General features: G+C 48.7%; 5 protein-coding genes and 1 non-coding gene across 12 annotated transcripts; 2 read left to right on the top strand and 4 right to left on the bottom strand.

The window, feature by feature from the left end:
- Window positions 1-1,511: 1,511 nt before the first annotated feature.
- Window positions 1,512-18,029, bottom strand: LOC140901473 (tubulin alpha-1C chain-like). 2 transcript variants are annotated; one of them, XM_073320397.1, is made up of 5 exons: window positions 17,854-18,029; window positions 11,458-11,680; window positions 5,034-5,182; window positions 2,237-2,917; window positions 1,512-1,958 (listed from the first exon to the last, which is right to left on the bottom strand). In XM_073320397.1, exons 1-5 carry the CDS (start codon window positions 17,887-17,889, stop codon window positions 1,665-1,667), a joined length of 1,383 nt encoding a protein of 460 aa, XP_073176498.1. In that variant the 5' UTR covers window positions 17,890-18,029; the 3' UTR covers window positions 1,512-1,664. The 2 variants fall into 2 exon arrangements, with proteins under 2 accessions (XP_073176498.1, XP_073176496.1); XM_073320395.1 differs by having other exon boundaries at window positions 17,757-17,894.
- Window positions 18,030-18,257: 228 nt separating this feature from the next.
- On the top strand, window positions 18,258-71,421 carry LOC140901228 (uncharacterized). The gene is made up of 4 exons (XM_073319675.1): window positions 18,258-18,433; window positions 31,278-31,350; window positions 31,577-32,225; window positions 65,916-71,421. The coding sequence occupies exons 2-3, from the start codon at window positions 31,278-31,280 to the stop codon at window positions 32,191-32,193; spliced, it is 690 nt and encodes a 229-aa protein (XP_073175776.1). The 5' UTR covers window positions 18,258-18,433; the 3' UTR covers window positions 32,194-32,225; window positions 65,916-71,421.
- RABIF (RAB interacting factor) lies at window positions 57,238-59,497 on the bottom strand. Its single transcript, XM_073319676.1, has 2 exons — window positions 59,326-59,497; window positions 57,238-58,292 (listed from the first exon to the last, which is right to left on the bottom strand). The coding sequence occupies exons 1-2, from the start codon at window positions 59,464-59,466 to the stop codon at window positions 58,047-58,049; spliced, it is 387 nt and encodes a 128-aa protein (XP_073175777.1). The 5' UTR covers window positions 59,467-59,497; the 3' UTR covers window positions 57,238-58,046.
- KLHL12 (kelch like family member 12) lies at window positions 58,206-176,372 on the bottom strand. Of its 5 annotated transcripts, XR_012155801.1 has the most exons (12): window positions 175,965-176,372; window positions 163,960-164,113; window positions 163,174-163,391; window positions 133,177-133,326; window positions 131,886-132,000; window positions 126,001-126,107; window positions 103,791-103,986; window positions 102,843-103,001; window positions 101,369-101,467; window positions 70,983-71,168; window positions 67,367-67,625; window positions 58,206-58,292 (listed from the first exon to the last, which is right to left on the bottom strand). XR_012155801.1 is itself a non-coding variant. In XM_073319671.1 (11 exons), exons 1-11 carry the CDS (start codon window positions 176,145-176,147, stop codon window positions 86,021-86,023), a joined length of 1,695 nt encoding a protein of 564 aa, XP_073175772.1. In that variant the 5' UTR covers window positions 176,148-176,359; the 3' UTR covers window positions 79,256-86,020. The 5 variants fall into 5 exon arrangements, 4 of the variants coding, with proteins under 4 accessions (XP_073175773.1, XP_073175772.1, XP_073175774.1 ...); XM_073319671.1 differs by lacking the exons at window positions 58,206-58,292; window positions 67,367-67,625; window positions 70,983-71,168 and adding exons at window positions 79,256-86,147; window positions 86,703-86,889 and having other exon boundaries at window positions 175,965-176,359; XM_073319673.1 differs by lacking the exons at window positions 58,206-58,292; window positions 67,367-67,625; window positions 70,983-71,168; window positions 175,965-176,372 and adding exons at window positions 79,256-86,147; window positions 86,703-86,889; window positions 175,369-175,910.
- Window positions 112,289-112,436, bottom strand: LOC140901529 (U4 spliceosomal RNA). Its single transcript, XR_012155886.1, has one exon. It is a non-coding gene; the product is annotated as a U4 spliceosomal RNA (small nuclear RNA).
- A 10,696-nt stretch (window positions 176,373-187,068) lies between the features above and the next one.
- On the top strand, window positions 187,069-237,969 carry SHISA4 (shisa family member 4). Of its 2 annotated transcripts, none has more exons than XM_073319504.1 (5): window positions 187,069-187,355; window positions 219,063-219,234; window positions 223,970-224,103; window positions 230,865-231,044; window positions 233,575-237,969. In XM_073319504.1, the coding sequence occupies exons 1-5, from the start codon at window positions 187,283-187,285 to the stop codon at window positions 233,619-233,621; spliced, it is 606 nt and encodes a 201-aa protein (XP_073175605.1). In that variant the 5' UTR covers window positions 187,069-187,282; the 3' UTR covers window positions 233,622-237,969. The 2 variants fall into 2 exon arrangements, with proteins under 2 accessions (XP_073175605.1, XP_073175606.1); XM_073319505.1 differs by lacking the exon at window positions 233,575-237,969 and adding an exon at window positions 232,185-232,272.
- The last annotated feature ends 5,824 nt before the right edge of the window (window positions 237,970-243,793 follow it).

Below are 243,793 nucleotides of genomic sequence, written 5' to 3'. Positions count from 1 at the left end.
GACAGAGAGGGGGACCAGGCAGAAAAAACCCAAACCTCTCCTAAAACCATACCTGAAATAGGCCTTTAAGATTACAAATTATAAACTAACGCATTCTCTTGCTATACTTAGCTTTCTTTTAGCTTGTGAATTTTCCCTGTGCTAAGAGGGACGTTTATACCGTTTTTTTGTAACTTTAAAGTTTTGCCTAGAGGGGAATCCCATGTTTTGAATCTGAATACCCTGTAAAGTTATCTTCCATACTAATTTTACAGAGGTGCTTTTTCTTTTCTTTATTCTAAAGTTCTGTTTTTAAGAATCTGATTGGGCTTTTTAGTGTAGTGTAGTGTCCTAAAACCCCAAGGGTCTGGTCTATGCTCACCTGGTTTACCTATTTGATTGGTATATTATTCTCAAGCCTCCCCAGGAAAGGGGGTGAAGGGGCTTGGGGGGATATATTAGGGAAACAGGAACTCCAAGTGGCCTTTTTCCTGAATTTTTGTCTAACTCACTTGGTGGTGGCAGCAGTACCCACCCAAGGACAAGGAAGGATTTGTGCCTTGGGGAAGTTTTTAACCTAAGCTGGTAAAAATAAGCTTAGGGGGCCTTTCATGCATGTACCCTAGAGTTCACAGTGGGGAGGGAACCCTGACAGGCCTTACCTATACAGTTTCATTAAGAGGCTATTCTGCAAGCTACGAAGCGCCAATCTACGTGATTTTTCAGAGTGAAGTTTCGTCTTAGAGAACCTATTAATTGAAATGTACAAAAGGCAAATATGGACCATTTGCACCTGAACTGGCACCACAGATATAGACTTTAAGGTCAGAAGGGAGCATTATGATAGTCTAGTCTGACCTCCTGCACAACACAGGCCACAGAATCTCACCCACCCACTCCTGTAACAAACCCCAAACCTATGTCTGAGCTATTGAAGTCCTCAAGTCGTGGTTTAAAGACTTCAAGGTGCAGAGAATTCTGCAGCGAGTGACCTGTGCCCCACACTGCAGAGGAAGGTGAAAACCCCCCAGGGCCTCTGCCAATCTGCCCTGGAGGAAAAATCCTTCCCAACCCCAAATATGGCGATCAGCTAAACCCAGAGCATGTGGGCAAGACTCACCAGCCAGACACCCAGGAAAGAATTCTCTGTAGTAACTCAGATCCCACCCTATCCTAGTGTCCCATCACAGGCCATTGGGCATATTTACTGCTAATAGTCAAAGATCAATTAATTGCCAAAATTAGGCTATCCCATCATACCATCCCCTCCATAAACTTATCAAGCTTAGTCTTGAAGTCAAATATGTGTTTTGCCTCCACTGCTCCCCTTGGAAGGCTATTCCATTCCTTTATTAGAAGGAATGAAGTTCTGGAAGTTGTTCTGGTAAATTGTATAAGGCACTTGGACTGTCATTTTCATAATTAAAAACGTGCTTGTCACTCAGATACAGATATTAATATGTAGAACTTTGGCTATTCATTTATATATGGTGGAATGAGTCAGTTGTTGCAAAGTTAAAGGATAGCAAATAGTCCTGATTAAAAAGGTTTATTCTAAGCAGGTTGGTATGGAATACTTAAAAAAACAAAAAACCCACAATGGATTTACATTCATGAGAGGTTTCCCATTTACACTGAGGTAAAAGCAGTAAAATGGGAAAGACTTAGCATTTCACTTTTGAAATTTAATATTCCTCGCCTTCATCCTCTCCATCAATTGAGTCTGTGCCCACTTCTTCATAATCCTTCTCAAGTGCAGCCAAGTCTTCCCGAGCCTCTGAGAATTCTCCTTCCTCCATCCCTTCTCCCACATACCAGTGAACAAAGGCACGTTTGGCATACATCAAGTCGAACTTGTGGTCCAGACGGGCCCATGCTTCAGCAATGGCTGTGGTGTTGCTGAGCATGCAGACTGCACGCTGAACTTTGGCTAGGTCACCGCCAGGAACAACTGTTGGCGGCTGATAATTTATTCCAACCTGGAAAAGAGGAGAACACACTTAGTTTTCCTGTAGGGTTTGGTGATGGCTGTGATTAGTTACTGACCACAATAGTAAAAGCAGGACATTAATTTTACTTCATAACTGTCTAAAGAGCTCTGCACACAAACAAATGCAAGCTCTCACCCATAAGGTATTTATAAAGCCCACTAGATACCTACACCACAGTTTTAGGAATACATTTTAATAAGCCATTGATATACAATGGCTTTTCACTCCTTTGTTGTGCAATTATTTAGCAGCTGTAAGAGACTTGCCTTAAAACCAGTAGGACACCAGTCAACAAATTGGATTGTGCGCTTGGTTTTGATAGCGGCAATAGCAGCATTGACATCCTTGGGGACAACATCACCACGGTACAACATGCAGCAGGCCATATACTTGCCATGGCGAGGATCACACTTCACCATCTGATTGGATGGCTCAAAGCAAGCATTGGTGATCTCAGACACAGAGAGCTGCTCATGGTAGGCTTTCTCTGCTGAAATAATCGGGGAGTAGGTTACCAATGGGAAGTGAATACGGGGGTAAGGCACCAGATTAGTCTGAAATTCTGTCAGATCCACATTTAAGGCACCATCAAATCTGAGGGAGGCAGTAATGGAAGACACTATCTGACCAATGAGGCGATTAAGGTTGGTGTAGGTAGGGCGTTCAATGTCCAGGTTCCTACGGCAAATGTCATAAATGGCCTCATTGTCAACCATAAAGGCACAGTCGGAATGCTCCAGAGTGGTATGGGTAGTCAAAATGGAGTTGTATGGCTCGACAACCGCTGTGGAGACCTGGGGTGCAGGATAGATTGCAAATTCTAACTTGGATTTTTTTCCATAGTCGACTGAGAGGCGCTCCATCAGCAGTGAAGTAAAGCCTGAGCCAGTGCCTCCCCCAAAACTGTGGAAAATCAGGAAGCCCTGCAAACCAGTGCACTGGTCAGCCTGAAAGAAAGAAAAACCTTTTAAGTGGGCAGGTCTGAACATTTAGAATCCAAAAAAAAACAACCCCAGCAAACAAAACATTCTTCCCAAGGAGCTCACACATCTGCTCAGCTCTTATGAATTCAAAGATGTGTGAAAACCCTTCTCAAGCTCCAAGAAAAAAGTTATCTATCCATGAGGGTATTAGTCAGGACAACCCTCCTCCCCAGAAGCCAAAAAACAAACTGGCTTATAGTATTCGTGGACATCCCTTTACTGAGAGTATCTTCATACAGATCTACCTCACCCCACTTCAGTGGCACCATATTTCCCAAGACCTATTTACACCCTTTTTACCTCAGTGACATACACAGCTGGATTTGTCAGCTTCTTAGTGTCAGGTTTCTGAGTAGCAGCCGTGCTAGTCTGTATTCGCAAAAAGAAAAGGAGTACTTGTGGCACCTTAGAGACGTAACCGATTTATTTGTACTCCTTTTCTTAGTGTCAGTTAAGCAAATAGCCATTGACCCTGCACAGCAACAGTGTCTAGAATCAGCCAAAAACCAATCCACTTATATTTTACTATTTATAAACAATTTGTTTGATGTTCTGTACAGATCTAGAACTGCCTACTACTATCCTAAGTTCCAGTGTGATAAGTGGTGTATTTAAGCCCTGCTTATTCCCAGAAAATGTCATGAGGCTGTTGAATCCAATGAAGTGAATTGCAACATATTGGACTATTCAAGGAAGCTCTAGTTCAGATCTTTCCGAGCTGTTAAAAGATTAATACTGCACGTTCGTCTCAAGGGTGTAGGGTCACATAGGGGTCAACAATGACTCCCAGGACCAATTAACAAGCATGGACAGTTTGCAAGAGAAAAAGGAACATGACAGAATGTATTGAGTTAAGTCTGTTAGAGTGCACACAAAAGACTGTTTACAAAGACTTCCCTGGCACTTCATCCCTAATTTAGATTGAATGTTTAGAGCAAGGACTCCAAGGGCTCAAAAAGCAGCTGGGGATACTGTAGAGAGAAACTTTCACCACACATGGCATATTACCAAACCAGAGGGAAATTCTATGCACTGGCAAGAGCATTCTGTATCCATAACAGACTATGCAAAGCACATGCTAACTACCCTAGCTCAGTGGTTTGAGCATTGGCCTGCTAAACCCAGGGTTGTGAGTTCAATCCTTGAGGGTGCTAATTAGGGATCTGGGGAAAAAATTGGGGATTGGTCCTGCTTTGAGCAGGGGGTTGGACTAGATGACCTCCTAAAGTCCCTTCCAACCCTGATATTCTATGATTCTACCCCTAAAAGAAGCTAGAAAATAAACTTGGACTTCACCTCAGCTAGTTCACCACATGGTGCGTAGACTGAGGGAGCCTCAGACCTCACAGCATGGTCATAGTTTCTCTCCCACTTTGTATTTTTGTTCATAAAAAAGTATGAAGTTAGAAGGAAAGTGTGTGTATGGTAACACCCATTGTTTCATGTTCTCTATGTATATAAATCTCTCCACTGTATTTTCCACTGAATGCATCCAATGAAGTGAGCTGTAAGGAACATGACAGAATGTATCGTGAAAGCATCACGAAAGCTTATGCTCAAATAAATTTGTTAGTCTCTAAGGTGCCACAAGTACTCCTTTTCTTTTTACACTGAACATGAAGATCAGACTTCAGCCCACAAAAGCAAGAATTCAGGAGTGGAGGCTAAAACCCTGCAGTGGCTGCAGCTAAGGACTGGTCCCTTCCCATCAATAACAATGCAAACCAGACTGCTATGTGGATAGACCTCAGCCCTGGCCTTTGTGGGTTTGTCAGAAACTTGACACAAACTTTTTTTAGGCAAGTTGATGGTGCTGGTTCAATTGTAGTCCAAGAGGAGTCACAAGGTGTCTTAGATTTTCCTCTGATCAGAGTAGTCCATTTTCACATGGCTGAAGAAAACAGCAGAATTTGACTTCATAGCTTTTCCATTTGTACATCACCCAACAGACTACAGTGCTGAATTCTGAGCCCCACACATCTCAGAGCACTTAACTAGATTAATTTCCAAACCTCACAAACCACAATGTAGAAAGTTCTTTAAAAGAGAACATCTTCAGCGCAGAAAAACTGGAACTTACCAGCTTCCTGGTACGCTCCAGAACAAGGTCAATTATCTCTTTCCCAACAGTGTAATGACCTCGAGCATAATTATTAGCAGCATCCTCCTTGCCAGAAATCAGTTGTTCAGGGTGGAAAAGCTGCTTGTATGTCCCATTCCGTACTTCATCTGGAAAGGGAGTATTGTGCATGAGTTTATAGTAAATTAGTTTTGGTTTAGACAAAAGTTTTCAAGCTCACATGCTTAAATAAGGCACCCAAATCCACCTCGAGACAGCTCAACAAAAATGGCTTGGCTTTAGAGATGCATTGCTAGAAGATACCCAGGATGCCTACTAGGTTCAGTGGATGTTTAACATCTAAGAAAATCAAGTTGCCTATTTAGGTATCAAGGAATTGCAGGCATAACATACATGCAAGTTTGAATTTTTTGGCCTTAATACCACTCTGGCACAGGCAAATATTAAACTATACAAACAACTTGTGTTTCATAAATACTTTGATTTAAAGCAGCAATTTTCCAGATTTTATAAATTCATAGATTTCTAAAGCCAAAAGGTGTAACACAATGATCATCTAGGCCGATTCTGGCCTATGTTATGCGGGCAGACTTTCTCCTAGGATTCCTGCAGTGGAGAAAGCGCTTTTCCTACTACATAAATATACATCAAATGTCTAATTCAACCACAAGTTCCTGGGCTATATTTGGAAAAAACTTCCAATTTCTATTTAAGGAATTTTAAAAAACCCATGATTTTTAAAGTTATTTAGGCACCTACAGGTGCAGAGAGCGCCCCAGAGTACCTGAACGCACAGTGGAGCCAGAAGAGAATTAAGCATGCGCAGGCGCTTTTGAAGATCACTCCAGGTGCTAAACTACCTTGAAAAATCTGGCCCTAAATGATCATTTACCACTTCCTAAGATAATTCCTTCAAATGGTTGGTTACCAAATGGCTATCAATCTGCATCTTATTCTAATTATTTTTTCCCTAGATTAACCTTAGCCATTTAATCTTATTCTTCAAACTAACAAAGGCAATCTTCTCCCTATGCAGTTTACTTATCAACCAGGAGCAAGTCATTTCAACTTTCTGTCCCTCTCTTCCTCCCAATGTTTTCAAAGCTCTTCTGAGCCCCTTCCAATTTTTCTACATCATTTTTAAAATATGGATCCTAGAACTAGACACAAAATTTCAGTTGTGGTCTCACCAATGCTATATCATCACCTCTACTTCTACTCAATAGTCTCTGTCCAGGATGCAGTCCTCCGTCTTTTTTTACTAGATGTAAGACCTTGCCTTTGGCAGTATGAAAAAGCATGTTGATTGTAGTACTAGTCATCATTCTTCACAGCAATCTGCGTGTCACTTGGAAGAGGAGTTAGAAGTGGGGACACTTACCCATACAGTAACTGATGTTTGAGATGTGGACTGTTCTGCAGTTGGCGAGCACATGTCCAGTGCACAAGTGCCAGAGACTGTTCTAGTCAGTATACTTGGATTGGTGCATGCACCCTTCCTTCCTGGTGTGCTTCACAAGGGCATGATGGGCAGAATCACCCCAACACCAGTTCTTTCACAAGAGCCAATGACATCAGGACTCCAAAGTAGCAGGGATGGCGAATGGGCCATGGAATAGGTGTCCAGACCAAACACCTCATAGAGCACCCAATACTGTGCAGGTAAGTAAACTCTTCCTTGTGTGATAGCCCACTATTTTTCCCCTAAAGAACACAGACTAACACGATCGTCCATCACCCCTGGCTGCTTGCACCAATGTGTAGTGCTTTGCTAAAATGCGTACAGACAACCAGGTCACTGCTTTTCAAATATCCTGGACTGGCAAGTTTGCTAGAGAGGCTACAGAGGTGGACTGGTCCCTGGTGGAGTGGACTTGTACTTTGCCAGGTCCTTTTCTGCTGTTGCACATTTTGATATCCTGTGTAAATACAGCCCATCCTTTGATTCTTTCTGTGTAAGCCAGAAACAACCTGGGAGACTTCTGGAAGGATTTCATCCTGTCCAGGTAGAACAATATGGCTCTGTGCATGTTCAGTGGGTGCAGCCTATACTCCTCTCTGCCAGCATGAGATTTGGAGAAGAACACAGGTAGGTACAGGACCTCACTGATGTGGATTCTGACAACACCTTCGGAAGAAGTCTAGGATGCTGAGATTCTAAGTTCAGGAAACTTCCGCAAAGTAGTTCTTAAGAGTAGATTTCTAGAAAAACCGCCAATCTTGATTTAAGGATTGTCAATGAGGGAGAAGCCATCACAACCCTTTGTACATTGTTCCAATCATTAATTACTTTCACTGTTAAAAGTTTAGGCCTCATTTCCAGACTGAATTAGTCTAGATCCAATGGCTGGAAATTGAAACATTAGAACTTTCTCTGCTGGATTGAAGAGGCATTATTAAATATTTGTTCCCCATTTAGATACTTACAGACTAATCAAGTCACCCCTTGACCTTCACTTTGCTCAGCTAAATAGGTTGAGTTCCTTGAGACTCACTATAGGCATGTTTTCAATCCTTAGCAGTTGTCGAATGCAGAAATAAAGTAATGTAACTACTCTTGCTCAAGATTCCCATGTTTATGCACCCCAGGAACACATTAGCCCCTTCGGCCACAGCGCCACACTGGGAGCTCGTGTTCAGCTGATTATCCACAATGACCCCCAAATTCTTTTTCAGAGTCTGTTTTTCCCAGGATAAAGTCCCCCATCCTGCAAGGATGGGCCACATTCTTTGTTCATAGATGGATACATTTACATTTAGCCATATTAAAAACCCAGTTTGCTTGCACCCACTTTACCAAGTAATCTAGATCACTCTGAATCGATGACCTCTTTATTCACGACTCCCTCAATTTTTGGGTCATCTGCAAACTTGGTCAGTGATGATTTTAATATTTCCTTTCAGGTCATTGATACAGATATTAAATAGCTCTCCATGGGCTATGAACAGTGTTACAAGTGCCAACAGTTACAAGTTACCATACAACTCTTTCTAAACAAAGACATTTATTCTTAAGGTAAAAGCATTACAGAGAAAACAAACAGATTTAAGCATATTGTGAACAGATCAGGAGGTACCCATCCATCTTACGGGGTCCTAGCTGGTCAAAGTCTTCCAACCCTTCTGTAACAGTTGGGGCCCCCCTTTGGGCAGAAGGGCCTCTATTTGCTAACAGAAAGTCAGCCCTAAGTCAGTTTAAGCTTTTTATATCAAAAGTGTTTTCTTTGTCTGTTGGTGTCTGGACAACCCAGTTTGAACCAGTGGGTAGACCTCTCTGGATGTGTTTACAACTTAAGTGATTCAACTTAGTAACCTCTACTGTTTTTGGTTCCTGGAGGTACTATGGTAACCCTCCATCAAAAGTTGCATAAAATCCCTGATCCACAGCAATTCATTAGCTTAATACAATATGGTCCTCAAAGATACTGCATGGGATTACAATCTCCCCCAGGCCCTTGAAAGTGAACTGGGGATCTTGTGAATCTAGAGACTGGAGGACTACCTGAGGGAGATCCAGCCAGTAGACCTAGGACTGCATAAAGTCTCTGGAAGCAGAGTGTTTTGTGGGCAGGGCAAAGAATGTAGGTGCTGCCATAAGACCCAGCAGCTCAAGGCAGGATCTTAGGTGCATCAGGAGTTGGGACCATAGGTGGGACTAGAGATCATGCACCATCCAGAACCTGTCAAGTGGTAGTTAGGCAGTTACTCCATGGAGAGGCTATATGGTCCCAATGAATTTTATGTGCCATACAGGTGTTAATGTGGATTTCTTCTCATTCCCCAGCAGGCCTAGATGTGCAAACAGCTGGAGAATGGACAGGATGTTGGTTCAGACCTGAGATTTAGTGGCCATGACCAGCCACTTGCTTAAGCACAAGACCATCTGGATGTCAGTGCATCCAAGGTAGGCCACCACTGCAAGGCACTTCATAAATATGTGGAGCACCACTGAGAGCCCAAAAGGCAAAACTTGGTATTGGTAGTGATTGCTGTCCAACACAAACCTTGGAAAGTGCTTGAGCACCAGACACATGATGTGAAAACACATATCCCTGAGGTCAAGAGTTCTCCTGATATAGGGATGGGATGACTGATGTGAGGGAGACCATCTTGAACTTGCATTTCTTGACATAAGTGTTCAGGCATTTGAGGCTGGTATTCAGCGAAGGCTCCTTGTCTTCTTGGGGGATGAAGTAGTACCTTGAATAGAACTTCTCTCCTCTCTACTGCCTCTATAGAGCCCACTGCAAAAAAGGGACTGCATTTCTGTCTAAGGGAGGGGTCCCTAAGGAGGGACAGGGAGAGGATAGGAACTGAACAGCATAGCTTTTTTTGGACCACCTCCAATACCCAACACTCTGAGGTGACGATGGACCAAGGTTGATGGAAATAACCCTGATGGTTGCCAAAAGGAAGGGAAGGCAATGATCCTAGAATGAATTGAATGCTGTCCTCAGGCACAGAGTCAAATCTGCTGCCTGGTCAGTGTCAAAGCAGGTTGGTGCAACCAAGAAAATATTCACAGGGATAACTACCTTGCACGATGAGCAGTTAAAGTCCGGGGGTACTGTTGGCACCCTTGGGGTGGGAAGACCTTCTTTTCCCCCCACAGACCTCACCGTAACTACAATGCCTAAGTGAAGGTTAAATACTGTTGGTGCAGATCTCTTCAGGTACCACAGGCTGCAGAGAAGAAACTGGGTGTCGCAGAGTTGTTCAACCCTTTATACCCTTGCGAGCACATGAGAGGAAGAGCACTTGGACTGCCCCAAAAGACACGATATGCATCTGAAGAAGTGAGCTGTAGCTCACGAAAGCTTATGCTCTAATAAATTGGTTAGTCTCTAAGGTGCCACAAGTCCTCCTTTTCTTTTTGCGAATACAGACTAACACGGCTGTTACTCTGACTCCTGACTAGAAAATTCTCCAATGTGAGCACACTGAATGAGCAATCACCAACTGTGGAATATTTATACAGCTTAACACTCAAAGAACTGGATTGTCCTAGTTGCTATTCAGTCCTAGATGTCACGAGGTCCTGTGTGTGCCTACCTGAGAACATCCTACCATCTCACTAGCCAAGGACAGAGAAGCTTTTTTGGAAGCCAAGATCTTCCACCATCTGGAAAAAAAATCTGTATGGACGTAAAACTCACCCTGCACTTTGTGGTTTGGCAGCAGGAATGTTCAGCACAGCACTTGCTATCCCATTTGGCTTTAGCAATTCTAGAATGTATGGTAATGAGATATCACAGAGTTTAATTAAAGCCAGACAGGGAGAAAGTAATATTGGGTTTTATAATTAACTCCAGATGAAGTTGCCTGCTGTTTTTGCATATATTCTGCTTTTAACCTAAAAAGTTAAATCAGATTGGTCCTGCTTTGAGCAGGAGGTTGGACTAGATTACTTCCTTCCAACCCTGATATTCTATGATTCTATGACTATGATTTTTTTATTTTTAAAAAAAGCTTATGACACCATGAGAGATCTGAAGGGACAGTTACCTTACTTATTGGTGCAGATCTGTAAGACAATTTACCCAACATCATTTGTAACCTAGCAATCTGATATTTAAGGGAAAACTTTTTTCGAAAAAACAAAAACAGAAGCACCAAATGAAATGGACTTGCTAGGAGATATCTGCACTGGTTTAAAGCACAGTCTTTGCCAGACCTTTTTGCATTAGCACTGCAAGGCATGCACAAGAATCATGGACTGAAGAGTCAAAGTGAGAAACAGAGGACGACAGCAAAAGGGGCGGTGGGCATTGGGCAGTCACAAAGTGCATAAGTAATTTTATAAAGAGATTGGAAAAAGTCAAGAGGAAACAGTAGCTGGAAGATGCTAGCCAAGCTAAGAGGAGGATGCTGATGGGGGGAGGAAAGGGGATTGAGAAAGAATTGCAGAAGAGAGACACTAGCAAGTATCACAAGTCGTCAACTCAGTCATGTTGGTTTCCACGAGTGCGGTTACTGTTGAAGGAAAACAAAATGCAAAGCCACAGAGCATACAGAATATTTTTAATGCACAATAGCAAGGTGCTTAGAGAACTCTCAGGATGTATAGTATCCAGTAAATCCGAAAAGGCTGCTGGTGCCTGTAGATGCTTTACCCATGAAACAATATGTCAGCAAAGTGTTTAATGTCTTGGAAATTCTTCCAACTTTGAAGTACTTCTTTTTAATTGAGGTGCCTTGTCTAGAGGTAATGAAAAAGCAGAAAATCTTATGCATTGCTTGGAAGAAGAGTAATGATTACATACTTGGGGTAAGCTTTGTACAGAGAGAATTTAAAGCATTTAGAATGTTTAAGGCATAACAAACAGAAAATAGGAACCTCAGACCAACATTCCAGCCTGACAGTTGTGCCAGTTCCCATGGCATGTGTCTTACAAAGCAATACAACACTGCTGACTGTATTTACCTATCACTGCAGGTTCCAGATCCACAAACACAGCACGGGGGACATGCTTTCCTGCACCAGTCTCGCTGAAGAAGGTGTTAAATGAATCATCACCACCACCAATTGTTTTGTCACTCGGCATGGTGCCATTGGGCTGAATGCCATGCTCCAAGCAGTAGAGTTCCCAGCATGCATTGCCAATCTGCACACCAGCTTGGCCAACGTGGACCGAGATGCACTCACGCTGTACAGAGAAAAAAGAAAATTAAGGTTTCTTGGCAGGAACAGTGGCTTTCTTGACAAGCAAAATACCCAGCACAAACGGTTTGGAACTACCATACTGCAGAATTATTAAAACTGCACCCGTAACATTGGCCTCATTGTATTAGGATTAGTGACAATTTGAACAGATTCGAACTGTAACACAAAACCTTCCTTCAGTCATCTATTTTCACCTAGAAAAACCATTTGGACATTGTCAAGTAACATCTTATAGGCTCATTCATCTCTTCATTGCTCATGTCCTCTCAGAGACCTGAATGCAAAATTTCACCTCCTTCCTCCACTTCTCCAGCAAATTCTGTCCTCTCTCTATTTGAGAAATATTGATTTTTTCCATTTTGAATGTAATTAAAGGTTCAAATCCCACTCAATCGGCCAGCACCAGCCTGTATGTCATCATTATCCGTGCCACCCCAGTTCCAGTAGTTAATTTAGTTATCTGCTGCAGCACACCACCAGAGGGAGCACAATATTTTAAAGAAAACTGAGGCTATTTCATTTTTCCCCTTTTAAATTAGCATATACAAGGCCAGAAAACAAGCCTTCCCTATCCCATTAGTCTTAACAGTACATAAAACTGATCCTAACTGCCACCCCTTCACCACTTCATTTAGACAGGTTTCAGAGTAGCAGCAGTGTTAGTCTGTATCCGCAAAAAGAACAGGAGTACTTGTGGCACGTTTCATTTATGGTACACTCTGAACAAGTTTAAGTTGTTCATCCTGCAAGCAAAGTAATGGTTTGTAAAATGATCCCCCCCAGTGTTGAATTCATAAAAATATGGAACTTTAGGTTCTTACACAAAGCTATAGATGCATGCACTGCTTTGCATGTCTATCTTAGTGTAAGTAGGATTATTTTCTTTTCCCAAACTAGTCAGGGCTGAGAGATCGCCTAACACTGTCTGAGCAAAGTTCTGCTGCACCCCCACCAGCCAACTCAACTACTCAACACTCACACGGTTCCCAGCTTAGCGCAGCCGGTCAGAAGCCAGTATCAAAGTGACAACTCCACCTTTAAACTCACAGAATATGGACTCTGCCCCAAATTACAAAAGAAACAATAACCCCACACACAACTTCTCAGTGCCCTTTTTAATATGTAAAGGTGTGGCTTGACTGTCCACGTTCAACAGGCCTGCTTGTACAAACCAGTCCTTGCCACACCCCTGAAAAGTAGGCAGGGATTTATATTTAATAGAGGGGTGAGTTGAGGCCGAGGTTCATCAATCTGATCTCAACTACACAAGTCATAACAAAGCTGCAATTGAAACACTAGTGTCTTAGTGTCCCAACTCTGTTCATTTCTGTAGTCTACTAAAGTGCCTTCCAGCTGAGGGCTAAAAACAAAGGCTAACATTCAAACATAGGTGCCTGGATTTATGCTGCCAAGTCCATACTTAGGCCTTGTCTACACTACACAGTTTAGTTGGCAAAAGCAGCTTCTGTCAACAAAACAGTGGAGGTGTACACACTATAATGCTACTTTTGGTGACAACTCTTCCGTTTTGACAACAAAATAAAGCCACCTTGTTGAGAAGGATTGAACTTTTTGTGGCAAACAAAGCAAAGAATCAGTGTAGATACGGTGTTCGTTACACTGCCATAACTAGCCTCCAAGAAGTATCCCACAATGCCCACTGTGACAGGTCTGTCACTGCTTTGAACTCCATTGCCATGCATCCAGCTACACAAAGCTCAAGGAATTGTGGAAATTCCTCAGGGTGCAGAACTGACATAGCTACTGCCCAGCTGAGCACGAGGGCAGCAAATGCACTCCTGCCTGGACTACGGGGAGGGGTAGATCATCTTGGCCTGTGGGCACAGGAGGCTGTGGGAGAACTCAGTGGGAACCACAGAAACATTAACATGGAATCCTGCTCTCCCTGGCACTAGGAACACAGCCACAGGCATGCAGGGCAGGCTACTGCTGGGGGAGGAAGGAAAAGACTGCTGTGCTGAGCCCAGGCAGGGAAGAAGGCAGGGGCTGATGTTGGGAGCGTCCCCTCCCCCTGGATAAGACAGTTACCTTTGTGGTAACTGCTGTTCGAGATGTGCTGCTCATCTCCATTCCATATTAGGTGTGTGTGCTTGCCACATGCACAGTGCTGGAAGTTTTTCCCTCAGCAGTATCCATAGGGGACTGGCTCTGGTGCCCTCTGGAGTGGCGCTCGGATGGCGTGGTACCAGGGGCGTTGCTGCCCCCCTTCCTTCTGGACAGAAATGCCAACAGTGGGGAAGGAGGGTGGGCTGTGGAATGGACATGAGCAACACATCTTGAAGAACACCAGTGATGGAAAAGGTAACTGTCTTCAAGTACTTGCTCACGTCCATTCCATATTAGGCGACTCCAAAGCAGTACCCCTGGAGGTGGGTAGGAGTTCATGGACATGTAGACTGCAACACAGCTCTGCCAAACCCAGCATTATCTCTGGCCTGCTGAGTGATGGTATAATGAGCAGTAAACATGTGATGAGAGGACCACGCTGCAGCTCTACAGATGTCCTGGATAGGGATGTGCACCAGGAAAGCTGCTGAAGACGTCTGTGCTCCCATCAAATGGTAAGGCCTAACTACACTGACCTAAGCACTACACCTCTTTGCAGAGATTATTAGATTGGGCGTAGTGGGCAACTTACATTGGCAGGGCAACGCTGTAGGGGCAGGGGTCTCAAACTCAAATGACCACGAAGGCCACATGAGGACTAGTACACTGGCCCAAGGGCCGCATCACTGACCCCTCCCCTGCTGTCCCTGCCCCACCCCCACTCCACCCATTCCATGAGGCCCCGCCCCGCCCCACCTCTTCCTACCCCTTCCCAGCCCCCATTCCAACTCCTTCCTGGCCGGGGCAGAGCCGCTCTAGGTGAACGCTGGGGGGCACTGCAGGGAGCTGGCGGGCCGCAGAAAATAACCCCGCAGGCCGCGTGTTTGAGACCCCTGGCGTAGACAGACAAGTTGAGGTAGGCTGCTGTACATAGACCTAACTCTGTAGGGTAGACCAAGTCTTTAAGACACATGGGCTTAAGTCTGAATTCCAGCTCTGCCTGTTCTGACCTTATGCAACCTCTTATTTTAGCTGCAAACTAACAAGACCAGCAAAGTGCACAGAAATATTAACAGGCATCAGCAGATCAAGAGACCTGAACTCATGAGTCTGGCTTCAAGACCAGCAGCTCTGCCAACAGGCCAAAGGGTACTTTGTGGGCACTCATTCACTCACTAGGCCTTCCACTAGGAGCCTGCTGTCAGCTGGGATTCCTTCAAGCAAAAACACCACAACAAAAAACACCCACACACAGAACCAAATCACACATCAGCCCTGCAAAACTCATGATTTCTAGAACTGTGTAACAAAGTTTTTCATAGAATCATAGAATATCAGGGTTGGAAGGGACCCCAGAAGGTCATCTAGTCCAACCCCCTGCTCAAAGCAGGACCAATTCCCAGTTAAATCATCCCAGCCAGGGCTTTGTCAAGCCTGACCTTAAAAACCTCTAAGGAAGGAGATTCTACCACCTCCCTAGGTAACGCATTCCAGTGTTTCACCACCCTCTTAGTGAAAAATTTTTTCCTAATATCCAATCTAAACCTCCCCCACTGCAACTTGAGACCATTACTCCTCGTTCTGTCATCTGCTACCATTGAGAACAGTCTAGAGCCATCCTCTTTGGAACCCCCTTTCAGGTACTTGAAAGCAGCTATCAAATCCCCCCTCATTCTTCTCTTCTGCAGGCTAAACAATCCCAGTTCCCTCAGCCTCTCCTCATAAGTCATGTGTTCCAGTCCCCTAATCATTTTTGTTGCCCTTCACTGGACTCTCCAATTTATCCACATCCTTCTTGAAGTGTGGGGCCCAAAACTGGACACAGTACTCCAGATGAGGCCTCACCAATGTCGAATGTTTTGTTTCTGTTTATTTGCCTTCTGGTTTGAGCCTTCACAGGTCACATTCTCAAGATTCTCACCATGCAGGCTAGCTTTCATTAAAAAAATCTAAGAGCCTCACATAATCAGGAACTGGAGATTTAAGACAAACACCAAGTATTGCAAGACCCACGATAAAAGTCACAAGTCAGAAATAGCATATATGGCAGAGTTATCTTCCAGTCCAAGTCCCTGCAAGGCACTGTTTGGCCAAAAACTACTCACTCCACAGAACCAAATAAGCCAGCTAGTAATTTTTCATTTGTGTATTTGTGGAGCTGGACCTTTTGGTCTGGATTTTCAAAAGAGTTCAGGTCAAGTTTCCAACAGCTCCCATTTGTGACGCTCATGGCTAGAAGTGCTCAGCCCAACATTAAGAGGCCACATTTTCAGGCGAGCTCATAGTTAGGTACCCACGTGGGCACTGAGCACCTCTGAAAGCTCCAACCTAGATCAGTGCCAGGGGGTTCAGGGCTGTAAGATTTGTATAGAACCTCCTCAATTTGCTCTGAGTCTATGCAGTGCTACCTTTCTGGGGGCACCTGTAGCTCAAACTTCTTGGCCAAATTTGCCTCACTCTCATCCTTGAAGTTGCAGCGCAACTTTCCAGGCACTCCAACTAGGCACATGCATTTTATAGCCGAGTAGTTTAATAAATTGGAAAAGCTCTCTTCTTCCTAGGCCTTGTCTACCATACCAATGCCTGAATGTACTAGCTGTACGCAAGTTGGTCTGTAGAAAAGCATACTTAGACCAAGTGGGGCAAAAACAGATTCCTGTAGCTAGGACACTGCTGTCCATTGCCTGTTATTATGCAATCCATGTAAAGGAACAAACGTCAAGCATCTGCTGAAGTGTGATATTCATTTTCAAGAGAAGAGAAAAGGAGGACTTGTGGCACCTTAGAGATTAACGAAGTTATTTGAGCAAAACCTTTCATGAGCTACAGCTCACTTCACGAGAAGTAGCTTCAGTGATCTCATATTTGGAAGAAAAGCAGCATGCGCTAGACAATTTAAGCATTTGTCTAAAACTGCAGTAACAAGACTAAGAATTCAGGTACAAGTTATTTTTAAGTCTAACTCAGACAGATTCATTTTATAACTAATTTGAGACTAGATTTCTAACCGCATAAGCATGCCTATCGGGAAAAACAACCAACCCGTTTGGAGTTTTACAGGTTCCCTTAAGACACATGAGCCCTAATACACATCCATAACGTTAAAAAGCTGGCATACAAATTGCCATCTTATACTTTGTCAAGCCCTTTAGAGCACTGCATCCTAAGCAAAATACTTTTGTAAAGGTGTATTTTGAGCATGTGCTGTGGCCAGAGAACTCCCTGAAGAAATCTTACAGGAAAGCGCTGGAGCCAACTCCGCATGAAGAGATTTCTATGTAAGAGTTAAGATCTAGCCTTAGAAGTCACCCAGCATCTCAGTGGCATGCATCCAGGAAATGCAGTTGAGTAATCATCACTTGAAATTCTCTCTAGCCCAATTACATCTGGGCAAATTAATTCTTGGTTTGTTAAGTGAGCGGTAGCTCCCAAAAGCTTATGCTCAAGTAAGTGTTAGTCTCTAAGGTGCCATAAGGCCTCCTGTTCTTTTCGCGGATACAGACTAACACCGCTGCTGCTCTGAAGCTTGCTTTTTTAGAGAGCTCTTCACCATCTTGCCTGTAGCGAGATGCGGCAGCGGGGATCGGGAAGGGCGGATGAGGGGCAGCCATGTTCTTTGGAAAGCAACCACCATTTTGAACCGCGGCTTCTTTGAAACCCTGTTAGTTCGCACAGGAGAAGGGGTCAGCCTGTGCAGCCGCCACTGAAAGCTCCGTCTGCAGGATGCTGGCCGGGAGCTGCGCTACCAAGAGAAATCAGCTTCCCCACATACACTCCCCGCAGTCGCCCTGGACTCAAGGCCCCAGGCTGCCGGGCCCCGCCGCCACCCCCAAGCGCTCAATCCCCGCCCCGGCGCGCCCCCGAGAAGCAGACCCGTGCCCGCTCCGCGCACGGGGGCTCCGGCGCCCCCCGGACCCGCAGCTCAGGGGACCCCTGCGCAGCCCAGGACCCGGCCCCGGCGGCGCTGGGAACCTGCCGCGCCCTCCCCTGACCATGTCTCCGGCTGACGGGCGGGGCCTCCGGTAGCAGCAGACGCGCGACGGGTCTGAGCAGCACCGCAAAAGCAGCGCCGGCCTGCCCGGGACCCACCTTATATAGGGAGCCCCGGCCCCCATCGTCCCCCATTGGCCCGCGCCGGCGCCACGCCTCTCCTTCCCGGAGCGCGACTGGCCGCCATTGGCCAGCGAGCCGGAATTGCAGCCCGGGGAGCCAGCCGCTGCGCCGCTCGCGCCAGGCGGGCCTGAGCTCGGCTCCCGCCAAGGGGCCGGGGGCGGCGCCGCTCACAGAGCCCCCGCAGTGCGCTCGGGACGGCGCGAGGGGGCGGGGCCCGGCGCTGCGCGGCCGCCTCAACCCGCCCGGAGCCTTCCCCGCCCAGGCCGCCTGCGCGCGCTCCCGCGGCGCCTCCCGCTGGGCCGCGGCCCCGCTGCTGGCTCTGCTGACGCGCCGGGCGCTCCGCCAGCCGCCGAGTGCGCGCCCCACAGGGGAGACTCGGCCGAGCGCACAGGCCGGAGCTGAGGGAAGCGGCCGGCGGCGCGGGGCGGCGCATCGTTCCCTGCCGCGCTGCGGGAAGCGAAACTCTCCTTCCGCGGGCGAAACAGCCGCCGCTAGAAGCCCCCGCTCCGGCGCCAGCTGCGACCTGCCCGCAGGGAACCGGAGCGGGAGGCGGCGGGTGAGGGAACCCCCCCAGTCGGGGTCGGTGGGCGAGGGAGACCGGCCTGGCTTTTGTTCCGCCTTGAGTCGGAGCCCTCCGGGAGGGTGGGTCCGACGGGCGAAGCGGGTCGATGTGCTCGGGATTCTGGCATAGAATCGTAGCCTACCGGGCTTGGAAGGGACCTGGGGAGGTCATCTAGTCCCACCCCCTGCTCGAAGCATCGGGGCATCTTGTTTTCAGTAACAATCCCTTTGCTAGTATTGTTTAAATACATAGAGCCCCGCCCAGACACAAGGTTTGTGTCTGCTCCCAGCCGCGATCCACAGAAGTGATCCACGGATCTCTGCGCCCGGTGCCTGCCGATGTCCCTGGGTCTGCAGGACTCGCTCTGTAAAGCTGGTTGAAAAATTACGATGGCAGAGCCTTCCGTCAGAAGATGACACTTTGTTGAAATTGAAACATTTTGCAGGAATGTAACGATGTCAGCGAATTTTTCAGTGGGAAAGAGTTTTGCCTTTCTTCCTCCCCCCGCCGTTCCTCAGATGTTCTTGTTAAACCCTGGATTTGTGCTGGAAATGGCCCACCTTGATTATCAGACACATTGTAAGGAGAGTGGTCAGTTTACATAAGCTATTACCAGCAGGAGAGTGGGGTGGGGGGAGAGAAAACCTTTTGTAGTGATAAACACCCATTTTTTTTGTGGTTTGTGTGTATAAAAACATCTTCTGGGTTTTCCACGGTATGCATCCGATGAAGTGAGCTGTAGCTCAGGAAAGCTGATGCTCAAATAAATTGGTTAGTCTATAAGGTGCCACAAGTCCTCCTTTTTGGTCCAATGCTAGTCAATAATTTTATCAACTAGCTAGATTTTAAATCTGTGCTCCTTAAGTGTGCAGATGACACAAAGACTGGTGAGGTAGCAAATAATGAGGAGAGCAGGCTGCTGTTACAGAGTGATTAGAATCACCTGGTTGAAAGGTCATAATGGAACAAAATGTGTTTTAATGCAGCCCAATGCAAGGCAATATTTCTGTGAACTAAAGAATGAAGGTTATATCTACACAGAGGTATACCTATGCAGGATGGGAAACTGTCTTGGAAAGCAATCACCTGGGTTGACTGTAAGATCCTTTGTAGATAATTGCCTCAGCATAAGCTGTCACTACAATGCTGTCACTAAAAGGGCTAATAATGGGCTAATGTAATCCTTGGATGTATCAAAAAGGAGAATATGAAGCAAAAGTACAGAAATGCTCTTGCCTTGATACACAGCATTTGTATCACTACTGGATGCAGCCGATGAAGTGAGCTGTAGCTCACGAAAGCTTATGCTCAAATAAATTTGTGAGTCTCTAAGGTGCCACAAGTCCTCCTTTTTACTGGAATACTGGGTCCAGTTCTAGTATCTGTATTTCAATAAAGACATGGAAATACTGGAGAGACTTCAAAAGAGGGCCACAAAAATGATCCGGAGTGTGGAGAATAAGGAGATTTCTAGACAGCATTTTGAGTGATTGGGAGTGAACCTCCTAGCCCGTGGTTGACAGACTTAAGTTAGTGGGGTTTGTGTTAGCACTCTACAAATAACTGTGCCACAAGTACTCCTTTTCTTTTTGTATCAACAGTGTTTTGAAGTTGCAGCTTGGGCTAGAGCTGGGCTCTGAAGCCTTTTGAGGGGGGTGGACTCACCATCCCTTGGCACAGTGGTTCTCAAAATTTGTACTGGTGCCTCCTTTCACATAGCAAGCCACAGAGTGTGATTTCCCCCCCCCCCCCTTTATAAATTAAAAATACTTTTGTTATATATTTAACACCATTATAAATGCTGGAGGCAAAGCAGGGTTTGGAGTAGAGCCTGCCAGTTCATGACCCCCCATGTAATAACCTTGTGACCCCTGAGGGGTCCTGACCCCCAGTTTGAGAACCCCTGCTTTGGAGTCTTCAAGCCAAATTCAGATATCTTTACAAAAGACAGGCTTTAAACCAATTTCTGGGAGAAATTCTACAGCCTGCGTTTATGGGGTTGGGATGGATGTGTGACAGGATCCCTAGGGTGCAGCCTGGGACTGTGCTCCCTTAACTCTCTCCAGCCTGGGCTGTCTCTCACCATGCCTTACTAGTGACCAGCAACAAACCTCTCCAGGTACCGTGATCACTCAGCACAACCACATGTGGAGCCCCACATCCAGCTAGATTGCATGAATGCTCCCAGAGCCACTCATGAATCACACAGGGAAAGGCATCAGCCAAATCCCCACAGCTCCTTGCACGAGCAGTGAAAATTTATTAATTGGTTCACCACCTCATCAATGGAAAGTGGATATACACCAGTCTTTGCAAAACCTGAGCAGATTTACCAAACACTTCAGTCAAACTCACTGGTAAAGAGAAACAGTTAAACAAATTTATTGACTACAAAAGATAGATTTTAGGTGATATTAAGTGATAGGCAAAAAGTCAGAGTTAGTTACCAAAATAAAACAAAATATAAACACTCAGTCTAAACTCTCAACCCTGTTAGACTGGGCAACATCTAGATTAAGCAGTTTTTCTCACCCCACTGGATATAGCAGTCCTTAATATACAGATTTCACTCTTGAAACTTGGGCCAGTCCACTCAGTTGGAGTCTTCAGAGTGTCCTTGTTGCTTGCAGTGTAGATGGGTGAAGGAGAAAGGCCCCGAATGGGCCTGCTCTGTTCTGTTTTATATCCTCAGTCCATGTGCTTGTAGAACACAAGTCCAGGCATGTCTGGGGGGCATTGCTGAGTCTCCAGGCAAGGTTGAGCAATTCCCCTGGTGTGGCCTTATGCAGGTGAGTCATTGAATTGTAGCTCCCTTGGTGGACAATGGCTGTTGATAAGTTGTTTGACACCCCGCCCAGGCATTGGTTACGTTTCTTGCTGTTGCCTCTGGGGAGCTAATATCTGGCTAAATCCCCAATTTACAGTATGTTTTAGTGACAACCATACAATCCAATTCTCATAACTTCATATGCATTAATGATACACATATATGGATAGAGAAATGACTTTCAGCAGATCATAACCTTTCTCCTAATGCATTTAAAGCATGCCTTGTAAGGTAAGATCACAAGCATACATGAATGAGGAATATGGGGCTTACAGGGCACTCCTCCAAGATACAGAATGTCACAGAGTGGTTGTGGTGATCCATTCTGGAATCTGTAACTATGGATTCCCCTATTCGTTCCCTTCCTTCAAGGGTTTGGGGAAAAGAGGTTTGCCTGCACTGTCCTCAGCATGCTTATAACACATGCAACATGTGTGGGGAGGGATAGCTCAGTGGTTTGAGCTTTGGCTTCCTAAACCAAGGGTTGTGAGTTCAATCCTTGAGGGGGCCATTTAGGGATCTGGGGCAAAAATTGGGGATTGGTCCTGCTTTGAGCAGGGGGTTGGACTAGATGACCTCTGGAGGTCCCTTCTAACTCTAATATTCTATGATTAAAACACAGACTAGAGTCAAGTTTCATGCTTCAGGGCTTCAGCAAGTCACTTGCAAAGATCAGGAAAGATTTTTTTCCCCATAATGCACAATTGATTAAATGTATTCTGGATCATTTTCCCCACCTTCCTCTTAAGCAATAGCAATTAGCCACTGCTGGAGATGGGACACCAAGTGGAGTGGACCACTGCTCTGAAGAGGTACAGAGAATCCTTTCTTAGATGATAGGTCAGTGTGTCTTGCTCTCATGCTCAGGGTCACACTGGTTGCCAGATTTGGCGTTTTGAAGGAATTTTACTCCAGGTCAGACTGGCAGGGACCTAGGGGATTTTTCACCTTCTTCTGGAGTGTGGGGCATGAATCACCTGCTGGGATCATCTGGGTATATTCCCCTAATTAATTCCCTGCCATTGCAGGCAACTTCAGCATCCGTGGCACCTTGGTTTCTCCTGGTCTCTACCTGTGATCACAATAGTTTAATCTCCTGAAGATTGAAATGCTTTAGTCTAACCCAAGACACTGGGCTCAGTACAGGGGTAACTGGGTGAAATGTAATGGCCTGTGATATACAGGAGGTCAGACTATATGATCTGGCCTTAGACTCCATGAAATCTAATAACCCTTGCTCTTGCTATTTCCAGTGTCTTGTGATTTCAGTCTCTTGTGATCTTACTAGTCCTATGGACACCCAGGGAGCTCCAAAGTAGATAAGATCTGAATTGCTAATTAAACCCCTGCACCCCTAAAAAACTTTAGAACTCCCCCAGCACCCACCTGCCATGAATTTTCATCCCTTCTTCAGACAAGAGTTAAAAATACCATAGGAAAGGTTTGTTTTTGTATAGCTGCCTCCTTTACAATTCTGAGCTCAGCCATCACCTGGACAGTACAAATAAACTGAAACTTTTATTCCTTTGAGGGAATAATATGCCAGTTTATTACCTTGAATAGTTACCCAGATACTTCAATTTAAACACACTGGATTAGATCAAACAGTAAAACAAGTTTATTAACTACAAAGAAATAGATTAAGCGAGTATAAGTAATGAGGCATAAAAATCAGAAATGGTTACAAGAAAAATAAAGATAAAACGTATACTAGTATCTACTTAAGAAACTAGCTTAGCAAACTCTCTCACCACATGCTTCCAGCAAGGTTACTGACTAAACTTTTCAGGTCAGGACCCTTCCTGCAATGTCCAATAGCTGTTTCCTTTTGTCTTCTGGGTGCAGAAAATGCAATGGGTAAGGAGAGAGTGGTCCTGGGGGAGGGTGGGAGGAGAGCATTGTCCCTCCTTTTTATAGTTTCAATCCTCTTCTTGAAAAACATTTCCAGCTGAGATCCAGAAGACAGAATATCTATGTGGAAGGATATCCCTGTTGTTGTTTTTCACCTGTTGGAACTTCCTTTGTTTTCCCTCCCTGCTTGATGACCTTGTTTCCTGCTTAAATGCAAATTAAAGCAAGTAAATATTCCTTCCTTTCTTTAGGACAGACCGGACTTCTGCCTCGGCAGAACTGTGGGGTTTGGAATAAGTGTTAATAACATTGTGATGGGTTCCCCCGGGGTGCCACCTGGAACTGGGGTACCACTGAGCCCCCTGACCCAACAGCCTGGGCTCCCTCTCACACTGTACTGCTGTGACAAGCTGCAAAGCCCTCCAGCCTGCACTTTCACCAGCATTCATAGGGACCAGTAGGGATACACCCAGCTGCAGTTACATGCAGGCTCTCTAACCACCAGTTTCCCAGCCTAGGACCCCACAGCAGTACTGTCCTGTCCTGGTCAAATCTGGCCAGTATATGAATTTAATACCTGTTCCGCCTCTCCCTCAGTGTGAAGAGAACAATGTACACTTCTGGTAACGAAGTTGAGATTTCCCCCAAGCACTCCAGTCAAAGCTCACTGGTTTAGATTAAAACAAAAACAAGTGTATTAACTACAAAAGATAGTTTTTAAGTGGTTATAAGGGATATCAAACAGATCAAAGCACATTACTTAGCAAATAAACAAAAAACACAAACTAAGCTTAATATACTAAATAGTTTGGATATGAGTCAGCAGATTCTCATCCTGAGAAATGAAACAAGCAAGCTGCAGATTCTTAAGGCATAAGCTGCATTAGCTTTACAGCTTGGTTTTCTCAAGTCTTCATTCACAGGCTAGAAATCCCTTCAGCCTGGGTCCAGCACTTCCCCCAGATCAGTCTTCATTTCTCAGGTGTTTCCAAGAGTTTCTTTGGGTGGGGAGTCAGTGAAGAACCTTGATGATGTCACTCCTTGCCTTATATAGCTTTTGCATATGGCAGGAACCCTTTGTTTCAAAGCTTGGTTCCCAGACCGGTTTTTGGAAAAATAGTGATATCCCAAGATGGAGTTCAGCATCATGTGGCCTGGTCCCATGTCCTTGTAGAGTCATAGCAGCTATTCCCTACAGGCTGTCTGTAGTGTTCTCAGGAAGGCTCACAAGGTGGGGGATAAGCTTCTCCTAAGGCCTATTGGTTTTTCTAATGGCCCATTATCCTGGATAGGCCCTTCCCCACCACCTATCTAGACAGAAAGCATCTTGTCTAGTGGGTGTTACCCAGGTGTAACTACATTTGAAGTACAGATACATCATCAGTATTTATAATTTCAGATACTTCAGTGATCAATGGCTCCATGTTAGTGATCAATGGCTCCATGTCTAGTTGGCAGCCGGTATCAAGTGGAGTGCCCCAGGGGTCGGTCCTGGGGCTGGTTTTGTTCAATATCTTCATAAATGATCTGGAGGATGGTGTGGATTGCACTCTCAGCAAATTTGCGGATGATACTAAACTAGGAAGAGTGGTAGATACGGTGGCAGGTAGGGATAGGATACAGAGGGACCTAGACAAATTGGAGGATTGGGCCAAAAGAAATCTGATGAGGTTCAACAAGGACAAGTGCAGAGTCTTGCACTTAGGACGGAAGAATCCCATGCACCGCTAGAGACTAAGGACCGAATGGCTCGGCAGCAGTTCTGCAGAAAAGGACCTAGGGGTTACAGTGGACGAGAAGCTGGATATGAGTCAACAGTGTGCCCTCGTTACCAAGAAGGCCAATGGCATTTTGGCAGAGGTGAAAGTAAGCCAGTAAGCCCTAGTACGGTGTACCAGCAAGAGCTGGTCCACCGTACTGTGGCAGCCTGGCTTCCCGAGGGAGCAATTTAAAGGGCCTGGGTCTCCCAGCAGTCAGGGGGCCTCTGACCCCCTCAGCCCCGTCCCTTTCACCCTAGGCCCACCCCTTCCAGGGTGGCCCCAGTGTACCGGTAAGTCACTCGACTTATTTTCACCCCTGCATTTTGGGCTGTATAAGTAGGGGCATTGCCAGCAGATCGAGGGACGTGATCGTTCCCCTCTATTCGACATTGGTGAGGCCTCATCTGGAGTCCTGTGTCTAGTTTTGGGCCCCACACTACAAGAAGGATATGGAAAAATTGGAAAGCATCCAGCAGAGGGCAACAAAAATGATTAGGGGACTGGAACACATGACTTATGAGGAGAGGCCGAGGAAACTGGGATTGTTTAGTCTGTGGAAGAGAAGAATGAGGGGAGATTTGATAGCTGCTTTAACTATGTGAAAGGGGATTCCAAAGAGGATGGATCTAGACTGTTCTCAGTAGTACCAGATGACAGAACAAGGAGCAATGGTCTCAAGTTGCAGTGGGGGAAATTTAGGTTGGATATTAGGAAAAACTTTTTCACTAGGAGGGTGGTGAAGCACTGGAATGCGTTACCTAGGGAGGTGGTGGAATCTCCTTCCTTAGAGGCTTTTAAGGTCAGGCTTGAGAAAGCCCTGGCTGGGATGATTTAGTTGGGGATTGGTCCTGCTTTGAGCAGGGGGTTGGACTAGATGACCTCCTGAGGTTCCTTCCAACCCTGATATTCTACGATTCTATGATACCAAAATGATACATGCATACAAATAGGATAATCATATTCAGCAAATCGTAAGTTTTCCAATGACACCCCACATGACTTATTTTGCATAAAGTACACTATAATTATGCTATAATCATAGCATAATAATATCATTATGAAAAATATGGGGTGTAGTGTCACAAACATCATATAGGGGAATCTTATAACTTCACAGACAATGTTGCCATGCATATTTTACTAGGACAATACTGAACAGCAAATTATGAGTTTTCAAATGATACCTTACAAGGTATATCTTGTACAAAGATTATTACAATAGTGTGCACTGTGTAAACACTGGGGTGTATTCCATCACACAGGAGCCTTTGGAGTTCATGTTGTACCTATAGTAAGTGTGCAACTCTATCTGATGCTGCAGGTACTGGAGAATCCACAGGGAAGTCTGGGTGGAAACAGGGATGAAACCCATAATTGGGGAAGAAAGGATTTTGCTGCAGTGAGGCATGAGTAGCGTTGTTCTGCGTGACTCTGCAGTTGTGATTAGGGGGTATCATCATACGTTTGGCTGCGTGCGTGTGTTTTCTCTGCATGCTGCACTGGCTCTGGCCAAATAGCCCATACAGCAGGCTCCAATCAAACTGCCCAGTAAGACCACAAGACTTGGTTTAGTAGTGAAGGCACCCGGACAGGTTTATTGCCGATGAAGCACAGTGCGAATGCTCAATAGTCACAGGTACACCAACATATGTATATCCGGGACAATGGACCAGCTCAGTCAGCGGCGGGACTTTCCACTGCCCCCTCAGCTGGACGAAGGGTTAAGGCGTGGGATCCCAACATTTATAGACTGAGACAAACGATCTGGGATAAACAACTTACGAATTTCCGAACGCGTTTCATGACATGTTTGTTACCTCCCCTTGTACTTTCCTTCTGATGTTTCAGACAAAATATCCCTATTCGTCACTTCTGTCAAACCATTTTATCGTGTGCTGGGTTGGGATGTTCTTGGGCTGGCCTGCTGGAATGTGTTTACACCATCCAGGGTGTTTTAGCAATACAAGTCCGTGTGCCGGGGACTGGCTTGCAGGGGAGCATCTGATTTTGACAGGGCCTGACTATTGCTCATAGTATAACTTCTGCTGACATTGGTTCAGACGTCAGGCCATGCACCAGGCCCATGTTTCAGGCTCTCTCTCTACTACAAGGGGCACCAGTCATGCTGGTGATGATTGATAAAGCAACAGAGGTATTGCTTCAGGACATGGATGACTCTCAGTTTGTCTGTTGGTCTGTGGGTAGTAGGAGGATGAGGTGGGGGACTCTATGTCAAGAAGCTCAAGAAAGGCTTGCCAAAACCGGGAGGTAAATTGTGGCCTGCAGTCTCAGACAACGCCAGTAGGCAGACCAGGCGGACGAAAATATATGCTCTTGAAAGAGGCTGGCTGTTTCCTGGGCAGTAGGTATGGAATGGCAAGGGATAAAATGGGCCTCTTTGTGAGGAAGTCGCCAGCTATCAGAATGACTGAGCAGCCTTGAGATCAGGGAAGCTTCACAATGAACTGTAGAGAGATGTCAAGTATCAGAGGGGTAGCTGGGTTAGTCTGGATCTGTAAAAGCGGCAAAGAGTCGTGTGGCACCTTATGGACTAACAGACGTATTGGAGCATAAGCTTTCATGGGTGAATGCCCACTTCGTCAGATGCATGTAGTGGAAATTCCCAGAGGCAGGTATAAATATGCAAGCAAGAATCAGGCTAGGGATAACGAGGTTAGTTCAGTCAGGGAGGATGAGGCCCTCTTCTAGCAGCTGAGGTGTGAACACCAAGGGAGGAGAAACTGCTTTTGTAGACAACAATTCCTCACTTTCACAGGCCTTGGGAGGCAGGCCAGTCCTCGCTCACAGACAACCCGCCAACCTGAAGCATATTCTCACCAGCAACGACACACTGCACCACAGTAACTCTAACTCAGGAACCAATCCACGCAACAAACCTCGATGCCAACTCTGCCCACATATCTACACCAGCGACACCATCACGGGACCTAACCAGATCAGCCAGACCAACACCAGTTCATTCACCTGCACGTAATGTAATCTATGCCATCATGTGGCAGCAATGCCCCTCTGCCATGTACCTCGGCCAAACTGGACAGTCTCTAGATAAAAGGATAAATGGTCACAAATCAGATATTACGAATGGCAATATACAAAAACCTGTAGGAGAACACTTCAATCTCCCTGGACACACAGTAGCAGATTTAAAGGTAGCCATCCTGCAGCAAAAAAACTTCAGGACCAGGCTTCAAAGAGAAATGGCTGAGCTTCAGTTCATTTGCAAATTGGACACCATCAGCTCAGGATGAAACAAAGACTGTGACGGGCCAACTACAAAAGCAGTTTCTCCTCCCTTGGTGTTCACACCTCAGCTGCTAGAAAAGGACCTCATCCTCCCTGATTGAACTAACCTCGTCATCCCTAACCTGATTCTTGCTTGCATATTTATACCTGCCTCTGGGAATTTCCACTACATACATCTGACGAAGTGGGTATTCACCCACGAAAGCTTGTGCTCCAATACATTTGTTAGTCTATAAGGTGCCACAGGACTCTTTGCTGCTTTTGTAGAGAGATGGTAGCCCATGTTTCAAGCATGGGGTCTTCATCTGAGAACAAAGGTTGCAAGAGGCCACATATCACTGGATGTCGGAACAAAGACTAGGCCACCAAAGGTGGTGAGAAATAAGATTATAGGTCTAGAACTGTTTGAAATGACCAGTGAGCAGTGAGTCATGTCAGAATTTCAGGATAAAGAGCCTGGAGGGCCCTTCCAGAATGTAAAGGTATCCTTGCTGGTAAAGCATCCTGTTCCTTAGTTGGAACATGTTGCCTGTCTGGGTGTTAGAGATTTCTAGGGTTCTCTGGAGACAATTAGTGTAAGGGTCTTGAAGCAGTTGGGCCCATATGGAGTATAGCAAGAGGTTACTCACCATTCCGTGGAAGAAATTTGATGGCCTTAGGATGATAGACAGTGGCTCAGGACCCGAAATGTGGTATTCATCTTTATGGGAGAGTGCATCGACTTTCACGTTTTGCATTCCAGGGCATTAGGTGACAACGAAATTGAAGCAAGAAAAGAATAGGGACCGTCAGATTTGGAGCTGATTGAGATGTCGGACTGTGCAGAGATACTTCAAGATTTTGTGGTCTGTGAGGACCTGGACTAGGAATCTGGCCCCTTCTAAGAGATGGTGCAATTCTTCAGAAGTGGCCTGGATGACTAATAGCTCCTTGTCGTATATGCTGTAGTTCCTTTCTTGGGCGATGCTCTGGAACTGCTCCCCATGAAGCCAGTCAGGACTCTGGGGAAGTCTCCTTTCTGTAAGCAGCCTGTCTTCAGGACACAAAGCTCCCACAACTTCCACCTTCCTGGGTCTGACCTCGGAGCATTCAGCATCCTCTGGCCTTCCGTGCGCTTCCCAAAAGCGAGTCCGCTCAGGCGGGGCTCCTGGGGAAGCCAGAGGGTCCTGCACCCCAACTCCGCAGTCAGACGTGACTCTCAGCCAGCCAGAAAAACAGAGGTTTACTAGATGACAGGAACATGGTCTAACACAGAGCTTGTAGGTGCAGAGAACAGGACCCCTCAGCTGGGTCCATTTTGGGGGCCAGTGAGCCAGACAACCACATCTGCACTTCACTCCATGTCCCAGCCAGCCCCAAACTGAAACTCCCTCCAGCCCCTCCTCCTCTGGGCTTTGTCCCTTTCCCAGGGCCAGGAGGTCACCTGATTCCTTTGTTCTCCAACCCTTTAGCTCTCACCTTGCAGGGGGGAAGGGCCAACGCCATCAGTTGCCAGGAAACAGGGTGTTGGCCATTCTCTGTGTCCAGACCCCTGCACACACCTGCTATCTAGGGCTCTGCAATGATCATACACCCTTACTCCACCATCTAGACACTTAAGAACTGCATAGGGGAAACTGAGGCACCCCCACAATATTCAGAGGAAACATTAAGAACAGTCCCACTTCCTCACAATGACTAATAGCTCCTTGTCGCATATGCTGTAGTTCCTTTCTCCTGGGTTCAGCTGATGGGAGAAGAAGGTGCACAGGTGGGTTTAGTTGTTGGGAGGGTTTTGTTGCACTAGTACCACACCAAGGGCAAAATCAAAGGCATTGGGTTCCACGGTAAATATAAGGGTGGGTTTTGGATGGACAAAGATGGGAGAAGAAAGGAAAGCTTTTTTTTAGCTGATTGAATGTGTGTTCACTGTCCATGGACCAGACAAACTGACCTCGCTTTTCGAGGAGGACTATTTGGGAGGTTACCAGGTGGAAGAACTCTTAGCTAAAGCACTGGGAAACATTGATAAGCCCCTGGACATCCCTCAGAGTGGCCCACTGTGATGACAGAGACCTTACGCAGGTCCATGGTTAGTCTCTCTGGGGAGACTGTGTAACCCAGAAACTGTGTTCCAGTCAAATTCACATTTTTCTAATTTGGCATATAAATTCTGATATAATCTTTCTAGAACGTGGCATGCATGCTGGGTCCAGTTCTCAGAGATGACTAGGATGTCGTCTACGTAAATGACAACAAAATGGTCCAATGTATCCCTGAAAATGTTATTTACAGAATGTTGGAACATAGCGGGGGTATTACATAGCCCAAACACCATCACAGTATATTCAAAATAGCCATAACAGATGTGCAATGCATTCTTTTACTCATCTTCCGCCTAATCCAAACAAGGCCCTGTGCAGGTCTAGTTTAGTGACCATCTTCAGAGCAAAACCTTTTAAAAAGTTTGTTGATAAGAGGCAAGGGGTAATGGTTTCAGATGGTTATCTCATTTAGAGCTTGCTAGTCAAACCACAAATGTAGGGAACTGTCTTTCTTGGTGACGAAGAAAATCGGAGCTCCGTCTGGGGCCTTGGAGGGGCAGTTGAACCCTTTGCCCTGGCTGTCTTGTAGGTAGTCTATAAGAGTCTGAAGTTCTGGTTCTGAAAGGGAATAAATACATCCAAATGATATTTCTGCTCTGACCTATCTGATCTATAGGGCAGCTGTAGGGCTGATGAAGCAGCAAGATAGTGGCCTTCCCCTTGTCAAAGACATTGGACAGATCTTGGTATTTTGCATGTATAGCTGTAACAGTTGGTGGGGTCTGGATGAGAACAGCAAGGCCCCCTCTGACCTCTCTTGGCTTGCCTTGACAAGGGACGCTGTGTTGGTGAGCCTTAAGTGGGCCTGACTGCATAAAAAGCCAGTCAGTTGCGAACCAGCTGAGCAGCGAACAGCAGAGTAGCTAACAAAAGGAGTTTGCCTGGGAGTTCACCTGGGGAGAGCTCACTGAGGCCTACATCTTGCCGGATTCTCTGAGTAATTACTACAACTCCTGAGGAAGGTCGTAGAAGGAAGGTAATATAGATGGGGCTTGTTCAGCTGTTGTGACCTGCACTGGATGTGTTATGTTTGTTTTTCTTCCACAGGACAGATGCGACTTTGTCTGTACAAAGTGCAAGCTGGTCTCCATACTGGAAGAGAAGGTTCAAGGTCCGGAGCAACAGGTATCGACCCTGCATTGTATAAGAGAAACTGAAGATTTCCGGGATGGATGTCAGGATAGGCTTCTACAGGCACAAGGTTCTGAAGATTCAGAGCAGGCTGCGCAGCGGGGACAGGGGGACGGTGAAGAAATTTGGCAACATGTGACCTCCAGAAGAAAAAAGGGGAACATCCATGTACCAGCAGGGCAGATACAGGTAAGTAACCGTTTTCATGTTCTCTCCACAGGTACTAATGCGGAGAGTGGACCAGATGTTACGTCTGGGGGAAGGGAGCAGAAGGAGACTCCATCGATTGGAAGGCATGAGATCCACTGTCCTAGGGTTGGGAGTTCCACGACCACCGCTCCCAAGAGAAGGAGGCGGGTGGTGGTGGTCGGGGACTCTCTCCACAGGGGGACTGAGTCATCTATCTGCCACCCCGACCGGGAAAACCGAGAAGTCTGCTGCTTGCCAGGAGCTAAGATTCACGATGTGACGGAGAGACTGCTGAGACTCATCAAGCCCTCAGATCGCTACCCCTTCCTGCTTCTTCACGTGGGCACCAATGATACTGCCAAGAATGACCTTGAGCGGATCACTGTGGACTACGTGGCTCTGGGAAGAAGGATAAAGGAGTTTGAGGCGCAGGTGGAAGGAAAAGGCCTGGGTAGAGACCATCAAATCGTGGAAGTCAACGAATGGCTACGCAAGTGGTGTCGGAGAGAAGGCTTTGGATTCTTTGACCATGGGATGGTGTTCCAAGAAGGAGGAGTGCTAGGCAGAGACGGGCTCCACCTAACGAAGAGAGGGAAGAGCATCTTCGCAAGCAGGCTGGCTAACCTAGTAAGGAGGGCTTTAAACTAGGTTTACCGGGGGAAGGAGACCAAAGCCCTGAGGTAAGTGGGGAAGTGGGATACCGGGAGGAGGCACGAGCAGGAGCGTGTGAGAGGGGAGGGCTCCTGCCTCATACTGAGAAAGAGGGGCGATCAGCAGGTTACTTCAAGTGCCTATATACAAATGTGTGAAGCCTGGGAAACAAGCAGGGAGAACTCAAGGTCCTGGTGATGTCAAGGAATTATGATGTGATTGGAATAACAGAGACTTGGTGGGATAACTCACATGACTGGAGTACTGTCATGGATGGATATAAGCTGTTCAGGAAGGACAGGCAGGGCAGAAAAGGTGGGGGAGTAGCACTGTATGTAAGGGAGCAGTATGACTGCTCAGAGCTCAAGTATGAAACTGCAGAAAAACCTGAGAGTCTCTGGATTAAGTTTAGAAGTCTGAGCACCAAGGGTGATGTAGTGGTGGGAGTCTTCTATAGACCACCGGACCAGGGGGATAAGGTGGACGAGGCTTTCTTCCAACAACTCGCAGAAGTTACTAGATCGCAGGCCCTGGTTCTCATGGGAGACTTCAATCACCCTGATATGAGGGGCGATCAGCAGGTTATTTCAAGTGCCTATATACAAATGCACAAAGCCTTGGAAACAAGCAGGGAGAACTCAAGGTCCTGGTGATGTCAAGGAATTATGATGTGCTTGGAATAACAGAGACTTGGTGGGATAACTCACATGACTGGAGTACTGTCATGGATGGTTATAAACTGTTCAGGAAGGACAGGCAAGGCAGAAAAGGTGGGGGAGTAGCACTGTATGTAAGGGAGCAGTATGATTCACCAAGGGAAGGTCATGCCTGATTAATCTAATCACCTTCTATGATGAGATTACTGGTTCTGTGGATGAAAGGAAAGCAGTGGATGTATTGTTTCTTGACTTTAGCAAAGCTTTTGACATGGTCTCCCACAGTATTCTTGTCAGCAAGTTAAGAAGTATGGGCTGGATGAATGCACTATAAGGTGGGTAGAAAGTTGGCTAGATTGTAGGGCTCAACGGGTAGTGATCAATGGCTCCATGTCTAGTTGGCAGCCGGTATCAAGTGGAGTGCCCCAAGGATCGGTCCTGGGGCCGGTTTTGTTCAGTATCTTCATAAATGATCTGGAGGATGGTGTGGATTGCACTCTCAGCAAATTTGCGGATGATACTAAACTGGGAGGAGAGGTAGATACGCTGGAGGGTAGGGATAGGATACAGAGGGCCCTAGACAAATTAGAGGATTGGGCCAAAAGAAATCTGATGAGGTTCAACAAGGACAAGTGCAGAGTCCTGCACTTAGGATGGAAGAACCCCATGCTCCGCAGGAGACTAGGGACCGAATGGCTCGGCAGCAGTTCTGCAGAAAAGGACCTAGGGGTTACAGTGGACGAGAAGTTGGATATGAGTCAACAGTGTGCCCTTGTTGCCAAGAAGGCCAATGGCATTTTGGGATGTATAACTAGGGGCATTGCCAGCAGATCGAGGGACGTGATTGTTCCCCTCTATTCGACATTGGTGAGGCCTCATCTGGAGTACTGTGTCCAGTTTTGGGCCCCACACTACAAGAAGGATATGGAAAAATTGGAAAGAGTCCAGCGGAGGGCAAGAAAAATGATTAGGGGACTGGAACACATGATGTATGAGGAGAGGCTCAGGGAACTGGGGATGTTTAGTCTTCAGAAGAGAAGAATGAGGGGGGATTTGATAGCTGCTTTCAACTACCTGAAAGGGGGTTCCAAAGAGGATGGATCTAGACTGTTCTCAGTGGTAGCTGATGACAGAACAAGGAGTAATGGTCTCAAGTTGCAGTGGGGGTTAGGTTTAGGTTGGATATTAAGAAAAACTTTTTCACTAGGAGCGTGGTGAAACACTGGAATGCGTTACCTAGGGAGGTGGTGGAATCTCCTTCCTTAGAGGCTTTTAAGATCAGGCTTGAGAAAGCCCTGGCTGGGATGATTTAGTTGGGGATTGGTCCTGCTTTGAGCAGGGGGTTGGACTAGATGACGTCCTGAGGTCTGTTCCAACCCTGATATTCTATGGTTCTATGATTCAACAGGTACAAGAAGGGAGTTGCCTCTTTTCCAGGAACAAGTTTGAAGCAGCACAATTGATGACAGTGCAGGGAGGTGAATTTGATCATGCTAGTGCTCCAGCGAATCTGAGGATCGTGAGTGATTAGCCAGGTGATGCTGAGAATAACCATGAAGGGGGGGAATGGACTAGACCAACTGTAAAGTCTTCTGGTGGTCATGGATGATAGTTATTTCTAAAGGAACTGTTTCTCATGTAATGAGGCTAGAAGACAGGAAAGAGCTGTCAACTGCCTTGATAAGATCTGGAATGGGCTTGGCCCATGTTGGCATCTGATGTTGCTGTGCGAATTCTAGGTCAATAAAGTTACCAGATGCTCCTGAATCTACTCGGAGTTTGAGGTGGACATCCATGATGGCCGGATGTCTTGAGCGGAGTGGGATGCAAAGGTGAGTAGAGTGAAGTGCTGCCACCAACAGGGTGCTCATGGAGTGGTGCCAGGAGTGTGAGCTAGATGAGGAGAATTACACCGTTCTCATCCCAGACCCTCACTCAGGGCTGGGACCCCGTGTTTCCTGGCTGGAAGATGGGTGGACTTTTCACCGGGCAACCTGTGGCATAATGACCAGCTCTGCCACACTACAGACATAGGCCTGCCAGGCATCGTCGGTTCTTTCCAGAACCAAGACAGGGCCAGGTACTGCTGAGTGGCATCAGCTCTGGTTGTTGCATGAGGTCAGTTGGAGGCTGGGGTTGGGCAAGTGTGATCTTGACTCCGTAGCGTCAGGGCACCGCCTTCTTTTCCTGATAACATTCTCATAGTCAGCTATTGATTTCAATGCTAAATTCGATCAGGACCCCCAAACCGGCTGGGATTTCTGTCTGCACTAGTTCGTCCTTTACTTCACCCAGATCACCTGGAAATGATGGTGCTGCATGGCCTTTTTCCATTCCGTGCCAGCTGTGGGCAGCGGAATTCTGGGGCATGGCTGGTGACCAACTGGCAGCTTTGTCTCAGGGCACGAAGTGCAGACTCCACCATGAGAGTCCAATTCAGGTTGTCAAAGATGGTTTTCATAGTCTGGATAAAATTCTCGAACTCCTCCAAAAGGGGACTAGATTGTACAAGGGAGAGGCCCAGGCCAGGAGATTTAGGACTAGACCCACCATCGGTCTACTGGTGGGGTCTATGGTCTAATCCTGAACAAGAGGCAGCATTGGTTCAGAAACCCACAAAAAGTGCTGTAATCCCCAGCGAACCCGTCTGGAAGGGGAATCTTCAGGTCCGTGAAGGGAGGGAGGAGAGGCTAGAGCCTGAAGGGCTGCACACTGCACCTGCAGAGTGCCAGCCTGCATTTGCAGGCTCTGTAGGGAACCCAACAGATCAGATAGGGAAGGGCTACTCTTGATGGGATTTGTACCTGCAGGCAGCTGTGCCTCTTGACCCTCTCTGAGTTCTCCTCTTCAGTTTTGGAATGCTCAAACTATTAAGGACTGGGTCATGGGCAGCTGTTCCTAACGATCAGTAATCAGGATGGGAAGCTGGCCTAATGGTTAGAGGGGGGTGACCAGGCCTAGTGGCCAAAGCCTGAATCAGGAGCCAAGTTGTCAAGTCCAAGGAGCAAACCGGAATTGGGGGCCAGGAACCAGGAGACAAGGATCAGAGCCAGGGTCAGAAGCCAAATGCAAAGTCCAGGTGGCAAGTGGGAGCCAAGAACCAGGAAGCAGCAGCCAAGGGTCAGAACCAGAGTATCAGCTAGGAGCAGGAAACAGGAAAAAGGCACTGGAGGCAGGAGCAAGGGCCAGGAGCAAGCTGAGAGAAGCAGCAGGAAATAGGAAGTGGGATGCTATTGAGCAGCCGGGGACTCAGGCCTGCTGCAAGGTTTAAGAATGTACCTGCTGGTATCTTTAGTCAGTTAGGAGGCCAGATTAATTAGCTGAATCAGCTGAGAGCAATTAGCTGGGTCTGGGTTCAGCTGTGGGTCCCTGACACACAGCTTTCCAGGATAAAGTCCCTGATCCTACAAGCATGGCCTACATTCTTTGTTCCTAGATATGTAACTTCGCCTTATTAAAACACACATTGTTTTCTTGCACCCAGCTTACCAAGTGATCCAGATCTCTCTGTATCAGTGGCCTGTCCTCTTCATTATGTACCACTCCCCCAATATTTGTGTCATCTGCACGCTTTATAAGTGATTATTTCATTTTCTGCCAGATCATTGATAAAATTGTTAAATAGCACAGGACCAAGAACCCATCCCTGCAGGACCGCACTAGAAACACAGATGTTCAATGACGATTTCCCATTTACATTTGCCATCTATCACATAACAAGTTTTTAGTCCATTTAATGTGTGACATGTTAATTTTGTATCATATTAGTTTTTTAATCAAAGTGTCATGTGGTACCAAGTCAAATGCTTAACAGAAGTCTAAGTATATTACATTAATACTACTACCTTTATCTACCAAACTTGACATCTCATCAAAAAAAGATATCAAGTTAATTTGATCTATTTTCCATAAATCAATGTCGATTGGCATTAATTATATTATCCTCCTTTAAGTCTTTATTATCCAAGCCCGAATCAGCCGTTCCATTGTTTTGCTCATGATCAATGTCAGGCTTACATACTTATAATTACCCAAGTCAGCCTGTTTACTCTTTTTAAATATTGGCACAACAATAGCTTTCTTCTAGTCCTGTGGAACTTCCCAAGAGAAGCAAAGGGCAGAACGAGCAGTTCGTCTGAAAGAGTGAAGTTGAATGCGATGATAAGGTGATGAACAGATACTAGATAACCATAACTTGGAGGTTGGCGCTAAGTCCACAAAGGGACTAAGATGCCGAACAGCCTTTTTACACACCTAAGTTCACTATTTAGGCAACACTGATATTCTCAAAAACACCGTCAGCTGCCACCTAACTCTGTGGGCACCTAAACTTTCACCAGTCAGCATGCACAAGGCCACCTAACTGCTGATGCAATCTCACAGATAAGGAACTGCTCACAGCCCTTGCTGAAGTAGGATTCTGTTGTATCAACCAGTCAAGGTACTAACAAGCTTCAACAGGACTTTATTTTCAAAGTGGAAACCTCTTTACCAAGCTGCTGGTGTACCCTCTGTAGCTTTCTCCCAGCCTCTCAACTCTTCCCCCCACCTTCCTGTTTCCTGTCCTTTCAGACTCCCAACAGCCAGTGCTCCCAATTCTAATAATTACAAGCATCATCTAAACCCCACATTCCCTCCTCTCTTAAGAAACTCTCCCAATTAAAATAAACGTTATTGTTCTAACCACAGGAACAAATATGAAACAAGACACTACACTGTTGGCAGAAATATTACACTGAAAACAATGTAGATACTAATATATAGTCTCTAGTCCAGACAGGTGGTCGTCTGGGTCTGACAGGCTGTCTCTCAAGCCATGGGTCCAGTGCAATGTCTTGTTGTGTTGGTACTACGGTGAAGTCATCCAATGCAGACTGGGTGTTGGCATAATCTCCTCTTGGTGCATAGGCAGGTGCAAGACAAGAAGCATTCCATACCCGCCCATCAGAAAGTCGATAGGTGTAAGGTCCCTTCTTCTCTATGATTTTAAGAGGAGCTGTGAATTTATGGTCCCCTTTGCGTAAAATTCCAGGTTTTTGTATTCTAACAAAGGAATCACACTCAAACTTTGATTCCTTAGCACCCCGCTGCTTGTCTGTGAAAGCCTTAGACTTGCTTGGTTCTGTTCAACGGTTTTTCTCACATCATTCTCGTTTGGGGATCAGGTCGTGCCTTTAACAATCCAGCAATGTTCAGTTTAGTATTCATCTGTTTCCCATGCAGTAACTCTGTGGGTGATCTTTGCATTGTGGCATGTCATGTAGCCCGGTATGCTTGCAAGAAATCAGTAGTGAAGGGTATCCACAATCGCCCTTCCAGTTTAGGCGTTTGCAAACTCTCTTTCAAACTTCTGCTACTGTATGTCCAGGGAGATTGAAGTGTTCTCCTACAGGTTTTTGTATATTGCCATTCCATTTTAGAGTACAGGATGAAGTCTGGTCCTGAAGTTTTTTTGCTGCAGGATGCCTACACTCAGTAGTTTATAAGCTTTGTAATGATATCTTACAAGAGACCATTTGCATGAAGCATATTCCACTTTCTTTATATTCACACTCATTAGCATATTTTCATAAAATCACATGGAGTGCAACATCACAGAGAGTCTGTTTGTTAAGTTTAGAGGCAAGAGCAACAAGGATGATGTTGTGGTGGGCATCTGCTATAGACCACGAGACCAGGAGGATGAGGTAGACGAGGATTTCTTCAGACAACTAACAGAAGTTTCCAGATCACAGGCCCTGGTTCTCATGGGGGACTTCAAACACTGGGACATCTGCTGAGAGAGCAATACAGCAATGCACAGACAATCCAGGAAGATTTTGGAGAGTGTTGGGGACAACTTCCTGGTACAAGTCCTGTAGGAACCAACCAGGGGTCGTGCTCCTCTTGACCTGCTGCTCACAAACCGAGAAGAATTGGTAGGGGAAGTAGAAGTGGGTGGCAACCTGGGCAGCAATGACCATGAGATCATCAAGTTCAGAATCCTGACAAAAGGAAGAAAAGAGAGCAACAGAATAGGGACCCTGGACTTCAGAAAATCAGACTTTGACTTCCTCAGGGAACTGATAGCCAGGCCTGTAACTAGAGCTGATCCAGAGAATAGAAGGGTGAGCTGTCTTCCAGGTGCTAAGATACGGGATGTGGACCTGAGTTCATAGAATCATAGAATCCTAGAATATCAGGGTTGGAAGGGACCTCAGGAGGTCATCTAGTCCAACCCGCTGCTCAAAGCAGGACCAATCCCCAACTAAATCATCCCAGCCAGGGCTTTGTCAAGCCTAACCTTAAAAATATCTAAGGAAGGAGATTCCACCACCTCCCTAGGTAACGCATTCCAGTGTTTCACCACCCTCCTAGTGAAAAAGTTTTTCCTAATATCCAACCTAAACCTCCCCCACTGCAACTTGAGACCATTACTCCTTGTTCTGTCATCAGCTACCACTGAGAACAGTCTAGATCCATCCTCTTTGGAACCCCTTTTCAGGTAGTTGAAAGCAGCTATCAAATCCCCCCTTATTCTTCTCTTCTGCAGACTAAACAATCCCAGGTCCCTCAGCCTCTCCTCATAAGTCATGCGTTCCAGTCTCCTAATCATTTTTGTTGCCCTCCGCTGGACTCTTTTTCCACATCCTTCTTGTAGTGTGGGGCCCAAAACTGGACACAGTACTCAGATGAGGCCCCACCAACATCGAATAGAGGGGAATGATCACATCCCTCAATCTGCTGGCAATGCCCCTACATATACATCCCAAAATGCCATTGGCCTTCTTGGCAACAAGGGCACACTGTTGACTCATATCCAGCTTCTCGTCCACTGTAACCCCTAGGTCCTTTTCTGCAGAACTGCTGCCGAGCCATTTGGTCCCTAGTCTGTAGCGGTGCATGAGATTTTTCTGTCCTAAGTGCAGGACTCTGCACTTGTCCTTGTTGAACCTCATCAGATTTCTTTTGGCCCAATCCTCTAATTTGTCTAGGGTCCTCTGTATCCTATCCCTGCCCTCCAGCGTATTTACCTCTCCTCCCAGTTTAGTGTAATCTGCAAACTTGCTGACGGTGCAATCCACACCATCCTCCAGATCATTTATGAAGATACTGAACAAAACCGGCCCCAGGACTGACCCTTGGGGCACTCCACTTGATACCAGCTGCCAACTAGACATGGAGCCATTGAGCACTACCCGTTGAGCCCGACAATCTAGCCAACTTTCTATCCACCGTATAGTCCATTCATCCAGCCCATACTTCTTTAACTTGCTGGCAAGAATACTGTGGGAGACCGTGTCAAAAGCTTTGAGTTTGAAAAGGATCCTAAAGGGAGCGGGAAAGAATCCACTGATTGTCCTTCATGTGGGAACAAATGATACTGGTAGATTCTCGCTGGAATGTATCAACGGAGACTATGCCAGGCTGTGGAAGACGCTTAAGGAAATCGAGGCTCAGGTGATCTTTAGTGGGATTCTGCCTATTCCTAGAGAAGGGCAACAAAGGTGTGACAAGATTATGACTATCAACAGATGGCTCAGGCAGTGGTACTATCAGGAGGGCTTTGGGATGTATGGCCACTGGGAAGCATTCATGGACAGAGGACAGTTCTCTTGGGATGGACTTCATCTGAGTAGGGAAGGAAATAGACTTCTAGGATGGAGGCTGGCACAACTGATTAAGAGAGCTGTAAACTAGGAATTTGGGGGAGATGGTTGGGAGATGTCCAGGTAATCTCCATGCCGGATTTTAGCATTGAGAGGGAAGAAAACAAAGTAAGAAAGGATACAGCCGTGGGTAGGAGAATGGACATAAGGAGGAAGGGCAGTGTGGATACCAGTCTAATTGGTCATACTGGCTGTAGAATGACCGTGCCCAATCGGGTAAATAATGTGAGCGAGGCCAAACAGCAAAAATGAAGATGTTTGTACACCAATGCGAGGAGCCGAGGTAACAAAATGGAGGAACCAGAGCTACTGGTGCAGGAAGGGAAACCAGCTATTCCAGGGAGACCAGAAACAGGGTGGAATAGTCGTCACGACTGGCGTACGGGTATCGAAGGGGAGGTGCTGTTTAGGAAAGACAGAAATAAAGGCAAAGGCGGTGGAGTAGCATTGTAGATCAATGAGGAGGTAGAATGTAAAGAAATAAGAAGCGATGGAAGGGATAAGACTGAGTCCGTCTGGGCAAAAATCACACTGGGGAAGAAAACTACGAGAGCCTCCCCTGGGATAGTGCTTGGGGTGGGCTAGAGACCGCCGGGATCCGATCTGGATATGGACAGAGCCCTCTTCAATGTTTTTAATGAAGTAAATACTAATGGGAACTGCGTGATCATGGGAGACTTTAACTTCCCAGATATAGACTGGAGGACGAGTGCTAGTAATAATAATAGGGCTCAGATTTTCCTGGATGCGATAGCTGATGGATTCCTTCAACAAGTAGTTGCTGAACCGACAAGAGGGGATGCCATTTTAGATTTGGTTTTGGTGAGTAGTGAGGACCTCACAGAAGAAATGGTTGTAGGGGATAATCTTGGTTCAAGTGATCATGAGCTAATTCAGTTCAAACTGAATGGAAGGATAAACAAAAATAAATCTGCCACTAGGGTTTTGATTTCAAAAGGGCTGACTTTCAAAAATTAAGGAAATTAGTTAGGAAAGTGGATTGGACTGAAGAACTGATGGATCTAAAGGCAGAGGAGGCCTGGGATTACTTCAAGTCAAAGCTGCAGAAGCTATCGGAAGCCTGCATCCCAAGAAAGGGGAAAAAATTCATCGGCAGGAGTTGTAGACCAAGCTGGATGAGCAAGAATCATAGAATCATAGAATCATAGAATATCAGGGTTGGAAGGGACCCCAGAAGGTCATCTAGTCCAACCCCCTGCTCAAAGCAGGACCAATTCCCAGTTAAATCATCCCAGCCAGGGCTTTGTCAAGCCTGACCTTAAAAACCTCTAAGGAAGGAGATTCTACCACCTCCCTAGGTAACGCATTCCAGTGTTTCACCACCCTCTTAGTGAAAAAGTTTTTCCTAATATCCAATCTAAACCTCCCCCACTGCAACTTGAGACCATTACTCCTCATTCTGTCATCTGCTACCATTGAGAACAGTCTAGAGCCATCCTCTTTGGAACCCCCTTTCAGGTAGTTGAAAGCAGCTATCAAATCCCCCCTCATTCTTCTCTTCTGCAGGCTAAACAATCCCAGCTCCCTCACCCTCTCCTCATAACTCATGTGTTCCAGTCCCCTAATCATTTTTGTTGCCCTTCGCTGGACTCTCTCCAATTTATCCACATCCTTCTTGAAGTGTGGGGCCCAAAACTGGACACAGTACTCCAGATGAGGCCTCACCAATGTCGAATAGAGGGGAATGATCATGTCCCTCGATCTGCTCGCTATGCCCCTACTTATACATCCCAAAATGCCATTGGCCTTCTTGGCAACAAGGGCACACTGCTGACTCATATCCAGCTTCTCGTCCACTGTCACCCCTAGGTCCTTTTCCGCAGAACTGCTGCCTAGCCATTCGGTCCCTAGTCTGTAGCTGTGCATTGGGTTCTTCCGTCCTAAGTGCAGGACCCTGCACTTATCCTTATTGAACCTCATCAGATTTCTTTTGGCCCATTCTAAATTACATTCTAGGGGGATACTGTGATTTGATTGTACCACTTTAAATAATGAATGACAAAGCACAATATATAAAAGTAATAATGATCATTACTCCAGGAAGGACAGGTTAGGCACTTTAGAATTCACTACTCAAAGAATTAAATTTAAGCAGACGAGAGAAATAAAATTATGAAATGCACAGACCAGTAAAAAAAAAACGAAAATAACAGCACTGTAATCCTTAACGAACTTTGAAAAAATAAAATTACAGAGAATATATGTGCCTTGCGCATTTCGACAGGAAGTACTAAGACGTAAAAACAATACTACAAGTGTGTGTTCGGGGATGAGTGTGTGTGTTGGGGAAAATGAAGTGTGTGTGTTGGGGAGGGTGAGAGACAGGGCACCGTCACAAGTCTGAAGGCTGGCTCAGTCCAGCAGCAGTGGCCAGCAGCTCCCACTCCTAACCCAGAGCAGTCCAGCAGCACACGCACAGATTCCTGTGTCTCCACCCCAGCTCAGCGGAAAGTAGGTACATGGGTGGAAGGATGTGGACACCCCGACATCATCCCTCCCTCCCCTGCACAGCACACAGGAGGCTCCCAGGAGCAGCTTTGCCAGGAGCGGCTCCAAGCAGTGGGAGGGGGCAGTAGCAGAGACAGCCAAAGAGCAGCAGTAGGGGATGGGGAGGGACAGGACACCCCTGCTCCGGATGCACCCCCTTAGGAAGGGGTGCCCTGGGCCATTGTCCATCTCACCCACCCCAAAAGCCAGCTGATACCAGTCAGCTCTGTGTTCTTGGGGAACCAGGGTGCAGTATCCAGCCTGTCTGACTCATGAAAGACACCCCCAGCCTCTGTTTAAACCAAAACCCATCAGAGAAAAAGCTTGTAGAGAGCAATGAAGGGCAGATGGGAGACACACCTAGACCCCTCCTGACAAGGGGGGGGGAGGGATAGCTCAGTGGTTTGAGCATTGGCCTGCTAAACCCAGGGTTGTGAGTTCAATCCTTGAGGGGGCCATTTAGGGATCTGGGGCAAAAATTGGGGATTGGTCCTGCTTTGAGCAGGGGGTTGGACTAGATGACCTCCTGAGGTCCCTTCCAACCCTGATATTCTATGATTCTAAGGGTGACAAGATTAAGACATCTCTATTAGCATACAGAATGGAAAACGAAGACAACTCCCCTAGCCTCATCTGCATGAAAGATGGGACAGGGAGACATCTCAATTTGCATACAGAATGGAAAACAAAGAACCGCACTGAACTCTGGGACCAGAAAAGCAGGGACGCACTGCATCATGGGAATCTCTGCTCCAGATGTTAATGAACCTATGCCTGCACACACCCAGCTCAGCAGTTATCAGACTAATTCTAGTAATAAATCCTTGACTGATATCCAAAATACTGAAGCAGCCTAGTTGCATTGTGAGCTCCCTGGAAGAAAACACCACCCATAGCCAAGAGTGATCAGCTCCTATTGTCTAGCCTAAAGAAAACCTTTGAGTCATCAGTTTACCTATAAACAAATCTAGTGTTCTCCCTGGAACCCTTGTATTTTCTCTACAAAAATCCCTACTCACCCTCCAGCCAGTGTTCTGATGCTTAGATCCAAACTATGCATCAGTTCCACTGGGACTCCATCTTCTCCGGACTGATCGTGCTGGGGGCTCTGCCGATCTCTTATCTTCATGACCCTGAGCTACCACCATCACCTGGGAACCCTGATCAGTTCACGCTTCACGGAGTGGTGAGATCTCTTTCTCTGTGTTTTCCTTTCTGCCTCAGGTATTACCCTTTAATAATGGATGTTATGTTGGTTTAGTCTCTCCTTGTATGGTTATCATTATTATTCAATAAATAACCCTTATGGTTAAGTTGGGTGTTTCTCTCTCACTCTCTGAATCTTACTCGTTTGTGTCTTTAGTTTCTCCCATTTACTCTTCAGCCACGCTTCTTTTACCTAAGCTAAAAGATCCCTGTAGTGCCCAAAAATACTGTATGGTTTGCTCATCAAGTGGGTTACCACCAGAACAAATATAACGTGAAAGTGGGATAGGGACGTGCTGAACTTGGGGCACATAAGTGGGGGGCAGCAGAGAGTGCTGCTCAGCTCAGCCCATTGAGACCAGGAGCGCTTAAGGGTACCAGCTTGAAAAGTGCTGCGTAACCCAGCTCACTGAGCACAAGGACAGATGCGGGGATCAGCTGGAGCGTGCTGATTGACCCAGTCCACTCAGACTTGCTTTGTTAGTGTGTGTGTGTGTGTGCGTAGGTTCATCTAGCTCCAAGGCTGTAGGAACCCAGCCTCGGGGAACCGAGGTCCGGCAGGAGAGCTCCATTGGGAGGGGACTTGCAGAAGGAAGGAGTAGAGCTCCATATGAACATACAAGTGACATAAGCGGCGCATTAATAGAATGACAGCACCCCCCCAAAGAGTAACCCGAATAAATGAGCATACCCCAAAGTAACGGGCACATCTGGTAACACAGCCCCGCTCTCAAGACAAGGGGAGCGGAGTGAACAAAGCACTGTACATCAGGAAACTAGGCCTCAACTTCAACTCCCCATTTCGCTTCAGTGCTACCCAGAAAAAATCACTGATCTCCTTAACTCTGTACATCTGACTGTTGGCACACCAGGAACCAGGGAGGAGTCACAGAGATCATTGTTGCTCTCTTCATCTCTCTCCGGCTCCAGGAGTTCAGAAGAACATTGAGCCACCACTGTAACAACTTACAAAGGAGAGCGATTCAGTGCGAGCAGCGGGCATATCCCTTTCCCCAAGAGTGGCAGGCAGTGCAGCCCCAGGCTGGGACCCAGGGTCATCATTCAGGGTCAGGGGCTTAAGGATTCACCATGGCAGGGGAAGACAGCACCCCACCGAACACAATGCCATGCTCCTTCTCAGGACACACAGCTCCATCCTCAGCCACTGCCAGCAGCTCATGGGCCTCCCGAGTCTTAGCCCTTTTGCCAGAAGCTGGGAATGGGCGACAGGGGATGGATCACTTGATGATTATCTGTTCAGTTTATTCCCTCTGGAGCACCTGGCATTGGCCACAGTCAGAGGACAGGATACTGGGCTAGATGGACCTTTGGTCTGACCCAGTATGGCCGTTCTTATGTTCTTATGGTGCTTTAAAGCCAGATTCAAGGACAGTTCAGGGTTATTTAGAATAACATAAACCTGGCACCAGAATAACATAATATGTCTCACATTTGGGTTCTTTCAGCCTCACAGAATCAGCCTAAAAGCAGAAATTATCTTCCCAGAATGCGCGAGAGCAGACACTAATGTCTCATTGTGAAGGAGAAGGGACACTGGAAGAAACTGCTTTTAGTAGCAGGAGTAAACAAGGAAAAAACTTGAACAAAAGACTCGTTGACCCAGAGTCCCTCCTGTACCAAACGATTCTCAGACTACTCCTGGGCCAGGGAAATCATGGTAAATTTACTCATTTGAGAGGCAGATTTTAGATTAGCACAGCCAATAACCCACTAACAGCTGAAATCACTGAGAACTGTGTTAAGTGTAGGGGGGGCTTGAAGACATCTTGGCAAGTGGGCAGCTGGTGGTCAAGCATTGTTAGCAGGGCAGCTGGCGGAGAGGCGTGGCAAGTGGCTAGCAGGGCGACTGGCGGAGAGGTGCGACCAGAAGGATGGCTGGCAGAGAGCTGTGACCAGGAAGGTGGTTGGCAGAGAGGTGTGACCAGCAGGGCGGCTGACGGAGAGGTGCGACCAGGAGGGCGGCTGACGGAGAGGTGCGACCAGGAGGGTGGCTTGCAGAGAGGTGCGAACAGCAGGGTGACTGGCGGAGCGGTTTGGCAAGCGGCTAGCAGGGCGGCTGATGGAGAGGTGCGACCAGGATGGCGGCTGGTGGAGAGATGTGGCAAGCGGCCAGTCGAGAAGCTGGTAGAGAGGGCCAGAGCAGAGTCCCGCAGAGGTGTGGGAAGTGGCCGTTGGGGTGACGCGCGAGTGCCCGAGCACGAGCTGTACAGCGTGTAATGTGCCTTCTTACACCTCCCCCACCCCCCCCCACACAAAGTGCCTTCCACACAGGTTGGGAAGTGAACTCTGGGGCTGCACTGGCCAAGGACAGCAACTGTGAGTGGGGTACAGAGAAGGGAAGGGCACGTTAAAGGGACTTTTTGGTTGCTGGACTTAAGACCCTGAGGGGAAAATGACACTGCCCAACTTACTTGCGGGTGGGTCTTTTGCTCATGGTTTGTGTTTATGGGCCCTAGTTGCAATGTTTTCCCAATTTAATGCTGAGTAAATTCCCTCCTTTTATTAATAGTTTCTGCTAAACTCAGACTCTGTGCTTGTGAGAGGGTAAATATGGTCTCTTAGAGGTGCCCAGGGGGTGGTATGTAATTGTCCCAGGTCACTGGGTGGGAGCTCGAGCCGGTTTTCTGTTGTATTGTTGAAAAGGAACCCCTAGATACCGAACCCAGCCCTTGTTGCTGCTGGCTCCACCTGGCAGAAGTGTTACATAACAAAACCAGACAAATAGAAACCCAGCTAGTGCACACAGCACATACCAAACACAGTGTCACTCTCCCCCCTGGCATGTTTCTGACTTGCTCGGCCCCTGTCCCTGGCAGCCAAGTCCAGGCACGGAGCGGGTCACCACTGCCTCCCACCCAGGCTCTCTCAGGCAGAATTGGCTCCGTCCCACTCCCTGCCCAGCTGCCAGGGAGAGCGGCCAAACATGCCGGGGGAGGGAGGCGAAGGGAGAGAAGGACAGAGCTTTTCCCCCACCCCCAGCAGGCCAATCTGACCCCACATGTCCCCTTACATATCGTCTCTGCTTAAACCCCTGCTGGCCTGCTACACTGCTTACTCCAGTTCCTGCCCTCTGGTTTGACCCTTGACTCTGGCTCTTGACTACAGGCTCTGACCCTAGTGCTTGAGTCCTGATGTTCACTCAGACCGATGCCCACTGCAACCTCTAGGCTAGACTGCCCTTGTCCTGGTTGGCTGAACCGCTTTATATTGCTCACTACAGCACCATCCAAACATGCATTTTCAGCAGGATCTGAGCGCAGAGTGAGGCAGGAGAACATGGTTAATAATTCATGAAACACTCCACCCTGGCTACTCCACAATGCAGTGCAGAGATAGGTTGGAGGTTATTGGTTTGTCAAAAAAGATAAGTGGGGGTCTATGCTGAAGACAGGTTGTGGAGCTAGTCTTCGAGGGCTGATTGATCCCCTCCACTAATGCACCAGAAGGAGATTTGTTGGGAGCTGAGGACCCCACCAGAGCTGATCCTGGTGTATCTGCCACTGGTTGACACTGGAGCTATCAACAACTTCATGGCATGTTTGCTTCATGGTGCTGATATAGGAGCCCCCCTTGCATTGCTGGTCACTCCTGGCTGTTTCTGGTCTGGCATAGGTACAGAGTGTCAGTTACCACAGGATCTAGGTATGAGCCAAAAAGCCGAAGATCTCATTCACACTGTTCAGTGTGTGTAACATTAGCAACCGAGGTCCTGTCTCCACTGACCCAAGTGGACATTAAAGCTCCCATGACTCTCATCCCTTTGGCCAAATTCTTCTCATCTCACTCTGTGGTTGCAGTGTGCTTTGTACTGGTTGACTGCCAGGCTGCAGTCCTGTGTGAATATAGTTTGCATAGTGATCTGGAATGGATAGTGGTCCATAAATACAAGCTATTCCTATTAGATAAGTATTCTTTAGAGTGAGTGTCCTTTACTTAGCTAGATGAAAATCAGCAGCGATCACAATGCAAGGATAAACTGCTCGTGAAAGTAACTCTGCAGCCAATGTGGTGGCTTAAGCATTTTTATTCACCTCTTCTTGTGAATACAACTTTCCTTAGCAGGCAGGAAGTTGGGAACAACTCCTTTGAGAAGCAGTAGAAACATAGAAGCCAATTGTCCTTAGTTAGAATGGACAATCCAGATTTACAAACAAACAAACAAAAAACAACATTATTCTTTTTCTTTCTGTCCCACTGAAAAGTTCACAAGCTCCGCTCCATCTCAGTAAGGGCCCAAGGAGCCCTAATTCTTCCTTCCAAAAGTCCCTATTCATTATTTTGCAAACACTGCCCTCTGTGGGTGGAGAGAACTGCCTGCAGATGGAGCTGACGTCATGGCTGCTGAAGAGACTCCCGGGTCTACTGGGCAAATGGGCAGATCTAATTGTTGATCCAGGGGCTCCAGGATCCTGAAAAAATGTCCTCAACATCAACTAGCCTGGAGACGTAGGCCTGGTCTATACCTAAAACTTAGGTTGACCTAGCTACGTCACTCAGGGCTGTGAAAACTGTCATGCCCTGTGTAATGTAGTTAGGTCAACCTAACACTAACTATAGATGCAGCTAGGTTGTCAGAAGAATTCTTCCATTGACTTAGCTATTGCCTCTCAAAACGAGGTAGGGGAATGTAATAAGTCACCAGGCCCAGATGGCATTCACCTGAGAGTTCTGAAGGAACTAAAATATGAAATTGCAGAACTACTAACTGTGGTATGTAACCTATTGCTTAAATCAACCTCTGTGACTAGCAGATAGCTAATGTAATGCCAATTTTTTAAAAAGACTCCAGAGGCAACCCTGTCAATTACAGGCTGGTAAGCCTGACTTCAGTATCAGGCAAATTGGTTGAAACTATAGTGAAGAACAGAACTATCAGGCACATAGATGAACATAATTTGCTGGGGAAGAGTCAACATGGTTATTGTAAAGGGAAATTATGCCTCACCAATCTACTAGAATTCTTTGAGGGAGTCAACAGACATGTGGACAATGGTGATCCAGTTGATATAGTGTATTTGGACTTTCAGAAAGCCTTTGACAAGGTCCCTCACCAAAGGCTCTTAAGCAAAGTAGAATCATAGAATATCAGGGTTGGAAGGGACCTCAGGAAGTCATCTAGTCCAACCCCCTGCTCAAAAGCAGGACCAATCCCCAATTAAATCATCCCAGCCAGGGCTTTGTCAAGCCTGACTTTAAAAACCTCTAAGGAAGGAAATTCCACCACCTCCCTAGGTAACGCATTCCAGTGCTTCACCACCCTCCTAGTGAAAAAGTTTTTCCTAATATCCAACCTAAACCTCCCCCACTGCAACTTAAGACCATTACTCCTTGTTCTGTCATCTGCTACCACTGAGAACAGTCTAGATCCATCCTCTTTGGAACCCCCTTTCAGGTAGTTGAAAGCCGCTATCGAATCCCCCCTCATTCTTCTCTTTTGCAGACTAAACAATTCCAGTTCCCTCAGCCTCTCCTCATAAGTCAGTCATGGGATAAGTAGGCAGTCATTGGATAAGAAGGAAATATTTCTCATGAATCAGTAATTGGTTAAAAGATAGGAAACAAAGGTAGGAATAAATGGTCAGTTTTCACAGTGGAGAGGTAAATAGTGGGGTTGCCTAAGGATCTGTACTGAGACCAGTCCTGTGCAAAATATTTATAAATGATCTGGAAAAAGGGGTAAACTGAGGTGGCAAAGTTTGCAGATGATTCAAAACTAGTTAAGTCCAAAACAGACTGTGAAGATTGACAACAAAACTGGGTGATTCTGTAACAAAATGGCAGACGAAATTTAATGTTGATAAATGCAAAGTAATACACATTGGAAAACATAATTCCAACTATACATTCAAAATGATGGGGTCTAAATTAGCTGTTTCCATTGTGATACAGGAGGACCAGGTAGCAGGGTTGAGAGGAAATATATAAGCCCTAGGCTAATTAAGGCATGGTTCCCTGTAGACTAGGGAGGGTTGCTACAGGTTAATTGGAGCACCTGTAGTCAATTAAGGCCCTGTCAGAAACCTAATAAAACCCCCTGCTTCAGGCAATCAGAGGTGTGTGTGTAAAAAAGTAAGTAAGTAAGTGTAAGTAAAGGAGACCCTGCCCTGCCCTGCCCTGCCCTGGCATGGCATGGCATGGCAGGGAGACTCCCTCCCCCAGCACCTAAGGACTGAGGGTAACCCCACCCAACAGGGAAGAGGGTAAGGAACCTGCAGGGGTTGAGAGGGGCTGGGACTCAGAGTGAGGAGCAAACCCAGACCCGCTTCCCTCCTCTATCACCTTCCTGGGCCGCTAGCAGGGCCCTTGGTGCCCAAGAGCAGGGTGCAAGGGGTGGTGTCTTTGTCCCTCTCCCCCTGCCCCCCCAAGAAAAGTGCAGGACCCCCATACAAACATTGGTCATCTTATCACACCACAGAAAAGAGATCTTGGTGTCACTGTGCATAGTTCTTTGAAAACATCCACTCAATGTACAGCAGCAGTCAAAAATGCTAGCAGAATATTAGGAACCATTAGGCAATTGATAGATAATAAGACAGACCATATCATAATGCCACTATATAAATCCATGGTATGCCCACACCTTGAATACTGTGTGTAGTTCTGGTTGCCTCATCTCTAAAAAGATATATTAAAATAGGAAAAGGTGCAGAGAAGGGCAACAAAAATGATTGAGGTTTGGATCAGCTTCCATCTGAGGAGAGATTAAAAAACTGAAACAGTTCATCTTAGAAAACAGATGACTAAGGGGGGATATGATAGAGGTCTATAAAATAATGAATGGTCTGGAGAAAGTGAATAAGGAAGTGTTAGTTAACTCTTTGCAAAACACAAGAACCTGAGATTACCCGATTAAAATTAATAGTCAGCAGGTTGAAAACAGACAAAAGGAAGTACTTATTCACACAATGCACAGTCAGCTTCTGGAACTCCTTCCCAGGGGATGTTGTGAAGGCCAACAGTATAACAGGGTTCAAAAAAGAATTAGATAAATTCATGGAGGATAGGCCCATAAATGGCTATTAGCCAAGAGGGTCAGTGATGCAACCCCATGCTCTGCACTTCTGGCTACCAGAAACTGGGAGTGGACAACGGGATGGCTCACTCGAAATTATCCTGTTCTGTTCATTCCTTCTGAAGCATCTGGCTCTGGACAGTCAGAGACAGGATACTGGGCTAGATGGACCATTGGTCTGACCCAGTGTGGCCATTCATATGAGGGCTGTGATGGATGAAAATAGCCTGCTGCACAAAGCTGGCCAGGGTCCAATAGGTGCAAATAAGCAAATTACGCTTGCTACAAGATGATTTGCCTGCAGCCAGAAGAAAACACCAACACCTGCAGTGCTGGTCAACCTGCCATGACTGACTTGACAACAGCCTTTTGGTGTGGGTATGTGCGCACCACTCTCCAGTGCGCCAGGCCCATGCCAGTCATGAGCCAACCTGGGTGTACCAGGGCTGACGGCGACATCTTCACAGCACAGCAGTAACTCTGGGCTCAAGAGACAGGCATGTTGGTGAATTTCAGAAGCCCTAACTTAATTCAACTACCTGGTTGCACCTTGGGATGCAGATCCTGGCTGAGGCTTAACGGGCTGCTGACTGGAAAGGCAATGCAGAAATGTAGCTTAGTCCAATCTTCCCAGTGTGACTGCAGGCCAGTGGTGCAGATAGTTCCATGTGTGGTGGGGAGTACACAATTGGAAGATTAGACTGCCAGTGTTCCCTCTAATTTTTTACGTCCCTGTGTGGAATTAATTGTGTTATGTGCACTAATATGGAGGTGATGTATGACACATAACAAAATCCATGTTGTGGGAGTGGGGCCGAGAGGTTTGCAGTATGGGCGGGGGCTCAGGGCTGGGGCAGAGGGTTGAGGTGTGGGGGAAGGAGGGCTCTGGCTGGGGGTGCGGGTTCGGGGGCTGGGGATGAGGGGTTTGGGGTGCAGGAGGAGGCTCAGGGCTGGGGAAGAGGGTTGGGGTGCAGGGAGGTGGGCTCTGGAGTGGGGCCAGGGATGAGGGGTTTGGGGTGCACGCTGCCCCGGGGTTGTGGTGCGGAGAGATGACTCCCCCCAGCCCTCTCTCCCTGCAGCAACTTGGGGCTGGGAGAGAGGTGCCTCTCCAAGACCATGGCAGCTCTGGCGGGCCTGGGCCGAGCAGAGGGAGGTGCTCCTCCCTGTCCAAGGCAGGTGCACACTTGGGCCAGGCCAAGGGAGGGGCGCCTCTCCCCTAGCTGCGGCAGTCCACACTGGGACCGGTGCAGAAGGGTGCCTCTCCCCACCTGAGCCCCTGCGCGGGGCTTAATGGGCAGCTGCTCTGCTGCACAGCCACACAGCTTAGAGGGCACTTAGACTGCAGCACCCTGCTACCCTTGATGATACAGCAATTAGATGCCTGAACAATCTAGTTATTGACTTGTGAGACATATGAAAGAAGAAGGTTGGAGACAGACTGAAATCACAGATCTAGAGATTGATTGTTCAGTGCAGGGGTGGGGGGGAGGGTGCTCACAATTGGGGCCTGTATGGGTTTGCAAGAGCATTTAAAGCTAGGGGTCACTTCTGGGCAAGCTGACCCCTTTACCCCTCCTTCCCCAGCAGTGAAGTGCAGAAAGGTTACCAGACAGATCAGTTCTTTACTGACCAATGTAATGTGGGCTATCAGTGGGAAAACTACTTGCATCAGTGTAGCTAAATTGGTGTAAGAAGGAGGAGGGAGGGATAGCTCAGTGGTTTGAGCATTGGCCTGCTAAACCAAGGGTTGTGAGTTCAATCCTTGAGGGGGCCATTTAGGGATCTGGGGCAAAAATTGGGAATTGCCCCGGCTTTGAGCAGGGGGTTGGACTAGATGACCTCTGGAGGTCCCTTCCAACCCTGTGATTCTATGATTTACATTGTATTGCCTTCGCTTTAACTCCCACTGACAATAGAGCTACCCCGGTAAGATAATGTGGGGCAACTGTATCCATTTCACTCCAGAGAGCAGGTGTTGGGAGACAGATGTAAATGGACACACACCTGCTCCCATTGCAGTAAGGAGAGTTACTCGGCTACAACATTTGTGTGCAGTCCAGGCTAAATCTACTGACTCAAATTAAACCAAGAGGCAAGTATTGTGATTGTGATGCACCCTATATGATTTTATGTAAATATGGTAATGAGCATGAATATAATGTAACTGGAATATGCTTCATGCAAAAGGTCTCTTGTAAGGTATCATTACAAAGCTTATAATTTACTGAGTGTGGTCATCCTATTTGTATAAATGTATCACTCTTGTATCTAAAACTAGAAATATGAAATAACTCGGAGGTCCTAGTGTAATTATGCAAAGTGTGGGCCATTAATGGTGGTTTGGAATCTTGATGGCTCCCATCAGCCAGGACAATTGACTGTGGATGGCTCTGTTTGCAGGCAGGTCTTCTTGTGTGTCAAGCTGGGAGGAATGAAGGCTTGGAGGTCTCACAGGACATGTGACCATGTCACCTGGTACTGAAATCCATCTTAAACCTGGTGCTTTTCCATTTAGAAGGGGCGGGGGAACAGAGGATGTGGAAAAATCTAATGTACTCCACGCTTTTTTTGCCTCTGTCTTCACGAACAAGACTACTGCACTGGGCAGCACAGCATGGGGAGGAGGTGACCAGCCCTCTGTGGAGAAAGAAGTGGTTCAGGACTATTTGGAAAAGCTGGAAGAGCAGAAGTCCATGCGGCTGGATGTGCTGCATCCGAGAGTGCTAAGGAGTTGGTGGATGTGATTGCAGAGCCATTGGCCATTATCTTTGAAAACTCATGGCGATTGAGGGAAGTCCTGGACGACTGGAAAAAGGCTAATGTAGTGCCCATCTTTAAAAAAGGGAAGGAGGAGGATCCTGGGAACTACAGGCCAGTCAGCCTCACCTCAGTCCCTGGAAAAATCATGGAGCAGGTCCTCAAGGAATCAATTCTGAAGCACTTAGAGGAGAGGAAAGTGATCAGGAACAGTCAGCATGGATTCACCAAGGGCAAGTCATGCCTGACTAATCTAATTGCCTTCTATGACAAGATAACTGGGTCTGTGGATGAGGGGAAAGCAGTGGACATGTTGTTCCTTGACTTTTGACACAGTCTCCCACAGTATGCTTGCCAGCAAGTTAAAGAAGTATGGGCTGGATGAATGGACTATAACATGGATGGAAAGTTGGCTAGATTGTCGGGCTCAACGGGTAGTGATCAATGGCTCCATGTCTAGTGGGCAGCCGGTATCAAGTGGAGTGCCCCAAGGGTCAGTCCTCGGGCCGGTTTTGTTCAATATCTTCATAAATGATCTGGAGGATGGTGTGGATTGCACCCTCAGCAAGTTTGCAGATGACACTAAATTGGGAGGAGAGGTAGATACGCTGGAGGGTAGGGATAGGATATAGAGGGCCCTAGACAAATTAGAGGATTGGGCCAAAAGAAATCTGATGAGGTTCAACAAGGACAAGTGCAGAGTCCTGCACTTAGGATGGAAGAATCCAATGCACCGCTACAGACTAGGGACCGAATGGCTCGGCAGCAGTTCTGCAGAAAAGGACCTAGGCATTAGAGTGGACGAGAAGCTGGATATGAGTCAACAGTGTGCCCTTGTTGCCAAGAAGGCCAATGGCATTTTGGGATGTATATGTAGGGGCATTGCCAGCAGATCGAGGGACGTGATCGTTCCCCTCTATTCGACATTGGTGAGGCCTCATCTGGAGTACTGTGTCCAGTTTTGGGCCCCACACTACAAGGATGTGGAAAAATTGGAAAACGCCCAGCAGAGGGCAACAAAAATGATTAGGGGACTGGAACACATGACTTATGAGGAGAGGCTGAGGGAACTGGGGATGTTTAGACTGCGGAAGAGAAGAATGAGGGGGGATTTGATAGCTGCTTTCAACTACCTGAAAGGGGGTTCCAAAGAGGATTGATCTAGACTGTTCTCAGTGGTAGCAGATGACAGAACAAGGAGTAATAGTGTCAAGTTGCAGTGAGGGAGCTTTAGGTTGGATATTAGGAAAAACTTTTTCACTAGGAGGGTGGTGAAACAGTGGAATGCGTTACCTAGGGAGGTGGTGGAATCTCCTTCCTTAGATATCTTTAAGGTCAGGCTTGAGAAAGCCCTGGCTGGGATGATTTAGTTGGGGATTGGTCCTGCTTTGAGCAGGGGGTTGGACTAGATGACCTCCTGAGGTCCCTTCCAACCCTGATATTCTAGGATTCTATGAAATCCAGTAGCAGGTATTTGTAATCCCTGGAAGACAGCAGATGGCTCACTTGACAATTGCCCTGTTCTGTTCATTTGCTCTGAAACTGCTTGCACCAGGCGCTGTCAGAAGACAGGTTACATGGCCCATTGGTCTGATCCAGTGTGGCGGTTCTTATGTAATAAATTTATCTAATTGTGGGATAGTACTGTGTGACTGAAGAAAAGCAAACATAGGGCCCATACTGAAGCAGTGGGAAGTAATCCAGGAAACTACAGACCCATTTGCGTGACCCCTAGTACAAGACTTTAGAACAACTTTTGAAGGAAAGACTGAAAGACATCGTGGAAAATAGGATAAAATGCAACATGACTCTCTGTATGACTGCCTTATCCCCATTTACCACTATACCAATCTTTGTGTTATTCAAGTTTTATCAGCAATGATTTTGTATTTATTTCATTACCTCACTGATAAAAATATTGAATAGCAGCAGGCCAAGTACCGAATCCTGTAGAACCCCACAGTTGAGGATTCCTTGCTGACTACTTCTGGAGATCTGCGAGTTAGTCACTTCTTAATTAATTTAATGTATTCTTTAATAATATTAAATATTGCTAATTTTTTAAATCAGCATGCACTGCAGTACCAAGTCAAATGCATCACAAACATCTAAATATATCAGATGTATACATTTATCTTTATCACCCAAACGTGTAATGAGGCTGAGTTTGTCCTAGAGCATGTAAGCGGATATTTTCTCAAAGTTAAAAGGATGAGTCTAAAAACCCCATGGCTGCTCTGCAAACCTCAAGCTAAATTTGGAGCACCAAGCCCACAGTTCAGTTAATGACTTCAAATAGCACACACCCTTCCTAGTTTAACCTGAATGACACAGCAACCTGGAAACACTATAGTTGCACCTCTTTAATCCTACCCAGTCATTGAGTCAGCTAGCACTTTCAGAATGATTTGGTTTTCCTTTGATTTAGAAAGTTCATGAAGTTTACCACAGAAATACAAGCAGAAGTCCATGTAGCAGTGTTCTCTCTCTGAAATCTTACCCTACAATCCCAAAACCCAGGACAAAGCAGCTGGTTTGTCAGCAGCCATTTCTTTATTATTCAGATATGTCATGCTGTTTTCTTTTTCTTTTAACTCAGAGAGTCCAATGCTTTCACATGCATCAAGCTAATGAAGTTTTAAAAAGACAATTCTTCATGATGCATTTTTAGCTAAAACAAACACATTTCAAGTCCCTCTCACCAAGAGCTAACTTTTGTAATTATCTGGTCTATACCAAGGACCATATTTGCTGACACTCAGTTTCCAATTTTTTTCAGTGGTTCTCAAACTTTTGTACTAGTGAGTCCTTTCACATAACAAGCCTCTGAGTGTGACTCCCCTTATAAATTTAAAACACTTTTTAATATATTTAACACCATTATAAATGCTGGATGCAAAGCAGGGTTTGGGGTGAAAGCTGACAGCTCGAGACCCCCCATGTAATAACCTCATGACCCCCTGAGGGGTCCCAACCCCCAGTTTGAGAACCCCTACTGTACAGTATGTTAAGAACTTGACTTTTGTATTAAGGCAGCATGTTCTAATTTTAAGCAAGTTTCACAATCACATTTCTGGAAAGACCTTAATAAACTTCTCAGCTGAGTCTTAATCAAATGTACTTGCAGTGGGACCAGTCAGTCTACAGCAAGCAATACAAACTTGCAAAAATGTATACTTTACTGTCCTCCCTCTTTAGTCTCTATAGACAAAAGACAATACAAACATCACACTGAGAAACATGGAATAAATTTAATTGAACATGAATATTGATTATAGCAGTTCAAGTACATTTACTTTTTGCAATTTGACTATAGATTTTATCTTACATAGGAAATACCCCCATATTTCCTGAAAAATGAAACCTCCATAGCAGTGCCAGCCTAGGCCATCTTTCATTGCCAGGCCATGAACAATTCAAACTGTAAATGCAAGTGGGAAAGTAATCTTTTAAAAGGAGGGAGAAAGCTGCCCTGGCTGTAAACTTTTACATGTGGCATGAAGGGCAAACCCTGTAGTCCAAAATATAGTGAGAAACCACTAAAACTGGATAAAATGCCTGAGAAAATGGGCAAAGTTCTGTCTACCTAGCTGTCCTCTCAAAGGTGCAGTTCCGAGTTTGTTCCTCCCTTTTGAAGAAAGCTTGTTCACTGAAATCGCAATGTTCCATATTCCAGTCAAAATTTAAATTAAAAAACAAACGATGAGTTTCTGTGGGAAAAACATCCGGTGACAGGAGTTATGCTCACATTTTACACTTCAGGAACCAAGATGAGACTGCCCATGAGTTAGGACTAAAAATCAGAAATGGGAAGACTGTGGAATTGCCATCCCCATGTTACAATGGGAGGAAGGACCAGATGAAGCTGAAATGCACTGAATGTAACAATAATTGCCTATTGCTTTAAATAAGCTGTTAAGATGAATCCGGTGCCTCTGGCTTCATGTTGGTACATGTTAAGAGCCGTGGAATGGTTGTACCTAGGAATCCTGGCTGCCAGCTGGGATGGCCTCACAGAGAGTCCGAGCTCCACTCAGGATGCTACTCATGAGAAACACGGTCCAAGGCTATGTAGAAGCTCTTCTTATCATCTAGGCAGTGCCAGCCAATTGGCCCAATCTCACAGTCTGCGCATATGAGGAACTTTACATTGCCAACGTCCTTGGTGAACCCAATATTCTCAAAGGAAAACATGTCATCGACAAGCCAGTGATCCTGGAGCACGTCCCCATCCGGAGAGCTGCTGGCAAGCAGGGCTGTCTTCTTTTTCATGGAAGGAAGGAAAAGCTGTCAAGGAACAAAACATGGCATTAGCCATTTACAAACACCAGCGATCACCTGTACAGGCTCAGCTCCAATGCAGCCGGAGCTGCAGAGCAGAGGCGAAGGACAAGAGCTAGCCCTGCCTCACAAGTAGGCACAGACTAAGAGACATGCCGCAGAGACACACGGAGATAAATATAAGAAAAAAGCCCGCACAGGGCTGGGGGCAGCACAAGGAAACCAGGAGCCAAGCCTGGTCACGGTGCTCCGCAGTGGTCTGGGGACACCAACAGCCTCCCCAGTCAGGCGCGTTGTGAGCGGGGTCTGAAGGACGACGACGTGCCTGAAGAAGGACAATGAAGCACGAAGGGGGCGTCTGCAAATGTCACCGGTGGGGCTGAGGACTAGAGCCAGGGGCTGATCAGGAATCGCTGCGGATACCAGGTGATCGGGGGCTGCCCGGGCACGGCCGGCAGACGGGAAGGGTGGTGCCCGCCCCGGAAGGGAGAAAGCTGCAGGCGGGGAGCGGCGCTGCGGGCCGGGGCCGGGGCCGGGGCCGGGGGGGGGGGGGCGGCGCTGCGGGCCGGGGCCGGGGCCGGGGGGGGGCGGCGCTGCGGGCCGGGCGGGGGGGCGGCGCTGCGGGCCGGGGCCGGGGGGGCGGCGCTGCGGGCCGGGGCCGGGGGGGCGGCGCTGCGGGCCGGGGCCGGGGGGGCGGCGCTGCGGGCCGGGGCCGGGGGGGCGGCGCTGCGGGCCGGGGCCGGGGGGGCGGCGCTGCGGGCCGGGGCCGGGGGAGGGAGGGCGGCGCTGCGGGCCGGGGCCGGGGGAGGGAGGGCGGCGCTGCGGGCCGGGGCCGGGGCCGGGGCCGGGGGAGGGAGGGCGGCGCTGCGGGCCGGGGCCGGGGCCGGGGCCGGGGGAGGGAGGGCGGCGCTGCGGGCCGGGGCCGGGGCCGGGGGAAGGAGGGCGGCGCTGCGGGCCGGGGCCGGGGCCGGGGGAGGGAGGGCGGCGCTGCGGGCCGGGGCGGGGGGGAGGGGAGGGGGCCGGGGGGTGGGGGCCGCACCTCTCTGCGCGCGAAGGTGGCGGCGCCGGGCAGCAGCACGCGCGAGCCGCAGCGCTGGCACAGCACGGCCTTGCGGTTGCGGCCCCGCGCGCAAACCAGCTCCCCCGCGCCCGGCTCCATCTCCGCGCAGGGCGCCGCCATGGCCGCGCAGGCGCATTAGTGCCGCCTCGGCGCGCGCAGCAGGGGCCCGGGGCGGGGCGAAGGTTCCACGCGGGGGGGTTGCTCCCGGAGCAGGGCTGAGTGGTGACGTCAAAGCCAGACGGGGGGGCCATACGTTGGGTGACCAGATTTCCCAAAGGGAAAACGAGACACAGCGTTGGAGCCCCCCCCGGCTTCCCTCCCGCCCCCCACGGAGCTGGCCCGAGCCCCCCCACCTGGCTACCCCCCAGGTCCCCGCCCCTCGGCTAGCCCCAGCCCCCCCCCCGTGATTGGCCCCAGTCCCTCTGCCCCCCCCGGCTTCCCTCCCGCCCCCCACGGAGCTGGCCCGAGCCCCCCCACCTGGCTACCCCCCAGGTCCCCGCCCCTCGGCTAGCCCCAGCCCCCCCCCCGTGATTGGCCCCAGTCCCTCTGCCCCCCCCCGGCTTCCCTCCCGCCCCCCACGGAGCTGGCCCCGAGCCCCCCACCTGGCTACCCCCAGGGTCCCCGCCCCTCGGCTAGCCCCAGCCCCCCCCGTGATTGGCCCCAGTCCCTCTGCCCCCCCCCGGCTTCCCTCCCGCCCCCCACGGAGCTGGCCCGAGCCCCCCCACCTGGCTACCCCCCAGGTCCCCGCCCCTCGGCTAGCCCCAGCCCCCCCCCCGGCTTCCCTCCCGCCCCCCACGGAGCTGGTCCGAGCCCCCCCACCTGGCTACCCCCCAGGTCCCCGCCCCTCGGCTAGCCCCAGCCCCCCCCGTGATTGGCCCCAGTCCCTCTGCCCCCCCCCGGCTTCCCTCCCGCCCCCCACGGAGCTGGCCCGAGCCCCCCCACCTGGCTACCCCCCAGGTCCCCGCCCCTCGGCTAGCCCCAGCCCCCCCCCCGTGATTGGCCCCAGTCCCTCTGCCCCCCCCCGGCTTCCCTCCCGCCCCCCACGGAGCTGGCCCGAGCCCCCCCACCTGGCTACCCCCCAGGTCCCCGCCCCTCGGCTAGCCCCAGCCCCCCCCGTGATTGGCCCCAGTCCCTCTGCCCCCCCCCCCGGCTTCCCTCCCGCCCCCCCACGGAGCTGGCCCGAGCCCCCCCCACCTGGCTACCCCCCAGGTCCCCGCCCCTCGGCTAGCCCCAGCCCCCCCCCGTGATTGGCCCCAGTCCCTCTGCCCCCCCCGCCCCCCCTCCGGGGCTCTCCCAAGCCCCCCCCCCCGGCTTCCCTCCCGCCCCCCACGGAGCTCGCCGAGGCCCCTCCCCCAAGCCCTCCTCACCCCTGGGGTGGGGCTGGCTCGAGCCCTCCTGCACCCCTGCATGGGGCTGGTGTCGCTGCTCACCCCAGCCCGGCCTGCCCTCTGCCTTGCCCCCGTGGGGGATGGCATCGCTGCTCACCCCCCCCACCCCACTTCTTTGACCAAAGTGGGCATTTGTCCTGTTCGCTCTTGCCCAGTGATCAAGTTGGCAAACAGGACAATTGCCCACCTTTGCCAAAACAGTCGGGTCGGCTGGGACAAGGTTTAAAAAAGGGACTGTCCCGGCCACAAACCGGACATATGGTCACCCTAGCTCTAGAAGTGGAATGAGGTCAAAGAGGGGGGCTGAGCTATGGCATAGGGTCACGGGCATGCAGCGATGGGGTAAAGGTAGGTGACATGTGATGGGTGGTTCCAGGGCAGGGGCAGGGCAGGACCAGGGCCAGGGCCAGGGCCAGGGCCAGGGGCCAGCAGTGGGTGGGTCTGTTGGGATTCAGTTAGGTTGAGAGCTGCCTATCCATATCCAGCCTCTCTCAGTGCAGAGCAGGGCACCCGTTCTGTCTTGTTCTTGGTGATGCCTGGGGCACGTGGACTCAGCTGTGGGGCTGGGTGGAAGGGGATGCTCTGGGTCTTTCCTTTTGTCTGAAGGTTTGTACTTGTTTTGTATTTACTAAAATCTAGTTGAGACACAGCTTAATCAAGAGTTTTGTGATGTGATTTGGCTGGGCAGCACTGACTAGTGACTGGAGCCCAGCAGTGGGAATTGAGAGTGCTGGACTCAGTTCCCAGAAGTTTCTTTTCCAGACAAGTCCCAGAAGTGAAGGCACAGGGCTAGGCCTATCTTTGGGCTGGCAGGCACAGCTTTGGGTGCATGCACTGATTATCTTCCTGAGGGAATTCTGTACTAAAAAAAAAAAAAAAAATGCTGCATACAGTATTCTGAAATTCTGCAAAATTCTGCATATTTTATTTGTCAATAATAAATGTGGAAGCTTCCACATGGGAGTGTAGAGCACATGCCCCTGGCTGCACAGAGATGGGCAATCACCCCCGTCCCCCCAGGACAGGGATTCAGCACCTGACCCTGACACAGCACAAGGGAAACACCTGGCGACCTGCTCCTCTGCACCAGCTGCGCCAAGCTAGAAAGCAAGAAGGACAGAGTCTCACACACACATCCGCCCTGGCCCCAAACCAGGCATGGGCAGGCAGACTCAGCCTGGCAGGATCCAAGTGTGGGGGGGATCTGGGTGTGGGGTGAGAGGGCTCTGTGGGGGGATATAGGGTGCAGCAGTTCTTTGGAGGGCCCAGATGCAGCAGGGATCTGGATGTACAGGGGCTCACGGGGGGTTCTGGGTGCAGTGGCAATGGGACTCTGCAGGATGGTTCAGGTGAAGGAGGTTGGGAGTCATCTGAGGGGGTCTGGGCAGGGGGAGATGGGGCTTATTGGGGTGCTGGGGCTCAGCAGGGGGCAGTCTGGGTGCTGAAGAAGTGAGGCTTGGCGGAGTGGGGGTCTAGGTTCAGCTGGTTAGGGCTTAGTAGGGTGGCAGTCCAGGTGCAGGAGGCTCATCAGGGTGATCCAGGTGTGGGGTGAGGGGGCAAGAGTGGAGGGTCTGGATGCTTGGGGGGGGGGGGGGGAGAGGAGGGGCTTGGCAGGGGTCCAGATGGGGGGGAGAAAATGAGGCTCAGCGGGGTGGGGGTCCAGATGCACAGGGGCTGGGTGGAAGGGGCAGCACCTCCCTGTACAGTCACCCCTTTGCCCTGTGTGCAGGAAGCAGGGGGAGGCGTACAGAGCTTCCTGCAGCCGGGGCAGGTTTCTGGGGGGTGGGTCTGACTCAACCTCAGCCCTGGCCATTCCTTGCAGGGGAAGAGGAAGTCTCATCCTCCTCCAGCCCACCTGGATTAGCAGCTGAGCCCAGTGCAGGGGAGGAGCAACCGGCTGGGGTGTCCCCAGCCCTGCAGTGATTTACCTCTCTGCTGGATGCTCCAGGCAACGGAAATGATGCACCCGCACTTCTAGGGAGGGGCACAAGACCGCTCTTGCAGCTTCCCTTTGCTTCCCTGTCAGAATTCATGGAAGCAAAGAAATCTGCTGGGGACATGAATTCTGCACATGCACAGTGGCACAGAATTCCCCCAGAGTATGATTGCCTTCTGTTGCTTTATCTCACCACTTCAATCAAAACAATTAAACTGCTTTTTAATCACCTTTACTCTATTTCAGCCTGGGATAAACTGGTGTAAGGGCCATGTGGATGCATCATAATACTGCTATAACCCTCCCAGGCCTCTTAAAGTGGTGGTACAGCACAAAATGATGTGAGTGGCAAGGGGGAAAAAGTACAGTAGATTTAATCTTCCTGTATTTCTCTAAAGCATTTGATACAGTTCCACATGGGAAATTAAATTGGAAAAGAGGGGGATCAATATGAGAATCAAAAGGTGGGTAAGGAACTGGTTAAAGGGGAGACTACAATGGGTCATGCTGAAAGGTGAACTGTCAGCCTGGAGGGAGGTTATTAGTGGAGTTCCTGAAGAATTGGGCATGGCACCAATCTTATGTAACATTTTCATTAATGAGACAAGGTGGGTGAAGTAACATCTCTTGTTTGACCAACTTCTGTTTCTGAAAGAGGCAAGCATTTGAGCTACATAGAGCTAATAAAATGTGCTGATGACACAAAGTTGGAGGTATAACCAATATAGAGGACCAGAATATCCTACAAGGAGATTTGGCTGACCTTGAAAAAATGGAGTTATAGAAATGGGAGGAAATTTAATAGTGCAAAGTGCAAGATCATGCACTAGGGGACTAGCAACAAGAGTTTTTGCTGTAAGCTGGGGATTTATCAGTTGGAAGCAGCAGAGGAGGAGAGAGGATGACTATGAGATGCTAATGTGATGTGGCCATGAAAAAGGCTAATGCAATCCTAGGATGCATCAGGCAAGGTATTTCCAGTAGAGATGGATAATTGTTGTTATTGTACAAGGCCTCATCCAGAATACTGTGTGCAATTCTGATCTCCCACATTTAAGAAAGATGAATTCAAACTGGAGCAGGTGCAGAGAAGGGCTACTAGGATGATCAGAGGAATGGAGAACCTATCTTACGAGAAGAGACTTAAGGAGCTTGGCTTGTTTAGCCTAACAAAATGAAGGCTGAAGGGAGATAACTCTTCTCCCTCCCTGGTGTTTGTCCCTCTGATGTATTTATAGAGAGCAAAGATAAGGGTCAATGCTGGCACAAGAACAAAAGGATATAAACTGGTCATCAACAAGTTTAGGCTTGAAATTATAAGGTTTCTAACTATTAGGGGTGAAGTTCTGGAACAGTTTTCCAAGAGGAGTAGTGGAGGCAAAAATACTAATTTGTTTGAAGACTGAGCTTGACAAGTTTATGGAGAGTATGGTATGATGAGGTTGCCTACAATGGCATAGGCCCATCTGCAACCGCTATTAGCAAATATCTCCAGTGGCCAGAGATGGGACACTAGATAGGGAGGGCTCTAAGTTACTATAGAGAATTCTTTCCCAAGTGTCCAGGTGATGGGTCTTGCACACATGCTCAGGGTCTAACTGATAACCATATTTGGGGGGTGGGGGGGAGGGTTCACCTTCCTCTGTAGTGTGGGGCATGGGTCACCTGCTTGTTTACTCTAGTTCAAACCATGGAGTCTCTGTAACTTGAAATCTTTAAATCAAGATTTCAGGACTTCAGTAACTCAGCCAGAGGCCTGCAATGTGCAGGAGGTCAGACTAGATGATCATGATGGTCCCTTCTGGTCTTAAAGTCTATGAATCTGAGACTTTTCATGATTTTTCACTTCCCTTCTCCCCACCTCAAAAATAAATAAGTAAAGGAGCTATAAGTTGGTAATGGTACATTATCGTGCAGGATCCCTCTTTTGGAGGAACTGATGAAAAACATCTTGCCATATCCAAGGGGATTTCAGACTGAGACCATATATAAGGAAAATTATTCCAAAGTGGAGAGGAAAAAAACGTGAAAGCAACATTTTCTGTGTTGCCATTGTGCCCACTTTTACAATAATAAGTAACGTTGTGGTTCTGTGGCAGTTCACACAGCATCCTATGCCCCAGACAAGGAAAACAGATACGAGCCAAACTACACATCTGTAATGTGCCTTGCACCTACCTGCAAGAGCACTGTCTATTTGGACACTGTACTTGTGATGACTGGGAGGCAGCAGATGAGGGACTGCTTCTGTCTGGCTTTGTAAGGGGAGGCACTGTTGTTAAAGGAAGTTCTAGCTAATTGGTGCACTTCACTGTTTATTTAAAAAAAAATAAAAAACAATGCTACTTAATGGCTTTCTTAGAAAGAGCCATTGAACTTCTGAAGAAAGCAACAGGATGGGATCATGAGCACCATGTTTTCCTTGGGGGATGGTTGGCTTTATTTGAATTTGACCCTGTCTTCCATGGGCAGCGGGTATAGTAGGTCAGGGGAGGCACAGCCTCCCCTAGTGCAGCTGCTGCTGCAGGGCCCCTATTGCAGTTTGGCAGGGGAAATATTTGCTTTTTATTATGCTCCATGCAGGTTCTAGGGCGGCTGAGGAGATGGTATGTGCTATTCAGCTTCCTGGGTTCTCAGTAATCTCCCTGGACTCCCGAGAGAATACTGATGAACCTGGGAAGCTGAGTAACACATACTACCTCCTCAGCTGGCCTGGAACCTGCAAGGGGCATATCAAAAGCTTGGGGTCTGAGGAGGGGAGGCGTGGCTGTGGGTGCTCCGGCCAGCCCGGGGCTCCTCTGAATGGGTTGGGGGGAGAGCTCCGGCTACTCTGGGGCTCCTCTGGCCACGGGGGAGGTAGGGGGTCTCAGGCTTTGGCTAGGGGTGGGGCAGGCGGAAGGGGTGGAGCCAGGGGCTCGCCTCTCCAAAGTGAGGCTCCACCTGTTGAAGGAGCTCTGAAGACACGGCTTTTCGGAATAGTGACAAACACACGTCACCCTCTTTGCCAAAAGCACATTTGTCCCTCTGTAAATAGTGCTCAGCAGTTTGTCCAGCCTCAGATATCATCTCTGCTGCTGACTGCAGCCCTCTCTCCAACATTACACCGTCTCCTGCCATCCAATGCCTCAACTCATGCTACTACCCAGGCTGGAAAGAGTTTAGAGATACACGGATGAAGTTGGCTATTGTATAAACGTGACGTTTTGGATGGTTAATAATGATGATTTCTCTTGTGGTGTTTGCAGTGCTGCCAAACGACTCCCAGCCCTTCACCAACATGCAAGTCATCTGGGACATGGGAGAAGATCATGCTCCAAGAGAACTGAGTGCCTCTTTAACAGCCACAGTGATACATGTGGGGTTGGTCCTCTGGTTTCTGAGCTCCCAGCCAGAGGGTAAGTAAAAAGAAATGAAACATCTTTTGCTTTATGCCGCAACCTGGGTGGGCTCTTAGCAGAGATTGAGTGGGGAGCACTCCGGAAGACAGGCCTCCCATCTCTCTCATTGAGCCTCAGCAAGACAGGCAGAAATTGAATCCACAGCACTCAGAGCTGCCAGAGCAGAGTCTTTCACAGAGGCGGGGCTGGCAGGCTCCCTACCCAGCTCCACGTGGCTCCTGGAAGTGACCAGCATGTCCCTGCAGCCCCTAGGCAGAGGCGCAGCCAGGGTGGCTCTGCACACTGCCCCTGGCCCGAGTGCCTGCTCCGCAGCTTCCATTGGCCAGGAACTGTGGCCAATGGGAGCTGCAGGGGCAGCACCTGTGGGTGGAGGCAGTGCACGGAGCCACCTGGCCGAGCCTCTGCCTAGGAACCGGACATGGTGACTGCTTCTGGGGAGTGCCCCCCCGAGGTAAGCGCCATTCAGAGCCCTCACTCCCTCCCGCATTCCAATTCCCTGCCCCAGCCCTGAGCCACGCCCAAACTCCCGCTGCTGCTGGAGGTGGGAGGGGGCTCAGGGCTGCAACTGCACCTGCCACTACAGAAGTCCCAGAATCTGTGACTTTCGTGACCTCCGTGACAAACTTAAAGCCTTAACGATAAGGCCATTGGGGAGAAATTAATTAATTCTTTGCATCAGACTTCACAGTTGAGGATGTGAGGGAGATTCCCAAAGCTGAGCCATTCTTTTTTGGTGACAAATCTGAGGAACTGTCCCAGATTGAGGTGTCATTAGAGGAGGTTTTGGGACAAATTGATAAATTAAACAGTAATGAGTCACCAGGACAAGATGGTATTCATCCAAGAGTTCTGAAGTAACTCAAATGTGAAATTACAGAACCACTAACTGGTTTGTAACCTATCATTTAAATCAGCTTCTGTACCAAATGACTGGAGGATAGCTAATGTGACACCAATTTTTAAAAAAGCACTCCAGTGGTGATCCTGGCAATAACAGGCTACTAAGCCTGACTTCAGTACCAAGCAAATTGGTTGAAACTATAATAAAGAACAGAATTGTCCAACACGTAGATGAACATAATTTGTTGGGGAAGAATCAACAAGGGAAATCATGCCTCACCAATCTACTAGAATTCTTTGAGGGGGGTCAACAAGCATGTGGACAAGGGTGAATCCAGTGGATACAGTGTACTTAGATTTTCAGAAAGCCTTCGACAAGGTTCCCACCAAAGGCTCTTAAGCAAAGTAACTGGTTAAAAGATAGGAAACAAAGGTTAGTGTGATGGGGTTTGACTTACCACTGCTGGCATCTCCTGCCGGTCACTCTGGGAATTAGCTCTTGACCGCTGCGGAGCGCCCTCGACGCGTGGCGTTGGGCTCATCATTTGCTCTGTTGCCCTTGGACCCAGGTTGCTCCCTGCTCAGCAGTGTCCTCTTCCGGACAGTCCTCGACTGCTTCAGAACACTGCCCTCCAGCACTACCCACCGCTTCAATCTCACCCTCTTCCGGGCCGGGGGACGTGGGGGCGTTGTTAACAGCAGTCCTTCTGTCTGCACCTGCCTCGGTGGCAAACCACAACCCTGTAGTCTAGCCCCTTATCTCAAGGGCCAGTTGCGGTCTGTCTCAGCCTCTTTCCTCAATGGCCAGGTGCAGTGCAAAGGGGTGGGGGGCCAAGGCCCACCTGCCCGCTACTCTGGACCCTGACCCAGGGACCTTCTAGCGGCAGCCTCTCTCTGCCCTTCTTCCTTCCCCTCTTGCCCGCTCAATTTCCCTGGGCCACTTCCCCTTTGGCCCTATGCAGCCTGGCAGGTAGTGGGCTGGAGCCCCTATCTGCTCCCCTAAGCCTGCCCAGCACTGCTCTGTCCAAGATGCTGCTCCTTGCCTCAGGAACCAGTCCTTGTCCCTTGCTGGCTGGGGAGTGACTGCCTTCTCCCTAGCTGGGCAGCCTTTATATAGGACCTAGCCTGGTGCTGATTGGCTGCCCCTTCCCCCGCCCAGATTGGCTCTCCCCAGGCTTCACTGATTGGCTGCTGATCCGCACAGCCTCTCAGGCCTTGTTCAGCCCTTTTTCTCTGGGAGTGGGGCTCTGTCCCACCACAGTTAGGAATAAATTGTCAGTTTTCAGAATGGAGAGAGGTAAATAGTGGTGTTCCCCAGGGGGTCTGTTCTGGGACCAGTCCTATTCAACATATTCATAAATGATCTGGAAAAAGGGGTTAACAGTGAGGTGGCAAAATTTGTGGAGGACACAAAACTACTCAAGATAGTTAAGTCACAAGCAGGCTACAAAAGGATCGCTCAAAACTGAGTGACTGGGCAACAAAATGGCAGATGAAATTCAGCGTTGATAAATGCAAAGCAATGCCCATTGGAAAACAACATCCCAACTATACATATAAAATGATGGGGTCTAAATTAGCTGTTACCACTCAAGAAAGAGATTTTGGAGTCATTGTGGATAGTTCTCTGAAAACATCCACTCAATGTGCAGCGACCATCAAAAAAGCAAACAGAATGTTGGGAATCATTAAGAAAGGGATAGATAAGACAGAAAATAGCATATTGCCTCTAAATAAATCCATGGTACGCCCACATCTTGAATACTGTGTGCAGATGTGGTCGCCCCTTCTCAAAAAAGATATAATGGAGTTGGAAACGGTTCAGAAAAGGGCAACAATAATGATTCGGGGTATGGAACGGCTTCTGTATGAGGCAAGATTAATAAGATTGGGACGTTTAAGCTTGGAAAAGAGACGAGTAAAGGGGATATGATGGAGATCTAAAAAATCATGACTGGTTTGGATAAGGTAAATAAGGAAGTGTTTATTCTTTTTCACAACACAAGAACTAGGGTTCACCAAATGAAATTAATAGGCAGCAGGTTTAAAACAAAGAAAAGGAAGTATTTCTTCACACAACACACAGTCAACCTTGCCAGAGGGTGTTCTGAAGGCCAAGACTATAACAGGGTTCAAAAAAGAGGTAGATAAGTTAATGGAGGATAGGTCCATCAATGGCTATTAGGCAGGGATGGTGTCCCTAGCCTCTGTTTGCCAGAAGCTGGGAATGGGAGACAAGGGATGGATCACTTGATGATTACCTGTTCTGTTCATTTCCTCTGAAGCACCTGCCGTTGGTCACTGTCGGAAGACAGGTGTGACGTTGCACCCATAAGGCTTTATGGAAATATGCTTACGAATGTATATATGACATAACTGGAATATATTTCATGCTACATATGCCATGTAACACACCTTTGTAAAGATTATGATCTACTGAATCTATTCATCCTATTTGTATGCATGTATCATTTTTGTATTCAAAGTTATGAATATTGGCTGTGTACTTGCTTGACTTTTAAGTAACGTTAGTAAAGCATTTGGTCAGCTTCTTGAGAAAGGAATGTGCAAATTAAGTGCCCAATCAAGAATCACTTAATGAACATTGGATCTTGGATGGCTTCAATCCACATAAGAAGTCTTCCTGGAGACATTCAAGATAGCATGTGGGCAATGGCTGCTGCCTGTAAAAACGGAGTCATGCTAATGTAACGCCAATATTTAAGAGGGGCTTTAGAGATGATCCTGGCAATTACAGACCGGGAAGTTGAAACAATAGTAAAGAATAAAATTGTCAGACACATAGAAGAACATATATTGTTCCGCAAAAGTCAACATGGTTTCTGTAAAGGGAGATCGTGTCTTACTGATCTATTAGAGTTCTTTGAGGAGGTCAACAAACATGTGGACATAGTGTACTTAGATTTCCAGAAAGCCTTTGACAAAGTCCCTCACCAAAGGCTCTTAGGTAAATTAAGTTGGCATGGGATAAGAAGGAAGATCCTTTCATGGATTGAGAACTGGTTAAAAGACAAGGAACAAAGGGTAGGAATAAATGGTAAATTTTCAGAATGGAGAGGGGTAACTAGCGGTGTTCCCTAAGGTCAATCTTAGGACCAATCCTATTCAACTTATTCATAAATGATCTGGAGACAGGGGTAAACAGGGAGGTGGCAAAGTTTGCAGATGATACTAAACTGCTCAAGATAGTTAAGACTAAAGCAGACTGTGAAGAACTTCAAAAAGATCTCACAAAACTACGTGATTGGGCAACAAAATGGCAAATGAAATTTAATGTGGATAAATGTAAAGTAATGCACATTGGAAAAAATAACCCCAACTATTCATACAATATGATGGGGGCTAATTTAGCTACAACTGATCAGGAGAAAGATTTTGGAGTCATCGTGGATAGTTCTCTGAAGACGTCCAAGCAATATGCAGCAGCAGTCAAAAAAGCAAATGGGATGTTAGGAATAATTAAAAAAGGGATAGACAAGAAGATGGAGAATATTTTATTGCCCTTATATAAATACACGGTATGCCCACACCTTGAATACTGCGTACAGATGTGGTCCACTCATTTCAAAAAAGATATACCGATATTAGAAAAGGTTCAGAGAAGGGCAACTAAAATGATTAGGGGTTTGGAAGGGATCCCATATGAGGAGAGATTAAAGAATCTAGGATTTTTCAGCTTGGAAAAGAGGAGACGAAGCGGGGATATGATAGAGGTCTATAAAATCATGAGTGGTGTGGAGAAAGTGAATAAGGAAAAGTTATTTACCTGTTCCCATAATATAAGAACTAGGGGCCACCAAATGAAATTAATGGGCAGCAGGTTTAAAACAAATAAAAGGAAGTTCTTCTTCACACAGCGCACAGTCAACCTGTGGAACTCCTTGCCTGAGGAGGTTGTGAAGGCTAGGACTATAACAGGGTTTAAAAGAGAACTGGATAAATTCATGGAGATTAAGTCCATAAATGGCTATTACTCAGGATGGGTAAGGAATGGTGTCCCTAGCCTCTATTTGTCAGAGGGTGGAAATGGATGGCAAGAGAGAGATCACTTACGTTATGGACATGTGACTTGCCCGTGTGACTCCAAAACACCATCTTGGGGCTGGACTTTGCATAGGAGAGAGGAGGAGGTTTCCACCCACAAGAGCAAGTCTGTTTAAGACAGTGAGAGACTCCTCCATTTTGTCTTCAGCTGGCTCAAGAGATAGCTTCTCCACCCCAAAGGATACCTAAAAGAAACTGGAACAAAGGACAGTAACCACAGGAGGTGTGAGTGGTTGCTGGACCCAGACTAGAAGAGACTGGTCTGTAAAAGGAACACCTCCGAGGGTGAGGTTTTATCTGTGTTCAGTTTTCTTATTGTATTAGGCACAGACTTGTGTGTTTTATTTTATTTTGTTTGGTAATTCACTTTGTTGTGTCTGCTATTACTTGGAACCCCTTAAATCCTACTTTCTGTATTTAATAAAATCACTTTTTACATATTACTTAACCCAGAGTATGTATTAATATCTGGGGGGGTAAATAGCTGTGCATATCTCTCTATCAGTGTTATAGATGGCGAAAAATTTATGAGTAAAACGGATTTATTTGGGTTTTGGACCCCACTGGGATTTGGGCATCTGAGTGTTAAAAGACAGGAACATTTCTTAAACTGCTTTCAATTAAGCCTACAGCTGTTAGGGGACGTGGTTCAGACTTGGGTCTGGGTTTGCAGCAGGCTAGCGGGTCTGAACCAGGCAGGGCACTGAAGTCCCAAGTTGCCAGAGCAGGAAAAGTAGTAGTCCTGGCACATCAGTGGGCAGCCCCAAGGGGATTTCTGTGATCCAACCTGTCACAACAGGATACTGGGCTAGATGGATCTTTGGTCTGAGCCAGTATGGCCATTCTTATGTAACGGTGGCGTCCCACCCTGAATACGAGAAATTTCCGGTGAGCTGGATGAATGTTGATGTGGATGTATGCATCCTTCTTGTCGAGTGCCAGGCACCAGATTTCCTGGGAGATGGAGGGGCTAATGAAAGCAAATGTCACCATATAGAATTTGGATTTCCTGATAAAGGCATGGTGAGCAGGTGGCATGCCCCTTCAGGAAGGCTAGCCCCATAGCCCCACCCTTCTGCACAAGGCCCTGTCCTCTGCGTCAGGAGCCCTGAACCCCCTTGACCATCCCTCCAACGGCTAGAAAAGCCCCAGGTTGGCCTGAACCCCCACCCCAAGATAGCCCCAATCCTGGGACTGCCCCAGCCGGCCAACCCACCCAAGCCCCAGCCTGGCTGGCCAGAGCAACCCCAGCAACGCTGGGCTGGCTTGAGGAGTCCCAGCCCTCCATCCCACGGCAGCAGCTCCAGCCAGAGAAGGCAGAGCCTTCCCTGGCCTATTATATCTGTCGCCCCTGGATAAAGATGTTGAGCACCAACAGGTCCAGAATGGGATGTCACCCTTCGCCCTTCTTCAGAATGAGGAAATATGGGAAGTAAACCCTCTGCCCCCTAAAGTGAAGTGGGACAGGTCTATGGCATCCTTCAGGAGAAGAGCGTCAGCCTCTTGTTGGAGGATGCATTGGTGGGATGGGTCCCTGTGAGAAATCCAAGTTGGGCAATGAGGCAGAAACGAGGAATTTTATAGAGTATCCATGATGGATGATCTCCAGTACCCAACTGTCCATCGTGATCTTGCCCCAATTGTGGATGAACAGGGCAAGACAGCCCCCAAAGACTGCTGCTGGGAAAGGCTTGAGGAGACTGTGGTGGAGGCCCCTGCGACCGGTGTCATCTGTATGACAGCTCCTGATGGCATTGGTAGTATGCCAGGTAGGTGGTGTGGGGTCAGGGATGGAATGATTGGTTCTGCTCTCTGCATCTTGGGGCTGGGGTGTAGATGCCAAGGGACCTGAGTGTGGCTTGAGAGTCTTTCAGAGAGTGGAGGGACTCATCTGTTTTTCTCCTTTAACAGTTTTTGTGTGTCGAAGGGGAGGTCATCAGTGGTGGTATGGACCTCCTTGGGGAACTGGATGACTGCAGCCAGGAATCCCTGAGGAATACGACCCCAGTTGTTAGAGAATGAGAGGCAGTGTTGGCCGCATCCATAGCAGCCTGGAGTCCCACCTTGGCCACCAGTCTTTCCTCATCCAACAGCACTTGGAACTGCTGCTATCTGTCTGATGGCAGCTGGTCATAGAATCATAGAATATCAGGGTTGGAAGGGACCCCAGAAGGTCATCTAGTCCAACCCCCTGCTCAAAGCAGGACCAATTCCCAGTTAAATCATCCCAGCCAGGGCTTTGTCAAGCCTGACCTTAAAAACCTCTAAGGAAGGAGATTCTACCACCTCCCTAGGTAACGCATTCCAGTGTTTCACCACCCTCTTAGTGAAAATTTTTTCCTAATATCCAATCTAAACCTCCCCCACTGCAACTTGAGACCATTACTCCTCGTTCTGTCATCTGCTACCATTGAGAACAGTCTAGAGCCATCCTCTTTGGAACCCCCTTTCAGGTAGTTGAAAGCAGCTATCAAATCCCCCCTATGGTCCCCCCATGGTCTTTGAACTCAGCCAGTTTGGTGTAATTGTGAAAGTCATGTTTTGCCAGCAGAGATTGATAGTTGACTATATGAAATTGGAGCCCGACTGAGGAGAAGGCTTTCCTGCCTGTCCACCTTCTTTGCCGCTCTGTCCAGGGGAGTGAATTTCTGTGGGTGATGGCGGGCCCACTCTGCCATTGCGTGGACCACCAGAGGGTTGGGAGATGGATGGGTAAAGAGAAAGTCTGTATTTCCTCTGCCTGTGACAGGGTCCCCAGAGTGAAACCTGGACTGTGGGAGAGCTGAGCCCTTCAAACTCACCAGCCTGGGCTGTCCCTCACACTGGGATGCTGTTGTCAAGCTACAAACCTCTGGCAGGCCCTGCACTTACACAGCCATCCACAGGCAGGGACATTCGAATGATCTCCCAGACACTCATGAACCAACAATAGGGAGGCTCCAACCAATTACCCCAGCTCCCCAGTACTGTCCTGTCTTGCATGCTCAGAAGCCTGGCCAGGATAAGCTCATTACCTAGTTCGCCAATCTGACAACAGGGTAGTAGACGTGCAACACCCCTGTTAACTGGAGCTGAGATTCCCCCAGGCACTTGCACTGAAACATGCTGCTTTAGGTAAAATATCAAACAGGTTTATTAACCACAGACCTTGATTGTGAGTATAAGTGGGAGGCATAAAGGTCAGGGATAGTTACCTTAAGAAAATAAAAAGTAAATGCATTCTAAATCCTAAACTTTTAGTCTAAGCAAGAGTTGAATCATACAGCCTTTCTCACCCTGACAGATGGTCCAAGCAAGTTACAGTTCCTCAGTACAGGCTGGGACACCCTTCCAGTTTCAGATTTTCCAGGTGTTTGGGGAGGAGGGGAGAAAGAACAGAAGGAGGCCAAGTGATGATGTCACTTCCCATCTTTTATACTTTCTTTCAGCTTGCTGGAAAGATCTTTTCTGTGCCATGGGGATCAGGCAGTTCACACTGGTCAAGCAGTCTCCATTGCACATGTGCCTTCTCTAAGGAATCTTTGGGATAGTGAATTACTTTCTTGATGGGTGTTGATGAGCCAGTAACACTGTCTGGCTACTCCTTTGTTGTAACTGAAAGATTGGTTGTGGGTCTCCCCAACCTCACAACATATATCAGTAACACATATTGCAATACTTCATAACTTCACATACAATGATAGTACATACAATCCAACAGGTTATTATTGTTCAATAGATCAAGCCTTACAAAATGATACCTCACTTTGTACAAAACAGATCGTAGTAATATCACCATGGGGGTTCCAGGTTGCTACTTTGAGGTACAGAGTGTCACGCTGCCCTCTTGGGAGTGGGGGCACAGGAGCGTGACACATAGTGCTTAATTGTTTTGGCACCTCTGGGCCCGGCAGGTCAGAGCCCTGGCACCTCTGGGCTTGCTGCACCACTTAGGAATATAAAAAACCTGCTTGAACCCTGGCATCTGATTGCCGGAGCCCCAACTCCTCTTTCATTACAATTTAAGCAGGGGTGCCACACTGTTCTCTCTAATTTTCCCACGCATGCGCGGAATGAATTTTATGTGCACTAATATGGAGGTGACGTGTCACTCATCACCTCCATATTGGTGCACATAACAAAATTCATGTGGCGGGGTGGGGCTGAGGGGTTTGGAGGGCCGGGACAGGGCTGGGACAGAGGTTTGGGTGGGGAGGGGTGAGGGCTCCGGCTGGGGGTGCGGGCTCTGGGGTGGGGTCGGGGATGAGGCTCAGGGCTGGGGCAGAAGGTTGGAGTCTGGGGCTGGGCCACGGGATAGGCACCCCTCCCCCAGCCATGGCAGGTCTGGGGCTGGTCTGGGTTGGGGCCTCTCTCCCAGCCGCAGTAGGCCCATGGCTGGGGGAGCGGCATCTCTCCCCACTGCAGCCCTGAGCACCTGCGCAGCGCTTAATAGGCTGCCACATGGCTGCGCAGCTGAGAAGGAACTTAGGTGCCACACCAGCTGTGCCAATTGTGAAATGGCCTTGTTTATGGGAAGAGCCGTCTGAGAGGGTCCCTGGGGTTGGAGGATGTCCCGGAGCTGATGCTGTGTGTCCTGGACTTCCCCCAGATCCGCCGCTAGCTGCTGTGGCCGTTTTGGTTACTGGCAGTGGTCATCCAGCCGAGAGCGCGAGGCAGGAATACGCGCCTTGTCCGGAGATGAGGGGGCACCAGTGCGGACCAGGGGAACCAGCAGTACCTGGTCCATCTTTTCTTCCTCCTGCTCATAGAGGGTGCGGGAGAGTGGACGGGATGGTTGATAAGAGGCCTGTGCCCAGTGGCCTTGGTACAGATCCCAGGGAGGCCAATAGGGCCAAAAGAAAGGGTGTCTCTGGGCATTTGTGGGTCCCACAGGTAATGATCCCAGGCCGCCATGGCAGGATCGTAAGCTGCGGGGGGGGGGTGGGGAGGGGGGATGTCGGTCTGCAGCATGAGTCCGGGCTCCAAGATGGGGCGGGGGAAAACGAAGGCTCCGTCTCTGAGAAGCCCTCAGACTCCAAGGGTGGCTCTGGGAAGGGCGGCGCCGACAGTGCCAGAGGCCATAGTGGGCAAAGGGACATCTCGTGCTGGCAGCACCAGAAACAGTTTGCTCACTGGAGAAAGGCGGATGGTGGCGAGTGGAGGTGCAGAGACCACGGAGTCGGGAAGAGCAGCTCCTCCGTCAGCAGCAGCGGTTCCAGGTGCCCAGGAGTGCAAGGTGTTTGGGACAATGCGGAGGGTCCAGTTGGTGTCAGCGGAGCCAGTGGGATGGGCGCCACCTTGGTTATCGGGGTAGTCGGCAGTACCACTGGATCTCACTTCTGCTGTACCTTACCCTCTACTCTGGGAAGCCTGGGCAGAGGGCTGGCTAGATCCACCCGCGACTTCTCACCCAACCGGCTCGGGGAGGAAATGCTGTGTAAAAAGCTCAGGATCTGCTCTTATGCCCCTGTCCATAGTTCTTTCCCTCATTGTGGGGCTTGTCCAGCCGTCTTGGTACCCTCAGATCTGGTGCCTGGGAGGTGCTCGGAGGTGTGTTCACCACCAGTGATGGGTGGTGCACTGCTGGTTCTATTGATCCTGGATCTGAAGGCGCCTGTGGGCACATGGCCTCCTCCATTAAGAGCTTCCGGAGGTGAAGCTCTCAAGCCTCCTGCATTTGGGGTGGGACGTACAAATGGTGCAGCGGGCCGTGATGCGGGTCTCGCCAAGGCAGTGCAGGCAATGCTGGTGCTCGTCGCTCACAGAAAACGAGCGTGGGAAGCGTCCCAGTTCTTGAAGCCTGGAATCTAGGGCATAGGCCCTGGGGATGGGGGAGTTTCCCCAAACGAGGGAAAAAACTAGACTAAACTATCTGCGAGTAACTAAGAACTATATAATACTAAGAACAACTATCTACAAGAAAAATGGACAGTAAATCACTCCCTTAGCAAAGCTAAGAGTGTGAAGGAACAGGGATTCCAACTCCAGCCATGTGGCTGTAAGAGGGAACTGGAGTGGTGTTGACCTGCGCGGCCTATTATAACCTTGGCTGTAAACACAAGGGGGACACACAGTGCACGTGCGCATCAATGGACACGGCCCACCCATGTTTGGAATCCATATAGGGATCATCACTCAAAGAAGAACTAGTTCTTTTTTGAACCACCATTATAGTTTTTGGGCTACACAACATCCCCTGGCAAGGAGTTTTCACAGGATGACTGTGCATTGTGTGAAGAAATACTTACTTTTGTTTGTGTTAAACCTGCTGCTTATTAATTTCACTGAGTGAACCATGGGTTTTGTGTTATGAGGAGTAAAGAACTGTTCCCTGGTCACTTTCTCCACATCAGTCATGATTTTATAGACCTCTACCATATCCCCCCTTAGTCACTCTGCAGCAAATAAGATCAAGTATATTTCTGTAAAGCCATCACACATTTAATTGCCTGCCAAAGGCCTGGGCTAGAGCCAACTTCTCCCCATGCTGTGTGGGTTTCATGTGAGAGTCACCCGCTCCTGCCAGATCTCCTGAAACTGGGGCACACGTAGCTTTGCGACAGAACATTTTAGTGCAGTGTGAAATCACAGCACATGCATCAAAATATCAGCTGTTCAGGCAACTCTGTGAGGTAAGGAAAGAGACAAGTTGGTTCAGACCATTTCCTGGTCCCTCCTTGGGGAGAGCAGCGTTGGCTGCATACAAGAACAGCATTAGGCCAGACATTCTCACATGAAATAAAAATTTCTGCATAAGCTGATATTTAAAAATTGGCAGTGGACTCTGTTTGTTTAGCTACCATATGGCGGCTGTTGAGGAGAACAGATGTCCTCTGTGCAGGATCCTTCAATCTCTTGGGTTGGGTCTACTCTGGCTAGGAAATTCATGCCTCAATCTCTGCTTGGCAAACAGGTGTTGCTATAAGAATTTTACAATCTGTGGCTAGATCAGTGTCTTTAGCGCAGGTGCTGCTGAACTGGTGCAATGAACAGCTCCACTCAACCTCCTTGTTAAGAGCTGGTGTAAAATGCTGTCTAGAGGAAGCTGGTTTGAATGCAAAATAAGTTAGATTTGTCCAAGAATTAAGCTCCATGTTCTACTTTACCCATTAGCTGTTGACCTACCACAGATACCGAGCACTCCAGTAACACTCCTAACTCCAGCGCAGGACAGTGGCTCAGGTTTCACAGTAATTACACTGTCATTCCAAAACAGCGGGCCCTCATCTTACTGGGATATCATGACTAGCGCTTGCTGCTGCTCCCGAGAGACTGTGTTCATCCCTGGGCTAGCTCCCTGCCTCCCCGGCTTTAGCTTCCTGCAGCATCTGCTCTGGTGATGGAGCGAGGAGCGGGTCTGTGGCATAAGTGCTCTGATCCAGCATCTGAAGTGACAAAACATCCGAGGCAGAAATGGCCCTCGATCATCAGCAGGGCCACACAGCCAGGGGCAGGGAAGACCTGCTGCTCTGGGAAGCGACCAGAGTGCTAGGCCGTGGTCACAGGGTGAAGTCACTGAAGGTTTGAACAGTGACGGCACCCCCAAAGTTAGCCAATCCCCCACCTCTCCCATGAGGCACTGAGCTTCATTGTGGGGAGCCGGCCTGGGCCTTGCCTGCTTGCTGAGAGGCTGAGGCCAATGACATGCCGTGGAGCTGCTCGCAGGGCAGTGGGAGGTTCCAGTAGGCAGAGACAGGCTCTCTGCGCATCACATGCTGGGTTCTACACAACTGTGTTGCATCTGTTCTTTGTTTTACTGTGTGCTTGAGGGCTGAGTGGGTTTCTTCAGACCCCAAGAACAGCCATTACTGGGTGCTGCCATTGTTAATGGCAAGCCTGACAAGGATTGAGAACCCAGGAACTCATGCCCTCATTAGCAGGGGGGCAAAACTGCCCCAGAGAACAGAATTCCCTTGAGCTGTTAATTCTAAATTTGTTTCCTTCCCCTGCTGAGAATCGAGCTTCTAGACCCCATTAGGAGTCCCAAACTGCTCCTCCCATGCTGGGAACCCCTCCCCCACTCATGAGGACCCACACATGGGCAAGTAAGAAATACGTGTTGTTCACCAGACCAAGGCCTGGTGGACTGCGCTCAAGGGAGCAGCATGACAAAGTAGCAGCTCTTCTCACACTAGCTATTCTGCACTGACCTCTCAGCTTTCCCACCTGGCTGCAGGCCACACAAGCCAGCAAAATGGGAGACAAATGACTAGAACAGCACTAGGTTGTGTTGAGCATCCCACCATAACTGAGCAATTATCAGCTTTTATCTGTAACACCTGATTCAGGACACACTCACTGTATGACTTAAAGAAACAATTTTATAAAAACAAATGACATTATATACAAGCACAAGTGATTGCTGTGCGTGTTCGACTAGAACAATTCACATACACCTATTGCTATTACTGGTGAATGGTAGCAGCATGTGATGGAGCATAATGAAGATAACATCAGTTTCCATAAGTAGATTTTTATTCCACACCCCTACAAACCTATCTATGTAATGTGGAGGGAAACTTCATACATGCAGGGGAAAGTATCTTTAAAGGGGAGGGAACAGGGTGACCCACAAGGCTTTCACAGCTGGGTGTATGTGCAGCTGTTGTGTTTAATCTCCTGAGGGCTGGAGTGCCTTGGGTGCTGCTGCAGCCCTGGAAGATACATGGGGTGGGGGGGTGGGTGCATGTGGGGGGAAAGGGGAGAGTATAGGGTGGTCCTGAAATGCTGTTTCTTTTCTAATTAAGTTTTGTATGATTGGAGAAGGTTTCAGCCAGAATTAAAACACAAATATCTTCCTCAAGAGAAGTAAACCCCTTTTCTTTCATGAATAATCTACAGGTGTACAAAAATTGTACTAATTTCCCACTCTTCATCAGTAATTTAATCCTGCACAGTTTACATCTATATGAAAAAGTGAATGCCAGTGGTATCTTTGTTTCTTCCTTAAAACCATGACAGCTTTTCCTATAGTCTGAGGTTAAGCACCCTGACCCCCGACTCTGACTGCTCCCCCCAAAGCTCCTCACCCTTATACTACCACCCTGGCAGCTCCCACCCATATACCACAACCCTGATTCCAGCCCCCATATTTCCCCACAGCCCTCACCCGGACTGCTCCCTCACCTGCATATCAGCTCTCTGACCCCAGCTCCCTCCTTGTAGAAGCACCATGCCTGCCGATCTGCACCAGAGCGACTATTTGTCTCCCTTGTCTTCTGCTATGCTTGCTGCAGCTTTTTGGCTTTTTACACAGCATGGCTGTCCCCCTGTTATAGCCCTTCTCCTCCTTGCCCCAAACAAGTTTCTGCAGCTGGAGCAGACCTGGGCCTCCTCTGCCCCCAGACCCAGGGGATCCACCACCTCCTGCGTTCTCCACGCCGGAGCAGGCTTGTCCTCCACGCCCAGCAACAGGAAGAGCAAGTTCAAAACTTCCTGGGGCTTTAAAAGGGGAGGGGTACATGCCTGGGCACCTGGCTGCAGGGCAGCGATCTTCAAAACGTGACCCTAGCAGTCATAATGGACCGTGTAGGACACTTCCTGGAGGCCACTTAGGGCAATGGAAGCAATGCAGCATCTACATTGACGCTGCGTCGCTCTACCTACATCACCCAAGGCATCATGCCTCTCGCCAAGGTGATTTTACTATGTTGGTGCAGGAGCACCGCAGCATACAGACCTACCTGACGTTGACTTAACTTTGTAGCATAGACAAAACCCTCCGTTTCTTACACAATATATCCTTAAGAGGCAGTTCTGACTCCTCACACGCAACAGGGCTTTTTACTCCTCACACCTATCCAGAAAGGGGGACTCTGCAACCCCACATTGGAACATTAGCAATCCAGGAGATGCTGAGTTAAGGGCTGCTCACATACTTCCACTGATATCACCTGTCACTGATAGCTGAGGAGGGGGGACACTTACAAAACCCAGGAATGCAGAGTTAAGGTGACACTTCCCATATGTCCTTAACTCTGTCTCCTTCGAGCCCTGCCTTGAAGAATCCCTCAGGAAGACCACAGTACTGCACCCCTCCCTTCATCCTGGAGTTGTGCTGGGCACAGAGACAATGGAAGGTTTGGGTAAGGAGGACCAAGGCATTGTTATATTGCCAGTTTCTATTTCCCTCCCCTGCGTGGAATGCTGGGACAGAACAACACACGCACACCTACCCAGAAGAGGTGCAGCAGAACAGACAACTGGATTCAGCCAGACTGCAGAATGGCTTTGAAAGCCAGTGCACTGCAGAGGCCAGCCCGAGCAGTTCAGCAGCATTTTCATGCCATTCTCTGAAGAAAACTGTGCCTTTGATTTCACAAATGTGCAATACCCAACATGTTGAAATAAAAGTATTTAGCCACTATTCTACTCTTGCTAAGGCAGTAGTTGAATCAATGTCTGACCTGGCTGCGGTTTCATTAGTCAAGGGGAAAAAGGCCAGGGCGTGAAAGTTCTGATTTTCCAGAGCTCAGCACCTGAAACTAGGGCCTGACTGTCAAATGGAAGCTGAGCTCTGGGCCAGTTTAGCGAAAGTGCTCACCTCCTACTGTGACCTCAGCTATCACCCAACATGCTGAGTTCTGAAAACCTGGCCCCTGGGGTTTGTCTAGGCTAGAGTTTGTGGCCCTGTTGCAACTCAGTTAACTACCAATTAATGCAAGTTAACTAATAGGACTGTAAATGCTAGTCTAGATACTTCACAAAGGTCTGTTGCAGGAGTCAAAAGTTTGAGGTTTGGCCTGGCGGTCTGTGATAAAGATGCTAGCACAAAATACAGCACAAAGGTGGCTTTTAAAAATCAAATTAACTCGTCTGATTGGGTTAATGTGATTTGACACATCCCTTCCCATATTAGCTTTGTCCTGACTAGGATTTAAAGGTGTGATGATCGCATGCCTTAGCTGATGTCTCCTAACACCCACCCTACACTCTGGTGGAAACAGGGCAGTGTGGATTTCAGCATGCACTACACTGGGCAAATTGACGTTTGGCTCCCCCAGGCTCCAATATACACTATTTAGCATGTATGTAGTAAAACTTATCCTGTCTACACTGGAGCGTAAAACATGTTTGTTAGAAGTTATTAGCTAACGTGATTCAGAAAAACACCTTTTATCCTGGTCTAGACATACCAGAGATTAGCCTCTACAGTGGTATCACTGCCAAGTTTTGTTCATCTTCATGTGGAACATCTCATGTAAATGTAATACACTAATTTGCATATGTGAAAATAATTTGCATATAACCATAATTTCACCTTTACAAAAATGGCCTGGATTTAGTGCTGGTGAAGGCATCACCTATTTGACAGCACTGCTGAACAAAGCCCTCATTCTTCTCCGTGCTGTCAAGCCAGCAGGCCTCACCACTAATCTGGAGATGGATGGTGTTTCTGCTAATGGGGTAGCGAGGAGATGGGTGGTAATAGACAGCCCATTGGATGATTATTTTTTCAGAACTATAACGTAGCCAGTTTGTCAGCTAGACAGTTTTTATGCAGTGTTGGTGTAACTGTGGTGGGCCCAGGATATTGGAGAGACAAGACGGGGGAGGGGATATCTTTTATTGGACTAGCTTCTGTTGTACACAGACACCTTCTTTCAAGCGTACACAGAGACCTTCTTCACCAAGAAGAGCGTTGTGTAAGCTCAAAAGCTTGTCCCTCTCACCAACAGATGTTCAACAAAAGATATCACCTCACCCACCATATTCAGCTAGTTTTTAATCCATTTAGTATGTGCTGCTTTGATTTTGTACAGTGCTATTTTTAAATCAGAATTCCATACAGTAGCCAGTCAAAAACAGGAGTCTAAATATCTCACACTTATCTTTATCAACCATATTTGTAATTTCATCAAAAAACAGTATCAAGTTTGCTTGGCAAGATCTATTTTGCACAAAACCATACTGAATGCTGCCACTCTTTAATTGTTTACTGACTGCATCCAACCTCAGCCTTTCCATTATTTTACAAGGGATCGATGTTAGGCTAATCATATTAGAGTTACCTGGGTTGTCCCATTTACCCTTTTTAAAGCCTGATACTACATTGCCCCTTCCCCCCACTTTTTTTAAAGCAGTCCTCAAACTTCTGGAACAGTGCAAGATTTTAAAAATTCCACATCAATGGTTAAGAGAACTCCTCAGCCAATTCTCTTAAAACTCTTGGGTACAAGTTTGCTGATTTAAGACTACTTAACTTTAACAGCTGCTGTTTAACATCCTCCCTAGTTGCTGTTGGAACAGAGTATTTCATTATCACTGTAAGATGTGAATACATCATCTAGCTTCTTTTGAAACACAGAAGAAATATTTATTGAGCACTTTTGCCTTTTCTGAATCAATATATACAATTTTACCATCTCTATCACTAATCAACCTAGACTATTGTTAGGATTTCTTTTTTTTGTGATATATTTAGCAATGCCATCCCCCTCCAGCAAATACCACCTTTACAATACAGCTCTTCCTAGAAAGGTCTCCATGGTCCTGTGGACAGGGCCAAGCACTGCTATAACCTGGTTTAGGCCTGTTATCTCATTCGCTGGACCACCATCACTGGAGGGTGGACGGACAATACGGAAACTGGAGGTGGAAGCCTGGGGCCTGATGTTAGAAAACAGCACAAAAAGGTCTCTGCATGGAAGCTGACCCAAGAAAGGTCAGAGGAGCTGCTGCCTGCTTCGAGCGTAGACCACCACACCCCTTTGCTATGCTTATAGCCTGGGAACTCTCAGGAGTCTCTCTCCTTATGCCAATAACTCACAGGAGGTTTGGGTTAGGTCATTTCCTATTTACTGCCCTGGGGTCCTGCATGCAGTCATGGAAATAGTTAGTGCTTCCTAGTGAGTACTGGATAGGGCTCCTGTTTGGATCTTATCCCGACATGGGAGCTCACAGTTCATCAGCAAGGCAGTTCCTCACCCGTGTCTTAGGAAGAGGGCTAGAGAGTGGTCCAGCCAGTGCCCCTGCCCTCCCCTTGATGCAGAGAGGGTCAGCACTATAGGAAACCTGCATGTTTAAAATCCAGAAAACATGAGGAGAGAATGCTTGCAAGGGGACTAAGTGACAAGCTTGGGGATTGCAAGAGCACTCTCAACCCAGGACCAGGATCACTGAAGGATTTGGTGAGGGTGGGGAGGGAAATATGGAGAGTATTTTTCAATTACACCATTGGCAAGAAAGCAAATACGAGCTATTTTCAGGCTCTACAGGAAATACAACACACAACAAGCTGTGCCTCACCCCACTAACTCAAAAGTAACACATTTCGCAATCTCCATCTAGACTGGATGTTCCACGAACCACATAATGTCCAATCCTTTCCTGAATCCTCCTAAATTGGCCTCAAATCGATTTGGCAGCAGCACATTCTTCTAGACCTCCTATCCCCAAAAGATGTTTGTAATGCTGACCACAATGGACAGGACACATCTATTAAGAACCACCCATCCTGGCCTGTGTACTGCAGGTGAAAAAGTCACAGCTAAAGAGAACTTCAACATGGATGACTAACTGGTCTAATGAGGGTCTTTTAAGGCAACTACACAGGTGTATTCCCAACATAGCCCTTAAATCCATGACTAGAGGGCATAGGACAAACTCCTACGGATACTTTATTTTTGATACTTTCACTAAAAAAATACATAGGAAATGAAACACAAAACATGATAGGAACAAATGGAGAAATTCAGAGTGTTGGCTGAAAGTGCATCATTAACTCCTTCTACTCGGTCCCTGATCCCACCCCATCCCCAAAGCACAGAATCAACAGCACACAAAAAGAGCAGCACCACCCAAAACGCAGACATTGTGGGAGGCTTGGCAGGAGCGACTGAGGCTTCTGATCCTTGAGAGCAGAGAGCACCAGAGATGTAAGACGGGCTGAAGGGGAGGGCAGTCTACCAAGCCAATGGATGAACCTGCAGCTTCAGCTGTGGAGCTTGGAGGATTACGGGCGTGAGAAGATGAGGTGTTAGGAGCCAAGGAAGTAAACAGCTGAGAGTAAAGGCATGAAAGGGGTTTGACATGCAAGTTCTAGCTGCCTTGTGTCTTGAGGCAGGGAATGGTTCTTATTCAGTAGTATGTGTACATTCTAAATTGATCCCAAGTCCTGTCCACCCTCCCATTTCTCAGTCACCAAGGGACCTGCTGGTTCTACTGTTCTGCAAGATGACGAACACTCACAGGGTTGTGGTGAGCAGCAGAGTGAGGTTTCTGCTGCCAGAAAAAGCTCTCTCTCCCATGACAAGTCCATCAAGTTTCTTGAAGAAAATACGACCGTGTTAAACACATTATTCTCCTCACCTCTTCCAATCTGTTTCCAGTAGGCAGACTGGGATACTGCAGTCTTCCCAACACCCCAATCTCCGTTTCTTCCTCCTCCACTATTACCTGGAGTGCCAGACCCTTCTCCTCCTCTGCCGCACCTGGGTCTCAGCAGTTGAAAGCATTAGTGTGTGATTTCCGTCCTTTGTACACGGGTCAATGTATACCATGCAGATGTAGCTCCAGCGTAGTGCACACTGGCCATCATCTGTACGGAAGTGCACTTGGTACATGGAACACTGACCTTTAAACATTTACTTTGTATGAGAATCTGAAGCTGGCACATCAAGAACAGTTTGGATTCCACCCTCAAACACGCAGGTAGCTCAGAGCTGCCAGTGACCCTGCAAGGACTGCAGGTGCAGAGGTGACTGTCAGATCAGCTGTAAGTACATATCTTCCTAAGCATTCATTAGGCTGTCTGACCAGCCAAAGCCAGAAGTCCAAGCATATCTGCTGTGTTGATAAAGTTAGCGGTTGGCAGAGGATGCAATTTCTCCTGATCCACCCAAGTACCTTCTTCTAGCTTCACATAGAGCTCTTGATTTCCAGTAGCTGCTGGGGTGATGTGTTTGTCCATGCAACGTATTTCAAAGCAGCGCAGAAAGAATGCTGCACTGGTGCCTGCAGTCCCTGCATCCCCAGCTGTCAGGAACAAGTTCCTGCAAACCACGTGAGATTCTCCTCTTTCAGCCTGTCCTTCTCAAGGAGTCTCTCTCACCTGGGCTTCTCCAAAGTCACTTCTCTCGAAGGACACAAACACCAGCATCACAACGCTGTGTCCCCAGTGAGGTCACCACTTCCCAGCTGTCAATGATGGGATCATAGCACTCAATGCTGCTCAGCAGCGAGTTGCCATCATACCTGCAAATGACAGAGGGATACAGGTGAGCAATAATTTCTGAGAGGGAGAGAGGGGAGTACGGAGCCCTGGATGGGAGCTTGAGGAGTTACCCTGGGCATTCGAAGACCCAAAATGCTGCTATAGCTGTGTGCACAAGGAAGGAGGGCTGAAATAAGATCAGCACAGCAGTTCCAGAACGCTGCTCAGCAGTGTTGCAGCAGGTGGCACTGCTTGTGTAATTCACTATGGCGACACCATGGCCTTTCATTCTTTGGGAGCCAAAAGGGAAATGCATGGAGAGCCCCTGTTTTGAAGCTCTACTGCAGGATCTGCAGCCATTACACTAAACTCACTTGTATGCTGGCTATTAGTTTGCTTAGTGACAACAAGCCATCCCCCCCCCACAACAGCTTGGGTTGGACACTCCCTGCCAATACGTTTTAAACATGGCTGTCCTTGTCTGCACTAAGGATTAAGTCTTGTTTAGCAGCATATCAGAGGACTCCTTTCCTACCACCAAGCAAGTTCCCAGTGTAGGCAGCCCCTCAAAGAGCAGCAAGGCCCACCCTTCTTACCCAGCTATTGCATACAGCCGTCCCCTCAGCACGGTGGCACCCACGTAGCAACGAGGCGTTGTCATACTCGTCACAGTAGTCCAAGAATCAGTGCGAACGTTATAGGCTTCCACAGAGGAGAGATGTGCTGTCCCATCAAACCCACCAACAACGTAAATGTGATCGTTCAACAATGCTACTCCTGCTCCTGGAAGGGGAAGGGGAGTTATGTTGAGCAACAGAAACCAGCACATGATTATCACTGCAGCTAGGCTGGATGGAGTGCACTACCCATAATCGCAGCTCTATGGCAGGGATGCTGCTGCAATTACAGGGACGGAAAGGACATTTCTTACTTGCTTCAACTTTCTGCAAAATAGCTTGTTAGGGCTGAAGTGTTTCCTGATCATTCTTACCCCAAAGGAAACACTTTGGTGAAAGTTTGGTAAACTTTGTGGTTTTCATCCATCCATCCAACTGAAAAACAACTGATTTCCCTGCTTTTAGTGGACAGTTTGGGCAATATGCATGGGGAGGGGGCAGGGCACTGGGCTCAGGCTGCAGACAGAGCTGAAGCAATAGCTCTAAACACACTCACCCAACTCAAGGGTGCAGAAAGGTTTAAACCCAATGGAACTGCCATGGTTCTACTGAGTGTGTGTGGGAGGCCATGCTGGGGGATTAAGTACAGAGGAGCAGTTTGGTGGCAGTACAAATGAGCGGATCCATTAATATGCACACATAGGCCTAATCCCTGCACAGTGAATGCATTCATCTCTAGCTGCTACTCAGCCAAATTGGCTGAAGTGGGGAGAATGGAACTGCTCTGCACCAAGCTGGAGGTGGAATTCCTTTACCCCATCCCTCTTAGACCTTCCACACACACAGCCAGGCAATATTTGGCTCTAAGGACATGAAGGCTGCTGTCAGTGATGCGGTGGCACTGAAGCACAGCGGAATTAAAATGTCAGTGTGAGCAGGTGCTGGTCCCACCTTGCTCCAAAATGACCATACTTACCGTATGAGGGCAAAGCTACCTTTTCCCTGGGGCGTGGTTTTCTGGTAACTCAAACAACAGAAAATAAACCTCACCCTAATCTCTTTCCCAGCCTGACTGTTCCTAGCCACACGACCTTTCAGATCTGGTGCAGCTGTGAAGCACCTACCACACTGAGCCACCAGAATGTGCTCAGCAGCTTTATGCAGGGTTCTAAATCTTGCTAACAGTGTAGATTAACAGCGGAGCCCTCGTCTGGCCTTGGAATCTGTGAATCTATCGAGGGCTCGGCTGTTAATCTACACTGTTAGCAAGATTTAGAACCCTGCATAAAGGGACCACAGTGATCATCTAGTCTGACCTTCTGTAGAACACAGGCCAGAGAACTTCCCCAAAAGAATTCCTACAGAAGATCAGTTAAAAACATCACTTCTTGATTTAAAAATTGTCAGTGATGGAGAATCTACCATGACCCTTGGTCAGTTGTTCCAATGGTTAATTACCTTGTAAAAATGTAGATCTTATTTCCGGTCTGAATCTGTATCTCTAGTCAGGGTTGTAAATATTGCCACGTTGTTACAGTCAACACTATTAACTATTTTACTGCTGATCATCTTCACAGAAACATCCAGCTACCCTGGGATTCTATTCTATACTCACCACCATAGTATCCGAGAGCCTTCCAGTAATGCATTAAGCCATGTGACTATAGATCTGTCACATATTGTTTGTTCTCTCATTTTCTCCCCAGATAGAGAAGCACATGAAAGGGGGTATCTTGGGTTGGTAGCATCTATTGTTTTTAAATATAGGTATACCTGTTGCTCTGTGTTTATAGTAGAGAAAGCAAGGGGAAAGAACTGTGCAGAAAGTGGTGAGGTTTTTGATAGTCCTTAGTTCCTGGGGGAGTTTGTTCCATAGTCTCAGGCTACCCCAGACAAGAGTTCTGTCTCCTCCAGAGATGAGCTTTACTCTTATTGTTGAAAGTTCAATTGTGCCAAACCACTGTGTGGGAGAGTAAAAAATGGTCAGCTACCTTTCTTAACTGTTGTTCTTCGAGATGTGTTGCTCATGTCCATTTTAGGTGTGTGCACGCCCGCATGCACAGTTGTCGGAGATTTCTGCCTTAGTGATATCCATAGGGCCGGCTGTGGTGCCCCCTGGAGTGGCACTCCCATGCGGCGGTATATTAGGTGCTGCCAGCCCCGCGCCCTCTCAGTTCCTTCTTGCCGGCAACTCCAACAGAGGGGTTGGAGGGAGGGGAGGAAATGGAATGGACATGATCAACACATCTCAAAGAACAACAGTTATGAAAGGAAGGTAACTGTTTTTTCTTCTTTGAGTGCTTGCTCATGTCGATTCCATTGTAGGTGACTCACAAGCAGTATCAATGGAGGTGGACTCAGAGTTCACAGCTTAGCATCTTGCAGTACTGCCCTAACGAAGTCAGCATTGTCTCAGGCCTGCTGGGTCAGCGCATAGTGGGACGAAAAAGGGTGGACAGATGACCATGTGGCTGCTCTACAGATGCCCTGGATAGGCACACATGGGCCAGAACGGCTGCTGAAGAAGCCTGTGTCCTGGTAGAGTGGGCGGTGACCATCGCCGGGGGTGGCACCTTCGCTTGGTCATAGCAGAAGCGAATGCAGGCAGTGATCCAAGAAGAAATTCTGAGTGGATACCGGGCAACCTTTCATCCTGTCAGCCCCTGTGATGAACAACTGCATCGACTTATGGAATGACTTAGTCCTATCCACATAGAAGGCCAGAGCCCTCCTAATGTCCAGGGCATGTAGCCTGCGCTCCCCTTCTGACTTACCAGTCTTCTTTCCAAAGCCACATGAGTAAATGTCCTTGTTTCAATGAAACTGAGAGACTACTTTAGGAAGAAAAGCCGGGCGTGGCCTTAGCTGGACATTGCCCTTGTAGAAGACCGTGTACTGCGGCTCCGAGGTGAGCGCCTGAATCTCGGATACCCAGCGGGCTGACATCACTGCAACCAGGAACATGACATTCCAGGAAAGGAGGAGAGAACAGGAAACCAAGGGCTCAAAGGGAGGACCCGTGAGCTGAGACAGCACCAGATTCAAGACTCACGGAGGGATAGGGTCTCTGACTTGTGAGTAGAGGCGCTCCAGGCCTTTAAGGAATCTGGCCACGATATCCTGAGCAAAAACAGACTTACCCTGGAAAGGTGGGTGGAAGGCCGAGATGGCTGTTAGATGGACCTTGATCGATGAGAGGGACAAGTCTTGGAGCTTGAGATGCAGAAGGCAGTCCAGAATAAGCGGCAGTGAAGCCCGCTCAGGACAAAACAGCTTTGTCCGCAATCCAACAGGGGAACCATCTCCACTTGGCCATGTAGGTCGCTCTGGTGGAGGGCTTCCTGCTTCCCAACAGAACGTGCTGAACCTCCACCGAGCACGGCTGCTCCTGTGCGTTTAACCACGCAGCAGCCAGGCTGTCAGATGTAGTGCCGCCAGATGTAGTGTGGAAGACTGACATGGTCTGGGACAACAGGTCTGACCTGAGCAGTAGCTGGAAAAGGGTTGCAACCGAGAGGTCCAGGAGGGTGCTCAACCAGCGTTGGTGCGGCCACACCAATGCCGTGAGGATGATCCTTGCCCTGTCCTGTTTGATCTTCATGAGGATCCTGGGAAGCAACGTTACTGGAGGTGTACTTCAAAGCCCCCGACCATGAGAGCAGAAAGACGTCAGACAGGGCTCCTCTGTCCATGCCCCCAATTGAGCAGAAGATGTGGTACTTCCTGTTTTGTCTGGAAGCAAACAAGTCCATCTGGGGAGTTCCCCACCTGTGGAAGATGGAGCTGACCAACTCTGGATGAAGAGACCCCTCGTGGCAAGACAAGAACGTCCTGCTGAGGCGATATTGTACTGTAGACAGAAGTTGCAGAGCCAGAGGGCTTCCTGGCAAAGGGCAGACGACCTAGCTCCGCTCTGCCTGTTGATATAGAAGACTGTAGCCATGTTGTCCATCAGGACCTGTACCACCCTATCTTGTATATGAGGTAGAAAGGCCTGGCAGGCCAGTCAGACCGCCCTGAGTTCCCCAACATTGATATGAAGGGAACGATCTTGACTGGACCAATGGCTTTGAGTGTTGAGATCACCGAGGTGGGCTCCCCAGCCCAGGTCCGACGCATCGGAGACAAGGGTCACCGATGAGGATGGGGCCGCAAAAGGGAACACCTTCCAACACTGATGCGGGATCCTGCCACCAGACGAGAGACGCCAGGACGCTGTCCGGAATCCTGACCACCCGGTTCATGCTGTTGGTGATGTAGACCAACACCAGCCATGCTGACCAGGTCTGAGGCGGAGTTGTGAGAGCCAGACCATGTAAGTACATACTGCCATGTGGCCCAGCAGCCTCAGGCACGTGTGGGTGGTGGTGAGTGGGTGGGCCTGCAAGCCTGCGATAAGATCCAACATGGCCTGGAACTGAGTCTTGGGGAGGAAAGTCCTGGCCCGAGTGGAGTCGAGGACCGCTCCAATGAACTCTATGTGTTATACCGGGGTTAAGGTTTACTTTGTTTAGTTTATTATAAACCCCAGGTCGCGACAGCTGGAACAGACCAGGCCTTTTCCAATGCCCCCAAGCAAAGGAGGTCTTTGACCTCCTGAATGAGGAGCTGCTCGTGAGAAGGGTCCCTGAAGAGGGACAGGGGAGAAGTGGGAGGGGTGGTCCGCTGTAAACAGCAGGGTATAGCCAGAAAAAAAATGTATCTAGCACCCAGTGGTCCAAGGTGACACAGGACCAGGCTGACCAAGCAGGCTGAGGGAGCTGGGATTGTTTAGCCTGCAGAAGAGAAGAATGAGGGGGGATTTGATAGCTGCTTTCAACTACCTGAAAGGGGGTTCCAAAGAGGATGGCTCTAGACTGTTCTCAATGGTAGCAGATGACAGAACGAGGAGTAATGGTCTCAAGTTGCAGTGGGGGAGGTTTAGATTGGATATTAGGAAAAACTTTTTCACTAAGAGGGTGGTGAAACACTGGAATGCGTTACCTAGGGAGGTGGTAGAATCTCCTTCCTTAGAGGTTTTTAAGGTCAGGCTTGACAAAGCCCTGGCTGGGATGATTTAACTGGGAATTGGTCCTGCTTTGAGCAGGGGGTTGGACTAGATGACCTTCTGGGGTCCCTTCCAACCCTGATATTCTATGATTCTATGACCGGAAAGGGCGGAGGCAGTTGAGGAAAGGGAGGGTTTGGATCCAGTGCATCCTTGAGCGCACCCTCAAAATGACTGCTTCTGGCCTCCCTGACTTCTGGGAGAGTCAGGTTGAGCAGCCGGACGGGAAGAGGATGGGTAGCGTCTCTTAGGTGCTTTGTACTTGTTCTTTCTCCTGTAGGAGCCAGACCTGGGAGCTGGGGGCCTAGACTGCGTCTGAGGAGGAGGCAGAGGGCAGAATGGCTTCCTGGGCTGCTGAGGGGTGTGCAGACCCAGGGAACGGAGGATGGCTCAGGAGCCTAGAGTCAGTCAGGCTCAACAATGCGGCTAACTCTTGGGCACGATCCTGTGGGAGGGCTCCCGTGAACTTCTTAAGGGAGTCCCACAAGTTAAAGGTTTCAGAGTAGCAGCTGTGTTAGTCTGTATCCACAAAAAGAAAAGGAGTACTTGTGTCACCTTAGAGACTAACAAATTTATTTGAGCATAAGCTTTCGTGAGCTTATGCTCAAATAAATTTGTTAGTCTCTAAGGCGCCACAAGTACTCCTTTTCTTTCCACAGGTTAAAGTTAGAACATCCCAGCAGGGCCTGATGGTTAGAGACCCTAAACTGTAAGCTGGCTGTCGAATAAACTTTTCTCCCAAATAAGTTGAGTCTCTTGGCCTCTTTATTTTTGGGGTTCTGCTGGGGTGGCCCTGTCTGTTCCTTTCATTCACCGCAGACACAACTAATGATGCTGTGGCAGGATGAGTATACAGATACTCAAAGCCCTTAGCAGGGACACAGTATTTCTTTTCCACTTTTTAGGATGTGGCAAAATAGATGAGGGCATTTGCCACACCACTTTGACTAATTTTGAGCACCCCGGGTGGACGGGCAATGCAATTTTTGCTGGTGTGGTGGCCGAGATGACACTTCAGCAACCTCTTCGATTTGCAAGCCCAGATTCTTTGTCACCTGTTTAAGGAGGGCCTGGTGCTTCTTAAAATTGTCCGGGGGACTGCCGGTATGGGAAGGTCTGATCACTGCCTTGTACAGGGACAACGATGATGACTGAGTGGCCTGAGGGATAGTGTCACCCCCTTCTTTATTGGGGGAGGGCTCCCTTGGCGCCAGAGTACGGGGTGCTGGTTCCACCTCTGTTGCGGTGCTCCGATTGTGGCACCAGCTGCACCTTGGCCGGTTTGTCCAATGTGGCAATGGAGGGATGGGAGTCCTGGACCGGCATCACCGGCACTCCCCATGGATTCCAGGACTGCCACTGCGGAGGGCGTGGGGGACACGGCCCCTGCTGCGTTGGCACCACAGCCGGTGCCACCTCAGTCTCCTGCATTGGAAGGGAGTCACCCTGCATTGGTGACGGGCTGAGAAGTCACGGTCCGATCCAACCACTGCCCCTCCGGTGACCATGACGAAGCTGTTGAGGCCTGAGTCTGCCTACAGACCCCGGTAAGCGAATGGTGGTGCGACAGGAAATTGTGCCACGTGCCGGAGGAGTGGTACTGGGGTGAGCGTGACCAACATCCAGACCCTGAGTGAGCCCTCCAGGATGGGGACCGACAACAAGGAGACCTTCTGGGGGAGGGTATGCGGCGTTAGGTGATCTATGGCTGGACAGTCGTCGGTACTGCTGGTATGGGGAGCAGCGCCATGAGTCCAGAGTCCCCTGCCTTATAAGAGGGGATCTCAACGGAGATCTCAGCCGTCTGGCTGGCGAGCTAGGGTACGGTGCCGGGTCCTGAGGTCGCAGCGAGAGGGACTTGCATCTGCGATCCGGGGTGTTCCGCCAGTCTATGCTGCAGCACCCTGATGGCCTTCCCCTTCGGTGCCACAAGCAGAGCCGTAATCGGTCACCTGGCATGGCACCTGCGGAGTCAGCTGGCCTTGCTCCTTGGCCGCTGAGACCACTTGGGGCACTGCGGGCCCCATCACAAACTGAGAACTCTTGCAGCTGCCCGGGGTGGGGGGGTGGGTCCTTGGTGGGACTGGTGGGTCCAACCTCTGCGGTATCTCTGTGACTTCCCGTAGCAGGTGCATGGCCTGACAGCGGTCCTTTGCCTGATGCTCCTCTGTCCTTCAGTGCTGAAGGGCTCCGTTTCCTCAGCTGCTTCTTCAGTGTGGTGCTGGCGGTGCACTGCGCACTGAGGCCAAAGGGCTGGGCTTAGGTGCTGCGGTGGAGAGTTCCAACACCGGATGAAGAGCAGCCTCCATCAATAACACCCTCAAGCAGATATCCTGCTCTTTCTGAGGCCGCAGGCGAAAGTTCTTACAGATGCAGCACCTGTCCTTGCGATGTCCCTCTTCCAGACGCTTAAGATAGCTATCGTGCGAATCGCTGACTGGCATCGGCCTGCAGCATGATGCAGATGGCTTAAAGCTGGGGGAGCGGGGCTCGGGGTAAAGTCCCAACGGGGGAATCTCTTGACTAACACTATTAGCTAAAGAACTATGAAACTCTGTACAACCACAACTAGCAAGTCAATGGATAAACCGCTCCTGTTCTTGCAAAGCAAGACAAGGTGCTCAACCAACTGTCATGGGCGCTAAGAAGGAACCGACAGGGCACAGGGCTGGCGGTGCTTGATATACCGCCGCATGGGAGCGCCACTCCAGGGGGCACCACAGCTGGCCCTACGGATACCACTAAAGCAGAAATCTATGACAACTGTGTACATAGACGCATCCACACCTAAAACGGAATCGACATAAGCAAGCACTTGAAGAAGAATCAGTATTCCCTTCCAAGCTATCCCATAGTTTAGCAAATTATACTTGATACTAGGGCTGTCACACAATTAAAAAAAAATCATATTGTTCAATAATAGAATACCATTTATTTAATTTTTTTGATGTTTTCTACATTTTTAAATATATTGATTTCAATTACAACACAGAATACAAAGTGTACAGTGCTCACTTTATATTTATTTTTTATTACAAGTACTTGCACTGTAAAAAAACGAAAGAAATAGTATTTTTCAATTCACCTAATACAAGTACTGAAGTGCAATCTCTATCATGAAAGTTGAACTTACAAATGTAGAATTATGTATAAAAAATAACTGCATTCAAAAATAAAACAATGTAAAGCTTTAGCGCCTGCAAGTCCACTCAGTCTTACTTCTCATTCAGCCACTCGCTCAGACAAACAAGTTTGTTTACATTTACAGGAGATAAGGCTGCCCGCTTCTTGTTTACATCACCTGAAAATGAGAACAGGCGTTCTCATTGCACTATTGTAGCCAGCACTGCAAGATATTTATGTGCCAGATGTGCTGAAGATTCATATGTCCCTTCATGCTTCAATCACCATTCCAGGGGACATGCGTACATGCTGATGACGGGTTCTGCTCAATAACAACCCAAAGCACTGCGGACCGAGGCATGTTCATTTTCATTATCTGAGTCGGATGCCACAAGCAGAAGATTGATTTTCTTTTTTGGGGTTCTGTAGTTTCCGCATTGGAGTGCTGATCTTTTAAGACTTCTAAAAGCATGCTCCACACGCCTCAACCTCTCAGATTTTGGAAGGCACTTCAGATTCTTAAACCTTGGGTAGAGTGAAAGGCTAATGTAGTGCCAATCTTTAAAAAAGGGAAGAAGGAAGATCCTGGGAACTACAGGCCAGTCAGCCTCACCTCAGTCCCTGGAAAAATCATGGAGCAGGTCCTCAAAGAATCAATCCTGAAGCACTTGCATGAGAGGAAAGTGATCAGGAACAGCCAGCATGGATTCACCAAGGGAAGGTCATGCCTGACTAATCTAATCGCCTTTTATGATGAGATTACTGGTTCTGTGGATGAAGGGAAAGCAGTGGATGTATTGTTTCTTGACTTTAGCAAAGCTTTTGACACGGTCTCCCATAGTATTCTTGTCAGCAAGTTAAGGAAGTATGGGCTGGATGAATGCACTATAAGGTGGGTAGAAAGCTGGCTAAATTGTCGGGCTCAACGGGTAGTGATCAATGGCTCCATGTCTAGTTGGCAGCCGGTATCAAGTGGAGTGCCCCAAGGGTCGGTCCTGGGGCCGGTTTTATTCAATATCTTCATAAATGATCTGGAGGATGGTGTGGATTGCACTCTCAGCAAATTTGCGGATGATACTAAACTGGGAGGAGTGGTAGATATGCTGGAGGGGAGGGATAGGATACAGAAGGACCTAGACCAATTGGAAGATTGGGCCAAAAGGAATCTGATGAGGTTCAATAAGGATAAGTGCAGGGTCCTGCACTTAGGACGGAAGAACCCAATGCACAGCTACAGACTAGGGACCGAATGGCTAGGCAGCAGTTCTGCGGAAAAGGACCTAGGGGTGACAGTGGAGGAGAAGCTGGATATGAGTCAGCAGTGTGCCCTTGTTGCCAAGAAGGCCAATGGCATTTTGGGATGTATAAGTAGGGGCATAGCGAGCAGATCGAGGGACGTGATCGTCCCCCTCTATTCGACATTGGTGAGGCCTCATCTGGAGTACTGTGTCCAGTTTTGGGCCCCACACTTCAAGAAGGATGTGGATAAATTGGAGAGAGTCCAGCGAAGGGCAACAAAAATGATTAGGGGACTGGAACACATGAGTTATGAGGAGAGGCTGAGGGAGCTGGGATTGTTTAGCCTGCAGAAGAGAAGAATGAGGGGGGATTTGATAGCTGCTTTCAACTACCTGAAAGGGGGTTCCAAAGAGGATGGCTCTAGACTGTTCTCAATGGTAGCAGATGACAGAACGAGGAGTAATGGTCTCAAGTTGCAGTGGGGGAGGTTTAGATTGGATATTAGGAAAAACTTTTTCACTAAGAGGGTGGTGAAACACTGGAATGCGTTACCTAGGGAGGTGGTAGAATCTCCTTCCTTAGAGGTTTTTAAGGTCAGGCTTGACAAAGCCCTGGCTGGGATGATTTAACTGGGAATTGATCCTGCTTTGAGCAGGGGGTTGGACTAGATGACCTTCTGGGGTCCCTTCCAACCCTGATATTCTATGATTCTATGATTCTATGTAGCTATGTTTTGAAATCTCACATTGGTACCTTCTTTGCGTTTTGTCAAATCTGCAGTGAAAGTGTTCTTAAAATGAACAACATGTACTGGGTCATCATCAGAGCCTGCTATAACAAGAAATATATGGCGGAACGCGGGTAAAACAGAGCAGAGGACATACAATTTTCCCCCAAGGAGTTCAGCCACAACTTTAATGAACGCATTATTTTTTTAACGAGCATCATCAGCATGGAAGCATGTCCTCTGGAACGGTGGCCGAAGCATGAAGGGACATACGAATGTTTAGTATACCTGGCACATAAATACCTTGCAATGCCAGCTACAAAAGTGCCATGCAAATGCCTGTTCTCACTTTCTATTGACATTGTAAATAAGAAGAGGGCAGCATTATCTCCTGTAAATGTAAACAAACTTGTTTGTCTTAGCGATTGGTTGAACAAGAAGTAGGACTGACTGGACTTGTAGGCGCTGAAGTTTACATGGTTTTGTTTTTGACTGCAGTTATGTAACAACAACAAAAAAATCTACATTTGTAAGTTGCACTTTCACCACACAGAAATTGCAATACAGTACTTGTATGAGGTGAATTGAAAAATACTATTTCTTTTGTTTATCTTTTACAGTGCAAATATTTGTAATCAAGAATAATATACGCTTTGATTTCAATTACAACACAGAATACAATATATATATGAAAATGTAGAAAAAACATCCAAAATATTTCATACATTTCAATTGGTATTCTATTGTTTAACAATGCAATTAAAACTGTGATTAATTTTTTTAAGTTAATTGTGTGAGTTAACTGCAATTAATCGACAGCCCTACTTGATACATTAAGGGTATTTTGGGGTGGTCTCAAAACAGAAAGCTGCCTAACAAACAGTGATCTCTTGTACAAGATTTCACTTTATATATTAGTTACCCAATAATACAATAATTAACAATAGACTCCAGTAAGTTACATTTAATGTTGCTAAGAGCAGTTCAAAAGAAGATATATCATTAAGCACATCTGTAAATACTTTAACATGTTAAAACATGTGGAAATTGTAAGTTAAAATTATCCAAACAATTCTGATACCAACCGTAACACCCAGTCTGAAAACAAAAATGTGACCAGCACCCAAACTTTTACTCTGCCCCAAGCTTTGTGTTCATTAACATTTTATAGTCAGATCCAAATTCCACTGAAATCAATGGTTGTTTTTCCTTTCACTTTAATGACAGCTGAACCTGGACATCACATGCCCTTTTAACATGCTCTGTTTGGATAACTGATCATATATGTATATTGTTTGTGCTGTCTGAGCAATTTGGCTCATTCACTGAGACATGAATAGCTCCTGCGTAATGGACACATTTTATGATTTGGTGTAAGAATAAATTTTAATGTATGTTCATCCAGTAGCTTTGTCTCTAATGATCATTTTCTAAATATGGGAACATAGAATTATTTCCCTCAGTAGGAAATGATTTCTACTATGAAGGATGCTATTAAAAAACCTAAGGCATGCAAATGGTCTTGAATAGCTAGTTTGATTTTGTAGAATGTATACGGCCAAATGAAAAGACAGGCTTTTTATAAACTTTGCACGAATAAAAGTAATGTGTTAAAATGTTTCGGTGTAATTTTGAGAGAATCTATGCACTGAATGGATGACGTTTATTTATTTTATTAGAGGCAGAGTTCTGGTTGTTTTGAGGCTCCTCACAGCGAAGGTTTCTGTTTAACAGTCTGTATGCATGAACTGAGCAGTAAAGCTGGGGGCAGGACTGTTTATGGAACATTAGCTTGAGATCTTCTTGCTTTGTAAGGGTTATTTTGTTAAAGTAGTACCTACTGGTACATCAGTTCTTAATTTTTCACTTCACAAGCTTATGTGTCACTTGACCAAAGGTTCTGGCTATTTCGTTTCCTAGATTTTATAGAAAATATTTTATAATGCTCTTTTTGGGTATGACGACAAACTGGAGGGAGTTCAAAGAAAAGCAGCAACATGATTGGGGGCTGGAGGGATAAATATACTAGGAATGATTAGAAGAGCTAGAACTGTCTACTGTGACTAAGTAGGGAGAACAGAATCACATGGTAATAATCTACGCATATTCATAGAGTGTAAGTACCAAGAGGAGGAATGATTTCAGTGCCAAATGAACTGTTTTCAAAAAATGAGAAGGGAAGTTGAATGGATGCAGGAATACATCCTGAACTCTAGAGTGCGCTACCATAGAACTACTGTAGCTAGGGCCCACATTAAACTCAGCAGCCCAGCTGTTCAACAACACAGGCCACTAGGAATACATCTCTATGACACAAACTGCTTCCTGCACTGGCTCCTCATTGAATAGAGACTGCAAGGTCACTGTCCTGATTCTCTGCATGGAACTGGCCCAAGTATCTGTCTCTCTGTGACCATGACACCCTCCAATGGCTACACTGAACTGGACAATAAAATGGTCAGCCACTGAGGAGGGTTAGTGACTATGGAAGACAGAACCTTCATAGCAGATGGAGAAAAACTGGAAACTTACTACAAGATGAAATCAGAACAACTACTAACCTCATTGCATCCAAAGCTGAATGCGATCTCCCTATTTTCACTCAGGTTCTCCCACACTAGCACCTTTGTGGTCACTTTTTTTTAAAAGTGAAAGGCAAACCAAATATAAAACCCATCGGACCCCTAAGATTCCCTTTTGGTGACCAGAAAGGAAGAAAGTGCACTGCTGATCTTTTTAATTCACAGGAGGCATTCTGATGTTAGGGTGCTGAGTGCCTAATAGAGACAGAGGAGCACTGCTGGCTAGGGCATATCCTGACCCATCGTTTGGGAACAACACTGTCCCGTTGGCTCCAGGGCTATAGTGGAAAGAGCAAAAGAAGCCTCTTTGTGGAGCTAAGTCAACAGTCACCCAAGGCTGCGTAAAGACTGCTGCTAGGACTGCTGTGCACCTATAACAGGGGTCGGCAACCTATGGCATGTGTGCCAAAGACGGCACGTGAGCCGATTTTTAATGGCATGCTGCTGCCTGCCGGGTCCCAGCCGCTGGCCCCGCTCAGTCAGCTGCTGAACCCAGGCCGCGACCCCGGCAGGCAGCAGCGTGCCATTAAAAATCCTGCCTGCCCTGGCCCGCTCCCTCCCCAATTGGGGCAGGGTGAAGAAGTTTGGCCCTGCCGGAGGGCAGGCAAGCTCCTCCCTCTCCCGCCTCTTCCCCCAGCATGCTGGGTTCCTGCCCCTCCTCCCCTCCCTCCCTGCCGCCAATCAGCTGACGGCCCTTGTGAAGGAGAGGGAGAAGCACAGCCCAGCTCACTGCTCCGGGGAGAAGGCAAAGAAGAGGTGGAAATGGGGCCCTGGGGAAAGGGGGTGGAATCAGGGCATATCCCCTCCAGCCCCCTGCTGTGAGCCATTCTGGGCAGGGGGCTGGGAGCATGCCCATGACCATAGCCCACACTCCCAGTCCCCTGCCCTGACCCCTACACCTCCCCACACACACTCCCAGTCCTCTGCCCTGACCCCTAAACCTCCCCACACACACTCCCAGCCCTCAGCCCTGACCCCTGCACCCCCCCCCACACACCCAGCCCTCTACCCTGACGCCTGCACCCCCCCCATGACCCCAGCCCTGACTCCAGCACCCCCCACACCCCAACTCTTGCACCCCCCACATTCCCACCCCCACCCTGAGCACCAACCTGGAGCACCTGCACCCCTTGCACCAAATGGGAGCTGCCCAGGTAAGCACTCCACACCCAAACCTCCTGCCCCAACCCTGAGCCCCCTCCCTCATTCTAGCTCCTGGCCAGATCCTGCACCCCAACCCCCAGCCTGCTCCTTCACCCCCGGCCCTGTGCTCAGTGCACTCCCACCCTCAGTTCAGTGCAGAGAGAGGGGAAGAGAATAGGCTAGAACCAGGGAGAAGATAGGTACCCACTCTATGTGGGCAGGGCTGGGATCTCAGACCGGCAGTGAGCTGAGTGGGGCCGGCAGCGGGGACCCTTGCTGGCAGGAGCCGGCGGCTGGAACTCCAGACCGGCAGCGGGCTGAGTGGCGGCAGGCTGAGCCGCTCAGCCAGCTGCCGGTCTGGGGTTCTGGCTGCTGGCCCCTTGCTCAGCCTGCTACCAGCCTAGATGAACGGAACCCCAGGCTGGCAGGGGGCTGGCGGCGTAAGATCAGCATTTTTAATTTAATTTTAAATGAAGCTTCTTAAACATTTTGAAAACCTTGTTTACTTTACATACGACAATAGTTTAGTTATATAATGTATAGACTTACAGAGAGAGACCTTCTAAAAAATGTTAAAATGTATTACTGACACATGAAACTTTAAATTAAAGTGAATAAATGAAGACTCGGCACACCACTTCTGAAAGGTTGCCAACTGCTGATCTATAACAATGCTAAGTCCCACAGGCCAGCAGATGTATGAGGGCCTCCAGGATATGAAGGCAGGCCAGAAATCATTGCTCTATTCAATCTAGCAGTGCACCCTTCATATCAGAGTTCTCACCTGAGCGCTTGGTGGCCATTGGGGTGACATTTGTCCAGTGTCCAGCGTGAGGGTCATACCTCTCTACAGAGTTCAAGATGTTCAGCCCATCATAGCCACCTGAAACAACATGGGAATCAACAGCGGGTTCAACCCTGATCACTGTTTCTGCAAAGAGAACATTGCAATGCCTGTGTCTGCTCCATCTCAGATGGCTCTGGCTTAGTGACTCCTTGGCAGCTTGAGCAACACTACTCACAGCGCGTGGCAAGGCTGAACAAAAGTAAACACAGAATCTAGTCCAGGGATCTCAAACTCCAATCACCAGGAGGGCCACATGAGGACTAGTACATTGGCCCCGCAACACTGACACCCTGCGCCCCAGCTGCCCCCACTCCATCCCTTCCATGAGGCCCCGCCCCTGCCCCGCCTCTTCCCACCCCTTCCCTGCCCCCATTCCAATCCCTTCCCCAAAGTCCCCACCCCAACTCTGCTCCCTCCCTGCTCCTATTCCAACTCCTTCCCCAAATCCCCGCCTCCTCCCCTGAGCATGTGGCTCTCCGCTCCTCCCCCTTCCCTCCTAGAAAGCGCCTGGAGGTAGGCAGAGGAGCAGGGACGCGGTGTGCTGGGGGGAGGGGGAGCTTGGTGGGCTGCAGGAAATAAGACCCCTGATCTAGCCTGCAGCAGGCAGGGACTGAAGTTCTGGAGGCCACAGACAGCAGGAGCTGGGGATGACCTGAGGTGGAAGGCAAAGGCAGCCATTGCAACTTTTTCAGGAAATTGTACACAGAGTGGCCATGTCACACTGCCTCAGCAGGGGAAGAACACTGTGCTACCAGCCCAGAGGTCAATGAGAAGAAGGGAGCAAGGGAAGGTTGTGGAACCTAGGATGGAGCAGTAAGTGAAAATGTAGTGTGAGACACGAGACTCCCCTAGAATAGGACCATGACGAGGGTGGTCAGAAAACAAAACCATGGCACTGCCTTGACCAAGGGCCCTGGAGAAGCATCCAAAGAATGAGCTCATTTAAGAGTTTAAGACCATTCTCCATCTGGGACTCACAACATTCAGTGTGGGCAGGTGGGGCCTTCCAGCCTCAGAGAGGAGCTGGAACACAAGCAGTTCAGAACAGACCACTCCAGCCTTTCCATGTTCCAATGGCACCAACAGACAAAGCTACTCCCAGGTACTAGTTATCCCGCGGCTTGCACATTCCAGCCAGCACACAGCCCCCCAACTTCCTCATATCTCAGCTGGCACGTGGCATGGCTCCAGTACAAACCATCAAAATATCTCCTCGGCAGTGACTATGCAAGAAGTCTGTATGCTGACTGAGCTACCCACTATCTCAGGAGAGTGAAATATACAACAACTGGGATTCTCTTTTAAGCTGCATTCTGCACATCCCAGGAGCCCGTTATAGATGGTGTCGGCCCTGAATTCTGGGTGGGACACTAATACTTGCAGAATGCTGATGGATCCTAAGGTCACCTACCAAGGCAGTAGATAACACCATTAGCTACAACCAGTCCTGCTCCTTCCCGAGCTGTTTGCATGTCTCCCAGCATACTCCACTGATCAATATTTGGGTCATATCTCTCCATACTGGTGTGACGCCGACTTCCATCAAAACCACCAGAAACGTAGATCATATCTGCAACATAATACAGGGAGCAGATTCAGAGAGACATGAATACACACGCAAGCCCTTCCCTCTCCCGCACTTCCCACCCTTTATATTATTTCATGCACACCATGTGTGTGTGTCCCTGTGCATAGAAGAGGCCTAGGGTAACTTGGACACTGCCATTCATTGATGTTACATCAGCACTTCCTTAGAATGAATATTTAAAAGATGCAACACACTATGCTTGAAACCTGCTGCATAAATCCCAGCCCAAAGGCCTTCCTTAGCTATACTCCCCCATACCGGTCTATTGAAAAATATCTATTTGTTATATTGAAATTTTTCACTGCAAATGACATTTCATCGACTGTTTTAAAACATGTTAAACTGCAACAAACGAACCAATACAGGCCCCTGAAGGCGCTCCCAGCCAAGAGACAGGGAACGGGGCTGATCTGTTAGAACAGGTCTCAGCAGTGACTTCCAGCTGGGACACACAGAAGTTGATCACTGGGAGCAGCATGTTTCTAACAACTGCCTGGGAGATGAATTCTGAACTTCAGGGTATAAAATGGAAGATTCCCACTCTCTGGAACTAGAAACACACTCTTAGGATGAAGAAGAGGAAGAGCTGCTCTTATGGTTAATGGGCAGGTGATTTTCTTTCTCAAACTCTAAATGCTGAGAGATACAATCTCCAATCAGTTACTCCTCTCCCCTTATCAGCCACCTGCCCTCGGAAGGTGCTGACACACTGTATTTCATGCTGGCAATGGACCTGTCTGGCCTCTGTGACAAGTGCTGATCAGTGTGTACCTCCTAGGGTAGTGGCCCCTGCCAGGCCTCGACGAACATTCATTGGAGCCACTGAGTACCAGATGCCATCCTCATCCGACGTATAATCCAAGCACTCCACAGAGCTGAGACGGGAGCGGCCGTCGTATCCCCCGATCACATAAATCCGATCATGCAGGGACACCGTGGCAACATAGCGCCTCTTACGGGTGATACTCTAACACATTTGAAGAAGTGTCAAAGACAGAAAATGACACCAATACATTGAGAACTCTCTCTAAATTATTCCATCCCTTTTTGCTGTTACACTGAAAGGGACCCGTTTATATAGCCAAAGTCCTCAATTCTATATGGCATACTGGGTGAAAATTATATGTAGAATCTGTGTGTATGGATCCCCTTCCCTATGGTCTCTCCCTCAGCGCGCCCTCCTCCCAGTCCAATATCCTTTGCACTATTTATTTTGCAATTAAATTCAGTTTACTTTCTGTTGCCCCCAAAATGTTCCGGAGATGTCTGCATTCCCACCACTTGTCAGCACTGTAGTAACTGTAAAGAGGGAAAGCTGGAAAGTTTGGCAGACGTATAGGGAACATCCGGGGGGGGAGGGGGGGAGGGGGAGAGTTCACCCCCAGAGCAGAATGGGATTTGGGAATTCATGGCATCCAGGCTCTTCTGGGAAGGAAATGCAGCTTCTCCCTCCCTTCTCCCACCTCCCCCCACTAGGGGTGGGGGTGGCTTTACATTTGGGGAGTAGTGTTCCTCATTCTCCATCTCAGGAGCCACTAGCTCCTCTAATGTCCTCTCTCCACTATCTCCCATTACATTCAGCAACAACAAACATGTATGTTAGCAAGGTGTCTCTGTTAAAATATCAGAGGTGAAATAGTTACTGTTCACATTTAAATGATCATCAATAAGTTTCACAGTTTTAAGGCCCCACTGCGATGAATGGGGCACGCCACACTCTCATGGAGGTATAGTTTCAGTGTCTCTGCACACTCAGTTAATGAAATAATAGTAATAATTAGTCTTCAAACAGAGCTTTATCATCATCAGATCACAGAGTGCTTTAAAAAAGAAGAAGGTATCACTATGCCCATTTCAGATAATCAAACTGAGGCACAGAGAGGTGGCCAAAGTCCAGAGAGTCCCAGTAGCAGGGCTGGGGACAGAATTCAGGTCTCCTGAGTCCTGGCACCTCCAAAACATCATTGCATGGCTCACATCCCATTCATAGTTTGATTTTTTTTCCTGGACCATATGAGACTTAATGGTGACCTGCAAAGGAAAGAATAGGGCTAGAGCCTTTTTTAAAAAGAATTCTTTACAATGGATAAAAGAAGAATGTGAATGGTTTTTTGTAAGTTTTTTTCCCTTGTTTCTTTTCCTATATTAGAAATTCAGGTTCTGTCTAGGCTCTGAGGGTGTGTCTACACACCAAAGAAAACCCTGTGGCTGGCCTGCGCCAGCTCACTCGGACTCCCGGAGCTCAGGCTGTTTCATTGCTGTGTCGATGTCCAGGCTTGGGCTCGAGCCCTAGATCTGGGACCCTCCCACCCCACAGGGTCCTGAGCCCAGACACCCGAGCCACAGGTGTCTAGTGGCTGTGTAGACACACTCTATGGTGACTGCAGACTTAGTGATATGATGACATCACAAGAAACCAAGAGGTATAGTAATTGAGAGAAAGGATTTTTAATCCCATAAAAATGTAAAAAACCCCAAACAGCTATTTAACTTCAACAACATATTAATATTTTGGAGAAAGGATGTATTTGTTAAAAATTCCCCAACCTCATACCTGCAATTAAGGTGGGAAAGCAGATAGTGCACATGCTCTGAGACACTCAGCAAAACCAGGGCAGATCAGAGTTGACACTCCTGATAGATACTTCTGAGGTAAAAAAAAATAAAAAAATTTTAAAGCCAGAAACAAACAAAAGCCCTTCCATTCCTTTTTTTATCCATCTTAAAAGGAGCAAAAAGGTCAGAAGCCCAATTTGATAAAGTCCTTTGCAGGTTTAAATATATATATTTTTTTGGGTGCAGAGCTTATGAAGCAACTTAACAAATTGGCAATGATGCAGCCATTTATACAGCCCTGTAATCACATCACACACAGGGTTTTGATTTAATGTTGCAGGAGAGACAGCATACTTCCACCACTCTTCTCCTGCCCTGGAATTTCCCTCTTCAGTCCCTAATTTCTCCCCCTTACCTTTTCTCTTCCTCCCTCTCCCCACACTCCCTTCTCCTTTTCTGATCTTGGAGAACATCTGTAGTCCTCTAGCTCACAGAAAATAGTAGCAAGCAGGAATGGCACTTCCCTGGATAATGAAACTGGCTTTTCTACTGTAATCCTTTACTAATCTCTATGGCTAAAATATTAAGACTCCTATATAATCCTTTCCTGTGATTTAAAAAAGCCCTACTCTCAAGTACATAAGGAACTGCAGCTGTGCATCACATTAGGAGTTCTTTACATTTTCCACAATCGAGAACAAGGAAGACAAAAATAATGAAGATTCACTTGTGGGGGGGGGAAGGAGGAGGAGAAGGGGGACGTCACATTAGAACAGAGCCCATTTTGATTAAGCAGCACACAAAAATCTGGAATCCAACACTTTTCCCGGAACTAAAAAAAAACAACAACTTTGCCTACCCTATAGTAAACATTGAAATTTACAACCAAATCAGTTGCTCCAATCAGTCCTTAGAGAGAGGTTGGATACGGGGCTTAAAATGGAAATCTAGACTCAACTTAAGCTCTGCAGAGGCAAAACACACGTGTTTCCACCAAAAGGAAGAGTGCTCTACAGTATTTATGTTCTGAGTTCTTAGTGTACTTCAATAAAGTAAATTATATTTACATTCTAACTCTCTCACAGGTTTCTTTAGCTAGTCAACTCATAAGGAAGTTTCAGAAGTTGTGCATCACATACTAACTAAACCATGTTTCCATATAGAATCATAGAATACCAAGGTTGGAAGGGATCTCAGGAGGTCATCTAGTCCAACCCCCTGCTCAAAGCAGGACCAATCCCCCATTTTTGCCCCAGATCCCAAATGGCCCCCTCAAGGATTGAACTCACAACCCTGGGTTTAGCAGGCCAATGCTCAAACCACTGAGCTATCCCTCCCCTCCCAATATCTTTGTTGCTCTAGGGTATAGTTGGAAAGAACACTTTACTAGATGCCCAAAAAGCCACAATCCCTCAATCAAGGAAAAATGCCATATTAGGAAAAAAAAAAGAAAGGGAAAAAAAAGTAGGGCTGTTGCATGATTACAAAAAATGAATCACACAATTAAAAAATGAATTGCGTGATTAATCGCACTGTTAAAAATAGAATATAATTTATTTAAATATTTTTGGATGTTTTCTACATTTTCAATTTCAGTTACACCACAGAATACAAGTGTTCAGTGCTTATTTTATATTATTGTTTTTATTTCAAATATTTGCACTGTAAAAAACAAAAGAAATAGTATTTTTCAATTCACCTAATACAAGTACTGTAGTGCAATCTCTTTATCATGAAAGTTGAACTTACAAATGTAGAATTATGGACAAAAAATAACTGCATTCAAAAATAAAACAATGTAAAACTTTATAGAGTTTACAAGTCCACTCAGTCCTACTTCAGCCAATCGCTCAGACAAAACAAGTTTGGTTACAGTTTACAGGAGATAACTGCCCACTTCTTGTTTACACTGTCACCTGAAAGTGAGAACAGGTGTTCTCAGGGTACTGTTGTAGCCGGCGTCACACGATATTTACGTGCCAGATGTGCTAAAGATTCATATGTCCCCTCATGCTTCAATCAACATTCCAGAGGACATGTGTCCATGCTGAAGATGGGCTCTGCTCGATAATGATCGAGAGCAGAGCGGACAGACGCATGTTCATTTTCATCATCAGGAGTCAAATGCCACCAGCAGGTTGATTTTCTTTTCTGGTGGTTCTGTAGTTTCCGCATTGGAGTGTTGCTCTTTTAAGACTTCTGAAAGCATGCGCTACACCTCATCCCCCTCAGATTTTGGATGGCACTTCAGCTATTTAAACCTTGGGTCGAGTGCTGTTGCTAATTTTACAGATCTCACATTGGTACCTTCTTTGTGTTTTGTCAAATCTGCTGTGAAAGTTTTCTTAAAATGAACATGTGCTGGGTCATCATCCGAGCCTGCTATAACATGAAATATATGGCAGAATGCGGGTAAAACAGAGCAGGGGACATACAATTCTCCCCCAAGAAGTTCAGTCACAACTTTAATTATTATTATTATTTTTTTTAAAACAAGCATCATCTGCATGGAAGCATGTCCTCTAGAATGGTGGCCGAAGCATGAAGGGACATACTAATGTTTAGCATATCTGGCACGGAAATACCTTGCAACGCCAGCTACAAAAGTGCCATGCAAACGCCTGTTCTCACTTTCTGGTGACATAATAAATAAGAAGTAGGTAGCAGTATCTCCCGTAAATGTAAACAAACTTGTTTGTCTTAGCGACTGGCTGAACAACAAGTAGGACCGAGTGGACTTGTAGTCTCTAAAGTTTTACATTGTTTTATTTTTGAGTGCAGTTATGTAATAAATAAATAAAAATCTACATTTGTAAGTTACACTTTCATGATAAAGAGATTGTACTACAGTACTTGTATGAGATTAATTGAAAAGTACTATTTCTTTTGTTTAACATTTTTTACAATGCAAATATTTGTAATAAAAATAATATAAAGTGAGCACTGTACACTTTGTATTCTGTGCTGTAATAGAAATCAATATAGTTGAAAATGGAGAAAAACACTGAAAATATGTAACACATTTCAATTGGTATCCTATTGTTTAACAGTGCGATTAATCCTGATTAACTTTTTAATCACGATTAATTTTTTGAGTTAGTCGTGTGAGTTAACTGCGATTAATCGACAGTCCTAAAAAAAAAAGAAAACCTTAGTGGGGAAGTGAAGGCACTTATAAATAAATATATATACATAACATATGGAACAAATGGAAGAAAGGGGGAGTTGATAGTAATGAATATAAATCAGAAGTAAGGAAACATGGAAAACTGATCAGGGAAGCAAAGGGACACAAGGAGAAAACTATGGCCAGCAGAGTTAAGGAGGACAAGTTTTTAAGAATATTAGGAACAAAAAGAAATCTAACAATATTTGTCCATTACTAGATGGAAATGGTAGAATTATCAATAATAATGCAGAAAAGACATAAGTGTTCAAATATTTGTGTTCTATCTTAGGGAAAAACACAGATGATATATTTCAGAAAGCTTACGCTCTAATAAATTGGTTAGTCTCTAAGGTGCCACAAGTACTCCTGTTCTTTTTACAGATGATATAGTCATATATGACAAAAGGAAGAAAGGAAAGCAGCAGAATACAGACCCTGGACTTCAGAAAAGCAGACTGACTCCCGCAGGGAACTGATGGGCAGGATCCCCTGGGAGGTGAATATGAGGGGGAAAGGAGTCCAGGAGAGCTAGCTGTATTTTAAAGAAGCCTTTTTGAGGGTGCATGAACAAACGATCCCGATGCATAGGCGCAGACCCCGTGGGTGCTCTGGGGCTGGAGCACCTAGGGGAAAAATTAGTGGGTGCTCTGTACCCACTGGAAGCCAAGCTTCCCCCCACCGCCCACAGCGCACCGCGTCCCCACTCCTCTGCCTACCTCCCAGTGCTTCCTGTCTGGCCACCACCAAACAGCCGTCTGGTGACGTACTGGGAGGGAGGGGGAGGAGCAGGAGCATGGCGCGCTCAGTGGAGGAGGTGGGACCGGGGCAGGGATTTGGGAAAGGAGTTGGAATTGGGGCAGGAAGGGGGCAGAGCCTCGTGGAAGGGGTGTTGTGGGGGTGGGGCTGGGGGCAGAGGGGGGTCGAGCACCCACCGGCAAGAGCAGAAGTCGGCGCCTACGATCCGATGCATAGAAAGAATACGGCGGGTGACCAGCTTGGCTTAACAGATTAATCTATGGGGACCTTAAACACAAAAAGGAAGCTTACAAGAAGTGGAAACTTGGACAGATGACTGAGGAGGGGTATAAAAATATTGCTCGAGCATGCAGGGATGTAATCAGGAAGGCCAAAGCATAATTGGAGTTGTTATTCTTCACATCTCTTGCTAGCTATAAGAAGGGTTTCTACAAGTATGTTAGCAACAAGGTGGTCAGGGAAAGTGTGGGACCCTTACTGAAAGGGGGAGGCAACCTAGTGACAAATGATGTGGAAAAACCTGAAGTACTCAATGCTTTTTTTGCCTTGGTCTTCACAGACAAGGTCAGCTCCCAGACTGCTGCACTGGGCAGCACAGTATGGGAAGGAGGTAAGCGGTCCTTGGTGGTAAAAGAACAGGTTAAGGACTATTTAGAAAAGCTGGACACACACAAGTCCATAGGGGCGGATGCAACGCATCCAAGGGTGCTGAGGAAGTTGGCTGATGTGATTGCAGCGCCATTGGCCATTATCTTTGAAAATTCATGGTGATCAGGGGAGGTCCTGGACAACTGGAAAAAGGCAAATGTAGTGCCCATCTTTTTAAAAGGGAAGAAGGAGAATCTGGGGAACTACAGACTGGTCAGCCACACCTCAGTCCCTGGCAAAATCATGGAGCAGGTCCTCAAGGAATCCATTTTGAAGCGCGTGGAGGAGAAGGTGGTGATCAGGAACAGTCAACATGGATTCACCAAAGGAAAGTCTTGCCTGATCAACCTGATTGCCTTCTATGATGAGATAACTGGCTCTGTGGATATGGGGAAAGCGGTGGAAGTGATATATCTTGACTTCAGCAAAGCTTTTGATACAGTCTCCCACAGCATTCTTGCCAGCAAGTTAAAGAAGTATGGGCTGGATGGATGGACTATAAGGTGGACAGAAAGCTGGCTAGATCGTTGGGCTCAATGGATAGCGATCAACGGCTCGATGTCTAGTTGGCAGCCAGTATCAAGTGGAGTGCCCCAGGGGTCAGGTTTGTTCAACATGGAATCACAGACTATCAGGGTTGGAAGGGACCTCAGGAGGTATCTAGACCAACCCCCAGCTCAAAGCAGGAGCACCCCAACTAAATCATCCGAACATCTTCATCAATGATCTGGATGATGGGATGGATTGCACCCTCAGCACGTTCGCAGATGACACTAAGATGGGGGGAGAGGTAGATACGCTGGAGGGTAGCGATAGGGTCCAGAGTGACCTAGACAAATTGGAGGATTGGGCCAGAAGAAATCTGATGAGGTTCAACAAGCACAAGTGCAGAGTCCTCCACTTAGGACAGAAGAATCCCATGCACCGCTACAGACTAGGGACCGAGCGACTAGGCAGCAGTTCTGCAGAAAAGGACCTAGGGGTTACAGTGGACGAGAAGCTGGATATGAATCAACAGTGGTCCCTTGTTGCCAAGAAGGCCAACAGCATTTTGAGCTGTATAAGTAGGGGCATAGCCAGCAGATCAAGGGACGTGATCATTCCCCTACAGTCAACATTGGTGAGGCCTCATCTGGAGTACTATGTCCAGTTTTGGGCCCCACACTACAAGAAGGATGTGGAAAACTGGAAAGAGTCCAGTGGAGGGCAACAAAAATGATCAGGGGGCTGGAGCACAAGACTTATGAGGAGAGGCTGAGGGAACTGGGATTGTTTAGTCTGCAGAAGAGATGAATGAGGGGGGATTTGATAGCAGCCTTCAACTATCTGAAGCGTGGTTCCAAACAGGATGGAGCTACGCTGTTGTCAGTGGTGGCAAATGACAGAACAAGGAGCAATGGTCTCAAGTTGTAGTGGGGGAGATCTAGGTTGGATATTAGAAAAAACTATTTCACTAGGAGGGTGGTGAAGCACTGGAATGGTTACCTAGGGAGGTGGTGGAATCTCCATCCTTAGAGGTTTTTAAGACCTGGCTTGACAAAGCCCTGCCTGGGATGATTTAGTTGGATTTGAGCAGGGAGTTGGACTAGATGGCCTCCTGAGGTCTCTTCCACCCCAATCTATGATTCTATGGTAACACTCTTTCCATTCCAGTAGTATCTCAGGTGGATGTTAAAAAGCAGATACTAAAGTTAGATATTTTAAAATCAGCATGTCCAGATAATTTCCACTGAAGAGTTTCAGAAGAGCTGGCTGAGGAGCTTGCTGGACCATTAATGTTAATTTTCATGCTGGGGAAGTTCCCAAAGACTGGAAAGAAGCTAATGTTGTAGCAGTATATGAAAAGGGTAAAGGGGATGACCTGGGTTATTATAGGTCTGTGAGTCTGTCATCGATCCCGAGTAAGACAATGGAGCAACTGATACGCACCTTGATTCATAAATAATTAAAGGAGGAAAATGTAATTAATGTCAATCAGTATGGGTCTACATAGTGGAACACTGAAAGCAACGTGTAACTATCACCATGCGAAAGAATAATAAGAATATGGGTTTATACAACATAGATCCTGTCAAACTAACTTGGTATCTTTTTTTTTAAAAAATCTACCAAACCTGTAATCTCATAAAAGTTAATAGTGCTGATGTAATAATATACAGAGATTTCTGTAAGGCGTTTGATCTGGTACCACATGACATTTTGATTAAAATTCTAGAAAGATTTTCAACTAGTAATGATCACGCCTCGGATTAACCTCATTGGCTATGATACAGTAACATGGCACAGATTAAATGGATTAAAAGATGGCTAACTGATAGGTTTCAAAGTGTAACTAAATGGGGAATTCATCATCAAGCTGTTGTGTTTCCTGTGGGGATCCTACCAGGATCCTTTCTTGGATCTATGCTATTTAACATTTTTATCAATGACATGGAAGAAAAAAAATGGTAACTAACCTTCTATAAATATTGTTCTTTGAGATGTGTTGCTCATGTCCATTCCATGCACAGACACACCCCTAGAACCTCGACCAGGGGTATTCTATCTGCTACCCAAGATCCATAAACCTGGAAATCCTGGACGCCCCATCATCTCAGGCATTGGCACCCTGACAGCAGGATTGTCTGGCTATGTAAACTCCCTCCTCAGGCCGAACGCTACCAGCTATCTTCGAGACACCACTGACTTCCTGAGGAACCTACAATCCATCGGTGATCTTCCTGAAAACACCATCCTAGCCACTATGGATGTGGAAGCCCTCTACACCAACATTCCACACAAAGGTGGACTACAAGCCGTCAGGAACAGTATCCCCGAGGATGTCACGGCAAACCTGGTGGCTGAATTTTGTGACTTTGTCCTCACCCACAACTATTTCACATTTGGGGACAATGTATACCTTCAAATCAGCGGCACTGCTATGGGTACCCGCATGGCCCCACAGTAAGCCAACATTTTTATGGATGACTTAGAACAACGCTTCCTCAGCTCTCGTCACCTAATGCCCCTACTCTACTTGCGCTACATTGATGACATCATCATCGTCTGGACCCATGGAAAAGAAGCCCTTGAGAAATTCCACCATGATTTCAACAATTTCCATCTCACCATCAACCTCAGCCTGGACCAGTCCACACAAGAGATCCACTTCCTGGACACTATGGTGCTAATAAGCGATGGTGACATAAACACCACCCTATACCGGAAACCTACTGACCACTATGCTTACCTACATGCCTCCAGCTTTCATCCAGACCACACTACACGATCCATTGTCTACAGCCAAGCTCTATGATACAACCGTATTTGCTCCAACCCCTCAGACAGAGGCAAACAACTACAAGATCTCTATCAAGCATCCTTACAACTACAATACCCACCTGCTGAAGTGAAGAAACAGATTGACAGAGCCAGAAGAGTACTCAGAAGTTACCTACTACAGGATAGGCCCAACAAAGAAAATAACAGAATGCCACTAGCCATCACCTTCAGCCCCCAACTAAAACCTCTCCAACGCATCATCAAGGATCTACAACCTATCCTGAAGGACGACCCATCACCCTCACAGATCTTGGGAGAGAGGCCAGTCCTTGCTTACAGACAGCCCCCCAACCTGAAGCAAATACTCACCAGCAACCACACACCACAGAACAAAACCACTAACCCAGGAAGCTATCCTTGCAACAAAACCTGTTGCCAACTGTGTCCACATATCTATTCAGGGGACACCATCATAGGGCCTAATCACATCAGCCACACTATCAGAGGCTCATTCACCTGCACATCTACCAATGTGATATATGCCATCATGTGCCAGCAATGCCCTCTACCATGTACATTGGCCAAACTGGACAGTCTCTACGTAAAAGAATAAATGGACACAAATCAGATGTCAAGAATTAGAACCTTCAAAAACCAGTCGGAGAACACTTCAATCTCTTCGGTCATTTGATTATAGACCCAAAAGGGGCAATTCTTCAACAAAAAAAACCTTCAAAAACAGACTCCAACGAGAGATTGCTGAATTGGAATTCATTTGCAAACTGGATACAGTTAACTTAGGCTTGAATAAAGACTGGGAGTGGATGGGTCATTACACAAAGTAAAACTATTTCCCCATGTTTATTCCTCCCCCACCACTGTTCCTCACACGTTCTTGTCCACTGCTGGAAATGGCCCACCTTGATTATCACTACAAAAGGTGTTTTCCCCCAGCTCTCCTGCTGGTAATAGCTCACCTTACCTGATCACTCTCGTTACAGTGTGTACAGTAACACCCATTGTTTCATGTTCTCCATGTATATAAATCTTCCCCCTGTATTTTCCACTGAATGCATCCGATGAAGTGAGCTGTAGCTCACGAATAAATTTGTAAATTTGTAGCTCAAATAAATTTGTTAGTCTCTAAGGTGCCACAAGTCCTCCTTTTCTTTTTGCGGATACAGACTAACACGGCTGCTACTCCAAAAACATTCCACGCTAGGTGTGCATACGCCATGTGTGCTGTTGCCAGAGATTTTTTCCTTCGTGGTATCCGATGGGCCAGCTCTAGCATCTTCTGGAGTCACATACATATGACCAGGTATAAAGGGTGCCGCCAGCCCCGCACCCTCTTAGTTTCTTCTTGCATGTAACTCCCACATAGGGATAGAAGTGTGGGTCATGGAATGGCATAAGCAACACATCTCAAAGAACAACAGTTATGGAATGTTAGTAATTCTTTTTTCTTCGAGTGTTTGCTCATATATCTTCCATGCTATGTGACTCACAAGCAGTACCCCAGGAGGTGGACTCAGAGTTCATGGATTTGCCGAATGCAACATTGCTCTCCCAAAACTGGCATCGTCCTGGGCACAGTTAGACCTTGTCTTCAAAAAATACTGTGCAAGTTGGTTTGGACATAAGGGCCTTAATCTCAGACAACCTTCTGGCCGAGGTGACTGTCTCCAGGAAGGCAATCTTCCAGAAGAGAAGTAGTAGGTAGCATGATGCTAACAGCTCAAAGGGGGGCCACAAGCCTCGACAGGACAAGGTTTAAGTCCCATGGGGGAGGGGGTCGATTCGCCAGTCTGAGGATAGAGTCTTTCTAACCCCTTGAGAAACGGGACCATCATTTTGTGCGAGAACATTGATCTGTCATTCACTGGGGGGATGGAATGTTAAGATGGCCACCAAATGAACTTTAATAAACGAGAGACCCAGATCCTGCTGCGTTAGGTGGAGCAAATAGTCCAAGATAGACTGAAGAGAAAATCGAGATGGAAAGGGATCCTGTTCGGAGGCCCAACAAGTGGAACGTTTCCACTTGGTCAAGTAGATAGCTCTGGCCCTGAGGTTGTTGAGGTGGGTTCCCCCCAAGTCTGATGCATCCAAGACTAAAGACACCGATGGCTGTGGGACCATAAATTACCAACCTTGGTTTCTTCCACCAGACCTGGGAGGTGAGGACCAGGCTAGGGCTCATAAGTACTGATTCCAAGTGGTATCTGCTAGGGGAGTATATTGATGCTAGCCATATCTGTAGGGGCCTCAGGCACAGTCTTATATATTGAACCACGTAAGTGTAAGCCGCCATGTAACAACAGCTTGAGGCACACTTAAGCTGTCGAGATTTGGTGGGCCATGACCTTGGATATCAGATCTGCCATGGTTTTGAAGTGGGCCTCCAGCAGAAAGGCTCTGGCTTGGGTCAAGTTGAGCACAGCCCCAATACATTCTATTCTCTGAACCCAGACAAGAGTTGACTTCTGCTCGTTTATCAGCAGGCCCAGAGCACTAAAGGGGTTTCAGCTTGTGCTGATATTATCTTGCACTTGAACCTGCGATTGACCTTTGATCAGCTAGTTGTTGGGGTACAGATACACGTGAATACCTTTCTGCCTGAGGAAGGCTGCTAGAACCCTCATACACTTTGTAAAAACCCTTGGGGCTGCTGACAGGCTGAAGGAAAGGGTGATGAATTGGTAGTTGCGATGATCCACTACAAACCTGAGAAATCTTCTGTGGGCACAGAAGATAGAAATGTGAAAGTATGCGTCCTTTAAGTCGAGGACCATGCATACCAATCTCTTGAGTCCAGGGAGGGAATGAAGGAGGCCAGGGAGACCATGCAGAACCTCAGTTTCTTGAGATATCTGTTGAGACGATGCAGGATTCAGGATAGGCTGGAGCCACCCTTGTGCCTTTGAGATTAAGAAACATTGGGAGTAAAACCCCTGCCCTCTCAAGTCTTGAGGAACTTCCTCCACAGCCCCCATATGTAGGAGGGATTGGACCTCCTGGATAAGGAGCTGCTCATCAGAAGAGTCCCTGAAGAGGGATGGAGATGGTGGGTGGGTGGGAAGGGTGGATAAAAACTGAAGGATATATCTGACTGTCACTGTACTCGGGACCCATCGGTCTAATGTTATGGATGTCCAAGCCAGGCTGAAGAGCAACAGATGGTCCAAAAATAAAAGAGGGTGGCAGATCTGAAATGACAACTAGTGCAGCGCCCTCAGGCACATCTTCAAAAGGCCTGCCAGAGTATCTGAGTCCCCGACTGGGAGGCTGAGGTGGACGGGAGTGGTTGGCACCATTTATAACCTCTGCTTTTTCTTTTGTAGAGCTCCTGTCTTGGAGGTCTGGAGAACTGAGGAGGCTGCTGGGGCATTAAGTGTTTTCTGGAAGCAAATGGAGCATACAGGCCTAAGGATCGTAGGGTGGCCCTCGTGTCAATGATGTCTCGTGTCCTTCTGCCGCAAGAAAAGGGAGAAGCCTTCAAATGGGAAGTCCTGGGTTGATTGTTGGACCTTGTAGAGAAGGCCGGAGAACTGGACCCAGGAACAGTGCCTCACGGTGACTGTGGAGGCCATTGTTTGGGCCAGCGAGTCAGCAGCATCCAGAGCCGCCTAGAGAGAGGTCCTGGCCATGTTCTAACCCTCTTCTAGGAGCGCTGCAAACTCCTGTCTTGAATCTTGAGGCAGGGAGTCTTTGAATTTATTCAGGGAGTGCCATAGATTAAAATCATATCTCCCCAGCAAACCTTGCTGATTGGCAATACACAGTTGGTGGCTACCCATGGAATAAACCTTTCTTCTGAAAAGGTCCAGTTTCTTAGCGTCTTTTTGTTTCAGGTAGCTCTCGACTGGCCCTGCCTGTCCCGTTTGTTAGCTGCAGACACCACCAGGGACCCAGGGGAAGGATGTGAGTACAGGTAATCGAACCTACTTGCTGGCACATAATACTTTTTCTCTGCCCTCTTTGAGGTGGGGGCCAGAGAAGAAGTTTGCCACAGGGCCTTGACTGGTCCTATCACTGCCTCACTGATGGGTAGGGCAACTTTGGATAGAACTGCTTCAGCCAGGATATCAATAAAGCTGTGTGATGTCTCTTTGAGCTCCTTGATCTTCAAGCCCAGGCTTCAAGTGACCTGCTTCAGCGGGTCCTGATGGGCCTTAAAATTGTCCTGGGGAAGTAGGCTACTGGGACCCATGACAGCTTCGTTTGGGGAGGATGAGAAGAAAGCACTCCTTCCTCCTCCTCCTCCATTATGTCCACTTGTGGCATTTCCTGGACTTCAGAATCAGGGTCAGTACCGGAGTTGGGGTCTGGTGCCGAGCTGAAAGGAGCAGTATCCCGTCTTCTGGAGGCCACCAAGTAGGAACAGTGGGAGACATGCCTTGGTACTGGGGGAAACCCCTAGGGGTTCCAATAGGACCATGGCATTGGCCAGTGACCCACCGCCTAGGTGCCCGCTAGGGGATCAGCAGTGAAGCTCAATGGGGAATAGGCAGGGTATCGATGGTGGGCTTCTGGTGATACACAGGGTTCCCCATAGACTCCGAAGAGGATTCCTCTCGGCAACCATGGTGGAAGGGTATCCACTTCCATATGGTGCTGGTATTCTAGGGACCAGCGGCGTGCCAGGGAGTGTGGGGCTTCCCCCTGGATGGTGCCAAGAAGGCGCATGACACACCCTGTTCCCTCCTGCTTTCAGACGCTAGAGCTGGTACGTGCCCCAGTGGGGTTGGAGGGACTGGAAGAGAGAGAGAGAGAGAGAGAAGGTCCCTAGCCTCCTGAAAAGCCTCCAGGGTCGATGGCACCGTCAGTCCATTGGTACCGCGGTGGCTCCCTGGTATCAGAGGAAGGTCCTGGCACCAGACTCAACACCTTTGGCAGAGTCAATGGTGCTGACGTGGGACCGGGGTAGAAGAGCGGCCTGGCATGGGTCTCACTCACTCTCCCCACTTGTCTCTCTTCTGCACCAGCGAGCGCCCTCTCTCGACGTGCTGCTTTTTGTGCTTCTTCCTTGGCACCAACAATGGAGAATGGTGTTGGGGGAGTGCTTCGCACCAATGCCAAAGTACTTGGAGCCGAATCGGAGTGGCTCAGCTCTGAGACAGGTCTGAGGGCAGTTTCCATGAGGATACATTTTAGTCTTATGTCCCGGTCCTTTTTAGTGCAGGGTCTGAAGTCCCAACAAATTTTGCATTTGTCCTTTACATGAGTTTCCCCCAAGCACTTTAAGTCACTCGACTGTAGGTCACACACAGGCATAGGTTTGTCACAAGAAGCACACGGCTTGAAGCCTGGGGACCGGGGCACACCCGGCCCCTGGGGCAAAAAGTCCTTTGACAATAGGAACTATATACGCTTTCACAACTTGGAAAAACTAAATGCACTATGTATGAAGAAAGAGTCTGAAATCACTGGGAAGTAACCTTGTCAGGGCAAGAAAGGATCATTCCAGCAACCGTCATGGGCTGAGGAACTGAGAGTGTGTGGGGCCAGCAGTGACCCTTATATCAGCATATAGGCACACGACTCTGGAGGGTGCTAGAGCCAGCCCAATGGATACCACTAAGGGAACAATCTCCGGCAACTGTGCATGTGGCGTGCACACACCTAGCATGAAATAGAGATGAGCAAGTACTTGAAGAAGAAACAAAACCTTCACTAATAAAGTTTGCAGATGACACATGAACTGGGAGAGTGGCAATGAAGAGGACTAGTCATTGATTCAGAGTGATCTGGATTGGTTGGTAAGCTTGGTGCAAGCAAACAATGTGTGTTTTAATACGGCTAAATGCAAACGTATCCATCTAGGAACAAAGAATGTAGGCCATACTTACATGACGGAGGACTCTATACTGGGAAGCAGTGACTCTGAAAAACATTTCGGGGGGGTGGTGGATTATCAGTTGAACATGAGCTCCCACTGTGACGCTGTGGCCAAAAGAGCTAATGCAATCCTTGGATGCATAAACGGGCATCTTGAGTAGGAGAGGTTATTTTACCTCTATATTTGACACTAGTGTGATTGCTGCTGGAGTACAGTGTACAGTTCTGGTGTCCACAAGTCAACAAAGATGTGGATAAATTGAAGAGGGTTCAGAAAAGAGCCACAAAAATGATCAAAGGATTAGAAAACATTCCTTATAATGAGAGACTCGAAGACCTCTACCTATTAAGTTTAACAAACAGAAGGTTAAGGGGTGACTGGATTATAGTCTATAAGTACCTACATGGGGAATATTTAATAAGAGGAGGTTACTCACTTGTGCAGTAACTGACGTTTTTTGAGATGAGTGTCCCTGTGGGTGCTCAACTCCAGCTGTTGGTGCGCCCCTGCACCTTTGCTGGGAGATTTTTTACAGCAGTACTCACACGGGCCGCATACATGCAGTGCCTGCCTCGTGCGCCTGTCGTGTCTCAATAGCACACATGCGTGGTCGGGCTCCTTAGTTCCTTCTCTATTATGGAAACCGCTCCAACTCCGAAGTAGAGGGGAGTAGGGTGGGTAGTGGAGCACCCACAGGGACACCCATCTCGAATAACTTCAGTTACTGTACAGGTGATTAACTTCTTCTTCTTCTCCACTGTGGGTGCTCCACTCCAGGTGACTGAAAAGCATTGTCTCTTGAGGTGGTAGGGACTTTGGAACAGGTAAGAAAAGCTGTACATAGCACAGCTCAGCCCATACGAGAATCAGTTAGGGGTCCTTGAATAAGACCATAGTGTTTTGCAAAGATGTGTTCAGAAGCTCAAGTGGCAGCCTTGCAAATATCTGCAAAGCGAATGTTACATAGGAAAGCCACAGACGTTGACAGGGATCTCGTGGAGTGTGCTCTAATAGAAGTTGGAGGAGTCATGTTGTTCAATTGATAACAAAGGCGAATGCAACCCACTATCCAATTGGAAAGTCTCTGATTAGAGACGGCTGTACCTCTAGAGTGTTCCGCAATTGAAACAAAGCGTTTTGGGGAATTCCTAAAGGGTTTAGTCCTGTCCAAGTAAAAGGACAAAGCTTTGCGCACATCCAGTGTGTGCACTGTTAACTCAAAAGTGTTTGTATGTGGCTTAGGGAAAAAGGTAAGTAAGTGGATAGGTTCACTGATGTGAAAAGCTGAGTGCACCTTGGGAAGAAATCTGGGGTGCAGTTGAAGGGTGACTTTGTCCTTAAAAAAATATAGTGTACGGTGGATCCACCAGGAGTGCTCTGATTTCTCCTGCATGTCTGTCGGAGGTAATTGCCACTAAAAACGCAGTTTTCATGGATAGGTGCAGGAGAGAACACGTTGCTAGCGGTTCAAATGGTTGCTGCATCACGCATGTTAGGACTAAGAGATGGTCTCAAGGTGGAGTGGGTAGCTTAAATGTCTGGGTATAGGGACTGGAGGCCCTTGAGGAACCGCTTTGTGATGGGATGAGCAAAGATGGTAGTTTCCTCAGTCTTGTGGTGTCTAGAGACAAGGGTCACAGTCTACTGAGCCATTTTCATCATAAGTCGGTGAGGGAGGTGAGGAGAAGCTATCCTCCCTTGCACAGTCTCTGTTGTCTCCCAGTCTCACTGATTAATTGGGGGGGTGAGGGTAAAGGGGGGAGCCCGGGCCTGGGCCCGCTCTCTACTTCAGGCTCCAGCCCAGGGACCCTAATAGTATCAGCTATGGTAGCTGACCTTTTAGAAACATGATGTACTATTCCCTGGGCTACTTCCCCCACAGCAGCCCTCACTTCCTCAAGCTCCCCTTTACTCTTACCTCAGGGCCTCCTTCCTTGTGCCTGATATGGTGTGTACTGCTCAGCCTCTCCAACAGCGCAACTTCCTCCCACAGCTCCTGACATGCACACCCACCTGACTGACTGGGAGGCTTTTAACTAGTTTCAGCCAGCCCCTGATTGGCTTCAGGTGTCCCAATCAACCTAGCATTCTCCCTGCCTTCTGGAAAGTTCTTAATTGGCCCCAGGTGTCTTAATTGACCTGGAGCACCTGCCATTTAACTTATCCTCGTACCAGGGATTTGTTTAGCCTGGAGCTAATATATCTATCTCCCACTACTTTTCTATAGCCATCTGGCCTTGCCCCATCACATTCCTCATTAAAGAACCAGTGAGGAGCTATGCTTTGAGGTGTAGGCAGGGGTGGTGTAGTCGACTGCTTTGCTGTGATAATAGGTTTGGAAGAAGGGGCAGCAAAATCAGCGGACAAATGGACATCCTGGTAAGAAAAGTGTACCACGCCTGCCTGGGCCACTTAGCGGCTATTAGTATGACCCTGGCACAGTCTGTCTGTATTTTGAGCCACACTGTGTAGAAGTGGCATCGAGGGGAATGCATACAGTAATTTGCCACTCCATTGGATCATGACACGTCCCCTAAGGAGTGTTTCCCTAGGCCTGCTCTGGAGCGGGATTCCAGATACTTGGTTTTGCAGTTGCAAAAACGTCCAGTTTCGGGTAGCCCCATATTTTGAATATGTTGTGTAAGATGATCTTGTTTATCTCTCATAAGTGTTCTAGGGGAAATGCTCTGCTGAGCTCATCCGTGGTAGTGTTTAAAGAACCGGATAGGTAAGAAGCTGAAATCTGGATATTGAGTTGGATATTGAGCTTCACAGCTTCGGTGCAAAGAGAGTGGGATCGAGCTCCCTCTTGTCTCTCTATAAAAAACATGCAGGTGATGTTGTCAGTCATGATCCTGATGTTTTGGTTTTTGATGAAGGGGGAGGAATTGGAGGCAAGCGTTGCACACTGCTCGGAGTTCTGGAAGGTTTATGTGTAAAGAAGCTTCGGTAGGGGACCAAAGTCCCTGAGTGGTATGATACCCTATGTGTGCTCCCCAGCCAGTGAGGGGTGTGTCTATAGTAATTATAATGAAGGGGGAGTCCTGTAGGAATGAGACTCCGGATCAGAGATTGTGTGGAAGGGTCCATCACATGAGTGAGTCCTTGACTTTGGTAGGGATAGACAGAAGTCTGTTTAGACCGTGTACGTTTGGCCTGTAGACAGTGGTCATCCAGCCGTGGAAGCACCGCATGTAGAGGCATGTTTCTCTGACCACAGAAGTACAAGAGGCCATATGGCCCAGAAGTTGCAGGCAGTCTCAGGCAGTGACCTGAGGGCTGTTCTGCAACTTGGCGATCAGATTTCTTATGGTGTTGAATCTGTCGAGTGGGAGAGATGTGAGTTCCGTTAATGAATCGAGGTGTGCACCTATGAACTCCAGTTGTTGGGTAGGAATCAATGTGGCCGGGCCATGCCTGGCTGTTTGGGGAGGCACAGCCTCCCCTAACCGGCCCTCCACACAATTTCAGAAACCCGATGTGGCCCTCAGGCCAAAAAGTTTGCCCGCCCCTGTTCTAGTCGATGGTGTATGGATGCCTAGGGACCTGAATGTCGCTCTGGAATCCTTCATGGTATGCAACACTTTGTTGGTCTTTGTGGCAAATAATTTGTCTCCATCGAAGGGGAGATCTTCCACAGGTATTCTGAATCTCATGTGGGAAAGAAGATGTAAACCATGAGGCTCAACGCATCACGACTGCTGTCGCAGAGCCCCTCAGAGACTACAGGTTTGAATTGTTGTCTCTTGTCCTCAAGAATATCGGTAATAAAGTCCATGAGTTTCCTGTCATTTCTGTGGTAACATTTGGCCAATAGGGCCATGTAATTAGCCACCCTGAATTGTAGTGTGCATGACACACTTTCTGACTGAGTAGGTCCAACCTTTTACTGTCTTTGTCAAAAGGGGTGAACAGGAGATGCTGTTTGTTCCTTTGGTTAGCTGCTTCAACTACCAGCAAATTGGGTGCTCAGTGTATGAAAAGGAACTCCGAGCCCTTGGAAGGGACATAGTATTTCCGGTCTGCTCACTTGCAGGTAGGGGTTATAGTGGCTGGTGTTTGCTAGATATTCTTGGCAGGGTCCATTAATAGGAGGGCAATCTTAGATGCACTGGAAGGTTGCAGGATGTTGGGCAGCTCATGCTGATTTTTGGGTACTTCCTCCAGGGTAATCTTAAATTCATTAGCCACTCTTTCGAAGAGATCCTGAAAATAAGAAAAATCCTCCGCTGTTGTTGGAGGTGGGGATGACAGGTTAATGCTGTTTGGAAAGGTGTCAGAAGCCTCTTCTTCTGCATGCAGCATTGCAGGCTGTTCCTGTACTTCAGTCACAGATGTATGCACATGTTCAAGAGGAGATGTGGTGTCACCTCTTCTGGGGCTGTGTCGGCCACCATGGTATTTCCTGTATGATCCCCAGGGGCCCCAGTAACGCCACTGTCTGGGGAATGGCACGGGTGGTCCCATCCATGGGTGTGCATACCAGGGTGGTAGGTCCTTGGAGTATGAAGACCTTGAATCTCCTGTGTCCCCTGCTGACTGGGGTCTGGAGTTGGGAGGAATGGTATGGTGAAAAACCTCCCTGAACATCGGCATCCTCATAACTAGAGAAGTGAGAGGGAATAGGAGATAGCTGTCGGGGCCGTGTTGAGAGGTCTGGTGAAGGATCAGTATCAAGCAGGGGGGACTGTAGGGTCGGTAACACCAGTAAAACCCCTGAATGAAGCAACTGCGGTGCTGCAGTGTTTGCAGCCAGTGCATTCTGTTAGCTGCAATTGCGGTGTCTTGGGGTTGGGTGGTGCCGAATGCCACTGTGCCATAGAGGCAGGCATAGGGACGTGAGGTGCCAGTGCCGCAGTAGCAACCACACTAGGCTGTGACACAAGCAGGCTCAGTTGAGGCGGCACTGGGTCTTTCACGGTGCTGCATGAGAAGAGGCAACTTTAAGCCTGAAGCCTTGGTGTGCCTCAGAAGCAGCCGGGGTACGTGCGGTGCCAGAGGTGCCCGGCGCTTCATATGTGCTGAGCTGTGGAGTGGTTGGCACTGAGGAGACAGACCCGCTCGAAGATCGTTTGGGAAGCGGTAAGTCTTTGTGAGGCGAGGCACGTGGTCAGTTTTTTGCTGTTTTTTTAATCTTTTGCTGACCTAGGAGGGCTTTGTCTCGATGAGGAAACTGCACCCAGGTCGGAGGCAGGTCCGAGGGACTTCTCCATTAATATTAGCTTGAGCCTGAGGTCTCTGTCTTTTCGTGCCCTAGCTTTTAATTTACTACAGTGGATACATTTCTGGGGGACGTTGGACTCCCCCAAGCAGCCAACACATTGAGAGTGGCCATCTGAAATAGGGATGGCGTCTCTGCATGCAGTGCAGCACGTAAAACCTGGTGAGCCAGTCATATTATGAACTAACTGACAAGAAAAACAGGAAGGAAGAAAAAAATGGATTTTTTTTTGGTTAGTTTTTTTTTTGAGGGACTGGGAAAGGAAAAATAAAACTTATCTAACTAAATACATGGTAAAAATGTGTAAAACTAACTAGACTAGCTAAAAGCAAAGAAGTTTTTCACTGACTGCTGAGCTCCGTCTCAGGCTGGGGATGGTAGAGAAGGAATTGAGGAGACCGGCCGCGCACGCGTGCTATTGAGACATGGCAGGTGCGTGAGGCAGGCACTGCACATGCATGGCCTATGCGAGTACTGCTGTAAAAATCTCTGAGCGAAGGCGCACCCACAGGGACACTCATCTCGAAGAAGAACGGGCTCTTCAATCTAGTAGAGAAAGGTAAAACACAATCCAATGGCTGAAAGTTGAAACTAGAGAAAATTTAGACTGAAAACAAGGTGTAAATGTTTGACTGCAAGAGTAATTAACCATTGGAACAACTTACTGAGTATTATGGTGGATTCTCCATCACTGACCATTTTAAAATCAAGATTGGATGTTTTCCTAAAAGATCTGCTCTAGGAATTATTTTGGGGCAGATCTACAGCAGTGGTTCCTTCTGGCTTTGATATCTATTGATCTATGAAGTAAGACATTTTTCTCAACGTATATTTCCTGAGATAATATTTTAATTAATCTTTCCAAAAAACCTGATATGTCTATGTTATCAATATTAAGACTAACGACCATCAATTAGTGGCATCTTTTCTCCACAGATCTTACTGTGCTCTACCAACTTCACTCATTTATTATACACTGTTTATACACTAGCATCATTTCACCACTGAAATACAGCGTCCTCTGGATAGAACTTGGCAGCTGTTTAACAGCTAATAGCAACACTACACAACAGCTTAGGAGAGGAAATGGAGAATACTGAATCTAACTTCAGTCGTAATTTAAGGAGGTAGATTACAGTCATCCAAGCTGGAATCTGGCCAGAACACAGAAACTCATACAAACCCTTGCAAAAAGTTTCAGGGGAATTTTTAACCGCCATAAGAGCTTGGGATCTAAATTTAGTATCTCACCTAAAAGAGCCCTTAGTACTGAGTTGGGGCACCGGTGCACATCTCAGTCAAGCAGAGGAAGCATGCTAAATCATTAACATTTCTGGCAACATCTAAATCTCAGCAGTCCCTCTGAACATAAAGCTCCAATTCTAAGCGGAAGAGAATGGACAGTCCGTAAGGGGAACACTAAGCAATTATCCCTTATCAGAATGTTTAGACCTATCAGTATTTTGATCCATTACATTTGCAGGACCCACTCGTGGTGAAAAATGTAGTAAAGCAGATGATTCCTTACTGGCAAGAAACTCCACTCTTGAGTCTTTGGGTCATATTTTTCCACCACGTCAATAGGTGACTGCTGACTGCCAAAGCCTCCAATCACTAGCAGAACCTCGTTAGCCCCTGTAGAAAAAAAAGACCAGAGTCAAGTTAATTCCTCTGCCACCAAAGGGTCACTTTTAAAGAAGCTTTTGGATCCATCCTGGAGGGATGGTCTGTGCCAGGAATGATGGGGCACAGCTGCCTCTTTAACTGAATATTGCTGTCACTGCTCTGTCTCCCTCCCCGCTCCAGACAGACAATATTCAGCCTTCCCCACACCTCAAAGCGGCTGGTGGACGGTGCATGCTCTTCCTAGCTTATTCTCACAAGAATTGTTCTCCTTTCTCATCATCTAAGCTACCCCTCAGATGCAGGCCAGAGAGAGCACCCTCCCTCATTCACCATTTCACTGTGAATGCCCTATACCCTCCTCATGCAACCACAGTTGCTGCTGTACCTATCTAGCTACCCCACTGAAGCACAGTGGGAGACCTATCCTGAAGGAAGGAAGCAAGTCAGCTACAAAATATTCATAATTAAAGGTAGAAGGGATGATTTGGGGGAAGAACTATTTTCTGAAAATATTAAAATCCAAATAAAGTCATTTTCAAGTGACCATGAAGTTAATTGTGTTGAATATTTCTCCTATAAAGGAAAGAAAAGAATTCAGTGCCCTTTTTGCTTCTTTATCATGCATAAGGAAGGCCTGAAAGGATTTTTCCTGCCTGTTCTGTTTAGCTTAGAAATATCAAGAATATCACGTTTCCTCTTCCATTTTTTCTGGAGGTCTCTTGGAGGCCCAGACTACTGGAATGGGAGCCTGTTAAGCCCCTACTTAAAGGGGAGCAGTGCTGGATCTTTAACAAGGAAGCTTATTTTCTCTCCAATGTTTGTCAGGAGTTTAAGTAAATAAATACATCAAAGAACAGTGTAATTGTTTCAAAATATGTTCCCCCACTCAGTTGCCCAGTTTCACCTCCTTGCTACTCATAAGATCATCATCCTACTACTTCCCCAGTTTTCCATAATACTGCCAAGTAAAACAGGAATAGCCAAGCCCTGAAAAGAAAAAATCCTAAATATTCTGCCTAATCCTTCCTTCTACATCAAAGAGAAGGAAAAAATAAAATCAAACTATTTCTTTCCTTTGCAGTCACCTTAAAACTATGTAAACAAGCAAATGATTTTGAACCATGTATTATATCCCAAAGCTCCACAGAGCTCTATCTCGTTTCTGTTTGATTTTCGTTTTTGTTGCCCTCCGCTGGACTCTCTCCAATTTTTCCACATCCTTCTTGTAGTGTGGGGCCCAAAACTGGACACAGTACTCCAGATGAGGCCTCACCAATGTCGAATAGAGCGGCACGATCACGTCATAGAATCACAGAGTCATAGAATCATAGAACATTAGAGTTGGAAGAGACCTCAGGAAGTCATCTAGTCCAAAGCCCCTCTCAAAGCAGGACCAACCCCAACTAAATCATCCCAGCCATGGCTTTGTCAAGCCAGGCCTTAAAAACCTCTAAGGATGGAGATTCCACCACCTCCCTAGGTAACCATTCCAGTGCTTCACCACCCTCCTAGTGAAATAGTGTTTCCTAATATCCAACCTAGAACTCCCCCACTGAAACTTGAGACCATTGCTTGTTGTTCTGTCATCTGCCACCACTGAAAACAGCCTCGCTCCATCCTCTTTGGAACCCCCTTCAGGTACTTGAAGGCAGCTATCAAATCCCCCCTCATTCTTCTCTTCCACAGACTAAATAAGCCCAGTCCCCTCAGCCTCTCCTCACAAGTCATGTGCCCCAGCCCCCTAATAATTTTTGTTGCCCTCCACTGCATTCTCTCCAATTTGTCCACATCCTTTCTGTAGTGGAGGGCCCAAAACTGGACACGATACTCCAGATGTGGCCTCACCAGTGCCGAATAGAACGGAATAATCCCTTCCCTCCATCTCCTAGCAATGCTCCTACTAATGCAGCCCAATATGCCATTAGCCTTCTTGGCAACAAGGGCACAGTGTTGACTCATATCCAGCTTCTCGTCCACTGTAATCCCCAGGTCCTTGTCTGCAGAACTGCAGCTTAGCCAGTCAGTCCCCAGCCTGTAGCAGTGTATGGGATTTCTTCCGTCCTAAGTGCAGGACTCTGCACTTGTCCTTGTTGAACCTCATCAGATTTCTTTTGGCCCAATCCTCCAATTTGTCTAGGTCACTCTGGACCCTATCCCTACCCTTCAACGTATCTACTTCTACTTCTCCCCACATCTTTGTGTCATCTGCAAACTTGCTGAGGGTGCAATCCATCCCATCATCCAGATCATTAATGAAGATACTGAACAAACCTGACCCCTGGAGCACTCCGCTTGATACCAGCTGCCAACTAGACATCGCGCCATTGATCACTATCCATTGAGCCCGACGATCTAGCCAGCTTTCTATCCACCTTATAGTCCATTCATCCAAGCCATACTTTTTTAACTTGCTGGCAAGAATACTGTGGGAGACCATATAAAAACTTTGCTAAAGTCAAGGTATATCACGTCCACCGTTTCCCCCATATCCGCAGAGCCAGTTATCTCATCATAGAAGGCAATCAGGTTAGTCAGGCATGACTTGCCCTTGGTGAATCCATGTTAACTGTTCCTGATCACCTTTCTCTCCTCCAAGTGCTTCAAAATGGATTCCTCGACGACCTGCTCCATGATGTTTCCGGGGATTGAAGTTCCCCAGAATCTCCTTCTTCTCTTTTTAAAAGATTTGCGCTACATTTGCCTTTTTCCAATTGTCCAGGACCTCTCCAATTGCCACAAGTTTTCAAAGATAATGGCCAATGGCTCTGCAATCACATCAGCCAACTCCCTCAGCATCCTCGGATGCATTAGATCTGTACCCATGGACTTGTGCATGTCCAGCTTTTCTAAATAGTCCTTCACCTGTTCTTTCACTTCTGAGGGCTGCTCACCTCCTCCCCATACTGTGCTGCCCAGTGCAGCAGTCTGGGAGCTGACCTTGTCTGTGAAGACCGAGGCAAAAATAAAGCATTGAGTACTTCAGCTTTTTCCACAGCATCTGTCACTAGGTTGCCTCCCCCATTCAGTGAGGGTCCCACACTTTCCCTGGCCACCTTCTTGTTGCTAACATACCTGTAGAAACCCTTCTTGTTACCCTTCATATCCCTTGCTAGCTGCAATTCCAATTGTGCTTTGGCCTTCCTGATTACACCCCGTATGCTCGAGTAATATTTTTATACTCCTCCCTAGTCATCTGTCCAAGTTTCCAGTTTTTGTAAGCTTCCTTTCTGTGTTTAAGCTCCCTGAAGATTTGTCTGTTAAGTCAAGCTGGTTGCCCACCATATTTGCTATTCTTTCTGCACATCAGAACACAAGGACACACATTCTGTCCTTCTGATATATTTGTATCCTGGTATTCCTGTGTCCCACTGATTATCCTCATTCCACCAAGTTTCTCTGATGCCTATTGTATCAATATCCTCATTTAATATGAGGCACTCTAGTTCACCCTTATTATTATTTAGACTTCTAGCATTTGTATATAAGCACTTAAAAAAAATTGTCACTTTTTAGCTGTCTGCCTTACATGATGTAATTGAATGGGAACCTTATGACTGTTTCTCATCAGATCCCACCCGCATTTTATCATCTTCCATCCTCTTCTCCTTACTAGGACGTAGCGAATCTCCAGTAATAGATCCTCCCCTAAGGGATGTCTCTGTCCGAACCATGCGCTCTTCCGCACCTGTCCGCTTTCCCCCAGCCCTTAGTTTAAAAACTGCTCTACGATATTTTTAATTACGATCTTTTTAAGTCTAATTTTAATTTTAGCAATCTGGTTCCATTTTGGTTTAGGTGGAGCCTATCCTTCCTGTATAGGCTCCCCTTTCCCAATGGTGCCCCAGTTCCTAATACATCTAAACCCCTCCTCCATATACCATCATCTCATCCATGCATTGAGACCCTGCAGTTCTGTCTGTGCATGGAACTGGAAGCATTTCAGAGAATACTATCTTGGAGGTCCTGGACTTCACTCTCTTACCTAGCAGCCTAAATTTGGCCTCCAGGACCTCTCTCCTATCCTTCCCTATGTCATTGGTACCTACATGTAATACGACCACCGGCTCCCCCCAGCACTACACATAAGTCTATCTAGATGTGTCAAGAGATCCACAACCTTCACACCAGGCATGCAAGTCACCATGTGGTTCTTCCGGTCATCACAAACCCAGCTATCTATGTTTCTAATGACTGAATCCCACATAACTATTACCTGTCTCTTCTTAATAACTGGAGTTCCCTCCCATGGAGAGGTCCTTGGTGGAAGAGGATACCATGACATCATCCAGAAGGAGGGTCCCAACTATGGGATCATTTCTTTCTGCTCCAGTTGGATGTTCTCCTTCCCTGAGACTTTTATCCTCCTCAACCATGCTAACCCACCAGTCAGTGCTTGTTTCTCAGGCCCAGAAGCAGCACTCCACCGTCTTCAGCTGCTCTGTGAATGCCACCAACAACCAGGAATTCTTTTTCGCTATGTCCCTCAGCTATATCCCCGGTTGTTATGATACTTCTCGTGGGTCTGCAAATACAGGAGAATCAACTGTCCTGTATTTGCAATGTTCATGAGAATAGTGCAGAGCTCTGTGGGCACCATGCTCCTGTCAGAGATGGTGACACCGAAAAGTGTTGCATGTGTTTGTGACTTTTTTTTTTTTTTTATTATGGATATGGATGGCATTATGGGATGGAGACGGTTGCATGCTGAGAACATAAGTCCCTGGCTGAGTCATTTCTATCCCACAACATACTGCAAAAATTTCCCAAAAGTTATCCCAGTGTGTCACATACTGGACAGTGGTATGTGGCACACTGGGATAACTTCCTGTGGTGCAGTCACTTTGCATCAGTACAAGCACTCCTGGTCAGTACACGCAGCATCGACACAAGCAATCAAGCATACACGTGCCCATGCAGATAATTAACCAGTGGAGCAATTTACCTAGGGATGTGGTGGATTCTCCAGTACTTGAAGTCTTTAAACCAAGATTAGAATGTCTTTTACTGAAAGATCTGATGATCTTATAGACTCAAGATGATGATGAGTCTAAAAGATCTGTTCTGGCTCATCTAGAAGTTACTGGGCTGAATACAGGGTTAACTGGGTGAAATTCTATGGCCTGTGTGTTATGCAGGAGGTCAGACTAGATTATAATAGTTCCTTCGTGGGAGTTGTCAAGAGAGATGAAAGGCATTTTTCCCCTGCAAAAGGACTGGCATGCTGCTTCTGCAGGCCAAGAGCAACTGACCTCTAACTACATTGCAATCAACTGAGCTCAACTACGCAGACCTGTCAGAAAGGCAGATCATACCTTCAAGCAAGAATGGGGCTTGCTAAAGCACGTGTCAAAGAGAGGCAAAGGGCTTATTTTTGCTCTTTAACACTGAGGTATCTCTCCACTTCCTACCTCCCTGGTGTTTTTAATGATCCTGGTAAAGGGGTAGAAAGAAACTATCCCACCACGTTGGGATACAGTCTAGAAGCGTGGACAACTCTGCGGGACAACAACTTGTCACTAAAGCACAGGACCGGAAGTTAAGGCGATCTGGTCTCTATTCCCAGCTCTGCCACAAATTTACTGTTTGTTCTGAGTCAAATCACTTCCATTCTCTCTCTCTGTTTCCCTCTCTGTACAATGGGAATATTACTTGTTTCCCAAAGGGTTGTGAGAGTTAGTATCTGTGAAGCACTGAGATCATCAGTCAGAAGGCACTAGACAGCATCTAAATACAATACCTGGCAATGTCCCAGAGAATCTCCTGAGTGTCCTTTCCTTTGTTGCTCACCTAGACGTGCTCTGGTCCTGGGTCCCTGCATCTGACTCCGGAGCTCAGGCCTTAGGTGGAATTTCTTAGCTTCATCTACAAGGTCTCTGCACTGCAAACTGCACCGTATAAAAGGCTGGGGGAAAACATGCATATGTTGTATGTTTGATTTGTTTTAAATTCCCTAGAAACAATCATATTAGAACCAGTTCCACTGGATTTAAATGACATTAAAACTCTGACTTGCATGATGACCTACTGGCAACAGAGAAAGGCTGCAAGTGCTACAGATGAAAAAAGGCCAAAAACCTGCACAGTGCCAGATACTGCAGGGCTCCCTAACTGTGGAAGAACAAACAAGACTGAGTAAATTACCAAACTAAGATAAACCAATTTAAGCAATATTTAAACCAGTTCAACTACGTCTGTGCTGGGGATTGGCATCAGGGTAATAAAATTAGTTTTAGATCAATTTCATTACACCAGTGAAACCATTCTAATGTAGTCTGTTGCAGGAAATTCTGCCCTGCTCGGTGAGGGTAACACAAATAGGCATCTCCAGCTGGATAAGGATAATGCTATGACTTTCTGTGACCTTCGAGACTTCTGCAGCGTCCAGTGCTGGCTCAGGGGCTGCCCAAGACGGGAAGCCCCTGGGCCAGCAGCAGCAGTTTGGGTGTGTGGGAGGGGACTCAGGGCTGGGGCTTGGAGTGCAGGGCGGCGCTTACCTCGGGCAGGGGGCTCCCCTGCTGCCACCGGCATGTCCCTACAGCTCCTAGGCAGAGGGGCCAGGGGGCTCTGCACGCTGCCCATGCCCACAGGCACGGCACCTTGGGGTTCCCGGCTAATGGGAACTGCGGAGCCAGCACTTGTGGCGGGAGCAGCATGCAGAGCCCCCCTGGCTGCCCCTCCTCCTAGGAGCTGCAGGGACATGCTAGTCGGAGCCAGGAGCCCGCCAGCCCCGCCAACCCTCCCCACCCTGCACAGGTCCTGGGCAACATGCCACCCACCTGCTCCCCCCCAGAGCCCACAGCACCCCCAGACCGCGCCCCCACAGCTCCCTGCCCCAAGTTTTAGTTAGGGATATATAGTAAAAGTCATGGACCACGTGACCGATCCATGAATTTTACTAAAAATACCTGTGACTAAAATGTAGCCTTAATTATAGGCCATCAGTGAAAGGAAACAGTGTGGAAAGCATCCCCAATGTGTTCTATTGAGATATTTTTGGGGACTGAACTATGGGATGTAAAGGAATAATGATATGGACTCTTAACCTCTCTATATCACAGGATCACTGTGCTGTTTATACCTCAGTGTCTATGACATCTGTGATGTAGCGGGGGGTAAGAAGCGGCATGCGCACGTACTGCAGCAGCTCTGGCAAGGAGTCCTCCCGTTCCTTTTTTGAGTGTTTCACCCAATTTATAACTGCCTCAAAAACAGGTTCTTCAGAATCCACCTAAAAAGAAAAAGCACTGATCAGACTTCAGAGCGTTGTTCCAGTGACTGGATTTGGGATAAGCAATAACTTTCCAGCTTGTTGACTCTGCTTCTCAGATAGCAAAAAGGCTGAATTCTTAAGCAACGGTTTATCATGAGAGTTTCTAAGAATGATATTTACAAATGATCACCAAGAAATTCTCTTTGATTTTTCCTATTTAAAGTGCCACCCAATTGTTCTCTTTTATATCATCACCACCTCTCCCAATAGCTTTCTGGAACTTTCCATAGCCATTAGAATTTACTCATTGTGCTCCCATTAACTCTCTGCAGCCCCTATTCAAATGCCCAAACGCTAACCTCTAATACCAGAGGCTCCGGCTTTCTTGGTCCATTTCTCCACACTTGAAGAAACCAACCTTCAAATACCCACCTCCTCCCAGAGATATTTATCGACTCTGGAAAGCTGAAATCTGTTGCAGAGAGCCCTGAGCACTTTGGCTAGGCTCTGAAAATACACATTGTTTGACCGTAGGTAATTCCAGGGCACACTAAAAGTGCAACCACTGAGGAGAAAGCTCATAAGTAATTAAGGTTTCAGCAAATCACTAGGGTTGGGCAAGGATCAGCAATGGAATATGAGTACCCACCTTACTGCCAGCATGACTAGTGATTTCATTCCAGTCATACAGGAAAGCCAGCTCCACTTCCTATGCTTTGGATTCTGCATCTCAAATGGGTTTTGCTTCAGAAGTAAGGGCAGTTCAGATGTTAGGTAGATGTAGGGGTCTGGTAAAACCTCACAGGTTTCAGCCACAAGATGATTGCCCAGCCAAACCAAGTGAGCATATCAGCAAACCCTTGGAGGATGGGGTAGGTTTAAAGATGAGGCAAAGCTCTTACCAGGAGAGCTCAGAGAGCAGAGCCCCAGAGATAAGGGGGCAGTTCTACATACAGAAACTCACTCTGAAACATAAAGTATACAGCCACGATCAGTCACTTCCGTTTAAACTATATCTGAAGTTAATTTTCTTCCTTTCAGTACTATACTTAGTGGGCTTGATCAAGAACACAGCACAAAATCTAAACATACCAAATGCATTAATTGATACTCTGAGAGCATCCTTGAAACACATAAGCAAGCAGAAGTGATCATGCCCTTCTCTGTTAATACCTGAACAGCAGATCCCTATACCTAACAAGTCTGCAGCTAAAATCCCACTTTAGAGACAGGAGAAGCTGCTGTAAACCCCAGGAATTTGAACAACACCAGCTTCATTTCCTCCCCAGTGTAATGTTTATAGCATACTCACTGAAATAATGGCAGAGGCATATCTGAATGTTACAGGATCTTTAACTCTGTGAAAACAAGTGATATTGCCACTTTTATAGTGTCTCCATGTGTGACATTGCACTCTCTAGGATTTTATAAAAATATGCTAATGAGTGTGAATATAATGTAACTGGAATATGCTTCATGCAAAAGGTCTCTTGTAAGGTATCATTACAAAGCTTATAATCTACTGAGTGTGGTCATCCTATTTGTATAAATGTATGACTCTTGTATCTGAAACTAGAAATATGAATTATAACTCTGAGGTCCTATTGTATTTATGCAAAGTGTGGGCCATTAATGGTGGTTTGGAATCTTGATGGCTCCCATTAACCAGGAAAACTGACTGTAGATGGATCTGTTTACTTGTAAGTCTTCCTGTATACTGTGTGCTGGCAAGAGGGTAATGAAGTCTTACAGTGACATGTGATCATGTCACCTGAACTGGAATCCATCTTTAACCTGGTGCTTTTCCATTGAGAAGAGGGGTGGGAACCCAGAGGGTCAAAGGATTCCCACCTTATGCAAAAGATATATAAGTGAATGGAACAGAACAAATGGGGCGGCCATCATGAGAAATCCCCTAGCTACCACCTGAGCTGGAACAAGGGCTTTACCAGGGGAAAAGATTGTGCCCAGACTAGGAAGGCATCCAGTCTGTGAAAGAAACTTATTGAAACATCTGAGGGTGAGATCTTATATGTATTCAGTGTACTAGACTTAGACTTGCGTGTTTTATTTTATTTTGCTTGCTAATTCACTTTGTTCTGTCTGTTACTACTTGGAACCACTTAAATCCTACTTTCTGTATTTAATAAAATCACTTTTTACTTATTAACCCAGAGTATGTATTAATACCTGGGGGGGCAAACAGCTGTGCATCTCTCTCTATCAGTGTCATAGAGGGCGAACAATTTAGGAGTTTACCCTGTATAAGCTTTATACAAGGTAAAAAACGGATTTATTTGGGGTTTGAACCCATTGGGAGTTGGGCATCTGAGTGTTAAAGACAGGAATACTTCTTAAGTTGCTTTCAGTTAAGTCTGCAGCTTTGGGGCACATGGCTCAGACCCTGGGTCTGTGTTGGAGCAGACTGACGTGTATGGCTCAGCAAGACAGGGGTGTTGGAGTCCCAAGCTGGCAGGGAAAGCAGGGGCAGAAGTACTCTTGGCACATCAGTTAGCAGTCCTAAGGGGGTTTCTGTGTTCCAACCTGACACACCATGATAAAAAAAAAAAAAAAATCCATCTCCAAAATAACGGCTGGTACAGCATTAAAACCTCAGCTCCTGAGCTGAGTAAAACTGCCATCCACACATGGGTTGCTGTCTCCTGTTCTCCTCAACACACCTCCAGCTGCCAGAAACACTCAGAGCTCATCGTATCCATTCCCCCCTCTCCCCTTGAAATAGAAAAATGGCAAACAGGAAAACAGAGGGACAGCAGGATTAGCACATGAGCATCAATGATCCCAATCCAGGCATGCTGGTGAACTTCAGAAGCCCAAATTTACACCCATTTGTTTGCAACCTGGGATGCCAATCTTGGACTGTTCCTGGAATGGCCAGAATGGCTGCTACAATACAGAAATTTGGTTTAGCCCAATCTTTACAAGAATGACTGCAGGGCACCAATGCATATAGTCAAAACTTGATGGAGGAGTGCACAACTAGAAGATTGGAAGGTGAACTGCAAGACCACACTATGCTCAATGATGCAGCAGTTAGATGGCTGAACAATCTAGATATTAACTTGTGATGCATATGAAAAAACAATCCCAACCAGCCCAGCAGCCTTGAATAGAGGTGTGCTGCCCAGTCAAAGGGCAGATGTGATAGGACACACACCCTAATTTTGAAAAGCTCATCATGTTTATTGATTTTTTAATTATCAAAGGACATTTTAAAAGCAGTATACATTTTCAGGGCCTTTCAAATTCCATGGTGCCCCTTCTACTTTGAAGAAAGCAAATTAAACAGTTCTCCTGGACTGTTGTGATGTTTTTGATTTGTGTTTGTCTCATTTACACTGTACATGTTTCGGGCCAGGGAATGTATCTTACTTAGAAAATTACTGTTTACATTTACTTTATTTTACAAAATACATTATAATCAGAATACAGTCGAATATTAATTAATTCAGAACTGAATCCTGGCACTTCAAATGGCAAAATCTTCCTGACATATAAACCTTTGATTAGTTTTTACATATACTGGATCCACTTCCACTTTATAGGCTCCATGAAAATATAAAATGCAGCTTACTAAATCAGGGCAGCCACCTGGTTAGAGATAATTTTTTAAGCACTGACAATGTCTTTGGCACTGTATGAGACACAGAATGAAGAGGTCCCTCCCTGAGAAACTCACAGTCCAAAAGAAATTGAGTAACATCTCAGGCTTAAAGAGAAATTCATACTTCTACCATCTTGATGCAGCAGATCTGGATGTGTGTCTTACAAATAAATAGCTGTCTAGTCCAATGATCAATTCTCAAAGCGGCCATCACTCCCAAGTACCTGCACTCCTCACAAACAGATCAATACAGCAAGAAACAGAACTAAGAGGTCACTAGTTTGGCCAACCTTTCAGTGGCTCCATTCAGTGACCCACTGCAGAGCTTTGGCACATATCTGAAACTTCATCTCTTGTATGTAGAAGTACATTTTAAAGATACTGATAATGTAAGAATCAGATGCTGCAGACACACACATTTTTTAACCAACAAGAGAACAAACAGGTAACTAACAAGTCATGATTGCAGTGTTTGTAAGCTAAACTCTCTATCCCCTTCCCTTCATATCTCTTGGTCTTTTCAGACTGTAGATTCTTGGCAGAGACCATCTTCCTATGTGTTTGGAAGGCACCCAGGACAGTGTGGGCACAAATATTTTTTTAAGGCTCCAACTCTGCAAACGTTTTCATATGTACTTAGCTTTACTCACACAAGCAGCTGCAGAGATGCCACTGGGACTGCTCACGCAAGTGAAGGTAAGCACATGCATAGGTGTTTGCAGGCTCAGACTCCAAACAGTAATAACCTACATTACCAAGATTGCACCACAAATCACTGAAAATGAAAGAATTTTAAAAATACAACTACTTGTCACTAAATATGCTAGCTTTCCTTTCTGCGTTTCTTTCTGTTGTCCAAGATGAATACAAAGTGTTAACAGTGATCTCAGCTGTGTCAAAGCAGAATAACTTTGCAATGGATTGACTATGTGATAGATTAGTTGGTGCACTGATCTGTTGATACAAGAGAATGGAAGATTGTGTTAAGACTTTGCATGACAGAGCGAGGGGGACATGCCAGTGCGAGCCGGGGAGCCCCCTCTGAAGTAAGCGCCACCCCACAACCCTACCCTCTGCCCCAGCCCCAAGGTGCGCAGCCTGGGACTTCTGCTGGGGGAGGGAGCGGCACGCAGCCCAGGACTCCTGCTGGTGCTTGGGAGGCCGGGGGGAGGAAGAAGAGGTTGGCGGGGCTGGCAGGGGCTCCACCCGGCAGCCTGCAGCTTCTAGGGGGTGGGGTGGCCGAGGGGGCTCCTGCCATAAGCGCCGGCTCCGCAGCTCCCATTGGCCAGAAACTGCAGCCAATGGGAGGTACAGGGGCGGCACCCTGCAGCACTCTGAGCCCCCTGGCCCCTCTGCATAGGAGCTGCAGGGTCATGCCGGTGGGAGCCGGGGAGCCTCCTCCCAGAGTGCTGCCCTGCACCCCAACCCTGAGCTCCCTCCTACACACCCAAACTGCTGCTCCTGGCCGCTGCAGAAGTCATGGAGGTCACAGAAAGTCACAGAATCCGTGACTTCCAAGACAGACATGGAGCCTTATTCATAACCACAAGAGGCAAGACGTCACAGTGAGAGAGAGGAGGGTGAGTAGGGTGTGGCCTCCACAAAGAAGAGGACCAGGAGGAACTCCACACAGCCATCAGTTTCCGATTGATACCAGGTCCTCAACCCAGAAACTTTGGAAGACCTCTCTCTCAAGATCAAGCTGGTCCAAGGGAACAGCAAGATGTATGGGACACATGTGGATGGAGGCTTGACCCAAATGCTGAGCAAATCAAATTTGCCCAAAGAGTTCTCAAAGTGTCCAAGGAAGACAGACGCCGCTTGTTGGGGATTCAATACGCACAAGAATAGAACAAACATTCTACAAGGGGCAGGCAGGCAGACAACACGGTGCTGTATTCCCAGAATCAATACATGAGACGTCATGCTAAGATAAGATAGACTTCTGAAGTGAATATGCAACTATCTATTGGTGATGGTTCATATTGGCAATAATGACACTGTATCAAGGAATACCTCGCAGATCAAAGATGAGTTCAGCGAACTCAGAAACATACTGAAGAATAACGTCTAAGCAATCTTTTAGAGCCTTCCTGTCGCATGAGAGAAGGAAGCTAGAAGGCCTAAGATTCTAGAAGTGAACTGTGGAGTAAGTGAGCAGCGATGGAAACATTGGTACACTTTCTATGTGGAGCTGTATGGCCTCCACCTCAGGACAATCTCCTCTAGGACAGGCTGGCTAGAGTAGTCAACAGGAAATTAAACGAGTAACAAAAGGAGAGGGCAAAAAAGGCAAAAATATAAGCACTCATTTAACACAAAAATCAAGATGTTGAGAACAAAATTAATAAAGGAACCAAAGGACATGAAGACAAGAAATTCTTGTCTTGCCCATACACCAGGGCTAGAAGCCTGCGTAACAAACAACAGGAACTAGAATTGAATTTATGCTTATAAATGAACAATCTATTTGGTATTACTGAAACCTGCTGGGATGATTCCCATGATTGGAATGTTAAAATCAATGGTATAACATACCTAGAAAAGGCTTGAGTGGGCAAAAGCGGAGGGGGAGTAGCACTCTATGTCAAAAAAGGAATTACCTGTTTCAGAGTCACTGATAACTCAGAAGAAAATGATCTTGGATGCTTATGGATCAATGTCAGGGTGGATAAAAATCAATGATTTAAAAAAACACTTTTTTGTATTTGATCAGATTTTTTTGATAATATGCTTTTTGAGGGAAAAACCTATCTAAGGAGAGTTTTATCATGGAATAGGGATTATAAATTCTAATTCTGTAGTATGAGAAAACATATTCATGTAATGTTTAAGAAAAGTTTTATAAATGAGTTCCAATACATCATGCATTAGGGACCCAATTTTATGGGACTCCAGGGGCTTCTGTACAGATTATTTAGGTTAATTTTTCTATCTACCCAATGGGACTCAATGCTCAGTCTAGAAGATACCATCAGAGATGCTTAATTTTACAGTTCTCAAACTGTGGATTTGTGCCTCCAGAGATAACATGCTTGTTAACAGCAAAAATGTTTTTACCTAAGTAAATAAGTAAATAAATAAATAGAGGTGAGAAACAACAGACCTCAAGCCTATTGTTCCTCTGCAAATTTGTGTACAACGAGACAATCCCTTACCTCTCTCTAAAAGTGCAAAGTTTCAAAATGTTCAATGTTGGGGGCGGAATAGATCTGAACAAGGAGAAGTCTGGAGATAAATGCGAGAAGGGAGGGACAGGCAATAGAAACAAAAGTGAAAGTGTTTGAGCAGCATATTCCAGAAGTCTTGAGGTCTTTCTGAGTATAGCCTTCATTGATTTGAGATCTACCATACCATTATCTCACTGTAAGGGAAAACCTATAATGGCAGCAGGCCGTAAATGAGACCCAGTTTGGGAATATGAACCATTCAAGAAGTATATATTTGCTGATGATATTTTAAAGAAAGTCACACCAGTGAACTGGTGGAAGTCACTTAAGTACTTGGATTCAGAGACGGTTGAAGTGATAATCTCACTTTTAAACAGCAGTAGCTTCTGCCGGTGTAGAAAGAATATTTTCTTCCTTTGGACTAACTCATTCCAAATTGAGAAATCGTTTGGGACCTGAAAAAACAGGAAAGCTTGTTTTTCTTTTCCAGATTATGAACAAACAAGAAAATGAAGGTGAAGACAACACTTAGCTGCAGAAGCCAATATTTTAAGTTTCTCATGTTGACCTGGCTGACAGTCAATTTTAATTTGTTTTTTTTAATATTTCATTTAACTATTTTAGTTTAAAACAATTTTAACAAAAAACAAACCTGATTTTAAAAACTTGAATGTTTAACTAAATTCAAAAATTCATATGCTTGTTTTGTTAAAATATTATATGTTTGCTGTTGAAGAAAAAAATCCAAAATACATAATATTGTTGTTTTAGTTAAAACTATTTAAATGTCTATCTGGTGATGTTTGGGTGGTGAAATACTGGAATGCGTTACCTAGGGAGGTGGTAGAATCTCCTTCCTTACAGGTTTTTAAGGTCAGGCTTGACAAAGCCCTGGCTGGGATGATTTAACTGGGAATTGGTCCTGCTTTGAGCAGGGGGTTGGACTAGATGACCTTCTGGGGTCCCTTCCAACCCTGATATTCTATGATTCTATGTTCTCCTCCTAATACAGCATGGCAAGAAAAATCCTCCAAATATAATGGATTAACCTGTTGAATTGGAGATAGTTCACCTCCCAAAGACTTCATAAATATCTGCTTCCATTACCTTTGGTAAATGAAATAACCAAACAATCATTCATTTTCTGATATAGCTGTAAAACTAATCTGAAAAGTTTTCAAAATAAATCACTGCTTAAAAATGTATAGCGTGTACCTTCTAAAAATGAAACCTACATCTACCTCTCAGTTGTGAAGAATATGTATTAAGGTTATAACACCAACAAGAACGAACTTTTATGTAGAAATCCATGATTAAATCGAGTCTTCCTGACTAGTGATTTCAATCAAACCCACCCTGATCAATGTCCTAACAGATAAAGCACAATATGGGATATTAGTTGTGTCTGCTACAGACCCACAAATCACATTATAGAACAGGTTGATTGTCTCCTTTTGCACCTACCTATAAAGTATACGGGAAAAAAAAATATGTGATCACATGGGACTTGAATTTCAGTGACATCTGCTGGAGGTCTCATACTGTCAGTATTGAAACATCCTTGGAATTTCTAAACATAATAGATGAGAATTTCCTAATTCAAAAAGTGTTGCATCCAACATGGGGGAATTCTATATTAGAGCTTATCATAGAATCATAGAATAACACGGTTGGAAGGGACCTCAGGAGGTCATCTAATCCAAACCCCTGCTCAAAGCAGGACCAATCCCCAATTTTTGCCCCAGTTCCCTAAATGGCCCCCTCAAGGATTGAATTTACAACCCTGGGTTTAGCAGGCCAATGCTCAAACCACTGAGCTATCCCTCCCCCCTTTATCACCTTGTCTTGATAAAGAGGAACTGATCACAGAACTAAATATATACAGTAGCTTAGGAACAAGGGATCATAAATTGATTACATTTATAATGTGGAAGCAGATTAAACTACAGACCAGTGATACACATACTTGATGCTTTAAAAGGAATCAATTTTACAAAGCTGGAAACAATTATTAGCCAAACCAGCTGGGAGGAAGAATCAGAAAAATGGGAATGATATTTGGGAATTAACAACACTTTTCTAGATTCCCAAAAGCCACAATCCCACAATTGAGGAAGACGGGCTGCACTAGTTAAAAATACTGATTTAGAGGGGAAGTGAAAGCAGGTATACAAAATAAATATATAAACAAATGGAAGGAAGGGGAAGTTAATAGTAATGAATATAAATCAGATGCTAACAAGTACAGAAAATTGATAAGAGAAGAAAGGGACAAAAGGAGAAATGGTCAGCAGAATTAAGGACAATAAGGAGGAGTGTTTTAAATATAGTAGGATCAAAAAGAATCCTAACAATGGTATTGGTCCATTATAAGATGGAAATGGTAGAAGTATCAATAATAGTGCAGAAAAGAGAAGTGTTCACAAAATTGTTCTGCTCTATATTAGGGAAAAAACACTGATGTAGTTATATCATATAACACACTAGTGGAATGGAAAGAACCTCAGGAGGATGTCCAACAGCAGCTACTAAATTTAGACATTTTAAGATCAGCAGGTCTGGATTACTTCCATTGAAGAGTTTTTAAAAGAGTTGGCTGAGGAGCTTGCTGGACCATTAACGATGATTTTCAATCAAACTCAGAGGACAGGAAAGTTCAAAAAGACTGAAAGAAAGGTAATGTTGTGCTAGTTGTTAAAAAGGATAAACAGGATGACCTGGGTAATTATAGATGTGTCAGCCTGACATCGATCCCAAGCAAAATAATGGAGCAGCTGATACAGGACTTGATTAATAAAGAATTAAAGGGTGGTAATATAATTAATACAAATCAATATGGGCTTATGGAAAATAGATCCTGTCAAATTAACTAGATATCTTTTTTTGATGAGATTACAAGTTTGATGGAAAAAGCTAACAGTGTTGATATAAATGAATATTCTTAGAACTCTAATGAGTTTGACTTGATAGTGCATGACATTTTGATAAAAAGACTAGAAAGATATAAAATCATCATGCCACACATTAAATTGGTTAAAAGCTATCTAACTTATAGGTCCCAATATGTAATCATAAACAAGAAATATTCATTGAGCGGGTGAGTTCTGAATAGGGCTCGTCAGGGATTGGTTCTTTCCTCTATGTTATTTAACATTTTTATCAATGACATGAAAAAAACAGATTCATAGATTCCAGAGCCAGAAGGGACCACTGTGATCATCTAGTCCAGTGGTTTTCATCCTATTTTCATTTGTGGACCCCTAAAAATTTTTAAATGGAAGGGTGGATCCCTTTGGAAATCTCAGACATAGTCTGCAGACCCCCTAGAGGTTCACGGACCACAGGTTGAAAACCAATGGTGTAGTCTGACCTCCTGTATAACATAGGCCATAGAAACAAATCCTAGAGCATATATTTTAGAAAAACATCTAATCTTGATTTAAAAAATGTCAAAATGATAGAGGATCCTCCATGACCCTTGGCAAATTTTTCTAATAGTTAATTAGTCTTACTATTAAAAATTTACAAGATTTAAGAATGCTCTGTCTTTGTCTAGGTTCAACTTCCAGCCATTGGAAGTGGTACCTGACAACAGAACAAGGAGTAATGGTCTCAAGTTGCAGTGGGGGAGGTTTAGGTTGCATATTAGGAAAAACTTTTGCAATTAGGAGAGTAGTGAAGCACTGGAATGGGTTACCTAGGGAGGTGGTGGAATTTCCTTCCTTTGAGGTTTTTAAGGTCAGGCTTGACAAAGCACTGGCTGGGATGATTTATTTGGGGATTGGTCCTGCTTTGTGCCGGGGGTGGGACTAGATGACCTCCTGAGGTCCCTTCCAACCATGATATTCTATGATTCTATGATCATATTGGATCACCTTTCTCTGCTAGATTGAAGAGCCTTTTATTAAATATTTGTCATTTAAATACTTACAGACTGTAACCAAGTCACCCCTTAACCTTCTCTTTATTAATCCAAACATATTGAGCTCTTCCAGTCTTTCACTATAAGGCATATTTTCTAATCCTTTAATCATTCTCATGGCTCTTCTCTAAACCCTCTCCAATTTATCCACAGCTGTCTTGAATTATGGACACCAGAATTGGACACGGTATTCCAGCAGCAGCTGCATCAGTGTCAAACACGGAAGTAAAACAACTTCTGTACTCCTACTCAAGATTCTCTTGTTCATATATCACAAGATTGCATTAGCTCTTTTGATCACAGCATCATGCTGGGAGCTCATATTCACATCATTATGCATCATTATCCCCAAAATCTTTTTCAGTCACTGCTTCCCGGGATAGAGCCCCCCATCCTGTAAGTATGGCCTACATCCTGTGTTCTAGATGTTCACATTTACATTTAACTGTATTAAAACACACACACACGCATATATATATTACACTTGCGCCCAATCTACCAAGTGATACCAACTGCTCTGAATCACTAACCTGTCCCCTTCATTATTACCACTCCCCCTATTTTTGGGTCATCTGTAAACATTATGAATGATGATTTTGTGTTTTCTTCCAGGTCACTGATAAAAATGTTAAATAGTGTAGGGCCAAGAACTGATCCCTGTTGATCCACACTGGCAACACCTGCTTCATGAATATTCCCTATTAGACAATTTTTAATCCATTTAATGTGTGTTATGTTCTTTTATATCATTCCAGTTTTTTAATCAATATTGTGTGTGGTACCAAGTCAAACACCTTACAAAAGTCTATTATGGCAACACAATTACCTTTATCAACCAAACTTGTAATCTCATTATAAAAAAGGTATCAAGTCAGTTTGACAGGATCTATTTTCCATAAAACCCATGTTGATGTGCACTAATTACATTACCCTCCCTTAAGTCCCATATCAGCCAGTCCATTATCTTGCCCAGGATCGAGTCAGACTGACAGGCCTATAATTATCAAGGTCATCCGTTTACCTTTTATAACAACTGGCACAACATTAGCTGTCTTTCGGTCTTCTGGAACTTTCCCAGTTGTCCAAGACTTATTGAAAATCAACATTAATGATCCAGCAAGATTCTCAGCCAGCTCTCTTAAAACTCTTGGATGCAAGCTATCTGGACCTACATTTCAAAATGTCTAACTTTAGTAGCTTCTGTTTCACACAGAATCATAGAATATCAGGGTTGGAAGGGACCTCAGGAGGTCATCTAGTCCAACCCCCTGCTCAAAGCAGGACCAATCCCCAACTAAATCATCCCAGCCAGGGCTTTCTCAAGCCTGACCTTAAAAATACCTAAGGAAGGAGATTCCACCACCTCCCTAGGTAACGCATTCCAGTGTTTCACAACCCTCCTAGTGAAAAAGTTTTTCCTAATATCCAACCTAAACCTCCCCCACTGCAACTTGAGACCATTACTCCTTGTTCTGTCATCTGCTACCACTGAGAACAGTCTAGATCCATCCTCTTTGGAACCCCCTTTCACATCCTCCTGAGATACTAATGGAATGAAAAGAGTGTTAAGCAGCAGCATATGATAAGATTATATCAGGTTTTTCCCCATATACAGCACAGAAATATTTATTGAACACTGCTACTTTTCTGCATTATTACTGATTATTTTACCATTTCCATCTAGTAATGGAAATATTAGTCAGGATTGGTTTTGTTCCTAATATATTTAATAAATTCCCTATTGTCCTTAATTCTGCTAGCCATAGACATCTCCTTATATCCCTTATAAATTTTCTACAATTCCCAACTTCTGATTTATATTCATTACTATCAACTTCCCCTTTCTTCCATTTGTTATATATTTATTTTTTTAAAAGCTACCTTTACTTCCTCTCTAAACCAGGTCAGTTTTTTCACCAGCGTGGCCTTCTTCCTCAGTTACAGGATTGTATTTTTTGGGGTATCTTGTAATGTGTTCTTAAATTATTCCCAATTATCATTTATATTTTTCTGATTAAATTCTTCCTCCCAGCTGATCAATCTTATAATTATTTTCAACTTTATGAACTTGGCCCTATTAAAACACCAAGTATATATAACTGGTTTGAACTTTATTCTGCTTCCACTTTATAAATGTGATGAACTTAGGATCACTTGTACTTAAGGTATCCATTAATTTTTAGTTCTGTGAACAGTTCCTCTTATCTATCAAGACAAGCTCTAACAAAGAATTCCCCCATCTTTGCTGCAACACTTTGAGAGTTAGGATATTGCCATCTATAATGTTTAGAAATTCCAAAGATGTTTCAGCATTAACATCATGAGACCTCCAGCAGATGTCACTCAAACTGAAGTCCCACATGATCATACAGCGTTTTCCCCTACATATTATAGATAGAATCACAGAATAAAATATTAGAGTTAGAAGAGACCTTAGGAGGTCACCTAGTCCAATCCCCTGCTTGAAGCAGGACCAACACCAACTAAATCATCCCAGCCAGGGCTTTGTCAAGCTTGGGCTTAAAAACCTCTAAGGATGGAAGTTCTACCACCTCCCTAGGTAACCCATTCCAGTGCTTCACCACCCTCCCAGTGAAATAGTGTTTCTTAATATCCAGCCGAGACCCCCCCTACTGCAACTTGAGACCATTGCTTCTTGTTCTGTCATCTGCCACCACTGAAAACAGCCTAGCTCCATTCCCTTTGGAACCCGCCTTCAGGTAGTTGAAGGCTGCGATCAAATCCCCCCTCACTCTTCACTTCTGCAGATTAAATAAGCCCAGTTCCCTCAGCCTCTCATCATAAGTCATATGCCCCCCTAATAATTTCCATTGCCCTCTGCTGGACTCTCTCCAATTTGTTCACATTCCTTCTGTAGTGGTGGGACCACAGCTGGACACAATACTCCAGCCCCAGGAAAAATCATGGAGCAGGTCCTCAAGGAATCATTTTGAAGCACTTAGAGGAGAGGAAAGTGATCAGGAACAGTCAGCATGGATTCACCAAGGGCAAGTCATGCCTGACTAACCTAATTGCCTTCTATGATGAGATAACTGGCTCTGGATGAGGGGAAAGCAGTGGATGCATTATGCCTCGACTTGAGTGCAGGACAGCCCTGCCAAAGGCTACTCCCTCGCCTGCTGGATAATGGTGTAGTGTGACGTGAAGATGTAGATGGAAGACCATGTTGCTGCCATGCATATGCCCTGGATAGGGATCTGAGCCAGGAATGCTGCAGACCACGCCTGCACTCTCGTGGAGTGCACCATAAGCGGAGGGGCTGGAAGTTTTGCCAGGTCACAGCAAGTCCTGATACAGGACGTGATCCGTGATGAAATGCGCTGGGATGAGATCGGGAGCCCCCTCAACCTTTCTGCGACTGCAATAAAGAGCTGCAGTGACTTACGAAATGGCGTTGTGCGCTCAATGTAGAATGCTAGGGGATGCCTAACATCCAGGGAATGGAACATGTACTCTCTGTTACTGGCATGGGTCTTAGGGAAGAACCTAAGTAAAAATAGGTCTTGGTTCACATGAAACTGGAAGACTATCTTTGGCAGAAACGCAGGGTGGGGGCAGAGCTGCACCCTGTCTTTATAAAATACCGTATGGGAGGTTCGGAAGTCAGCGCTCTGAGCTCAGATACCCTTCTGGCCAAGGTTATGGCCACCAGAAAGTCCACCTTCCAGGAGAAGTAGGACAGAGGGCAGGTTGCCATGGGCTCGAAAGGGGTCTCCATGAGTGCGGACAGGACTAGGTTAAGGTCCAACTGGGGAATGGGCCGTCGTACCTGGGGATAAAGTCTAAGCCCTTGAGAAACCTGCACACCATGGGATTACTGCTCCCGAGTGAAAAGCCGAAATGGCAGCAAGGTGTACCCTGAGAGAGGATATTGTCAACCCCTGCTGCTTAAGGTATAACAGGTAGTCCAAAACAAGGGGAACTGACGCTAGCTGTGGTGTGGTTCGCTTCCCCTTTGTCGAGACCAGATGGAAAAACGCTTCTTCTTTGCCAGGTACGTGGCACGAGTGGAGGGCTTCCTACTTCCCAGCAGGACCTGGGTCTGAATAATGAAGCTCAAGAGAGTTCAGCCATGGCGTTTCCACACCATGAAGTGGAGGGACTCCAGATTGGGGTGTTGCAGATGGCTGTGGTCCTGTGTGATTAGGGTCAGGCATACAGGAAGCACCACTGGCCTGTCCACTGAGAGGTTCATCAACATGGTGAAACAGTGCTGGTGGGGCCATGCTGGTGTTACAAGGATCAAGGAAGCCCCATCTTGGCGAGTCTTGAGGAGCACTTTGTGTATGAGAGGGAAGGGCGGGAATGCGTACAGCAGGTGACTCGTCCATGAAAGGCGTCCACGATGGAGCCTGAGCTGTGGTTCAGGAAAACAGAACCGCTGGCACTTCCCGTTGCTCCACGTCGCGAACAGGTCGATGTGGGGAGAACCCCACCTCTGGAAAATCAAGCGTGAGAAGTGCAGCCTGAGGGACCATTCGTGACCGTGAAATGAACGTCTGGGGCAATCGGCTAGTTCGTTTAGCGCTCCTGGAAGGTAGGATGCCTCTAGGAGTATCGAGTGGGCAACACAAAAATCCTACAGCTCAAGGGCTTCCTGGCACAGGGGAGAGGAGCGAGCACCACCCTGTTTGTTTATATAGAACATTGCTGCAGTGTTGTCCGTCAGCACTGACACACATGCACCCTGCAGGTGGGCCTGGAATGCCTGACATGCCAGACGAACCGTCCTCAGCTCCCTTACGTTGATATGCAGTGATAATTCTGTGTGGGACCATAGGCCCCGAGTTCTGATATTGCCCAGGTGCACTCCCTAAACGAGCGCCGAGGCGTCTGTGACCAGGGATAGCAAGGTTGGGGTTTGGCAAAGGGTACTCCTGCACAGACCACTTGTGGTTGCAGCCACCAGCGGAGAGACCCGAGAATGCGAGGGTGGAGGATAACTATTGCATCCAAAGGGTCCCTGCCTGGCCTGTATACCTGTGCCAAAGAGCTCCAAGAGTTGAAAGCATAGCGGCTGAGTACTGCTTGCTGGTTGGCCACTCAAAGCTGGAGCCCCCTGGACGAGTAGACCTTCCGGCTGAAAAGGTCCAGCTTCTTAGCGTCCTGTGACTTAGGTGCGGGACCCAGCTGTCCTTGCCTCTCTTTGTGGTTTGCAGCATCAACCACCAGAGTCCCCAATTGGGGGCGGGTGAAAAAAAAGTGACCATACCCGTTCTGCAGCACAAAATAGCATCTTTCCACCCCTTCAGTGGTGGGTAGTATAGAGGCCTGGGTCTGCCAGAGCACCTGGTGTTTTGGATCGTTCTTATGAGGGGCAAGGCCACCCTAGAAGGACCTTCAGGGGCAAGGATGTCCACCATCGGGTCAGAGTCCTCCATGACCTCCTCTGCCTGGAGATTGAGATTTAGGGCCAACCTTCTAAGGAGGTCCTGGAGTCCCTTGGTATCCATCGCGGTAGGGAGGTGGTGGTGCCTGCCACTGCCTCGTCTAGCAAGGAGGAGGCCCATGGGACAGGGTCTCCTGCCCTTCCGGCTCTCTGGAGGCTGAGTCAAGTACTTCGGAGCCTCCCGTGACTGGAGGTGGCTCTAGTGTCACTGATGGTTCTGGTTTGAGAACTGAGCCTGAGCGTGACAGCCCAGAGTCCCTGTCTCGTGCAGGGTCCTCAGGAGCCGTGGGGGTGTGGCAAGCCAGCGACGTTGCTTGCGGCAGGGGGAGGGGGCACCACGTGGTTCACATGCCACCGATGTCAGCCTGGAGCCCTGACCCTGAGCCTGACGGTAGGCCCAAGGGGTCAAAAAGGGCCATTGGACTAGGCCCTGCCATTGGGGTGGCCAGGCAACCACCAGTGCTCATGGTTCCACCCGTCTGCAGTGCTGGGACCGGTGCCAGGACCGGGAGCAGCAGTGGCTGCGTCTAGAGACAGAAGACTCGGCGTCTGACTCGGACGAGTAGTCTGTGCCTGACTGTGGGGGGACGGAGCTGGGGAACGGTATCGGGGAGATGGTGAGCGGCACCATAACATCACAGGCTTACCGTGATGATGAACTGGGGCGGTGCCGCAGCTACATGCAGTGCCAGGATAGATATTTCAGTCAGTGCCTGAGCCTCCACCTGTAGGGCCAGGGACTGCACTGTCATGGCAATATGGTCCTGTGCTGCCTCATAGGTGTCCAGCGTGAATGGAAGGTCGAGTTCGTCCTCCCAATGCTCCCGAGTCAGGAATTCTACCAGCACCGGACTCAACAGGCCTCCTGTTGGGGCCGGAGTCAATGGTGCCAGGTCTTGAGGCCCAGACCGTGGGTGCCCCGCTGGAGTCCCCTCGCGGCTTCTTGATGGGGGGAATGGCCCCTGTCCGCCTTCTTTTTCTTATGCAGCACCAGGGACTGCGAGCAGTGCCGCATGGCACTGGCTTTACGAGTTGGGGAGCGTTGCTGGAGATCCTTCGAGGAACCCTTCCTCAGTGCCAGGACATCCCACACCGAGGCCGGGGCGCTGTGCACTGATGATGCCGGTGCCGCTTCTGGTGCCAGCTGTGGACAGAGGGCCGACTCCTTCAGGAGGCACTTCAAACAATAGTCCAGCTCTCTCTTAGCCCTGGGTTTGAAACTCCTGCAAATTGGGCACTTATTTGTCTGATGGCCTTGTCCTAGGCACTTGAGACAGACAGCATGTGGATCGCCTGTAGGCATAGGTTTCGCCACCTCTCACACACCTTAAACCCCTGCGACCAAGGCATGCCCTGGTGCCTGGGGAAACTAGAGCGGGTCGGAAGCCCCCCAAAAGTAAGTCCAACTAACTACTATAAAATGAACTAACAACTAAGAAAAGGGAACCACTATGTAGGCACTTGCAAATGCAAGAGACTGAGCTGCTCCAACAACTGTCACTGGCGGTAAGAAGGAACTGAGCCGGCGGCGGGTCGGCAGGGACCTATATACACTGCCGTAAGGTGCCACTTCAGGGGTCTCCACACCCGACCCGACGGGTAGCGCTAGGGGAAAAACCTTCCAACGATCGTGCAGGCGGCGCACACACAAACCTACTGGAATGCACGTGAGCAATCACTCGAAGAACATATGCTCCTAGTGTAATTCTAAGGCCAAAGGGGCTAATACAGAGGTCTCAAAGTCCAGGCCCGCAGGCCATCTGCGGCCCGAGAACCTCCCCACTGAGGGCCATGGAAACTTTAAAAAAGTTTTTTCATGCAGCCCTCATGGCTGCCGGCCGGGAGAGTGATGCAGGAGGGGAGCGGCAGGAGAGATTTACATGCCCGTCCCCTCAACATTGCTCCATCCTGCTGCTCCTGGGACCCTCCCAGAGGTTGCACTTGTCAAGGTGTCATTCAACTCGGCTCCCTGCAAGCGGTTCCCTATCCCTGCTGTTGCTGGCGGAGCCACAGAGGAGAGAATAATGCAGCCATGCTGCCAGCTGTCTGCTGCAGGCGCTGCCCCCACCGCCCCGGCTCCCATTGGCTGGGGGAGAGGGACAGACATACCATCACTAGTTGCTGGGCAAGGTCAGCCATGGAAGCAGCGTCACTAGTCGCCGGGCAGAGTCAGCCAGGTCGGCAAGAGGACAAGGGAGCGAGGGAAAAGGGTGGGAAACAGGCTGGGAGGAGGCGTGAATACCATCTTCAGTTACGTTATTAGCCCACTGGGAGCATTTGAGGACTGGCACTGGCCCTAAGGTAAACTGAGTTTGAGACCCCTGGGCTAATACAATCCTTGGATGCATAAACCGGGGAATCTCAAGTAGGAGAAGAATGATTATTTTATCTCTGTCCTTGGCACCGATGTGATTGCTGCTGAAATACTGTGTCCAGTTCTGGTGCCCACAGAAAGGAGGATACTGATAAACTGAGAGGGGTTCAAATAAGAACCACAAGAATGATTAACGGATTAGAAAACATGCTTTACAGAAATAGACTCAAGGAACTCAATCTATTTAGCTTAACAAAAAGAAGGTTAAGGGGTGACTTGATCGCAGCCTGTAAGTACCTACATGGGGAACAAATATTTAATAATGGGCTCTTCAATCTAGCAGAGAAAGATATAACACAATCCAATGGCTAGAAATTAAAGTTAGACAAATTCAGACAAGAACTAAGTCATATATTTTTCAACAGTCAGCGTAATTAATCATCAGAACAATTTACCAATGATCATGGTGGATTCTCCATCACTGGCTATTTTTAAATTAAGGTTGGATGTTTTTCTAAAAGATACTAAGATAATGTCACGGCTAACCTGGTGGCTGAACTTTGTGACTTTGTCCTTACCCATAACTATTTTACATTTGGGGACAATGTATACCTTCAGATCAGCGGCACTGCTATGGGTACCTGCATGGCCCCACAGTATGCCAACATTTTTATGGCTGATTTAGAACAACGCTTCCTCAGCTCTCGTCCCCTAAAGCCCCCACTCTACTTGCGCTATATTGATGACATCTTCATCATCTGGACCCATGGAAAAGAAGCCCTTGAGGAATTCCACCATGATTTCAACAACTTCCATCCCACCATCAACCTCAGCCTGGTCCAGTCCACACAAGAGATCCACTTCCTGGACACTACAGTGCTAATAAACAATGGTCACATAAACACCACCCTATACCGGAAACCTACTGACCGCTATTCCTACCTACATGCCTCCAGCTTTCACCCTGACCACACCACATGATCCATCGTCAACAGCCAAGCTCTGCGATACAACCGCATTTGCTCCAACCCCTCAGACAGAGACAAACACCTACAAGATCTCTGTCAAGCTTTCTTACAACTACAATACCCACCTGCGGAAGTGAAGAAACAGATTGATAGAGCCAGAAGAGTTCCCAGAAGTTACCTACTACAGGACAGGCCTAACAAAGAAAATAACAGAACGCCACTAGCCGTCACCTTCAGCCCCCAACTAAAACCTCTCCAACGCATTATTAAGGATCTACAACCTATCCTAAAGGATGACCAAACACTCTCACAAATCTTGGGAGACAGGCCAGTCCTTGCCTACAGACAGCCCCGCAACCTGAAGCAAATACTCACCAACAACCACATACCACACAACAGAACCACTAACCCAGGAACTTATCCTTGTAACAAAGCCCGTTGCCAACTGTGCCCACATATCTATTCAGGGGACACCATCACAGGGCCTAATAACATCAGCCACACTATCAGAGGCTCATTCACCTGCACATCCACCAATGTGATATATGCCATCATGTGCCATCAATGCCCCTCTGCCATCTACATTGGTCAAACTGGACAGTCTCTACGTAAAAGAATAAATGGACACAAATCAGATGTCAAGAATTATAACATTCATAAACCAGTCAGAGAACACTTCAATCTCTCTGGTCACACAATCACAGACATGAAGGTCGCTATCTTAAAACAAAAAGACTTCAAATCCAGACTCCAGAGAGAAACTGCTGAATTGGAATTCATTTGCAAAGTGGATACTATTAATTTAGGCTTAAATAGAGACTGGGAGTGGCTAAGTCATTATGCAAGGTAGCCTATTTCCCCTTGTTTTTTCCTACCCCCCCCCCCCAGACGTTCTGGTTAAACTTGGATTTAAACTTGGAGAGTGGTCAGTTTGGATGAGCTATTGCCAGCAGGAGAGTGAGTTTGTGTGTGTGTGTGTGTCTCCCCGGGAAAAGGGTGGGTGGGTGAGAAAGCCTGGATTTGTGCTGGACATGGCCCACCATGATTAACATGCACATTGTAGGGAGAGCGGTCACTTTGGATGAGCTATTACCAGCAGGAGAGTGAGTTTGTGTGTGTATGGGGGTGGGGGGGTCAGAAAACCTGGATTTGTGCTGGAAATGGCCCACCTTGATTATCATGCACATTGTAGGGAGAGTGGTCACTTTGGATGAGCTATTACCAGCAGGATAGTGAGTTTGTGTGTATGTGTTTTTGGAGGGGGGTGAGGGCGTGAGAGAACCTGGATTTGTGCAGGAAATGGCCCACCTTGATTATCATGCACATTGTGTAGAGAGTTGTCACTTTGGATGGGCTATTACCAGCAGGAGAGTGAGTTTGTGTGTGGGGGGGGTGGAGGGTGAGAAAATCTGGATTTGTGCTGGAAATGGCCCAACTTGATGATCACTTTAGATAAGCTATTACCAGCAGGACAGTGGGGTGGGAGGAGGTATCGTTTCATGATCTCTGTGTGTATATAAAGTCTGCTGCAGTTTCCACGGTATGCATCCGATGAAGTGAGCTGTAGCTCACGAAAGCTCATGCTCAAATAAATTGGTTAGTCTCTAAGGTGCCACAAGTACTCCTTTTCTTTTTAAGAATTTTTTGGAGTGGAAGTTTTACGGCCTGTGTTATACACAAGATCAGACGATCACAATTCAGTTAGTGTTAACAGTAAGTCAGCTGGAGGGTGGCTGCTTTTAATTAAGCCTCTTTCAGCACCATCTTGACCTGGTGACATAGTACCATTTAGTTTCTCAAGTTGTTTCATCATCTCTGTCACTGACTCACCTTCACCATCTAACCAGTAATCAGCACTAACTTGGTCCTTCCTAACCAGTTAGGGCTCTTGTAGCAGGGTGACTACTCCGCTCCTGCCCTGAAGGGGTTAAAGCAGCCCAGGAGAGGGCTGTGAATGGGAAAAGCAGGCTGATTGGGAAAGCAGCCACAGCTGTGGCCAGCTTAATCAGGGTCCAGCTGGCCCTTATAAGAGGGCTGTGGGCCAGAAGTGAGGACAGACACCCTCTCTAGCTTCCTAGAGAGAGAAGGACCTGGCTGCCTGGGAAACTAAGAAGGGTACCTAGGGTGGCCCAGTGCTAGGGAAGGGCAGAGGGAGCTCCAGCCCAGCAAAGCCCCTGGCTGCAGGCCTAGTTAAAGGCCTATGAAATGGTACTGGGGTTGCAGAGGGGCAGCCCAGAGATAGACAGAGGCAGCTGGTCCAAACCCCCTTGCCGATGATGAGTGGTTCATAGACTGCAGTCTGCCCCAGGGAGCGGGGGCTAGATTGTGACTGGCAGTGGCCACTGAGGCAAGGTGGGGGTAGAGGGTTGGGGGAATCCCCGGATGGGGAGACTCGGATTGTGGGTTACTGCTGGGGCAGAACCCTGACGAGGAAGGCACTAGGGTCCGGGAGGGACAAGGGGGCCAGCGGCAGGTGAGACACCAGCCTGCAGAGGGCGATCCTGGCCGGAAGAACTAATTCCCAGGACGACCGACAGGAGGCACTGCACCGGTGAGTTGTCGCCCCGCGACAGCTCCCCATCCAGCTTTGTGAACCTTAGCATGGGAATCACAGTAGACCTAATTAATGACCATTTCAGCGGCACCCCCTGCCATCCGCATCTCTCTCTCTCCAACTGAACTGTTTTTGCATTTCTACAGACAGGCATACCCTAGGGAAAAAGGGACCCAGTCAGGGTTATTCCTCCACCCAAAGCACCCTTTGGGCAAGAGCTGTGTAGAAGAGACTCCTCCTTCACTGAGACCTTTGTGGAACCACCCAGCCCCACAACATGTAGGTGTGGAGAAGACAGAAGTTCCAAGACAGTGCTGCGGACATCAGGGCTGTCCTTAGGATTTATGGGGCCTCCGCAGTATTATTAAACTGGTGCCCCTATGCCCAACGGCAGCCTGGGTTTGCAGCCGAGGGGAGGGAAGAGGACGAGGCAGCAAGGATACCAAGCCGCCCGGCCCGCCACACAGTGGCGGAGAGTCACAGTTCCCTGCAGAGAGCCCTGTACCCTCTCCATCATGCAGAATGCGCAGCACCAGCGCATTCGGCTCTGTGAACATGGCCCCGTCTAAGGAGACTGCAGTGCACACTGGGTGTGCGGGAGCTGACCCACTCTTACCTGCTGTCATGGACGGGTGGGTGAAGCTGCCACTTGGGGAGGCTAGCTCCCCAGCCCACCTCTTCAGCCTGTGGTCCCGCCCATACGTCACTCCTGCTGTGCCCCAGACCCCGCCCCCACTCTGCCCAGGCCCCGCCCTCTCCCACACTGTCTCCCTCCTCTCTTCGCTCCCCCTCCCTGCCCACCCCCTTTCAGCCAAATCCCTGAACCCAAATGAAGCAAATGACATTTGAGAAGGAAAAAAAAAAACAAAAAACTACTCTTCAGCAATTTCTTTCTAAAGAAAATGGGGCATGTTTTCCAATGCATCCCAGATGGTGAAGACTGGACATGCAGAAGGTACCTAATTAAAAGCACTAAATTTGGGAATAAAAAATGTCAGTCACAGGTTTTTTGATATACCCTGAAATCTGTCAGAGATTTATTTGCAAAAAACTTTGTAGTAAGGGCGAGTCAGCTGTCTTGCTGAATACAACATTAAATATTACGGAATACATGACGCAGCTCTTCTCTGTGTAACATTTTCTTAATCAGTATTTCCAAGGTGATTTTATATTTTAAATGTACTCTTAAGCCTTCATGAAGCAATAATTCCAGATTACTACATAATTAACTCACTGAATCAAAGACATTATTTAAATTAATCAGTCACAGAGGTTTAGTGTGTTCACAACAATGTTCATAGCTTTTAGAAAAAGGGAACACTAATTTACTTTGTGTGATCTCCATAACAATAGACATGTTTATGAAATTTCACCAACTTTAAAAAATAGGTTTCCAAAGATTTTAGGCATACCAATGGATTTTATATCTTACTATGTACTGATTTTTCTAGAGGGTTCACAGATAGTTCATCAGATAGTCAGAAGTGAAGAAAGGGAAATTCTTTGTCCAACTATCTGGAAGGAAAGGGGTGTTGTCCCCTTAAGGGTTCTCTTCAATGGGAGCGGGGGCAGTGTGTAAAGGGAGAAAGGGATGGACAAAGGACAGGAAGACTTTAGAAGCAACTTTTCTTTTACTATAGTAATTAAAATGTGTATTTAAGATAAGGGTGGTCTTTTGAAAGATTTATTTTAAAAACTATATCTGAAGATCCAAGCATTTAAAGCTAAAGATGATTGTGCATCTAAAAATCTATGCAAGGATTTTTTAGAGATGTAATTTTATAATCTTCACCAACTGTAACGTTATTGACATGAACTGGGACTGTACAGATCATTGTTGCAATCAAGGTCCTGTAGTGGCACCAAATCTTGTATAAAGGGGGTCAAATAAGGTGTCTAAGACACAGTTATGGTTTGCTGGTTATGATTATGCTATCTGTATGCATGTATCATTTTTGTATTTAAGGTTATAAGTATTGGAAGGACAGGCAGGGCAGAAAAGGTGGGGGAGTAGCACTGTATGTAAGGGAGCAGTATAACTGCTCAGAGCTCCGGTACGAAACTGCAGAAAAACCTGAGTGTCTCTGGATTAAGTTTAGAAGTGTGTGCAACAAGAGTGATGTAGTGGTGGGAGTCTGCTATAGACCACCGGACCAGGGGGATGAAGTAGATGAGGCTTTCTTCCGGCAGCTCACGGAAGCTACAAGATCGCATGCCCTGATTCTCATGGGTGACTTTAATTTTCCTCATATCTGCTGGGAGAGCAATACAGCGGTGCATAGACAATCCAGGAAGTTTTTGGAAAGCGTAGGGGACAATTTCCTGGCGCAAGTGCTAGAGGAGCCAACTAGGGGGGGCGCTTTTCTTGACCTGCTGCTCACAAACTGGGTAGAATTAGTGGGGGAAGCAAAAGTGGATGGGAATCTGGGAGGCAGTGACCATGAGTTGGTTGAGTTCAGGATCCTGACGCAGGGAAGAAAGGTAAGCAGCAGGATACGGACCCTGGATTTCAGGAAAGCAGACTTCGACTCCCTCAGGGAACAGATGGCCAGGATCCCCTGGGGGACTAACTTGAAGGGGAAAGGAGTCCAGGAGAGCTGGCTGTATTTCAAGGAATCCCTGTTGAGGTTACAGGGACAAACCATCCCAATGAGTCGAAAGAATAGTAAATATGGCAGGCGACCAGCTTGGCTTAATGGTGAAATCCTAGCGGATCTTAAACATAAAAAAGAAGCTTACAAGAAGTGAAAGTTTGGACTTATGACCAGAGAAGAGTATAAAAATATTGCTCGGGCATGTAGGAATGATATCAGGAGGGCCAAATCGCACCTGGAGCTGCAGCTAGCCAGAGATGTCAAGAATAACAAGAAGGGTTCCTTCAGGTACGTTGGCAACAAGAAGAAAGCCAAGGAATGTGTGGGCCCCTTACTGAATGAGGGAGGCAACCTAGTGACAGAGGATGTGGAAAAAGCTAATGTACTCAATGCTTTTTTTGCCTCTGTTTTCACTAACAAGGTCAGCTCCCAGACTGCTGCGCTGGGCATCACAAAATGGGGAAGAGATGGCCAGCCCTCTGTGGAGATAGAGGTGGTTAGGGACTATTTAGAAAAGCTGGACGTGCACAAGTCCATGGGGCCGGACGAGTTGCATCCGAGAGTGCTGAAGGAATTGGCGGCTGTGATTGCAGAGCCATTGGCCATTATCTTTGAAAACTCGTGGTGAACCGGGGAAGTCCCGGATGACTGGAAAAAGGCTAATGTAGTGCCAATCTTTAAAAAAGGGAAGAAGGAGGATCCTGGGAACTACAGGCCAGTCAGCCTCACCTCAGGCCCTGGAAAAATCATGGAGCAGGTCCTCAAAGAATCAATCCTGAAGCACTTGCATGAGAGGAAAGTGATCAGGAACAGCCAGCATGGATTCACCAAGGGAAGGTCATGCCTGACTAATCTAATCGCCTTTTATGATGAGATTACTGGTTCTGTGGATGAAGGGAAAGCAGTAGATGTATTGTTTCTTGACTTTAGCAAAGCTTTTGACACGGTCTCCCACAGTATTCTTGTCAGCAAGTTAAGGAAGTATGGGCTGGATGAATGCACTATAAGGTGGGTAGAAAGCTGGCTAGATTGTCGGGCTCAACGGGTAGTGATCAATGGCTCCATGTCTAGTTGGCAGCCGGTGTCAAGTGGAGTGCCCCAGGGGTCGGTCCTGGGGCCGGTTTTGTTCAATATCTTCATAAATGATCTGGAGGATGGTGTGGATTGCACTCTCAGCAAATTTGCGGATGATACTAAACTGGGAGGAGTGGTAGATACGCTGGAGGGGAGGGATAGGATACAGAAGGACCTAGACAAATTGGAGGATTGGGCCAAAAGAAATCTGATGAGGTTCAATAAGGATAAGTGCAGGGTCCTGCACTTAGGACGGAAGAACCCAATGCACAGCTACAGACTAGAGACCGAATGGCTAGGCAGCAGTTCTGCGGAAAAGGACCTAGGGGTGACAGTGGACAAGAAGCTGGATATGAGTCAGCAGTGTGCCCTTGTTGCCAAGAAGGCCAATGGCATTTTGGGATGTATAAGTAGGGGCATAGCGAGCAGATCGAGGGACGTGATCGTTCCCCTCTATTCGACATTGGTGAGGCCTCATCTGGAGTACTGTGTCCAGTTTTGGGCCCCACACTTCAAGAAGGATGTGGATAAATTGGAGAGAGTCCAGCGAAGGGCAACAAAATGATTAAGGGACTGGAACACATGAGTTATGAGGAGAGGCTGAGGGAGCTGGGATTGTTTAGCCTGCAGAAGAGAAGAATGAGGGTGGATTTGATAGCTGCTTTCAACTACCTGAAAGGGGGTTCCAAAGAGGATGGCTCTAGACTGTTCTCAATGGTAGCAGATGACAGAACGAGGAGTAATGCAGTGGGGGAGGTTTAGATTGGATATTAGGAAAAACTTTTTCACTAAGAGGGTGGTGAAACACTGGAATGCGTTACCTAGGGAGGTGGTAGAATCTCCTTCCTTAGAGGTTTTTAAGGTCAGGCTTGACAAAGCCCTGGCTGGGATGATTTAACTGGGAATTGGTCCTGCTTCAAGCAGGGGGTTGGACTAGATGACCTTCTGGGGTCCCTTCCAACCCTGATATTCTATGATTGGCTCTATACGGTCTATATTTCAAACTTGTGCCTATACACTCCTGTGGTTTACTGCTCACCTAGGTGGAAGAATCCCACATTCATGGGGATGGTGCATGTATTTGTATGCTACTCAGCAGCATACAAAGAATGACGGATAGAAATTAAAGACCTAAATGTATTTCTGAAATCAGACACTGGGCACCAACACCAATTGTTTTTGGAATGTCTGATAGCTTCTTCAGGAAATGGAGAAAAAGATGCTCTGCACAAGAACCACAGAGAGCTCTCTAGGTCAACCAAAAATACTGGGTAGTAAATGCTATTAATTTATTTTCAGAAAATGCTCTTAACATGAAAGGCTCCACTGCTTTTGGAGCCACAATTTCTGTAAGCTCTCCTCTCTGACCAGAGCTGACGTATGCAACAGCAAATGTGAAGGAGGCTTGGAACTACTTTAAGTCAAAGTTGCAGAAACCACCTGGAACTTGCATCCCAAGCAAGGGGGGTGGGTGGGAACCTCATAGGGAAGTGTTGCAGTTCAAGCATCTCAAACAGGTTATTAAGATAAATCAGAAAGCCTACAAGGCATGGAATAAGGGATGGATTAGCAAGGAAAGCTACCTCTTGGAGGTCTGGAGGTTTAGGGATAAAGTGGAACTGCCAAAAGCCAAGCAGAGCTGGATCTTGCAAAGGAAATTAAAAACCATTATAAACAGTTCTTTAACCATATATATAAAAAGAAGATAACAAAAGAAGGGGGAATCCGGCATGAAGATTAAAGATAATTTAGGTATGGCCCAACACCTAAATGAATACTTTGCCTCAGTTTTCAATAAAGCTAATGGGGATCTTGGGGGGAGCTGCCAGGTGGCTAGTGGGCACAAGGAAATGGAAGTAGAAATTACCACATGAGGCAGAAGCCAAACTCAGACAGCTTAATGGGACCAAATCGTGAGGCTGGGATAATCTCCATCCAAGAATATTAAAGGAACTGGCACATGAAATTGAAAGCCCAGTAGCAAGGATTTTTTAACAAATCCATAAACTCAGGATTCGTACCTTATGACTAGAGAATTGCAACTATTGTGCTTATATTTAAGAAAGGGAAGAAAAACATGATCTGGGAAACTACAAGCCCAGTAGTTTGACCTCAGTTGTATGCAAGATTTTAGAATAAATTCTGAAAGAGAGCATAATTAAAGACAGAGATAAATGGTAATTTGTATAAAATACAACACGGTTTTACAAAAGGTAGATTGTGCTAGACCCAATCTGATCTCTTTCTTTGAGATAAGACTTTTAATCTAGACAAAGAAAAAGCAATAGATCTAATCTAACTGGATTTCCGTAAAGCATATGATACAGTTCCATGTGGGTAATTATTAGTTAAATTGGAAAAGGTGAGGATTAATACAAGAATCGAAAGGTGGTTAAAGGGGAAACTACACCAGGTTATACTGAAAAGTGAACTATCGGGCTGGAGAGAGAGAGAGAGTACAAGTGGAACGCCTCAAGGATCAGTCTTGGGACCAATCTTATTTAACATTTTCATTAATGACCTTGACAGAAAGTGGGAGTGTACTAATAAACTTTGCAGATGACACAAAATTGGAGATATTGCCAATGTGGAGAAGGACCGGAATATCATACAAAATTTGGAGAACCTTGAAAGCTAAGTAATAGAAATGGGATGAAATTTAATAGTGGAGAGTGCAAGATCATGCATTTAGGGATTAACAACAGAAGTTTTTGCTACAAGCTGGGGACTTATCAGTTGCAAGCGACAGATCAGGAAAAAGACCTGGATGGACTGGTTGATCACAGGATGACTATGAATCACTAATGTGATACAGCCATGAAAAAGGCTAATACAATCCTAGGATGCATCAGGTGAGGTATTCCTAGAAGAGACAGGGAAGTGTCATTGCCATTATACAAGGCACTGATGACATCTCATCTGGAAAACTGTGTGCAATTCTAGTCTCCTATGTATAAGAAAGATGAATTCAAACTGGAAAGGTGCAGGAAAGGGCTACTAGGATGATCAGAGGAAAGGAAAACCTACTTTATGAGAGGAGACTTAAGAAGGTTGGCTGGTTTAGCCTAACAAAACGAAGGCAGAGGGGAAGATATAATTGCTATCAGAAGGATAACAACTCCTCTCTCTCCCTGGTGTTTAAGGGCCATTGATGGCACAAGAACAAAGGGATATACACTGCCCAACAACAAGTTTAGGCTTGAAACTAGACAAAGGTTTCTAACCATCAGAGGAGTGAAGCCTTCCAAGAAAAGTAGTGAGGGCAAAAACCTAACCTCTTTCAAGACTGAGCTTGATAAATTTATGTAGAGGATGGTACGATGAGGTAGCCTACAGTGGCATATGGATCATCTGCGACTGTTATTAACAAATATCTCCAGAGATGGACCCTAGATGGGGAAGGCTCAGAGTTATTACAAAGAATTCTTTCCCAGGTAGTTGGTTGGTGGATCTCACCCACATGCTCAGGGTTTACCTGATCACCATATTTGGGGTGGAAAAGGAATTTCCCCCCCAGGTCAAATTGACAGTAACCCTGGGATTTTTTCACCTTCCCCTGTAGTGTAGGGCACAGGTCACTTGATGATTTTAACTACAGTAAGCTATTTGACAGGCAAGGAAGGTATCTCACTCTTCCAGAGTGAGATATTTCCTGCCTGTACAGAACGCACCGGAGATGAAAGCAGAATCCACAAGCACTATCCTAACAACAATCAACACTGGCCTAAGCATAACCTGATGCCTAATAAATATATTCCATTGTAACTATTTTTGTAACTACAACTGTTAACCCAGCTGATCACCCACTGTTAAGCCCAGGCCAGAGTTCACAATTTCTGTTCTACACCAGAGAGAAATATCCCCCATGTCTGTTGTGTCTTGGCCTTTCTCCTTGATTGTAACTAATTTGGTTTTGGTTTGTAGTACTGGTCTTTTCATAACAGTTAGTAACGAACACAGTAACCAATGTTTCATTCTCCATGTTCAAATGACAGCTACCTTGCTGCAGAGGGGAGGTTACACTCTACCTGTCAGTTTCAGAATATGCAGCTGATTCAGTAAGAAGCAGATTTCAGTAGAGCATTCAAAGTCTGCCTGAGATAGCCATTCCAAGAGTTTTATGAACTAACCAATGTGGGGGAAATGGAAGAGGGCTAGACATACCGTTATTTGCTTTGTTTTCAAGCAGTATTTTGCTCTCACTGATTTGCACAACAAATCCTGCTACCTTTACCTGAATTTCATCACATTTGATGAGCTTTTCCACCTCTTCCTGATTTAAGAGGATGAACTCTTCATGCTGAACCACCTCTGGGAAGTGTTTCTGGCTGAAGACCTCTGCTGCCTGCATTAGATCAACGCAGTTGTGTGTCTCAGCAAAATCTCGGATGCCCAAACAGTTTGATGGATCCAGCTGGCTTTCCAAGAACTCACAACAAGCCTGCTTCACACCTATAGAAATGAGATGAGTGAGTGAGCTCATGCACTTCTGCTATCCAATCCCTGCTTTGGAAAGTAATTTAGAAAACCAAGTTCTAGTCTATATTGAAATGTCAACCCCAAAACCTTGCTTAGAGGTATGCACACACAAAGAGACATATAGGCAAACATTTCTTCAGGGGCCAGGAAAAAATAAAGCAACAGACGGTATGTTTAGACCACTGACTATTTATACATACTAAAAATAACTTGACAAATATAGGAGAGATTCAAAAGGAAGCCTTACAGAGCTCGGGGATCTATAGGACCTTAGAGTGAGAGATGCCCTGGGACAATTATTTGTTTTATCACCATTTCTCCACGAGGGTTAAACTTTCTTATCAGTGAGAACAGAGTACATACAGCAGCACATTTGACAAACGGCTATTATGCAATTTCAACACAAAAAGACTTGGGTCTGGAAACAGCCCAGCACCCTATTCTGCCTTCTGCAATCTTTCCTTTACTTACAAGTCAGACATTCCAGAGCCCTTAACAGCATCAACTGTACAATCTGCATGGTTAATTGGTTTGCAATTACCTTTCAGCTGAAGCAGACATGCTGCTGGGAGCAATTCCTGGACATTTTCTACCGTCACATGAACCGTTTCTGTATACACAAAGTCCAGCAGGATTTCCATAGTAGAGGCTGTCAACCCTTGGATATCCACATATGGTTTATCTTTTTCTGAAAGCTACAAATTAAAAGCAAGGGAGATAATGGTTTATTTTCCAGAGGTCAGACCAAAAACCCAGTGATGGCTCTTAGAAGTTGTCCCTGCAGAGTACTCTGCCTTTTCAGTGTATGTAAAAAGGGAAAAGATAGAGATGAAGGAATTTCCTTGGAGAATTCAGCATGTGTGTGTGTGTGTGCATACACACGTGTGTAGAGAAGACAGCATAAGTGTTTCTTTTGTGTAGAAAGATGCCTCAGGGAAACTGTATTTTGGAAGAAGCCAGATGAGATTTGACACAACAGAAGCTTAATGGGTGGTATTTAACCTAAGATGAACAGCAGACTCACTAACATCACCTGGCATAGGCGCAGACTCCATGGGTGCTCCAGGGCTCAAGCACCCAGGGAAAAAAATAAGGCAGTGCTCAGCACCCACTATCCACAGTGGTTTTGCCCTGGCGCTGGCCGCCTGATCAGTTATTTGGTGAGCATCTGGGGGAGGGGGCAGAGAGGAGGGAGCAGCGGGCAGGCAGGAGGTCTTAGGGGAGGGGGCTGGGCAGGAAGAGGTGGAGCAAGGGCAGTGCCTTGGGGAAGAGGCCAAGCAGGAGTGGGGCCTGGGGTAGAGCACCCACTGCGAAAAATAAAAGTCAGCGCCTGTGTCATCTGACATGCAGAAGCGAGGAGTGAAGGAGAGTTCCCCCCAACTCTTCCCCTTGGACTGGCTGCCTGACACATTATGGGTTGTGTGGAGCAACCATCTCATGCCTGTCTTTATAAACACACCACACAAAAAGTTCCATTAAGCTAGAGTTAAGATTGAAGGGACAGATCAGTAATTTAAGGATAAAAATCCTTACAAGAACTTCATAGTTCTACTAAAAAGCCAGGAATTTCAGAACCAAGGTTAAACTTGCATGAAAAACATATGAAAATAGAGAAATGCACAGTTAAGGTACCCAGTCAACCTTAACTCTGGCCCAATTAGCAATGCCAACCTTCCATCTTCCTTTTGTTATTTTGTAAGAGGTGTTATTTTGGATCAAATATTTTTTCTAAGGGCTTTAAAGGATCCATCAACTGTGGACATATTAAATTCCGAGAAGCCACAGTACTCATGTGTGCAGGTGAAATACTGAGATTGTGCTTCATAGAATCATAGAATATCAGGGTTGGAAGGGACCTCAGGAGGTCATCTAGTCCAACCCCCTGCTCAAAGCAGGACCAATCCCCAATTTTTGCCCCAATCCCTAAATGGCCCCCTCAAGGATTGAACTCACAACCCTGGGTTTAGCAGGCCAATGCTCAAACCACTGAGCTATCCCTCCCCCAATTCAGTTTATAATTGGTTTCATGTCTCTATTGTAAACCTGATGACTCTGTTTCTATTGACTCTTGGATAAATGGCTAGCATACAGAACCACAAAGTCTGCTCCTGCAAGCTGTTGAGGACCTCCTGTCAGCATGCACAGGCCCTTAATGAGGTCTTCAGGATGTGACTTGTGAAGTAGATTTTTTTCCTGAAGCCTGTATATGGCTAAAGGGGGCAGTGTCAGTACTAGATGTGCATGATTCAGAGAGAAGCACCCGAGCTTCTCTTGACAAAGATGAAATTAAACAGTTATGGATAAGGGTTCAGTAAGGAAGGGTTGTTGCTTGGCCATGGAACTGCCAGAGTTGAAGGAGAAGAAAATAATCCAGTAGTGGAGGAAATCAGTGCAGTCCTGGGACTTCCTGTGAAGGTGCAGGCAACGCAGGAGTGGAGTAAACAGACTGAGCCAGTGCTGTGGGCTACTGGGATGCACTTTACAGTAGAAGAGAGGGGAACAGGAGTCAAAGGTGATGGAGAAAGCAGAATGAGGGTGCAAAAGTAAGAGGGTAAGAAGAGTGTAAGAAGTCAACAGCCTGAGGATTATAGAGAAGTGGGATGTAGAAGGTGAGTGGATCATATACAGTGAGACTGACTGGCAGTCTGAGAAAGAGGATTCATAAAACTTAAGGCCAGATGGCACCACTAAAATCATTTAGTCTGACCTCCTGCAGAGGCGAGGCCAGAGAACTTTACCCATTGATTCCCACATCATAGAATATTAGGGTTGGAAGAGACCTCAGGAAGTCATCTAGTCCAATCCCCTGCTCAAAGCAGGACCAACACCAACTAAATCATCCCAGCCAGGGCTTTGTCAAGCCAGGCCTTAAAAACCTCTAAGGATGAAGATTCCACCACCTCCCCTAGGTAACGCATTCCAGTGTTTCACCACCCTCCTGGTGAAAAGTTTTTCCTAATACCCAACCTAGACCTCCCCTACTGCAACTTGAGACCATTGCTTCTTGTTCCGTCATCTGCCACCACTGAGAACAGCCTAGCTCCACCCTTTTTGGTCCCCCCAGTCAGGTAGTTGAAGGCTGCTATCAAATCCCCCCTCGCTCTTCTCTTCTGCAGACTAAATAACCCCAGTTCTCTCAGCCTCTTCTCGTAAGTCATGTGCCCCAGCCCCCTAATAATTTTCACTGCCCTCCGCTGGACTCTCTCCTATTTGTCCACATCCCTTCTGTAGTAGGGAGACAAAACTGAACACAATACTCCAAGTGCAGCCTCACCAGTGCCTAATAGAGGGGAATAATCACTTCCCTCGATCTGCTGGCAATGCTCCTACTAATGCAGCCCAATATGCCACTGGCTGTCTTGGCAACAAGGGCACACTGCTGATTTCTCATCCACTGTAATCCCCAGGTCCTTCTCTGCAGAACTGTTGCTTAGCCAGTCAGTCCCCAGCCTGTAGCGGAGCATGGGATTCTTCCTTCCTAAGTGCAGGACTTTAAGCCCATAACTTCTTGTGAGTTACAGCATGTCTTTTAGAAACAAACATCCATTCCTGATTTAAAGACTCCAAGAGATGAAGAATCCAGCATGTCCCTAGAAAAGTTAGTTACACTTACTATTAAAAATGTTTTCAGATGATGAGTCTCCATTTAGGTTTCAGAGTAACAGCCGTGTTAGTCTGTATTCGCAAAAAGAAAAGGAGTACCTGTGGCACCTTAGAGACTAACCAACTTATTTGAGCATAAGCTTTCATGAGCTACAGCTCACTTCATCGGATGCAATTAGTTACTTTTTGAGATCTGTCAAATGGATTATAAATTAGCCAACTAACATCTTACTGCACATTTTTTTCATTCATGCTTTTACTTTCTGCCTTATCAATGGTCTGCACTGTATAACTGCTAATTTACTATCAAATCACTACTATCAACTTTCTCTTTTTCCATTTGATAAAACTGCTGCTTTCACATCCCTTCTTTACTAGGACAGATTTTCTGACTGAAGAAGCCTTTGGATACAGGGAAATCAAGAAGGAACAGCTTTTAGTGAAAGCAAAATCAGGTGAGTGGCCATTTTGGTAAGTGAGCAAGCTTACATCGTGGTTTAAAATCATAAAGACAGGAGGAAAAGTAGTCAGGTGTGGGGCAGAGGGGTATCAATTTGGAGACCGAGGTCACCAAGGATGAGGATGGGAAACTGAGAAGAGTGGAAGAAAGAAAGCCAAACATGATAATCTGAAGAATCAAAGCTCACACCCCCTCCACAGTGAACTAGACAGAGTTGTCGACCACGCTCGTGAAAAGGAGGAAGGAGTGACGCTCCCATCTTGTGACCTCACTGTCCCCAAGCACTATACTTTTCCTATACCTCTCCAACTTCTGTAAACATCCTCAAATAAGCAGGAAGTAAACAAGTAAAATAAGCTGGCTGTATTTTAAAGAATCCTTAATGAGGTTACAGGGACAAACCATCCCGATGTGTAGAAAGAATAGTAAATATGGCAGGCGACCAGCTCGGCTTAACAGTGAAATCCTTGCTGATCTTAAATACAAAAGAGAAGCTTACAAGAAGTGGAAGATTGGACAAATGACCAGGGATGAGTATAAAAATATAGCTCGGGCACGCAGGAGTGAAATAAGGAAGGCCAAATTACACCTGGAGTTGCAGCTAGCAAGAGATGTTAAGAGTAACAAGAAGGGTTTCTTCAGGTATGTTACCAACTAGAAGAAAGTCAAGGAAAGTGTGGGCCCCTTACTGAATGAGGGAGGCAACCTAGCGACAGAGGATGTGGAAAAAGCTAATGTACTCAATGCTTTTTTTGCCTCTGTCTTCATGAACAAGGTCAGCTCCCAGACTACTGCACTGGGCAGCACAGCATGGGGAGGAAGTGACCTGCCCTCTGTGGAGAAAGAAGTGATTTGGGACTATTTAGAAAAGCTGGACGTGCACAAGTCCATGGGGCCGGATGCGTTGCATCCGAGAGTGCTAAAGGAGTTGGCGGATGTGATTGCAGAGCCATTGGCCATTATCTTTGAAATCTCATGGCGATCGGGGGAAGTCCCGGATGACTGGAAAAAGGCTAATGTAGTGCCCATCTTTAAAAAAGGGAAGAAGGAGGATCCTGGGAACTACAGGCCAGTCAGCCTCACCTCAGGCCCTGGAAAAATCATGGAGCAGGTCCTCAAGGAATCAATTCTGAAGTACTTAGAGGAGAGGAAAGTGATCAGGAACAGTCAGCATGGATTCACCAAGGGCAAGTCATGCCTGACTAATCTAATTGCCTTCTATGATGAGATAACTGGTTCTGTGGATGAAGGGATAGCAGTGGACGTGTTGTTCCTTGACTTTAGCAAAGCTTTTGACACGGTCTCCCACAGTATTCTTGCCAGCAAGTTAAAGAAGTATGGACTGGATGAACGGACTATAAGGTGGATAGAAAGCTGGCTAGATTGTCGGGCTCAACGGGTAGTGATCAATGGCTCCATGTCTAGTTGGCAGCCGGTATCAAGTGGAGTGCCCCAAGGGTCAGTCCTAGGGCCAGTTTTGTTCAATATCTTCATAAATGATCTGGAGGATGGTGTGCATTGCACCCTCAGCAAGATTGCAGATGACACTAAACTGGGAAGAGAGGTAGATACGCTGGAGGGTAGGGATAGGATACAGAGGGACCTAGACAAATTGGAGGATTGGGCCAAAAGAAATCTGATGAGGTTCAACAAGGACAAGTGCAGAGTCCTGCACCTAGGACAGAAGAATCCAATGCACCGCTACAGACTAGGGACCGAATGGCTAGGCAGCAGTTCTGCAGAAAAGGACCGAGGGGTTACAGTGGACGAGAAGCTGGATATGAGTCAACACTGTGCCCTTGTTGCCAAGAAAGCCAATGGCATTTTGGCATGTATATGTAGGGGCACTGCCAGCAGATCAAGGGACGTGATCGTTCCCCTCTATTCGACATCAGTGAGGCCTCATCTGGAGTACTGTGTCCAGTTTTGGGCCCCACACTACAAGAAGGATGTGGAAAAATTGGAAAGAGTCCAGCGAAGGGCAACAAAAATGATTAGGGGACTGGAACACATGAGTTATGAGGAGAGGCTGAGGGAACTGGGGATGTTTAGTCTACGGAAGAGAAGAATGAGGGGGGATTTGATAGCTGCTTTCAACTACCTGAAAGGGGGTTCCAAAGAGGATTGATCTAGAGTGTTCTCAGTGGCAGCAGATGACAGAACAAGGAGTAATGGTCTCAAGTTGCAGTGGGGGAGATTTAGGTTGGATATTGGGAAAAAACTTTTTCATTAGGAGGGTGGTGAAAGACTGGAATGCATTACCTAGGGAGGTGGTGGAATCTCCTTCCTTAGAAGTTTTTAAGGTCAGGCTTGACAAAGCCCTGGCTGGGATGATTTAATTGGGGATCGGTCCTGCTTTGAGCATGGTGTTGGACTAGATGACCTCCTGAGGTGCCTTCCAACCCTGATATTCTATGATTCTATGATCTTAGCAGGTCTGCAGAGAATGGTATAGGTACAGGAAGCAAAGCAATGAGATAGGATCTGAAGGGGGACTAGGGATGCCAGGAAAGTGACCCAAGGTGCAAAGACTTCCTAGTCTGCTCCCCACACTCATTTTCCATACAAAATTCTTCCTTGCCCCAAACCAAATCTACCAATTTTGAAGCCTCTGCTTGTGGACTGGGAAGTAGGGCAGTTGGGGAAAGCTGGGGTGTGAAATACTTGGTAGCAACTTTAATCATGAGAAGGTAGCAACAGCTACCATTTCATAACACAGTGGTAGTAATTCAATGCCCAGATGTCAAGAACAGCACCTACAACCTGCATGAACTATACCGTCTGTCTATGTGGATATCAGGTGGGATTTTTATTCAAGGACAACCAAACTCTGCTTCATTTTGGCACTTTCAATACCACAAAAACATTTATCTTAACATTGACCTTCCATAAGAGAAATTATAAGCCACTGCACCACCATGCTTCTTTCTGTCTTGATGCCCTGTTGAAGGAAGACCCTTAAGACATTCAGTGTGAGGAACTGACCTTGCTTTATAAGTCCGTGTGCCTGTGACTGAAAAGAAATCATCCACGCTGTTAACCACGTGGTGGGGGGAGGGGGTGAAGCGATCATCCCAGAGAATTGGGTGTGGGTGGGAGGAGCAGGGGGGGAGTTAATTCGGTTTCTGCTGCACGTTTAAAAGAAGGGGCTGCAGTTTTCAGGTTAACTGCCAACCCATTTTAAAGGGCCAACCCAACGGCTGCTTGGTATGGGAAAGGAGGGCTCTGCTCTTTGAAACCATTCCCACGTTATGAAGGTTGAAGAAGCCGAAACCCTTTGCCTTACCATGGCTGCCTGCAAGCCAAATTCTGTTGCCCAGCCGAGAACGTGTTATGTCTCACACCAAACAGGCAGACCCTCAAGATAAGAGGCAAAGTGCGACCTTGTACCAAATGCACATGTGCTATGTAATGTTAACAGCAAGGTTCACCATGAAAGAGTCTACCCAATGCTCTCTAAAATGTGTCTTTTTAACTACTACTCTCCCTTTTTCCCCCTCCCGCAGCTGCAAATGTTTCAACACTCGCACTATCATCTCCGTCCCCAAGGCTAGCGAAGATTAGAAGGCGAAAAAAACCGCACTCGCGATGAAACGTTCTCTGAGCTCATGCTGTCCTCCCACACTGAAAGAGCCCAGCAGAATGCATGGAGGCAAGCAATGTCAGAGTCCAGGAAAGCACAATATGAATGTGAGGACAGGTGGCGGGCTGAAGATGATAGGTGGCGTCAGCTTGCTGACAGAAGGCAGGAGTCAATGCCGAGGCTACTGGAGGATCAAACTGATATGCTCTGAAGTACGGCTGAGCTACAGGAAAGGCAGGAGCACAGACAGTCGCTACAGCCCTTGTGTAACCAACCACCCTCCTCCCCAAGTTCCATAGCCTCCCCACCCAGACGCCCAAGAACGCGGTGGGGGGGCCCTCCAGGCACCCAGCACTCTATTCCAGAGGACTGCCCAAGCAACAGAAAGCTGGCATTCAATAAGTTTTAAACTTTTAAAGTGCTGTGCGGCCTTGTCCTTCCCTCCTCCCCCACCCCACCTGGTGCTTCCCTGCTCCACCACCCCTCCCGGGCTACCTTGGCAGTTATCCCCCTATTTGTGTGATGAATTAATAAAGAATGCATGAATTTGAAACAACAATGACTTTATTGCCTCCGCAAGCGGTGATCGAAGGCGGGAGGAGAGGGCGGTTGGCTTACAGGGAAGTAGAGTGAACCAAGGGGGCGGGTTTTCATCAAGGAGAAACAAATAGAACTGTCACACCGTAGACTGGCCAGTAATGAAACTGGTTTTCAAAGCTTCTCTGATACGCACCGTGCCCTCCTGTACTCTTCTAACTGCCCTGGTGTCTGGCTGCACGTAATCAGTGGCGATTTGCCTCAACCTCTCACCCCGCCATAAACATCTCCCCCTTACTCTCACAGATATTGCGGAGCGCACAGCAAGCAGTAATAACAATGGGAATATTGGTTTCGCTGAGGTCTAACCACGTCAGTAAATTGCGCCAGCACACTTTTAACTTCCAAATGCACATTCTACCACCATTCTGCACTTGCTCAGCCTATAGTTGAACAGCTCCTGACTACTGACCAGGCTGCCTGTGTCTGGCTTCATGAGCCATGGCATTAAGGGGTAGGCTGAGTCCCCAAGGAGAACTATAGGCATTTCAACATCCCCAAAGGTTATTTTCTGGTCTGGGAAGAAAGTCCCTTGCTGCAGCTGTTGAAATGGACCAGAATTCTTGAAGATGAGAGCCTCATGTACCTTTCCCGGCCATCCCACACTGATGTTGGTGAAACGTCCCTTGTGATCCACCAGTGCTTGCAGCACAATTGAAAAGTACCCCTTGCGGTTCACATACTCGCTGCCTTGGTGGTCCAGTGCTAAGATAGGGATATGGGTTCCGTCTGTCGCCCCATCACATTTCGGCAATCCCATTGCAGCAAAGGCATCCACTATGACCTGCACATTTCCCAGAGTCACTACCCTTGGTAGCAGCAGCTCAGTGATTACGTTGGCTACTTGGATCACAGCAGCCCCCGCAGTAGATCTGCCCACTCCAAACTGATTCCTGACTGACCAGTAGCTGTCTGGCGTTGCAAGCTTCCAGAGGGCTATTGCCACTCGCTTCTCGACTGTGAGGGCTGCTCTCATCTTGGTACTCTTGTGCTTCAGGGCAGGGGAAAGCAAGTCACAAAGTTCCATGCAAGTGCCTTTACGCATGTGAAAGTTTCGCAGCCACTGGGAATCGTCCCAGACACTATGAGGTCCCACCAGTCTGTGCTTGTTTCCAGGACCCAGAATCGGCGTTCCACGGCATGAACTTGCCCCCTTACCACCATGATGTCCACATTGCCGAGGCCCGTACTTTGAGAGAAGTCTGTGTCCATGTTCTCATCGCTCTCCTCACCGCGCTGCCGTCACCTCCTCGCCTGCTTTTGCAGGTGCTGGTTCTGCATATACTGCTGAATAACGCACATGTTGTTTACAACTCTCATAACTGCCGCGGTGATCTGAGCGGGCTCCATGCTTGCCGTGGTATGGCATCTGCAGGAGAACAGAGTGGCAGCGGAAGCAGCGGGTGGATGATGATGCTGACAGCAATATGATACCCGAACGGAAAAAGGCGTGAAACTATTGTCACCGTTGCTTTGACTGAGGAAGGGAGGGGGGAGCAAGGGGTAGGCTGGCAGCATACGGTGCAGTACGACTGCTAGCCGTCATTGTCTCCTGGGTGCTCGCCAGCAGACGGTGCAGTACGACTGTAGCTGTCATCATTTCTAGGCAGGCTGAATCTCCATGAGACGAAAGTCAAGAAGGGAATGACCTGGAGTCACTCCCATTTATGTCCAAGGTCTGCCAGGAGTACCCATGTCTGCCCAGGCGCCCCCGACCGACCTCACCGAGGTCAGCCACGAGCACCCAGGAGATGACGACGGCTACCAGTCGTACTGCACCGTCTGCTGCCACAAGGCAATGAGCTGCTGCTGTGTAGCAGTACCGTGTCTGCCAGCACCCAGGACACGTACGGTTTCAGTGAGCTGAGCGGGCTCCATGCTTGCTGTGGTATGGCGTCTGCACAGGTAACCCAGGAAAAAAGGCACAAAATGATTGTCTGCCATTGCTTTCACCGGGGAAGGGGAAGGGGCTGATGACATGTACCCAGAACCACCCGTGACAATGTTTTTGCCCCATCAGGCATTGGGATCTCAACCCAGAATTCCAATGGGCGGTGGAGACTGCGGGAACTGCGGGATAGCTACCCACAGTGCAACACTCTGGAAGTCGACGCTAGCCCCGGTATTGTGGACACACTCCGACGACTTAATGGTCTTAAGTGGGGACTCACACAATCAACTGTATAAAATCGACTTCTAAAAAATCAACTTCTATAAATTCGACCTAACTTCATAGCGTAGACATACCCTTACACAGCACTCTTTTTCGGGTCTGGAAAAGGTACTCAGAATGCCACAGCTTAATACAAGATGGAACACATTGTTAAGGAAAGGAGTTAACATGTTGCAAGAGACCATTCAAGGTGAAGTGAACAGTTAACACCTTGCAGTGGTAGGACAAAAGTGGGTTAGTAGATTACAGACTGGATTTATAGCTCATTACAACAATGCCTTTATTGAGTTCATGATTTTTAGTATCTAGCAAAATTATGAATGTAAGCTCCCAGGCTCATCTTTTGAAGATGTTGTGCAGGTTTCTTCTGAGAGGTCAGGTATGGAATGATCATTTTATGAGTGTCCACACACGAGTAATATGGTGTTTTTGTATTTTCGTATTTCTGTGGCCAGGTCTACACTACAGACTTATATTGGTATAACTACAAAAAATCCACACCCCTGAGCAACGTAGTTATACTGACTTAACCCCTTATGTAGACAGCGCTATGTCAGCAGGAGAGCTTCTCCCATCAACATAGCTACCGTCTAACAGAAGTGGATTAACTACACTGCTGGGAGCAGCTCTCCTGTTAGCATAGAAAGGTCTTCACTTCACTGCTACAGCAGTGCAGCTGCACTGATGCAGCATTTTAAGTACAGACCTGCCCTGTGAGAGTTCATTTGAGAGTTTGTTTTGTTTCACCCACATAGTTTTTGGGGTATTTAGGATATGTCTACACTGTAATTAGACACTTGCAGCTAACCCGTACCAGCTGACTTTGGCTCATGGGCCTCAGGCTAAGGTGCTGTTTAACTGCAGTGTAGATGGTCCAGCATGGGTTTCAGCCCAAGCTCTGGGACCCTCCCACCTCACAAGGTCCTAGGGGCTGGGCTCCAGCCTAAACATTTACACTGCAATTAAACAGCCCCTTAGCCCAAGGCCCATGAGCTCAAATCAGCTGGCACAGGCCAGCCACGGGTTTTTAATTGCAGTGTAGACATACCCTTAGTATGCTGGGTGAGGTACACCACATGTTGTGATAGGCACGTATAGGACACATGGATCTTGAAAGGTGTGTTGTGGGGGTCAAGGAGAAATGGTCTCAGCCTAGTTCCTAATGCACACTAATCACTGCTGCCATTGGCCCTTATTGGCAACCTCAGCAAAGGTCCCAAGGACTGACTGTGCTACTGCTAGATGTGGTCCCTCTGATAAGGGCTAAATTGGACTGACAGGGAGTTAGGGGCGGTGGACAGGGAAGTTTGCATTGCTTGCTGCCCATGTTGTGACTATTGGTGGATAAAAAGCTTCAATCTCCAGCAAAGTGAATCCTGCACATTTACCAGCAATAAGTTCACAATTTTTTTTAAAGCACATATTCATCTACAGACACTTGATAAAAGGCAGCCAAGGTTGCTGAAGGACAATAATGCAAAATTAAAAATCGCAAAAATAAGGAAACATAAGGTAAAGGCATGCATCTATTTACATCTTTTGCGAAGATCTGGGGAAAATGGTATCCCCAGAAAGGGCTACTGGCATTGTAGGGAGACAGAATCTCAGTTTGCTTCAGCCCGCTCTCTCCATACCAACTCAAAGGCTACTAGAAAAAGGAAATGATCTTCTCTGGTAAGAGACAACACAAACGTATCTTTTACAAACCCAGTTCCACAATCCCTCACTGCCCCCTCCATGTTTTTTCCGTTTGCTACAGCATTAAGCTTGAACCAAAGCCACAGACAGCTCCTGCTTTTTAACAATCTGAGCCAGACAGCAGCCGAACGCGATCTCCTTTCAGCACTGTGCAAAGGAAGAATGTGCAGTTAGTGTAAATCATTATCAAATAAGGAGGCTGGGCCTGGAGCTCAGCGCTATGGTCTGCTGCTCGTGGTTCTGCCGGGGACCTGTTGTATGACCCTGAGCCAACCCGCTCCGCGCGGTCCCCCAGGCTGTTGGCTCTTGGGGCAAGAGCCGCCCCGGCTGCAGGCGGGACGGGCGCCCACGCGCTCCCGGGCGCCGCGCGGGGGACGCGCTCAGCGCCGGCCCCGCGCAGCCAGGCCGGGAGCGGGGCGGCGCGCGCCCTACCTCGCTCGTGAACATGGCGCAGAAGTAGTCGCTGCAGGCCGCCAGCACGATGCGGTGCGCGGCGAAGGCCTGGCGCTGCACGCGCAGGGTCACGTCGCACAGCGTGCCGCTCCGCCGCAGCGCGTTCATGGCGTTCAGGATGGACTTGGCGTGGCAGTTGGTCATGACGTCCTTGGGGGCCATGGCGGCGCGGGCCGGGCGGGTCCCGGCGGCCCTGGGCCGGGCTCGGCTGAGGGGAGCCGTGCGCGGAGGCCGGAGCGGGCCCGCTCCCGCTAGACGGAACGGGGGGCAGCGGCGCACCCGAGGCTGCGCGGCAGGGCCCGGCCGCCTCCGCCGCGCCAACCGCCAGCTCTGGGCGCCGGCGCACGCTGGTGACGTCACCCCGCGTAGACCCCGCCCTTCGTCACCCAGCAACGGAACCCTGCGCTCTGGCCGCGCGGCAGACTCGCGCCGCGCGGGGTTTCCGGTGCGGGGTCGCTCGGGCGCGGAGCGGGAGCCTTGCCAGCGCCGCGGGGCTGCGGCACATGCCCGCGCTCTGCACACTGGCCGTCCGCGGGAGGGAGCCCGTGGGCAGCGGGAAACGGGGGCTTTGGACCCCGAGCCCCGCGACGCAGTCAGCTGCCGCGGTGCCCCGTGGGAGGCGAAGCCTGGCGGGCCGTGTGCTGCGCTGACCGCGGCCTGGTGCGGTTACGCCGCAGGTGCAGCGTCATCCTGTGCAATGCGCTTGTCCCGTCCCGCTGCAAACCGCCGTGGGCCCTCGCACCGTGCGGGCCGTTTCGTCCCGGCCCCGCCCCGGCCCTGGCCCCGGCCCCGGCCAGTCGTGGGACAGTGTAAGCTGAAGTGTTTCCCGCCATGTGCTGCAAACGCTGTCAACTGAATCAAAGAATCCTAGAATATCAGGGTTGGAAGGGACCTCAGGAGGTCATCTAGTCCAACCCCCTGCTCGAAGCAGGACCAATCCCCAATTAAATCGTCCCAGCCAGGGCTTTGACAGGCCTGACCTTAAAAACTTCTAAGGAAGGAGATTCCACCACCTCCCTAGGTAACGCATTCCAGTGTTTCACCACCCTCCTAGTGAAATAGTGTTTCCTAGTATCCAACCTAAACCTCCCCCACTGCAACTTGAGACCATTACTCCTCGTTCTGTCATCTGCCACCACTGAGAACAGCCGAGCTCCATCCTCTTTGGAACCCCCCTTCAGGTAGCTGAAGGCTGCTATCAAATCCCCCCTCACTGTTCCCTTCTGCAGACTAAATAAGCCCAGTTCCCTCAGCCTCTCCTTGTAAGCCATGTGTCCCAGCCCCCTGATCATTTTCATTGCCTTCCGCTGGACTCTCTCCAATTTGTCCACATCCCTTCTGCAGTGGGGGGACCAAAACTGGACTCAGTACTCCTGGTGTGGCCTCACCAGTGCCGAATAGAGGGGAATAATCTGCTGGCAATGCTCCAACGAATGCAGCCCAATATGCCATTGGCCTTCTTGGCAACAAGGGTACACTGCAGACACATATCCAGCTTCTCATCCACTGTAATCCCCAGGTCCTTTTCTGCAGAACTGTTGCTTAGCCAGTCGGTCCCCAGCCTGTAGCGGTGCCTGGGATTCTTCCGTCCTCTGTTACTCTTCTCTCATGTGGTGCAAACCCTGTTACATTGGAAGCACCAGTGTTACCTGTGCCTGGTGCAAATGCATTTAGAGTGTAAGATGCAATTTTACTCTCCCCCTCAAAATGTGTTCCAAACACTATTAAACTGTAAGCTGTTAGGGGTGTCAGGTTTGTAGAAAATTTGGTGGTGCCCAGAAGCCCCCCCCCAAACTCCGACCCCCACCTGCCTAAGGCTCTGGGAGGGAGTTTGGGTGGGGGGAGGTCTGGGGTGCAGGCCCTGGGCTGGGGATAGGGGTGCAGGCTCTGGGAGGGAGTTTGGGTGCAAAAGGGGTGAGAGGCTGGGCTCTGGGAGGGAGTTTGGGTGGGGAAGGGGGTCTGCAGTGTAGGCTTAGTGATGGAGTTTGCGTGCTGGGTGCAGGCTCCAAGCTGGGGCAGGAGGTGGGGGTGCAGGCTCTGGGCTGGGGATGTAGGAGGGGGTGAGGAGTGCAGGCTCTGAGAGGAAGTTTGGGGATGGGAGAGGGTGTAAGCTCTGGGAGGGAGGTGGGAGGGAGTGCAGGGATGAGAGGTTGGGGTGTGGGAGGGGGTTCAGGGCTGGGGCAGAGGGTTGCAGTGAGGGCTGGGGGGTTCATGATGCAGGAGGGGGCTCAGGGCTGGGGCAGAGGGTTAGGGTGCGGGGGGATGAGGGCTGTGGCTGGGGCCAGGGATGAGGAGTTTGGGGTGTGGGAGAGGCTCAGGACTAGGGCAGAGGGTTGGGGTGCCGGGGGGGTGAGGGCTCTGGCTGGGGGTGCGGGCTCTGGAGTGGGGCGGGGCTGAGGAGTTTGAGGTGCAGGCAGGCTGCCCCCAGGGCTGGGGCCAGAGAGGAGGACTTCCCCCAGCCCTCTCCCCGCTGGCAGCAGTGAGCTCTGGGGGAGGGACCCCCCTTTCTCCCCCCGGCAGCACACTCACCTCACACGACTGTCACTACACTTGCCTCTAGGGCCCCTCTCAGGTCCAGGAAGCCCTCTTGCCTCCCCTGTGGTGGGTGCCAGGGGGGACTGCCATCACATATGCCCCTCCTCCCCTGCTGCTGCCCCTCACTGTAGCCTCCATGGGGGTGAGGGATAGGGCTGCCCCTTGCCCACCGTAGGGCAGGAGCGGTGACTGCGGGTGTGGGGGGCCCCTGTGCTGGTGGAGGATCCTGCCGGGAAAGGGAAGGGTCTGAGGCGGAAGGGCAGGGTAAGGGCAGCCTGCCCTGCCACCAGTGAGGGGGGACACAGTTGATGCAGGGAGCCAGAAGAGCTGAGTCAGCATGGAGCTGCAGGGGAGAGGCAGGAATGCTCTGGGACCCGGGGAAGGTGCATGAGGGCAGCAAGTGGGGGCCAGGGGACACTTGGAGGAGATGCGTGGGGGCGGCAGGTGGGACCGGGGGAGAGACCTGGCCCCAAACGTTGGTGGAGCCGGGCCCCCAGGCCCTGAATATTGCTGAAGCCCAGGCACCACGGGCCCATACAACTCGCCGCCCCTGTAGGCTGCAATGGTACCCTGTGTGATGCAAACCCCATTACACTGTAAGTTGCTGTGTTACCCTGCATGGTGCAGATCCCATTATACCTAAGTTGCGGTGTTACTCCACATTGTGCAACCCCTGCTAAACTTTAAGATACAGTGTTACTCAGCATGGTGCAACCTCCCCATTACACTACAAACTGCACTGTACTCCACATGGTGCAAACACTGTTGTACTGTAACCTGCAGAGTTATTCCGCGTGGTGAAAAGTTCTGTAACTGTAGACAGGTTTCAGAGTAACAGCCGTGTTAGTCTGTATTCGCAAAAAGAAAAGGAGGACTTGTGGCACCTTAGAGACTAACCAATTTATTAGAGCATAAGCTTTCGTGAGCTACAGCTCACTTCCTCAGATGCATCTGAGGAAGTGAGCTGTAGCTCACGAAAGCTTATGCTCTAATAAATTGGTTAGTCTCTAAGGTGCCACAAGTCCTCCTTTTCTTTTTGTAACTGTAGAGAGAGTCCTGACCTATTGTTCCTTCAAGAAAGCATGGCTCATTTGCATGGGAGATGGGGCCCTGGGCTGGGAGTGTAGGAGCAGGATTTTATAATTGTACTATGAGAATTAATGTATGATTTGATTTCATCCTGCCAACCACCCTTTTTGAATAGCAGAAAGGAATGACCCTCTGGGACACTGGTAGAAATGCATCTGACAGACTGCCAGTGCTTGTACTGATGTTAAGGCAGGGACAGACCAGAACAATCCTTACGACTGATTATGCTTTACCCTTTTTTTTTAGGATAAGTTATAATGTCTACTATGGTTTCCTATATGTATTACAAATTAGGCATTCAAGTTAAATATACATTTCTTTCTTTTAAGGTTTAGTAAGTAAGAGACAGGATCTTGTATTGTGTCTAGTTAAGGAGATTAGAGGAAGGCTTAATTTACAATGTCTTTTGCTCAAAATAAACTGACACTGTTTGTATTCTCAAAGATCTCATGAAAGACTGTTTGTGTGAATGAGCAATGTATGTGTCAGGAAAAGATAAGGTGTAAAGGCCGTTGTTATAGCCAGATGGTCAAGGAAGAAGGAGTGAAGAGACTTAACGACACCAGAGAACCATCAACTTGCATTCATAATGAAGGAAGGGCAGATTGACGACCCTGAGGTGAAGGCTGGCACCCCTAAAGACAGGACAATTGATTAAATTGGAACCAGGACAGGATGACCCTCTCGGAGGTGTATTGGAATGTTTACATCAAAAGATACACCAATTAAGAAGTAACCGGTCACAAACTGACACAGCAAAATCCATAGACTTCAACAGAGAAAAAAGACTATAAGAAGAGGGTGCTTGGCCATGGAACTTTGGGTTCATCTTGCCACACTCCAGGAGCATTGCATTGCGACCGACAGAGCCCTGCTCCCCTCTGTGACCAATCTGGCTGGCCACTAGATTGATCCAGACTCTGGACTGGTAACTATAAACATTGACTGGCAGGACTGTGTGCATGGTGTGTGTCTGTATGATTGAAAAGCATATGCTAACTGTTGTATTCTCAATAAATGCGGCGTGCTGCCTTCTCCCCCATAAAGATCCCGTGTTCTGCTTATAAGTATAACAGGAGTTGGGGGGCTGAACCGGAACTCACCTCTGACTTCTTGACATTTCCATGGCACTTCTCACCATTGCATCACCACCACTGACTGGTCTAGCAGTACTGTGCACTTCCCAAACCTTATTTAGGGAGGCATCACAGCACCCTTATGAGGCAGGGAACTATAATCCCTCATTTTACAAAGAGGTAACTGAAGCTCAGAGGGGTAAAGTGGCTTGCCCACAGAACCAGGAAGAAAACATAGCTCTCCAGTCTTATCCATCAATTCACAGTGTTACTGTCCACAGTCCTTCAGCTTTCTGGGCCAGAGTCCAGCCCTAGCTGCAGCTCTTCTTCTCTTCTCCAGCGATGTACAGGGGCTGCAGTGTCCCCTGGAGGAATCCCCACTGTGCAGGAACAGTGCTGGGTCTGTATAAACAGCCCAGTACTGCTCCCTTTCACAGCACCCAGCATAGGCACCTGTGAGGAGTTTGCCATAATATAGGCCTTCTCTACACTACAGAGTTTTGTTGACAAAAGTTATGCAGACATACAGCAACGGCTTCAATTAAACCTCTGTTGCATGTCCACACAATGCTCCTTGTGTCGGCAGAGCCTGTCCACACTAGTAGCTCTTGCATTGAGACAGAGAGCATTGCACTGCGGGAGACTATTGCAGGGTGCTTTGCAAAGGGTTTGCAATGCCTCATGGGGCAGGTCCAGTGTCACATGAGGCAGGTTTCTCAATCCCATTGTCCCATGGGACTCACCTGTCCCCTGCAGAGCCAGGCTGGGAGGAGTTGATGCGGAGCCTGCCCACCTGCTGGGGCACAGCAGGGCACAGCAGGGGTCAGTCCCCGAAGCGAGGGGTGGGGTGGGGAAATCGGGGCACAGTGAGGGGTGGGGGTCCATCCCTGGGGCGCGAGGCAGGGGAATCGGGGCACGGCGAGGAGCGGGGGGTCCGTCCCCCGTGCGAGAGGTAGGGAAATCGAGGCACAGCGAGGGGTGGGGGTCTGTCCCCGGGGCGAGAGGTCGGGAAATCGAGGCACGGTGAGGGGCGGGGGTCTGTCCCTGGAGCGAGAGGTGGGGGAATCAGGGCACAGCGGGGTGGGGACAGACAGGGTCCCCTCCCTGGCCAGCGCCGGTAGTGGCGGCCAGTTACTGCATGTAACTGGACTTTTAGTGTAGCTGACTGGACTCTGCCGGTTTCCCTTTTTGACTGGATGTTCCGGTCAAAAACTGGACACCTGGCAACCCTACATCCATGAGCTGATCTCATCCAAACACTGGCTCATGTTGGTGGTAGTGGTGTGGTCGTATGCAGTGAAGGAAGGGAGAACGGTGTGTCAGCCACATATTCATAGAATCATAGAACTGGAAGGGATGTCGAGAGGTCATCTAGTCCAGTCCCCGCACTCAAGGCAGGGCTAAGTATTATCTAACCCATCCCTGACAGGTGTTTGTCCAACCTGCTCTTAAAAATCCCCAATAATAGAGATTCCACAGCCTCCCTAGGCAATTTATTCCAGTGCTTAACCACCCTGACAGTTAGGAAGTTTTTCCTAATGTCCAGCCTAAACCGCCCTTGCTGCAATTTAAGCCCATTGCTCCTTGTCCTATCCTCAGGTTAAGAAGAACATTTTTTCCCCCTCCTCCTTGTAACAACCTTTTATATACTTGAAAACTGTTCTCATGTCCCCTCTCAGTCTTCTCTTTTCCAGACTAAACAAACCCAATTTTTTCAATCTTCCCTCACAAGTCATGTTTTCTAAACCTTTAATCATTTTTGTTGCTCTTCTCTGGACTTTCTCCAATTTGCCCACATCTTTCCTGAAATGTGGTGCCCGGAACTGGACACAATACTCCAGATGAGGCCTAATCAGCATGGAGTAGAGCGGAAGAATTACTTCTCGTGTCTTGCTTACAATACTCCTGCTAATACAACCCAGAATGATATTTGCTCATTTTGTAACAGCGTTACACTGTTGACTCATATTTAGTTTGTAATCCACTATGACCCCCAGATCTTTTTCCACAGCACTCCTTGCTAAGCAGCCATTTCCCATTTTGTATGTCTGCAACTGATTGTTCCTGGCACTACAGCAAACCAGGGGGAGCAGGAGACCCTGGGGGTCTGGTGCACATTCTTTCAGGCAGCTGGAGGGGCAGAGGAAAAGGAATATCCCAGCCGCTGATGCCTCTCCTCTGTAAGTGGCCCTGTGTGGGCCCCATCTACTACCTGCACAGCAGAAGGCTCTGTATGAATGTCACTCTGCTACCATCCCTCCCCAACAGTGGGTTCTGCAGGTGTTACTCTGCTACCATTCCCATTCTCCCCACCCCCACCCTTCCTGCAGCAGCAGCATCTGTGCATGTGTTAACAGGGAAGAATTGGTGGGGAAGTAGAAGTGGGTGGCAACCTGGGCAGCAGTGGCCATGAGATGGTCAAGTTCAGGATCCTGACATAAGGAAGAAAGGAGAGCAGCAGAATACAGACCCTGGACTTCAGAAAAGCAGACTTTGACTCCCTCATGGAACTGATAGGCAGGGTTCCCTGGGGCACTAATATGAGGGGGAAAGGAGTCCAGGAGAGTTGGCTGTATTTTAAAGCCTTATTGAGGGTGCAGGAACAAACCACCCCGATGTGCAGAAAGAATAGCAAATATGGCAGGCAACCAGCTTGGCTAAACAGAGAAATCTTCAGTGAGCTTAATCTCAAAAAGGAAGCTTACAAGAAGTGGAAATTTGGACAGATGACTCAGGAGAAGTATAAAAATATTGCTCGAGTATGCAGGGGTGTAACCAGGAAGGCCAAATCACACTTGGAGTTGCAGCTAGCAAGGGATGTGAAGGGTACCAAGAAGGGTTTCTATAGGTATGTTAGCAACAAGAAGGTCAGGGAAAGTGTGGGGCCCTTAATGAATGGGGGAGGCAACCTAGTAACAGATGATGTGGAAAAAGCTGAGGTACTCAATGCTTTTTTTGCCTCGGTCTTCACAGACGGCTGGGCTGCACAGTATGGGGAGGAAGTGAGCGGCCCTCAGTGGTGAAAGAACACGTTTAGGACTATTTAGAAAAGCTGGACATGCACACGTCCATGAGTCTGGATCTAATCCATCTGAGGGTGCTGAGGGAGTTGGCTGATGTGATTGCAGAGCCATTGGCCATTATCTTTGAAAACTGTTGGCAATTAGGGGAGGTCCCATAAGTTTGGAAAAAGACAAATATAGTGCCCATCTTAGAAGAGGGAAGAAGGAGAACCCGGGGAACTCAGGTAAGAAGGAGAATCCAGCCTCGCCTTAGTCCCTGGAAAAATCATGGAGCAGGTCCTCAAGGAATCCATTTTGAAGCACTTGGAGGAGATGAAGGTGATCAGGAATAGTCAACATGGATTCACCAAGGGCAAGTCATGCCTGACCAACCTGATTGCCTTCTGTGATGAGATAACTGGCTCTGTGGATATGGGGAAAGCAGTGGATGAGATATACCTTGACTTCAGAAAAGCTTATGATACTGTCTCCCACAGTATTCTTGCCAGCAAGTTAAAAAAGTATGGGCTGGATGAATGGACTATCAGGCGGATAGAAAGCTGGCTAGATCATCAGGTTCAACGGGCAGTGATCAACGGCTCAATGTCTAGTTGGCAGCCGGTATCAAGCGGAGTGCCACAGGGGTCTATCCTGGGGCTGGTTTTGTTCAACATCTCATTAATGACCTGGATGATGGGATGAATTGCACCCTCAGCAAGTTAATGGATGACAGTAAGGTGGGGGGAGAGGTAGTGTGACGTTGCATCCCATAATGCTTTATGGGAATATGCTCATGAATGTATATATGACATAACTGGTAATTCACTTTGTTGTCTGTTATCACCTGGAACCACTTAAATCCTACTTTCTGTATTTAATAAAATCACCTTTTCCTTATTAATTAACCCAGAGTATGTATTAATACCTCAGGGGGCGGGGGGCAAACAGCTGTGCATATCTCTCTTTCAGTGTTATAGAGGACGAACAATTTATGAGTTTACCCTGTATAAGCTTTATACAGGGTAAAACAGATTTATTTAGGGCTTGGACCCCCTTGGGAGCTGGGCATATGAGTGAGAGAGACAGGAACACTTCTTAACCAGCTTTCTGTTAAGCCTGCAGTTTGTGGGACGTGGTTCAGACCTGGGTCTGTGTTTGTAGCCGGCAAGCGTGTCTGGCACAACCAGGCAGGGTTCTGGAGTCCCAAGCTGGCAGGGAAGGTAGGGGCAGAAGTAGTCTTGGCACATCAGTTGGCAGCCCCAAGGGGGTTTCTGTGATCCAACCCGTCACAGGTAGATATTCTGGAGTGTAGGGATAGGGGTCCAGAGTGACCTAGACAAATTGGAGGATTGGGCCAAAAGAAATCTGATGAGGTTCAACAAGGACAAGTGCAGAGTCCTGCATTTAGGATGGAAGAATCCCATGTACTGCTACAGGCTACACACACTGGAGGCAGACACGCACACATTAGGCAAACACACATACACTGGGGGAGACACACTGGGCACACACACACACACACACACACAGTGGGGGTGCACTCACCCACTGGGCTAACACACACAGACAGTGGGGGGACACACACACTAAGGGAGACACACTGGGCACACACACTAGGGGAGACATACTGGGGACATGCACACATACTGGGGAGACACACTGGACACACGGACATACCCTAGGGGATCACACACAGACTGGGGGGACACACACACTGGGAGAGACACACTGGGGGCTCACACACACACTGGGGGAGACACACACTGAGCACGCGCACACACTAGGGGCTCACACACACTGGGGAGACACACTGGGCACACACACTGGGGCTCACACACACTGGGGAGACACTGGACACACACACACTCACACACACTAGGGGCTCACACACACACACTGGGGGGACACTCGCTAGGCACGCACACACACACTAGGGGCTCACACACACACACTGGGGGGACACTCGCTAGGCACGCACACACACACTAGGGGCTCACACACACACACTGGGGAGACACACTGGGCACACACACACACTAGGGGAGACACACTGGGCACACATACACACTAGGGGCTCACACACACACACACACTGGGGGAGACACACTGGGCACACACACACATTAGGGGCTCACACACACACTGGGGGAGACACACTGGGGGAGACACACTGTGGCTCACACACACTGGGGAGACACTGGACACACACACACTCACACACACACTAGGGGCTCACACACACACACTGGGGGGACACTCGCTAGGCACGCACACACACACCAGGGGCTCACACACACACACTGGGGAGACACACTGGGCACACACACAGACACTGGGGGACACACACTAGGCACACACACACTAGGGGAGACACACTGGGCACACATACACACTAGGGGCTCACACATACACTGGGGGAGACACACTCAGCACACACACACACACTAGGGGCTCACACACACACACTGGGGGAGACACACGCTAGGCACGCATGCACACACTAGGGGCTCACACACACTGGGGGAGACACACTGGGCACATACACACATTGGGGCACACATACACTGCGGGGACACACGCTAGGCACGCACGCACACACTGGGGGACAGATGCTAGGCAGGCACGCACACACACACTGGGGTCACACACACACACTGGGGAGACAAACTGGGCACACACACATATTAGGGGCACACACACACACACTGGGGGGACACATGCTAGGCACGCACACAGACACTAGGGGAGACACACTGGGCACGCACACAGACACACTGGGGGAGATACACTGGGCGCACAAACACACAGGGGTGCGCGCACACACACACTGGGGGGAGACACGCTAGGCACGCACGTGCACATTAGGGGCTCACACGCACACACTGGGGGAGACACACTGGACACACACACACATTAGGGGCACACACACACATACATTGGGGGACACACACTAGGCATGCATGCACACACTAGGGGCTCACACACACATATTAGGGGCACACACACAGACACTGAGGGGACACATGCTAGGCATGCATGAACACACTGGGGAAGACACACTGGGCACACACACACACACATACACTGGGGGGACACACACTAGGCATGCACACAGACACGGGGGAGACACACTGGGCACACACACACACACACTGCGGGGACACACACTAGGCATGCACACACACATGGGGGGAGACACACGGGACACACACACACACACACACTGTGGGAGACACACTGGGCACACACACACACGCATTAGGGGCACACACACACTGGGGGGACACACGCTAGGCACACACACACGGGGGGGGGAGACACACGGGGCACACACACCGGGGGGGACACGCGAGGCACGCAAGCACACAATAGGGGAGACACACTGGGCACGGGCACACACGCACTGACAGCGACAGCTCGCTTTGTTCGGGGTCTGACTCCGGACTGGACCCGGCTCCCGCAGCCCTGCAGCAGGGGCTGGGTTAAGCAGCCCCGGGAGGAGGGAGCTGCCGGGCCCGGGGCGGATCGCTCCGCCTGGCCGCCGAGGCCCTGGGCACCACCGGCCTCCTGGGGCTTCCAGCGGGGCGGCAGGAGGATGGGGAGTGGGGTCCCCCGAACCGCTGGGCCCCTGCTGGCCATGGTGCTCCTCAGCCTGACCGCCTCTCTGGGTAAGAGCCTGGGCTGGGCGTGGGGCGAACTCAGAGCGTGGGGTGGGGGAGACAGCAGGAGGGAGAGCTCTGGGCTGTGTGCAGGGATCATGGGGCTGGGTATGGGGGCAGCGTGGGGGGCGCTGAGGTAGCGGGGGATCATGGGGCTGGGTATGGGGGCAGCGTGGGGGGCGCTGAGGTAGCGGGGGATCATGGGGCTGAGTATGGGGGGAGCGTGGGGGGCGCTGAGGTAGCGGGGGATCATGGGGCTGGGTATGGGGGCAGCGTGGGGGGCGCTGAGGTAGCGGGGGATCATGGGGCTGAGTATGGGGGGAGCGTGGGGGGCGCTGAGGTAGCGGGGGATCATGGGGCTGGGTATGGGGGCAGCGTGGGGGGCGCTGAGGTAGCGGGGGATCATGGGGCTGGGTATGGGGGGAGCGTGGGGGGTGCTGAGGTAGCGGGGGATCATGGGGCTGGGTATGGGGGGAGCGTGGGGGGCGCTGAGGTAGCGGGGGATCATGGGGCTGGGTATGGGGGCAGCGTGGGGGGCGCTGAGGTAGCGGGGGATCATGGGGCTGGGTATGGGGGGAGCGTGGGGGGCGCTGAGGTAGCGGGGGATCATGGGGCTGGGTATGGGGGCAGCGTGGGGGGCGCTGAGGTAGCGGGGGATCATGGGGCTGGGTATGGGGGCAGCGTGGGGGGCGCTGAGGTAGCGGGGGATCATGGGGCTGGGTATGGGGGGAGCGTGGGGGGCGCTGAGGTAACGGGAGATCATGGGGCTGGGTATGGGGGGAGCGTGGGGGGCGCTGAGGTAACGGGAGATCATGGGGCTGGGTATGGGGGCAGCGTGGGGGGCGCTGAGGTAACGGGAGATCATGGGGCTGGGTATGGGGGGAGCGTGGGGGGCGCTGAGGTAACGGGAGATCATGGGGCTGGGTATGGGGGGAGCGTGGGGGGCGCTGAGGTAACGGGAGATCATGGGGCTGGGTATGGGGGGAGCGTGGGGGGCGCTGAGGTAGCGGGGGATCATGGGGCTGGGTATGGGGGGAGCGTGGGGGGCGCTGAGGTAACGGGAGATCATGGGGCTGGGTATGGGGGGAGCGTGGGGGGCGCTGAGGTAGCGGGGGATCATGGGGCTTGGTATGGGGGGAGCGTGGGGAGTGCTGAGGTAACGGGGGGGCATGAAGCAGGGTTCAGGGGAGAGAGCATGTGGGGGATGCTGCAGTAACAGAGGTGGGTGTGGGGCTGAGTGCAGGGGGAGCCTCTGGGGGGTGCTGAGGTAAATTGGGTGCGGGGGTGGGGAGCGCTGAGGTAATGGGGGATCATGGGGCTGGGTGTGGGGAGGAGTGAGTAGCAGTGGTGGATTAGCCAGTGGGCTAACAGGGTCTATGCCCAGGGGCCCTGGCCAATTGGGGGGCCCTGGCAAAATGGGTGCCCCCATGCCCTGAACCAGCTCCCTGGCAGGAGCGCTGGGTGGGACGGGGCATGCCTCGACCCCATTTCCCTGGCAGGAGTGTGGGGGGGGGGGGGGACACTGCAGGTGGAAGGGGTGGGCCCCCACTTGCTCTGGCCCAGGGCCTCAAAAAACTGTAATCACCCTGTGGTGTGTGGGGGGTGCTGTGGTAACGGGGGAGCATGGGGCTGGGTGTGGGGGGGAGCATGTGTGGGGTGCTCAGGTAACGGGGGAGCATGGGGCTGGGTGTGGGGGGAGCGAGGGTGGTGCTGAGGTAACGTGGGGCTGGGGGTGTGTGGGGGGGAATGTGGGCCTGGGTGCAGGGGGGAGTGTGTTGGGTGCTGCGATAACGGGAATATGGGGATGGGTGCAGGGGGGGAGCATGTGTGGGGTGCTGAGATAACAGGGAGCATGGGACTGGGTGTGGAGCTCCCAAAGGTGCCAGAAGTGGTGCTTCGTAAGGGGAACTGTCCCTAGCATCACCATGAGGCTGTGTATTTATCTGTGGATTCAGAGATCCTGTAGACACCAGCCACCCCAGTCTGGGTGTTGTGGACCCAGCCCAGCCATGCTGCCCACTGAGGCACAGCACAGGGAACAGACTGTCCCATTAATCACAGGAGGGGAGGTGGGAGCAATGACTAATCCTCCCATATAGGGAAGGTCTTGTACCCCAATTTCAGTATAAAATAAATCTTCAGTTTAGCGCTGGATTCTGCCTCGACTTCTGTAAACAGCCGGTATGACTTACAGTAAGAAAACAGTTACATACAGGGGTGTGCACAGGAATAAAAATTTGGCCCTTTTGGAGGGGGACTTTCTGTGTCCCGCACAGCTGGAGGAGCTGGCTCTTCCCTCCCCGCAGCCGGAGGAGCTGGCTCTTCCCACCGTGTCCCCAGAGGACCTGGTTCTCCCCACCGCAGCAGTGGGACTGGTGGAGCTGGCTCTCCTGCCCTCCCCCAGCAGCCAGTGGAGCTCATTCTCCCCCGGCAGCTGGAGGAGCTGGATCTAGGGTGACCAGATGTCCCGATTTTATAGGGACAGTCCTGATTTTTGGGTCTTTTTCTTATATAGGCTCCTGTTACCATAGGCGCCGACTCCAAGGGTGCTCCGGGGCTTGAGCACCCATGAGGAAAAATTGCTGGGTGCTCTGCACCCACCAGCAGCACCCACCACCCGCCCTAGCTCACCTCCGCCTTCGCTCCGCTCCGCCTCCTCCTCTAAGCGTGCAGGTCCTGCTTCTCCCCCCTCCCTCCCAGCGCTTGTGCTGCAAAACAGCTGTTTTGTGCGGCAAGCATGGGAGGGAAGGGGCAGGAGGGGGAACGCAGCGCGCTTGGGGAAGGAGGTGGGGCTGGGGCTGGGATTTGGGGAGGGATCCAATAGGGCAGGGAGGGATGGAGTTGGGGTGGGGGTGGGGGCACACGAGCACCCACTGGTGCTGACAAAAGTTGGTGCCTGTGCCTATTACCGCCCACCCCCGTCCCGATTTTTCATATTTGCTGTCTGGTCACCCTAGCTGGATCTCCCCCCTACCCCAGCCCCAGGGCTGTAGGAGCTGTCATCTCTCACTCTGGCCTAGGGCAGCTTGCTCTCCCTGCCCTGGCCCCGGAGGAGTTCTATGCTCCCACTGATCCGGGGGCCCATGCCCCTGATTGTATGGTTGAGCCCAGAGCATTGTGTATTCCATGTTCAGAAACTTGGAATTATCTGATTCCTACAGTATTCTTTGTACCTGTATGTGCTATTGCAAACCAGGAACTGCCCTCAGTAAGCCTGTCATTCTTGCTCCTTATTCCCTCCATCAGAGAGAGTAAACCTTTAGCCTGGTACAAGCTCTAGTCCCTCCATGGTGATCTGTCTCTCTTTCCTAATGAGGACAACCTGCGGGTGGGATTGAACCTGGGACCTCTGAACCTAAATGCATGAGCCTCTACTGCATGAGCTAAAAGCCGACTCATTCATCTCTAAGTAGTCTCGATTCCACTAGAGCAGTGGTTTTCAAACTGCAACCCCCTGAGGGGTCCCGACCCCCAGTTTGAGAACCCTCTGCTAGACTAAACAAGCCAAGCTCATCCAGTCTTCTCTCATAAAATAGGCCTTCCATTCCCCTGATCGTCCTCGTAGCTCTTCTCTGCACCTGTTCCACTTTAAATTCATCTTCCTGTGATCAGGATTGATCAGAATTGCACTTAGTATTCCAAATGAGGTCTTACCAGGGCTTTCTACAATGCCATTAATACTTCTCTGTGTCTACTGGAAATGCCTCACCTGATACATCCCAGGTTTCAGAGTAGCAGCTGTGTTAGTCTGTATGCGCAAAAAGAAAAGGAGGACTTGTGGCACCTTAGAGACTAACCAATTTATTTGAGCATAAGCTTTCGTGAGCTACAGCTCACTTCATCGGATGCATACTGTGGTAATTTTCCACATACTTTCCACAGTATGCATCCGATGAAGTGAGCTGTAGCTCACGAAAGCTTATGCTCAAATAAATTGGTTGGTCTCTAAGGTGCCACAAGTACTCCTTTTCTTTTTGCTGATACATCCTAGGATAGCATTTGCCTTTTTCATGGCCGCATCACATTTATGGCTCATAGTCATCCTGGGATCAACTAATACACCCAGGTCTCTCTCCTCCTCTGTCATATCCAACTAATGAGGCCACAGCTTACAGCAGAAATTCTTGTTATTAGTCCCTAGGTGCATAACCTTGCACTTTGTACTATTGAATTTCATCCCATTTCTATTGCTCCAGTCCTTTAATTCATCCAATTCTTCCTGTACAATATTTTGATCCTCCTCTGTACTGATGATGCGTCCCAACTTTGTGTCACCAGCAAATTTCATTAGCTCACGTCCTCTTTTTGTGCCAAGGTCATTAATTAAACGATTAAATAATAACAGAATCATAGAATATCAGGGTTGGAAGGGACCTCAGGAGGCCATCTAGCCCAACCCCCTGCTCAAAGCAGGACCAATAAGATCTGTCCTAACTCCCTGAGGACCTCCATTAGTAATTTTGCTGTACCTTGATAGTTCTTCCCTTTAGCCAGTTCCTTACCCACCTTACAATGCTTGTACTAAGCCCCATATTCTCCATCTTAATTAATAATTTCCCATATTGTACTATATCAAATGTTTTACTGAAGTCTCGATAGATCAGATTCACTGCATTTCCCTTGGCTAAGAAATCAGGTATCATATCAAAGAAAGACAGCAAGTTAGTCTGGCATGATCTACCTTTCGTAAACCCATGTTGTATTTTATTCCATTTTCCATTTACCTCCTTGTCTAATGTTTTTTTCCTTCAGAATTTGTTCTGAAGCCTTGCATGCTATTTAGGTCAGACTAATGGGCCTGTAGTTTTCTGGATTACTTTTTTCTACTCTTTCTTAAATATAGGTGTACAACATTTGCTATTCTGCATTCATATGGTACTACCCCTGATTTAATCATTTATTACAAATCCTTGCCACTGGACTTGCACTTTCATGTGTCAGTTCTTTCTGTATTCTGGTCTGGAGATCACCCCCAACTTGAATGCATTAAACTGGTGGTTCTCAAACTTTTGTACTGATGACCCTTTTCACACAGAAAGCCTCTGAGTGCTCCTCCCCTTATAAATTAGAAACACTTTTTAATGTATTTAACACCATTATGAATGCTGGAGGCGAAGCAGGGTTTGGGGTGGAGGCTGACAGCTTGCAACCCCCCATGTAAATACCTCGTGACCCCCTGAGGGGTCCCAACCCCCAGTTTGAGAACCCCTGCATTAAACTCTATGTTTTCCTTCCACCATGGACTTGGTAGTTTCCATTTCTATATACTCATTCCCATCAGCTATCCTGCCTTTGCCCCTATGTTTAGAGCCCTGCGCAGATACATGCTCCTGTCCAAGAGTGTGCAAGCTGCTTGCACACACGAGTGTGAGCAGGGACAGCTGCTGGGGAGCTGGTGCCCCCCCAGTGGGCAGGCTTGGGGCAGTACAGCCACGTCGGAGGACCTGCCCAGGCTGGGCTCCTGTGAGTATCGGCCCAACATGCTGCTGCTTTCGCCGCCGCAGTTCCTGGCCCGGTTGCTGGGCATTGCCCTGCTGGTCTCGCTCGTTGTCACTAGAGCCCTGCACGTCCGCGTAATCCGCGTTATATCCATGAATGTCAGCTGTGAAACTGCACAGGGCTCTACCCATGTTCTACATCACCATTACTGTTGACAACTGAGGAAAATTATTCATTTAGTTTTGTACCTCTATTATCCTTACTTTCTACCCCATCCTCACTGCATAGCGGCCCCACTTCTTTTCCTATTCTATTTATTTTATATAGTTAAAGAACCTTTTACTATTTATTTTATTTTCCTTCTAATTCAGCTTCACTTCCAGCAACTCTCTTTGTCCCTACACTCTCTGACATCCAAAACAGAGCTTTCTTTGCTGATCAATCCCTTTTTCCATTCTTTGTAGGCCCTCTGCTTACTCCTGATGTCCTTTCTGAAGTGTTTATTCATTCAGTTAGATCTGAAGCCCTTCCCTACAAATTTTATGCCCTTGCTTGGGATGCAAATTCCAGATGGAATTTCTTTAAGTCAAAGGTAGAGAAAGTAAGTCTCTTCCTCTTCCATTGGTTCCATTGCTAGAAGTCAGGAAAGAGTTGTTTAGTCTCCACACATGGTTGTAATATACAGGAATAGGAAAATCAGGTAAGTGAGAATATAGTAATGGATAAAGGAACTCCAGAAGATAGGCATATGGACAGCAAAAGGACTATGCCCAATCCTGCTAAGAAATTGAGTGAGGTCAGAGAGAAGACAACTGAGATGTTTTTGTGCTAATGCAAGGAGCCTCAGCAACAAAATGGAGGAACTACAGCTCTTGGTGCAGGACATTAGAGGGATAACAGAAACACAGTGGACTAGCACTAATAGCTGGAAGACAAGTGTTGTGTTGTTCAGGAGAGAGAGAAATAAGTAAGTCTCCTCCACATTGAGGTCCCTGAGCTCTTCAATCCAGTTGATTTCACTAACTAGTTCCCTTAATTTATCAAATTCTTCCCTTTTGCAATTGAAAACCTTAGTTATGGCATGATTTTGATAATCAAAAGGACCAACTGGCTAAGCGGTAGTTCTGCAGAAAAGGACCTGGGGATTACAGTGGACGAGAAGCTGGGTGTGTGTCAGCAGTGTGCCCTTGTTGCCAAGAAGGCCAACGGCATATTGGGCTGCATTAGTAGGAGCATTGCCAGCAGATCGAGGGAAGTGATTATTCCCCTCTATTTGGCACTGGTGAGGCCACACCTGGGGTATTGCATCTGGTTTTGAGGCCCCCCCACTACAGAAAGGATGTGGACAAATAGGAGAGAGTCCAGCGGAGGGCAATGAAAATGAACGGGGGGCTGGGGGAACTGGGCTTGTTTAGTCTGCAGAAGAGAAGGGTGAGGGGGGATTTGATAGCAGCCTTCAACTACCTGAAATGGGGTTCCAAAGAGGATGGAGCTAGGCTGTTCTCAGTGGTGGCAGATGACAGAACAAGGAGTAATGGTCTCAAGTTGCAGTGGGGGAGGTCTAGATTGGATATTAGGAAAAACTATTTCACTGGGAGGGTGGTGAAGCACTGGAATGGGTTACCTAGGGAGGTGGTGGAATCTCTCGCTCACTCGCTCAGTTTTAGAGCTGGCTCAGCGGATTGGGGTACAGGAGGGGGTGTGGGCTCTGGCTGAGGGTGTGGGCTCTGGGGTGGGGCCAGAAATGAGTTCAGGTTGTGGGAGGGGGCTCCAGGCTGAGGCAGTGGGTTGGTATGTGGGAGGGGGTTAGGGCTCTGGCTGGGGGCACAGGCTCTGGGGTGAGTCCGGGGATGAGGGATTTGGGATGCAGGAGGGTGCTCTGGGCTGCAACCGAGGGGTTCAGAGGGTGGGAGGGGGATCGGGGCAGGATGCAGAGGGGCGGGCTCTGGCTGGGGGTATGGGCTCTGGGATGGGGCTGGGGATGAGGGGTTTGGGGTGCACGAGGGTGCTCTGGGCTGGGACCGAGGGATTTGGAGTGCAGGAGAGGGATCAGGGTTGGGGCGTGGGGGTGGTCAGCGGTGCAGGTTCCGGGTGGCATTACCTCAGGCGGCTCCCAGAAGCAGCGGCATGTCGCCCCTATGGCTGCTATGCGGAGATGCAGCCAGGCGGCTCTGTTTGCTGCCCCGTCTGCAGGAGCTGCAGAGCTGGTGCTTGGGGCAGGGGCAGCATGTGGCACCCCCTGACTGACCCTAGGCCTAGGAGCTGGAGGGAAGACATGCCGTTGGTTCCGGGAGCTGCGCAGAGCCACATCAGGCAGGGAGCCTGCCTTAGCCCCGCTGTGCTGCCGACTGGACTTTTGACGGCCCGCTCGGCCGGTGAGAACCGGACACCTGGCAACCCTAGCCTGGTATGAAGGCTCTTCAGTGTAAGAAAGAGGGGGCAATGGGCCCTGGGCCTTTGTGACTTGCTCCCTTCTTCCCCCAGAAGCCCATCTTCACAGCCCAAGTTTGTTGGCCTTTGTGGTGCTCTGGAAAGCCCACATTATCTTCAGGCTCGTGAAAAAATGGGGACTGGGTAGGATTGGGGTGGTATTCTGGGGGTCAATTCACTGCAGTCACATTTCTGCTGCCACTGTGTGTCTGAACTTATCTGGGAAGGAAAGACGGGTCTGTTTATTTCAGTGTATTTTAAAAAACATCATCAAGGACACCAAAACCAGAGCAATAACTCTATTATTACACAGCATACATTTAAATGAATACACACCGCCCTGCCAGCAGGCTCAGCTCTGCTCTGCGGGGGCTTCTTCTGCGAGGGGCAGGCAGTTCAGTCTTTATGAACCATGAGTTCTTGGCCTTGAGTGAGTTTGCCAATAAGGGCTTGTTGTCATGAGGAAAAAGCGTGTTTTCAAAAGGTGATCACTGGCATGTTTCGAAATCCAAGCGTAGGCTTGGCCCCTTGTAGTTTCAAACTAGCTAATACCTTAAAATGACTGTTTGCCCTGTCTGCAGTAGGATTGAAAATGTGTTAGCTATCATGGTCTCCAACAAACACATTTATCAAGTGTGGACAAGCCCTTAGTGCAGAGTAAGATGGGGTGGTTGTGAAGTAGGACCTGGAACTGATACCCCCCTAATCATCTCTACTGAATTGGGCTGGATTCATGCTAGCAACTTCTCAGCCAAGGCTCTGTAGTTCAATCCACTCCCTGTCCCCATCAGTGTGAGTGTAACACCTTCAGGAATGATGCTTGTTTGGGGGAAAGGGTGACTTGCCCTAAGTAGGTGTACAAGACCCTAATAAAAAGGATTGTGAAGTGCACAGGAATGTTACCACCAGTCAGTGGGAGACCTAGGGCTAGGATTCATGGTCTGCCTGCTTGCAACTCTGTGCACTTTTCTGTACGCTACAGGGCACCTCAGAGCACTCTTACCAAAACAATGATGTTTTAAAGTAGGCTTGGCAGAATTTGATTTTTAAAATAATTTTGATGGATAATATCTGTTTTAAGGATTTTTTTTCTGCATAGATTTAAATTTGCACAGTTGGGGGAAATTATAGGTCAGATAATTAATGACAGCCGATGTTTAATGATGATAGGTGTTGATATTGAAAAAAGTTAAAGTTTTATAACGATTAAAACACAAATTGTCAACATTATATGTCAAAATATACAAAGTATATCCTTAAACCAACAAATTATACCTGTTTTTACGATTCATTCATTAGTCCATTTGTAACAATCTCAATTCACAGTCTAAATCACTGGATTTTGACTACTAAGGGTATGTCTACACTACGGAATAAGGTCGAATTTATAGAAGTCGTTTTTTTAGAAATTGGTTTTATATATTCGAGTGTGTGTGTCCCCACAGAAAATGCTCTAAGTGCATTAAGTGCATTAACTCTGCGGAGCGCTTCCACAGTACGGAGGCTAGAGTCGACTTCTGGAGCGTTGCACTGTGGGTAGCTATCCCACAGTTCCCGCAGTCTCCGCTGCCCATTGGAATTCTGGGTTGAGATCGCAATGCCTGATGGGGCTAAAACATTGTCGCGGGTGGTTCTGGGTACATATCGTCAGGCCCCCGTTCCCTCCCTCCCTCCGTGAAACCAAGGGCAGACAATCGTTTTGCGCCTTTTTTCCTGAGTTACCTGTGCAGACGCCATACCACGGCAAGTATGGAGCCCGCTCAGGTAACCATCACCGTATGTCTCCTGGGTGCTGGCAGACGCGGTACGGCATTGCTACACAGAAGCAGCAACCCCTTGCCTTGTGGCAGCAGACGGTGCAATACGACTGGTAGCCGTCCTCGTCGTGTCCGAGGTGCTCCTGGCCACGTCAGCTGGGAGCGCCTGGGCAGACATGGGCGCAGGGACTAAATTTGGAGTGACTTGACCAGGTCATTCTCTTTAGTTCTGCAGTCAGTCCTATTGAACCGTCTTATGGTGAGCAGGCAGGCGATACGGATTGCTAGCAGTCGTACTGTACCATCTTCTGCCGGGCAGGCAAGAGATGAGGATGGCTAGCAGTCGTACTGTACCATCTTCTGCCGAGCAGCCATGAAATGTGGATGGCATGCAGTCCTTCTGCACCGTCTGCTGCCAGCCAAAGATGTAAAAGATAGATGGAGTGGATCAAAACAAGAAATAGACCAGATTTGTTTTGTACTCATTTGCCTCCTCCCCTGTCTAGGGGACTCATTCCTCTAGGTCACACTACAGTCACTCACAGAGAAGGTGCAGCGAGGTAAATCTAGCCATGTATCAATCAGAGGCCAGGCTAACCTCCTTGTTCCAATAAGAACAATAACTTAGGTGCACCATTTCTTATTGGAACCCTCCGTGAAGTCCTGCCTGAAATACTCCTTGATGTAAAGCCACCCCCTTTGTTGATTTTAGCTCCCTGAAGCCAACCCTGTAAGCCGTGTCATCAGTCGCCCCTCCCTCCATCAGAGCAACGGCAGACAATCGTTCCGTGCCTTTTTTCTGTGCGGACGCCATATCAAGGCAAGCATGGAGACCGCTCAGCTCACTTTGGCAATTAGGAGCACATTCAACACCACACGCATTATCCAGCAGTATATGCAGCACCAGAACCTGGCAAAGCGATACCGCGCGAGGAGACGACGTCAGCACGGTCATGTGAGTGATCAGGACATGGACACAGATTTCTCTGAAAGCATGGGCCCTGCCAATGCATGCATCATGGTGCTAATGGGGCAGGTTCATGCTGTGGAACGCCGATTCTGGGCTCGGGAAACAAGCACAGACTGGTGGGACCGCATAGTGTTGCAGATCTCGGACGATTCCCAGTGGCTGCGAAACTTTCGCATGCGTAAGGGCACTTTTATGGAACTTTGTGACTTGCTTTCCCCTGCCCTGAAGCTCATGAATACCAAGATGAGAGCATCCCTCACAGTTGAGAAGCGAGTGGCGATAGCCCTTTGGAAGCTTGCAACGCCAGACAGCTACCGGTCAGTTGGGAATCAATTTGGAGTGGGCAAATCTACTGTTGGGGCTGCTGTGATGCAAGTAGCCCACGCAATCAAAGATCTGCTGATATCAAGGGTAGTGACCCTGGGAAATGTGCAGGTCATAGTGGATGGCTTTGCTGCAATGGGATTCCCTAACTGTGGTGGGGCCATAGACGGAACCCATATCCCTATCTTGGCACCGGAGCACCAAGCCGCTGAGTACATAAACCGCAAAGGGTACTTTTCGATAGTGCTGCAAGCTCTGGTGGATCACGAGGGACGTTTCACCAACATCAACGTAGGATGGCCGGGAAAGGTACATGATGCTCACATCTTCAGGAACTCTGGTCTGTTTCAAAAGCTGCAGGAAGGGACTTTCTTCCCAGACCAGAAAAATAACTGTTGGGGATGTTGAAATGCCTATAGTTCTCCTTGGGGACCCAGCCTACCTCTTAATGCCATGGCTCATGAAGCTGTACACAGGCAGCCTGGACAGTAGTCAGGAGCTGTTCAACTACAGGCTGAGCAAGTGCAGAATGGTGGTAGAATGTGCATTTGGACGTTTAAAGGCGCGCTGGCGCAGTTTACTGACTCGCTTAGACCTCAGCGAAACCAATATTCCCATTGTTATTACTGCTTGCTGTGTGCTTCAGAATCTCTGTGAGAGTAAGGGGGAGACGTTTATGGCATGGTGGGAGGTTGAGGCAAATCGCCTGGCTGCTGGTTACGCGCAGCCAGACACCAGGGCGGTTAGAAGAGCACAGGAGGGCGTGGTACACATCAGAGAAGCTTTGAAAACCAGTTTCATGAGTGTCCAGGCTATGGTGTGAAAGTTCTGTTTGTTTCTCCTTGATGAAACCCCCCGCCCCTTGGTTCACTCTACTTCCCTGTAAGCTAACCACCCTCCCCTCCTCCCTTCGATCACCACTTGCAGAGGCAATAAAGTCATTGTTGCTTCACATTCTTGCATTCTTTATTCATTCATCACACAAATAGGGGGGTGACTACCAAGGTAGCCCAGGAGGGATGGTGGAGGAGGGAAGGAAAATGCCACACAGCACTTTAAAAGTTTACAACTTTAAAATTTATTGAATGCCAGCCTTCTTTTTTGGGGGCAATCCTCTGTGGCAGAGTGGCTGGTTGGCCGGTGGCCTCCCCACCGCGTTCTTGGGCGTCTGGGTGTGGAGGCTATGGAACTAGGGGAGGAGGGCGGTTGGTTACAGAGGGGCTGTAGTGGCAGTCTGTGCTCCAGCTGCCTTTGCTGCAGCTCAACCATACACTGGAGCATACTGGTTTGGTCCTCCAGCAGCCTCAGCATTGAATCCTGCCTCCTCTCATCATGCTGCCGCCACATTTGAGCTTCTCCTCTCTTCAGCCCGCCACTTACTCTCTTCAGCCCGCCACCTCTCCTCCCGGTCATTTTGTGCTTTCCTGCACTCTGACATTATTTGCCTCCACGCATTCGTCTGTGCTCTGTCAGTGTGGGAGGACAACATGAGCTCGGAGAACATTTCATCTTGAGTGCATTTTTTTTCTTTCTAATCTTCACTAGCCTCTGGGAAGGAGAAGATCCTGTGATCATTGAAACACATGCAGCTGGTGGAGAAAAATAAAGGGACAGCGGTATTTAAAAAGACACATTTTATAAAACAGTGGCTACACTCTTTCAGGGTAAACCTTGCTGTTAACATTACATACATAGCACATGTGCTTTCGTTACAAGCTCGCATTTTGCCTCCCCCCACCGCGTGGCTACCCCCTCGACCTTCCCCCCTCCCTGTGGCTAACAGCGGGGAACATTTCTGTTTAGCCACAGGCAAACAGCCCAGCAGGAACGGGCTCCTCTGAGTGTCCCCTGAAGAAAAGCACTCTATTTCAACCAGGTGACCATGAATTATATCTCACTCTCCTGAGGATAACACAGAGAGATAAAGAATGGATGTTGTTTGAACGCCAGCAGACATACACTGCAATGCTTTGTTGTACAATGATTCCCGAGTACGTGTTACTGGCCTGGAGTGGTAAAGTGTCCTACCATGAAGGACGCAATAAGGCTGCCCTCCCCAGAAACCTTTTGCAAAGGCTTTGGGAATACATCCAGGAGAGCCGCGAATGCCAGGGCAAAGTAATCCTTTCACATGCTTGCTTTTAAACCATGTATAGTATTTTAAAAGGTACACTCACCGGAGGTCCCTTCTCCGCCTGCTGAGTCCAGGAGGCAGCCTTGGGTGGGTTCGGGGGGTACTGGCTCCAGGTCCAGGGTGAGAAACAGTTCCTGGCTGTCGGGAAAACCGGTTTCTCCGCTTGCTTGCTGTGAGCTATCTACAACCTCATCATCATCATCATCATCTTCTTCGTCCCCAAAACCTGCTTCCGTGTTGCCTCCATCTCCATTGAAGGAGTCAAACAACACGGCTGGGGTAGTGGTGGCTGAACCCCCTAAAATGGCATGCAGCTCATCATAGAAGCGGCATGTTTGGGGCTCTGACCCGGAGCGGCCGTTTGCCTCTCTGGTTTTCTGGTAGGCTTGCCTCCGCTCCTTAAGTATCACGTGGCACTGCTTCGGGTCCCTATTATGACTTCTGTCCTTCATGCCCTGGGAGATTTTGACAAAGGTTTTGGCATTTCGAAAACTGGAACGGAGTTCTGATAGCACGGATTCCTCTCTCCAAACAGCGATCAGATCCCGTACCTCCCGTTCGGTCCATGCGGGAGCTCTTTTGCGATTCTGGGACTCCATCATGGTCACCTCTGCTGATGAGCTCTGCATGGTCACCTGCAGCTTGCCACGCTGGCCAAACAGGAAATGAGATTCAAAAGTTCGCAGTTCTTTTCCTGTCTACCTGGCCAGTGCATCTGAGTTGAGAGTGCTGTCCAGAGCAGTCACAATGGAGCACTCTGGGATAGCTCCCGGAGGCCAATACCGTCGAATTGTGTCCACAGTACCCCAAATTCGAGCCGGCAAGGCCGATTTAAGCGCTAATCCACTTATCAGGGGTGGAGTAAGGAAATCGATTTTAAGAGCCCTTTAAGTCGAAATAAAGGGCTTCATCGTGTGGACGGGTGTAGGTTTACATCGATTTAATGCTGCTAAATTCGACCTAAAGTCCTAGTGTAGACCAGGGCTAAGATCTCAGGTTGCATTTTCACATACTCTGACTTTCTGTACATTTATTTTATTATCGTAGAAATATTTGTTCATAGGTTTTTGTTTGTATGGTGAAATTGACATTTACCAATAAACATCTAAGCCTTCCAAGTTTATTTACAAGTTACGTGGGTAGGTGTGATGACTCTTCCAAATGCACAAGAACCATGCCACGTGATTTGGCATGTCTGGAGGGGAAGCCCACCTACCCTCAGAGGCTGGGAGCCTTACCAGGTGCTGCCTGTCGGTGCTGCTTGGGACTCCAACTTCCACATCTGCCTCTAGTGCCACATTGTCTAATAAACTGTAACTTCCCGCAACCCTTTGGCTCCTGGAAGGGAGCAGGAACCTTACCTGCATCCCAGAGCCTCCTGACTGATGGTGACAGGGGCCGGCAGGGATTGACAGCTGGGGGTATCCAGCACAGATGAGTGGCATTTTTTGTTTGCAGCAGTCTCTAATAGTAACTACTCTATTCGCAGGAATAACCTTATCTCTTATCAGTCTCTTATCAACACTCAGCCCTTTATTACACAGCCCTTAAAATGACCTGGACGGGGGAAAAGCTGGGCCCTGGGCTCTTGTTTGCTTCTTCACAAATCTGAAGAAAGCCTGGAAAGATTCTTCACCAAAGAGTTTATGTACTTTTTGTTGTTTTTTTACATTTGAAATTCTAGTCTGGTACGTGGGCAGTCTCTTGTGTGAAAAGAGAGCCGGTCAGATTATTACATCACTGCACTGAGAAAGTGACACCTCTGTGACAGTGAGGTGGTCAGCCTGCTTAAAACTCCTATTTAGTGTCAATGCCCAAGAAAGCCATGACTAAAAAATGGCTGTTAAGATTCAGCCTCTCTGGCCTTGCTGAGAAAGCTCACAGCCCATGATTCTGACACCTCCCATAAATCTTCAGCATAACCAGAGAAGTCCAGACTTGATACCAATGATATCTGTAACCTAAAATTAATAATAAAATTCCAAGCAGAAAAAAGTGAAAACGGAAATGTCTTCCTTCTAGTTTATCTTTCTGTTGCAGAATGAAGCAAAACAACAAAAAAGAATGGGCACAAACAATCTTATCTTTCCATTGTAGGTCATCAGTAGACAGGAAAATCAGACTCTCCTTTAGCCTTCTGGGTAGCCCCTGCTACTTTTCAGATGTTGCTGTTTTAGATGCTCTGGTTCAATAACTTGCTGCCCTGAGTTGTGTACCAAAACAAGGACAATCAGTCAGTGCTGGCTCCTTTGCAGCTCGTCAGGCTTTGCAATTATTTGTTGTTTGCTTGCTAGAGTGCAGTTATTCTTATCATTATGACTGAGCAGATATTTCAGTTCCAACATTCTGTATGCAATGGTTTATAGTCTCCCACGCAAGTGCTTCTGGGGCTGTATTGTCTCGGGCTAGCTCTCCTCTCCACAGTGTGCTGTGTGAGCCACATGTGAGGGTAGTTGTTTGGAAAGTTCTGAGAAAAACCTCAAACAAATTCCACTGCTTATTGTGTTCAAATGTAGGTGCTTTTTCCTGGCTGAATACATATTAGATATATTGTGCTTATGTAACCCACACACCTCCTGGGTGTGGTGTTCTGTCCCATCTAGTGGCACTGAGACCATTTAGAGAGAGATTAATATGCCTGTTCTACAGCCTTAGCTAACAGCCATATGGCTTTTATCTGATGCAGTAGAAGCTCATGCACTAAGCTCCAGAGGTCCCAGGTTCAGTCCCCCCTGCTGATGACCAGGGTTGGTCAGTGTTACACTTAGTCTATAAAGCTGGGTGTGGGCCCCTTACTGAATGAGGGAGGCAACCTAGTGACAGAGGATGTGGAAAAAGCTAATGTACTCAATGCTTTTTTTGCCTCTGTTTTCACTAACAAGGTCAGCTCCCAGACTGCTGCGCTGGGCATCACAAAATGCGGAAGAGATGGCCAGCCCTCTGTGGAGATAGAGGCGGTTAGGGACTATTTAGAAAAGCTGGACGTGCACAAGTCCATGGGGCCGGACGAGTTGCATCCGAGAGTGCTGAAGGAATTGGCGGCTGTGATTGCAGAGCCACTGGCCATTATCTTTGAAAACTCGTGGCGAACCGGGGAAGTCCCGGATGACTGGAAAAAGGCTAATGTAGTGCCAATCTTTAAAAAAGGGAAGAAGGAAGATCCTGGGAACTACAGGCCAGTCAGCCTCACCTCAGTCCCTGGAAAAATCATGGAGCAGGTCCTCAAAGAATCAATCCTGAAGCACTTGCATGAGAGGAAAGTGATCAGGAACAGCCAGCATGGATTCACCAGGGGAAGGTCATGCCTGACTAATCTAATCGCCTTTTATGATGAGATTACTGGTTCTGTGGATGAAGGGAAAGCAGTGGATGTATTGTTTCTTGACTTTAGCAAAGCTTTTGACACGGTCTCCCATAGTATTCTTGTCAGCAAGTTAAGGAAGTATGGGCTGGATGAATGCACTATAAGGTGGGTAGAAAGCTGGCTAAATTGTCGGGCTCAACGGGTAGTGATCAATGGCTCCATGTCTAGTTGGCAGCCGGTATCAAGTGGAGTGCCCCAAGGGTCGGTCCTGGGGCCGGTTTTATTCAATATCTTCATAAATGATCTGGAGGATGGTGTGGATTGCACTCTCAGCAAATTTGCGGATGATACTAAACTGGGAGGAGTGGTAGATACGCTGGAGGGGAGGGATAGGATACAGAAGGACCTAGACCAATTGGAAGATTGGGCCAAAAGGAATCTGATGAGGTTCAATAAGGATAAGTGCAGGGTCCTGCACTTAGGACGGAAGAACCCAATGCACAGCTACAGACTAGGGACCGAATGGCTAGGCAGCAGTTCTGCAGAAAAGGACCTAGGGGTGACAGTGGACGAGAAGCTGGATATGAGTCAGCAGTGTGCCCTTGTTGCCAAGAAGGCCAATGGCATTTTGGGATGTATAAGTAGGGGCATAGCGAGCAGATCGAGGGACGTGATCGTTCCCCTCTATTCGACATTGGTGAGGCCTCATCTGGAGTACTGTGTCCAGTTTTGGGCCCCACACTTCAAGAAGGATGTGGATAAATTGGAGAGAGTCCAGCGAAGGGCAACAAAAATGATTAGGGGACTGGAACACATGAGTTATGAGGAGAGGCTGAGGGAGCTGGGATTGTTTAGCCTGCAGAAGAGAAGAATGAGGGGGGATTTGATATCTGCTTTCAACTACCTGAAAGGGGGTTCCAAAGAGGATGGCTCTAGACTGTTCTTAATGGTAGCAGATGACAGAACGAGGAGTAATGGTCTCAAGTTGCAGTGGGGGAGGTTTAGATTGGATATTAGGAAAAACTTTTTCACTAAGAGGGTGGTGAAACACTGGAATGCGTTACCTAGGGAGGTGGTAGAATCTCCTTCCTTAGAGGTTTTTAAGGTCAGGCTTGACAAAGCCCTGGCTGGGATGATTTAACTGGGAATTGGTCCTGCTTTGAGCAGGGGGTTGGACTAGATGACCTTCTGGGGTCCCTTCCAACCCTGATATTCTATGATTCTATGATTCTATGATTCCCCCACCCCACCCCGCTACTGGCCAGAGCCAGCCACGCTGCCCAGCAGGAGCTCACAGCCGTGCCACCCAGAGCATTGCGCCGGAGGCGCAGTGAACTGAGGCTGCGGGTGAGGGAGGACAGCAGGGGAGGGACCGGGGGCTAGCCTCCGGGGCCAGGTGCTCCAGGGCCAGGAGCTCAGGAGGGTCCTGCGAGCCGAATATGGCCTGCGGGCCGTAGTTTGCCCACCTCTGGACTATATGATCATAATGGTCCCTTGTGGGCTTAACTTCTATGACAGCCAGATCAGCAACCACAGGAGCTGGACAGGCTATTCAACTGAGATCAATAACTGCAAACCAACCTGGGCAGGAGGCAGAGCAGAACACCACTGAACAGGTGTGCACTGTACTGCCTTGGGTTGAGATTGGTTGATCCACCCTCATGCTGCAACAGAGACAAACCCAGCGGTGTTTCTGAGGCAGCTAGACCTTGGAATCTGAAGGAGCATCACAGGGCGATAGAACACCAAGCAGTCACATGCTGCCTAACACAATGGACGGTGAAGCCCATTCTGAATAGTCACTGGAGGGCCTACTAGCTTTCCGGAGCACTGCAATAGGAGGCTGCAGAACAGTGTGGGGAAGACAGTAGAATCCTCACAAGGACCGTGCTGCTGTACACACAGATGCCTCCTGCATTTCAGCATGACATCATCCTCCTGCAGAAAACCTTATTCCTGTGCAGCTGGGGGTTACCATAAAGGCTCGGAAGTTCTCAGCTAAGGAGCCTACAAAAAAGAATGGGCACAAACAATCTTATCTTTCCATTGTAGGTCATCAGTAGACAGGAAAATCAGACTCTCCTTTAGCCTTCTGGGTAGCCCCTGCTACTTTTCAGATGTTGCTGTTTTAGGGGGTTGGATAAGGGGCAGAGGGTCCCGGGGGGGCAGTCAGGGGACAGGGAACAGGGGGTGGTTGGATGGGGCAGAGGTTCTGGGGGGTGGCTGTCAGGGGACAGGGAGCAGGGGGGTTGGATAGGGAGTGGGGTCCTGAGGAGGTGGTTGGGGTGGGGGTGTCCCGAGAGGGGGCGGCCAGGGGACAAGGAGCAGGGGGGGTTGGATGGGTCGGTGGTTCTGAGGGGGGCAGTTAGGGGGCAGGAAGTGGGAGGGGGTAGATGGGGGGCAGTCTGTTTGGGGAGGCACAGCCTTCCGTACCCGGCCCTCCATACAGTTTGGCAACCCCAAAGTAGCATTCGGGCCCAAAAGTTTGTCCACCCCGATATAGTCTGACTTCCTGCCAGCCAGAGGCAGATGGCACAAAGAACATTTGTGCCCACCCCCCCACACTCCCTGCCATGGGGCCCTGCCCCCTGCTCCTCACCTTCCCCCATGGCTCTGCCTCCTGGCCTGGCCAAAAGCTGGTTGGCGGTAAGAGCTGCCCAGGGACTCTGAACCACTGTGGGGAGCCTTGGACCCTCCACCTGCCCTGGGTGGTGCACCCTGGGGGACAGGGACACTGGCATCCCAGCACCTCACCCAGGGCAGGCGGAGGGTCTGGGGTTCCCCATAGCTGCCCGGGCTACCTGGGTAGCTCTTACTGCAGCCTAGGGTGACCATACATCCAATTTTGCCTGGGACAATCCCCTTTTTAACCCTGCCACAGATGTCCCAACTTTTTTGGCAAAACTGGGCATTTGTGCTGTGTGCTCTTACCAGCTGATCATCAGTTGGCAAGAGCAAATGGGACAAATGCCCAGTTTTGTGAAAAAGGGGTTGGGGGGTAAGTGGTTGGGCTAGGAGCGTGAGTGGTGGGGTACAGGAGGGTGAGCAGTGGGGGTAGGGTTTGGGCCAGGTCTGTGCAGGGCAGGGGCTCGGGAGAGGGACTCGAGCCAGGTCCATGCAGGGTGGGCGTGGGGGCAGGACCGGCCTTAAGGGTGGGCCACCCCGGCGACCTCCCGGGGTGCCATAATCAAGCAGGTGCCATGTGGCAGTGCGGAGGTGTGCATGGCTGGCGTAGAGTCAGAAACTGCTCCCAGCTGGCAGGAGAGTGCCACATCGGGTGGTGCCCATATTTCTCTGGGCTTCCTCCCAGAGGAGGAATATGGGGGGAGTGAGTGGTGACACACACATACTGTTCACCCCCAACGTTCCCTTGTGCCGCCCTAGGGGGCTGGGGGGGAGTGAAGAGCAACACCAATTCCGTTCATTCAGGTCACTTTCCCCCACCTGGGCTGTGCTGGGAGGCGAGCATCAGGGCCTGCTGCTCTCTTCTCTCCCCTTACGCAGCCCGGGTGGGGCAAGTGACCTGGATGAAGGGAGCCCTGATGTTGCTCCTCGCTCCCCCGTCACTCACATCTCCCAGGGGTCCATGAGGAGGAGCAGCATTTGAGGGGGGAGCAAGCAGCAATGCCAGCTGCTCCATGCATACAGGTCAGTTTCCCCACGTGGGTGCAGGAGGGTGGTGCAGGGGTTAGGGGCAAAGGGGAAACAGTGCAGGGATTAGGGGCACAGAAGGGGGCGGGGTGCAGGGGGGATGGGGAGTCTGGGGAACCCACAGGGGCCAGGGACAAAGTGGGGGGGTGCCCTGCCCACAGGGGCTAGGAGAGCTGTTTTCTTGAAGGCCAGCCCTGGGAGGGGGAGAGGGGCTCAGAACCAAGGGGATGGAGGAGAGTGGCTTGGGACCGGGCGGGGGGGGGAGAGGGGCTTGGGCCACATCCGTGTGGGGGGGATCAGGAAGAGGGGCTCGGACTAGGTCTGTGCGTGGGGGGCAGGGGGTCTGGGGAGAGGGTTTGGATGAGCAGCTCAGCCAGCTCCATGTGTGGCAAATATACTCACCCTACTGCAGCCGGGCTCTGGCTTCTGGCTTGACCAGGAGGGGAGAGGAGAAGCGGGGCAGCGGGGCCCCAGGAGGCTGAGGGGAGAGAAGGAGCAGGGGGGAGGGCGGGAGTTCCAGCAATTGTGCTGGGGCCGCCAAATTGGTCAGGGCCCTTGGGCATGGGTCCCATTGGCCTGTGTGGTAATCTGCCGCTGCTGCCAGCTCGTTCGGAGATTCTCCTCCAAGCTCCCTTCCCAGACTCTTGCTCTCAGCAAGGCTCATGGCCATGGCAGGGCAAAGAGGCGTCAGGGAGGGAAGTCATCCATGTGGCTTCCTGCAGCACAGCACTGGGCTGGGACGTAGCCTCATGCTATAAAGCCCAGCACCTGTCTAGCATAGCAGCAACCTTCCTGGCTCCATTTCCCAGGGACTATTTACAACCTCTGCTCCCAGATGGCTTCAGAAAGCACTGGTCAGCTGTGCCAGCTGCAGGCCATAAATAGAGCAGGCTCAGCAGCAGCGGTGGCGTTCCTGAAAGAGGAGCTGCTTCTGGCTCTGCGAGTGTCACTGGACACGCTGCAGCCTCAGCACAATGCAGGCTAAAGGGCACCTCCAGGAGCTCTGGGAAGGCCAAGGGCCGCAGAATCGCCAGCCCCAAGTGTTCAGTTGTCAGCAGGCAAGCCCCCAAATCATCAGATTTCAGAGCATCCTAGATGCTGGGGTTCTTTACCTTTGGTTCCTGAGCATTTAGGGTTGCCATCTTCAGGCCCCTGCAACTAGGGGGCTAGAAGCACACTTGGGAGATTGTAAGGCTTTAGGGTTGCGATAAAATCCCCCGGGTTGGCAATGTTGCATGGGCTTTTTAACAGGAGCTGCACTGAGTATCTTGCTGCCTCTGGCCAGAAAAGGGCTCATTCAGTAACTCATTCAAGGGCTTGAAGTGCAGTCACAGCCCCACCCCTATTCCACACCCAGTGTGTGGCACCCAGAGCCATAACCCCCAGCCCCCATAGAGTCATAGAAATGTAGGACTGTAAGGGACATTGGACCTTGAGAAGTCAAGTCCTGTCCCCTGCGCTGGGGCAGGACCAAGTAAACCTAGACCACCCCAACAGGTGTGTGTATAACCTGTTCTTAAAAACCTCCCATGAGGGGATCCCAAGGGTGGTCACGGGAGCCTGTTCCAGTGCTGCTATGCCCACTGTGTGCAAATGTGTTCACCCCATCTCAGAAAATATATATCAGAATTGGAAAAGGTTCAGAAAAGGGCAACAAAAATGATTAGGGGTATAGAACGGCTTCTGTATGAGGAGAGATTAATAAAACTGGGACTTTTCAGCTTGGAAAAGAGGCGACTAAGGGGGGATATGATAGAGGTCTATAAAATTATGAGCGGTATAAAGAAAGTAAATAAGGAAGTGTTATTTACTCCTTCTCATAATACAAGAACAAGGGGCCACCAAATGAAATTAATAGGTAGCAGGTTTAAAACAAACACAAGAAAGTATTTTTTCACGCAACACACTGTCAACCTCTGGAACTCCTTGCCAGAGGATGTTGTGAAGGCCAGTACTATAAGGGGGTTCAAAAGGGAGCTAGATAGATTCATGGAGGATAGGTCCATCAATGGCTACTAGCCAGGATGGGCAGGGATGGTGTCCCTAGCCTCTGTTTGCCAGAAGCTGGGATTGGGTGACAGGGCATGGATCACTTGATGATAACCTGTCTCTTCATTCCCTTTGGGGGACCTGCCATTGGCCACTGTCAGAGGACAGGATACTGGGCTTGATGGACCTTTGGTCTGACCCAGTAATGCCGTTCTTATGTTCTTATGCTATCTGTACAGATAGAATTTTTTTCCTAATAACTAACCTAAATCTCCCTGGCTGCAGGTTAAGCCCATTACTTCTTGTCCTATCTCCAGTGATCATGGAGAACAACTGAACACCATCCTCTTTAGAACAGCCCTTAGCATATTAATGCCCCCCACCCCATTAGTCTTCTTTTCTCAAGGGCTGGGTTCAATATCTAGGGGTTGTCTTAACATTACAAATCAGAATAAACTCCAGTACTCACCCAGTAATCTGGGAAAACTAAACACCACCCCATGGCGCCTCTAAGCCCTGGTCTACACTAGGACTTTAGGTCGAATTTAGCAGTGTTAAATCGATGTAAACCTGCACCCGTCCACACGATGAAGCCCTTTATTTCGACTTAAAGGGCTCTTAAAATCGATTTCCTTACTCCACCCCTGATAAGTGGATTAGCGCTTAAATCGGCCTTGCCGGCTCGAATTTGGGGTACTGTGGACACAATTCGACGGTATTGGCCTCCGGGAGCTATCCCAGAGTGCTCCATTGTGACTGCTCTGGACAGCACTCTCAACTCAGATGCACTGGCCAGGTAGACAGGAAAAGAACTGCGAACTTTTGAATCTCATTTCCTGTTTGACCAGCGTGGCAAGCTGCAGGTGACCATGCAGAGCTCATCAGCAGAGGTGACCATGATGGAGTCCCAGAATCGCAAAAGAGCTCCCGCATGGACCGAACGGGAGGTACGGGATCTGATCGCTGTTTGGGGAGAGGAATCCGTACTATCAGAACTCCGTTCCAGTTTTCGAAATGCCAAAACCTTTGTCAAAATCTCCCAGGGCATGAAGGACAGAAGCCATAATAGGGACCCGAAGCAGTGCCGCATGAAACTGAAGGAGCTGAGGCAAGCCTACCAGAAAACCAGAGAGGCGAACGGCCGCTCCGGGTCAGAGCCCCAAACATGCCGCTTCTATGATGAGCTGCATGCCATTTTAGGGGGTTCAGCCACCACTACCCCAGCTGTGTTATTTGACTCCTTCAATGGAGATGGAGGCAACACGGAAGCAGGTTTTGGGGACGAAGAAGATGATGATGATGATGAGGAGGTTGTAGATAGCTCACAGCAAGCAAGCGGAGAAACCGGTTTTCCCGACAGCCAGGAACTGTTTCTCACCCTGGACCTGGAGCCAGTACACCCTGAACCCACCCAAGGCTGCTTCCTGGACCCGGCAGGCGGAGAAGGGACCTCCAGTGAGTGTACCATTTAAAATACTATGGTTTAAAAGCAAGCATGTGAAAGGATTACTTTGCCCTGGCATTCGCGGCTCTCCTGGATGTACTCCCAAAGCCTTTGCAAAAGGTTTCTGGGGAGGGCAGCCTTATTGCGTCCTTCATGGTAGGACACTTTACCACTCCAGGCCAGTAACACGTACTCGGGAATCATTGTACAACAAAGCATTGCAGTGTATGTCTGCTGGTGTTCAAACAACATCCGTTCTTTATCTCTCTGTGTTATCCTCAGGAGAGTGAGATATAATTCATGGTCACCTGGTTTAAATAGGGTGCTTTTCTTCAGGGGACACTCAGAGGAGCCCGTTCCTGCTGGGCTGTTTGCTTGTGGCTAAACAGAAATGTTCCCCGCTGTTAGCCACAGGGAGGGGGGAGGGTTGAAGGGGTAGCCACGCGGTGGGGGGAGGCAAAATGCGAGCTTGTAACGAAAGCACATGTGCTATGTATGTAATGTTAACAGCAAGGTTTACCCTAAAAGAGTGTAGCCACTGTTTTATAAAAAGTGTCTTTTTAAATACCGCTGTCCCTTTTTTTTTCTCCACCAGCTGCATGTGTTTCAATGATCACAGGATCTTCTCCTTCCCAGAGGTTAGTGAAGACTAGAAAGAAAAAAAAACGCACTCGAGATGAAATGTTTTCCGAGCTCATGCTGTCCTCCCGCACTGACAGAGCACAGACAAATGCGTGGAGGCAAATAATGTCAGAGTGCAGGAAAGCACAAAATGACCAGGAGGAAAGGTGGCCTGCTGAAGAGAGTAAGTGGCGGGCTGAAAACAGGGCTGAAGCTCAAATATGGTGGGATCGTGATGAGAGGAGGCAGGATTCAATGCTGAGGCTGCTGGAGGACCAAACCAGTATGCTCCAGTGTATGGTTGAGCTGCAGCAAAGGCAGCTGGAGCACAGACTGCCACTACAGCCCCTGTGTAACCAACCGCCCTCCTCCCCAAGTTTCATAGCCTCCACACCCAGATGGCCAAGAACGCGGTGGGGAGGCCACCGGCCAACCAGCCACTCCGCCACAGAGGATTGCCCCCAAAAAAGAAGGCTGGCGTTCAATAAATTTTAAAGTTGTAAACTTTTAAAGTGCTGTGTGGCATTTTCCTTCCCTCCTCCACCACCCCTCCTGGGCTACCTTGGTAGTCATCCCCCTATTTGTGTGATGAATGAATAAAGAATACATGAATGTGAAACAACAATGACTTTATTGCCTCTGAAGTGGTGATCGAAGGGGGGAGGTGAGGGAGGTTAGCTTACAGGGAAGTAGAGTGAACCAAGGGGCGGGGGGTTTCATCAAGGAGAAACAAACAGAAGTTCACACCATAGCCTGGACAGTCATGAAACTGGTTTTCAAAGCTTCTCTGATGCGTACCACACCCTCCTGTGCTCTTCTAACCGCCCTGGTGTCTGGCTGCACGTAACCAGCAGCCAGGCGATTTGCCTCAACCTCCCACCCCACCATAAACGTCTCCCCCTTACTCTCACAGAGATTGTGAAGCACACAGCAAGCAGTAATAACAATGGGAATATTGGTTTCGCTGAGGTCTAAGCGAGTCAGTAAACTGCGCCAGCGCGCCTTTAAACGTCCAAATGCACATTCTACCACCATTCTGCACTTGCTCAGCCTGTAGTTGAACAGCTCCTGACTACTGTCCAGGCTTCCTGTGTACGGCTTCATGAGCCATGGCATTAAGGGGTAGGCTGGGTCCCCAAGGAGAACTATAGGCATTTCAACATCCCCAACAGTTATTTTCTGGTCTGGGAAGAAAGTCCCTTCCTGCAGCTTTTGAAACAGACCAGAGTTCCTGAAGATGCGAGCCTCATGTACCTTTCCCGGCCATCCTACGTTGATGTTGGTGAAACATCCCTTGTGATCCACCAGAGCTTGCAGCCCTATTGAAAAGTACCCCTTGCGGTTTATGTAATCGGCGGCTTGGTGCTCCGGCGCCAAGATAGGGATATGGGTTCCATCTATGGCCCCACCACAGTTAGGGAATCCCATTGCAGCAAAGCCATCCACTATGACCTGCACATTTCCCAGGGTCACTACCCTTGATATCAGCAGATCTTTGATTGCGTGGGCTACTTGCATCACAGCAGCCCCAACAGTAGATTTGCCCACTCCAAATTGATTCCCAACTGACCGGTAGCTGTCTGGCGTTGCAAGCTTCCACAGGGCTATCGCCACTCGCTTCTCAACTGTGAGGGATGCTCTCATCTTGGTATTCATGTGCCTCAGGGCAGGGGAAAGCAAGTCACAAAGTTCCATGAAAGTGCCCTTACGCATGCGAAAGTTTTGCAGCCACTGGGAATCGTCCCAGATCTGCAACACTATGCGGTCCCACCAGTCTGTGCTTGTTTCCCGAGCCCAGAATCGGCATTCCACAGCATGAACCTGCCCCATTAGCACCATGATGCATGCATTGGCAGGGCCCATGCTTTCAGAGAAATCTGTGTCCATGTCCTGATCACTCACATGACCGTGCTGACGTCGTCTCCTCGCGCGGTATCGCTTTGCCAGGTTCTGGTGCTGCATATACTGCTGGATAATGCGTGTGGTGTTGAATGTGCTCCTAATTGCCAAAGTGAGCTGAGCGGCCTCCATGCTTGCCTTGGTATGGCGTCCGCACAGAAAAAAGGCACGGAACGATTGTCTGCCGTTGCTCTGACGGAGGGAGGGGCGACTGACGACACGGCTTACAGGGTTGGCTTCAGGGAGCTAAAATCAACAAAGGGGGTGGCTTTACATCAAGGAGTATTTCAGGCAGGACTTCACGGAGGGTTCCAATAAGAAATGGTGCACCTAAGTTATTGTTCTTATTGGAACAAGGAGTTTAGTCTGGCCTCTGATTGATACATGGCTAGATTTACCTCGCTGCACCTTCTCTGTGAGTGACTACAGTGTGACCTAGAGGAATGAGTCCCCTAGACAGGGGAGGGGGGGAAGCAAACGAATACAAAACAAATCTGGTCTATTTCTTGTTTTGATCCACTCCATCTATCTTTTACATCTTTGGCTGGCAGCAGACGGTGCAGAAGGACTGCATGCCATCCACATCTCATGGCTGCTCGGCAGAAGATGGTACAGTACGACTGCTAGCCATCCTCATCTCTTGCCTGCCCGGCAGAAGATGGTACAGTACAACTGCTAGCAATCCGTATTGCCTGCCTGCTCACCATAAGACGGTTCAATAGGACTGACTGCAGGACTAAAGAGAATGACCTCGTCAAGTCACTCCAGATTTAGTCCCTGCACCCATGTCTGCCCAGGCGCTCCCAGCTGACGTGGCCAGGAGCACCTTGGACACGACGAGGACAGCTACCAGTCGTATTGCACCGTCTGCTGCCACAAGGCAAGGGGTTGCTGCTTCTGTGTAGCAATGCTGTACCGCGTCTGCCAGCACCCAGGAGACATACGGTGATGGTTACCTGAGCGGGCTCCATGCTTGCCGTGGTATGGCGTCTGCACAGGTAACTCAGGAAAAAAGGCGCAAAACGATTGTCTGCCCTTGGTTTCACGGAGGGAGGGAGGGAACAGGGGCCTGACGATATGTACCCAGAACCACCCGCGACAATGTTTTAGCCCCATCAGGCATTGGGATCTCAACCCAGAATTCCAATGGGCAGCGGAGACTGCGGGAACTGTGGGATAGCTACTCACAGTGCAACGCTCCGCAAGTCGACTCTAGCGTTGGTACTGTGGAAGCGCTCCGCCGAGTTAATGCACTTAATGCCCTTAGAGCATTTTCTGTGGGGACACACACACTCGAATATATAAAACCAATTTCTAAAAAACCGACTTCTATAAATTCGACCTTATTCCGTAGTGTAGACATACCCTAAGAGACAATACTTCTCCACTCACAGGCAGTGAGTCTGTGTATAACAATAGAAAACTTTTATTAAAAGGGAAAGGTGACTCAGCATTAATTTGGGAAAACACCTTAATTCAAAAGTGTGCAAACAATAAGTCAACCCCTGCCCCCAGTATCTTGGGCAATGCCCTTTGCATGATTTTCTTCACCCACTTTTCGGTGTGACATGTGAGGGATGAATGTCCCTTTAACACATCACTCTCCTTTTCTCTCCTCTGCACCACACTCAGCTGGTTGTCTGAGGTCAGAGAAGTCCCAGTATTCTGGGTTGCGTGCCACTCACTGCCAGCTCTGCTTCTACCTGCAATACCGTATTCTGAGATTTCACCGCTTAGCCCAGTGAGTTCTTAGTGGTTTCACTGGGTAGTGGGGAACCTCATTGCTGCTGCAGGCTCTCCACTGTCTTTCACTGTAACAATGACCCCACCCCATGTCTAAAGTTCAGTCCCCTACCGTGTCATCAATGATTTCAACTCTAGTAATCCCTGAGCAGAAACAAAGACTCTTACGTGAGTGCATAGGTTGCATGTAATGGAGGCCAGGGACTAAGCCTCCCCAACCCTCGTGCCAATGTCGGGGGGCAGTGGCGGATTTGGAGTCCCCTGAAAAGCTCCCACCGTGGCCCCAGGGCTGGAGGAGCTCTTGTTCCCCGCTGTGACTCCAGAGCCTCCGTGGGGCACAGAGCTTATCCGGTCTCCGGTGGGGGGGAGGAATATGTGGGGGCGGGGCCTCGGAGCGGGGGGGGGAGAGGCGAGTGGGGGTAGAATGGGGGTAGGGCCCTGGGTGGAACAGTGCAGGGCCACGGGAGAAAGGGTGGAAAGGGGGAGAGGCTCCAGGCTTGGCGCTCCAGCCAGGACAGAGAGTTCCGAGGCTCAGAGCTTGACCCCAGCCGGGGCTGAGCTCTCAGCACCCCCCTCTGGTTGGGACCACAGGAGGGTGCTGAGAGCAGCAAGTGGGGGCAGGTCCTCGGCCGGAAGAGGCAGGCAGGGGGCTAGCCTCCTCAAGGGGAAGCTTCGCCCACCACCCATGCATAAGCGAGATCAGCTTTATAATTAACACTGTGTAAAGGAAAGTCAAACAGCTTCAGGAACTCCCCATCACCAGAGAACATAGAATCATAGAATCATAGAATATCAGGGTTGGAAGGGACCCCAGAAGGTCATCTAGTCCAACCCCCTGCTCAAAGCAGGACCAATTCCCAGTTAAATCATCCCAGCCAGGGCTTTGTCAAGCCTGACCTTAAAAACCTCTAAGGAAGGAGATTCTACCACCTCCCTAGGTAACGCATTCCAGTGTTTCACCACCCTCTTAGTGAAAAAGTTTTTCCTAATATCCAATCTAAACCTCCCCCACTGCAACTTGAGACCATTACTCCTCGTTCTGTCATCTGCTACCATTGAGAACAGTCTAGAGCCATCCTCTTTGGAACCCCCTTTCAGGTAGTTGAAAGCAGCTATCAAATCCCCCCTCATTCTTCTCTTCTGCAGGCTAAACAATCCCAGCTCCCTCAGCCTCTCCTCATAACTCATGTGTTCCAGTCCCCTAATCATTTTTGTTGCCCTTCGCTGGACTCTCTCCAATTTATCCACATCCTTCTTGAAGTGTGGGGCCCAAAACTGGACACAGTACTCCAGATGAGGCCTCACCAATGTCGAATAGAGGGGAACGATCACGTCCCTCGATCTGCTCGCTATGCCCCTACTTATACATCCCAAAATGCCATTGGCCTTCTTGGCAACAAGGGCACACTGCTGACTCATATCCAGCTTCTCGTCCACTGTCACCCCTAGGTCCTTTTCCGCAGAACTGCTGCCTAGCCATTCGGTCCCTAGTCTGTAGCTGTGCATTGGGTTCTTCCGTCCTAAGTGCAGGACCCTGCACTTATCCTTATTGAACCTCATCAGATTTCTTTTGGCCCAATCCTCCAATTTGTCTAGGTCTTTCTGTATCCTATCCCTCCCCTCCAGTGTATCTACCACTCCTCCCAGTTTAGTATCATCCGCAAATTTGCTGAGAGTGCAATCCACACCATCCTCCAGATCATTTATGAAGATATTGAACAAAACCGGCCCCAGGACCGACCCTTGGGGTACTCCACTTGATACCGGCTGCCAACTAGACATGGAGCCATTGATCACTACCCGTTGAGCCCGACAATCTAGCCAGCTTTCTACCCACCTTGTAGTGCATTCATCCAGCCCATACTTCCTTAACTTGCTGACAAGAATACTGTGGGAGACCGTGTCATAAGCTTTGCTAAAGTCAAGAAACAATACATCCACTGCTTTCCCTTCATCCACAGAACCAGTAATCTCATCATAAAAGGCAATTAGATTAGTCAGGCATGACCTTCCCTTGGTGAATCCATGCTGGCTGTTCCTGATCACTTTCCTCTCATGCAAGTGCTTCAGGATTGATTCTTTGAGGACCTGCTCCATGATTTTTCCAGGGACTGAAGTGAGGCTGACTGGCCTGTAGTTCCCAGGATCCTCCTTCTTCCCTTTTTTAAAGATTGGCACTACCACCCTCTTAGTGAAAAAGTTTTTCCTAATATCCAATCTAAACCTCCCCCACTGCAACTTGAGACCATTACTCCTCGTTCTGTCATCTGCTACCATTGAGAACAGTCTAGAGCCATCCTCTTTGGAACCCCCTTTCAGGTAGTTGAAAGCAGCTATCAAATCCCCCCTCATTCTTCTCTTCTGCAGGCTAAACAATCCCAGCTCCCTCACCCTCTCCTCATAACTCATGTGTTCCAGTCCCCTAATCATTTTTGTTGCCCTTCGCTGGACTCTCTCCAATTTATCCACATCCTTCTTGAAGTGTGGGGCCCAAAACTGGACACAGTACTCCAGATGAGCGTCTGTCTGACTTCTACTTTGATTTGGCAGCGCTACATCCAACTTAGGGAGTGAAGCTCCACTTAGGGTGATCCCCTCCATTAGGGCATAGTCAAAGGAGTTCTGCTGCCCTTTAGTCATAGAATAAGGATAATGGCGTTCCAGACTAAAATCAATTTTAACCCCAAACACCCACACTTGATCACTTTGGCAAAACAGGTCTGCTGATCACCTAGGGAAAGTTGGGGTGCAGATATGGTCTGAAGTCCTGAAGTCTTTTCCTTCAGTGCATCAGTGGATGTTGGGGAGAGCTCATTCAGACCCTGCTCACGTAAACAAAACCAAGTCCTGTGCCAGGGAAATCTTGGAATCCTCATTCCTGTAAGCCAGGGCCTCCCCCTCGAGGGGCGAGGACTGAGTGCCAATAGCCATGTCCCCAGCTCTCCTCAGTGAGTACCTTGCACTCGGAGCGAGCATTAGGTTTGAGGGTTTTAACCCCTTCACATATTTTTCCAGGTGACACCATATCCTTATGCCAGTAGAGTAATGTTGTTATGGTAACATGGTGGCATCGCACAGCCACCTCCGAAGGTAGCTCCCAGAGTGGGATGCTTGGGAGGGTGTGTTGGGGACCAGCCTGGCCTCAGAACACTTTGGTTTGAAATGAACCTTGCTGCCCACCCCTGGTTCAGCCACCAAACCGCAGAATCAGTTGTTCACTGCGCTGGAGTGGCTCTCTCCAGGGTGAGTGGGTCGCCAGCACTTCCCGTCTAATGGCTCTGTGCCCGAGAGGGGCCCAATCTATCGGGCCAATGAGCATGTACTCACAGCCCTGCTCTCTGTGGAAGGAGGAGCCAGGCAGGCCCCTGCTTTTTTGTCCTGCCTGATGTCCTGATGCATTTTTACCTTGTGCCCTTCTCTGGTATGAGTAGGGGGAGGGGTGGAGCTTGCCTGGAGTCCTGCTCCAATCCATATTCTATACACAAGGTGCCTGCTGCCATGTGAGTCTCCTTGGCCACGCTTGCCAGGTGCCTATCCAGGATGGATGTCCCAGCCTGACGCAAGGCAGTGAGAAAGGGACTGCTCCAGACGCTCTAGCCTTCAGAGAGGGCAGTTCATCCCCTGCCAGGCCTCTGAGCTGTGCCCCAATAACCACGCCATTAGCTGTGAACGTCTTCCTGCTGCCACCTTGAGTGGGCAGGGACTCTGCATGCACAGGTCCAGCTTGAGGGACTTGTCCTTGGAAAGCATGGCTGAACGCTTCCCCAGTTGGGAACACAGAAGAACCGGAGCAGAGGCCATGGCAGTCTGCTGCAGCAGCCAGTGTTGCTCTGGACACCTCTTTGCAGCCATCACTGAACTGGGAAAGGGGCAGCAGGAACACTGGACCTGGTGTAGAGCTCCCCAGACCCTGCCTGCATTCTAATTTCTGGGTTGGAGAGGTGGGGACCCTCCCCAGCTGGGGGCTTGGAAGGGCCGGGGGGGTCTGATATCTGGCTTCTCTCTCCACAGGCTTGGCGGATGAAGACTGCTTGTGGTACCGGGACAGGAACGGTTCGTGGCACCCTGGCTTTGACTGCAACTTCTTCACCTTTTGCTGCGGCCACTGTTACCAGCGCTACTGCTGCACCGAGCCCCTGAAGCTCATCACAGAGCTGCAGCAGAAGCACTGCCTTGCTTTCAGGTGAGAGGGGCACGGAGCCTGGCCAGAGCTCCTGCTTGGGCACGCTGGTCCCCCTGGGAACGACTGTGTCCTAGCACAGGGAGGGAGTGTTGACAGGGTTATGGACAGGCGATCTGAGCCTGAGAATCCTGCCTTCAATGCCAGGAGCTGAAGACACATGCCCATCCCCGCCTAGAGTTCGGGTATTGTGGCTTTTGACATCTCTCCTCTCACTGTGACCAACTCTCTGTCTAGCTGCTTGGCTGCTGGCCCCCGCCCAGGATGTGGACGCCTCCCTCCCACAGGTTAGAAATAGCAAACAGCAGCAAGGTCTCTTCATCTCCCTTCCTCCGAGTAGGAGCAGGTGCCTGGCCGGGTGTTGGTGCGTGTGTGTGTGAGGAGCTCTGAGAGAAGGACAAGCGCTGCAGGTAGCTCTGGGTGTGTCGTTCTGGGAAGTAGCTGCACAGGCTGGGTCAGGCTGCCATGGTCGCTCTGTCTCCCGCACTGATGAATCCCCACAGTTTGTTGATGGTGTTACGGCTCCAGGGATGTAGCTGTCGTGAGGTGGTGGTTGCACTGGGGAAGTGTCTCTTAAGTGGTGAGGGCTGGTACTATGCGGCTTTGTCTCTTGGGACAAAGACCTTGCCCTGGGCTTTGTGTTGGGTGGGGAGGCCGCACAGAGAGTGGAACCAGGGCACCGTGCTTATGGTGGTCTGTGCTGCTGAACCGCTGGGTTTGCTGTGTTTTGGAGCTTTTCCAGGCCCTGCGTTTTCATTCCCAGGTGCAGCAAGTTGTGATAATCAGGCCTGGGCATCACCTTGGCCAGCTTTGCCAAAAGGATGTGGGGAGTGGGGTGCAGGTGGGTGCATTTGCTGCTGTGACTCTTCGGGCACCCAGTGGCTTTGAGGAGCCCAGAAGGAGCCCAGGCCGCTGACTGATGTAACAACCTGCAGGCAGATGCCTTCAATAGCCGGGAGTCAGAGGAGGTGAGTTGTTCAAAGTGCGTTCCACGAGCATCAGCTCTGCATGGGCTGGCGTCTGCTCCTCAGACAGTGCTGGACTCAGCCGGGCGCCCAGCTGGCTGTCTCTGATGTGGATGGGTGGGTCTGGCCATGTCCGGGACTGCTGCCCTTCAGACCACCCTGTGTCTCCAGCTCTCTCTGTGGCTCCACACAGATGCTGAGTAATGTGGGGGAAGATTGAGCCCCAGGACACTGCAAAGGTGAGGGCCCTGGGAATGGGAGAACTGTTGCCCATAATGACCCTGTGAGTGGATAGAGAAGGGAGGGATCTGAGCCACTTCCTGGCATAACAGTTCACCCCAGGGCCTTATGGAGGCAGGACCACGCTTACTGATCGGGGTAGCCAGTGCTGCCAAAGGTAGCTGTTCCTTCCTCCGACTCTGGTGGATGGCCTCTTCCTGCCAGAGTGCAGGGTGGTCTCTGTCCCTGCCCTGGTGCCTGACATGAGGAAGCAGAGCACAGCAATGCTCTGGCCATGGTCCCTTAGAGCTGTGAGGGGAGGTGCAGAGCCATTACACAGGCCTTACCTTCTACAGGGCTTCCCCCCATGCCAGGGGAATTCCCCTGTGCCTGGTTTGCTGTGCTGCTGAAGCTGGGATAGATGGGTCACAGTGCAGTGCTGAGTCAGGGCCTCTGCGGAGTGCCGTTGCCTTGAGTTCCTCCATGTGCAAGAGAGAGATGAATATCTAGTGGTGAGTTTGTAACAAGAGCTGCTATTGCAGCGGGTCTCTAATGGGTATGATTACCGAACACTTGTGGCTTGTGGCCAGGGCACAACTGGAGCATCACCTGCCCATCCCTGATGCTTTGGGCTCTACCCAGAGTGAGACAGAGTAAGGGGGAGAGATGGCTGTAGGCATGGGGTGAGGGCACAAGCGCACACGATAAGCTGATGGGGGTGAGAAGGTTGGTGTGATCAGTAGTGTTGAGTCGACCAGCTGGAGGGTGAGGCTGGAGAAGAGGCCACAGGGCTTGTGTCTGGCTCAGTACTGTCTCCTCCTTAGCACTGTGCTCACAACAGCTAAATCCCCCCACAGGCTTCCTCCCCAGCCCCCCACAAGTGCCAGGCTCCTTGGGTTTGATTGTGGGAAGAAGTGGCTGAGATTGGTGCTTGTTCTGATCTCTCCCAGCAGCCAGACCTGTAGCCAAGCCCCCCACCCCAACCCTGCTCTTATGAGCTTGGCATTTCTGTTGCTCCCATGACGCGTGCTGTGGTGAGTGGGTAGGTTCTGGCAGTGGGAGGGGGCTCTTGGGCCAGTTCAGTGCAGGGCTTTGGAGATAAGGAGTGAGCCTTGTGTTTGGCCCCAGTGTTTAGCCAGGAGCCTGTGCAGAGCGGAGCACAGGTGTGTTGTGCTGTGCACACCTGTGCTGTCAAGTAGCTTGGCTGCTGTGTCTTCATCACTCCTGCTGGGTGCATTGCCCTGCGGCCTGGTGGCCAAGAGTGGGGGGATAGCCACAGTCCTGGGGCTCAGGCTGGGGCTCAGGTTGCTCACCAGCCACAGCTGGAAGAGGCATGGTTTGCAGCCCTCACTGGCTGGCTATCCAGCCATGGTGACAAGCCCAGAAGGTCCCTAAGGCAAGCAAGCGTGTGTGAGTTGCCACAGTGGACAGGCTAGAGGGGGAAGTGAGAGCAGTAGGAGGAGGCTGCCCATTTTGGGGGGTTGGGGTGGGAGACTCAAAGGGAGGATTTGTGCGAGGGGAGAGGGTCACATAATAAAGGCAGAGCGAATGGGGAGGGATGACTGAAGGATTCACGTTGGAGATGGAGGGTGGGAAGGAGCTGAAGGAGGGGCTGAGGTAGGAGGGGAGGAGCTGGAGGGAAAGGGAGGGGACTTGGCACCTGATAGCACCCAGCACTGAAGATCCCCTGCAGTCTGCTTGGTATGTGTGTGTAGCCAGTGCAGGTGTGTGTGTGGCTGTGTACGGGGGCTGGTAGCTGTGTATGTCCATATAGAGGGTAGGGTGGGGCTCTGTTTGGGGAGGCGTCTTGGTCAGTGGCTGTAGTGCAGGGGGAGGGGGCAGCAGCACGTGCCCATTTAGGGGCAGGGCTCTGCACGGGGGGCCACTGGCGGTGCATGGCCACAGGTATGTGGAGGGGGCAGCAGTGCCTGGCCATTTATGCTGGGGAGCGGCAGTGCATGGCCCTGTATATGGGGCATGCGGTGGTGCATGGCCGTGTACATGCGGGTGGGGGGAGCAGGGCTGTGTATGTGAGTGGGGGCAGTGGTGTGTGGCCATGTACATGGGTGGGGGATGGTCGTGCATGGCCACGAATGTGGGAGGAGGCAGTGGTGCACGGCCGTGCGTGAAGGGGCTGGCGGTGTGTGGCATGCAGTGTGCTCCAGTGCCCGGCTCATTCCCATGTGGGTTCCAAACTCCAGGGGCAGCGTGTCTCTCATCCCTGCAGTGGAGCCCTGAGTGGAATGAAGACCACTGTTCCCACGGAGCTGTGGCTGTAGCATGGCTGAGGTGCAGGGCAGAGAGATTAGGGGAGCTCTACAAAGCCTGCCTTTCTCTTCTCCATTGTAATCTCTTGGGAGGATTTTGACTGCTGCTATGATCTAGGTCTCCAATGACTCATGGCACAGGCAGCCTGTCAGGGTTCCCTCCCTCCCCACTGTGAACTCCGGGGTACAGATGTGGGGACCCCCATGAAAGACCCCCTAAGCTTATTTCTACCAGCTTAGGTTAAAAACCTCCCCAAGGCACAAATCCTTCCCTGTCCTTGGATGAGTACTGCTGCCACCACCAAATGAGTTAGACAAAGATTCAGGAAAAGGGCCACTTGGAGTTCCTGTTTCCCTAAAATATCCCCTCAAGCCCTTTCACCCCCTTTCCTGGGGAGGCTTGAGAATAATCTACCAACCAAATAGGTAAACAAGGTGAGCACAGACCAGACCCTTGGTTGGATTCTTAAATCAGATTCTTAAAACGCAGAACTTTATTATAAAGAAAAAAAAAGTAAAAGAAACACCTCTGTAAAATCAGGATGAAAGGTAATTTTACAGGGTAATAAGATTTAAAACAGAGAGGATTCCCCTCTAGGCAAAACTTCAAAGTTACAAAAAACAGGGATAAACCTCCTTCTTAGCACAGGGAAAATTCAGAAGCTAAAACAAAAGATAATCTAATGCATTTCCTTCCTATTACTTACAATTGGTAATCTTAGATGCTTAGCTCAGATATGGCTTTAGGAGATGTATTGTCCCTGCCCTGGTTCCTCACTGACCTGGGGAGAACACACAGAAACACAAAACAAAAACCTTCCCCCACAGATGTGATGGTATCTTCTCCCCTTATTGGTCCTTTTGGTCAGGTGCCAACCGGGTTATCTGAGCTTCTTAACCCTTTACAGGTAAAGGAGGGATTTTATGCTACCCTTAGCTGTATGGTTATGACACAGCCTCTACTCGATCAAAGCACTGCCCAGAATGTCACGTGGGGCATTCCCAGGGTTGGGGAAGGGGTTCCAAGTCCCAGCCATGCACAAACCCCAAGCCCACCCATTAATCCTGTCATCTCCACAGCCCTGGGGAGGGAGGGCAGGGTCCCAGGGTTCATTCCTTGCAATGCGCAGGGATCAGGCACTGCCTGTGACCTGCACGTCTCTCTTTGTGTAGCATGTAGCCAGCCTGAGTCTGTGAAGGATCCACTTGACCTAGGGAAAGGCCGCATTGGGCACTCGGGACAGTACTTGAGACTGCCCTGTAACCACGTCTGCTTGTGCCCCACAGCCCGAAGACCGTCGCTGGCATTGCCTCAGCCGTCGTCCTCTTTGTGGCCATCGTTGCCACCGTCCTCTGCTGCTTCCTGTGCTTCTGCTGCTACCTGTACCGGAGACGGCAGCACGTGCGGACACCCCTCCAAGGTAGGGGCTGGCAGCACAGCTACCCTCTGTGCTGCCACGGCCTGGGGAGAGCAGGGTGGGCCCAGGAGGAGGGGCAGAGGAGCCCCAGAGGGGGCTCAGGCACAGCAAGTACTCGGTAAAGGTTGGTTGGTTTCGTTCTCTTTGGCTCTAGGCTGGGCAGAGAGGGGAGGGATGCGATTAGGGTGACTGTAGTGTGTGTCCCCAGGAGGGAGGGGAGGAAAATATTGACTAGCTGCTCATTAACTGAGCCCTGTCCATCCTGTGCACTGAATGTGGCATGGGGAAAAATACAACATGGCCATATATCATCATGCATATGCACAAGGGGCCGGGGAGGAGGGGGGGGGCTGAATTAAGCTTGCACAGGCAACCTTATTTCTGGTATTTCCTAACTTCTGGTTTTGACTTTGCAACCTTACCATAGTTTTTTGTGTGTAATTTTCTAGGTTTTTAAAATAGCAAACTGAAAAATCACAAATTACATAATGTGCCTCATATTGACACCCACATGGGTCATCATCAGGTTTGGAACCTTTTGATCCACTGCACAGATCTCTATCACTTGAGCTAAGGAAGTAATTGATCACAGCAGTAGGTTGTCATCCTCTATATGGACCAGCACTAGAGAGACATTTTGCTAATGGGTTTCACAGATATTTGCTGACAGCAGAGGAATGGTGAGACCCAGGATTTGTGGGTTCTATTCCAAGCTCTGCAGGAGAGTATTCTCTAGTGGTCACAGACATAGAATCATAGAATATCAGGGTTGGAAGGGACCTCAGGAGGTCATCTAGTCCAACCCCCTGCTCAAAGCAGGACCAATCCCCAATTAAATCATCCCAGCCAGGGCTTTGTCAAGCCTGACCTTAAAAACTTCTAAGGAAGGAGATTCTACCACCTCCCTAGGTAACGCATTCCAGTGTTTCACCACCCTCCTAGTGAAAAAGTTTTTCCTAATATCCAACCTAAACCTCCCCCACTGCAACGTGAGACCATTACTCCTTGTCCTGTCCTCTTCTACCACTGAGAATAGCCTAGAACCATCCTCTCTGGAACCACCTCTCAGGTAGTTGAAAGCAGCTATCAAATCCCCCCTCATTCTTCTCTTCTGCAGACTAAACAATCCCAGTTCCCTCAGCCTCTCCTCATAAGACACGTGTTCCAGACCCCTAATCATTTTTGTTGCCCTTCTACCTGTTCCTCCCCCCCGCCATACACACACATATTTCATCCCTTCTGCCCTGTCTCTTTCAACCTGTCCCTAACCCATCCTGTCTTTTCCCCAACTTCAGCTCCTGGTCCCTGTTAAGCTGTCTGCAGTAGCTCAGGAGCATGAGTACCACCCTCAGGGCAGACTGTCAAGAAACAGGACACACACCCCAAATTGGTTGTGAGTTCTATATTTATATTTCACCAACCAATCAACCACTCCTCAGACACTACAACAGCCTCAACATGGAACCACAGACAGTCCCCTTGGGTACTCCTATCCATCTCTGGGGGTTATAGTAGGTAAACCTTATGGTCCCTTCTATCCCTATGATTCTATGATCTTGCCACCCAGAGAAGCTTGCCTTTGTGGTTGATGGTCCCTTACACTCAAAATCACAGTAATATTCAGGTTACTCCCAGTCCCAGAGGATTTACCGCAGGTCACTTGCACTTCAGATCTTACACCAAAGACAACACTCGTAGCCAATACTATAATACATTAACTAAAGAGTTAATAACTAAGAAAAAGAAATGAGTTATTTACAAGTTTAAAGCAGGTAAACATACACACACAAATGAGTTACAGTCTTAGGTTCCAAAAGGTAACAGAGGCTGCCGTAATATGCAAGCCCTATATGTCCTCTAGGGCTAACCCAGGCTAAGCAGCTGGGGATCCCTTGCTTGTGCTTAGAAATCTTGCCCTCACAAAGTCCAAGGAGCAAAGAGATCCAGTTTCTTCCTGTCCGGGATTTTTATTCCCTTCCCCCAGAGCTCAAGCTGATGAACTAGTCCTCGTGCATGGCTCCTCTTTACTGGTATCGGGGGAGCAAACAACAAAGTATTTTGTTCTCTGATGTTCCACAACAATTCGTCTGGTGTCTAAATTCCCAGCTATACATATAAAATGATGGGGTCTAAATTAGCTGTTATAATTCAAGAAAGAGATCTTGGCGTCGTGGAGAGTTCTCTGAAAACATGCACCCAATCTGCAGCGGCAGTCAAAAAAGCGAACAGAATGTTGGGAATCATTAAGAAAGGGATAGAGAATAAGACTGAAAATGTCATGTTGCCTCTATATAAATCCATGGTACGCCCACATCTTGAATACTGCGTGCAGATGTGGTCACCCCATCTCTGAAAAGGAATTGGAAAAGGTTCAGAAAAGGATAACAAAAATTATCAGGGGTGTGGAATGGCTTCCGTATGAGGAGAGATTGATAAGAAAGTGACTTTTCAGTTTGGAAAAGAGACGACTAAGGGGAGATATAATTGAGGTCTATAAAATCATGACTGCTGTGGAGAAAGTAAATAAGGAAATGTTATTTACTCCTTCTCAGGTTTCAGAGTAACAGCCATGTTAGTCTGTATTCGCAAAAAGAAAAGGAATACTTGTGGCACCTTAGAGACTAACCAATTTATCTGAGCATAAGCTTTCATGAGCTACAAGTGAGCTGTAGCTCACGAAAGCTGATGCTCAAATAAATTGGTTAGTCTCTAAGGTGCCACAAGTACTCCTTTTCATTTTACTCCTTCTCATAACACAAGAACGAGGGGTCACCAAATGAAATTAATAGGCAGCAGATTTAAAACAAAGAAAAGGAAGTATTTCTTCAGACAAGGCACAGTCAACCTTTGGAACTCTTTGCCAGAGGATGTTGTGAAGGCCAAGACCATAACAGGGTTCAAAAAAGAACTAGATAAATTCATAGAGGAAAGGTCCATCAATGGCTATTAGCCAGGATGGGCAGCGATGGTGTCCCTAGCCTCTGATTGCCAGAAGCTGGAAATGGGCAACAGGGGCTGGATCACTTGATGATTACCTGTTCTGTTCATTCCCTCTGGCATTGGCCACTGTCAGAAGACAGGATACTGGGCTAGATGGATCTTTGGTCTGAACCAGTATGGCCATTCTTATGTTCCTATGTTCTTTTGTTAGGCAGGAGATAACACCTCCTGTGATAAACTAGTATTTCACACTTGATAATGCTTCTCTCCTGTCTGGTACTTTTATAGGTTCAGAGCAAACACTTAAATATTACCTTGTAATATGGGTAAGGACACGATTTTGTCATGGAGGTCACATATTCTGTGACTTTCTGTGACCCCCAGGACTTCTTTTGGGGCAGGACTGGAGCAGAGGCCTGCAGAACAGCTGGCCAGTGGCCAGCCCCGGGGCTGCTGGAGCGGGGGGGCGGGGTGTGAGGTGGGGCACGGGGTGGCATGGCACTGGAGCAGCAGACTGGCAGTCAGCCCTGGGGCTGCCAGAGCAATGACCACTACATCCAGCCCTGGGGCCACCAGAACAATGGCTGTGGGGGGCTGGCAAACAACTGACCGGCAGCCAGCCCCATGGACATGGAGCGATCACCGCCGGAATGGTGGCTGCAGTCAGCCCGGGACTGCTGGAGCAGCGATCAGGCTGGGTCAGTAGCCCCCGGAACCACTGGCCAGTGGCTAGCTGGGGGTCCGCCAGAGCATAACGGCCGGGGGGGCTGCCGGGATAGCTGACCAGCAGTCAACCCCAAGGCTGCCAAACAGCTGACCAGCAACCAGCCTCTGGCCTGCTGGTGCAGCAGCTGGGGTTGGGTCAGCCCCCCTGGGAATGGAGCAGCAGCGGTCAGTGGCTGGAGCAGATTCAAGCCCCAACAGTGCTCTGTTTGTTCACCACCACGCTCCAGGGTATTTTTAGTAAAAGTCAGGAACAGGTTGCAGGCTTCCGTGAACTGTTTATTGCCTGCGACCTGTCCCTGACTTATACCCGTGACAGAATCTTAACCTTAAACATGGGACACAGGTATTATAAGTGAGATTAATGCCGGCAGCAATTTACAAGCATTCCATAAAGTCTAAACACTAAACACGTTTTCATAACCCTAATTCTTACTTTACAAATACTAACAGACAGGGGAGCCAGACTGGTTTCTAGCTATGCATTTGTCAATGCTAGGGGCCTGGCATGAGATGGCACCTGGCTTGCGAGCATCACAGTCCTGGTCCCATTCTCCACTCATCTATATAATAAGATTCCAGGATTGTCACTCTGACATCTAGAGTGTCTGCTGAGTACGTGTGAAGCAATGGAAACAGCTCCAGGCCTGGTTGAGGCCTTTTTTTTGTTGAGAATATCACCAGATTCGCAGTCTCTTACCATCCAGTTTTAAAGTTCTCAGCCATATTCCTCATGATTTTGCGAATTACATCTCAGCAGAGACCAAGGGATGAATGGGCCCATGGGCGGCAGGTGAACCCCAGGCTCAGGGAGGCTAGCCCCCAGTCCAGCCCACCCTACCCCTTCTGCCCAAGGGCCCACCCTTCCTGCTGGAGGACAGAGCCCCCCTACCACCCTCACGGTTGCCAGCTCCCTCCCACAGTCCCGGGCTGCCCACAGACCTGGAGTGCCAGGTGGTTGGGCGGGCGGTGCGGCCCCCCACCCCCAGCATGCTGGGCAGGTGGCAGGGCGCTCCTCCTCCAGCCCCGGAGCACTGGGCAGGAGGGCGGGTGGCATGGCCCCTCCGCAGCCCCGGAATGCCCCCCTGCAGCAGAGCCCCCCACAACACAGCACTGGGAAGCAGGAAGGGGCCTTGGGGCAGAGCGTGGGCAGGGCCATGCAAGACTGTCTGGGGAGGCTTAGCCTTCCCCGCCCTTCAAAACCTACTCCTGAGGGCATTCTGTGCCAAAAAAAAATTCTTCACACAATATTTTAAAATTCTGCAAATTTTATTTGTCAAATAAATGTAGAGGCTCCAGCATGGCATTGGGGAGCACAGGCCACTGGCCGCACAGAGGTGGAAGATCACTGTGCAGCTCTGTGCTGAACTCAGCAGTGAGGCTGCACCCAACCCTGACACAGTGCAAGGGCCGGGCCTGGCCCAGAAACACCCCAGGGCCCTGCTCCTCCGTGTGGGCAGGCAGGCTCAGCAAGGCATAATCCAAGTATGGAGGGGCTTAGTGTGGGGGGATCCAGGTGTGGGGTGAAAGAATTCTGTGTTGGGGATCCGGCTGCAGAGTGGATTTGGATACACAGGGGCTTGTTCGGGGTGGTGGTTCTGGATGTAATGGTAATGGGACTCTGCAGGGGGGTGAAGGTGGTTGGAGTTCAGCGGGGAGGTCTGGAAATCGAGGGGATAGAGCTTGGCACGTGGTTCTGGGTGTAGGGAGCTCAGTGAGGGGTCCAGATGCTGGGGAAGTAGATGGGGATCCAGGTGCAGCTGGTTGGGGCTTGGTGGGGTGGGGATCCGGGTGAGGGTGGCTCATTGGGGTGGTTCAGGTGCAGGGGGAGTGGGGCTCATCGGGGGGATTCCGAGTGTCTGGGGGTGAGGCTTGGTGGGAGGGTGTGGACATGAGGGGGGTAGATGCACAGGGGTTGGGCAGATGCGGGTGCAGCTCCCTGTATAGGGATCCCTCCTCGTGCAGCTCAGGAGCGATGGGTGCAGGAAGTGGGTGGGGGGTGTGTGGAGTTTACAGAGTTTCCTGCAGCCAGGGAAGAAATCTGGGGGTGGGTCTGACCCAGCCCCAGATGCCATGCAGGGGAAGAGGAAGTCCCATCCTAGCCGGGACTAGCAGCTGAGCCTGGCGCAGGGAAGGAGCCACCAGCCAGGTCTTCCCCAGTCCTGCCTCCTGCCCTACTGTGATTTACTTCTCTGCTGGCTGCCCTGGGCACCCAAAACATACTGCTGGGGAGGGTTGCATGACCGCTTTTGTGGCTTCCCTCTGCTTCCCCATCAGAAAGTCATTTTTCTATAGGGAAGCAAAGAAATCTGCAGGGGACATAAATTCTGTGCATGTGCAGTGGCACAGAATTCCCTCAGGAGTAAATACCCTCTGCCCATGAGTGGGCCCTAGAGACTGTGAGTCCCTCTCCTACCCCCACAACTCGATGGAGGGACATTCGCAGGGAGTGGGGGCGCCTACTGTGCTCCTTCTGTACTTGTTCTGTGACTCTATCTCTGGGGCTGCCAGCCCAGCACTACTCCCTGCACTGTGGTCACTGTACAATGTTGGGCTGGAAGGATGAACTATCTTTGCTCTTTGCAGATAGTGAGTTTTGGGGGGTGTACATGGTCCCTGTAGCATCAGAAGCAGGTTCCTGGGGCTCTCAGCAGAGAGGTTCACTCAGGATGTGGGTGTCCAGCCCAGCAGAGCTTGGGATGTCACAAGGAGAGGGCCCCACTGCTCAGGGGAGAACACGTACTTTTGAAAGTCCCACAGGGGGTTTGGAGCAGTCACCTCCTTCTCTGGATGCCTGGCCGATCTGGTGGTGAAGCGTGAGTCTTTGGTGTTTGCAAGGGAGCTTGACTGTCTCAGGGAGCTGTTTGATGCAGAGTCTCTTGCAATGGTAGTGTCTGGGGTGGCCTGGTGGGATCTCTCTGTGGGGGAGTCTGGAAGTTTGTCAGAGGGCTGGGTTTTTCGGAGGCTCTGAGGTGCTTTGGGGTCTGGCTTGGAGAAAGCCTGCTGGAGGTGTCTCAAAAGGGGATGGGGAGGGGGTATTCACTGCAGAGTGGTGCTGCAACTCTGGGGCTTGAAGCACAAACCTTGTCTTTGTTGCACAGGCCAGGAGATCCCATTGTCCAGCTACCCAGCTCAGCCGCCATGCACCTACCCTGTGGATCCCAAAGCTGGAGCTGCACCCCCCCAGCCAGGCTATGCCCCCATGGCCATGTATCCGCCTACTGCCCCAGCTGCACAGTATCCGATGTACCCAGCAGGCCTCCCACTGTACAACCCAACAGGTAAGAGCAGCAGGAACCAGAACACTGCTTGAAGCTCTCTTCTTTACAGAGCTGTGTCCCTCCAAAACTAGGAGCCCTGGGGTCTCCTCCAACACCAGTTGCTTAGGGGACAATCTGTATCCTCTGCCCTGAGATCCAGTATTCACAATCACATTCTCAGAAGGGCTCAGCACCCAGCAGGTTCCATAGGGAGTGGGGGTTCATTGTTCTCTGGGTTGGGAGGGAAGGGGGTGTTTGTATACATTGAGATGGAATAAAGGGTCCCAAAGTGTCAAAGGCGTTAACATGATCCTGTCACCATCCAACTTTACCCAGTGCTTACCGAGGCCCAGGGCTTGGTAGGTAGAGACCTCGGCCTGCTCAGTCCCACCATAACACATTTCTTAACCCTTTAGTAAAGAGACAGAACAGAAGGGAAACCAGTGAAAGGGTTGTGTTGTAACAACCTCTTTCATTCCCTGTCCCTTTAGCTGGAGAGTCTTGAAAGGAAAAAACCCCTTGTCTGACTCTGACAGTCTTTTAGATGGTATCAGAGTGGGTAGTAACCCTCTGTTTGGATCAAAGAGAAGTTACTGGGCTGGAGCAGTCGCTGCTGCGGCTGTTAGTCTGATCCCGCGTGCCTAGCGGATGAACCAAGACAAACACAGAGAAGTGGGGAAAGAACAGAACAGCCAGGAGAGGAAACGCAACTTCTGTCTCTGGGGTTGACTCTCAATTGCTACGACAGTGCTGGAAAACCCAGGCCCAGCACATGGTCTGATCAGCCACTCTGGCTACCTCTACACAAACACTGCAATTACACACCTATGGCTGGCCTGTGCAGCTGACTGGGCTCGCGGTTAAGGGGCTGTTTAATTGTGGCATAGACATTCAGGCTTAGGCTGCAGCCCGAGCCCTGGGACCCTCCCATCTCACAGGGTCCTAGAGTCTGGGTTCCAGCCTGAGCCCGAACGTCTGTACTGCAGTTACAACCCCTCAGCCTGAGCTCCTTGAGCCTGAGCCAGTACTGGCTTCATCTGGGCCCCCCTCTCTGGCCTGGTCTGGTCAGGACATCTCTCAAGGTTAGGCAGAAGAAGATCCGGGGTCCCTGGAGATGGTGGGGGTGGCAGCTGTGACCCTTCCCCATCTCCTGTTTTTCAGTCCACAAGTGTTGCAGAAGGCAGCTTCCCCTGAAAATCCCTTTTTGAGGACCCCAAAAGGGGTGATGGGTGGAATAGCACAGCCCCTCAGTATTTTATTTATGAATTCGGCCTGGTGTCCAACATACCGATTGTGGTTAATTGATTTCCAGTCCCACCCTTCTCGTGTTTACCAGGTATGTTCTTAACACAGTCCTTTTTATATTGGAAGCCTCTTTTGTTTGGATTAATTCTGTCTTCGGTCTCGCCTCTGTACCTTTTCCCATCTGCATATGTTGTTATCAGTTCTTGGGACAGTTTATGAGCCTTCACTCATGTTTTACAGCTGAGTTTACAATTAGGGTAAATGTGTAGGCCCAGTTATCGCAACGGGCGGGGGGGTCTCCATTGTTCCCCATTTTGGGAGGGCAGGGGAGGGAGTCTGTGTGGTTCCCGATGTGGGAGGAGGGGTCTGCGTCTTTCCCCACGTGGGGAGGGGGGCTCTGTGTCATTCCCCATGGCGCTTGCGTGCTGTGGCAAGCCTTGCCCCATGTGCCCATGTTCTCACCAGGGGCTCTCTGGCAGTGCTGTCACTTGCATGCTCTTTCCCATTCCTGCTCCCTGGGGCCTGAATTCACCCCTCACCCTGTGAGCTCTACTCACCCAGGGCTGAGCTGGAGCCCCACTCTTCAGAGCTCATCTGCTTGCCCTTGTGTGGAGGCAGCAGCCCCAGGGGGCTTGTCTGTGGGTATCTGATGGCACCAGGTCCATCCAGTGGTGAGCTGGAGCTGGTTCGCACTGGTTCACGTGAACCGGTTGTTAAATTTTGAAGCTGGTTCAGAACCGGTTGTTAAAGGGCTGGGCAAACTCTGGCCCACAGGCCACATCTGGCCTGCAGGACTGTCCTGTCCAGCCTGCCTGAGCTCCCGGCTGGGGAGGCTCCCCTGGCTGAGAATCCCTTTTTACTCACCCAGCGGCGCTCCGGGTCTTCGGCGGCACTTTGGCGACAGGTCCCTCAGTGCCGCCGAAGACCCGGAGCGAGTGAAGGAACCGGTTCTTCAGATTTTGGCAGAGGGAGAGTGCACTGTGGGCTGGCTTGTAGAACAGTGACAGCCTGTGTGTTCAATGGGCATGGGATGCCAATCGCTCATGAATCCCTGCAACAGACCCAGAATTGATGGCCCTTGCATACCGAGGGGAGCTGGGCTAGAGCCCCTGCCTTAAGCCCCAGAATGCATGAGCTTGCCCTTAGCTGGCCTTAGCAGCAGCAGTGTATTGGCTGGGTGTCCTGCAGCCTCCCCACTCACATTATCCCCAAACCCCCGGGGCTGGGGCATGTGGGAGCCTTCTCACCCCGGCACTTGCTGCACTTGGTTCTGCTGAATGACACTCTGCATCTCTTTCCTCCACAGCACCTCTACCCTATCTCCCCCCACAGCCCACCTACCCTGGAGCCTGAGGAGACCCCAGAGAGACTGCAGAGTCAGCGCCTTGTGCCCTGGACTGTGAGCTTATGAGCCCCTGCTGTGGGCTTATCTGCTGCATTGTGACTCCTGTGAACCTAGGACACCCCGTGCCTAGTCTCAGACTAGCCATTGCCATCTTCTCCCTCAGGAAAGCAGTGCAGCACATCCCTGCCCTCTCCTGCCTGCTTCACTGAGGGAGTATGCCGATTAGGGTCCCCCTGTGGTCTCCTGGGCATGCCAAATGGGTCCCCCCAGGGTGTGCTAAATGGGGTCCCCCTGCAATCCCCTGGGCATGATAAGTGGGTCTTTCCAGGGTGTACTAAATGGGGTATCCCCACAGTCACCAGGGCATGCCAAGTGGGTCCCCCTGCAGTCCCCTGGGCATGCCAAGTGGGCTACCCCAGGATGTTCCAAGTGGGGTACCCCAGGATGTTCCAAGTGGGGTACCCCAGGATGTGCCAAGTGGGGTCCCCCTGCAGTCCCTGGGCCATTTCCGAGGGTCACAGCTCTGTCTCGCCTTAGTGAGGGAGGCTGCGTTCTGAGGGACCAGAATACACGGCATGAGCACAAAGGAAGCTCTTGTGCAGCCAGACACTGGCTCCTTTGTGGGGCGAGTTCCCTCTGCTGAAGCCGCCTTTGCGAAGGCTCCACCTGAGCTCGGCACTCACAGGCACCAGGATCTCAATAGCCCAATTGTGAGGGGGAGCAGAGCACTGTTGCTGTGATCCTGGTGTGACCATGGGCCCTTTGTCCGCCTGGCAGAGGCCAGCCCTTCCCAAGGAGCAGGTTAGCCTGCAAATGATTGCCATGGAACCAAGGTCTGGGGGGCTCCTGGGCAGCACCTCCTGTGGCATGGCGCAATTTCTCCAAATCTAGCATGAGGGCCCTGTCCATGTGCAGCTGCAGCAGGACAGGTGCGAGCCGCAGGCACAGGGGCAGGGCAGGGTGCCACTTGTCAGGCACCCACAGTCCTGTTGCTCAATGGTGCCTGGTACAGCTCTTTGCTCCCAGTGGGCTCCCTCCCCAAGGAGAAACCTCACATTAGGAGCTGCCATTGCAGCCTGCATAGGGCTGGGCATAGCACACTAACAGCGGATGGCCCCGCACTGCACTTGGGTATCCAGGACAAGTTGCCAAACCCAGTAGGGCTCCTCTCATGGCCCCTGGATGGCAGGAGGCTCCTGTTTCCATCCGGCCTCTGGCCAGAATCACGCAGCTCAGCCCCACAAAGCAAGTGCGACTATTGCTCTCACAGGTGAGCTGCAGCCCCCATGCTATCGCATCCTCTGTTCATTGGCCAAGGGGGCCACCCCTAGCAGCATGCTTCCCACAGGGAGCAGTGGCAAGGTTAGGAGCTCAGTGAGTCCAGGTGGCTGGGGAGCTTACACTCAAGCTTCACAGGAGTCCCCCAGATCTGGAGTGGGAATTTCCCCGGAGAAACACCATCTCCCCACCACTGATCAGCGGTGCCCTTCCTGACCCTCAGACTAGAGATGCCCCCCACCCCCATGCACACAGCAGGGCAGAGAGAAACTCTCCGCCTCCTCCCCAGGAGGCCAGGTTGGCTTCCCAGCCTGTCTCTTCCTCTCCTGCTTTCCCTGCTCCTCTACAAGTGGCTAAACCTGTGACTGACCCTTCCCCAGGCGCATTGGGGTCCCTGGAAATGGGTAACAGAGATCAGTTCTCACCTTGTCTGTAGTCCTAGGGCACTGACTCTGGGGTCCCTGCCCAGCTGGCCAGGGTCATTGGGGGTCATTGGTCCTCCCAGTTCACTTCAGTACAGTATTTGAGGCTGTTTACTGCCCTTTCCCTGGGGGAGACATGAGGGGCCCTAGGACAGTTGGGCAGCCTGGGGCCACGGCTAGGTCACTGGGAAGCTAGGTGCGCAGGATTTGATCACTGGTCCGGCCTGTCCTGCATTAGCTCCTGCTCTGCTAAGTCAGACCTGCTGGCCCCTCTGGCCTGTGCCCTGCCACCTCAGACCCAGCCTATCTAGGCTGCTGGCTCACCTCTGTCAACAGCTGATACTTGGTGCGTCAGAGGAAAGCCCCCTGGCCAATTGTGCGGTGCTGCCCTGGGGATTTCCCCTCCCTGACCCCTGATTTTGCTTTTCCCCAAGAAGCAGGAGTAAGGCTTGGAGGCACGAGGTGAGCTGCCTCATCACCCTATGTGTGGTGGCCCCCAGCTCCAGGCCTGCACCCCCTCCTGCTGCACTGTCATAGCTGGAATGACAAGTGTGTGCACGAAAATCCTGATTAAACCTGTGCGTAGGTAAACGCCTTCTGTGTTCTGGGACTTAAAGGGTGCAGAGTGAGGCCTGGCCGGGGCAGGGACCATATTCAGCCTGGCTTTGGGTGCCATCAAACATCCCAGGCACTGAGCAAGGAGCAGGGAGACCCTTGGCCTTCAGGGCCCTCTGGCTGAGGGGAAGAGGCTGCACTATGGGGTGTGACCACAGCTTAGCTGGAAGTGTGAGTTTCCTTTACATAGTCCCTGACAACAAGCCCCCAGGGGGACACAGTCGGTGTCTCTTCCCTCAGCTGCTCAGGAGGCAAATCCCAGTGTGAGCATCCCAAACAGGCAGAATGCTCCTACACCTGCCTCCCTGTGCACCCCAGCCCAGGGCGTCCCCTCAGCGGAGCTAGGCACGGTACATCAGGGAGTCACCTCTCCTTGGCTCCCCTGTGGTGTGAGTGTGTGGGAGTGCTGTCAGGTTCTGGCAGAGTCAGCCAAGCTCCTGTCCTGCTGTCCCTGGGCCTCCAAGCTGGGCAGGAAAGCCCTCTTTCCTCCTCCCGTAGCAATGGGGTTGATTCAAACATTTGAGGTTAGTCGTCTCAGGGAGCCCATTGTCTTGTTAACACAGTTACCTTGGGGGCACAGCAGGACCCCACTGATGGGAGACAACATGGTGCGGACAGGACACCACAGCACACTAGGGTTCTATTTCCAGCTCTGCCATTGCCTTGTTGTATGACCTTGAGCAAATCTCTATGCCTCTGTTTCCCCATCCCCGTTTGTCTTGTCTGTTGAGATTGTAAGCTCTTTGGGGCAGGCCCTGCCTCTCACGATAAGAACATAAGAAAGGCCAGACTGGGTCAGACCAAAGGTCCATCTAGCCCAGTGTCCTGTCTGCCGACAGTGGCCAATGCCAGGTGCCCCAGAGGGAATGAACAGAACAGGCAATCATCAAGTGACCCATCCCATCGCCCATTCCCAGCTTCTGGCAAACTGAGGCTAGAGACGCCATCCCTGCCCATCCTGGCTCATAGCCATCGATGGACCGATCCTCCGTGAACTGTGAACCATGTGTCTGTGCAGCACCTGGCACTCTCCAGGGCTCCAGGGGCTACTGACAGATAATAACCCTAGTAGCCACTTCTGTGAAAGCAAAAAAACCACTTTGTGCTGAATTTGGCAGATGTGTGTGGGGCTGATACCTGTCTGCCATGTGCCCCCCATGTCTCACACGCTCCCAGGCGCCAGAGGCAGCAGCATCGAGCTGGCTGGGTGCGTGTGTCTGGGCAACTACCCTCTGGGGAATGGGCTCACATCTGCATCGCTGCCCCCTGCTGGGACAGGACCGACTTGCTCAACATGCATCGCCACAAGCTGACCCCCTACAGTTGGATGAAATGTAGGCCAGCAGTGATGGCATGTTTTCTGACCTCCTGCATAACGTGGACCACCGAATTTCACCCAGGAACTCCTGCAGTGAGACTCTGTCTTGTGGAAGAGCTAGCAGTGGTTCCTCAACTGCACTGATTCTTAAAGATTGTTGTGAAGTGAATGGATGCCACATGGAGTTCACATCCCAGTTAGGGAGTCACTGAGCTAGAGCAGTTCTGTTAGACCAGTGCTTCTCCAACTTTTCTGCTGGTGACCCCTTTCACGTACAAGCCTCCGAGTGCGACCCCCCTTATAAATTAAATATACTTTTAAAATATATTTAGCACCATTATAAATGCTGGAGGCAAAGCGGGCTTTGGGGTAGAGGCTGACCGCTCACAACCCCCCATGTAATAACCTTGCAACCCCCGGAGGGGTCCCAACCCCCAGTTTGAGAACCCCTGTGTTAGAAAGACACCCACACCCAGGTGAGGAGAATCCACTACAGCACTAGGTGAGTTGTTCCAAAGACTAATTGCTCTCACTGTTAATACGTGTGCCGCCTTTCCAGCTTCACCTTCCAGCCACTGGCTCTTGGGGCTTTGTGTGCTGGGTTGACCAGCGCTCCAGTGTCAGAAATCTCCCCATGCTGGCACTTACAGAAAGCAATCAAGTCACCTCTTAAACTTCTCTTCAATAAACTAAATAGATCAAGCTCTAATTGTGATGCATGTTTTCCAGACCTGGAATTGTCTTTGGAGCTCTTTGCTGATCCCTTTCCAATTTGTCAACATCCTTTTTGAAGGGTGAATGCAGTAAGGTCTCCCCATCACGGTACTGAGACACACCTTCCCACTCCTGCTCGGTATGCCCATGGACGAAAGCCCCAAGTCATGTGATTCCTTTTAGCCACAGCATTGCTCTGGCGGGTCTGGGTGCTCATAGTCTGCTGGTTTCCACCGTGACCCTTAAGCCCTTTGAATTTGTCTAACTTCAGCTTCCAGCCACTTAAGCTTGTGCTGCTTTTGCCCTCTATATTAAAGAGCCCTCTATCATCAGAATTCTATGGCCCACGTTGGACTGGGATCAACGAAGCCATAGGTAGGTGTCTAGGCTCCCTATGCAATCAATGGGGAGAGCTAGGTGCCTTAGGGTATATCTACACTGCAGTTAGACATCCATGGCTGGCCCCTACCAGCTACCTCAGGCTTGCCGGGCTGAGCTAAGGGGCTGTGTAATTGCAGAGCAGATGTTGTGGGACCCCCACCTCTCAGGGTCCTGGAGCCCGGGCCCCAGCCCAAGCCTGAATGCCTACATCACAATGAAAGAGCCCCTTTGCCTGAGGCAGCTGGCAGGGGCCAGTCACGAGTGTCTAACTGTAGTGTAGACATACCCTTAGAATGCCATGCACACAAGCCAGCACACTGGCCGCCTACGCTAGCCCCCAGGCGATCTGAGGATAAGGGGTGTGCTAAGCACCGCCCCTTCTGGGAGTTTGGCACCTGAGTCCAGGCTGCAGGGAGGCATGTAGCTGTGCCAGTGATTCTCGGCCAGGAACCAAGGATGCCAGAACGGGGGGGCCAGGGCAAGCAACTGGGGGGACGGGGCGGAGAAGAGCGAGTGGTGGGCAGGGCCTTCGGGGGGAAGAGGCGGAATGATGGCAGGAAGAGGCAGAGTGTGGGGGGAGTCTTGGCGGGGAGAGCCAGAGTATGTGCGGGAAAAGGCGGAGGCCAAGCGGGAGCGGGGCCTTAGGGCAGAGCATGAGTGGACCATGGGTGCAGGGCCACGGTCCAGCTGCCAGTGGCCCCCCACTTCTAGGGAGCTTCCAGTGCTCCTGCCAGGAACCCTCTGCTGAAGCCAGGCGTTTATCATGGGAATGTGCCAAGTGCCTGCCTCACATAGAATCATAGAATATCAGAGTTGGAAGGGACCCCTGGAGGTCCAACCCCCTGCCCAGAGCAGGACCAATCCGAACTAAATCATCCCAGCCAGGGGTTTGTCAAGCCTGACCTTAAAAACTTCTAAGGAAGGGGATTCCACCACCTCCCTAGGTAACACATTCCAGTGCTTCACCACCCTCCTAGTGAAAAAGTTTTTCCTAATATCCAACCTAAATCTCCCCCACTGCAACTTGAGACCTTTACTCTTTGTCCTGTCATCTGCTATCATTGAGAATAGTCTAGATCCATCCTCTTTGGATCCACTTTTCAGGTAGTTAAAAGCAGCTATCAAATCCCCCCTCATTCTTCTCTTCCGTAGACTAAACAATCCCAGTTCCCTCAGCCTCTCCTCATAAGTCATGTGTTCCAGACCCCTAATTATTTTTGTTGCCCTTTGCTGGACTCTCTTCAATTTCTCCACATCCTTCTTGTAGTGTGGGGCCCAAAACTGGACACAGTACACCAGATGAGGCCTCACCAATGTCGAATAGAGGGGAACGATCACGTCCCTCGATCTGCTGGCAATGCCCCTACATATACATCCCAAAATACCATTGGCCTTCTTGGCAACAAGGGCACACTGTTGACTCATATCCAGCTTCTTGTCCACTGTCACCCCTAGGTCCTTCTCTGCAGAACTGCTGCCTAGCCATTCGGTCCCTAGTCTGTTACAGTGCATTGGATTCTTCCGTCCTAAGTGCAGGACTCTGCACTTGTCCTTGTTGAACCTCATCAGATTTCTTTTGGCCCAATCCTCCAATTTGTCTAGGTCCCTCTGTATCCTATCCCTGCCCTCCAGCATATCTACCACTCCTCCCAGTTTAGTGTCATCCGCAAACTTGCTGAGGGTGCAATCCACACCATCCTCCAGTCATTAATGAAGATATTGAACAAAACCGGCCCTAGGACCGACCCTTTGGACACTCCGCTAGATACCGGCTGCCAACTAGAAATGGATCCATTGATCACTACCCATTGAGCCCGACAATCTAGCGAACTTTCTACCCACCTTGTAGTGCATCCATCCAGCCCATACTTCTTTAACTTGCTGACAAGAATACTGTGGGAGACCGTGTCAAAAGCTTTGCTAAAGTCGAGGAATAACATGCCCACTGCTTTCCCTTCATCCACAGAAGCAGTTATCTCCTCATAGAGGGCAATTAGGTTAGTCAGGCATTACTTTCCCCTGGTGAATCCATGCTGACTGTTCCTGATCACTTTCCTCTCGTCTAAGTGCTTCAGAATTGATTCCTTGAGGATATGCTCCATGATTTTTTCGGGGACTGAGGTGAGGCTGACCGGCCTGTAGTTCACAGGATCCTCTTTCTTCCTTTTTTAAAGATTGGCACTACATTAGCCTTTTTCCAGTCTTCCGGGACTTCCCCCGATCGCCATGAGTTTTCAAAGATAATGGCCAATGGCTCTGCAATCACATCCGCCAATTCCTTTAGCACTCTCGGATGCAACGCATCCTGCCCCATGGATTTGTGCACGTCCAGTTTTTCTAAATAGTCCCGAACCACTTCTTTCTTCACAGAGGGCAGGTCACCTCCTCCCCATGCTGTGCTGCCCAGTGCAGTAATCTGGGAGCTGACCTTGTTCGTGAAGACAGAGACAAAAAAAGCATTGAGTACATTAGCTTTTTCCACATCCTCTGTCACTAGGTTGCCTCCCTCATTCAGTAAGGGGCCCACACTTTCCTTGGCTTTCTTCTTGTTGCCAACATACCTGAAGAAACCCTTCTTGTTACTCTTAACATCCCTCGCTAGCTGCAACTCCAGGTGTGATTTAGCCTTCCTGATTTCATTCCTACATGCCTGAGCAATATTTATATACTCATCCCTGGTCATTTGTCCAATCTTCCACTTTTTGTAAGCCTCTTTTTTGTGTTTAAGATCAGCAAGGATTTCACTGTTAAGCCAAGCTGGTCGCCTGCCATATTTACTATTCTTTCTACACATTGGGATGGTTTGTCCCTGTAACCACAATAAGGATTCTTTAAAATACAGCCAGCTCTCCTGGACTCCTTTCCCCCTCATGTTATTCTCCCAGGAGATCCTGCCCATCAGTTCCCGGAGGGAGTCAAAATCTGCTTTTCTGAAGTCCAGGGTCCGTATTCTGCTGCTTTCCTTTCTTCCTTGTGTCAGGATCCTGAACCCGACCATCTCATGGTCACTGCCTCCCAGGTTCCCATCCACTTTTGCTTCCCCTACTAATTCTTCCCGGTTTGTGAGCAGCAGGTCAAGAAGAGCTCTGCCCCTAGTTGGCTCCTCCAGCACTTGCACCAGGAAATTGTCCCCTACACTTTCCAAAAACTTCCTGGATTGTCTGTGCACCGCTATATTGCTCTCCCAGCAGATATCAGGATGACTGAAGTCACCCATGAGAACCAGGGTGTGTGATCTAGTAGCTTCTGCGACTTGCCGGAAGAATGCCTCGTCCACCTCATCCCCCTGGTCCGGTGGTCTATAGCAGACTCCCACCATGACATCACCCTTGTTGCTCACGCTTCTAAACTTAATCCAGAGACTCTCAGGTTTTTCTGCAGTTTCATACTTGAGCTCTGAGCAGTCATACTGCTCCCTTACATACAGTGCAACTCACCCACCTTTTCTGGCCTCCCTGTCCTTCCTGAACAGTTTATACCCATCCATGACTGTACTCCAGTCATGCGAGTTATCCCACCAAGTCTCTGTTGTTCCAATCACATCATAATTCCCTGATTTTGCCAGGACCTCCAGTTCTCCCTGCTTGTTTCCCAGGCTTTGTGCATTTGTATATAGGCACTTGAGATAACCCGCTGATCTCCCCTCATTCTCAGTATGAGGCAGGAGCCCTCCCCTCTCACACGCTCCTGCTCATGCTTCCTCCCGGTATCCCGCTTCCCCACTTACCTCAGGGCTTTGGTCTCCTTCCCCCGGTGAATCTAGTTTAAAGCTCTCCTCACTAGGTTAGCCAGCCTGCTCGCGAAGACGCACGCCGGAAGAGGAGGTGGCCATCTTAGAACTTTGAGACCAATGGCTGCAGCAGTCATCTGAGAGGTGTGGGAACCCCTGTTCAAATCCTTTCTTCCCCTTAGGTGGGGGGAGGGAGGCAACTGACCTTGGGTTTCCCACATCCCAGATGAGTGCTCTGATCACTGGACTAACAGTGATCAGCATCACCTCTTGCTGCCAGCTTTTGAATGGGGCCCAATCCATTAGGTGGTCTCTGAGCACGCCTACCTGATCAGGCCCCACAGAAGAGTTAGGTGGAGAAGCGCCTGTCTTCCTGTGGGTCATGGATAGCACCGGGCCTTAGATGGGAGACAGACATCCAAATGCTTAGCCTTAGGCCTGGTCTACACTACAGTTAGGTTGACATAAGGCAGCTTCATGTCAACCTGATTATGGCAGCGTACACACTACAGCCTTGCTCCCGCCAATTTAAGTGCCCTACTACACTGACATAATAGCACCACTTCTATGAGAGGTGTATGGCTTATGTTGCTGTAGTCAGGGTGACATAGTGTCCATGTACACAATGCCTTACATCAGCTGTTTGCTGTCTGCCAATTTCATGACTCTATGCTGGAGCTGTGAAATTGACAAGAAAGCTCAGGCCAGTGGTGGGCTCCAGCTACAGCCCAGCTCACCCCCATCTCAGCTCCCCCACATCCCAGCCAGGCTGCTGCCTGTGCTCTCTGCTGGGAGCCGGCTGCCCCTGAGCTCCCAGCCGGGCTGCTGTCTAGTGCCCTGGCTCCTTGCTCAGGGAGCCAAGAAACCTGGATGGCTGCTCCCTGCTCCCAGTGAATAGGTGAGAAGCCCAGGTGGCTGCCCCCTGCTCCCGATGAACCCCTGGTGGGGAGTTGTGTGGAGCTGAGAGTTTTGGCTCTCAGCCCCCCCACACTGCTCCTCTTCAGTCGGTGGAAGCACTTCTGGTGAGCATGCGCACCACCGACAGAAGGAGGGTAGTGTGGACATCAGCCACTGCCGTAATTACAAAAAAACAACGAGGAGTCCTTGTGGCACTTTAGAGACTAACAAATTTATTTGGGCATAAGCTTTTGTGGGCTAAAACTCACTTCATCAGATGCATGGAGTGGAAAATACAGTAGGGAGGTATAAATACACAGCATATGAAAAGATGGGAGTTACCTTACCAAGTGGGGGGGAGTCAGTGCTAAAGAGCCAATTCAATTTAAGTTGGAAGTAGGCAATTCTCAACAGTTGACAAGAAGGAGTGGAAATCACTTTTGTAGTGTTAATGAGGCCAGTGTAAACAAGGTGGCCCATTTCAAACAGTTGACAAGAAGGTGTGAGTATTTAGCAAGGGGAAGTTAGTTTTTGTAAAAACAATGAGGAGTACTTGTGGCACCTTAGAGTCTAACAAATTGATTTAGTTTCTGTAGTGACCCATCCACTCCCAGTGTCTATTCAGGCCTAATTTGATGGTGTCCAGTTTGAAAATTAATTCCAGTTCTGCAGTTCTCGAGACTGGGAGTGGATGGGTCACTACAGAAACTAAATCCATTTGTTAGACTCTAAGGTGCCACAAGTACTCCTCATTGTTTTTACAAAAACTAACTTCCCCTTGCTAAATACTCACATCTTCTTGTCAACTGTTTGAAATGGGCCACC

Source organism: Lepidochelys kempii, chromosome 21 (assembly GCF_965140265.1).
Source record: "Lepidochelys kempii isolate rLepKem1 chromosome 21, rLepKem1.hap2, whole genome shotgun sequence".
Classification (NCBI taxonomy): Eukaryota; Metazoa; Chordata; order Testudines; family Cheloniidae; genus Lepidochelys; species Lepidochelys kempii.
This window is presented reverse-complemented; position numbering and strand designations above follow the sequence as displayed.

Coding starts and splice junctions, on each gene's coding strand:
- KLHL12 (XM_073319671.1), bottom strand. CDS start 176,147: ATGGCCCCCAAGGACGTCATGACCAACTGCCACGCCAAGTCCATCCTG. Junction 164,114..175,964: donor GCGCCATGTTCACGAGCGAG/GTAGGGCGCGCG, acceptor TTTAATTTGTAG/CTTTCAGAAAAAGATAAACC. Junction 103,002..103,790: donor AGGGGCCACTACCCTAGGAG/GTACACACTGAT, acceptor ATTATGTTGCAG/ATATGATCTACGTTTCTGGT.
- RABIF (XM_073319676.1), bottom strand. CDS start 59,466: ATGGCGGCGCCCTGCGCGGAGATGGAGCCGGGCGCGGGGGAGCTGGTT. Junction 58,293..59,325: donor CCACCTTCGCGCGCAGAGAG/GTGCGGCCCCCA, acceptor GTTCCTTGACAG/CTTTTCCTTCCTTCCATGAA.
- LOC140901228 (XM_073319675.1), top strand. CDS start 31,278: ATGCGACTTTGTCTGTACAAAGTGCAAGCTGGTCTCCATACTGGAAGA. Junction 31,351..31,576: donor TTCAAGGTCCGGAGCAACAG/GTATCGACCCTG, acceptor TTCTCTCCACAG/GTACTAATGCGGAGAGTGGA.
- SHISA4 (XM_073319504.1), top strand. CDS start 187,283: ATGGGGAGTGGGGTCCCCCGAACCGCTGGGCCCCTGCTGGCCATGGTG. Junction 219,235..223,969: donor AAGCACTGCCTTGCTTTCAG/GTGAGAGGGGCA, acceptor TGTGCCCCACAG/CCCGAAGACCGTCGCTGGCA. Junction 231,045..233,574: donor CCCACTGTACAACCCAACAG/GTAAGAGCAGCA, acceptor TTTCCTCCACAG/CACCTCTACCCTATCTCCCC.
- LOC140901473 (XM_073320395.1), bottom strand. CDS start 17,879: ATGGGGGCCGGGGCTCCCTATATAAGGTGGGTCCCGGGCAGGCCGGCG. Junction 5,183..11,457: donor TCTGGAACCTGCAGTGATAG/GTAAATACAGTC, acceptor CTCCCTTTCCAG/ATGAAGTACGGAATGGGACA. Junction 2,918..5,033: donor TGGAGCGTACCAGGAAGCTG/GTAAGTTCCAGT, acceptor TCTTTCTTTCAG/GCTGACCAGTGCACTGGTTT.